Here is a 241,403-nt window from a genome sequence, read left to right as displayed (position 1 = left end):
TGCAGGCTTTGTAAAGTCTAAAACATTGCCAAGAAAGCACATGGGAATCTCTTAGAGGAGGATCAACATACTGACTTCCTAGACGAGTGGCACTCAATCTGCAATGAAACACACCAAACTAGCCCCACTTACCATATACAGTATACTCGAATATAAATCGATCCAAGTATAAGATGAGGAACCCTTTTTCCCCACAAAAAGGTTGACTTGAATATAAAAGGGAGGAATTAATATTCATGTACCCTGCCAGAATCTGTGCCCTACCTCCCCCTCCCTCCCCTGCCAGGCTCTGCACTTGACCCCCCCCCCTCACTCCCTGCTAGGCTCTGCACCCAGCCCCCCCCCTTCCTCCCTGCCTTGCTAGGCTCTCACACCCTCTCTCCCTGCCAGGCTTGCCCCCTCTTTCCCTACCCTGCCACGCTCTGCACCCAACCCCACTCCCTGCCCTATACCTTGTCCTCCATTCTGATGCCCTGCAGACCTCCACCGGGCCTGCTGTATGACATGGTGGGCTGGAACAGGAGGGATCCCTCCAGTCCCGTCTGACTGCCAATTTTTTTTTACCTCCCCCCTCCCCCCCCCCCAAGAGTCCTGTGAGAATTTGGGGCAGCCATTCAGCAAGCGGCTCTGGTACACCGTTGGGTCACGATAACTCAAGACGGCCATTCAGGGAGGAGTGCAGAAAGCTCACTCCTGCCCGGTACACCACCAGACCACCAGGGATTCAAAAAGTTACGAGGGGGGAGGTGGTAAAAAAAATTAGCAGACTTGGCCGGGACAGGAGATTTTAATATTCTTGCTAGTCATTCAACTGGTGCTGCAATTTTGGACGGGGCCTGAGCCCAAAGTCCAAGTCTTCCACCCCCATGGCTATGCAGTTGTCTTCATACATTTTTTTTCAGACAATACCAACCTGAAAATACCACATCCAGTGTGTTGTGTTCCCTGATCTGGATTTCAGATCACCCACTCGCATTGGACAGAACTGTTGGACATGACTCTCTCTGATTGTTGCTTAAATCTTCTTGGCGATGAGATGGTACTCCCCTCCCTTGCCACACCCAAAAGGGAGGGCCCCCTCAGCGCTCTTGGTTGGGGAGTGGGAGCTCCAAGATGAAAGAATAAAATTTATATTCCCAGGCTATATAATAAAGAAATGAAAACTTTCCAAGTGCTGTTAATCCTCACCAAAAAAACTAAACATAGTACAAGTTAAATTATGCACTCGATGATGGAGTTTTCTACTAGCATGGATTATGAAACAGTAACTCAAGATTGGAATGCTGAATTTAAGATTAATTTACAGGGTACTCATCTCAAAAGATTTTTTATCTTTATTACATGGTCTTCTACCTGACATTTCTTATTTTGAGATGGGTTATAAATTTCTTTTTCGCATGTATAGGCCACCTTGGAGAGCATATAGGGCAACAATTGCTTCTGTAGGTTCTTGTTTATAATGTGATCATCCTAAGGCGACATTATCACATATGTTTTGGGAATGTCCTTTGATCTCTAATTTTTGGTCAGAGATTTTTTCTAGGGTTAGTAGAATGTGGCGTCTTACATGGCATTGTAATAGTTACAGCCTATTTTGGCTTTTTGACATACAACATCCAATACCTAAGGGGTTTAAAGATTTTTTGAAAAGGGTAATTCTCTCTGGGTTGAAAGCTATTCTTTATTCATGGATAGGGCCTACAAGACCGAATTATAGTCACTGGAGAGCACAAATGTTATATTTAGTGATTACGAAGGCTATGTCTGTTTCTGATTGGGATACGAAACAAGGTAGAATTTTACTTATTTGGCAACCATTCTTAGAAACATTAACTCTAGCTGCTCGCAGTTGTATTTTGTTATGTAGAACTTAATTATTTATTTATTTAAATTAAATATACAGTCCTGGAAGAATAGATAGGTAGTTCTACTTATAATCATAACTATTTTTAATTCTTATATTAATATGCTTATTTAATTGGGAAGTTGGGTGGGTGGTGAGCAATGGGTTTGTAAGATTGAAATTGTTTCAATTTATTATTAATTGTTTATTTATATAATTTATTTTTGTATATCCACTCTTCATATTATTTGTATTTTCTCATGTTCAATAAAAAATGATTTATTATAAATTATGCAGCCTAGGATCTAATTTTTTTTTTAAATGCTTTCCCTGCACTATCTCTGCACTATCATGGTGGTAATTATATTCATTGGGGAAATTCTGAAAACCCAACTGGTTGTAGCCCTTGAGGTCCAAGGTTGTCCACCTGTGGTTTATGCAAAATAATAATCTTGACAGCCACATACACTCAAACAATCAGCCTGCACTTTTACACACAGAAAGAATGCAAATTTCCAAACAGCCCGGATAAATGGCTTTTGAAAATTGCCTTCATAAGTATATACTAAATCAGGGGTGAGCAACCTCTGTCAAGGGCTGCAACCCCCAGATCTATTTGCATACAATGAAGGCAGTGCATTAAAATAGATCTCATGCATAGTCACTGGGGAAATCCTAAAAACCTGTCTGGGTTGTAGCCCTTGAGGATCAAGGTTGCCCACCCACGTACTAAATAAAGTTTAATATTTAAATATATGATTTCTAATTATGGATTTTTGCAGGGATGTTCTGGCAGGCATGACATTGAGGTGAGCATGATTGCTGACATCGTCAAAAACTCAAGGGCATTCCTAGGGATCATGAAGTTCATTCGGTGGGATGGGAGGGCAAAGCTGAAGATTCACCTAGGGTAGTGCTTCTTACTCAGTGCAAACCCAGCTAGTCCGATTTTCAGAACACCCACAATGAATATGCACGAGATAGATTTGCATACTAGAATAGCATGCATGCGTATCTATCTCATCCATATGCATTGTGAATATCCTGAAAATCCAACTGGCTTGGTGTGCCCTGAGGACCGGGTTGAGAAGCTCTGGCCTAGGCCATGTAATATCCTTGCACCAGCCCTGAGAAGGGGATTTGGAACAGAGATGCTGCAGCAACACGTGATGTAAATGTGCACGAGTCGAATCTCTTTCATTTGAAAGGAAGCTCTGGAGTGAGAGGGCATAGGATGAAGTTAAGAGGCGATAGGCTCCAGAGTAATTTAAAGAAATACAGTACTTTTTTACAGAAAGGGTGGTAGATGTGTGGAACAGTCTCCCCCGGTAGAGGTGGAGAGAGAGACGGTGTCTGAATTCAAGAAAGCATGGGATAGGCACATGGGATTTCTTAGGGAGAGGAAAAGATAATGGTTACTGCAGATAAGCAGACTGGATGGGTCATTTGGCCTTTGACTGCCATCATGTTACAATGTTAAAGCTCCATGACATCACAATGCAGCTGTAAAGAGCCTTAGCCAATAGGGAGAGGAGGAGACAGTGGATGCTGCACATGGGCCATTTGGCCTTTATCTGTCATCATGATACAATGTTTCTATAACCATAAAGCTCCATTACATCACAATGCAGCTGTAAAGAGCCTTAGCCAATAGGGAGAGAAGGAGCCAGTGCCATCATGATACAATATTTCTATAACCATAAAGCTCCATGACATCACAATGCAGCTGTAAAGAGCCTTAGCCAATAGGGAGAGGAGGAGACAGTGGATGCTCTGGATGGGCAATTTGGCCTGTATCTGCCATCATGTTTCTATGTTTCTAGTAGCTTTTCGTACCTTGAGTGAATGCTGAATTTTTTTTAATAGGGGCCATGAAAAATTGTCTCACCTGTATTAATCACAATTTTCAATGCTGTGAGTCCGTGATAGCAACATATATTGAACTCTTAATTCAGTAACTCAGTAAAATACATATGTGAAGGTGTTTAGTTTGGCAGCCATTCTTTAATTCTAGAATGCTTCAGCTATTGACTTTTTCGCCTAATATCCTTAACAAGAAATGCTAGTATCAGAGCTAATTATCTTCAGCTTGTTTTCTTCCCTTTTCTAAGTAACGTTGTTGATGTGTTTAATGCTGTATGAATGGGCCAAATGGGAACATTTTATTTCCTTGAGATGCTGGAAATTTTAAAATTAATTTCACCAGGGCTGACTTCAATTTTTACTGCACACTAGAACCTGCAGCTTGGAATGTGAGTCAGATAAACGATTTCCTTCAAAGGGTTCCTTAATTGCAAAACTGTACATTTACTAAGCCTTTTAGATTTAAGAAAGAATATTATCTTCAAATAAGAGGCACATTTCCAGGTTGCAACACAGTTGCTATCTATGCCCATTAGTAATCTGCCTCATTTGAAGTGTTTGCAAAATATGGGGGGGGGGGGGGGGGGGGAAAAACCCAAGAAGTTGAAAATTGCACATTTATAGTACAACAAAATGGTGTGTTTCTCTTTCTCCCATTTGCAAACTCTTGTGTTTTTGGAAGTGTGCCATGGTAAAGTGTGACCCGGTAAGGGTAAGAGGCCCAAGTGTGTGATTTTGTGTGTGTGCTTCTGTGAGTATATATATGTCTGTGTTTTTGTGTATGTCTAGGGGGGAGGGGGAGGTGATAGTTTCTTTGTGTGTGTGTGTGCATGCAAATCTCAGTTGTTGTTTTTGCTTGAGTAGAAACAGAGAGATAGATGGATGTTTGAATCTTTTGTTTCTCCATTTCTTACTTACTATCAATTTCGAAAAGATCTTAAAACCCATTTATTTAAACAATATAATATACATTATTGATTTTCATATTATCATGTGGTTATAATGTACTTTTAATCTTTTTAACTATATTTATTTTAGTTATGTTGTGTTTTCCTTCTTTATTAGTTTTAATGCTTGTATTAGTTACTTAGAATTTTAGAAGTTATTATTATATTACTAGTCTTTAAGCCTGTTACATTAACGGGTGCTAGAATATATATGTGTGTGTGTCTTTATTTCTTTCTCTCTCTGTCTCCTTAGCCGCTTTCTGTATTTCTGTCTTTCTTTTTTTCTTTCTTTCTTTTGGCTGTCCACCACCACCCCTTGCGTGCTCCCCCTATCCATTCTCCCTTATTTTTACCTCCCCTGTGTCCACCACCACCCCTTCACTGCTCCCCTTATCCAGCAGCAGCCCTTCTCCCTTTGTTTTACCTCCCCCCTGTCCATCAGCACCTCTTCCTGCTCCCCCTGTCCAGCAGTAGGCCTCCCTTCATTTTTCTGCCCCCCCTGTCCATCAGCACCTCTTCCTGCTCCCCCTGTCCAGCAGTAGGCCTCCCTTCATTTTTCTGTCCCCCCCTGTCCATCAGCACCTCTTCCTGCTCCCCCTGTCCAGCAGTAGGCCTCCCTTCATTTTTCTGCCCCACCCCCCTATCCATCAGCACCTCTTCCTGCTCCCCCTGTCCAGCAGTAGGCCTCCCTTCATTTTTCTGCCCCCCCCCCCCTGTCCATCAGCACCTCTTCCTGCTCCCCCTGTCCAGTAGTAGGCCTCCCTTCCTACCTGAGTGCTTTAGCTGTGCTGCCTTGAAGGAGGGCCGCCAGCGCCGCTCTGTGAAGGCCTCCTCCTGGCAGCCGCCGCTCGCGGCTGAAACCGACTCTTCCTGTAAGCCGCTCCTGGCTCTGTGTCTGCCCTCAGCCGACAGCCGCCTGCCTCAAAGCCCTCCCGGCAGCCTCCGCTCTGTGTTGCAGGAAATCGTGCGAGTTGGCGAGAGCCGGGGACCGCCTCAAGCACTGTGTTGGGGAGGTAGGCAGGCGCGGGGACCGGGATGCACGCTTTCGAGATCGAGTTGCCGCCATTTTGAAGATCGTTCTACCCTGCTCCTTGCCTTAGTATATTTTTAATTTGAAAGACACGGTGGTGGCGGCTCCTCTCAAGATCCCCGACTGCATTGGACTTCTGACGCTGGTGGGGATCCTGAGAGGAGCCGCTGCCTCGTTTTTCAACTTAAAAATATAGTAAGGCAAGGAGCAGGGCAGACCGAAGAACAGCAGAGTTTGGTGCAGTTCGAGAGAGGAGCCGGTAGCATGCAGAGTGAGAGGCGGGGGTGAGAAAGGCCGCCGCAGTTGAGTAATTTTTTTTTTAAATTTGAAAGCCGCCCGCCGCAGCTCCTCTCTCAATCCTGATGCAGTTCGAGAGAGGAGCCGGTATCATGCAGAGTAAGAGGCGGGGGTGAGGAAGGCCGCCGCAGATGTGTAAGTTGTTTTTTTTTATTTGAAAGCCGCCGCTGCAGCCGTGACTACAAAGCGAGTAGGTGGTGACGTAAAACCCGCGCATGCGCACTCGTATTTTCGTGACGGATCAGGGAACACGTTTTTTTAGTGCGCATGCGCGGCCTATCATTTTATTATATTAGATATGCTGAGTACCTATTGTGTAAACCGCTATGAACTGCTGGTTAGGCGGAATATAAAAATAAAAATTATTATTATTACTATAGCCTTCTCAATTGGAGCTGGAGGAAATAAAATTTACTAACGCACAAAAACTGGCTTCCTACAGACCCCTGGAGGGTAGAAGGAAATAACCCACTGGTCCCGGAATAAAGTGGGATTGTACAAGAAATAGTTTTTATGGCACATGTTAAATGGAGGCTGTAACTATATGTATTTAAGTATTCATACCTACTAGGGTGTGCATTTGCTTTGCGTGACTAAAAGTATTTTGTGCATGTCAGTATCAAAAATCTCATGCACAAAAATCCAGGATGTCCGGGGCGGTACTTGGAGAGACCTCCCAGGAAAAGGGACTTGGGAGTTCTGACTGACAAATTGATGAAGCCGTCCACGCAATGTGTGGCGGCGGCGGCGAAAAGGGTGAACAGAATGCTAGGAATAATAAAGATGGGATCACAAACAGATTGGAGAGAGTTATCATGCTGCTGTACCAGCCCATGGTATGCCCTCACCTGGAGTACTGCGTCCAGCACTGGTCACCGTGCATGAAGAAGCACACGGTACTACTCGAAAGGGTCCAGACAAGAGCAACTAAGATGATTAAGGGTTTGGAGGAACTGCCGTACACCGAAAGATTAAAGAAACTGGGCCTCTTCTCCCTCGAACAAAGAAGATTGAGAGGGGACATGAAGGGGATAGACTTAGTAGATAAGGACAGGTTGTTCACCCTCTCCAAGGTAGGGAGAACGAGAGGGCACTCTCTAAAGTTGAAAGGGGATAGATTCCGTACGAACATAAGGAAGTTCTTCTGCACCCAGAGATTGGTAAAAACTGGAACGCTCTTCCAGAGTCTGTCTTAGGGGAAAACACCCTCCAGGGATTCAAGACAAAGTTAGACAAGTTCCTGATGAACAAGGACATATGCTGGTAGGGCTAGTCTCGGTTAGGGAATGGAAGCACAGGTGGTTTTCTCCTCCATCCTACCAGTAAGAGACAAGGGAAGAGCTAGAGAAGAATGGATCCAGAGGACAAACGAATGGCTACGGGGATGGTGCAAAGAAATGAACTTTGGCTGCTTGGACCTCGGAGAGATACTGCAGGGACTGCAGGGACCAGATGGGCTACACCTAACCAGAAGAGGGAAGAACGTCCTGGGAAGACGTCTAGCTCACCTGCTCCGGAAAGCTTTAAACTAGGTGAGCTGGGGGAGGAGATCCGCTCTCACACTAGTAGGGTAAGTAACTCCATCTTAGAGCCTGAGGTAAGCAATCGCGCGAGTACGGATAGGGATATTGAAAGGAGCACAGGCATCACTAAGAGCGGCAAAGGCATGATTGAGGGGGACAAACTATCTAAGACAGAAAATACTCCATGCAAACAGAAAGAATGGATGGCCATGTACGCTAATGCCCGCAGCTTGGGCAATAAAATTCTGGAACTGGAAACAGAAATAAGAAACGCCGACCTTGATGTGGTGGCGATAGAAATGTGGTTCTCGGAGTCCCACGGATGGGATAGGGTTATACCAGGATATAACTTACTCCGTCACGACAGACAGGGCAAATCAGGAGGAGGAGTAGCTCTATACATTAGAGAGGACATCAAAGTTACTAAAATCAAGTATACAGGAAAATCCCTCTGGGTGAACCTTGCCAGGGGCAACAACAAATGCCTGTATCTTGGTGTTGTGTATAGATCACCAAGACAAAAGGATGATGCGGACCAAGAACTAATTGAAGACATTGAGACCATCACACTGCGAGAAGACACAGTGCTGTTGGGAGACTTCAATATGCCTGATGTGGACTGGAACAAACTTTCGGCCACAACCAGCGGCAGCAAGAGGCTACTAACAAACAGCACACTTCAAACAGATGGTGTTTGAACCCACCAGGGATCAGGCGATCCTGGACCTGCTGCTCACCAACAGGGACAGTGTCACAGAGGTATCGGTGGGAGAAGCTTTGGCCTGTGAGGATGTGATAGATGGGAGGAATGACAGTGGGAGCAATGGCTTCGAGTAGGCAGGTAGGAATTGAATCAGAGGAAATGGTGGTGGGTTTGGAGGAGGAGAGAAGGTGAGCATGACTTCAGAAAAGGAGGAAAAGGTGGTAGGGGTTGTTGAAGGGAGGTTGGCAAAGTGGACAGCTGGAAGGGATGGTGGTGGAGGTGGCATGGGTGAGAATTCAAGGTGGATCTTGTGAATCTTGTCATAGAAGAACTGTGCCATTGTCTGGGGGGAAATAAGGAGGGGATGGGAAGTGGTGTTACTTTGAGTAGAGTTGAGTATGGCAAAGAGACGGCAAGGGTTGGCACTAAGAGAGTTAGTTAAATGGTTGTAATATTCTTGTTTGGCAAGTGAGAGGGTAGATTGGAAGGACCTCAGCATGAATTTGAAATGTATGAAGTCGGCAAGTATGCGGAATTTAAGCCAAAGACGTTTAGCAGCCCAGGAATGCAGGTAACGGATGTTAGGGATCAACCAGGGTTGGGGTTTGGCATGTCATGTCTTACAGGACATGAAATGGGAGGGGCGAGGGTATCAATCGAAGAAGAGAGAATGGAGTTATAGGAGAGGACAGCTTCATTGACAGACTTGTTTGACATAGTAGTAGAAAGGAGGGATGAGACAGTGGTAGAGACTAGAGTGTGTCGGGGTCAATAGCCTGAAGGTTGCTAAATGAACGGGTAGGGATTGGTTGGGTTTGGGGGAAGAGGGTGATGAGTTGTGAAGGCTAACCGTTGATGGTCACAGATGGTAAGATTACGAGTGAAGAATTTGGTGATAAAGGAGGAGCAATGCAGCAAAAATGGCCTAAAACAGGATGCACTAAAGCGTTCTGCGCTAGCATTGCTCCATGCATGTACAGGGGGTGCTGAAAAGTTCTCAGCCCAACCAAAGAGAATGACATGGAGATGGTTTAATCAATATCTGAAACAATATATTTTTTAAAAAAATGAAATAAGGTAACACTCTTCAGCTACAAAATAACGCTCAGAATTTAGGAAGTTGGTTGGTTGTTCTGAGAACGTTTCAGCTAATCCCCCTGCCCCCCCCCCATTGTACTTTACATAAAGGTACCAGGTATTTGCCTGAAGGACCCAAAGGGCTGTACAGTCGTAGGACTTAATTTACTAACCTGCATTAACATTTTAGGGGACATGATCGAAACATTCAAGGTACTGAAGGGGATAGACTTAGTAAATAGAGATAGGTTGTTCACCCTCTCCAAGGTAGGGAGAACGAGAGGGCACTCTCTAAAGTTGAAAGGGGATAGATTCCGTTCAAATATAAGGAAGTTCTTCTTCACCCAGAGAGTGGTGGAAAACTGGAACGCTCTTCCGGAGGAAACACCCTCCAGGGACTCAAGACAAAGTTAGACAAGTTCCTGCTGAACAAGAGCATACGCTGGTAGGGCTAATCTCAGTTAGGGCGCTGGTCATTGACCAGAAGGGCCGCCGCGTGAGCGGACTGCTGGGCATGATGGACCCCTGGTCTGACCCAGCAGCGGCAAATCTTATGTTCTTAGCACCTGTTAATGAGAGAAAAAAGTCTATGGTTAAGTCCCTTTGAGGGGAACGGGGCTTGAGAAAAATAATCTGTTAACTTGCATTAGTGGTGTTGATAAAGGTTAGTAAATGAGAGCAATGGAGGGCGAAGTAAGCAAGGCGCATGGCAAGAAACAGCAGCGAGAGATGCAGAATCTAAAACGTGAACTAGTAACGATAGGTGGTTTGAAGCAGACTGAGGAGAATCAATACCAGAACACGCGGTCTTCTCAATGACCCTTTCTTTGCGTCTCCTTTGTGTGTGTGTGTGTGGGGGGGGGGGGGGGGTTACGGGATTTGATAGATGTGCACCATGCAAATGTAAAAAAAATAATCATCATAATAATTCTCTTTTTGGTAATACGCCATGGGGGCCTCTAGCAATTGACAGCCTGTAGCGGCATTGGCTGAAGTCGGCACCAGCCCCCTCCCCTTCCGTCCCCCCGCCCCTTCTCCCTCCCCCTCCCCAGCCCAGGGGCTGTGACGTGCGGCGAATGGCTGTGCGAGGCGGGTATTTTCTTGTGCGCGGATGCCCAGCTCCCATTCACAGAGCGTGGCCTGAGCGCAGAATAATTACCGCGGCGTTGGGTTATTATTATAATTTTTTTTTTTTTTAATTAAACCTGTAGGATAATACAATAGTTTGATTATTTCTTAAATTTCCCTGACACACGACTGTAGCAGAGTCTGGTGCGCACTTTGTACTCCCCCCCCCTTGAGCTGAAATTTTGCCCTCGGCTGCAGCTGCTTGAGGAGAGCCCGCGGTCCCCCCCTCCCGTCCCCTCCCCCCTCCCCTCAGGCCCGGAAGCGGTGGCGGCTGCACCTTGCAGGCGCTCTTCCTCCTCTCGCGCTCGAGCCCCGCAGCGAAGCTCGCGCGCTCGCCCAGCATGCAGGCGCGCGCCCCCCTCATCGCCTTATTCGCCCTCTCCCTGGCCTCTCTCTCCCTTGCTTCTAAATTAAATATCCCCAAAGTCCTGCTGCCCTACGCCCGGGGCGCGAAGATTAATTTCACCCTGGAAGCCACCGAGGGCTGTTACCGCTGGTGAGTGCAAAGTGCTGGCAGGAAGCGCACCGGGAGGCCCTGAGCTTCACCTCTTCCTTACCTATTTCCGTGCTAACGTTCCAGGGAGCTCTTGTGCTCGGTGCCACATCGGCGAGGTGGTGTTTCAGGGGTCTCAAAGTCCCTCCAAGAGGGCCGCAATCCAGTCGGGTTTTCAGGATTTCCCCAATGAATAGGCATGAGATCTGTGTGCATGCACTGCTTTCAATGCATATTCATTAGGGAAATCCTGAAAACCCGACTGGATTGCGGCCCTCAAGGAGGGACTTTGAGATCCTTGTGTTAATGCATTGGCGCAAGGTAACGGTTTAAGGCAGTGGTTCCCAACCCTGGCCTGGAGGAACACCAGGCCAATTGGGTTTTCAGGCTAGCCCTAATGAATATGCATGAAGCAAATTTGCCTGCCTATCACTTCCATCATATGCAAATCTCTCTCATGCATATTCATTAGGGCTAGCCTGAAAACCCGATTGGCCTGGTGTTCCTCCAGGACAGGGTTGGGAATCACTGGTTTAAGGCAGTGGTTCCCAACCCTGGCCTGGAGGATCACCAGGCCAGTGGGGGGTTTTCAGGATAACCTTAATGACTATGCATGGAGCAGGTTGGCATGCCTGGCACCTCCATTATATGCAGATCTCTCTCATGCATATTCATTAGGGCTATCCTGAAAACCCCGACTGGACTGGTGGACCTCCAGGACAGGATTGGGAACCACTGGTTTAAGGTAAAAAAAAGCGGACACTGGGTCAGGTGAAACGAAATGGAGCTTGTCCCCTGCTTTCCCAGCATAACTTGTTTCAGGCTGCCTGTGCTGGGTTTTCCCAGATAAATAGGCTGATGGTGCACTTCCCTCGCTGGCCACTAGGGAGAAAGGCGGTGAGCTGCGCGTCTCCCAGGAAACAATACAAAGGCACTTGGATGGATTCTTAAATAATGATTACCTTTTTTTTTTTTGTCTAGGGATTAGGATAAATTGTATACTTTACTACACAGTACTGTGAAAGTGAAACAATGTATCCAAGCTGATTCCCAGCACAAAATATTAAGGACATTGTTTCTCTGAAAAATGTGAACAGTGAAAGTTGTTCTGTACATCACAGGCTTCTCTTTTTAAAGCTCCTTTCATGCTGTAGAGCAGGGGGTGTCAAACTCGATCACATAAGGGGCTGAAATCTAAAATACAGGCTAAGTTGAGGGCCAAATTTTTTATTAACATACTTAGGGCTTCCTTTTACAAAGGCACGTTAGGGCCTGAAGGCACGAGGAATAGCCTAGCCACTACCGCCTCCTCTCGAGCAGCCGGTAGTTTTTCGGCTAGCGAGCGCTAATCCGCTGCGTGCGCTAGAAACGCTAACGCACCTTCGTAAAAGGAGCCCTTGGTCTTAGTCGAAGTGTAGGTCCTTCCTTACCTTACCTGTGGCGTAGTCAGGCACTTGTGTGGAGCGCCCTGATCCAGCCTAGCTTTTAAAGTGGGACTGGGTCCTTCTGCCTGCAAATGGGTACTAAGGCAGCGTGGTGAGGGGCTTGGAGCGCACACTCAGTCACTTAGATGCGGCACAGTTACCGCGGGCCACGTAAAATGGCCAGATGGGCCGAATTCGGCCCCCGGGCCTTGTGTTTGACATGTGTGCTTTAGAGGAATTACAGGGGTGCTATTGCTGTTATCAAATGGGTTGAAGACCAGAGGCCTAATGGTTAGTGAAGTGTTCTGGGGAATTGAGTTCAACTCCCACTGCAGCTCCTTATGAATCTGGGAAAGTCACTTAACCCTCCATTTGACCTACGGTGTTTTCCCGAAAATAAGACAATTTTGGGTCCAAAAATCATATTAGGGCTTATTTGGGGAGGGATGTCATTTTTTTTCATGTACAATAATCATCTCTCCCTTCCTTCCCTCCACCCCAATTCTTCCTCTTTCCTTTCTCCCCCCCCCCATGTGCAGCATCTTTCTATCCCTCCCTTCCATCCCCCTGTGCAGCAGAACCCCACCCATCTTCCCACCGTGAGACTGACATACCTTCGCTCCGAGGCCTCCCAAAACAGCAGCGGCAGCAGCACTCTGAACGGGCTGCTTTGAGGCCTTCCTCGCTGTGGCCTTCCCTTTTCCACATCACTGATGACGTCATCAGTGATGTGACAGAGGGAAGGCCACGAAACAGCCTGTTCAGAGCGCTGCCACTGCTGCTGCATTAGGAAGCCTCAGAGCGAAGGTATGTCAGGTCTCACCAGGGTTTGGGGGGGGCGGTCACTGAATTGACAAATCCTAATTTTTCAGTGAATCGGGCAGCACTAGTGTCAGGGATGGAGTCGGGGAGTGTTGGGGACATTTGGGGGGGTCGATCTTAACTAGGGCTTATATTAGGAGCATCTTTAAAAATCATACTAGGGCTTATTTTCAGGGAAACAGGGTAGATACAAAATAAGTACTGTATATAATCAATGCAAACCTCTTTAATTGTATCCACAGAAAGGCAGAATATCAATTTCCATCCCTTATCTTTTGTCATCACTTTCATAGTTGTAGTGATTGAAGACCTACTGTGATAAAAAGCAAATAAAGTGTGGACATAGGGACAGAAAGCTTCCTGCATGGTTACTATAGGTTTAACAGTTTTACTGGAAAATTAGCAATGCAGAAAGCCTTTCAACATGAATTCTATCTTGCATGGAAACCCTGACTCCATTGAAATTAATGCAATGCATTTGCTATCCCGTGACATGCAACATAATAAAGCAAGCTTTTACCATGCGACTGCCACAGGAAATATTATCAAATTAAAGGTTGGACTAGTGTTGTCAGTTTTACTTGTCGTTCATGAGTGTGCCTCAGCCCCACCACTCCACCGCCGTATTAACTTATAACTGCGTGGAGATTTAAGTGGTGCATCATCACTGGCTGCTCATATTTTTTATGTGTAATATTCTATGCATTTTTTTGATTTTTGAAAAGTGTTATCTCAATTGTAAAGTACTCTAAATACTTAGCTTGTCAGCCAACGTCTGGGAGTCTTAACCCGACATGTACCCGACATGTATCAAGGGTCTCCCTAAAATATCATAAGAAAGAACAGTTACCATACAATAGTGTGCAGCTGTCCCTCTTGATTTCTTATTAATATATGCACTTGAAAATATCAGTTTACCGAGAACGCGCTTGTTACCCGACTCATAAAGTTGTTAGGAGTAAGATGGCCGCGCCGGCTAACCCCGGCATATATATACACTATCAACTTGCATTCATAAACAAGTACCTCCCCCCAGGGCCTGATTGGACAAACCTCTACCCAATCAAAGACATCCACTCTATCTCCCCATTCAATCCTAAGGGAGGGATGTTATTGAATAAGAGTACCCAGGAAAGGGACTTGGGGGTAATGGTGGACATGACAATGAAGCCGTCGGCACAGTGTGCAGCGGCCGCTAAGAGAGCGAATAGAATGCTTGGTATAATCAAAAAGGGTATTACAGCCAGAACGAAAGAAGTTATCCTGCCGTTGTATCGGGCGATGGTGCGCCCGCATTTGGAGTACTGCGTCCAATATTGGTCGCCGTATCTTAAGAAGGATATGGCGTTAGTCGAGAGGGTTCAAAGGAGAGCAACACGTCTGATAATAGGTATGGAAAACCTGTCATATTCTGAGAGATTGGAGAAGCTGGGTCTCTTTTCCCTGGAGAAGAGGAGACTTAGAGGGGATATGATAGAGACTTACAAGATCATGAAGGGCATAGAGAGAGTAGAGAGGGACAGATTCTTCGAACTTTCGAAAAATAAGAGAACAAGAGGGCATTCGGAAAAGTTGAAAGGGGACAGATTCAAAACAAATGCTAGGAAGTTCTTCTTTACCCAACGTGTGGTGGACACCTGGAATGCGCTTCCAGAGGACGTTATAAGGCAGAGTACGGTACTGGGGTTCAAGAAAGGATTGGACAAATTCCTACTGGAAATGGGGATAGAGGGGTATAGATAGAAGATTACTGCACAGGTCCTGGACCTGTTGGGCCGCCGCGTGAGCGGACTGCTGGGCACGATGGACCTCGGGTCTGACCCAGCAGAGGCATTTCTTATGTTCTTATGAGTAACAGTATCCAATGTAAAAATGTAACGCTGTTCACTTTCATTCAGTTTCTTGTGATCTTTCCCACCATCCCTCCCGATGACTCTATTAATAACCCGCCACCTCATTTCATCAATCGTATGGTTGTGTGTTTTCCAATGTTCAACCAGGGGAGCCTGCATGATCCCGTTGACAATCCAATAAAGGCGGGGTGACAGTAATAATGAATAGACAATCTTTTCAAATAATTGCCCCAGTGGTCTAGTGTCCCCCTCCCCCAACTCTTTAACTTTCCTTGAGTAAAATAAATCAATCTCTGGTGTCTAATGGCACCCTTTGAGACCATCCTCCTTTCCTTCACAGGAGGCTGGAGCCATGCCGAGACTTCTGCATTTGGTGCTGCCATCTTGAAAAATATCAGCGCCCCACCCTCTGTGATGCATCCTGGGTATGCACCATGCAGAAATACATTGCAAAAGTACCTTCTATGCTTCTTGGGATGGCGCCATTACGACCATGTTGGGTTTCTTGTGCAGGGTGTTTGCAAAAGAATGAGGCCTGATTGTTTTTACACAGGAATGGCAGGGAAGCGTGTTAATATCTGAAAAAGGCAACACATTCTATGGTTGAAGGGAAACACTTATTTGTAAGCTTGTATTTTAAATGTTTCTCTTTGTTGTTGCTTTTTAGTTGAAAGTTTATTGCAGAATTACATTCTAGTCATATCATAAATGCAGAACACTGGTTTACTTCCTGTCATTTTTGTGAGTTGGTAGGTAATGGGCAGAGTCTCTTTCATGCTCAACCTATAGAGTATCTTAAATTCTGCATCTAGCCCAGAGGGAACTGGAAAAAAATTAGGGTGTGTAGATTCTGTGCATTTTTTTTTTTTTTTTTGCATTCTTTGAAATATCTTTAATATATTTGATGAATAATAAAATTCAGGAATTAACAGAATTTTGTTTTGTGCAATGTGTATTATGATGATTGTAACCACAGTAGCTTCCTGGTATGGGTGAAAGAGCAGTGCTTCCTATTTACAGTCTCTAACTTTTTTTTTTTTTTTTTTAGTTCTGGCACATTAAATGAAGCAAATGTTTTTTCACGGCACATTATAATTGAAATTATATAAAATTGCAAAACCAACAAAAATTGTACCCCCCCCCCCCCCTTTTACAAAAGCCCGGAAGAGGTTTTTAGTGCCAGCCGGCACACTGAATTCTCTGCACTGCCCCGACGCTCATAAGAACTCTATGACCATCAGAGCAGCGCAAAACATTCAGCGTGCCGGCCGGCGCTAAAAACCTCTCCTACGTTTTTGTAAAAGGGGAGGTTAATTTGAGTGTTATTTATTTAAAATGATTAAGCTATGTATGGGTAATTGTAACAATGGTGAAACTACAGCAGATAGAATAGAATTGCTAATCAACACGATGGATAGGCTTGTTTTTTTAGTGCAAATAAACTCAAAACACGGCTCGATAATTGACAAGCAAACGCACATTTCGTCATTCACCATGTGCAGTTGTTTTTTTTTATTCTTCATTTTCAATATTTTCAATAAGTGCAATACAAATTAAAATACATTTTATATTTAAGACATCACTTAATATTCTTTCAAGAAACAAATCAATCTATATCCCTCCCCCCACCCTATCGCATAACTATTATAAATTTTTAATTTAATTAATTAATTAATTAATTTAATTATTATTATTTAGGGCTCCTTTTACTAAGGTGCGCTAGCGATTTTAGCTCACGCACAAGATTAGCGCACGCTAGCCGAAAAATTACCGCTTGCTTAAAAGGAGGCGACAGCGGCTAGCGCGCGGGGCAATTTAGCGTGTGTTATTCCGCGCGCGCGTTAAAGCCCTAACGCACCTTTGTAAAAGGAGCCCTTAATTTCTGTCCGAGCTGAAACTCCCAAGTTCACAAAGATAAGAAGGTCCAAAAGGTAACTCTTCAACGTTCCCTGAGTAAAATAAATCAATCTCTGGTGTCTAATGGCACCCTTTGAGACCATCCTCCTTTCCTTCACAAGAGGCTGGAGCCATGCCCTGACTTCTGCATTTGGTGCTGCCATCTTGAAAAATATCAGCGCCCAAGTTAGGATAACTACTGCGGAGGAATTTGGTCTTCTGTTTTGGTGCAGAGACGCTCATAACATTGACAGACTCTTGCATGTGTGATGTACCGTATTTGCCGGCGTATAAGACGACTGGGCGTATAAGACGACCCCCCAACTTTTACAGTTAAAATATAGAGTTTGTTATATACTCGCCTTATAAGACTACCCCTTCTTCCGATTCGCGACCCCCCCCCCCCAAGCCGGCAAAAACAGCTTTGCACCGCAGGCCCAGCCGCCCAAGATGAGTCGGAGGCCCCTACCCACCGCATCCTGCACGTGGGCAGACTCAGCACAAACACTGCTGATGGCCCCAATCGACACGCTGACCTCCCCACGCACGCTGACCATCTTCTCTCTGCCTGCACTTTCCCCGCGGCCCTCTTCGGCGACTCAGCAGGGGCAGCGATCAAGACAGGCTGCAAACGTCGGGACCTTCCCTCTCTGAGTCCCGCCTATTTTGTTTCAACTTCCTGTTTCCGCATAGGCGAGACTCACAGAGGGAATGACCGCCTGTCTTGATCGCCCGAGGCTGGGAGGAACAGAAGATTTCTGCAAACACCACCGGGGCAGAAAATTTAACGGGTCCATCTCGCCGGTCCTGTGTGGACCGGCAGGAATTTTCTGCGGACCGGCACAACTGTGATGTAAACAGTACCTGGCGTTTAAGACGACCCCCGACTTTGGGGAGGATTTTAAGGTACTGAAAAGTCGTCTTATACGCCGGCAAATACGGTATATGTAATCTGTTCTAGTGTATACTTATAAAGGAAATCTGGAATCTTTCCTGGAACAACACTGCGACATGGCACACAGTTTGAGAAACACTGGAGTAGAGCGACGGCCCTGCTATTGTTGTGTTGGCTTGTGTCCTGTATATGGACATTCAGTTGAGGACGGGCTGGGGAGGGTTTCGATGGTTGATGGGCTGGAGTGAGCTTTGATGGAGACTCCAGTAGGTGGAGCATAAGCTCACTACTGGCCCAGAAATATCTAAGAAAAATGGCCATTTAAACTAAATTAATTTATGGAGCATGTATGGTTGGGTAAACTGGATGGACCACTCGGTGACGGGACTAAATTGCGTGAGACAACGGCGAGCCGAAGAAAAGCACTATTTTAAAGGGCTCCGACAGAGGGTGTGGGGGGGGGGGAACCCACCCACTTTACTTAACAGACATTGCGCTGGCGTTATGGGGGGTTTGGGGGGTTGTAACCCCCCACATTATACTTAAAACTGAACTTTTTCCCTAAAAAACAGGCGAAAAGTTCGGTTTCAAGTATAATGAGGGGGGGTTACAACCCCCCAAACCCCCCACAACGCCAGCGCGATGTCTGTTAAGTAAAATAGGGGGGGTTCCCCACCAACACCCCCCGTCGGAACCCTTTAAAATAGTGCTTTTCTTCGGCGCGCCATCAACCTTTAGCTCAGTTGTCGGCGTGCCGTTGTCTCGCGCGATTTTGTCTATGAACCATCATTTACTATGTTATGTTACTATGTGTTTTTCAGTTCTTGAGACTTTATATAGCTGGCCAAAATAAAAATGGTATTGAGGATCATGATTGGAAACTACAATATGGTTATGAACGTTATAATTGACTGCAAGGTCCCCAGATCATTTAAGTGTAGAAGTTTTTGGCTTGTTTGTAGGTCATTTTCAGACACTTTCCTTGATACTGGGGCATTATTCAGTTCATTTTACATATTCAATTTAATAAAACAAATTTTAAATTGCTAATATTATAACGTACATTAATTTGTAGGTTAATGCATGCTAAATTGATTTTGTATACACTGAATCTAAGGTGCGTTCATGAACAAAATGCATCTAATGTGCCTCTTTATTGTACGGAAAAGCGAAAAAAATTACCACCAAAATAGTGCAACAAAACAACTTCCCAATGCTCAACATTAATGACATGCAAATCATATGTTCCCTGTTAGCGTTAAACATTGGGAAGTTAAGGGAGAGGAACATGCTGGTATACATGTACCAGGCAAACCCAAAGATGAAGCTTACATTGGTGTCTGTTTTTCTGTAACTTTAAATATAAGCCATCCATTTTTTTTATTTATTTATTTTTTTTACTCTGAAGGTTGTGCCAGTGCTTTCGGTTTCAGGTTTGCTCTGACTTGCATACATTTATCTCGCTGCCAGTGCTTAGGGGCTTGCACGGGTTTCCTTCTGCTTCTAAGTTGAATAAAAACTAGGAGATTTTACACACAGAATCATGGGAAATCCTCTCTTCAGACACCCTAATGCCTGCTCTGAACTGATCTTAGATTTCATTGGGAGGGAATAGGGAAAGACCTCGTCAATATCTATTTGATTACATTTGAATGCTAATTGAGCTAATCTTTGGCGCGCACATTTCCAGTGCCAGAGCCCTCTGAGCAGTCTACTCTAACGCTGGCTCACTTAACGTGTGCACGATAACAGCTTCACAAAGGCATGATTGCAAAAAAATTTAGCACCTCTATGAGGTGCAGTTAAGAGTCATAGGGAGAATAAAAACCACATATGGTATATGAAAATAAGCTTTCTATAACCGCCTCCTATAGTAGAAATAAACGATTAAGTATCCTATATAATAAAACGCTAGCCGCGCATGCGCACTCATACCTGCGTGATTTGTGATCCGTGATCCATAGGTCCGTGGCTAACGCTCCCTCTTTCGCAGACCGCAAGGTGATGTGCGGTCTTGCCGGCTCTGGCTCCCTTATTTTAAAGTTCACAGCGGCGGTGGTGGCTCCTCTCCCGGCTCCCTTACACTTAGAGCGCCTCCTCCCCCCCCCCCCCCTCTCCAGGACGAACCGAGAAATGGAGCCGGGCCGGCCTCCGCGACAGACCAGAGGAGTCAGAGTCCTTTGTCGCCCCTCCCCCTTCCCTTCCCTTCCTGCAGACCCTACTACGAACCTGGCGATTCAAGCAGCATGTGCAGCAGTCTTCACACGCTGCTTCGGGCCCTTCTACTGCCCTGATTTGCTCTGCCGCTTCATACATTACGGTAACTAATGGATTATTGCTAAGCACTTTAAAATATATAATTTAATTATTTAATTATTTATTTATTTTTTAATCTTTATTGATTTTCTAAACTTCAAAAGTGCAATACACAAATATATATCATATCATATAATAAGTTAATAAAAGCACATTCAGCTTACAAATATGCATAACCAACCATTTTCCCACCCCACCCCCACCCAATGATTATTCAATAAAACACAGAAACATAGACTATCCCAATAACCTTACCCTATTCAGATTAAAAATATCCTCTCACCCTCTTCCCACCCCAGGTGGACATACTCAAAAGTCAAATTAGGACAGAAATAGCCCCCCCCCCCCCCCTTTTCCTGGATGTGTACAAAAATAAACCAACTCATAATCAAAGACCGACTATAGTGAGGTAATATATGATGTCAACGGCCTCCAAACCAGCTTAAATAAATTACTGCGCCCCAAACTATCGGCATTCATTTTTTCATATCTATAGCTGGAGCACAAATTTGCCCACCTTAAAAATGTATTGTCCGCTTTAGATCAAACTCAAGGGTGGGAGACTTCATGGTGACATCAGAAAATACTTCTTCACCGAAAGGGTGGTTGATCGCTGGAATGTTATATTGTATATGTTTAGTCATGTTAAGTATTTCAGACTATTTGATTTGTTTTAAATTGTTATAAATATGTATTTATACCCTAAATCTGTAATTGATGTTGTACATCGCCTAGAACCTTGAATAGGCGATTAATCAAATCTTATAATAAACTTGGAAAACTTGGTCTTCCACGTCAGGTAGTTGAGGCCAGTAACGTGCTCGACTTCAAGGGACGATGGGACAAACGTGTGGGTTCTCTCCGGGGAATATGCTTAGGGGGAGGGTTCTTTTAGGGGGAGGGTTCTTTTAGGGGGAGGGTTCTTTTAGAGGGAGAGTTCTTTTAGAGGGAGAGTTCTTTTAGAGGGAGGGTTCTTTTAGAGGGAGGGTTCTTTTAGGGGGAGGGTTCTTTTAGGGGGAGGGTTCTTTTAGGGGGAGGGTTCTTTTAGAGGGAGGGTTTTTTTTAGAGGGAGGATTCTTTTAGGGAGAGGGTTCTTTTAGAAAGAGGGTTCTTTTAGAGGGAGGGTTCTTTTAGGGGGAGGGTTCTTTTAGGGGGAGGGTTCTTTTAGAGGGAGGGTTCTTTTAGGGGGAGGGTTATTTTAGAGGGAGAGTTCTTTTAGAGGGAGGGTTCTTTTAGAGGGAGGGTTCTTTTAGAGGGAGGGTTCTTTTAGAGAGAGGGTTCTTTTAGAAAGAGGTTTCTTTTAGGGGGAGGGTTCTTTTAGAGGGAGGGTTCTTTTAGGGGGAGGGTTATTTTAGAGGGAGAGTTCTTTTAGAGGGAGGGTTCTTTTAGGGAGAGGGTTCTTTTAGAAAGAGGGTTCTTTTAGGGGGAAGGTTCTTTTAGGGGGAGGGTTCTTTTAGAGGGAGAGTTCTTTTAGAGGGAGAGTTCTTTTAGAGGGAGGGTTCTTTTAGGGAGAGGGTTCTTTTAGAAAGAGGGTTCTTTTAGAGGGAGGGTTCTTTTAGGGGGAGGGTTATTTTAGAGGGAGAGTTCTTTTAGAGGGAGAGTTCTTTTAGAGGGAGGGTTCTTTTAGGGGGAGGGTTCTTTGATTGGGCAGACTTGTTGGGCTGACGGCCCTTTTCTGCCGTCATACTCTATGTTTCTATTACAATGAAACATTCAAATTTGTCTGGGAGGCAGTATATAAACGTACGCATTTGTCCATTCTCCTATTCAGAACAGTAAAATTGTTTCAGGTTTACTTCGCAATCAGGATTTTGAACACTCTTTAATTTCTTTTGTTGTCTCTTCCATTTGGTGGCACGATGGTTTTCCCTGTAATTCTGCTGTGCTTGTTGTTATTAATTGTAGGTCCTCCACTAGGCCAGAGGTTGCCAGCATTGACCCTACAGATCTAGATGAACATCACTGTTCCCAAAGGGCAGTTGTACAGGCGCGTTCAACACAGCCAACACGCCTGACAAGCATCATTTTTGCTGAAGACATATGTAAGTATTCTGTGTGAGTATTATGTATAATATAAATGAATAGCAATTGCTTACAGTTAGTTTGTGTACCTGGTTTCCAAGGGTGATGATGCAGAAGGACTGAAAGAAATCTCGCTGAACACAGAAGATGTGGTAGTACTGCTACTATTAATTATTTCTAGATTGCTACCAGATGCACTTAGCACTGTACAGTCACAAAAGAGGCAGTCCCTGCTCAAGTGAGCTTACAATCTGAGGACTTAAGAGATCACATGTGACCCTTGAGGTTAATTTCTTCCTGCCCACCTCAAGGCGGAGCTTTTTTGGCTCTTCAGACAACCAGGAACAGGGCATTGCTTTGGTAGGATTATTCTGTTCTTTCCATTTTCTTCTAGGAGTAAGTACTGCAGCAACCACAGTATGGCTGAGAAACACTGTATAGTACAAGCCAAATAACTCCAAATAGTATGTCCAGAGACCCAGTGTTTCAGTGAACTATATTAATATATGGTCTCTAAGGTATATCTTCATGAGTACTTTCAAAGGTTTATAAACCTCATTAGTGTCTGCTGTATGAAAACAAACTTTCTTCCATACAGACAAGTGACACGCTGAGATTGATAGTACAATTTTTTTATTATCTCATGTAGTATAAATAGTCATACTCATCTCAGTCTACGCGGGTGGGGACAGCACTCCGACAAAGAAACTATGTTTCACCCTAATCGGGCTTTATCAAGGAAAGTCCCCCTTAGCTAGCTGACTGAACAATTTAGCGCGGGAAGCATGAGCTGTATGGCATAAGGGGGACTTTCCTTGATAAAGCCCGATTAGGGCGAAACATAGTTTCTATGTCGGAGTGCTGTCCCCACCCGCATAGACTGAGATGAGTATGACTATTTATACTACATGAGATAATAAAGAAATTGTACTATCAATCTCAGCGTGTCACTTGTCTGTATGAAAGAAAGTTTATTTTCATACAGCAGACACTAATGAGGTTTATAAACCTTTGAAAGTACTTATGAGAAACATTGTGTCACCAAAGCTGATGCTCAGGTTACAGCTTCTGTCTCTGTGCAGACAGAAAATAAGCTTATGCACAGGTTACAGTTTCTGTCTCTGTGCAGACAGAAAATGTTACCCAGGCAGAGTGAGTGGTTCCATGTGCAAGCTGTCTTCAGCTTGAATCCCTTATGAAGGAAGTAAAGCAGAGGTGTCAAAGTCCCTCTTCGAGAACCGCAATCCGACTGGATTGCGGCCCTCGAGGAGGGACTTTGACACCCCTGAAGTAAAGGAACTGAGAGAGGTGATGGCAAGACTGAGAAGCATCCGTGAAAATTTGATGAAATGGTTCATGAGGTGTCAAAGATTTGCAGCAGTTGGGAAGAAGAGGCTGTGCTGAGGGAAGACAGTTTGACTCAGATTACAGAACCCTGCAAGATTGATACTGTGACTCCACCCGCCCTTGAACTGAAGAACCAATATGCTGCCCTGGAAGTAGAGGAGATGAGAGCATCCCAGGGAGAGCTTGAAATCCCTAAAATTGCTGGATTCATGACCACTAGGAGGCATAAGGTAGTGGTGGTTGATGATTCCTTTCTGAGATGTACAGAAGCCTCCATCTGCATACCAGACATGATGTCCTGGGAGGTATACTGTCTGCCTGGTGCCAAAATCCAAGATGTTACGGAGAGATTGCCAAAACTCATCAAGCTTGATGACTATTATCCGATGCTGCTCATCCATGTCGGCATTAGTGATACTGCCAGGTATCCTTGCAAACATATCAAAAGTGACTTTGTGGCTTTGAGAGAGAAGGTGAAGTAGTCAGGTGTTCAGGTTGTATTCTCGCCCATCTTCCATGTCAACAGTAAGGGTCAGGTCAGAGAATTACGCATCCTGGAGATCAATGTGTGCTTAAGTGGATGTTGGCGAGAGCGTTTCAGCAACCTGGACCATGGAATGATTTTCTAAGGGCTGCTCAGCAGGGATGGTATACATCTATCAAAGAAGGGAAGAAGTGTCTTCGGTGGCAGCCTGGCTAATCTACTGAAGAGGATTTTAAACTAGAAGTGATGGGGCAGGGTGATCAAAGCCCTCGGGTAAGTAAATCACTGAATACCTCTACACAGATGGGAAAAGGGAGCAATGTCTGGAAAGCAGTATATACTAATGCTAAAAGTATGGGAAACAAGATTCTGGATCTAGAAGCTGTGTTGGAAGAAGAGTTGGATATAGTGGCAATCACGGAGATGTGGTTCACAGAGAACTGTGACTGGGATGTAGTTATACCGAGCTATAATTTGTTATTGGGCTTAAATCTTTGACATCCTGTGAATCAGTTGGGGTGGCATACATGATGGTGTGGCCTATGCTACGGTATATTGGTCACACTGCCCAGGCCCTGAAAACTAGATTATTTGAACATCGGAATAACATCAGTCATAACAGACAAATAGATATACTCACCTTCCACTGTTTTGAAAACAAACATTCCTTTGATGGATTCACATACGGTATTTTAGAACATTTTCCAATTCCACAATGTAGAGGCAATGTTAAATTTGTTCTATACCAGCATGAACAGCGGTGGATTTTTTTAAAATTGTGACACAATTTGGTCTAGGGGTTTAAACTATCGGGTTGAATGGTGTGGCTTTTATTAGGATTCGAAGTTTTTTGAAAGAGGTGGGCGATGTCATCGATTCGGAGGTGACGTTTCCAGATATGGAGATACTACAGCCGTTAAAATCCCAGGCTCGTCTTGGTGCCGTTCAGTGCACAGAGTTGGAGCAAGAACATGAAGTATTGATTTGAAAACAGCTCTCTGACGCAGCCATTTCATGGCGAAACGAGGACCTTGTTGGAGAGAACGACGCTGACCATGAGAATTCTGTGGAGTGTGCTAAGTAACAATGCATTGAGAAGGAGAATGCCAGCGTACTGAGCTAAGTTGCTACTGTTTTTCCTTTTCCCTGTGCACAGTGGTAGATTTTGTTCCTGTTTAGAAAGCTGCATTTTGCTAAGGTGGAGAGGTTTTTTTTTTTGCCAGTGATAAGATTAGGAGTGGCTAAAAATCCTTGGTGGATTGCCCTGTCATATTTATATATCTTGAGGCTTTTTTCTCTACCATTTTGATTAAATGTACCGTATATTTCTGTCCAGGGAGGATAACAGAAAGAATCAACCACCTGGGAGCAGAAATGAATATTAGCAAATGCAGAGTTCATATACTACAAAAATGCGTCATCTTAGCTATTCACAAGTGGTGCAATGCTCCCCATAAAGGAGAACTGGTTAGATGCCCTAAGAGGGCATCCTCCTGGAGAACGAGCCATAGCTGTACTAACCTTTTATGGTAAATTGATCCCTTATCCCACTCATACCACAACCATACCAACAGACAAACAGCCAGCAATACATACCATACTAACAACAACAACAACAACAAAAAAAGTATATTTCTTACAAGTGCTTCCACCACTGGCGTGTTTTTGCTACTTCAGGTTGTCTGCAGTGTTCTTTGCTCACATGTTTAAAGACAATAGATTGTTTTCAGTCCAATTCTTTATATGTGAGTTTGCAAACAATTGGACCCCTGAGGAAGGCGTGTTTGCCGAAACACAGACCGTGTAGGGTCCGGTTGGATTTTTACCACTGTATTTTTTATCATTGTATTTTCATGTTTTTATATGTCATAAGAACATAAGAACATAAGCATTGCCTCTGCCGGGTCAGACCAGGGGTCCATCGTGCCCGGCAGTCCGCTCCCGCGGCGGCCCCCCAGGTCCATGACCTGAAAGTGTTCCCTACCTAACCTAAAATATCCATACCCTATTCGCTCAATGTCCTGTAAGGTAAACCTCTATCTGCACCCTGTTATTCCCTTTGCTTCCAGGAAATCATCCAGTCCCTTTTTGAACCCCAGAATTGTACTCTGTCCTATCACCTCTCCGGGAAGCGCGTTCCAGGTGTCCACCACCCTCTGAGTGAAGAAGAACCTCCTTGCATTCGTTATGAATCTGTCTCCTCTCAGTTTTTCTGAATGACCTCTTGTTTTAGTTGTCCCTGCTAGTCTAAAGAATCTGTCCCTCTCCACCTTCTCTATGCCTTTCATGATTTTATAAGTTTCTATCATGTCTCCTCTCAGTCTCCGCTTCTCCAGGGTAAAGAGCCCCAGCCTGTCCAACCGTTCGGCATATGAAAGGTTCTCCATACCCTTTATCATCCTCGTTGCCCTCCTCTGGACCCTCTCGAGTATTGCCATGTCCTTCTTGAGGTATGGCGACCAGTATTGGACGCAGTATTCCAGATGTGGGCGCACCATTGCTCGATACAGTGGCAGGATAACTTCTTTCGTTCTGGTAGTGATACCTTTTTTGATAATGCCCAACATGTCATTGTATAATAAATTATCTCCAGAACATCTGTATCCACGGTTTTTTGTTTTAATTATTTTTGAAGTTACATTGTTATTCTTTTATTACTTGACAGACCTTTAGATACCTACGTGGTATAAATGTGCATGAGTCGAGTCTTTTTCATTCGAAAGGAAGCTCTGGAATGAGAGGGCATAGGATGAATTTAATTGGTGGTGGGCTCAGGAAAATAAAACCAATAGGAGAAAATATTTTTTTCACTTATAAGCTCTGGAACGTATTGACAGAGGATGTGGTAACAGCGGTTAAAGTTGTTGGTAAAGGTTTGGACAAGTTCCTGAAGAAAAAAGTTCATAGTCTGACATTGAGACAGACATGGAGAAGCCAATGCTTACCCTGGGATCAGTAACCTGGAATGTTGCTACCATATGGGGTTTTTTCCAGATATTCGTGACCTGGATTGGCCACTGTGAAAACAAGATACTGGACCAGATGGACCATTGGTCTGACTAAGTATGGCTATTCTTGTTTTTATTATATCTGGGATCATATTTTTGTTGAAATGATTAGTGTAGCATGGTATACAAAATTAAGAACTTCAGAAAGATGTACCTCATATCCTTTTTGACCACACCAGCCAAGAATTCATCGAACATAGTTGTTGCCTGAAAAAAAATAAAGCAATCTGTCCATATAAGTCTCAAAAAGGGTCACAACTATAATTTTCTCCTGTTGGCTTTCGGTATCTTTTGTAAGGTTAAATTAGGTCAGCGTGGCCATCGTGAGTTATAAGCAAATTTATGGAGCTCCATTTTATATAGAACACAGATATCGGACTTGAGGCACCAGGCCTGGTTATTCTCGGTTCCATTCGCCTTTTATTCTCTGTTCTTATGTCTGCTAACAAAGATCAGTAGCCTAGTGACTTGTCCAGGGTCACAAGGAGCTACAGTGGGTTTTGATCCTGGGGAAATGAGTCCAATTCCTACTGCAGCTCCTTTTGACCCTGAGAAAGTCACTTAGCTCTCTATTGCTATTATGAGCCCATTAGGGATAAAGAAAGTATATGCATAATGTATACAGTGCCTTTGAAGTAGAGAGTTGCGCGGGGACAGAAATCCCACCCATTCCTGCCAGGATCCTCTCCGTCCCCGCCTGTCCCTGCCAGAATCCTCTCCATCCCCGCCTGTCCCCGCCAGAATCCTCTCCGTCCCCGCCTGTCCCTGCCAGAATCCTCTCCGTCCCCACCTGTCCCTGCCAGAATCCTCTCCGTCCCCACCTGTCCCTGCCAGAATCCTCTCCGTCCCCACCTGTCCCTGCCAGAATCCTCTCCTTCCCCGCCTGTCCCCGCCAGAATCCTCTCCGTCCCCACCTGTTCCTGCCAGAATCCTCTCCGTCCCCACCTGTCCCCGCCAGAATCCTCTCCGTCCCCACCTGTCCCCGTCAGAATCCTCTCCGTCCCCACCTGTCCCCGCCAGAATCCTCTCCGTCCCCACCTGTCCCTGCCAGAATCCTCTCCATCCCCGCCTGTCCCTGCCAGAATCCTCTCCATCCCCACCTGTCCCTGTCAGGATCCTCTCCATCCCCACCCATCCCCGCAAAGAATTACCTCCATCCCTGCCCGTCCCCATAAAAAGCAGCAATTACTTCTGGCAGGATCATCAATGCCACAGTTTCTTTTGTGTTTGCGCTGCTGTTTTCCTTGTGGAATCTCTTTGGTGGAACCCTTTTTTTGTTTTCTGTTCAGGTAATTAACTTATAAACCCCCTCTTTTACTAAGGCTGACGTGTCCATTATATTATATGAACGAACCCTGCTTCCAAAGCCTTCCATCCCCGTGGGAGTCCCATTGGCTAGAGGGGGGTCCCTGTGGGAGTCCTGTGAGCGAGAGGGGGGGTCCCCGTGGGAGTCTTGTGGGTTAGGGGGGATTCCCGTGATCCCCGTTCCCGTGCAGACCTCTACTTTGAAGTACCTTCTGTTTTCGTAGACCCGGCTGTTTCCTTTTATTTTTTCAAGAACTTTTGTTTTTAATTGAAAAGCTACCTGTTTTAAGTTTCTTGGTTTGTTTGTTTGTTTATACAAAATCCCCCCCCCTCCCGATTATGAGCCCATTAGGGATAGAGAAAGTACATGTATACAGTGCTGCATATGCCTAGTAGCACTATAGCAATGATTAGTAGTAATACAGAGCCTTTCTAAACTACCTGTGTTCTCTAGAACTTATCATCTGCGCACTACCATCAATACTAGTCAACCTTCTCCATCTTTGTAATTGCTTTAACAATTATAACCAGCTTCTTATTTTGTGAACCTCTCTGAACTATAACTGGCTATGGATGGAATAGAAATATTGAATAATGTAGTGTAATCTCCGGAATAACAGTGTTTAGTCAGATAAGTACTAATGTAGCTGTCTATATCATCTGGGGGTGAAACTTATACCCAATAAATCAGCTAAAAATACCTGTGTGCTTTCATGAAGTTAAGCTGGAGGTCTGCACAGCGTAGGGGCATGTCCACTCTGCTGCCTCCCCACACTCACGTCCACAGTAGGAACAGCATCATAATCGTCCCCCTTAACCCCCCCCCCATGTACCTTAAATTCTCAATTGTTTTACTTATAGCACTGACGCTGCAGAAGTACATCCCTTGAGGTTTGCTCTGGAGCGTGCCCTCTAACATGGCAGGGGGGTGGGCAGGAGATTGTGATGCTGCTCGAACCACCGACAGGGAGGAGGAGAGGATTACATCAATTTTTTTTGTTTTTCTTCTATGGATGTTTTCTCATAAATCTGGGGGTTTTATTTAAGGATTTTTTTTTTAACCTAAATTTCTCAACTTATATACTCGACTATATGAGGGGTTAATAAGTATAAGTACATAAGAAGAAGTTTTAGAAATTGCTGTCTCTCTCTTTTTTTTTTTTTTTACCATTTTTCCCTCTTCCCATATGAAAGCGTACTCAATTTGGTTCCTATATGCATTAACATTGAAGAATGAAAGCTGTTCAGATATTTTTACAGTGGGTATAGGCTATCATCTTTGCTCAGATGGTTCTAAGGACAATGATATTGCATGCTAATCTAATCTACTTATTTGTACATGTCTGTTGAAGTGACTGGTCAAGTGCTTCGTTGTGATGCAATTGTTGATATTATCAACGATATCCAGATCGTGTCCACAACAAGAGAACTTTATCTTGAAGATTCACCACTGGAGTTGAAAATTCAGGCTTTGGATTCTGAAGGTAAGAGTGATGAAGATTCTGCACATCTTATATATATATTGTTAATTGAAAAGTTATATACTGCTGCTAATGACTGGGGGAGTCAATTCAGAGTGGTTTATCTGAGCTTTGTAATGGTGTTACAATGCAGAGTTTGCGTTTCCTGGGATGGTTTCAATACAGACATTTTAAAATCTTAATCAATACTTATGCTTTTGTTAATGTGTTACATTAATGATTTTATATTTGTGAAACAAAAAGCAAAGGTGCTGTGTGTTGAAGTAGAGATCAGTAAAAGGGAAAGGGTTGTGAAGTATAGACCCAAGGAGATTTCGAGGTGTTGTCTTTTCAAGGACATTTTGACGCATATTCTCTGGCTTGACTGGATACAACTACAAGTTATGGAAGAGGTTTTGCATAATAATTGAAAGGAGATGAATCAAAGCAATGAGAGGATAATTGAGTGGAGGAGTAGACTAATGATTATTAGAGCAGTGAACTGAGAACCAAGGAAGCCTGATCTTAGGCAAGTCACCCAACTCCATTATCTCAGGCGCAAATTTACATTCAAGTACCTGGAGTGTTTACAGTCTAACTTGTCTTGAGCTACAATTAAAGTGTGAGCTAAATCTTCCTTACTGAAGTGTCAAAAAGAAAAGAATGGTTTCAGATATCATAGTTGTATCTGTTTGGTACAAAGGGTGGTCTATGTTTCTATATTAGTAATGTGCGTGCCAATAGTAGAATGATGTGGGAACTTGCTACCTAGTTACATTATTGCTGAAAGTTCCAAATAGGACTTGGAGAAGGGAAAGGATACTGCAAATGAAGGAAGGATTACGAGTCAAATGAGAGATGATTCTTAGTTGGATCATGTGAAAAATTGCAGGGGGATCTTATGAGATTGGACATCAGAATGGCAGATGACGTTCAATGTGAGCAAATGCAAAGTGATGTATGTGGGGAAAGGTGAACCTGAACTTATAGCTACATGATGCAAGGTTTTATGTTGGGAGTCACTGTCCAGGAATATGATCTTGGTGTCATTGTTGAGGATACATTAAAACCCTCAACCCAATGTGCAGAGGTGACTAAGAAAGCAAATAGAATTTTAGGAATTATCAGGAAAGTAATGGAAAACAAAGATGAAAATGTTATACACTTCCCTCTCCGAATCTGCGGTTTCAGCATCCACGAATTCGGTTATTCGCGATTTTTAAAACAACAAAAAAAAACCATTTAAATTTTTTGGGCTATTTTAAGCCCTGTAAGCCCCCCTTTAAGCCTTATCTGGTGATCTAGCGGGTTTTCGGGGCAGGAGCAATCTTCCCACGCTCCTGCCCCGTGCAGATCTCACAGGAAATGGCTGCCTTGAGCTCCCGTAGTCTCTCGAGCCATTTCCTGTGAGCGATATATTTTATTTGCGCCTTTTCAAATAAACCACAAGAATACACTTGTATGTAGAAAATATGATTATCATTAGATAATAAGACAAATCAAAATAAAATAAATCAGATAATCATTAAAGTTTAGGCTAATACCATCACGACCAGCGATTAAAAAAAGCCTGATGTGGCTTCGTAAAAAGGGGGCCTAAATTAATTGCCTAACTTAAGGCACCATTTATAGACTATGCCCCAAAAAGGTTATAAAAATTTGACAAAAAGAGAATAAAATTCTCTGGCTGATGTCATAGCATATTGAACTAACATACAGAGCTTGGGGTTTGGTTTTTTTTTTGTGGGTTGGTTTTTTTTTTTTAAACATTTGGCCACAGTTTTTTGTTCAATATTTGAATTGGCCTGTTCCCAAAACCAGCTATGTTTGTGGAAGCTGTGGCGTATTATGTCTTAGAATGCAAGATCAAACAAAAAATAGTTTAATATTGATATTAGAGATCAACTCATTTGTAATTGGTATTTACATGAAACACATACAGTTCAGCAACTAATGTTCTGGATAAGTGTGTTAGAAGCTTTTCATTCTTGAAAATTTTTGCAGTCTTAAGTATTCTTAAAATTGTTTACTTCATATGTTCAGTTCATCTTTTAATAAAATTAAGATCTATGCAAAGTTTAATTGTGGATTAAGAATTGGTTATTAGATAGAAAACAGGGTAGGGTTACATAGTCATTTTTCTCAATGGAGGAGAGTAAACAGTGGAGTGCCCGAGGGGTCTGTACTAGGACTGGTGCTATTTAACTTATTTATAAATGATGTGGAAATTGGAACGACGAGTGAGGTGATTAAATTTGCAGATGACACGAAACTGTCCAAAGTTGTTAAAATGCATGCGGATTGTGAAAATTTGCAGGCGGATCTTGGAAATTGGAAGACTGGGCGTCCAAGTGACAGATGACCAAGATGACCAGTGACCAAGATCCTTAAGGTCCATATCTCAATTTAACCTCAACATTCCTTCCCTAAAAAATATTGGCACACGCCGTACCTCAATTTTTTCAGTTACAGCCCCTACAATCTGGAACACTCTTCCACTATATTTAAAAATGGAAAAAAACTTAAAAAAATTTAAAAGCAACTTAAAATGTTTCCTTTTTAATGAAGCTTTTAACTGAAAAAAAAAAAAGAGGCACATTTTAGAGATTAAATAATTAATATTTGTTTTTAACTTATAACCCTCCCCCTAATTCCTTTCGTGTTTACCTTAAATGTTTCTTATTTTTATTTTATCAATTGTATTTCTTACCCTCTTTACCAATCGTGTCTATTGCATGTCTGTCTATAATTACCCAATACGTCAGCCATGTTGATCTTAAAAAGTTTGTATTAAATGTTTTATTACTTTTTTCTGTAAAGTTATTTTTATTCTGTACAACGCTTTGAAGAAACGAAAAAGCGTTTAATCAAAAATTGAATAAACTATAAACTATATAAACTATAAACTATAATGTGGACAAATACAAAGTGATGCACATTGGGAAGAATAACCTGAATCACAGTTACCGGATGCTAGGGTCAACCTTGGGGCTTAGCGCTCAAGAAAAGGTGGGTGTCATTGTAGACAATACGATGAAACCTTCCAGCCAATGTGCGGTGGCGACCAAAAAAGCAAACAGGATGCTGGGAATTATTAAAAAAAGGGATGGTTAACAAGACTAAGAATGTCATAATGCCCCTGTATCACTCCATGGTGCAACTTCATTTGCAGTATTGCGTTCAATTCTGGTTTCCTTATCTCAAGAAAGATATAGTAGCGCTAGAAAAGGTTCAAAAAAGAGCAATCAAGATAATAAAGGGGATGGAACTCCTCTCATATGAGGAAAGATTAAATCAGTTAGGGCTCTTCAGCTTGGAAAAGAGACAGTTGAGGGAAGATATGATTGAAGTCTACAAAATCCTGAGTGGAGTAGAACGGGTACAAGTGGATCGATTTTTCACTCCGTCAAAAATTACAAAGATTAAGGGACACTCGATGAAGTTACAGGGAAATACTCTTAAAACCAATAGGAGGAAATTATTTTTCACTCAGAGAATAGTTAAGCTCTGAATGCGTTGCCAGAAGATGTGGTAAGAGTAGATAGCGTAGCTGGTTTTAAGAAAGGTTTGGACAGGTTCCTGGAGGAAAAGTTCATAGTCTGTTATTGAGAGAGACATGGGGGAAGCCACTACTTGCCCTGAATTGGTAGCGTGGAATGTTGCTACTCTTTGGGATTCCGGAATCTTGTTTACTCTGAGATAATGGAATGTTGCTACTCCTTGGGTTTTGGCCAGGTATAGTGACCTGGATTGGCCACCTTGAGAACGGGCTACTGGGCTTGATGTACCATTGGTCTGACCCAGTAAGGGTATTCTTATGTCCAGAGTTTCTCTTCTGTTTTTTTCTAATAAGGGTAATTGGAGATCAACATTTGGGAAGAGTCTTAGATGAGTCAGGTTGCACACATGGTGCAGCAGATGCATTGGAAGTCAGTAACAATATCATCTAGTACTTGGTTCTTCGGGCAATGAGGCCCCATAACATGTCTGGCTGACAACTATAAGGTTGGACTTCAGTTGTGAGGCTCCAGCTAGTTTGAATCTGCTGCTGCTCTGTTATTTCTAGGCTTAGAGGGTGCCATAAGGAGGTGTCAGGTCAAAAGCGCGCCGGGACAAAGGCGCGAGCAGACAACTGAGCGCAGCGCGGAGGCGCGCGCCAAAGAAAAAGACTGTTTTTAGGGGCTACGACAGGGGATGTGGGGGGGAACCCCCCCCCCACTTTACTTATCACAGATCGCGCCGCATTGTGGGGGCGTTGTGGGGGGTTTGGGGGGTTGTAACCCTCCACATTTTACTGAAAACTTAACTTTTTCCCTGTTTTTAGGGAAAAAGTTACGTTTTCACTAAAATGTGGGGGGTTACAACCCCCCAAGCCCCCCACAACGCCTCCACAATGCGGCGCGATCTGTATTAAGTAAAGTGGGGGTTCCCCCCCCACGTCCCCCCCGTCGCAGCCCCTAAAAACAGTCTTTTTCTTCGGCGCGCACCTCCATCTTGCGCTCAGTTGTCGGCGCACACCTTTGTCTTCCGCGTTACTGTCTATGAACCCCATAAGGATGGAGGAGAAATTCAGAGGCTGGATGTGGAACTTTCATAAGAGGTTTAAGATGTGGGTTTAGTTGAACTGTCAGCTAATTAATAGTGCATACTGCAAGAATTGCATGCAAAAAATATTTTACTACATTTTATTGGCAAATAAGGCAATTAAAACAAATAACCAGTGCTCCAGAAAAACTCAATTTAAAAAAATGAAATTTTGCTTGTTAACTTTGTTTGTATTTTACGCCATTTACTACAAAGCCACTGATCAAGTTTTAATGCTGTCCAAAATCCTATATCTTTGAGCAAAGCATGAAATCTATAATAGTGTCCTCCGCAGCAAGGTTTTGATTATTCTAAGTAGCATTTATGATTCAATAGTGGTGTCAGGTTTGTTAGGATTCTAGATTCCATTCAAAAGAGATCCAAGACTATCATTATGAGTGCATGAGGCCCTGTTCAGATCTTGTCTTTATAATAATAATAATAATAGTTTATTTTTGTGTACTGCCACACCATCAGTTCTTGGCGGTTTACACAATAAATTCCAAAGTATTTAAAATACAGAGCCAGATAACAGTGTCTTATAAAAGGAAATAACACAATTCAATAAAAGATACTAACTGACAAAGTACGACCCTAACTCATTCAAACAAAGTATGCACAATACAGATTATTTATACTAAAATAGATAAGCTTCTATAAGCCTTATTCCAAAAACATAATAAAAATCCATTTATCAACCTTGGGTGCTGATTTACCTGTGGCCACTAGGAGGCACACTGGAAATTAATACATGACGCGTCTTTTCGTATCTCCTTCTCTGGCTGATAGAAACATAGAAAATATGACAGCAGATAAAGGCCGAATGTCCTATCTAGTCAGCCCATCAACAGCATCCATTATCTCTTCCTCTCCCTAAGAGATCCCACATGCTTGCCCCACACTATCTTAAATTCAGATAGTCTTTGTCTCCACCACCTCTACCGGGAGTCTATTCCATGCATCTGCCATCCTTTCTGTAAAGAAGTATTTTCTTACATTACTCCTGAGCCTTTCGCTTCTTAACTTCATCTTATGCCCTCTCCTCCAGAGTTTTCCTTCTTTTGAAAAAGACTCACTTCCTGTACATTAACACCACAGAGATATTTAAACATCTTTCAAGAAAAAAACCCAAAGAGTAATAGAAAAAAATCCCAAAATTTAACTACAAAATATTACTCACCAGAGATGGGTTACACTCCCCCCCGATAACCATTTCACAAACCAGTGGAGAAAAAGCCTCAAAAATTTCAATGCAGCAGTAAACAACTTCAATACAGTTTAGCTGCTTATGTACTATCACTGGGAAAAAAAACTTCACCATCACTGAAATGTAATTATCAAAAGGGTAATATACCCATCACTGTGCACAGGAAAAGCAAAAAAAGTTTTACTTAGCTTGGGACGATTTGTCTGAAACGCCGTGCTGTGCTGGTAGAAAATGTCTGGCCAGACTATAGATGAAAACACCACGGCACCATTTAGATGTACAATCCAGAATCCATACCCAATCCTCCAACAAGTGCCTTGTTTCGCCTCTCAAAGGGTTCCTCAGGGAATGTATCAGCTGGAAAACTTCACTCCTCTTCCATGCACACCGGCACAAGAAACGCCCCTTGCTAAAAAAGGAACTGCAGGATCCAACTTCCGGTAGCACTTCCGGGTTACAATATCATAGCAACAGCCAATAAACGGCTGTCATTCGTCCATACAACTGCCATTCATTCTTCAAACTGTCACTCATCCAAAGAATGCCACCCACTCCATCCGCTGATTAAGGCCATTAGGTCAAATAGTATCCAAAAAGAAAATCCAGCGCTATTCATGCTGGTAAAAAAGCCTCTTCACATTGCCCCTCAGTGGGATAACAGGAATGTGTTCTAGCACAAAACACACAAAATCATCAAAATCATGCCGTTCTTTGACACAATGGCGGGTCAGGATGTCAACTTCTTTTTTGTGACTGATGTTGGATGTTCAAATAACCGAGTCTTGAAACATCTGGCAGGGTGACCAATATAGGTTAACCCGCAAGGGCACGTCATCCCATACACCACTCCTCTTGTTTCACATGTTGTATAAGAGCGCAATTTCACCACTTTTCTGCCAGGAACTTGTGCAGCCGTTCCCTCTTGCATAACACCACAGCTGCACACTTTCCAGAACAAAAATGACCCACCTCTCCCTCCTCCTGGACAGTCCAAACGTCAGCCTTGCACAAGACATCATTTAAATTCCTATTACGTGTTTAAGCAATCTTACACTCTTGATCCTGAAAACATGCGACTGTTTGCATCATAGGCCAGATGTTCCTGATCTTTCTGCATAGACCCCCCCCCAAAACAAAAAAAAAAAAACCAAATCAACAACAATAACAACAAAACAGTCAATCAGGTTACGGTTTTCAGGATTTCCTCAATGAATATGCATGCTGCCGTAGGTTCTTGTGAGTCCCGAGACCCTACGGCAGCCATTTGGAAAGCAGCATGGGGCTGAGTGGGAGAGCGTAAAGCTTGCTCCTGACGTCCGCGCTCCTGATCTGTGCGCCACGGCAGAGCGAAGACTTTAAGCACCGTCTGCAAGGTAGGTGCCACAGCAGGGAGGGAGGGAACCCGGCTGGAACTGCTGGGCCCACAAGCAAGGGGTGAGTGCTGGAGCCGACAGACCCACAAGCAGGGGATGGGTGGGCAGGATTTTAAAAAGTACAGGAGGGTTGGCTTGGGATGGGCTGGCTTGGGGGGAGGTGCTGGATGGCTGGCAGCTGGCTGCATTGGGGGGGGGGGAAGGCTGTCTGGCTGGAGGCTGGCTGCCACTAGATGTGCCCTGTACCCTGTCCTGGTCTACCACAAGACCACCAGAGGGGGGGGCGGGGACAGGGCACACCATTTGGTTCAGTTTTTTCTTGGTTTTTCCTCCTCTAGAGGTGGGTGCGTCTTTTGGTCAGGTGCATCTTATGGAGCGAAAAATACAGTATATGCATGCTATTTCTGCAGAGAATCACTGGAAAAGGGAGGGGGGAAGAACTTTGCCTGGTGTTTGTTCGGAAGAGTAAATCACTAGCACAGCTTTTCCTCCTCCTGCCTGCAAACCCCCCACCCAAAAAACCCCCCCAAAAAACCAGTCCGTGCTCTCCCTGCCCAAACCAGCAAGCAGGGAGAGGAAAGGCTGATTTATTTTAATGGGTGCAGCTGTTGTGTATGCACACACAAGAGCTGGGCCTATTAAACAAAAAAAAAAACCTCCTCCCAATGTAATGGAAGTACCCCACACCTCCAACATCTAGGTATTTTTTTTAAATCAGCTGGAGGGATGTCCACTCCCTTCTGCTAAAGTCGGGGAACCCCATGCTGGGAGACTCCCCCTGATGGCAAGCTCCCCCCCAACCATGAAGCCCTGGTGGTCTAGTGGGCCGTCCCCCCTCCAACACTCTAATACCTGTTTTAGAAGACCTGTAGGAGGGATGCTCACTCCCTCCTGCCAGCAGGCCCATCTCTTCAAAATAGCAGGTCTTCCCCTTCCTGGTGCATCCTGGGATGCACTGGGAGGGGCCTAAGGCCCTGATTGGCCCAGGCAACGGAAGGCCCACCATTTTAAAGAGGCAGGCCTGCCAGCAGGAGGGAGTGAGCATCCCTGCTGTTGGTCTTCTAAAAAAGTTAAGAGGAGGTGAGAAGGGGGGGGGATGGCCCACTAGACCAGGGGTAGGCAATTCCAGTCCTCAAGAGCCAGGTCAGGTTTTCAGGATATCTACAATGAATATGTATGAGATGGATTTGCATGCACTGCCTCCTTGAGATGCAAATCTATCTCATGCATATTTATTGTGGATATCCTGAATATCTGACCTGGCTCCGGCTCTCGAGGACTGGAATTGCCTACCCCTGCACTAGACCATCAGGATTTTGTCTTGGGAGCTTGGTGTGGTGGGAGGTTTTGGGTGGGGGGGGGAGTTTTGCTGTCAGGGCATGGGAGGGTCCCCCTAATCTTGAAGCAGGAGGGAGTGGGCATCCTTCCTGCTGATCTGCATGGAGTTCGGGGGCCATCGGCGGGAGGGGAAGGGAATCGAGGTCATTCGTGGTGGTGGGTATGAGCTGTTTTATTTTCCTGTCAGTGCCTGAGCCAGTCACCGCTCAGATACTGACAGGAAAGTAAGGCTATGACAGCTTAGACTCTGCCAGTAAATATTGTAAATCAAGGGGCATTACTTTTTGAGAATCGCCTGTTGTATTTCCTCATTGTATTACCATTTAAATATTAATGATCTTGTTATACTACATTTGCATAGTACAATCGGAGGCCAGGAAGATGCTTGAGTGCATAAGGAGAATGGCCAATAGGAAAAGGAAGTGATGATGTATTTGTACAAGTCTCTGGTGAGGCCCCATTTCAAATGCAATTTTGGAGACCGCATCTTCAAAAAGATATAAATAGGATGGAGTCTGTCCAGAAGGTTGCTACAAAATTGGTTAGTGATCAGACTTAGAGACCTTAATATGTATGCTCCATAAGACAGGAGAGAGGGGATATGATAAAGCTGAGTTTCAGCAATTGGAGACTTATAAGGAGGAGAATGATTGCCAACAGCAATTTTCTGAGTCACAGTCTAAAATTGAGAAATTCAAGGAAGAATTGCGAATAAAAAAAAAACTTACAAAATTTCAGCGAGATCAAAAAGATTATTCAGAGGGGTATGTGTATCGCTGGATGAGAGAAGAATTGCTTAACTTTGTGTGAAAATAATACTGTGCACGATCAAACATTTGGGCGCACAGCCTTTTTTAAACTATAATTTCTTTTTTAAACTTTTTTTCAATTTAGTGAAAGGTATCACAACTTATAAAATCTCTAGGATCAATGCTGTGCTAAGAAACTGTAAAGTAATATTGCCAATTCATAGGCAAGTGTCATCAGGCCTTTGTAAAATACTTCTTTCATTCTTAATATTTAGTTTTTGCTTGGTTGTCTCCTTTAATTGACCTAATTTTTTGGTTTATTCGTCTCTTTTCCATAGGCAATACTTTTACTACGCTGGCAGGCCTCGCCTTTGATTGGACAATAGTGAAAGATACAGAAACAAATGGATTCTCTGATTCCCATAACACATTACGGTAAGGACCTCTTGCTGAGCTGCTTTTCCTCATGAATCTAGAATAACGCCATTCCCCTAGTCCATTTATGTATCTTTTGATTTTTACTCTACCCATTTGAAATTCAGTGAATAACTTCTATAGGGCAATTCTGCTAGCTTATAATAAACTAGTCTTTAAGCCCATTACATTAACGGGTGCTAGAATAGATGTATCTGTCTGTCTTTCTTTCTTTCTCTCTCTCTCTCCTTGGCCAATTTCTGTCTGTCTTTCTTTCTGTCTTTCTCTCTCTTTCCTCAGCTGTCCACCACCACCCCTTGCCTGTTCCCCCTGTCCAGCAGTAGCCCTTCTCCCTTCCTTTTACTTCCCCCGTGTCCAGCAGCACCCCTTCCCTGCTCCCCCTGTCCAGCAGCAGCCCTTTTCCCTTCCCCCTTTCCAGCAGCACCTCTTCCCTGCTCCCCTAGTCCAGCAGCACTCTTTACCTGCTCCCCCTGACCCTCTTCCCTGCTCCCCCTTCAGCCGACTTCCTGATGTTTTTGAACTGCTGATGCTCCTCTTCAAAGCAGCCTGCTGAGGATTGCGGCCGGCTGTAGCAAACCTCGCAGGTTGCTCTGCACCTCGGTAGCACGTTTCCTCTAACGCAATCGTGTACGTCAGAGGGAACGTGCTACTGAGGCGCAAAGCGGCCTGCGAGGTTCACTACAGCCGGCCGTGATCCTTAGGAGGCTGCTTTGAAGAGAAGCAGCGCCGTCGGCAGCGGTTGGTCAGTGAGGGCGGGAGGGGAGAGTCGCCGGCATGTTCCCTGCCTCCGTGTTCCAAAATGGAATTCGGCACGGAGGGACACAGCACGGTGGCAGTTATCACAAAACCCTAAGTGCGCATGCACGCTTAGGGTTTTATTATAGAGGATGTCATTTTAATTTATGGAACTGTTTCTAACTTATTAAAGTTTCTAACTTATTAAATGTTCAATTCATAAATGCATATATAATTCAAAGAAAAATAATTCATAATCAATAGACAGTTTCATATTCACAATTTATATAATCCTAGGAGTGTGCAGAGACAAGAATTTTTTCACAAAGTTTTCCTGATTTGGGAGGAAAGTGTGTTTTTTCCAGTCCCATTTTTTTTTTTAATATATATTTATTAGTTTTTCCAAAAATAACAATACACTGTAAGAGAACATGGTGTTCACAGAAATACATGAATACCAACAATCTTCCGAACTTCACCACCAACCAAAAACCCCGCCCGCCCACCCCCCCAATCCAGCCCTTCCCAAATAACCAGAAACATACAAAAACAGTACAAAAAATACAGTCTCCATTACAGGAACTAAGTCAGTGTAGTAAATCAGACATTAAGCAGATGACTTCGAGCTCTAGGAGTCAATGTAAGCCAGAAGGGTTCCCAGCAAAGACTAAAAGTCTGACCAAGTGGTGTATCCAAGGAAGAAATTCGTAAGCGATCCATGGAAGCCTGTTGTAACATCAAAGTGCGCCAGTGAGATAAAATAGGGGAATCTGGGGAAATCCAGCAATGCACGAGCCATAAAGCTCCGAAACCCTCTCGGGGAAGCGAGCAGGAGGCGGTCCAACGTGAACAACTTAACTGGACTAAAAGCAAAATTGTAGGTCCACATACTCCGGATATGTCCTTGAAGCTGTTGCCAAAATGTTTGCACCTTCACACAGGTCCAAAACTGATGTCCAAGAGTAGCAGGAGAGTGGGAACATTTAAGGCACTGAGCTGAAGTGCACATCTTTGCCCGAAACATATATGAAGGGGAGCGATAGAGACGCAGCAAAAATTTGTAGTTCATTTCAATCAATAATGCACTAAGCGTCACACGAGCTGTTGCAGAGATCGCTCTCTTAATCATAGGGGCGGTAACCACACAAGCCAGCTCCAAGGACCACTTAGTAGCATAGTTCTCGTAGGAAAGCTCGCCCACACTCTCCTGAAGGTGCCGGCAATGGAATCTCATCGGGATCAATACCCGAGCTGACAAACTCAAAGCCTCTGAAATGGACTCCATCCACCGATCGGTAAGAAAATTCCGGGGTAAGGTGCGGACGTAGGAGGATAGTTGAAGGTATGAGAGCCAATCGCAAGCTCTCCAGCCGTGGTCCCGCTGAAGATCAGCAAAAGAGTTCAAGGATCCATCAGAGCTGACCAGTTGGAAAATGTACAAATTGGCATCAGTATTCCATGTACTGGTTGAAGTAGGAGTGAGCCCCGAGGGAAACCCCCCCCCATTTTTTCCAGTCCCATTTTAAGAGAGAAGTTCAACTTAGTTCAACTTAAATTTATTTTATTTGCACTAACTAATAAATTGAGTGTCATTGATTAGTGTGCATTAAATCAGTTTGATGCACATCAAAGGGTTCAACCGTGTTAGTTCACTAGATTAATAGCAAGTAATTTAACAAATTTGATAAACCACTCTTCATATAATATCAGAGTGGGATATATCTCAAAATATCAATAAAAATACATATCATAAAACACCAACAAATTTAAAATAATAAAAGAAGAGACAAATTGACTTACCTCAGTGCAGTGCACCAGTGGTTTTATCAAATAAATACATCTTTAATTTCTTCTTAAGGCTAACAATTAGAATGCTCTAAATGCTAAAGAAGCCTATAGGAATATAATGGGTATCGTTAACGTTCCTCCCTAGTACCTCAAGAGCACTTATCCCTGGAAATGATTTAGCAAATTGATTACTTGTTTGTCATATGCTAGATACCCCAATCAGAGACGTCAAACGCAAAAAAATGTACGATGGCCTACTGGCCACGCAGGCAGCGAAACATGACCACCAATTATCCAATCTACTGATCACGACACTAGACTACAAAACTTTTAGAAAAGAAATAAAACCCCTACTATTCAAGAAATCCATCAAGACAAACTAACTCCACAGGAAGCATTCCATCCCTCCAAATAACCCGCTCAACTATGTAACTCTTCTGGAATTGTCCAGATAACACCTTTTGTAATCCGCCTTGAACCGAAAGGTAATGGCAGAATAAAAGTCAATAATACTTGTAATACTTGTGACCCAGATTGGCCACCGTCAGTGACGGGATTGCGGGGACAGATTCAGAACCAATGCTAGGAAGTTCTTCTTCACCCAAAGGGTGGTGGACACCTGGAATGCGCTTCCAGAGGGTGTGATAGGACAGAGTACGGTATTGGGGTTCAAGAAGGGATTGGATGATTTCCTGAAGGAAAAGGGGATAGAAGGGTATTGATAGAGGATTACTATACAGGTCCTGGACCTGATGGGCCGCCGCGTGAGTGGACTGCTGGGCGCGATGGACCTCTGGTCTGACCCAGCAGAGGTACTGCTTATGTTCTTATGTTTGATTCAGCATGGCTTAACTTAGATTCTTTTGTACAACCAATTTACTTCTAGCAGGTTCTATATATGCGTACTAGGGATGCACATTTATTAGTACTCATAAGCACATAAGCAGTGCCTCTGCTGGGTCAGACCAGAGGTCCATCATGCCCAGCAGTCCACACACGCGGAGGCCCATCAGGTCCAGGACCTGTGTAGTAGTCCTCTATCCGTACTCTTCTATCTCCTTTTCTTCAGAAAGTTGCCCAATCCCTTCTTGAACCCCAATACTGTACTAGAAACGCCTTCACCGGATCAGATTTTAGGTCCATCTATTCCGGCGACCCGCACACGCGGAGGCCAAGCCAGGTGCTCCCAGATGAAGACCCTGATTACCCATATCCCTCAATGTGATTTGCAAGGAGGTGTGCATCCAACTCACGCTTGAAACCCAGAATGGTAGTCTCCGTCACCACCTCCTCTGGGAGAGCATTCCAAGCGTCCACCACTCGCTGTGTGAAATAGAACTTCCTGACATTTGTCCTGAGCCTGCTGCCCCTCAGCCTCAGTCCATGACCTCTTGTCTGTGTCACTTTTGACAATGTGAACAACGATGCTTCTTGCTCAATTTTATCGAATCCATTCAGTATTTTAAAAGTCTCAATCATATCTCCTCGCAGTCTCCTCCTCCCGAGGGTGAACAGTCCCAGTCCTTCGAGGCGTTCTTTGTAGCTCAAATTTTCCATACCTTTTACTAGCTTCGTGGCTCGCCTCTGCACCCTTTCCAGCAGGGTTATATCCTTTTTTAGGTATGGAGACCAGTGTTGGACACAGTATTCCAAGTGTGGTCTGACCATTGCTCTGTAAAGCGGCATTATAACGGCCGCCGATCTACTCGTGATCCCTTTCTTTATCATATCTAACATTCTGTTTGCCACCGCCGCACATTGAGCCGACGGCTTCAGGTTCCTGTCTATCAGTACCCCCAGGTCCCTTTCTTGATTGGATTTGGCCAATGTTACACCTAACATTTTATATTCATGTTCCTTATTTTTCTTGCCCAGGTGCATCACCTTGCATTTGTCTATGTTAAACCTCATCTGCCACTTTTCCGCCCATTCCTCCAGCTGGTTTAGATCCTTCTGGAGATCATCACTTTCTTTTTGTGACCCAACTGCCTGACATAGTTTTATGTCATCTGCAAACTTGATTATAATACTTGTTTCCACTTCAAGGTCATTTATGAAGATATTGAATAAGATGGGCCCAAGAACCGAGCCCTGGGGCACGCCGCTAGTCACCTTCTCCCAATCTGAGAATTTCCCATTTATGCTTACCCTCTGCAATCTATTCTCTAGCCATTTGCCTATCCATCTAAGTACGTCCCCTTCAATTCCGTGACTTAGTAATAGTGCAATCAAAATCATTTTCATGTGTGTTTAACCTATGAAGTAATGTACATCAAAAAGTTCTAATGTGTGTAGAAACGTCATTAAAAAATATTTGTAAGACAAACTGGAAAATATTTGAAAGGGGGGGAGGGGAGTGCCCAAGTGAACTATAAACTAGGGTTACCAGGGCGTGACAGGGTGGGGATAGAAACATAGAAACATAGAAAGATGACGGCAGAAAAGGGCTATAGCCCATCAAGTCTGCCCACTCTACTGGTGAAACTGGGTGGGCCTGGAGGGGAGGGTCTGGGGGGTCCGGATTTTCCAGACTGAAAATCTGCTATTCTTACTACAAACATAACAAAAAATTTGTACTATGTACATCCTTAATGCATACTAGCATGATAGACAATAAGGGTCATGGAAGATGACTAGTAGTGAAGGTCCAAAAGCAAACAAAGGGCTAGATTTTTAAATAGATTTGATCAGAGACTGTTGGGGAATGTTAATGCACATCAAGCAGAGTAAAATTTTAGAGAGGAAACATCAACTGGAATTTATGCATCAATTCATTTGCAGTATCTGTATTTGCATTACAGATTTGTTCTATGTTATGTTTTACTGTAAGAAATTGAACTTTATAAAATGTTTAAACACAGATGGAAAGCATTAATACGTACTGTAATCTTTGCTGCTCTATCATAGCCCTTTTAGCTGTAAATGGAGCTGTAAGGAGTCACTGATGTATGAGTGGTTTCTAGTGCCTTTCTAATTTGCATCCAGGTATTATATTTCAAGGCTACATTTGACCACATGTGTTTGCTGCATAGTTTGCAAATGTCTTGCATTGATGTTTCAGCATACTCAAGTTTTTAGAGTCTACTTATGTACCACCTTCCTATATAACGGAGATGGAGAAAGTAGCCAAACAAGGAGATACCATTTTAGTGTCTGGAATGAAAACGGGGAGTTCTAAACTAAAAGCAAAATTACAAGAAGCAACCTACAAGGTAACATTTTATTGCTTTATATGTGTTACTAGTATTTTAGCCTGTTCCATTAACAGGTGCTAGAATATATGTCTGTGTGTCTTAATTTCTGTCTCTCTCTCCCTCCCGCTGTCTGTGTCTCTCCCTGCCCCTGTGTCTTTCTTCTTTTCTTTCTATCTGTCTCTCTCCCTGCCTCCTATGCAGCAGCATTTCTCTCCCACCACTTCCTTGTGCAGCAGCCACAGCAGGATTCCCTCCCCCTCCATTTCCCTCCCCCCACACCACTTCCCTGTGCAGCAGCAGCGTTTCCCCTACCCCCCCTTTCCCTTCCCGCGGTCTGACCGGCTCCCTTAGTCCCTTACTGCTCCCCCCTTCCCTTCCCGCGGTCCCAACTAACCTTCAGTAGAAGGCCCCGAAGCAGCGTGTGTAGAGTGCTGCAGACGCTGCTAGAATCGGAAGGTTTCAGGACCCGCAGCCCTTGCCGGACTCGAAGCGAGCTCTGGGGTTTTTGGTTTTTTTTTAAACGCGGGCCCAGCCGAAGCAGGAGGAGAAGCTTGGGAGGCAGCAATTAAAGTGCGTTCCGGCCCCCGCTGACGTCACCCTGGCCAGTTCATATCCTCCAGACTGCAAGAGCCGCCATGTCCAACAGGCTCTGTGCCACCGCGCGCATGCGCACTCCTACCTGCGGGTCCCTACAGTTCACAGAAAACAGGAGCACGCAGGTGGGAGTGTGCATGCACACTTAGGGCTTTATTATATTAGATATGTGTTCTTTTTTGTAGCTAGTGGATTTATCCTTACCAGGGTTGGACTTATCCGGTATTCAGAATTGTTGTATGTTGGGTTTTTTTTTGCCCCGGATCTCTCAGTTGATGTGGTTATTTTAACTCTTATTGAAGAATATGATAAACCTCAGTGCAGGCAATTACCAAAAGTTGGCCAAGTTGAGTCCTCCTTCAGTAGCACACAAACAAGTTTATTGGCTGTTCCTCCTTCCTTGGACCACCTCTACAGTTGTTGATTTGAGGAGATGGGGACCCAGTTTTGTGTGTGTGGGGGCATACCTTCAAGGCTTTTCCTCTGCTACCGCACATAACCCTACCCTGATTCAACTGCATTTGGCTACTATGACATTTGGTTTTTGCTTAGATCACGTGTAACTACCTTGAGAGGACTAGTCCCTGGGACCCATATTTTTTCCCTAAAAATTAAAGAAACTTGTGGATGAATGTAAATAACTTCTAGAAATCTCCACTAGATCACATGGGACTACAAATATGAAATAATCAATATTTAAATAACTAGAACAATAACCACTCGATACGTGGTGAAACATTTCATATGAGAGGAAAAGCCTCGGAGTACGATCCAGAACCACGTATTCTCACAAACCTTACTGTGCTTACCTCATAGGCATAAAACTTCTCATCTAGTGATGTATTAAATCGCGTATCAGTCAATGTGAATCTTTTAAATTATCTGAGTATACACAATGTAGGTTTATTCCTTTGATTTGTGCACTCAAAAAAATATATATATTGTAAGGTCCCACCACCGATGGTGGCCAGCGTTTCACAATACTTGCTGCTTTAGGGCTCAAGGGACCTGGAGACAATTGAAGTGGCAGTGTGTGGCGTAGTGGTTAGAGCTACAGCCTCAGCTCCCTGAGGTTGTGGGTTCAAAACCCATGCTGCTCCATGTGACCCTGGGCAAGTCACTTAATCCTGCACGAATACAGGATGTCCGGTGCTGTACTCGGAGAGAGCCCCCAGGAAAGAGACTTGGTAGTACTTGTAGACAAGTCAATGAAGCTGTCCGCGCAATGCGCAGCGGCGGTGAAAAGGGTAAACAGAATGCTAGGAATGATTAAGAAGGGGATCACGAACAGATCGGAGAAGATTACCATGCCGCTGTTCCAGGCCATGGTGCACCCCTCCCCCCCCCCACCTAGAATACTGCGTCCAACACTGGTCGATGTACATGAAAAAGGACATAATACTACTCGAAAGGGTCCAGGGAAGAGCGACTAAAATGGTTAAGGGACTGGAGGAGTTGCCGTACAATGAGAGGCTAGAGAAACGTGGCATCTTCTTCCTTGAAAAGAGGAGACTGAGAGGGGACACGATCGAAACATTCAAGATATTGAAGGGAATTGATTTAGTAGAGAAAGACAGATTGTTCACCCTCTCCAAGGTGGAAAGAACGAGAGGGCACTCTCTAAAGTTAAAAGGAGATTGACTCCATACAAACGTAAGGAAGTTCTTCTTCACCCAGAGAGTGGTAGAAATCTGGAACACTTTTCAGAGGCTGTTATAGGGGAAAGCACCCTTCAGGGATTCAAGAAAAGGTTAGATAAGTTCCTGCTGAACCAAAATGTACGCAGGTACAGCTAGACTCAAATAGGGCACTGGTCTTTGACCTAAGGTCCCCCGCGTGAGCGGACTGCTGGGCACAATGAACCACTGGTCTGACCCAGCAGTGGCAAATCTTATGTTCTTATGTTCCACTTCCTTGGATACATTAGATAGATTGTGAGCCCACCAGGACAGAAGGAATTTCTTGAAGTACAGTCAACTCCACCTAAGTGCACATCGGTTAAGTGCACAGTTCGGTTATCCGCACCTAACCACCATGGTCCCCCCTTTTTTTTTTTTTTTTTTACATTAAAGTCAATGGACATAAACTCTGGATATTTGATTCTGATAAACACAGAATCTGCTTATGTGCACTGATGTCATACGTCCCTCCTCTATTCTTTGACATTACGTTAACTCCGGTTAAAAGCAATCACGTTCTGACGTGGATGAGCCACGTGTTTCAGAACAGCAGTCTAGGCCTGGCCAGGCATTCAAACTTTTGGAACTGCACCATGGCATCGCGTGGACAAAAATCATTGTCTTTGGGTGAACGTGTCCACCATGCTGGACAAAAATCATTGTCTTTGGGTGAACATGTCGATGTCTCAACATTACAGCATTCATCCTAGCCATATTTCTGAGATTTACAAAAAAAACCAAAACAAACCATATTGAAAGACTGGCAAAATAACAGCAATCCTACCAGAAAACGGAAAAGAATTGGGAAGGCTGGAGACATTGAACAGGCTGCAATGGCTGCAATGGTTTGCTGAAGCTAGAAGTCAACAACTGCCAATCAGTGGACCTCCACTGATGGAGAAAGCGGCACAGTTATCTGAAGAACTGGGCATAGAAGACTTCAAAGCAACAAACGGATGGTTAGAGAATTGGAAAGTTCATAACGGCATAAAATTTAAGAAGCAGCATAGCGAAAAACAAGACGCAGATGAGTTTGGTGTAGAAAGATGGGTCATGGAAGTGTTGCCATCCGTCATTGGTGGATATGAACCATGAGACGGGCCAGTTCTGGCACATCCTTGACAGAACATTGGCTTTCAAATGCAGCGAAGCTGTTGGCTTCAAGGTGCCAAAGGAAGATTGACATTTGCTGCTCAGTTGCAATATGGACAGTAGTGAAAAGCTCGAGCCACTGGTGATTGGGAAGAATCGAAATCCTCAGTGCTTCAAAAACATTAAACGCCTGCCTGTTGAATATGAAAGCAACAAAAACGCATGGATGGCAGTGACATGGTGGATTGAATGGTTGCAGAAGCTTGACAATCTGATGAGAAGGCGTAGGAGGCACATTGTAATGCTGTGTGATAACTGTGCAGCACACAGCAATGATGTAAGACTAACCGACATCAAACTCGTGTTTCTGCCACCAAACATGACCTCTTTGGGGTGTCAGGTCAAAAGCGCACCGGGACAAAGGCGCGCCCAGACAATTGAGCGCAGCGCGGAGGTGCGCGCCGCTCAATGTTTTTAGGGCTCCGACGGGGGGCATGGGGGGGAACCCCCCCACACTTTACTTAATAGACATCGAGCCGCGTTGTGGGGGCGTTGTGGAGGGTTTGGGGGGTTGTAACCCCCCACATTTTACTGAAAACTTCACTTTTCCCCAGTTTTTAGGGAAAAAGTTAAGTTTACAGTAAAATGTTGAGGGTTACAACCCCCCAAACCCCCCATAACGCCAGCGCAATGTCTATTAAGTAAAGTGGGGGGGTTCCCCAACAAAACCCCCGTCAGAGCCCCTAAAAACTGTAATTTTCTTCGGCGCGTGCCTCCATCTTGCCCTCGGTTGTCGGCGCGTGCCTTTGTCTTTCGCGCCGTTGTCTATGAACCCCTCTTTGGTCCAGCCGATGGACCAAGGGATAATCGCAAACGTCATTACAGATCACTCGTCCTAAGATATGTGATGGCAGTGATTGAGGCAAGCACAGAATCCAGCCCCCGAGCTGCTGAGCTCGCGAGAAAAAAAAAAATGACGGCGCTCAACTCTTTTCATATGATACGGGAGGTATGGAGTAAAGTCTCAACGAGTACAAATTGCTATCGATGGACGAGCATCGTTCATGCATCTGATGACACTTCATTCATTGAACTCCCAGTTGGACTCTCGTCACAAGAGTTTGAGCTGTATGTCACCGTTGACAACGATGTGCCCACATCATCTGACGGCACTAATTCCGATATCTGTACAGTCATAAAGGACACTGCAGACAACCAAGAGTCTGATGAGGACGGAGATACTGCTGCTGTCATCATGGCTAATGAACCACCTGCAGAGATTGTTTCCCTCTTGGACACACTGAAGTCCCTACACACGCTGCGTTGTTATCTGGAGATACATGGATGTCACGATTATGGACAGTTTTACTGCATCAGTAGTCAGATACACAGCCTGAATTGTGCAGAAAACAATGACTGATTATTTCAGTAGAATGTTGGTTTAAAAAAAAAGGTTTATAGAGTATTGCATTAGATGGAACAGTGCTGTTTCTATAACTGAACTATGTTACATTGTATTTGGTGTGTTTTTTTGGTGAATAAAAGTTTTATTGCATTTGACTACAGCGTACTGTGATTTTTCATGACTAAAAACTACTCCGAACATATAACCTAGCTGCTAAAATAACTTCACCGTATATTTATTGTCTAAAATGTAAAGGTAACTTGACCGAATATGTATCGTCTAAAATGTAAAGGTAACATTAACGAAATTGTAACTTCGCTGTAAATGTACAGTCTCTTCATCTGTTAACCGCATAGAACTTCCATGGTAATGCGGTATACAAGAATAAAGTTATTATTATTATTACTCCGTTTAAGCGCACATGGCGATCCAGTCCGAAGGGCTTGCACTTAAGCGGAGTCGACTGTACCTGTATGTAAACCGCTTTGAGTATGGCTTTAAAACTACAAAAAGGCGGTATACAAATCCCAATTCCTTTCCCTATCTGATGCTGGCCACCATCAAGTGTGACTACTTTTCCCTGCTGTTTACAGAGAACCACTGTTACAGTTAAGCAGTTTTGTGCAGACATCTAAGTTTTTATACTTTTAAGCAAGCATTTTAATATCTGTTGATAGCAGTTGACACTTTCATTCCACACTGACACTCAGCACAAAGTAGCCTCGTAATTGTTACTGTAACATTAGATGCTGGGATGCTGATGCAGTGAGATCAAAGTGCCAATAATGTCAAAAGTGTTTAAAAAGTGTTTACTCACACTGCAGTGGCGTTCTGCCCAGTGTCCTTGGATTGGTTGCTTACAGATAATTTAGTTTTGCTTCCATGTTACAGGATCATTTCAGATGGTTCCCCTTAAAAAAACCCACAAAAATCCCAGTATATACAAAACAAAATAAAATAATTCCAAAGAAGGAATAACATAATATATTGAAACCCATATATTCACTGACCCAAGAGACGAAACAGTTCATCTCATCTGTCCTTACCAAGGTAGAACAATGCAATTTAAACTAAAACTGAATTCGGAAAAAACTAAGGTTGGGTTTTTTTGGGTGTTTTTTTTTTTTTTTTGGCAAGTCCCAATAACAAGATCACGAACACCTCTCTGAGATTAAATGGGTCAGATTACCCAAATAACTCTGCAATCAAAATTCTTGGTGTCATCTTGGACCGAAGCCTGACTTTTGAAGATTACACCAACGCTAAGGTTAAAAAATGTTTTTTCACCTTATGGAAACTTTGTACTATTAAACATTACTTTGATTTCCTCTCTTTTCGACTGCTGGTTCAATCTTTAATCTTAAGTACCCTATACTATTGCAATATCATATACTTGGGATCTCTTACCCTTTGCTTCCTACCCGCCAACCAGTTTTTGATCCATCTGTGTACATCCCCTTCCACCCCATGGCTCTTTAGTTTTCTTAGCAGGCGTTCATGGGGTACTTTGTCGAAGGCTTTTTGGAAATCCAAGTATACAATGTCTATGGGGGCTTCTTCGTCCATTTGCTTGTTTACTCCTTCGAAGAAGTGTAATAAGTTCGTCAGGCACGATCTTCCTTTGCTGAAGCCATGTTGGCTTGTGTTCATCAGTTTATTCCTTTCTAGATGCTCATCGATGCTGTCCTTCATCAGTGCTTCCACCATCTTCCCCGGGACCAATGTCAGACTTACCGGTCTGTAGTTCCCCGGGTCGCCTCTCGAACCTATTTTAAAGATGGGTGTAACATTTGCTATCTTCCAATCCTCCGAGATCACCCCTGTTTTCAGGGATAGGTTACTCCTGAGCCTGTCGTCTCTTAACTTCATCCTATGAGTTCTCATTCCAGAGCTTCCTTTCAAATGAAAGAGACTCGTAGAAACATGCATAATTATAGAATAAGAGCAACCGTGCCTAAATTTAGGCCATGAAAAATGGGACCCCTCAGATAGCAGTTACAAGCTAAGTGAACTGTTTGTTACAATTAGAAAACCCATCAGTGATTTCTTCATTTTCCTGCACATTATGAACTTAAATGCATTTGAACGTATGAAGACAAGTTATGTTTTTTGTTTGAATTTTTGAAGAAACATAAGATAATATTTTTTCCACCAAGTCTCAGAAAGTGATTGGCTACATATGAGGTCACAATGACTGGAAGGTGAACTCTTTCCCGCTAAGGTGGCTTCTCAGCCTTCCTTGTTGGAGTTTCATATCTCTGAGCGCATTATATGTAAACCAATCGCTCTCATGAGTCATTTTTTCATTGAAGTCAGGCTCTTTTGACATACAAATTTAGACGCAGGCATTTCCACTATGTTTTTGTTGGTGCAAATAACTGTGCTGAAATTTAGTCCAGGTTCCCAGGCATAAGTGCTATTCTGTAAATCACGCCTTATAGAATCATGCTTTTCTTGTTACTGATTATTTTGGGTGCCATATACAGATCATCCTCACTTAATGACCACATAGACTTAGACCAACTCACTGACCAGGGAATGGAATTAATTTTTCCAGGGCTCCCGCGGGAGTGTACTTTGTTTTCTCTGTTCATCCTCACAGCTCTCCCGACACCCTGCCAGCGGCTGACTCAGAAGCCTTCCCTCTAATGCAAAAAGTCTGCCCTCGGATGCGTTTTAGCATCAGAGGGAAGGCTTCTGTGTCGGCCGCTGGCAGCGTGTAGGGAGAGCTGTCGACAGCCTTTGAAGAGACAGAGAGCAATGTTGCTGAACAGAGAAAACAAGGTACCGCTCCTGCAGGAGCCCTGAAAAGGGAGGGGAAGAAATGCACGTAGGGTTACCATATGGCTCCAGATAAAGGAGGATGGATTGAGACATCCATTGCTTTCAGTGGAGGTAAAACCCAGATGTCTCAATCCGTCCTCCTTTTTCTGGAGACATATGGTAACCCTAGATGGCTCCTCGCTTATCGACCAATTCACTTAATGATCTAGTTGTAGGAACAGAACTTGGTCATTAAGTGAGAAGTGTCTGTATAGAATCCCTAAATATTAACCCTAAATGCTAAGTTTCACATCAGGAGATTCAATATGTATATTTTGAACCTGGCCATTTAGAATAATTATTATTAAGTGTAGAATCTAAAGGCCATACTGAAAATTCAGATGACTGACTGTATTCAGGGTTGTAAAATAGAGAATGACACGGGTACAAATTTCTCCCCGTTCCCCCCAGGAACTCAATTTTCTCATCCCATCCCCATGAGTCCCAATTCCTGTACTCTACCTTAACCGCACAAGCCTTGACCACTAATGATTTTAAAGTGTTTGAGGCTTGTGCAGATGAAGGCAGAGCTTTCAGGAATGGGGCAGAGACAGGAAAAGAACTCGCGGGGATGGGACAGGAAAATGAGGTTCGGCGGTGACCGGGGAAAAATTTATCCCCATGTCATTCTCTATTGTGAAACACATATGTTCCTGAAGGAGGAAACATCCAAGATGCCTTACAAGATTTCTGGACTATTCAGTCTCTGACTGACAGCAGGTTGGACTAAGTGGGCCAAGCATTAATTTTCTAAATCTATTGTTCAGTTCAGAAATGAATTTGTAAACAAACAAAAAAAAAGTGGAGCTGGAGGAGAGGCACCCCAGCTAGGGCAGAAGCAACAGAAGAGGAGCTGGATAAGGAGTAGAGTACTCTTTTCTGTGCCTTGCTTTAGCCCCTCTCTTTTTTTTTTTTTCTTTTCTTTTCTTTCCCCTCCCCCACCCTGGAAGCTGCCTAGAAGAGAGTGGCTGGCGCAGACCCACCCCTGGTTTTCTCTGGAGTTTGAAATTAAGTAGCTGAACCGTGTTCCAGGCCATTCCCCCAAGAAATTTACATTCTGACTCAATTAACTGATTAGTTGTTCCGTACAGTGTTTCAGGTTTATCCTGAATAGACACTTCAGTGTGACATCTTCCGTGAATGCTGCTAATGGAATCTTTTCTCATAGTGCAGTCTGTTGTGATGGAGATTATTATTATTTTTTTTTTTGCAGGTTTTAGGAATATTTGTCTTTACATTATGTTCTTTAATGCATACTTTTAGAGCAATGAAAATCTGCACGTGATTTAGCCCCGTTTGATTTGAGAGGGACTGTGTACAAAATGCTTAGATTGCCCACGTCTAGCCTCTGCCTGTCGCATTCCTTTTTTTCTCACTATATAACTTCTGTTGGCTGTATACTGTTATCATGGATCATTATAACAACATAGTGTAGACTCGGTAGAAATTCAGTGGGGTGGGAGTAATGTGCTAGTCCCGCATTCCCTAAATAGCTAGCTCTAGCAAATTCTGTCCCCAAACGAGTTATGGAATCTGTCTGACTTACTGCTGGAGATATTTAAGGTGTTAGCCTACCGCAGAGACCATAAATCAGTGAATTTCTGTTTCCTATGATTTTATTGCTAATCTCTTCTATGATAAATCTTGAGCAAACATGGATATAAATTTACCCAAGTAGATTTCATGTACCAGCGTCACTAGGTGGGTGCCAAGATATAATTTTGTTCAGGGCATGGAAAGATTTGTTTTACTTCTGTACTTGCTATATACAAATTTGAAGCAAAACGTAGCATTTAGGAATATAAACATTAATACGCGTATAATGGTAATTTAAGCTGATAGGACACTTGTTCCGCAGGCGTTAGCCAATTTTCAAAAGATAACTCTGCAGTTTTCCTTTGAAAATCTGCCAAGCTGGAGTAGTTGACTTTTGTAAACTAAACTAAACCTTAAGTTCATATACCGCATCCTCTCCATAATTATAGAGCTCGGCACGGTTTACAAAAGCTTAATATAAGGAAGGAGCAGCATAATGGGATTGGAGGTTGAGTATAGGGGGGGGGGAAGAGAGCCTTACATTTTTGTGAATAGCCTAGTTTTTAGATGCTTCTGGAATAGTTGGAAGGAGCCCAGATTCCTCAGTGGGGCAGAAAGGTTATTCCAAAGCCCTGCGATTCTGAAGAAGAGAAATTTGCCTAATCTTCCCGCATAGAGGATACCTTTTAGCGAGGGGAAGGATAGTTTAAATTTTTGTACTTGGCAGATGCAAAGCAGGTAGGTTAAAACAATGAAAAGAAAGCACAGGGATTTAAAAATGAAATACCCGGGCATTCTTGTTTGGGCCTGGGACATTTTTGGAAGGGTCTTTCTGTGGAAACATGATTCAGTGTGATGATAACCTACAGAAACCCATTTTGAAAATCACCCCTCTTAACTACTACTGTAAAATTAATGTAATTATATATTTTTTGGTTTTTATATTCTGCCTTTAACTTCATCCCAAGCCACAAGACAATTGTTTTTGTAATCAACCTGCTCTACTCTTTGGGTTCTTTTTTTTGGGGGGGGGAAAAAAAAAAAAATCTTTAACTCTTTTGTAATCCGCCTTGAACCGCAAGGTAATGGCGGAATAGAAATCCCTAATGTAATGAAATAACATCATTTGTATCACAAAGGCAATCCTATAAAGTTTTCTCACTTTTATTCTGCTTAGTTACCTTAAACTCAGGCAGAGATGAATGTGAATAACCAGGTTTTGAGTCTATCTAGCTCAAACTTCCAAAGCAGGCCAAAAACAGAACAGATTCAAGGTTTTCTCGGATTCTGCTGACTCCATACTTTACAAAATTTGAGCTTCTGCAAAACAGAATTGGCCATGATTTGGCTTGTTTTGAGTTATCGCTGGATTCCTTCCTTCGAGCTTTTCTTCTTGTTCAAATGCAGTTCATTATAAGATTAAACAATTTGATAGTTTCCAATGTTTGTGTTAGAACTGCATATTTACCAAGTAATAGTTTCATTTACTGCACTTTTTTGAGGGAGTAAACAAGTGGATAGACAAAGGTGACCTGATTGACATTGTATATCTGGACTTTCAGAAGGCGTTCGACTACTTTGAAAAATTGCAAGCCATGGAATAGAGGGTGAAGTACTCACGTGGATTAAAAACTGGCTGGAGGATAGGAAACAGAGAGTGGGGGGTAAATGGACAATACTCAGACTGGAACAGCATCACCAGTGGAGTGCCGCAGAGTTCGATGCTTGGATCCATTCTCTTCAACATATTTATAAATGACCTGGAAATTGGTACAACGAGTGAGGTGATTAAATTTGCAGACGGTACGAAGTAATTCAGAGTAGCGAAGACACAGGAGGATTGTGAAGACCTGCAACATGACATAAACACGCTCGAGAAATGGGCTGCAACATGGCAAATGAGGTTTAACGTGGATTAGTGTAAAGTGATGCATGTCGGTAATAAAAATCTTATTCACAGGATGTCCGGTGCAGTACTTGAAGAGACCCCCCCCCCCAGGAAAGACTTGGGAGTACTGGTTGACAAGTCAATGAAGCCATCCGTGCAATGCATGGCGATGGCGAAAAGGGTAAACAAAATGCTGGGAATGATTAAGAAGGGGATCACGAACAGATCGGAGAAGATTATCATGCCGCTGTACCAGGCCATGGTGCTCCCTCACCTGGAATACTGCATCCAGCACTGGTCACCATACATGATGATGGACACGGTACTACTTGAAAGGGTCCAGAGAAGAGTGACTAAAATGGTTGCCGTACATTAAGAGATTAGAGAAACTGGGCCTATTCTCCCTTGAAAAGAGGAGACTGAGAGGGGACATGATAATGAAGGGAATAGACTTAGTAGATAGAAATAGGTTGTTCACCCTCTCCAAGGTAGAGAGAACGAGAGGGCACTCTCTAAAGTTGAAAGGGGATAGATTCCGTACAAACATAAGGAAGTTTTTCTTCACCCAGAGAGTGGTAGAAAACTGGAACGCTCTTCAAGAGGCTGTTATAGGGGAAAACACCCTCCAGGGACTCAAGCCAAAGTTAGACAAATTCCTGCTGAACCAGAACGTACACAGGTAAGGCTAGTCTCAGTTAGGACACTGGTCTTTGACCAAAGGGTCGCCGTGTGAGCGGACTGCTGGACACGATGAACCACTGGTTTGACCCAGGAATGGCAATTCTTATGTTCTGATGTTCTTATGTAACATCCATATTTCATTTAAAAAAAAAATATATCATTTCAATAGCTTTTTAAAAATATTCAAAACTCCCTGTTGTCTAATGTAAAGTGGGATATTGTTTCAAGTATCAGGACCAATGCAGGAAAATGACCAGTCTCTAGTCGTATGTAATCACACTTGCTTCAAAGTGGGGAATATCAAATCCCTAGAATCGACTGAACGTAGACTTCGAGAAGGTGTATATAAGGAAATGCGATCAGTTAGATATTTTGGTGCCATCCCACGTACACAGATACATCAACAATAATTTTTGTACCGTATCCTAACTCTATTTTTAACCAATACAGCTTAACATAATAATCAGATACATGATCGTTATTTCCCAATCCCAAACAGAAATCAAATTATCGCGTTTTAACCCTTTCAGGACCATAAGGATTGTAGGCCAATTTTTGTGGTTTTGACGACATTTTTATGGTAAAAAGGGCTTGCAGATGCCAAAAAATTGATTTTTTTTGTGAAATATCATTATTTTTTTTTTTTTAAATCACACTTCTGGCTTATGGACAGTGTGGCAAGTGAATCTTCTCGTCAATCTGGCAACGACACTAATGAATGAATGTCGGAACCAGTTTGTTTACATAAAGGCAGTATCATATGGAATCCGTACATATCAAATTTAGAACTGTAGACTATCCCAATCAAAATTTATAGGATTTTAAAGTTATGGGACAAATATGTCCCTTGGTCCTGAAAGGGCTACGTGATTTGTAATGCATGAATTGTTGTCATGGAAACTCCCAACAATACTAAGTTACAGTAATCCAGACTAGACAAAACAACTGTTTGGAGAACATATTTAAAATTGGCTCCAGATAAATATGATCTGAGATTACTCGGTAATCTCAATTTCAGATGTATGTGAGACTGAATATTCTCTTCTTAAGTTCAAGTCCTTGCTGAAAAGCCATCTTTTTCAGAATGCTTTTTGGTTTTTAGTCCTTACCCCTTTCCTCCTCTCTTTATCTTATCAAATGTCTTATTTATTTTTTTAATAAAACTTTATTAATTTTCAAAACTAATACAAAGTGCCATGAATTATACAAACATTAATAATCAACGTAAGCACTTAAATTCCATCAATAACAATGCAGAAGAAAAATATCCCTCCCATCAATTTAATCAAGAAATAAACCAAAAAGATATCTCCCCCCCCCCCCCCACCCCACACCCATCCTGTCCTGGATATGTATAAAAATATACAGAAAATTAAATAAAGACAATTACGTTGAAGTATTTTAATGTATTCCTTTACCTTTTTAATTGTTAACTGCATAGATGTAACTTTTGGTCCTCTTATGGAATATCAAATGCTTGCAAGTGGACAAATCACTTTCCTGTTTTAATTATTTATTTCTGTGAAGCGAAAGATCCTGGTTAAATAAAAAGTGAAACTTTTTGAGCCTATCAGAGGAGATTAAGTTGCTAATTAATGTTGCCAGGGGATATTAGAAGCCTAGTGCCTTTAAAGTTTTTTTTTTTATAGAATAAAGTCCAGCATTACCTAAGGAGGAGAATGTGTATACCCAAAAAGAAAGGGCTTTACAAATTCAACATGTAATACAAACGTTATTAGACAACAGAAGGACAGTAGCTGATACAATGTTTGCTCTCTTTTCTTTACAGACTGTCTCTCCTGCAGAGGTTAGGTTGCTTATTTTGGAGAACATCCTTCTTGACCCAGCATATGATATCTATCTGCTGGTGGGAACATCTATTCAATATAAAGTACAGAAAATAAGACAAGGGAAGATGACAGGTGTGTCCTTCTTTGTGTTCAGCGTTAAGATTTCTATTTGCATGAAGCAAAATGGTTTAGTTGTATAGTAAACAGATAATCAAAGATCCAGTTTCTTAAGGAGTAAAGTGGCAAGATATTCTCCTAAGTGAAAAATTCCCCCCCCCCCCTCTCCTTGAGCAGCTAAATTTAGATCCCTAAAAAGTCGGCAGAGTTAGGTCAGGGAATAAAATGTAGGCAACTCGTCACCGATATTCAGTTCTAGGCATGTCATTTAGGTCAGTGCTGCACATTCAGTAGGCCATGGGATGGTCCTTTTCATGCCTGGTCCTGACTATTGGACGGTGTCCCAAATCTCCTGCTTGCTGCTCCAGATTTCTTACTTTAGCCCTGCCTTCCTGTCCCTGTGGCAACTGGACAAAGTTGCGGATGACACTTCGGCAGCACTCGAGTCTTTCAGTCACAGGATAACAATCTCTCATTACACCAGGAGGGCAATTTAAAATAAGCACCTCACCAACAGCCTCTTTTACATCAGCCCCGAAGCCCTTCAAATCTCTATGGGCTTCAGGATCGTTAGCGCAGCGCAGCCGCTAGCGTGGCTTTGTAAAAGAGGCCGCAAGTTCCATGATGAAATAAACCAACGTCTTAAGTTTTTTTTTGATGGGCGCCGTTAGGCCCAGTTTTGTAAAGAGTGCCTAAGTAAACTTAAATTAGAAATGTCTTGATCCCACTTTTCTGTACAAGATGTTTATGCTTGGAATAAATTTTGTAAAATTGTATAAATTTAAAAAAATTTTTTTTTTAAAAAAAAGACACGCAGCATGTGCTTGCTGATTTAGGCACCATTTTCAGAATCTGGCACAAATGGACATGTTCACTTATCAGCCTATCAGAGGTGGTGTATTTTACCTGCAGTGAACTGCTCTTCTCTATTGGGCCCAGCCTTTTGTCACCCTTTTCTACCAACATCAGTGGATGGAGGGTCAGAGATGTTCTGGGGCTGTCTATTATGATAGCTCAGATGTTCCTGGGCAGATGGACACAGGAAGTAGGTAATGGCAGGCATCTTAGCCCATGTGTGTCAAAGGTTATTCCAAACAACTAAATTGTTGTGGGCTGTTTGATCTGGATTTCCTGATCTTTGTCTTTGAGTGTTTATTATATATATTTTATGAATGTATTTTATGTAACCCTGAAAAGTTTCAAGTGAATAGCCTAATTGATGAAATTTAGAATGAGAGTACGCTGAAAGCAAGTATCCTTCATTTTTCTGTATGTTTACCGTTAAAAACACTGACACACATCTTGCAGTAGGTTTTAACATTAAGAGGACTGTAGTCAAATCCATGAGCAGCTTGCAGTTTCCCTCTGAAAATTTGGGTGATGTGCACGCTGTGGTTGCTTTTGTACCCATGTACTTCACACCTGCATGCAAGCAGGGTGCAAGATATGTGCCAGAAACTCCACGTTGTGATATGTAAAGAACATTGCTGTATGCGTTCTCTTAGGCTTCTGGAGCTGGCGTCATGATTGTAGCAGGTTTCCGGGTCTTGCCACTTCTGTGTAGAAAGAACTGATGTTTCAGCCATCATGCTGTGGCTTTCTTCAGGGTATGCTGTGAGGTCTGCAGTGTGTCTTTATATATATCCCAGCTTCTTTATATATATATATATATATATATACACATATATATATACACACACACATATACATACATACATATACGTACCTCGGAATCTGAACGACCCAGAACTCGAACGTTTTGGAATCTGAACCTTTTTTGTAGTAAATTTTGCCCCAGAATCCAAACTCTGCTTTGGAATCCGAACGCCCTGCACATTGTATGTATGTGTTTGTGCCCCAGAATCTGAATGCTGCTTTGGAATATTTGTTAATATTTTACCTTAAAATCCAGTGTATTTACTGTTAAAATTTGAGTTTGTGGAACCCAGGAACGGATTAATTCTGTTTCTATTATTTTCAATGGGAAGTCCCAGACCCTCAATGCAGACATTAAAATTTGGGTCCCAATCACTCATGCCAGTACTCAACATTCAAACTTGGAATTCGAAACTTTCCTGTCGAAATTCAGATTCATGACCAACAGGTTCAGCCCACAAAGTTTCCCGCCAAAAATTCAAATTTCTCGACCCACAGACTGTCCTGTTCTCAATCAGGTCCGTGGACCCACTATACAGTATATAAAGACACACTTCTGACCTCACAGCATGCCCTGAAAAAAGAAATGCCACTTCTTTCTACACATACATGGCAAGACCCAGAAACCTGCTACAATCATTGCTGTACGTGGTTTCCCTTCCCTGAAATAACACCCCATCTTTTTATTCACTGGAAAAAGTGTGCATGTCAGTGTGTATAATTTTATTCACACAAAGATGGGAGTGGAGCACAAATATGCAGACTCTGGTACACAAGCATTTTACCTATGTAAAAGCTTGATTATTGCCCTTAGAACAGTGTTTTTCAACCTTTTTACACCTATGGACTGGCAGAAATAAAATAATTATTCTGTGGACAGGCATCGGTCCCTGGACCGGCGGTTGAAGAACACTGGGCTAAGTCGTGGGCCAGACCCTGCCCATCTCTACCCAATCTCCACCCCAGACCCCGCCCCCATAATAGTACTAATTACACCTTGCATGTCCCGTGCCTCATCTGGAAGCCTTCCCTCTGACGTTGCAACGTCAGAGAGAAAGCTTCCAGTTCAGGTGCAGGATGCCCGTAGGAGCCACTGCCCATGGCTTTGTGCACTGAATCAGTGAGGAAGAGGGAGCTGGCTCGAAGATAACGCCACATCGATCGCACCGTGGACCGGCGGTTGAAGAACACTGCTTTGGGCCTGATGCACGTGCTGGCCCTGTGGACCGGCAGGAAATTTTTGTGGACCGGCACTGGTCCATGGACCAATGGTTGAAGAACACTGCCTTAGAATATAGATAAATAACCATGTATTTTCTTGTAATTTTGAATCTGGTGACTTTGTGTTTCCATAGCGAACTACAATGCCACACAGGGCTATGGACACTGGAGAACACTTTTACTCTGTGCGTGTTTATGCACTAACTTGATGCTTAGTGGAAAATAAAGGATCTGAAATTCTGGTTTGAATTAAAACTATCTCAACAGATTTGTGTCCTGTAAATCAGGCTCCCAAATCATAATTGAGATTAATGCCGGTAATTTTGTGTTTTCTGAACATTTCCATCTATCTTTCAAGCTAATTGAAAACCTTGACTGAATTTTGATTGCATTTTCACAGAAAGGAAATTAGGGGCCATGTAGCCAGTGATGCGGTTCGGTTTGCAGTCAGGCTGAGCACACTTTTAACAAATGGTGTAAAACAGAAGACAAGTTTAATAATACAAGGGAAAAAAATAATGGGAGAAGTTTGGAAGGAATTGTTTGCTCTTGTGGTTCTTTCTGTGCAGCTTTTTGGACACCCCGCTTACTCTAATCACTTTCTTTTGGGGGGGTGGGGTTAAATGATTTCTTAGGAGCTTATTTAAAATTTTTTTAGTCATTAAGTTTTAATATACTTACAATTTTTATAACTCTACTGGACATAATGCAGCACTGCATAGTGATAACTAATCAGCTACATTGTAGCATTTATTTTAGGATCTCCTTTAGTGATTTGGAGGTCTGAAAACTGGCATTTACATGTCCAAATTCTCTTTTTAGAAAGCCACGATATATACATCTAAAACTCGAGTAGGTATGTTTGTTTATTTTATTCAGACACGAAGGAGCGGAAAAGTCCAAATAAAAGACTGGTGATATTTCACGAACACCCTTCCTGTATTTTCCAATAAAACAGTGACTTGAGATTCACATGTTTCGGTCAGACGGCCTGCATCAGGAGTCTACAATCATAGACACATATTAATTAATCATAAATACTGTAAATATCTCACAAGACAAATTAAAAAAGTATAAGGAGAGAATTTCATATATACCAAAAAGAGGAAAAATAATTAAAAACACAAAAAAATCCATATCAAAAAACATGATTAATTAAACTAAACTAAACCTTAAGTTTGTATACCGTATCATCTCCATTAAGATAGAGCTCGGCACGGTTTACAGGTAAATTCAGTAAATGAGGGATGGACATAATAAGAAATTAGAGGTTACGAAGAGGATAGCTACCTTTACATTTTAAATAGACAGCTTTACGTTTTGGAGAAAAGCCAGGTTTTCAGATGCTTTCGGAATAATTGGAATGAGCCTATGTTCCACAGCGGGGCAGGGAGGTTGTTCCAAAGCTCAGTGAATTTGAAGAAAAGGGATTTCCCTAATTTACCTTAATTAATATATGTGTCTATGATTGTAGACTCCTGATGCAGGCTGAAACATGCGCATCTCAAGTTACTGTTTTATTGGAAAATACAGGAAGGGTGTTCGTGGAATATCTGGAGAGGATGCGGTATATAAACTTAAGGTTTAGTTTAGTTTAGTGTTCGTGAAATATCTGGAGTTCACCAGTCTTTTATTTGGACTTTTCCACTCCTTCGTGTCTACGTAGTGTTTGTGGATTTGATTCTCCTGTGTTAACTCTGTTCATTTTATTCTTCATATACTGCTATTTTCCTACACACGGATCAATTTGGTTTCCAACTACTAATTAGAAACAAGAAAGGAACTCTGTTACTAGTATAGGAAAGACAACACAATCGTACACATGAGCAAATAAAAACAAAACAAATGTTTTGTCTTGTTCTCCAGGTGTCAGTTGGGGGGGGGGGGGGGAGAGGGGGAGGGCAAAGATGTATCAGAAAGGTGTATGTTTGAAAGCCTTTTCATAAAGAAATGTTTTCAGGAAAGTTTTCAATTTTGAGAAGGTAGTTTCCAAGCGGATATAAGGACAGCATTCGTGAAACATGACTCTTGTCAGAGTATTTTGATGCAGTATCATTCCACTTATTGGTTCAATCTTCCATTCTAAGCATACTTGACTACTTGTAACATCATTTATTTGGGAACCTTAAAAAAAATCAACTCCTCCAAAGACTACGAGTCATTCAAAATTCGGCAGTTCGACTGATTTTTGGGTTGAGAAAATGGGAACACATTAGTCCCTTTTATCAAAAACATCACTGTCTGCCCCTGGAAGCACGAGATTTGTTTAAGTTTTTTTGCCTTTGTTATAAATCAAATTTTGGCCTGGCCCCTATGTACCTGGTTTCTCAATTTAATCTGGACAGTTCTATTAGGCCCGCAGGCAGAATTCACATGTTCACCTATCCATCTTTAAAGGACTGCCTCTACAAAAGATTCCTGGACAGAACTCTTTGCCTCCCAGGCAGGTAAATGGAACGACTGGCTGGGTAACTTTATCATGCATTCCTCATCCTACTTCAATTTTAGAAAATCAATAAAAACAAATTTGTTTAATCGATTGTGACCTAAGAATCTTATAGTGTTCCGCTACTCCCAACCTGTACCTTATAGTCAATGACTTTGTATTGTAACCATTTCGCTGATTGTCCAGCACCTCTTGTTGTAAACCGCCTCGAACTATCATGGCTTTGGTGGTATATAAAAATAAAATTATTATTATTATTATTATTATCCCTTTGACAACCATTTTTGTAAAGCAAATGAGTATTGAAAGTTTTCTAAAGTTTTAAAAACTGCTAAGCTTATGAGGAATTGCACTTTTCAGAATGTTCATGGACCTATGACGATCGTGGTGTTTTTTTGGTCCTCATGGTAATGTTTTTGAGGCCTGAAGAGATATTGGAAATGCCTTTAGACGGTAACTTACTAAAGAGTTTATCTTTATCAGTACTACGTTTGTGTGTATATACTTAGACATCTGTATGTTGATCGGTGCTGTATTTTTTATTTTTTTTATTTTTTTTTTACAATGATCATTTCATACAATATTGCCATTATAAAATTGGTGCTTATCACCCATATTTGTTTGCACCTGTTTTTGGTGTACTTTCTTAATTCTACCCTTTTGTACTTTTCATATCAAAAGAAAAAAAATACATCAGTTGTACTTTTAAGTTCAGAGAATGGCATACTTTTTTTTGTTCTTGCAGAGTTAGTAATGCCATCTGAGCAGTATGAGCTTCAGCTTCAGAACAACATGGCCAGCCCTGAGGGAAATCTAAATCGGCCAGTTGCCAAGTTGGATCAGGCAACATCAACAGTGACTGCATTGCACGAGGGACAAACCAACCTAGTGCTTGGCCATAAAAATATCCTTTTTCTGAAGTGGAAATAACTACCCCCTACCCCCTTTACTAAACCGTGGTAGAGGTTTCTACCGAGGACTGGAGCACTAATTGTTCTGATGCTCAAAGAATTTCTTTGAGCGTCAGAGCATTTAGCGAACTGGGCTGCGGTAGAAAACTTTACCGTGGCTTATTAAAAGAGGGCCTAAACTTAACAAAGTGTAGTAGATGTTTAGTTTTGGGGTTTTTTTTTTAAATTTTATTTTAATAATTTGGTTTTTATTTGTGTGGTCCTCAGGAAGATGATAATCACTATAATTGTAAGCTTTAAACTGATACCTATTATATGTTACTTGTGAATGATACTTGAGCATCATAATAATAATAAGAGTTCCTATAAACACAAGTACCATGTTTCCCCGAAAATAAGACAGTGTCTTATATTAATTTTGGGTCCAAAAAACGCACTAGGGCTTATTTTCAGAGGATGTCTAATTTTTTTCATATTCAATGATCATCTCTCCCTTCCTCTACTCCACCCCAATTCTTCATCTTTCCTTTCTCTCCCCCACATGTGCAGCATCTTTCCTCTCCTCTCACCCATCCCCATGTGTCTTCCCTCTTCAACACCTTTCTATCCCTCCCCCCCCAGGTGCAGCAGAACCCTCGAGCAGCATCTTTCTATCCCTCCCTCTCTCCCCCCACCCCACCCGCACAGCAGAACCACACCGACCCTCCCACTGCAAGACCGACATACCTCTCTCCAAAAAGCAGCGTTGGCAGCACTCTAAGCAGGCTGCTTTGCGGCCTTCTCCTGCCAGGGCTTTTCCTGTGTCACGTTGCTGATGATATCATCAGTGATGCAGCAGAGGGTAGGACCCAGCAGGAGAAGACCACGAAGCAGCCTATTTAAAGCGCTGCCGACGCTGCTTTTTGGAGGGAGATATGTTGGTCTCACGGTGGGAGGGTTGGTGGGGTTGGGATGGGAGGGAGAGATAGAAAGATGCTACATGGGAGAGCGCTGCTGCTGCTGGTGAATCCAGGGATGGAGTTGGGGAGTGTTGGGGACATTCGGGAGGGGCTTCTGGGGTGATCTAACTAGGTCTTATTTTCAGGGCAACACAGTACCATAGAAGCTTTATCTAAAGGGAAGCTTTATTCAAGACAGTCTGTAATTCATGTTTAATCTTGCAACTTTGTGCAAACTTCCTTGAAAAATTGCATAGATTACAGAATTGTCACAGCTAAAGAAAGCTGTTACTATATTACAGAAAGAAAGACACCTATGTATCAACATTTATGTACTTTAATGCTCTGTTTTCTGTCCACTTATAAACTTCTTTATTCACCTTTCTAGACTTTTCTCTCCCTCGTAACCGAAGAAATACATCTGTATACCAAATTAACTTTTCAAGTGAGTGTATGTTGCTCTTTTAGTGAAAAGGAGGCTGGTTTGAAGATGCATAGTCCCAAAGATATTCCTTTGAATGTTTTGAAGTAATTAGTTTGGTGCCATTCATAGCTCTGAAAGGTACCATACAATAAATTCGCATTAGTAAGAAGCAAAGTTAGAGTTGAAAGTGGTATAATTTTCATTGGCTAAAAACTCAGGAATTATTTGATAGAATCATGTGTTCACATTCATTATTGTGACATTAGGTGAGGTTGCAAATGGTAGATGGTTGAGTCTCAACAAGGGAGTCACGAGGATGCGATGTCTCCTTGGGCTCCCTTTTTAGATGGTTGAGTCTGACAGAGAGCACCCGTAGCTGCTTTAACGCTGAGAAGCAAAGCAGATATCCTCCCTCTATCGGAAGTATTGCAGTCTTTGAGAATACAGTGGTACCTCAGAATCTGAACGCCCCAGAACTCGAACGTTTTGGAATCCGAACTTTTTTTTTTTGTAGTAAACTTTGCCCCAGAATCTAAACTCTGCTTTGGAATCCGAACACCCTGCACATTGTATGTATGTATTTCTGCCCCTAAAATCCAGTGTATTTTCGATTAAAATTTGAGTTTGTGGGACCCAGGAACAGATTAATCCAGTTTCCATTATTTTCAATGGGAAAACTTGTCTTGGAACTCGAACGGGGTTCTAGAACGGATTAAGTTTGGATTCCAAGGCATCACTGTATTGTAGTTTTCAGGAGATTCTGTAGATGCATTAAATGTTTATTTCACATGCACAAAATAGGGGAATCCTCTTTGCTCCTCTGGTCTATATCACGGCTTTCACAGTGGTAGACAGTAAAGTTTTATAGCAGACAATAGTACTAATCCTATAATCTTGCTAGGTAATGTGGAGGGGTATTCTCAATATAACATCTAAATCTGATTTTGGACATTTTGGGGAAAACATCTAAAAATCTGGTAGAGAAAATGGCTATTTTCAAACCAGAACAATAACATCTGGTTTTGTTTTGAAAATGACCATTTTCTAGATGTTTTTGAGCTTAGTGTGTCTATCTTTTAGGACCATTTTTGAAAGAAAAAAAAAAAAATCCAAAAGAAAAACACACACAAACAAGCTGTTGGGATGTAGGAGGAGCCAGCATTCTTAGTAGACTGGCCACACAAACGTCCCAGCAGAGCAGTGGGGCACCTTTGGGAGCACTGCAGTGAAATTAACATAAAAGGTCCCAGGTACACATCTCACCATAACCCTCCTATATTGTATGGTGAGCCCTCCAAAATTCACTGTACCCAACTGTATACCCCAACAATAGCTCTTACGCCTACAGGTGTACCTTTATGTGGGTACAGTTGGTTTTGTTTGGGTTCACAAGTTTCACCACAATTGTACTAGGTAAAGTGGGATATGGGCCTTATTCCACATCTCTATAGTCCACTGCACCAACCACTAGGTTACTCCGAGAACCATCTTGCTGCTCTAATAGGACTGGTCGTAGCATCTGAAGCTGTCATGCACACTGGTATGTACTGCTTCTTTCACATCTAGGGGGCAGGGGATTGGTGACAACTGAGGGAGTAAGGGGGAATCATGCCTTAATCCTTCCATTAATCATCTGCTCAATTTGAGCACCTTTTTGACACTTGTTTATTATTGAAACAGGTCTAGCCTAAAACATCCAAATTTTGCTCTGGATGTTTCTGCAGTGTTCCATTATTGCAGAAAATGTCTAAGTCCTAAGTCTGCATTAGTCCCGCCCAGAATGCCCCCCCCCTCCCCCAACATGCCCCCTTGAGATTTAGACAAACTGCTTACAAAAGCATTATAAAATAATGGGCTTTGAAAATTATTTGTATGTTTTAGCAAGAAAAACGTCCAAATGCCACTTTATGCCATTTTTGGGATGTTTTTCTCTTTTGAAAAATGAGCCCTTTCATGTCATAAACGGAGTCCATGCAACAAACCTCGTGCAAAAATCTAGTGTATATTTACAAAAAGAAACTTGTAATGGGCAGCCAGGAATTGCATGCTTACACTTCCCCCTCCCCATTCGCGGTTTACGCACTCGTGATTTTACATAATCGTGATTTTTTTTGGGGGGGAAGGGGGAAACCCCCCCCCCCCATATTTTTGCCTTCCCCCCCGGCATCCAAGCCTTACCTGGTGGTCTAGCGGGCTTTCGGGGCAGGAGCGATCTTCCTACACTCCTGCCCCATGCAGATCGCCAATAGGAAATGGCTGCCGTGAGCTCCCGTAGTCTCTTGAGACTTATGACGGGAACTCTCCACAGCCATTTCCTAGTGGTGATGTACACGGAGCAGGAACGTAGGAAGATCGCTCCTGCCCCGAAAGCCCGCTAGACCACCAGGTAAGGCCGGGATGGCGGGGGTGGGTCAGAGCCAGATATTTGCGGTATTTCCCTATTCGCGGTCCAGCTCTGCCCCTATCCCCCACCATGTTATTCACGGTTTCACCATATTCACGATGGGTTTTAATAGAGAACAGCGAATAACATATGAAAAAGTTATCTGCGGATTTTCTGTATTTGCGGTTTTGTTAATCCCCTATCACAGTGAATACGGAGGGAGAAGTGTAGAAATAAAACCAAGAAAAGAAAGAAGGATTATGCGCTCCTTTTACGAAGCTACATTAGCGGCTTTATCGCGCGCGACTTTTAATCAAGCGCTAACCCCCACGCTAGCCGGAAAACTAACGCCTGCTCAAGAGAAGGCGGTAGCGGCCGGCAGTCTGGCGCGTGCTATTACACGTGTTAAATCGCTAACGCGCCTTCATAAAAGGAGCCCTGTATCTTTCTTTTAAAATGCTTATTGGACTAGCTTATTATTTTTAATTGATTTTTTAAATTTATATACCATTATACCTAGACGATTTCCATATAAACATACATAAAAAGAAAAACAACAAACAAAGCTGCATCAAAGTATCATTATACCCCCCAGATTAATCTATTACTTGAACAAGGTAGCAATTGCATTACAGAAATGCAGGTAACAGAGTTGTGTTTTCAATAATTTCTTAATTTTCACCCTATCAGCACACAAATGCAGCCGACCCAATAAAGCATTCCACAATTTTATCACCTTCAATATGAAAATCACTTGCTCTAGTACAGGAGTCTCAAAGTCCCTCCTTGAGGGCCGCAATCCAGTCGGGTTTTCAGGATTTCCCCAGTGAATATGCATGAGATCTGTTAGTATACAATGAAAGCAGTACATGCAAATAGATCTCATGCATATTCATTGGGGAAATCCTGAAAACCCGACTGGATTGCGGCCCTCAAGGAGGGACTTTGAGATCCCTGCTCTAGTATCTGGGTATCACACTTTGTTTTGTTTTATTTCTATTTATTACTTTACTCAGAGACTGGAAATCTAGCTGTTAATGATTTACACATTTTATTAACATCTGATTAAATCTCCTCTCTGTGATCACCCTGTAGTGCATGCACTCTAGTGGGAATTGCACACAGTCTTCTACTGCCTCAAAGCTCACAGACATGAGCTCTGCACCGAAGCCAAAACGATGTGTAAGCTCCAAAATCTTTTTCATGTATAGATTGCTTGTTATCCTCCTCCTTTGATTGTTACCATGGTGATAATGTCAAAGATGGTAAAGATCTTTAGCTTGAAAATGCATTTCCTATTTATTCTTAAGTGTATCTCTCCAATGTCACCTCTCACCTCTGTTTCCACCATATCCTGGTGGTTCCATGTGCAAATGTGTGTGTATTTTTAAATTTTTGTATATTTTCAGGGCGGGTGGAATGGGGAAAATTGGTTAGTTTCATGCACTAGGTCAGAGGTGGGCAACTCCGGTCCTCGAGGGCCGGAATCCAGTTGGGTTTTCAGGATTTCCCCAATGAATATGCATTGAAAGTAGTGCATGCAAATAGATCTCATGCATATTCATTGGGGAAATCCTGAAAACCTGACTGGATTTCGGCCCTCGAGGACCGGAGTTGCCCACCCCTGCACTAGGTAGTGCTCTGCATGGCAGGCTCCTTCCCCCTACTTTTATGACTAGCCTGGGAGTAGGTTTGGCTTCCTCACAAAATAGACGATCATGGAAACTTGTAAATGCATACAAATGAAAAAAAGGGAAGTGACAGCAAGTGCAGCCTGCTGGGACAGACCTAGCAGCTAATTTTGTCACTTCCCTTTTACAGGTAAGTGCTCTTAGGCCCTGATTCTATAAATGGCGTCTAGACCTGTGGTTCCCAAGGTGAGATCCAAGGTGATTTCTTGGCTTTCTTTGTCTTCTGGAGTGGTGTTGGGGTTTTTTTTTTAGCTTCATAACTAATTACCGTTTTGATGTCATTCCATAACTCTTTGGGCTCTCTATCAACAGTATCAAGACAGACAAATCTGTTGTCTAGTTTTATCCAATAGTTTAGTTTGGAATATTTTCAATGTCATATTTTGGGAGGTCTCTAATGATCTTCTTTCGAAGCTTTACTTTGATTTTGCATGTCAAAAGCTTGTGGTCGCTTCCACAATTGGCTCCTGGTTTAGTCCTTGCATTCAAAACTGCAGTTTTCCATCTCTGTCCTATGCGGATATAATCAATTTGATTTTGATACATGTCATTTGGAGAGGTCCACATGTGCTAGCAATGTATGTGATATTGGAAATGCATATTTATGATTGACAGTTGGTTCATTTTGCAGTCTCACGAGATTACGTACTGTGGGAACTCATGTCAGCCATTTTGAGTAGTAAGACTGCACAGGGCAGGAACATAAGAGGATTGCTCTTGCCCTGGCATACCACTGGACCACCAGGACTTAATATAGGACTGGGGAAAGGCCTGTGGTGAGTCTGAGAATGGGAGGACTCGAATATAAACAGAGACCCCCAATTTTGGGCCTTTTCTTGACCCTAAAATCTAGGTTTATATACAGTAATTTAATAAATGAGGATTGCTTACTGGTGAAGGTGGGGTTTTGTCTAATTTATTGGCAACTCTATCACTTAGGGGTTTTAGAAAAAAGTTTTGCCACTGTAAAGTTGTTACCAGTTTTTCCCAACTCTGGATTCTTGAGTGTGTTTCTCTTGACTAAGATTTCAGGTATTCGCATACAAGGTGCTTCAAGATTACCAAACAGCACAATCTATGTTGTGGAACCTGGGTATTTAGGTTAGTCTTGTTCTATTGCTCATTGATAACAGTAATTTTATGTGCACTGCATTGCAATTAAAATAGTGCATATATTTGATTTTACAGAATGTGTTACATATGCTTCTAGGGGGTAACTTCTTCCATGGCGAATCAGAGGCTTCCTTAGGCTCCTCCCTAAGGAAGTCTCTGATTGGCTCAGACACCTTAAGCCCCTCCCAAGAGAGGCGCCTGAGCCAATCAGGGCCTTAGGCCCCTCCCTGTGCTTCACATGTTGCATTGGGGAGGGGCCTAAGGCTGATCTCTGAGTGTGCATGCAAATGATTTGCAAATCATTTGCATGCAAACTTGATAGTGAATTAATCGCCTTTTGCAAATCGGCCAGAGAATCGGTCAATAGTGATTGAAGTCGCTATCTTTAGTGAATCTGAGCCAAATTGGTGTGCATAAATTCTAATGAATGTATCTGAAAAGGGGGTGTGGCCATGGGCGTTCCTAAAATTTATGCACACTCTTATGTAATACACCCAATCCATGCTGAATTTGGGCATGAACATTTACATCAGGTTTAGTTGGTGTAAACTGGCTGGTCACTATGCATATTCTATAAACAGTACCTAACTGTAGGCATAGTTTATAGAAAAGTGCTAAGCGTGGGGGGGGGGGGGGCCTTCTGAACCATATATAGAATCTTGCCCATAATGTATAGTAACTTTGACTTTATACTGACGCATAAGGAATCTTAACATTTTTTAAGACAAAGTTCAAAACAGAGAAAATGATGACAGATAAAAGCCATATGGCCCATCCAGTCTGCCCTACCATAAGAACATAAGAACATAAGCAATGCCTCCGCCGGGTCAGACCATAGGTCCATCCTGCCCAGCAGTCCGCTCCCGCGGCGGCCCAAACAGGTCACGACCTGTCTGAATCACCAGAAGGGGCCCCCTTGCCACCTTGGTTTCCCATTGAGTCCTATCTTCCCATCGAAGTCCTAACCCTCCGGTCTTGCACATGCACGACCTGGTTGGGTTTCTATACTTATTACCTGGTTAACTTTCTATACCTGTGTTATATCCCAGCACCTCTCTCAGTATCCCACGATCCCTTTATCCCTCAGGAATCTGTCCAATCCCTGTTTGAATCCTTGTACCGTACTCTGCCTGATCACTTCCTCCGGTAGCGCATTCCAAGTGTCCACGACCCTTTGTGTGAAAAAAAACTTCCTTGCATTTGTTTTGAACCTATCTCCCTTCAGTTTCTCCGAATGCCCCCTCGTACCTGTCGACCCCTTCAGCCTGAAGAATCTGTCCCTATCCACCCTCTCTATGCCCTTCATGATCTTGAAGGTCTCTATCATATCTCCCCTGAGCCTCCTTTTTTCCAGAGAGAAGAGCCCCAGCCTATCCAACCTCTCGGCGTATGGGCAATGTTTCAGCCCTCTTACCAGTTTCGTTGCTCTCCTTTGGACTCTCTCAAGTACCGCCATGTCCTTCTTGAGGTACGGCGACCAATATTGAATGCAGTATTCCAGATGTGGACGCACCATCGCTCGATACAATGGCATGATGACTTCCCGCGTCCTGGTTGTTATGCCCCTCTTTATGATGCCCAGCATCCTGTTGGCTTTTTTCGAGGCTGCTGCGCACTTTGCAGATGGCTTCAGTGATGCATCCACCAGCACACCCAAGTCTCTCTCAAAACTGCTGTCTCCCAACAATGCCCCCCCCCCAATTTGTAGTTGAACAACGGGGTTCTTCTTCCCTATATGCATGACCTTGCATTTTTCCACGTTAAAGCCATTTGTTTGCCCAGTCTTCCAGCTTGCCCAGGTCCCTTTGTAGGTCCTCACACTCCTCCCTGGACCTAACTCTGCCGCACATCTGCTATCTTCTCCTCTTCCTAAGACAGTGGTCTCCAACATGTGGCCTCCCAAAGTACTGCATTGCGTCCCTCAAACAGCTGGCTGAAATGCTCTTCACATGTGTTAATTTCAATCTTGCCCACTTGATATAAAGTAGTAACTGCAAACAGGGATATAAAGCTCTGTGGGGGTCAGGTCCTTCCCCATTCTCTCTATTACTGGTTTGGAGCATTTGGCTGCAGTTAGAGAATGACACGGTGACAAAATTCATCACCGTTCCCGTCCCCGCGGATAACCACGGGAAATAGTCCCATGTCATTTTTTTGTGTCTATTTCAGCCTCAGTCCTTCTACACCAGCATTCTTCAAAGCAAAGCTTGAGGGTCAGTGGTTGTGGCCATTCATACTCTGATTCTTCTCTCTCTCCTTAAAGAATGACATGAAAATGGTTTACCGCGGTTATCCGCGGGGACGGGGACGGTGATTGATCGTCGATAGAATCGAAGTTAGGAATAGTTATAGAGGGGCTGAAAAAAAGAGTGATATCAGAGGTTTCTAATTTGGAAAGGTCTCTAAACGTGATCTTTTTTAGAGGTACGGAAGAGGATATTGTTTCTACTGGATAGGATTAACAGCAGTTTAGAGAGATTAAATAATGATCTGACCATGGTACAGGGGAGATTAGAGGTACTGAGTAGGATATAAATTGAGGTTTAGATGTAAGAATCATATCAAGTGTATGTTTTGAGGAATGTGTGGGTTCCCTAATGCGAGTTACCAAATCTAAGGTCTTGATGAAATTCAACATGTCAATTGTCGGCCGTGTAGCGGTGGGAGGGTCGGCTGGGAGGGTCAACGGGGGTTTCTGGTGTGCCGGATAGGGTTGGCGGGGGGGAGGTAAAACATGCTGCTCAGGGGGATGGGAGGCAGGCAGGTACACTGGCATGGGGGGTGGGGATTTCAATAGAAGGGGGATGGGAGGCAGGCAGGCTGGCATGGGGGTGGGGGGTTCGATGGAAGGCAGGCAGGCATCGGAGGGGGGTGGGGGGGTTTCAATGCAAACATGCTGCTCAGGGGGATGGGAGGCAGGCAGGCATCGGGGGGTGGGGTGGGGGGTTTCAATGGAAATATGCTGCTCATGGGAATGGGTGGCAGGCAGACTGGCATTGGGGGGTTAAATGGAAACATGTTGCTCAGGGGGATGGGAGGCAGGCAGGCTGGCATTGGGGGTGGAGGTGGGATAAAGTCTGGAAGATAATGATGAGGACATAAGGAGGCACTGGGGGCACTAAGGACATAGAAATGGCCACTGAGGGCACTAAGGACATAGGATGCACTGAGGGCACTAAGCAGGACAGAGGCACTGGGGGCACTAAGGACACAGGAAGGAGGAACTGGGGGCACTAAGGACATAGGAAGGAGGCACTGGGGGCACTAAGGACATGGGAATAAGGCACTGGGGGCATTATGGACACAGGAAGGAGGTAATGGGGGCACTAAGGACATAGGAAGAGGTACTAAGGACATGGGAAGGAGGCACTAGGGACATTATGGACATAGGAAAGGGGCACTAAGGACATAGGAAGGAGGCACTGAGGGCACTAAGTACATAGGGAGAGACACAGACAGAAAAAATGACAGACAGGCAGCGTGCAAGGAGAGAGAGACAAAGAAAAAAAAAAAACCCAGACAGACAGACATCTACTCTAGCACCCGTTAATGTAACATTTTTAAAGACTAGTATAAAAATAAAGTTGTTTATTATTATTATTTAGACATGTTTACATTTAACTCCAGTTATTAGTAACTAGATCTTATTGCATAAAATGAGCCCTGAGATAAAATAACATGGGTTGGTGATAAAATAACATGTCTTAACAGTAGCCCACACAGATATGCCCTTTTGCTGTTTTGTTTTCTTTTTAGGGGAGATATTCAGTAGTTTGCTTTGTTACAGAAACTCAAGTGTCTAGAATTATCTACCTTCAGGAAAAAGCTGAAATTCTACTTGTTTGACTCATCCCCTGCCACTCAATAACTAAACCTTCCTTTGAAGTATGAATCAACTTCTTTGTCTGCCCTCCATCTGTGAACCTGTATTCTCTTCTTACAATTGTATATTCCCCTATGCATTGTATCTCTCCCTCTCGTCCCAAATAGGTACCTCCCCTTCCCAAATAGGTACCTCCCCTCCCAAATAGGTACCTCGCCTCCCAAATAGGTACCTCCCCTCCCAAATAGGTACCTCCCCTCCCAAATAGGTACCTCGCCTCCCAAATAGGTACCTCCCCTCCCAAATAGGTACCTCCCCTCCCAAATAGGTACCTCCCCTCCCAAATAGGTACCTCCCCTTCCCAAATAGGTACCTCGCCTCCCAAATAGGTACCTCGCCTCCCAAATAGGTACCTCCCCTCCCAAATAGGTACCTCCCCTCCCAAATAGGTACCTCGCCTCCCAAATAGGTACCTCCCCTCCCAAATAGGTACCTCCCCTCCCAAATAGGTACCTCCCCTCCCAAATAGGTACCTCCCCTTCCCAAATAGGTACCTCGCCTCCCAAATAGGTACCTCCCCTCCCAAATAGGTACCTCCCCTCCCAAATAGGTACCTCCCCTCCCAAATAGGTACCTCCCCTTCCCAAATAGGTACCTCGCCTCCCAAATAGGTACCTCCCCTCCCAAATAGGTACCTCGCCTCCCAAATAGGTACCTCCCCTCCCAAATAGGTACCCCCCCTCCCAAATAGGTACCTCCCCTCCCAAATAGGTACCTCCCCTTCCCAAATAGGTACCTCGCCTCCCAAATAGGTACCTCCCCTCCCAAATAGGTACCTCGCCTCCCAAATAGGTACCTCCCCTCCCAAATAGGTACCTCCCCTCCCAAATAGGTACCTCGCCTCCCAAATAGGTACCTCCCCTCCCAAATAGGTACCTCCCCTCCCAAATAGGTACCTCCCCTTCCCAAATAGGTACCTCCCCTCCCAAATAGGTACCTCCCCTCCCAAATAGGTACCTCGCCTCCCAAATAGGTACCTCGCCTCCCAAATAGGTGCCTCCTCTCCCCTCCCAAATAGGTACCTTTATCTCTAATGTGATATAACTTCTCTTCCCATCTCTATATGGGCATCTTGTTTATAAATCGCTTTGAACCTGTACTAAATAAGAGTGATACAAAGGTACTCAAGGAAAGAAAATTTAGCTGGTAGGCCCTAACTTCTCCTTCATCAAGCTATGCGCATAAAATTAATCTGTTTATGTAAATAAAAATTTATTAAGCAACTTTATTCTTGCACTTTTTATTTTTTAGGTTTCACAATATATCCTGGTGACCGGTGGGTTCTAGAAACTGGCAGATTGTATGATATCACTATAGAAGTATTTGATAAATTAAGTAACAAGGTTTACTTATCTGATGTAAGTGAACTTTTATTCATGATATGACCTCTGACTTTGATTAACTTGAAAAGTGAATAACTTACCACTTTTTAAAATTCTTTATAAGAAAATTCAACATTTTCCTCCTCTTCCTTTTCAATTGGGCCTTAATCGGAAGCAATCTGTATTGGGCATTGGCAACATGAACCTTCAGTTCCAATTATCTGGGGCTTCCCCTTTTCTATAAACCCTTCCTGATTAGTCAGTCTTTGTATTGACAGTCTATGTCCCTGGCTTGTTTTGGAACCTCATATGAGTCAACTCCCTAAATCCAGAGAGTGGATGTCACTATTCAGTGATGTGCTGAGACTCCTTGCTGCTAGGGGCTTCTACAGCCGTAGCCTGGTTACTCAGACAAGAGTCACACAAATGCTAACAAGAAGCCTGAGGAGGTAGGAAAATAAGCTTTTATTTACACAGAATTAGGGCTCTGTTTTCCTCAAAGATCTCCTCTCACAGAAACCAGCTGCTTTTCCAAAATGCACTGCCCTTCTCAGCCCAGAGTTCTGGGTCACAGTCCTTCATGTCCAACCAGGAGCATAGTTCATGCAACCCCCACCTCTGAGAAAGTTTTAAAATGCAGCCTTTTGATTTACTCCTGTGTAAGCAACAAAACTTCAAGTTCAGCGGGTTCCTACCTCAGTTGGGAATATTACAGTTCTCTGCTGATCCTCCATGTCTTTCCTTCACTCTGGGACCCCAGATTCTGATTCTGGCCCTTCTTTTTAAACTCTCCTCCTCTACTTCCTGGTTTGGCACTTTCCTCCCTCCCCCCTCTGCGGAAGCTGTTTCCCTTTCTGAGCTGTCCTTGCCTTTCTTTCAGCTGGCCAGGAGGGAAAGTGCTGAAGGTTCCTCCAGGAAACCTTCTGTTTGAGAAGCTGAACTAACCCGAAGAAGGGGCAAGGTTGCATAGCCTCTGTCACAGGCTGTGCAATGTCTCTTGCCAGTGGAACAGCAGCAGGGAGCCTTGGAAACTGAACCTCTGCTTTCCACCCAGTGGTGTGCATTACTCATGAGCTGGCTGTCCAGTCCTTATTGCTTTTAATTTTTAAAGGACCATTGGCATGTTGGCAAAATGGGAGCTATTGTTCTTGCTTTAACTTAAAAATAAAATCTAAAAAACATTTTTGCTACTTCACTTGCTTTAATTAACTAGAACATCAATAAATCATTTATTGTGTGCATGATTCTTTTTTATGTTCTGTAATCTAGATTACATTAATTCATTATTCAAAACGTTTAATGGTAGCAACTCGAGGCACAATATTCAGTACTTTGTGGCCATTATTCATGTGTGTGCAAGTACATTTTAATGTTCTGAAAAGAATTACGTATATTATAATTTCACAAATTTATTTTGCCAGTACTTCAAGGATAGCCTTTAGAATGATATATTCTAAAGTTACACTTTGTAAGTATAATATAGTAAGTTTGTTTTAGTTTTCCTTTTGCTTGCATGTTCAGTGATGATGGCTGCTAGTTAAGATGATTTGTTTCATTTTTAGAATATCCGGATTGAAACAGAACTGCCCAAAGAGTACTTTGAGGTTCTAGAATCTTCTCTGAATGGCTCCTATTATCATGTAAAAGCTGTGAAGAAGGGCCAAACTGTAATTGATGCAGCTTTGACATCTATAATAGATCAAGTAGGTATATTTTATTTATAATTTGTTGATTAAGGGCTGTTCCTTCTGTCAGGACGCCATAAAAAAGTATGTATATAACTTTGATGTATAGTTTATTAAAATATGGGCACATAGAAAATCTGCCCTTCCACACCATCCGTTATCTCCTCCTAAGCAATGGGTGGGAGTGCGTGCGAGCGGTCCTTCGGGGTGGGGGTGCGGTCCTGCGGGGGGGAGTGAATCGGACGTCGGGGGGAGGGCATCAGGCTTTCAGGGTGGGGACAGGACTTCAAGGGGGAGAGGAGAGTCGGGGCGGGCGAAAGGAGAGTCGGGGTGGCCAGAGGAGAGTCGGGGCAGGCGAAAGGAGAGTCGGGCGGCGACGGGAGAGTCGGGCAGCATGCGCGGTATACGGGTGTGCGTGGTTTACAAAAAATTTTTTTACATATATTTCGGTTTCCCGCGCGCTATACCCGTCTGCGCGTTTTACACGGGTGCGCGTTATCTACGTGAAAATACGGTAGTTCAAAAGATCAAAGTAAAACGCTATATAAACTGTGGAGATCACTCACTGATCTGAGTGAAAAAATCGGTAAAAGTAATAGACCAGCTGCGGATGAGCTAGCAAAATATTTTAATGACAAAATCCTGTCGATAAGGGCTACAATTTGGCACTGTAAAATATGATTATTTTTTTTTTTTTTGAAGAAGAAGATAATTGATCAGATTCAGAAACTATGTTTTAAATTAGGACAATGTAGATGTGCTTTGAACCCTTTTCCTTCTTGTATTTTTAGGAGTATCTCCCTTCAAGCAATTTCTTGGTTAACATCATTGATAAAATCACTCATTAGATAATGGTTACTTCTCAAGCATTATGGGAAATATCGCTTTAACCCCGTTATTGAAGAGTTCTGATATGAACCCATCTCACTCCCGTCCAATGGCTAATATCTCCTTATTAACCAAGATGATTGAGGCTATTATTTCGGTACAACTCTCTAGTTACTTGATAGACTCCTAATTCCTTATAATCCCACTAAATCTCTTCATTCTGTGTCGCAGAATCTCCTTGTCGTACCATGATTAAAATGAATCAACACGTTGAGATCCAACAATTTCGCTGTCACTGCACCTTCTCTCTGGAATTCGCTGCCCAATCGTTTACGGATCGAATCCGTGCTAAAGCAATTTAAAGCAAAATTAAAAACATTCTTATTCCAAGATGCTTTTGGATAACAACTGTCCTTTTAAAGACTAAAACAAATTGTAGCTTTGACCCTCACCTATTGTTTTTCCCCTAAGTGTGCTTTTTTTTCTCAATGATTGTAGTTCTACCCTTCTTTCCTAACTGTGTGTAGTTAGTATATATGTTTTTGTATGTGTCTAACTTAACCTGGTTCTGTTTAGTATTTTAACTCTTAACTTGTTTCTTTTTTTAAGATATTCTTTATTTCTGTACACCGCCTAGAAATTTGATTAAGCGGTATAAAATTTTTTTTAATAAACTTGAAACTTGAAAAATTTGATAAATTCTCTATTCTACTCCCATTACAACATGGTTTTTTATCTAATTTCAGTATAGAAACATTTATTGTCAGTGATCTCTAAGATTTATAGTCTCACAATAGATATGCTATCTTGCTGCAGTTTGATCTTTCAGCATCTTTTGATGTAGTACATCATGATGTACTGATTTGTTTATTTTCTGAGATAGGCCTGGATCAGAAAGTACTGGGATGGTTTACAGATTTTCTAACACTACGCACCTATGAGATATATATTGATGATGAAACATTTGCCCCATGGAAATCTGCCTGTGGAGGTCCACAGGGTTCCCTGTTGTCTCCTTTACTTTTTAACATTCATATGACTACATTAAAGAACCTCAATTTAGTCGCTTATGAAACAATTTTTACATATGTGGACAATATTTTTATTCTATTAGAAGTAGATCCAAAACTGAGCAACTTTGATCTAAATATAAATTCTTGTATTTCTAGACTTCAAATATGGGCTACCTCTGTTCAAATGAAACTTAATGCAGCCAAGACAAAAATATTATGGTTTGGCCCAAAAATTGAACAGTTTCCTCTCTCTGTAACTTTGAATTCTGGAGAATCTTTGAAAATTGAATTTTCGTGTAGAGTTCTGGGAATAATATTGGACTCTTCTTTATCATTTTCACCTTTCAAAGAAATGCTTTTTCAGCTTACAAATGTTAAGGAAAGTTAGACATTATTTCACCAGCAACATTTTGCGGTACTAGTGCAAGCTATTATCCTAACACAATTAGATTACTGTAATTCAATCTATATAAGCCTGAGTAAGGGGAATCTAAAACGGTTACAATTAATCCAAAATACAGCAGCAAAGCTAATATTTGGTAAAAGAAAATTTGATCATATGTCTCCTCTTTTGAGAAATCTTCACTGGCTCCCTGTCCATCTTAGAGTACAGTTTAAATGTGCTTCTATGATTTTTAAAATCATACATGGGCTTTTTACGTCTTTGATTCCTCTATCTTTGAATATAATCGGAGATCTTCTGATTCAAGCAACTCACAGAAATTTAAACTGTCCTTTTCTCTCTAATCTACTTTCACTTCGATTGTCGATTTTTATGTGAACCGAGTTGAGCTCCTTTTGGGGAGATGACATGGTATATAAATCCAAGATTTAGATTAGATTAGAGGGAGCATTGTCCAATGTTGAGGCTAGGAAGGAGTTCCAAGGTGAAGCTGTTTTAGAACTGAAGAATTGAGCCAGATCTTCCACAGTGTAGTTAGTAACAGAATAGTGAAACTGTTTGTGCTCTTGTAGCATCACAGAGGAAAAATCTGCATAAATAAATATTATTGACCGTCTGAATCAATCTTTTGCAGCGACTTCATGCTACCTACTATTTTTTTATTTTAAAATCATGCACTTATATGATTATGTCCCAGGAAGAATTGCAACTTCCTGATCTCATTTCTCTACGAGCTCTGACCAGCTCTATCTCTTTACCCTCCAGGTCTGACATCTCCTCACCCAAAACTACTTTATAAACTTTTACCTCATCTTCCATAGGGTTCCCATAATGTTCCAACATGCTATAGCAGAATTTGACTGCTGTGCTAAGAACTACAGAATAATTTCTTTGGAGTGGTGGAGGGAACCTGACCTCAGGTTGTTATAATCAAGGCTTCAGTATGTTACATATGATTTGTTGAGTTGTCATTCTGTGTCTGCTTATTTGGTGGGGGGGGGGGGGGGGTCCCCCCACCATTGTATGTATTTTTTTTTCTTTACAGAGTACATATGGTTCTCTTATTATTGGATATCAAGTTTAGTCCGTGATAATGGTCTGTTTCTGCAATATATATTTGAGATGAACACATGACATATTGAACTACGGACATAATCCAATGTAGAAGATTTAAATTAAATTGTTCATTGTAGGATGGAGGTGTCCATATGCTGCCTATCCCAGTAAGAAACCAGCAAGAGGTTGAAATCTATAACCCAATAACACTTTCACCAAGCATGTTGACATTTCCATGGCAACAGAAAGCAGGATCCTATCAATACATCATAAAGGTACTTTTGGTTACATGCATATATAACATTTTAAAAAAAATTTGGCAAGCTGGCTGTCCAGTAGCTAAAGCAGTAAATGGTGATCTTGTGTGTTATAGCCTATTTTTGTTCTAAAAATAGAGATGAATATGCTAGCCTGTGGCTTTTAGTACAGACAGATATGCTATTCAAATTTATGCATGGAATTGTTTCTTGTCCATTTGCACTTGGCAGAACCAGCAATTACCTGTTTATGAACATACCCTGCCTACTGTGACCACCAGATGCTGATATCAAGAGAGAGAGAACAAAATAGCTCCTCTAGTCTGCCCAGAAAGGGGTTAGGGTTGAAACTGCTGCTCTGTGCAGATTCCCTCTGTTTTCATTGAAGGTTGTAATGGGACACTGTCAGGGAGAGAGATTTATCAATGCATTATTCCAGTACAAGAACTGTTTCTTTTTTGAGTCTGTAGAGATTTTTTCTCCATTGAAAATACATGAATATTTTGAAATTGTATTTTTATTTTTTTGCACTAGAGCACACTGTTGATAACCAACCTGACAATGATCTGCTGCTGGTCTGATAGTTGTAACCTTGCTTTAATGCTGCCTAAATTTTATTGCATCAATTTAATTGCTATTTTTGGGACAACTTTATTGTTACCAAGTCAAGAAGACATCATTTTAATTGCATATGGGATGAAAAAAACCTTATGGTACTTGAACTTTATGGGATTTTTAAGCTCGAGCAGATGGTATTTTGTAGTTATTTCCATAAATTTATATGACTGCTGTACCCCACCTGGACGATTGCTCCTACACACAAGATGAAGGGAAGCTTTTCTTCCTCTGTGAAACATAAACATTTGCTTTTAGGAGAAATCTGGGGTGGCTTTTGGTAGACATAAAGGTTTCATTTCAACAGTATCCAGGCAATAAAAATACTTTTATTAGGCACTGCCATCACACAAAATAATTAACTGAGAAATACTAAATATAACATTATCCGTTCCATTTTGTCTAGCAGTAATTTGTCTTTTGGGCCAGAAGTGATGATGCAATTGCAACAAAGAATTAGGCTTTTTTTTATTTTTTAATTTTGCTTTTCTTTTTCATTCTGGGGTGGTTTTTTTGGTTTTGGTTTTTTTTTTTTAACAATTAATGGAATCTTCTCATTGAACACTGCTGCAAGTTTCCTTCTTTGAGACCTTAAAGCTTCCAGTCACTGTCACTGGCTTTCGGCTATAGAAAATGAATCTCTGTTTTAAAGTATTGAGAAAATCATTTATGGCAGGTCCCTGGTGAGCTGACTTGTGAAATGATCTGCTGAGCATGAATGTAGTTAATCAGTAGAATCACTGAGCTGCATGTCCTAAGGATTTGCAGCCATGCTAGAAGGAGCAATTTAGAATTTGAACTAGTTAAAGAAAAAGAAAAAAAAATTCTTGTAGGAAGAAATTAAATTGAATAAAGGTTGTAACATGCCATACCCACCCTCACATTATTGAAAGTGACAAGCTGCAATTCCTTTTCTTTTTGTACACTTAAAGAAAGTTTGTTGTATCACATTATTTAGCACCTCTTAGTTTCAATATGTGAGACAGTGTAGGGAGGACAACTTAAAATATCCATATGATGGATCTCATACTCAAGTAGCCTTTGCGCTGCTTGGGGTGGGTGTTAGGGAAGGAGGTGCTACTCCTATATTTTCTGAGGTAGGCCTCTTCATTCTGGTGAACTTTGATATTTTGCTTAATTTGAATTTCTTCTACTAGTGATTTACCTAAGTAAAAAGGTCACGTTGTTCCACAATTTAATGTAATTTTATTTGCATTTTCTAGTAGAATTTATTTATTCTAAAAATTTCTTTTCTGCCTACAACCTAGGCAGATTACAATGGGCTTGGTTTGAGGGATACAACAGTGGAATGGGCTTGCATTTTCAAACTCCACCCGCCCACCCCCACCCCCGCATGAAAATAAGGCGTGTTTTGAAAGGAAAAAGTGTGCACATCTTTCTGTGAACACTGGTACAAAATATGTAGTTAAAATATCTTGTGGACTTCTCTCAAAATGTGCAGTTTTTTTTAAATTTAATTCTTTATTCATTTTAAAAATTACAATTGTGCACAATAATTAGTACATATACTTAGAATATTAAATTAGAGCACAATAAACTTACAAAAAATTAATAACAAAAAATTATTTCCCCCACCCACCCAATTAATCAATCAATAAATAAACCTGTAAACAACCTAAACATACCTCTTAATTCCATTCCAAAAAACATACCCCCCTGGATGTTTATGTTTTAAAAAGATCATCTAAGAAGGTCAGTCCTTACAATATTTAGTTAATGGTTCCCAAACATCCATAAATTTTTTGTAATTTCCCTGCTGAATGGCAATGAACTGTTCCATTTTAAAGACGTAACAAAGGGACTCCCACCAGAATGAATAATTTAGTCTGATCCAATTTTTCAAATTTTTTAAAATAAGTTGTCATTACAAAAAGTAGCTTGTTATTACTCACAGGTAACTGATTTTTAGCTCTCATAAGTGTAACAAATAAAATAGTATCATACGATAAAGCCACTGGATTCTCTAATAAATTATTAATTTGATCCCAAATAGATCTCCAAAATTTCAGTATCAAGGGACAATAGTATAATAAATGATCCAATATCCCAGCTTTGAGATGACAGTGCCAGCATCTATTAGACTTGGAACTATCTACTTTATGTAAACGAAAACTGCCCCATATGTAAATAAGTAAGCAGGAAAAAAAAGGACATATGAAAACCCTATAGTGACATATATTTTGATTTTGGTTTTTTTTTTTTCACATCTCAGGCTCATGGTGGAAGTGGAAATTTTACTTGGTCATCTTCTAACCATGCGGTCGCTACTGTCACAGTTAAGGGAGTTATGACCACAGGCAGTGACATTGGTGTCAGTGTTATACAAGCCCATGATGTACAGAACCCACTGCACTATGGGCAAATGAAGGTACGTCAGGTGGTTTTCCTTTGCTTCTTTACAGGTTGTCTACAGCATTTCTGCTAATGCTAACAAACTTGTTTCCTATAGTGTTTGAAGAGTTTAATTATTTGGTGATGAAATGTCATATCTTCAATTTTAGTATAAAGGTACAGTGGAACTGTTAAGTTTTAATGAAAACCAGGTAGTGAGCAGAAAAATAATTGAAATTAAAGAGCAAACTTCTAGAACTTGATTACCAAATACCATATATATCCAAATATAAGCTGAGGTGACCTTTTTTCCCCCAAAAAAGAAAGAAAAAAGATTGACTCAAATATAAACTGGTGGTTTATATTCAAGTGCCCTGCCTTCAGCCCCCCTCCCTCACTTCCTCCCCTGCCCTGCCCAGCTCTGCACCCAGCCCCCCTCCCTCCTTGCCAGGCTCTGTATCCAGCCTCCCTTCCTCCCTCCCTAGATGGCCTTGCAAGCCTCCCCTGGGCCTGCCGTTAGCCCTGGTGGTTCAGTGGTGGGTCATGACTTGAGGATCCCTCCCACCTCCTGTCCTGGCTGACTCTGACACATCCCATCTCCCTCCCACTTCCCATACTTTTTTTTTTTTTAAACCTACTTTTAAAGCCCTGGTGGTCCAGTAGTGGTGAACTGGGACAGGAGTGATCTTCCTTTGCTCCTGACTCATGCAGAGCCACTATCTTCTGCGAGTTCTCACAGCAACCTTGTGAGTTTCCGCGATCTCACAAGATTGTGGCGAGAAGTCGTGGCAGCCATTTCACATAGCAATTCTGCACAGGGCAGCAGCATAAGAAAATCGCTCCTGCCCTAGTTCATCACTGACTAGGGCTTTAGAGGTAGGTTTTTTAAAAAGTCCGGGAGGCAGGAGGGAAGTGGAATGTGTCAGTTGACCAGGACAGGAAGCAGGAGGAATCCCTTCTGTCCTGGCCCACGGCTGGACCACCTAGGCTTACTGCAGACCCAGGAGAGGCCTGCCAACAGGTCTGGGGGTGGGTGGGTGCTGACTCTAATATAATCTGACACCCTCATTTTTGGGCCCAAAATTCTTGGGTTATATTTGAGTATATATGATAGTTAAAAATAGTCAGACATAAAGGAATAATTTTATAGCAGTCTCTTTTATGACTTAATATAAATCAATCCACTTAATAAGCTCTCCATTTGAGTATGCATCACCAGTTTGACATTTCAGATTTTCCAGACTCTAGTCCTTTAACATGTTACTTTTCTGGCAAGGGGGCTGACTTTGTGCTTTTATAATAAAAAAAATATATTAAACTATAATCCCTGAAGAACTTGTTATGCAGTTGGAACCAGAAATCTTTCTGCACCTGACCTCATAAGAACCCATCTTCTATACTGCACGCATTATGTTGTCCTGTCTCTGAAATTGTAGTGTTCCAGGGAGACCCACTTCACTGCCAGAAAAAAAAATTGATTCTGCTTGTAGGATGTCATTATCTCCTTCTGTAGGCAGTGTCAAATGATTTACCTTGTCAACAGGGTAAATTCACCAGGCAAGAAACTTCCCCTCCCTCAGAAGCCACAATTGCACAAGCCCACTTGAATCCTTTAAAAAGTGCTAAAAATTGTGCATGCAAATTTTCACGCATGCACAATTTTCGCATTCCCATACTTCAAATGTATTGTAATTCTAGCTGCTTTACTTATAGGGCCTATCGTTTGCCATGCTGTGCTCAGCCTCCAAATCTTGTATTCTTCTCTCCATACAGTTCATAAGAATTATCCCTCTGCTGCTGTTCTTCCCTTGAATCTGCTATTCTGAATATCTTCTATGTGAATTTGCATCCTTGTTGCCCATCGTTTGCCATGCTACCGTGCTCAGTACCCAGAACATGTACATAGGGATTTCTACTAATGCTCTTCATCCTTTTGATCAGTTGTTCTGTCTATCTGCTGAATATGAAGTTGTAATCTGGTTGCTAAACCTTCTACTGTGTATGTAAACTTGTAACCCGTTCTGGGCTCTTCTGGGAGGACGGGCTAAAAATTTGACTAAATAAATAAATTGAATAATGAGCCAGCGAGCACCAATTGGGATCTTAAGCAATTAGTTGCTAATTGGTTTTAATTAAACAAAGGAAGTGCCAGAGGGTCATGGGTGACTCAGGGGTGTTCCTTGGATTTAGGTTCATAGTTTTTGAATAAGGGGGGGATCCATGCTTAATTTAGATGCAAATCCCCGCATCATATTTTAATTGCTGCAAAGGCTGAGGTTCCTAGCGCTTAATGCTATTCTATAAATGGTGCCTAACTTTGAATGCTTTTTAGCATTATTGTTTTAAGCACACTTTTTAGAAGACTCTTTCGCAGATCTACTGCTGGTTTGTGCTTTTACAGCATATTGTAATCTACAGTTGTTAACATCTATACTAGTGAGTGCCACAATATATGAGATCCTATATTTTATGTGAAGCTAGAAGTGGAAATGTCCTATAAAAATTGGTGGACTCAATCTATTTCTAAAATGTCCTTTTATTCATCCAAAAACTCAATGACTCAACATATACATTTTTCGGTTAAACCGGCCTCCCTCAGGAGTTCTTAAACATAAATATGCATAAACTATTAAATATAGCACAATCACAAACCATATTAAAATGAATAAAAACCAATAAATAATATACAGTGCATCAAATCTTCATTTATTTTCGAGAAAAAGAAAAATCAATGACACATGAAATTATTAGACCATAGTAAATAAAAAATGAAATATATATATATTCAAATATAAACATTCATATTTCAACATGGCAAAAATAAAATGAATCATACCTAATGAATGGAAAAGTAAAACTATTTAACTCAGGATGTAAACATTCATAATATAACAAAAAAAATAATGATCACTTTAAATCATATGAAGCACTATATCACTCATTCAAGGTGTAGTATGTATAAGGGGAACACAGAATTTTTTTTACATAAAGAACCAGCAAAGAAATAAAAAGTCAATGAGAGTACATTGCACAATGGCAAAACAAGAGATACATTAATATGACCAGCAGTGAATTTAAAATATATAATCCATTAACAAAAGAACATAATACATTGTTAAATATAAAAATAAATATAAAAAAGGTAGAACAAATCATAATGCTCTGCTTGAAATAACATTATAAGATAAATATTTAAAAGAAGAAAGTACAAAAACAAATTCATGAGTAATATATATAAAAAATATTTAAATATATATATATTGCCTACACCCAACCACAAGTGGAAGAGCACACATACCTTGTGAGTCTTCAACGAGATATATCCACTAATGTACTTTATGCCAGGTCACTGATATACGCCTGTGAGTAATCAGATAAAATCTGACAAAGGAAGCCCAAACATATCAGTGGCTTGTTTGTTAAAAACAAAGGCAATAAAATATAATCTGTGAGACACTAGGCATGCAATAGCAATAGCAGGTTAGGAAAATTTCAAAAGTGTTTTAGAGAGCACTATCGTTAAAATACTTAATAATATGAGATCAAATTCAAAACAATGTTGAAAACGCAGCTTTTTGCTAATGCTCTCCTATGGTAATACTTCTACAGTTATTTCAGTTTTAAGATACAGTCTGAATGAATATTTGATCTTGAATTTAATATTCAATGTTTTTCTGCAGTTTTATTGTTGAAATCCTGATTTGATAATGGCTGTATTGGTATTGTGTCATCTACCTTGGGGGGGATGGAAAATTTGCATCTGTCTACTGTTTGTACCATATGTGTGCGACTAAAGGGCAAGCAAGATAATATGTATGTAAGCAATGTATTAACCGCATAGTTTTATGCGGTATAGAAATTGTTAAATAAATATCACCAGGCAGGGAGTCATCTCATTTGCTTTGCTCTTTTGCATTTCTGTACTTTTTGCAAGACTTTTTGATCTTTCTTTCTTTTGTACCTAAATATTAGTCACGCTTAGGCGCTAAGCACCTCTGTATCACTCCATGGTGTGACCTCACCTGGTGTATTTCATTCAATTCCGGTCTCCTTATCTCAAGAAAGATATAGCGGCACTAGAAAAGGTTCAAAGAAGAGCGACCAAGATGATAAAGGGGATGGCACTCCTTTGTTATGAGGAAGGAATAAAAAGGTTAGGGCTCTTCATCTTGGAAGTCTATAAAATCCTGAGTGGAGTAGAACGGGTTCAAGTGGATCAATTTTTCACGCTGTCAAAAATTACGAAGACTAGTGGACACTTAATGAAACTGCAGGGAAATACTTTTAAAACCAATAGGAAGAAATATTTTTTCACTCGGAGAATAGTTAAGCTCTGGAACGCGTTGCCAGAGGTTATGGCAAGAACATGTAGCCTAGCTGGTTTTAAGAAAGGTTCGGACAAGTTCCTGGAGGAAAAGTCCATAGTCTGTTATTGAGAAAAACATGGGGCGACTTTCGATTCTACACTAGAGCAGCGCACATCGCAGCCAGCAGAGGCAATCGAACAGAGGAACCCTAAGGAGCAGGAGGGAGTGAGCACCTCTTCTGCTCCCACCTTTGAAAGGTCAGGAAATGAATGTGAATGGCTAACTAGTGTGTGAGCTTACCTGGACTCCACGCCGATGAGGAGAAAGCCAGCGTTTTACCCCGCTAAATTTTAACTGCCTCTGTAACTCCATTGCATAAGAACATAAGAACTGCCGCTGCTGGGTCAGACCGGTGGTCCATCATGCCCAGCAGACCACTCATGCGGCAGCCCTCTGGTCAAAGACCAGCACCCTAACTGAGACTAGCCTTACCTGCGTTCGTTCTGGTTCAGCAGGAACTTGTCTAACTTTGTCTTGAATCCCTGGAGGGTGTTTTCCCCTATGACAGACTCCGGAAGAGCGTTCCAGTTTTCTACCACTCTCTGGGTGAAGAAGAACTTCCTTATGTTTTACGAAATCTATCCCCTTTCAATTTTAGAGAGTGTCCTCTCATTCTCCCTACCTTGGAGAGGGTGAACAGTCTGTCCTTATCTACCTTGAATGTTTCGATCATGTCCCCTCTCAATCTCCTCTGTTCGAGGGAGAAGAGGCCCAGTTTCTCTAATCTTTTGCTGTACGGCAACTCCTCCAGCCCCTTAACCATCTTAGTCGCTCTTCTCTGGACCCTTTCAAGTAGTACTGTGTTCTTCTTCATGTACAGCGATCAGTGCTGGATGCAGTACCCCAGGTGAGTGCGCACCATGGCCCGGTACAGCAGCATGATAACCTTCTCCAATCTGTTCATGATCCCCTTCTTTATCATTCCTAGCATTCTGTTCGCCCTTTTCGCCGCCGCCGTACATTGCATGGAAGGCTTTGTTGACTTGTCGATCAGAACTCCTAAGTCTCTATCCTGGGAGGTCTCTCCAAATACCGCCCCGGACATCCTGTATTCGTGCATGAGATTTTTGTTACCTACATGCATCACTTTACAGTAACCCACATTGAACCTCATCTGCCATGTTGATGCGCATTCCTCAAGCCTGATTATGTCATGTTGCAGATCTTCACAATCCCCCTGTGTCCTCACTACTCTGAGTAACTTTGTATTGTCTGCAAATTTAATCACCTCACTTGTCGTACCAATGTCCAGATCATTTATAAAGATGTTGAAGAGCACGGGTCCAAGCACCGAGCCCTGCGGCGGATGTACGGGCTTGAGATTGGGATGCCCTGCACCTGAAGGATCCTATTTTCTCCATCTTCTACCTTGAGAAGTATTTCTTCCATTAATGAATCTATTTGTTTACAGTGTTTTTGGATCATGTACAATAATCCATTTTTCAAATTCTTGGAGATTCTGGCTCATATCGTCCATTTTTTAATGTAAACCATCAATATTTATTTTAATATCTGAGGTAAATACTGCTAATGAGAGTTAATATTGGCCATCCAATGTTGCATATCTCCTTTACTGGCTAATGCTGAATCTGTTAGAGGGAATTCTAGTGTATCTATAATTTTTTTCCAAGTATATTTGATTCAGTCTCTTCCTGTGTCAGAGTCTGCTTAGAATTTAGCATTTCCTCTGGTTCTTCTGCTCGATATGCAAATATTTTAAGATCTGGTCTAGTTTTTTTATTAGCCATAGTTGCAATATTGTTCCTCTTCCAGATAGCTAAATATTCCAAGGAGTTCACAATATGGCTGGATTAAAAATTCTTCAATACAGATCCAGCTAATGATTTTATTAATTAATCTTCAACAGGCTGCACTCATTAATTATTATCATAATCCTTCAAGTTCAAGTTTTATTAAAATTTGATGTACACTCAATATCAAACATTTCAATGCGTATTACAAATTAAAATGGGGACAAACGATAAAGACAATTTATTATATACTGTATATATATCCATACAAACTTATACATATACAAAAGGAAAGGGGGCAGCTATTATATATATATGCCTAATTTTGTCCCAGGGGAGGTTAACGTGGCCTTCCACATATGGGGTAGAAAAGGTCTTAAAACATTGGATCAATTACTGGAGGTTGGGAAAGTTACCCCTTTTGAAGTATTGATGAAAGAATATGGTCTCTTACCGAGAGATCTATTTTATTATAAACAAATTGAAAACTTTATTAGAAAAGTGGTCCTTAAAGAAATCATTGCTGAACAGTCAAATTTAGGAAGGGCTATGGTAAAGGAAAGTGGGAGAGTATAGAGGTAGTATTACTAGATTATATAATGCACAATTGGAACATCTTCACTCTCCACTGAAGTATAGGCATCGCTGGGAAAAGATCATTGGCAAATCTTATACTGCCAAAGAATGGTCTAAAACAGGGGTGTCCAACCTGCGACCCGAGGGCTGTATGCATCCCCGTGAAATATTTTGTGCAGCCCCGGTCGAGGTTCGATGCAGTGTTTTCCTCTGCTGCCCCCCCCCCCCGGGTGTTTACCATCTCCCTCCTCTGTCTTGCGGCAGAGTTTGCGCATTTGTGCGGCCTCAGAAACATTTTTTTCGGCCAATGCGGCCCAGGGAAACCAAAAGGTTGGACACCCCTGTTCTAAAATAATGCATTCCCTTCTCTATGGCACTATAACTAGCAATATGATAGAAAATGGTTATAAGATGACTTATTGCTGGTATTATACTCCAGTGTGACTGCGAGCTACGTATGGGAAAGGATCGGATAAATGTTGGAGAGGATGTGAGGAAGCAGGTACGTTTGAACACGTATGGTGGCATTGTATAAAGGCACAAACATATTGGGATAGAGTGATATCCTTTATTGATGCAGTGCTAGGAATTTTGATACCCAAGACTTTGGAGTGCTGTTTGTTGAATATAGGACCAGCTGCCTTGCCAATTAAGCTGCAGAGGTGGATACATTTGATAATGACAGCAGGACGACTGGTTCTGGCATCAGCTTGGCAACAACCAGATCTTCCGGTGCTTTGAGTACTGCTGTCTAAAGTCCAATTTATACAACAAATGTCAAAATTAACTGCTCTCCGGAGTGACCAGATACATAGATATAATACTATTTGGGGGTACATATGAACTTTGGATCAGCTCCCATTGATCTCTGAATTATGGCTTACCACACTTTTATAGTTTATGAATCTCCTGCACACATCCTCTCACCAGGGTGGGAAGGAGGGAGGTGGGGAAGGGAGGGAGGATGGGTTATAGAAGATATCTAGTTAAGTTAAATTGATATTTCTAGTATGTATTAAGAAGTAAGATATAAAATGAGCTAATGTATTGTTAAAAGCCTGATCATACAAGATTGATGTTATAAAAAAAAGTATTTAAATTATTAATAAAGTGCTTTTAGAAGAAAAGAGAAAGACATAGGGCAAACCACTGCTTTCCCTGGTTCGGTAACACAGAATGTTGCTACTCCTTGAGTTTTGGCCAAGTATTAGTGACCTGCATTGGCCTCCGTGAGAACGGGCTACTGGGCTTGAATGGACCCATTGGTCTGACCCAGTAAGGCTATTCTTATGTTCTTATAAACTGAATGCAAAAAAATGCTCCAGATTTGGAAAAATGTATTTAAATGGCTGAACTGAAGTTTTTGTTGATGTTGCTGTTGCTATGTACACTCCTACTGTGTATATATGTATGTTTGTATCTGTATATGTAGATAGAGCTAAGTGCTTTGAAAGTAAATTTGTATTTTCAGCTTAACCCTTTCAGGACCAAGGGACATATTTGTCCCATAACTTTAAAATCCTATAAATTTTGATTGGGATAGTCTACAGTTCTAAATTTGATATGTACGGATTCCATATGATACTGCCTTTATGTAAACAAACTGGTTCCGACATTCATTCATTAGCGTCGTTGCTAGATTGACGAGAAGATTCACTTGCCACACTGTCCATAAGCCAGAAGTGTGATTTTTTTTAAAAAAAATAATGATATTTCACAAAAAAAAAAATCAATTTTTTGGCATCTGCAAGCCCTTTTTACCATAAAAATGTCGTCAAAACCACAAAAATTGGCCTACGATCCTTATGGTCCTGAAAGGGTTAAGCACTGGAAAAAAAAGGAATTTATTACTATCTACAACATCTTGCTTGATATTGATTTTTAAGCAATGGGTTAAGAGTATGAAAAACAATTCCATTCATTTTTTTTACTTCCAAAAGGGAATACTCTTAACCCAAGGCATTTCCTACATCTTTTTATTGGGAAAAATTGCAGCTTGGCCATCATGATAAACTTGTAGTCCTACATGCATAACTAATTCTTAATCAGCTCATTTTGAATCTGGCACCCATTGTGCAGTCTGGTCTCACAAAAAAATAATTAAGTGGAATATCATGGGATGCATCTTTATGGAAATATTGAAATTGTTAGCTTGATTTGTGGTGTTTGTTATGAGAGAATGTCTCTAGCCAAGGTGAAAACAGTTTCATAGCTAGGATTGATCTTTTTTGGTATGGTATAGGGCCCTATCTACACTATGTTAACCCTCATATTTGGTTGTCTCCCTCCATGATTCCTTCCTTGGGTTCTCCTACTATGCCCCATGTCCTGTTTCTATCTCTTTTGCCTGCTGCTCCACAGCCTTCTTCCAAGTTCCTACCCCCCCCCCCTCATCCTCATTCCTCTTTTGTTCATTTTTATTATTTTATTTCTTTCCATAGCTCCCTCTCCATCTCATGCTTCATATTTCTGGTTTCTCTACCTCTTCTACTTATCATTCCTGGCTTTTCTTTTTCCACCCAATATCTTGCTAGCTTTTTTCACCCCTTCTTACCTTTTTGGCTAGTCCAGGTACAAGAGGAGCATGAGTTCTGTTAAGACACAAAGTTAATATGCAGGCATGCTCATGTAGACTCTTCAGCAAACCCTTCCTTAACATGTTTCCTTGGTTCCATAAAGTATATGCCGGAGAAGAGGACAGGGATTCTCTTATAAGGCCTTTAATCATGTGCATATAATCTCCAGGGTCCTGACTGCTGTCATTGCTGTTTAGCTTGTTGAAGATCCCTGCTGGTAGTCAACACACTACTGTCTTCTGTAGTGTAAGTTTAAGCAGACCTGCAAGGCCTGTGAAGGTAGCCTGAGGTCACCCATGTCAGTCCTTAATTATGGTCTTGTGAAACAGAGATTCGTGTCAGTTATAAGAATATATGCTAAGGTTTGAAACATTTCCATGTGTTGCTGCCCAGAAAAAATGCTAACATTTCTGTTATTGTGCCTTTTAGGTATATGTTATTGAGCCTAGTGGTATGGAGTTCATTCCTTGTCAAGTTGAAGCACGTGTGGGTCAGAAACTGGAACTGCCTCTGAGAATTTATGGGCTAATGACTGGAGAAACAAATGATATGGTCACATTGAGTGACTGTTCTCATTTTCACTTGGTGGTTGAAGCAGACAATCCGGGTATATTCAAATCACTTCAAGGTGATGTCTCTCTTTAATACTTGCATTTTGTACGGATTCAGATACCTTCAAATTATTTACACCAAGTGGAATTTGCAGGAATTGGGAACTCTCTATGTAGTTTCCCTTTGAATGTAGGGGGCTTGGAGACTCCAGGTACAGTCTCATGCAGGGATTTCAACATAAATCTTCTGCATCCACTGATCCTGCTTCTTTGAGGCATAGAGACTTTTATCTTGGCTAAGTCTGCAGCATTGTCTATGACTAAACTGTATACTAGTTGATTTTTTTTGCCGACATTTGATTATAGCTTATTCTACTGTATGTGCATTTCATGAGGTATCAATTGTTTCTGCAAGAAATGCATTCCCTTCTTCTGTTATGCAAGCACATTCAACAGGATTATTGTGAATATTACTCCACCCATCAAGACTTGCCCAAAAATTTAAACATTGCATGAATACACAGCCTCATGCTATATAATTAAAAACTAATCCTTATTTCATGATACATAATAGGTCAAAAGTTATTTATCTGAAATAAATTTGATAGATTTTTTAGATAGATGTTTCCTCAAAAAAATGTTATTTAAATAATTCAATTTAAAGAAAACCCCAATTAAAAAATTGAAATCATTGATTTTTAGCCATCCTGTTTGGTGTAAATTCTTATGCCTAAAATTGGGCGTGAATTCTGGTGCCAAACACTGTTTTCTAAACAGCGCTCAACTCTGGAATAGTGCTTAGTTCAAAATTTTATTGGCAGTGATTTTTTTGGTTCCTCAACAAGATAAATTATTAATTAATAAAGAGAATCCATTATACAACACAATTTCTAATATATCTACTTTCCAAATATTTATTTCTAATATAGCACACATATATAAGCATGCATATATAGAATCCAGAGGGCTAAATTGAAAATGTAATAAGAATTCATAAATATTAATAACAATTAATAGTAATAATAATAATAGAGATTAGTACATCAGTCTCTGTAAGTCCACACTACCAAGAAGCAAACACTATCATTGATCAGTGCCATTTATAGAATTCTGGCCATGGGGGTTAAAATCGCAATAGATTGCTGAAATTTAGGTGCTAGGATGATGTGTCCCATATGGAACTACATTATAGAATACTAGCATAAGTCTGCAGTTGCATGTCAAACTTTAAGCATGAGCTTTTATGCTAAATAGCTGATATAAATGTAGTCAGTTAGACATACAACGGCTACTATTCTGTTACCAACGTGCATAACTCGCAGGCACATCCCTTGCAGTTGCAAGCTAAGGAAATTGCACACCCACTTTATAGAATACTGACTAAGGTTGGTTTCATACTTAACTGCCAATCAGTGCCAATTAAAAATGTGAACTGACTTCACATTACAATAGTAACCTATCTGTGGTGTGATCAAGATTTTTCAAGTTATTCAGAGGCATGAAACTCTACAAGGAAGGGATATACCCTCCCAAGAATGATACAGAGTTTACCTTCCAATCATTGTAAACTGTTTCAATAAAGATCACGCTTCAAGTTAGGATACAAAAAGTGATAAATAAAGAATGTATCACAGTCTTTCAAATGCTTCAATGTATCGTGGTTTTCTTTTCTTCATAAACTGTATCAAATTAACATCACCGTGGATTGAAGACAAAGTTTTATTTTATTTTTCTTTCCAGCTTATGATTTATCTTTAATCTTATCTATTGTTTTGCCTTTTGTCTTTGTTTTGTTCTATTTCTATCATTTAAATTTCTCCAGAATTCTACTGTTCAACGGCTCCCCCTTCTGCTTCTATTCCTTTCTCTCCTCTCTTCTACCTTCCAAAGTATTTAGATCAATGCTGTCTTGTTAAAATGTTTATTTTATTTTTATTTTTCCTCTAACTCTACTTTTCACTTCTCTATTACCCTCCAGGTACTTTAGTTAGATTGTGAGCCTTCGGGACAGTAAGGGAATTTTTCAAGTACCTTTCTTATTTCTAATCTTAATGTATATTTTCTGTAAACCGCTTAGAACCTAACGGATGTAGCGGTATATAAGAAATAAATTACATTACATTACATTACATCACTGAAGCTGGATGAGTTATAAAATAATAACTTAGCTTTATAAAGGGTTTGGGGTCCCAACGTGGCCCCGTTTCGCTTTCTTCCTCAGGAGACCCGATCATAAATTTAGTAAAAGCTGGCAGTTTGAAAATAACTTTGTGAAGTGAGAGCGTTTTCTAGCAGTGGAGTATTTACACATCACCAATTCTAATATTATTCAAAGTTTTAAAGGACTTTCACTAAATTTATGATCGGGTCTCCTGAGGAAGAAAGCGAAACGGGGCCACGTTGGGACCCCAAACCCTTTATAAAGCTAAGTTATTATTTTATAACTCATCCAGCTTCAGTGATGTTAATTTGATACAGTTTATGAAGAAAAGAAAACCACGATACATTGAAGCATTTGAAAGACTGTGATAATTCTTTATTTATCACTTTTTGTATCCTAACTTGAAGCGTGATCTTTTTTTGAAACAGTTACAATGATTGGAAGGTAAAGTCTGTATCATTCTTGGGAGGGTATATCCCTTCCTTGTAGAGTTTCATGCCTCTGAATAACTTGAAAAATCTTGATCACACCACAGATAGGTTACTATTGTAATGTGAAGTCAGTTCACATTTTTGACTAAAGCAATTTTCTGACTTCTTCTAGTCTTTACTAGTATTACCCCCCGTGATTTCAGAAGGAAATACAATTAAAAATAATTGGCAATTATTGTTCATTAAAACCAATTAGCATGTAATTAAACAAATAAATTAGGCAAATAACAAGCTGTAAGAACATAAGAACATAAGAAATGCCTCTGCTGGGTCAGACCCGAGGTCCATCGTGCCCAGCAGTCCGCTCACGCGGTGGCCCAGCAGGTCCAGGACCTGTGCAGTAATCTTCTATCTATACCCCTCTATCTTCTTTTCCAGTAGGAATTTGTCTAATCCTTTCTTGAAGCCCAGTACCGTACTCTGCCCAATCACGTCCTCTGGAAGCGCATTCCAGGTGTCCAACACACGTTGGGTAAAAAAGAACTTCCTAGTATTTTATAAATTGCATATAAACGTTGCACAAAGTGAAGTTGGGCACCCAGCATTGTAGAATTAGGGGAATGGTGCAAAGTAGGTTCTATCTATCCTTTCTCCTACTTGTATACATGTTTACAACGAAGCATTTCTTTAAATGCCTAGTGGAATGCGCGGAATGCTGTTCCACCCACTCATTCTAATTGAATTACTTCCAAAATATTTACCTAGTAGCTATATAGAAATAAATAGTAGTGTTAGATGTTTTATGTTTTTTGAATGATTTTATACCTTGGTTAATTTTGTATGATGTTTGTTATAATATTGGCTTGACTGAGTACATAGCATCTGTGCTCTCGGTACATTCTGTTCTCTTACAGGCTTAGCAGGCTTGCAGGTTTGGTGCATGCTAAGCCTTTTTTTTTTTTTTTTTTTTAATACCTTCTTAGCATTTAGCACACACTGATAGCATGTGCTAAATCTATTAACACACCTTAGTATAAGGACCCCATAGTGACTTAATGAAGAGCTGTGCTATAAAAACAAAATAGCAGATAATATTATAATGTAAAATTGAATGAAATCCTATTTTGCATTTGCTTTGAGATAATTTTATAGAGGATTCATTTTAAGCTTTATTATATGTCTGATGTTCAAGAGTTATGCATTCATTGGTAAATGATGAATGTTTGACTCTCATAATTATATATTTTCAGAAGTTGTACAGATAACATTGACTATTTAAATTGCTAGAAGGTCAGATGATACCCATTTAATAATGAACAAGGTTAGGGGTGGGCAAAAGTAACGCTATAAAAAGTATTGATTTTTAATAATTACTAAGCACGCCACCCTTTTGGTGAGATTTCACTCTGATTACAGAAAAGTACTATATTGAAATTATATTTTTCTAAGAAGAATGTTCCCTTTTGTGGTCAGCAAATATATTTCCAGACAAGCACAGCTTTGTAGGGAAACAGTTCTGCAGCTGAAGCCTGAAGCTTTAGCTGCCAGGAGCTACATTTTTCCTTAGATTACCTTGTAAGTGTCTGATCACTTATAGAAATAATAAACATTATCTAAATGGGATCTGTAAAATCATTTTCTTTTGGACAAACCGGTTCTTCAGGAAAATATTAATTCATAGTTTTTCTGTTTTTTTTAATAAAATACAAGTACTTTAGATTTACCGTTCCTTCTTTTTGGCATTTTATTTGAATTATTCTGATATTCTATGAGTGGTAGAGCTGTTACCGTGGCAGCTGGTTATATAAACCGTGCTACGGTTTTTTAAAAGGGGTGATAAGCTTGGTATTCCTGTTATGTTCCCAAGATGTGGACTTAAATGACTTGCTGTTTATTTTCTTGATTGCTATTAATTAATGTTTTATCTTTCATTTTCTGGAATAATCTTCCTGTAAATTTAGTTTGGAAAAAAAAATGATTTAGCAATTGAACATGTAAAAACCATTCAAATCATTAAGTGTTCCTACAATAGAAATAATTTCCAAAGTCTGGACATACCGAGGCTATGAATGAATTTCTTAGAATGTAAAGTACACAGGGAGGGGGGGAGTTGTGCGAGAGGCCACTTAACCTGTGCACCCAAGTATGCATGTAAGTTACATCAATTTTCAGTGGGAATATACTCGCATACTTGGCTTGCAAATTAACTCACTGAAGGTAGCTGGCTGCATTTATACCTGCTATATGGTATACATAACATTTTTGGAAAAAAAATTTACATGCACAGTTTTGGAAATTCAAAAGTGTCTTCAAACTCTGCTGCTGGGACCACCTCTGGCACAGGTGGACGTATGTGTGAAATAGTTTTTATCAGGGAAATTCTATAATTGGGCATCTGCATTTCCCTGCCACATATGCATAAATGTACAGACTAAAGCACTTACGTGTAAGTGACAGCAAACTAAGTGCTATTATTAGTGGCATAGAACGTAAATGCCACTAATGGGTGGAGCATAGGAGAGGCATGAGCAGAGCTGCCATTTACATGTACAAGTTACAGAATAAAGTAAGTTACGTACTTTCTTGCCATATTTAGGTGGCTACAATTATAGTAGGTATATGATTGCTGTAACAGTGGGTGCCTAGAATATAGATTCTGTAAGTAATTCTGTAAGTGGATGCCTCCTTTTAGGTGCCTCAATGCTGTGCAGTGAGAGCTTTTTGATATCAGTATCTGGGCACCCAGATACTGATATCAAAAAGCTCTCACTGCACAGCATTGAGGCGCCTAAAAGGAGGCATCCACTTACAGAATTACCTCCCATGTGCATACATTTACCCACATGTATTTCAGATGTCCACATATAAACTTCTGTTTCCATGAATGTAAATGAGTTTGGTTTTGGGGTTTTGTTTTGTTTTTTGCAGAGAGACTTAGGCCGGACCCTGAATTTTGCAGTGGAATCAGAGTGCAGGCGGAGACCCAAGGCTATACAACACTCCTTGTTAGTTACACACATGGGCATGTCCACTTGAGTGCTCGAATTACCATTGCTGCATACCTGCCATTGAAAGTAAGTTGAAATATTATCTCTGGTAGTTGTTCAGAGAGTAGATTAGTGTTGGAAATGACTTTATCTGGTTAACGTTCAGCAAATAAGACCTCAAACGTAAATAAGGTATTCCTTAGAAAATATAAATTATTTATTTATTTTTAAAAAAATTTCTGGTACCGTATATACTCTAATATAAACCGGGATTTTTGGGCCCAAAAATGGGGGTCCCAGTTTATATTCGGGTCAGTGCCCCCTCCCAGAATTTTTTAAGGCCACCGTGGCCAGGCTCTGCCCCCCTCCTCCTCCCTGCCCTATCTTCCTACTTCTGCCGAACTGGTGGAGGTGCAGCGGGTCCTCTGCAGATCATTGGTGGAGGTGCAGCGGGCAGGAGCAAGCTTTCTGAACTCCTGTCCCACTGCTGACTGGCTGTGCAGATCCACTTAGTCCATCTCAGCGGCACAAGCAGCAGCGCGATTTGGCGCTGCTTCTCGGCACTGAGCGGCTTCCTTACTGGCTCCCACGAATTCTTGCGAGAGGATGGAAGGGTGCTGGGTGCAGAGCCTGACAGGGGAGGGGAGGATGGAAGGATGCTGGGTGCAGAGACTGACAGGGGGGGAGGGGAAAGGGTGGAAGAGTGCTGGACGCAGAGCCTGATAGTGGAGGGGAGGAAGGAAGGGGGACACTTGAATATATAAGCTGCCTGACTTATATTCGAGTCAACCATTTTTCCCTCTTCGGGGGGGAAGGGGGTCTTGACTTATATTCGAGTATATACGGTAGTTGTTCAGAGAGTAGATTAGTGTTGGAAATGATTTTTATCTGGTTAACATTCAGCAAATAAGACCTCAAATGTAAATAAGGCATTTCTTATAAAAATGTAAATTGTTTATTTATTTAAATTTCCATTTTGCTTTAAATAAAGCGGATTATATAAAACATACAAATTCAAGTGGACACTTACAGGAAACATACATACACACCTAGCACCCGAGAGTCAGTTACACAGACTTTATACTATCAATATCTTTACTACAAACCTTCATTAGGTTGCTAAAAAAATTTGACCTAATTAATAAAAGCCTGAACAAAAAGGTGTGCTTTTTTAACATCTTCTTAAAATTCAACTTATTTGACAGGATTAAGTTCTCTTAAACCTAATACTTTTCCTGTAAGAGGAATTTTTTTTTTAGTTTATTGGATAAATAAATGATCTGTGTATTCTTTCCATACTCTGTTGCTCCCCTTAAAATCAGTTCTCATTTGGTATTAATGTTAGACTGGGAATTAAGGAATCATCATATTAATTTCAAAATGATTATCTTGCATGCAGTAGAAAATGCTATATTGACAGTGTGTGTTATTTCTAGACTGTTGATCCATCTTCTGTCGCTTTGGTAACACTGGGCTCCAGTAAAGATATGCTGTTTGAGGGCGGACCTAAACCATGGGTTCTAGAACCTTCAAAATTCTTCAGAAATATCTCTGCTGAATGCGTGGCAAGTGTAGGCCTAGCATTACTTGGTCCTCCTGCATCTAGAAATCATCTTCACCACTGGCTCAGAGTTTCATGTAAAGCATTAGGAGAACAAGTAAGTATAAGTGAAAAGGCTCCTGATGAAGGCATTTGCCCAGAACAAGATGGGCATTCAGTTTATCTATCTTCATAAATATGCATTTGTGTAATTTGAGGGTTTCTGGGGGTTTTTTTTACGTATATAATTTCTGGTACAACAATTCAAGTTTTTTTGCGATGATAATTTTGGGGTTGATATTCTTAGGAATTTAACCGTCTAGGAACAGTTCCCAGCTGGTTAAATTGTTTCTGCTGGGCTATCTGCTGATATGCAATAGCAATTAGCCACTACACCATTCCTGGCCAGTTATATCACTATGACTATCAACCCTACTTAACTAGTTAGCATTGCTGAATATTGCCATTGACCGCTAAACTGAGAGACAACAATTTTGTGGGTAGTCCTGGGTGGAGTCAGCACTCATGCAATAATATTCAGCATGTACTGTATACTACTAAAGTTTAGTGGTCAAATCGGACTACATAAAAGTCACTCCTATCTTTGTATAGTGTTGTTTATGCCGCTATAGTGCTGAATATCATTTAGCTGCGTAAGAGAGAGCTGGCTGCATAAACATAATACCGGATATGACCTGGTATTGAATATCTGAGAGTAATACCTCCGGTGGCTAAACAAAATTCTCACTCAATATCATCAGCCCCTGTATTTTTTGGCACTTTTTTAAATTGTTTAACCCACTGGTGCCAAGCCTCTCTCCTTTCTTCGTTGCTTGTAACTTTGACAAAATTTTGTAAATCCGTGTGCCATCGCGGATCTTAATTAACTGATGTGAACCGCCTAGAACTTCTTGGGTATGGCGGTATACAAGAATAAATTATTATTATTATTTTTCAATTTGACAATCAGAGCATACTCGCATTATCTATGTGCAGGCTTAATTTTCAGTTCACGTCTTATTAAAGACGTAGGGCTCAATATTCATTTGATAGTGAGCATTTTGCTGATCACTACTGGCATTATTCCCAGTTTTTATCCGATTTGATCCTTTTTTGTCTATTTAAGCGGTATATATAGATTTTTAATAAACATTATTCAATACTGGGCTTTGTCTGGGCTTCAACATTGAATCTCCGGTTTTTTTGTGAGGCATCTAGCATATAACCAGTAAAGTCAATATGCAGAACTTTGACTGGCCATGGTCTAGTGCAGGGAGGCAATTCCGGTCCTCGAGAGCCACAGGCAGGTCAGGTTTTCAGGATATCCACAATAAATATGCATGAGATAGATTTGCATCTCAAGAAGGCAGTGCATGCAAATCCATCCCATACATATTCATTGTGGATATCCTGTAAACCTGACCTGCCTGTGGCTCTCGAGGACTGAATTGCCTACCCCTGGTCTAGCGCATAAAGATAGGACTGTGATCATCCGGTCACATTTATGCACTAAACCTGGCCAGTTAAGTTCTGAAAATTGGAACTGAAGTGACCAAGTGCGGACTGACTCTGCCCCAAAATACCCCCAACATAGCCGGTTTTCACTTAGGTGCCAACTGGTTAAATGCTGCCAAAAAAGATCATATAGCTGCAAATGAGCACTTTAACTAGTGAGCGGTTATTTCTGGTTGGCTATGGACTTGTGACCTGGGTTGGCCACTGTTAGAAATAGGATTCTGGGCTTGATGGACCTTCAATTTGTCCCGGTATGGCAACTCTTATGTTCTTATGTGAGCCAAGTATAGGACAGTCAAGCCATTGTGACATCACTGATGAGTTTGGCTCTTAGGCATTGGTGGAATGAGGCATTATGACATCACAATCTGAGCTCTGGAATGTTGCTACTATTTGAGTTTCTGCCAAGTACTTGGGACCTGGGTTGGCCACTGTTGGAAACAGAATACTGGACTTGATGGACCCAATATGGCAGTTCTTATGTTCTATTGCAAAGGAAGATCCACCATATGTTGCAGATTCTTGTCATGTGCTGTAAGATGTCATCCTTAACCTGGAATAGTACATAGCTGATATCTGTATTTATGCTATAGCGCTTCTCCTCTCTGGTTCAGACTTCAAACTCACATCATGTGGATTTTATCAGTGCCACCATAGTAATTCCTATAGCACACTTCCAGTTTTCTACAGTAAATTTAAAGTAAGAACAAATTTATTTCTTGCAGAGACTAAGATCTGCCGTTCAACCTGTTCCCCTCTTGTTTCGTCTTAAAGTATGCATATTTTTACTGAAACCCTGTTTTTATATTTGTAAATCGCATTGGATCATGATATTGCGATCAAATCAAATTTTAAATAAAACTTGAAACTTAAAACTTGTAGAGGGGGAGCAGTTACCGGACTGGAGGAGAGTTGTGGGGTGACCCGTTGCTGGTCCCGGATTCCAACAGCGGCGGCTTCTCTTCCTGTTTGGCGGCGCAGTCAGACATCCACAGAGACGGACCCCTGACGTCACTGGGTCCGTCTCCAACATCGTTAAAAGCAGCTGTTGCTGCGGTTGCGGCCGCAGCCGCGCGGCCGCAGGCCGTGGCCGAAGGGGCGTGCCCTAAGGGGCACGCAAGGCCCCTTGGGAGCCCCTTAGGAGCCACGTGGAGTCCAGGAGCCGATAGTGGGCAACTTTTATTTGGGGCACATAGACCCGGCTCGGATCCTGCTCCCTATTATTATTGGATCTAAGATGTTTATCCCATGTCTGCTGCAGTGAGGACGTCGTTGAAGTTTTTCTTTTCTTAATAATGCCGAAAAGACGAGGAAGGAATACCGGAGGAGCCTCCCGGCGACCCTTAACCCCAGTGGTTACCATTGATGATTTTCTCCGACGCCTACAACGTGAACAAGAAGGGTCGGGTCCTAGCTCATTGGGGACACTGCCGGAGAGTAGTGCGGTGGGTTCCCCTGAGCATGATATCACTCTTAGCCCCGACGTTAGGACGCCACCCCTTCAACCGACGCCGCAAGCTGCCAGCTCTCCACGGGACCAGAATCCACCTGAGGAGGTGGGTTTTTCTTTGTCCACAGAGGCTAGTATGGAGGGCTCGCCGAATATGACAACGCAGAGTGGAATGATCTCTCTGCAAGGACTTGCGACCGGGACAACAGAGGTTGGGGGAATACAAGACGTCACTGAGGTAAAGCTAATTTCAGAACAATTAGATACTACACCATTAAAACTTTTTTCACCTACAAAACCTCCTACAGTCACACTCGAAGCATTATGGGACTTGGTGGTGAATTTGGGGAATTCCTTAAATCCTCAAATAAAAAGTTTGGATAAAGAATTAAAAGAACAAAAGGAAGAAATAAAAGTTTTAAAGCAGGATATGTTACAATTTAAAACAGAGACACAAAATACAAATAAGGAGCTAATGTTATTGAAACAAAATCAAGATATGTTGGTTAAAGATAATATATTACTCAGGAAGAAGTTGGAAGTACAGGAGAATAATGGTCGAATAAATAATTTGAGATTTATAAATTTTCCAAAGATCCTGTCAACTTCTCCTAGAGAAATGGTGAAAAGATATTTTATGGAAATTTTGGAAATTCCTGAAAACTCCTTACCTCCTCTTACAAGAGTGTATTACCTACCTGCTAAGCCCCAATTCAAAGAAGAAAACATTGAGGAACCCCGGGAGAGGTCATTGGACATTTCAGCAATACTGGAACAATCAGATAGAGAGCTGGCTGTTCCAGCTACTCTCTTGTTGTCTGTTGCTTTGGCTCCAGACAAGGATTGGATATTAAAACTTTTCTTTAAAAATAGGTCCAAAGACTTCCTGGGGCAGCACATTCAGATTTTCCCTGATGTCTCTAGAGAGACTCAAAAAAGAAGGAAAGAATTTTTAATTCTAAAACCTGGAGTGACTCAAATAGGGGGTAGTTTTTTCTTGAGATATCCATGTAAATGTGTAGTTAGATATTTATCATTGAAGTATATATTTACAGAGCCATCTCAATTGATTAGTTTTCTCTCAATGAAATGTCTTGAAAAAGGAATAACAACGTCCATGGAAAATTAGCTCCCTGCACTTTAGTCAGACAAGGATTTTTCTTACTTAATTAATTTGAATTATATATGTTCTGCTCTTAATAGTGGATCCAATAATATTGAGGACTAGTGTGAGATCAGTATTTCCTTGTAGTAAATATTAATTTTTGAATTTTAGTTTAATATGTTGTTTGATCTCACTTTACTGTACAAGATGTATATGCTTGGAAATATTGTAAAATTTTATAAATAAAATAATAAAAAAAAAAAAAACTTGTAGAGAGGCAGCCTCTTAAAGTTATTCAAAGTACTATCTAAAAAGTATCTCTGAAAATCCTGGTCAGCAGCAATTATCTGGGTAGCAGGTGGTGATATCTGACAAAGTGCTTTTGGATATTGACCTGGCTCCCTTTCTTCACAAACTGTCAAGTCCAAAGTGCTTTACTGTAAAAGAATCCATGATAGCTTTGTTCTGGCATCGCGGGTTCATAAAATGTTGATCAAGACCCAATATTTTCACAATTGTTCAGACAGTGTTTTAACAATTCTGCTTGGCATGGTGCCTGCATCCAGCGTTCAGGTGGGAGAAATTGCAGATTTTGGTGCATTCATTAATTTTATCAAGGTTTCTATTATGTCAATATCTTTCTTGTGGGCTTGCCAAAGAGATATTTCTTGATTGCAATTGCTTCAGACATAGAGGTACATTGAAAAAAAAAAAAATCCATGTCTGAACTTGGATGTCTTGCTCATAACGTTAATAAAAAGGTCCATCTCGCAATAATTTTCGAGCAGAAAAGGCATCCAAATTTCCTGTTTGAAAATATATATGTTCTTATGCTGGAGATGTCCCTCCTGAGCAACCATTTTGCAAAACTAAATGTTTAAATTATAAATGGGAGGAAACAAGCATGAGAATGTCTGTTTGGCGGGTCTATGGGTCTGGATTTTACATAAGTAAAATCTGGTAACGCTATATAAGATCTGAGTAGCGCCTTTGACCTCGTAGACCACACCAACCTACTAACTTGCTTGAATGCTTTAGGTGTACATGGCAATGTCTACTCATGGTTTAAGGGATTTATGGAATCTAGATCCTATCAAGTCAGATTTCAGACTCAACTCTCCTCTAGTTGGAAAAATCCATTTGGCGTGCCTCAAGGATCTCCACTATCACCTACATTATTTAATGTCTACCTTACATCACTAGGTTCATGCCTAAGCAATCTGGATATAAGACTGTTCAGCTATGCCGATGACATCACAATAGTTTTACCTTGTAATTTCGGTTCTATCTCAGATTACTACTCAAATTGAGACTGTAATGGAAAGGATGAATCTTTGGATGCAGCAATTCAAATTTAAGCTTAATTCTGATAAAACAAAGTTCTTTGTAGCATCTCCTACCAAAATTTTTCATGAACTTTCCATCAATATACTTTCAACATTTTATACAATCCATCCAATGATAAATCTATGTTTAAAAAAAAAAATAAAAAAATTTCAGGAATCATATTAGATCAACATCTTACTATGAAAACCCAGATAGATGCTGTTGTACATAAAAGTTATTTTACTTTATGGAGACTACGAACAATTAGACCCTATTTTGAATTTTCAGCCTTTAAATTATTGGTCCAGTCATTACTTGTGAGTCTCCTTGACTATTGCAATATTGCTTATTTATTAATTACTAAGAAGGAATTATTGAGATTATCATTGATACAGAACACAGCAGTTAGATTGATTTACAGATTGAAGAAATATGATCACGTTACGTTATTTTATTGCGAATTGCATTGGTTGCCTGTGGAAGCTCGCGTATTGTTCAAGTTGGGCTGTATTTGTTACAAGGTTTTATATGGTGCAGCCCCTACTTATCTGGCTAATAGTTTTTCCATAGCTACGCACAAATGCAGTAGAAAAACTCATGCTCTGTTTACGTTCCCTTCTGTAAAAGGTTGCAAAAGCAAGAATTTCCTAAATCACTCTGTAGCATCTCAGGCAGCTTCTCATGAAAAAGAATTTCGATCATTGTTGCTCGGAGCTGTTTCTTACAGACATTTTAGAAAACAGCTAAAAACCTATCTTTTCTCCAAATGCCTGACTAGCTGACTCATTCAGCTATACGATTATGTTTAATGTTTATAATCTTTTGTAAACCGCGTAGAACTTTTTGGTAACGCGATCTATAAGTACAATGTTATGTTATGTAAAGGAAAAAAAAGTCCTATAATGGAAATGTTTTGCCTCTCTGGAAAATGTACTTAGAAAAGTTCATTGATTGTAAAAACTGAAATTGTGATGTGATGATGCTGAAAGTAGCCAGAAGTTTGTGAGTTTGCCTTTCGAACCAGAGAGAGTTTAATACATATTCCCCCTGATAACCACTCCACAATGATCAGCATATTTAAAGGCTCTGACCTGAATTTTCAATACTAGGTCTAATCCAGGAACCAGCCTTGAATATCTAGATCAGGAAACCTCTGGAAGCTATTATCCATGTGCCAGCCAATATGCAGATCAGTGCCAAAATAACTGCTTTGGATAAAAGGCAGCGTTGTTTGTTTGGTGTTTTTTTGTTGTTTTTTTTTTGCCGTCTTAACTTTATCCAGACACTTACCCAGTTAGTGGTAATTTTCAGTCCACTAATCGGATAAATCCTGCCTCCACTGTTGGACTGCTCCACGGTGGCCTGTGCCACTATTCGGCAGTACTAGCCAGTATGAGGACACGTCAATGTATATGTCTGCCTGGCCTTTTGGCAGAATGTGGATAGAGGGTGTACATACTTTCCTTTCCCTCATGCATTTTCCCTTTGCCACTTTTGTACTTTCCTTTCCTTCTTTCCATGGTTAATATTACCTGCTGGCTGTGGCTTTCTACCAGAGAAAACCAAAAAAACTCTGTGGAGTGACGATGTTCCCAAATGGACTTTATTAGAAAGTATCAAAGTTCCAAAGGTACACTAAAATCATCCCCATAAAATAATTCCATCCCCATAAAAGTAAATCATCCACATAAGAGCCTTAAAGGACCTAGTCCGCTAGGGATACAGGACCCAACACGGTCCGCGTTTCGACAAAAAGTCTTCTTCAGGGGTCCCTGGGGGTCCTATAAAGGTGTGTACGTGGGAAACAATTGTGTGGTGAGCCGGAAGTGAGACACTGCTTGCATTTGCTTTCTACCACACATCTTCCAGGCCACACTGCCACCGCCAGGGGATTTTTGCCTAACTACATCCTTCACACCAATGCCCTACATACTCAAGTTGTTGGGCAGGCCGCTGATGCCTCTTATTTGTCCATCAACTGCTGGCTCCTGCACAGTCTTAGGTGATGGGCCTTGGCTTGGTCTCTCTGACACTCTGATTCTATCTCTTATGCTCTGTGCCAGCTCTAGCAGATCTTTAGCTGGTGGAATAGCCAAGCTTGACTGATTTCTTCATTCTGGGTTCAACAACCTAGGCACATTGAACCATCATTGAGTCCTGTCCTTTAAAAGATTTTTTTTTTTTTTCTTATTTCACGTGCTAAGGTAAACTAGGTATAGTTGAGGACTGAGTTAGCAGACCGAAATCAAGTCAAAAGAAAGACATACGACAAGTAGCAAATGTAATATGCATGAGATGAGCTAAGAATTTTTTTTATTTTATTTATGCATTTACATTCAGGTACTCAAGTATTTTTCCCTGTCTGTCCTGGTGGGCTCACACTCTATCTAATGTACCTGGGGCAGTGGGAGATTAGGTGACTTGCCCAGAGTCACAAGGGGCAGCATGGGATTTGAACCCACAACCTCAGGGTGCTGAGGCTGTGGCTCTAACCACTGTGCCACACACTCCTCTCTCCTAGTCAGGAGCCTCAATTTAACAGTTTTGAGTAGGGAATCAGCTCAGAAGATAACTTTTATGTTTAACTTACTAAACTTTTGAAAGCATGGACTCTCCAGCATGTTAAACTCACAGAAAAGTTCACCTGATTTCTCTGTATTGATGGCTTCCTCATAATTGAATTATTCCAGCTGTTTAAAACAACTAATACAGTTGGTTTCAATACTTTCTGTCAAGCTAAGTGCTCTCAGTTGCAGTCTATTTCATGACTAAATTGTCCTTTTGTTTTGGTATGCAGGTCATCGCCTTAACTTTGGGGAATAAGCCTACTGTAACAAACCCTTTCCCAGCAACTGAGCCTGCAGTTGTGAAGTTCATCTGTGCTCTGCCCTCACGGCTCACTTTGACACCAATCTACGCAAACCCACTGTTTGATCTCTCCTGTCCTTTGTTGCAGCAAACTAAGCAAGTGGTAAGCCTGAAAGGTCCATAATAAAGAAGTTCGATAGAGGCAGTCTCCAGTTTTCAAATGTTACGTTTTTAAAGCTGTTCTTAAGTTGGATTTGTATGCAAGTCGACAATCTCGGTCCAACAATTCTCTACGTCATTACTAAGAAATCACTACACAATACAAAACTTCAATACAACAAACCAAAAAAGACTATTATTCAAAATACATAACCACTGCTCGCAACTCTTCCGCATTGTTTAATACGATCCCTATTTCCATATTCAAACAAGAAACCTCCCCCTTCACTTATACAGCCATCAGCTACAGCACTAGCTAACTATTTTGACCAGAAAATAAAAAATATCAGATTGAACCTAGGACAATCTATACCCTTACAGACCACAGATCCCTCAGATTAGACAAAGACAGTGTTAATCTAGTAGACGTTGACAAACCACTTACCCTTCAGCACTCTCTCTAACCTCAAACCTCCCTCCCTACCAGACCTACTCAAAGTATTTAAATCAATAAACATCTCTAACAACCCAACAGAGACTATTCCCCCTTCAATCCTAAAAAAATTCTTACCTACTTTTGGGCCATTCATTTTGGAAATGATAACAAAAAGCCTTTCCTCTAATGTTGTAACAAAAACCTGGAAATCTGCTCTAGTTTTCCCTAAACTAAAAAACCCAAAATTTAGATGAAACCCAGCCAGCAAATTATCGTCCTATCACCAACCTTCCTCTCATCACAAAACTTACGGAAAAAATAGTACTGAACCAGCTTACTGAATTCATTGAAAAAACCAATGCCCTTCACCCATACCAAATCGGCTTCCGCTCCTACTATTCCACAGAACTATCCCTACTTGGTCTCACTTCCACTATATACTACTTCCTCAATCATTGAAAATCCGTTCTTCTTATCATTTTAGATTTGTCAGCAGCTTTAGATACTGTTGATCATCATCTCCTCAATCGTCTTAGAAACTGCAATATCTCAGGTTATGCCCTCCTATGGTTCACTTCTTAATTCGAAGACCGTAATTTCAAAGTCTACTCGAAAGAAGTCTACTCGAAAGAAAAACTTTATCTCCAATTACTCAAACTTTCATCATTCCCCAAGACTCTATTCTCTTTCCTCAACTATTTAATATTTTTCTAGCCCTTCTTCTCACCCTAGCTCAGTCTATCAGACTCACAATCTTTGCTTATGCAGATGACATCCAACTTCTTCACCCCATTGATCCCGCCAATATTCATGACATACAAGAAATAAACTCTAAACTGGACAAAATCAGCGACTGGCTCCATTTAAACAAACTTTCTCTCGATATAAATAAATCCTGCGGTATACTCTTCCCAATCAGAAACAACAAAAAATTAATGTTCCCAGATTTGGCAAGGGAAACTCAGAGAAGAAGGCGAGAATTTCTTTTGATGAAGCCAGGTGTTATATCTCTTGGAGGGACTTTTTTCCTACGACACCCTTGCAAATGTGTAATACAGTACCATATGAAGAAATATGTATTCTTTGAGCCATTCCAGTTGACAGCTTTTCTGGCAGGAACTCGACGGGATGAAGGGAAATCAAGTGAGGTGTAATTGAATAAATGATATCCTTCCTCAGCTAAGAGACTTTGTTTTCCTAATATTTGAATTGATATTTGTTAGTATCTGTTAATATGCCCGCCTCATCCTTCTTGGATCTAATTTAGAGGACTTGAGCTGAATTTAAGCTAAACACTTATTTTTATTTAGTTGATTATTATGTATTTTACCTATGAGTATTATTTTCTTGCTTTTCTTCAACTTTCTGTACAAGTGGATACTTGATTTATAAAATGTAAAATTTGATAAATATAAAATAAAAAAATAAAAAAACAACAAAACCATAAATGGACAAATTTCCATCAAATCCTGCCCAGTAAAAATGGAATCAAAAATAAAATTGCTCTGAGTCATCTTAGACAAAGATTTAACTTATCATGATCAGATAAACTCCATTATAAAAAGTTGTTTCTACAAACTTCGTCTTATTCGCTCCTTAATTTCCATCCTTGAAACTGCTGCTATCACAACCCTTGTTCACTCACTGGTCATTTCTCATTTAGTTTACTGCAACTCCTTATATAATGGGATTGATCACCCAAAAAGAATTACGTCGTTTGCAGCTTATTCAAAACATGGCAATTAAACTCTTCTATAAGACTAGTATTTTAGCCCGTTACATTAACAGGTGCTAGAATATATGTCTGTCTGTCTTTCTTTATTTCTGTCTCTCTCTCCCTCCCGCTGTCTTTGTTTCTGTCTGTCTCTCTCCCTGGCCCCCTTTGTCTGTCTGTCTTTCTGTGTCTCTCCCTGCCCCTGTGTCTTTCTTCTTTTCTTTCTGTCTGCCTTCCTCCTGCTGGATATCTTTCTTTCCCCCTCCACTTCCCTGTGCAGTAGCCACAGCAGCATTCCCTCCCCCTCCATGTCCCTGTGCAGTAGCATTTCCCCCCACCCTACTTCCCTGTACAGCAGCATTTCAATCTCCCCCCCACTTTCCTGTGCAGCAGCCACAGCAGCAGCATTCCCTCCCCCCACACCAATTCCCTGTGCAGCAGTAGCGTTTCCCTTCCTGCAGTCCCGACAAACCTGCCAATTCCAGCAGTGTGTGCAGCACTCTACACACACTGCTTCAGGGCCTTCTACTGCCCTGATTTACTCTGGCACGTCCCTGATAACATCATCAGAGATGCGGCAGAGCAAATCAGGGCAGTAGAAGGCCCCAAAGCAGCGTGTGTAGAGTGCTGCTGGAATCGGCAGGTTTGGAGTCGGGACCGCGAGGAACGTAGTGGCTGGAGTGTTTTGTCGGCGCTTCCCTTCCGCGAGGTGTCGCCGCAGCTCCTCTTGATCCCCGCCAGTGTCGGAAGCCTTCTCCGACACTGGTGCGGCTGGTGATAGGAGCCGAATATTGTGGAGGGCAGAGAGTCCAGCGCTGGCGGCCAGTCCTGTCGGCGAGTGTAGGTAGGTGCTGGGAAGAAGTAAGGCTCGGGACTCGTGCATGCTCACTCCTGCGGCCACAGACCTATGGATAATGGAAGCACGCAGTTAAGAGTGCGCATGCGCGGCTAGGGTTTTATTATATAGGATAGGAAAATATGATCATATCACTCCTCTTCTGCGAGAAGCACATTGGCTACCCATATCACATCATATCACATATAAAATTGTACTGCTGGCCTTTAAAATCAAACTTACGCGCTTTACCATCTTTTCTTAATAAACTCATCGTTCCCTATTGTTCTACACAGACTCTTAGATCAGCTGACCAGAACTTATTGACCATTCCTTCTATCAAGGTATTCTATTACACTAGAAATACTAAATTTTCTGTTACAGTTCCAACTCTATGGAATGCCATACTACCTCAACTCCACCAAGAAAATTCACTCGATAAATTCAAGACTAAACTAAAAACCTTTTTATTCCAAGACGCATACCATAGCGTTTAATAATTTCGTTTTCTAACAGCATAGGAGTATATAAAACAAACCATTTTTAAGAAGCTATCCCCCTCCCTGGTGGGTTTTTTCCGCCCCCCCCCTTTACCTAATTTTTAAATTTGTTTTGATGATGTAATTACAATCTTTCCCTCCCCTTTCACCCTGAAATTCGTGTTCGTAATTGTATTCTGTCTATTTAATGTTCACTTTTCCTTTCCCTACCCCCTTTTTAAAAAAAATATATATATATATTTTAAGCTATGGTCTGTATATTAAAGTGTAAATAAACTTGAAACTTAAACCTTTGCTGCAGTCTCTCTTTAACTGCAACCCACTCCGCCCTTCCCCTCATCGCTCCCCACTCTTTTCTCAGAAGCCAGCCATTGTCGGCATCACCCCTCCACACAGCTACTCACTTGTAAAAGCTTTGTCTCTTTCTTTACCTGTTCATTGGATGTGTAGATGTTTAATATGATGGTACTATTTTGTTCTGTTTTTATGAAAATGAAGTCTTTGTGTTTTATTATATACTCCTTGTATTTTTTTGTATTATTACATATGATTTTTATGTTTTGCATCATTTTATTGTAGACCCCTGAGGCAGACCTCACGGCCGAAACACGTACATGTCAGGTCTTGAGTGAATAAAAAGATTTAGCACCACAGGTGCTTCCCCTGTGTTTTTCTTTGTTCTACCTTGAGGGAGTATCTCCCTGTTTGGGTGGGCTGTATTCAATAAGCAGTATGTTTGTTGGAGACAATATAAAGAAAGATAAGATTAGGAATTAAGACTGATTCTCAATGAGAATCATAGTACAATTGTGTATGCTGTGACAGAGCCAGGATAGTGATGGTCTTCATTTTATTAAAAATCTAATGTCTCTTGGCAGGTGCCTGTTTCAAATTACCGCAACCCAGTACTAGACTTGGCAGCTTATGACCATCAAGGGCGTAGATTTGATAATTTCAGTTCCTTGACTATTAACTGGGAATCTACAAAAGCTTCCTTGGCTAGTATTGATCCCTTCACACCAATGGAGCTAAGTCTGAAAGCTGATGGAAGTGAACAGAAGAAAATGCATGGTAAGGGTCAGTAAGACTGGCGGTAATGATTTGGTTTTATGCACTGTGGTGCCCTTTGTCCAGATAGACTCGTCTTATTTTACAGTCACAGGAACTGAGGATCTTACAGATCAAGTTTCAAGTTTAATAAAGATTTGATTAATCGCTTAATCAGAATTCTAAGCGATGTACATATCACTAAAAATTACAAAATTTAGGGAACAACACAGCAAATGACAAAAACTAAGTCTTGCAAGACTAAGGACTAACATGACAAACCCATTCAACACAAGAAAAAGTAGGGAAATGAAATACAAATTATTTGATAGTAAGTAAGACATTCAAGGGAAAAACGAAAGGAAAGGAAAAATAATTGAAAAATCAATACACTTCATTGAAGCTATGCAGTAAAGTTAAAATCTGGCTTACTAATTATCAAATGCATCCTTGTTTGTATAAGAGCTGTAAGGATACAATATAGCTATCAGAGATAAGCATACTTTTTGGGTAGAAAAAAAATCAGACTTTGATTATACTGCCTAAATACTGTGTGAAAAATTGCAGGTAGACCTTAGGAAATTGGAAGACTGGGTATCCAAATGGTAGATGAAATTTAATGTGGACAAATGCAAAGTGATGCACATTGGGAAGAATAACCCAAATCATTGTCAGCAGATGCTAGGGTCCACCTTGGAGGTCAGGCCCAAGGAAAAAGCAATTGTACAGACTCCTACTGTAAAAAAAAAAAAAAAAAAAATTGGTAATGTGACACCATTATTCATTAGATCACATTGGCTGCCAATAGAAGCATGTATAATTTTTAAGATCTGTGTGATGGTATTCAAAATCATATACACTTCTCTCTCGTCATTCGCGAGGGATACGGGCAGAGCTGGACCGCGAATGGTGAAAAATCGCGATTATCCTGCTCTGTCCCACTCCCACCTCGCTGCCGTCTTCCCGGCCTTACCTGGTGGTCTAGAGGGCTTTCGGGGCAGGAGCGATGTTCCTACGCTCCTGCCCCGTGCAGATCGCCATGAGGAAATGGCTGTAGGGAGTTCCCGACGTAGTCTCGAGAGACTACGGGAACTCCCAGCAGCCATTTCCTCATGGCGATCTGCACGGGGCAGGAGCGTAGGAAGATCACTCCTGCCCCGAAAGCCCTCTAGATCACCAGGTAATGCCGGGAAGGCGGCAGGGAAAGAAAAAATATGGGGTTTTTAAAAGTTTAGACTGGTTTTTTTGATTTTCCCCCTCCCCAGAAAAAGTCACGATTATCTGAAACCGCAAATGGAGAAACCACGAATGGGGAGGGGGAAGTGTATGGTAAATCATCGCAGTATATGAGTGACACACGCATACTTATTCACTTACACACAATTTACTCTTGTAGATAGCCTTTAAAAAAAATCTTCCTCCCCTTTAAATAATTTAAGGAATCTTAAATAGATTCTCCTTATTGTCTACATTTTCGGTTCCTTAATTTCAGGCTTGCAGATCATCTCTGTCCATCATGAATCGGGAACTGCTGCCATAACTGCCACTGCCACTGGATACCAGCTGTCGCATCTCCATTCAGCTGATGTGAAAAGACCGGTATGGTGGTTTCCGTGTAAAGATTAAGTGCATGTATACGTGTTCTCTTAAGGCTTCCGTGTCTGACGTGAGAATTGTTGCAGTTGCCTGGGTTTTGCTGGATCTGAATTAAGTGGAACTGACAAATATCAAACCAGTTCTTACTTCAAAAGGCAACTCTTTCAGGTTCAGTGATATTTTTCAGCTCATAATTTCATAGAATTCCATCATACCATTCCAACAATTTGAAACGTATGTAAACAGTTTATAGCTCAAGAGCCTTCAGAAGCGGCACTCCAAAATACATAAAGTACTAAAACTTGTGGAGTTCTCTGCCGTTATCATGCTGTATTTATTTTGCAGGATATGCTTTGAGGTCTGCAGACAGCCATACCCTGAAGAAAGCCACAGCACGACGACTGAAACGTCGGTTCCACTTATTCAAATGTAGCAAAGCATGGATACTGTTGTTTGTAAAGCATGCTGCTGTATTAACTATATTTTGTAGGGTATTAATATTCCATATATACCCATGGTATCTTTTACAAGATCATTCTTTCTTCCAATAAAATATTCAAAATATTAGGAGGCTTACAGGAAGGTGTCTAGCGATGTCTTGTTTTATGTGGTTCTTCACTCTCCGACTCAGTTTTGTTTTGTCTGTTAATTGATGGTCTCTGAGAAGGTTAACCTTTTCCTATCGTAATAAATTTTACATTACGCTGGTTCCGATCGTAATTATTTTAGCAAAGTTTTGCATTATTCACCGTTATCATTTACAGCTATTGTAAACATAATGTAAATAAGTCATAAGTCTATAAATTCAAATATTTTGTGTTCCTGTTGTGTACTGTATGTCCCATGCCATGAGACATACGATGGCAATGACATTTTTGGAATGTCCCGTCAGCCAGGACACACGATAGGAAAAGATTAATGGAGAAAGACTAGAGCTGCATTCTGCCATATCTTCCTCTTGATATACCTTAATAGCTAGTGAATCTTTGTATTGATTTATTTTATTCCCTTTGTGTTATGGTAGGGTAGAGATCTCTGCCCCAGCTGTATGTCTTGAGTGGAGAAGACAAAGTCTTGTGTTTGCTTCAGCATACAAGGCAGGGAAATTGCTATATGACTGCCAGCAGGGGCGTGACCTCGTAGTCCAGTTCTGTAAATCTTTTTAAAACTCTTACCCTCCCTTTTGGGCGACCTCATTTAGCTGGGCATATGCAGGTAAGCAGTAATTCCTTAGCATCGGCATCAGACCAGTCCAAAAACCTGTGGGGTTTTGTCTGTCAACTAGAAGGAGGAAACAGAGAACAACTTCAGCTGCACAGTGCCCTTATAGGGCTGAGATCACAATTTTGTATTCCCTATTTCTAGTAGGTGGTGGATTCCTTTGAGCAGCTTGGCTGAGGTTTGGTCCTGTTCCAGTTTCTGGGCACAGTGTTGAGACCCTATTATATAATTGCATATAAGCACCTAGATTCTGTTATAGGATATCATGAGGGTGAATCAGAAATTAAAGGCAATTGTTAAATTACTCAATAATTGGAACAGAGCTAGCAAAATGCAACATATGTAGTCGTACATTGCCTGTTGGATAGTTTGTCTTTGCGCAATGCAGCACTCAGCCTTTAGTCATGTGACAGCCAAGAGGTCAGAAACATGGACACTCCATTGCAAGATTGCACTGACAATAGTGCGCTTTCTGTAGGCAGAGGGATTGAAATCTGTAGAAATTTGCCATAAGATATTGATTCAGTATGGACATGGCACCATGAACTGATGAAAGGTTTATGAGTGGGTAAAAAGGTTTAGAATGGGACGAACAGGTATAACTGATAAAGGTCGTTCTGGCCGCCTATCAATATTGCGCACACAGGAGCACATTGACAGGGCGGATGCTTTGATTAGAGAAGACTGAGAGATAAGTGTCTCAGTTGGCTGCAATTTGGATTTCAGTTATGGTTCTGCATTTGCCATAATACATGATGACTTGGGATACAGGAAAGTCTATGCACAAAAGGTTCCCAAACAACTTACTGATCTGCACAAGCAACAGTGTGTGGAGATTGAGATCCAGTTCCTAAGATGGTATAAAGAAGATCCGAGTATTCTGGAGAGAATTGTCACCGGCAGTGAGACATGAGTGCATCACTGTGACCCAAAGATCAAAATACAAAGCATGTTGAAGTAAAGGGAGCAGTGCTTACCTAGCTTCGGGAGCAGCCGAAAAACTTCTTTGCAGGAATGCAGAACCTAGATGAACAATATAACAAATGTGTTGTCTTGCATGGAGACTAGGTGGAGAAGTGATATGCTCAATTGCTCACTATTACTTCTATTAAGGGATGAGACTCATGGTAGGGAAGAAGATTAAGAAGAGGATAAGCACTGTAAAAAACGCTAGAGAAAGCTTGGTCCCTTTTTAAGGACACAGTCACCTAGGCGCAAAATCTATATATACCGTGTATCAACAAGGGATCCAAGAGGAAAAAGAACAAAGAACCGGCGTGGCTCACTGTAGAGGTGAAGGAAGAGATCAGAGACAAGAAAACTTCATTTAAGAAATGGAAAAGGTCAAAAACTGGAACAAGAACAAACAACATCAACGCAGGTGCCATAAGACGGTAAAACTGGCCAAAAGAGACTACGAGCAAAAAAATAGCTCAGGAGGCGAAGAACTTTAAGACGCTCTTTCGATATATTAAGGGGAAATGACCCACGAAGGAAGTGGTGGGACCGTTGGATGACCATGGAATAAAGGGAGCGCTAAAAGAGGACAAGGTAATTTGCCGACAAACTGAACACATTTTTTGTGTCTGTATTTACCGAAAAAGATGTACACAGCATACCGGAACCTATCAGGCTTTATGCTGGAAATGAAGACAGAAAGCTGACAGGATTGACGGTCAGTCTAGAGGAGGGTGTGTAGGCAGATTGATAGGCTTAAGAGCGATAAATCCCCGGGACCGGATGGCATCCATCCAAGGGTCATCAAGGAACTGAAAGGGACTATAGCAGAACTGTTTCAACTAATAGCCAATCTGTCGATCAAATCGGGAAAGATTCCAGAAGACTGGAAGGTAGCGAATGTTACACCGATCTTTAAGAAAGGTTTGAGGGGAGATCGGGAAACTACAGACCGGTGAGTCTGACCTCAGTACTGGGAAAGATGGTAGAGTCACTGATAAAGGACAGCATCATTGATCACCTTGACGGACATGGGCTAATGAGAACCAGTCAGCACGGTTTTAGCAAAGGCAGATCGTGTTTGACGAACTTGCTGCACTTCTTTGAGGGAGTAAACAGATAGACAAGGGCGATCCAGTCGACATTGTATATCTGGATTTTCAGAAGGCGTTCGACAAGGTTCCGCATGAACAACTACTTCGGAAAATTGTGAGCCATGGAATCTAGGGTGAAATACGTGGATTAAAAACTGGCTGGAGCATAGGAAACAGAGAGTGGGGATAAATGGACAATACTTGGACTGGAAGAGCGTCACCAGTGGGGTGCTGCAGGGCTCAGTGCTTGGACCCGTGCTCTTTAACATCTTTACAAACGATCTGGACATAGGTATGACAAGTGAGGTGATTAAATTCACAGACGATACAAAGTTATTCAAAGTGGTGAAATTGCAGGGGGATTGCGAAGATCTACAACGTGACATAATCAGGCTCGAGGAATGGGCATCGACATGGCAGACCTCCCTCAAAATCCTGGGAGTGCTGATAGATAGATGCTGCACTATGCAGACTCAAATCAACAAAACTACCCAAAAAGCATTCTTCACAATGCGCAACTTACGAAAAATAAGGAAATTCTTCGACAAAGAACACTACAGGATCATTGTTCAATCCCTGGTACTAGGACTTGTGGACTACTGCAATATCCTATATCTACCATGTCCTACAAAAATGATCAAAAAACTACAGACCATTCAGAACACGGCTCTCAGACTAATCTATTCCCTCGGAAAATATGACCACATAACTAACGCCTACCTAGACTCACATTGGCTACCGATCAGAGCCAGAATCCAATTCAAACTATACTGTCTAATCTTCAAAGTACTCAACGGTACAGCACCTGCCTATCTAATCGATCGCCTACACCGAAACCTTCCACCCAGAATAAGAAGAACACTGACACCATTCTCATACCCACCACTCAACGGCACTCATCGTACAAAGCTTTACGATAACCTTATAGCAACGCATGCAGCAAAACTCGAACCCACCATAACCAGATTGTTAACCTCAACATCTGACTTCAAAGCATTCCGCAAAGAACTCAAAACGCTACTTTTCAAAAAGCATATTCAAAACACCTAATCTCCTCTTCCACATACACCGACCAGGTTACCCACTCCCTGACACCATATCCTCAACCGACCAAAAAAAAATAAATAAATAAATAAAAAACCTAATTCTTCCTACCGATTTATTACCTACCAACGCCTGGAAAAAGATTTGGTATGTAATGTAATATAACTGCTCTCATCCAATGTTACCAAGTCTATACTCATTCTGTAACTATGTCTTACCCTAAATGTCACGTACCCTCCTGGAAATGTCCAGCTTCTTCTTATGTAATCCGCTTTGAACCGCAAGGTATAAGCGGAATAGAAATCACTAATGTAATGTAATAAGTGTAAAGTGATGCATGTCGGTAACAAAAATCTCATGCACGAATACAGGATGTCCGGGGCGGTACTTGGAGAGACATACCAGGAAAGGGACTTGGGAGTTCTGATCGACAAGTCGATGAAGCCATCCACGCAATGTGCGGCAGTGGCAAAAAGGGCAAACAGAATGCTAGGAATGATAAAGAAGGAGATCACAAACAGATCAGAGAAGGTTATCATGCCTCTGAACCAGGCCATGGTGAGTCCTCACCTGGAGTACTGCGTCCAGCACTGGTCGCCATACACGAAGAAGGACACGATACTACTCGAAAGGGTCCAGAGAAAAGCGACTAAGATGGTTAAGGGGTTGGAGGAGCTGCCGTACAGCGAAAGATTAGAGAAACTGGGCCTCTTCTCCCTCGAACAAAGGAGATTGAGAGGGGACATGATCAAAACATTCAAGGTACTGAAGGGGATAGACTTAGTAGATAAGGACAGGTTATTCACCCTCTCCAAGGTAGGGAGAACGAGAGGGCACTCTCTAAAGTTAAAAGGGGACAGATTCCATACGAACGTAAGGAAGTTCTTCTTCACACAGAGGGTGGTAGAAAACTGGAACGCTCTTCTGGAGGCTTTGATAGGGGAAAACACCCTCCAGGGATTCAAGACAAAGTTAGACAAGTTCCTGCTGAACAAGAACGGGCGCTGGTAGGGCTAGTCTCGGTTAGGGTGCTGGGCATGATGGACCACTGGTCTGACCCAGCAGCGGCAATTTTTATGTTCTTAAATGTATTTTGCCTTTACTTTTGATTTATCCTCGTATTTGTAACTACAAATAAATAAGAGCAAGAAGCATCAAAACTCAGAATACCAACCAAGAACAATGCTTCCGACTATAATCCTCAGTGGGAGTCCCGCTTCAATACAACATACAAATCGTGGAGAAAAAAGACCTCAGAGTGCTTCAAAAAACTCCAACAAAATGCCAGAGGTTACCATTCCTCCATCATTGGTTATTTAAAAAAAAAAGCCTCCACGTAAGGAAGCACAACCGTGCTAGAAGAAGTAGAAAAAGCAAGGACAACCCATTCAAAAATAGCAAACATCCACTTAGCTCCAATATATCTTCATCCCAACAGTGGATCCCTTAAATTTAAAGGTGAGGAAGATTTTTTATGTTGCATACAACCAAACACATCAAAAACAACAAAAAAAATACACATTGCAAGTACAGCATCTCCCCACCCTCCCACCTAAATACCCCACACAAACATAACAATCCATCTTTCAGAATGCATAACAAATCATGGCTTCAATAAACGACTACGAGCTTTATGAGTCAATGTGAGCCAAAAGAGCTCCCAAATGGAACAAAACAAACGTCCCTGAGGTGTCCAAAGTGTCAAAGAGAGTCGCTCCATAGAAGCTCGATGTATCATGAGAGCACGCCAATGAGACAGTGGGGGAGGAATCTGGTACAATCCAACAATGCAATATTGTTTTTTTTCCCCAACAAAATAACACGTTCTAAAAATCCCTGGAACTCCTTTGGGGACACACGAGGGAGATGCTCCAAATAAAGAGCATCTCTGGACAGCTATTATAGCTATGTTACCACATGTTGGCAGTATGTTGTCGCAACTGAGTGGAGGAAGATTTTTAAATGCTGAATGTCCACTGAGTGGCTCCACTTTTTCCTGTGTTAGCAAAATTGTGAGCTGATGCAGCATTTTTGATCCTATGCTGAGACTATTCACAATATTATCATTTGGCTAATTCATTATCTCGATGAATTCTGTTCCACGTGGTCACATCAGATGCTCTTACCAAGCTTACCATCCTGACACCGGCTTTCCCATTCTTTAGCTTTGAGGAACATGTTTTCTCTTCCTACTTGCAAATCATATCAAGATCTCACACTGGAATCTTTAAATAGCTACATCTATAGTAGGGATTTCAAAGTCCCTTCTTGAGGGCCACAATCCAATTGGGTTTTCAGGATTTCCCCAATGAATATACATTGAAAGCAGTGCATGCATATTCATTGGAGAAATCCTGAAACCCCTGATCTACAGGCTTTTCAGCAAAATATGTAGAGAAACCCAAACAGAATACTTGGTCACTTCCCATTTGTTTACAAGGGAAGATTCAGTTTCTTTCCTGTTAAGGAAAGATCATATATCCATCCTGTACCTCAAATACTGTGTGCAGTTCTGGTCGCCGTATCTCAAAAAAGATATAGCAAAACTAGAAAAGATATAGAAAAGGGCAACGAAATGATAAAAGGAAGGCTAAAGTGGCTAGGGCCTCTGCAGCTTTGAGAAGAGATGACTCAGGAGTGATATGATAGAGGTTCTTTAGAATATTAAGTGGAGTAGATAGGAGTAGATGTGAATCGCTTGTTTATTCTTTCCAAAAATACCATGACTAGGGGGCATACAATGAAGTTTCTAAGTAGCAGATTTAAAACAAACCAGAGAAAATATTTCTTCACACAGCATGTAATTAAACTCTGGAATTTGTTGTCGGAGAATGTGGTGAAATCAGCTAGCTTAACGGAGTTTAAAAAAGGTTTGGATAAATTCCTAAAAGGGGAAGCCCATAGGCCATTATTGAGATGTCTTGAGGAAATCCACTGCTTATTCTGTTTTATTACTTGGGATCTAGCTAAAGCAGGGGTGGGCAACTCCGGTCCTCGAGGGCCTGAATCCAGTCGGGTTTTCAGGATTTCCCCAATCAATATGCTTGAGATCTATTTGCATGCACTGTTTTCAATGCATATTCATTGGGGAAATCTTGAAAACCCGACTGGATTCAGGCCCTCGAGGACCGGAGTTGCCCACCCCTGAGCTAGATCCTTGGGACCTGGGTGGGCCCCTGTTGGAAAGAGGATCCTGGGCTTGATGGACCTTCGGTCTGTCCCAGTATGGTACAGAAAAAGATTGATAATTCCTTCCAAAACTTCAGTATACTCTCTAATCTGGGCAATTAGAAACATAGAAACATAGAAATAGACGGCAGATAAGGGCCACGGCCCACCAAGTCTGCCCACCCCAATAACCCTCCCTTACCTTTCTCTGTGAAGAGATCCCACGCATAAAGGGTGTGTAGGATTATACGGACCACATGAGATATAGGACCATGCACACCATCATTGTCCATACAACTAATCCATGTTTCATATTTGCATTTACAAAACTTCTTGATTTTATTTGTACATTTTTTTCCCCCCTTTTCAGTTTGAGCCTCTTATTCCAGTTGCTACAACAATTGAGCTGATACTTGTAGAAGATGTGAAAGTGAGCCCTAGAAGTATCAGTGTTTACAACAATCCCAATGTCCAGGTAGGAAATATTGCTTTCACTTTGTATGCTGTATTTTCAAAGCATTTTCGGTATAGGCACTGAATAGAAGAAAACCTCTTAACGTACACTGCATTAAATATGTATTTTTATTTGCTTTTTAAAAATTTATGTAATACTTTCTGCCATCTCGTAGCCTGCACTGCTGAATAAAATTGTAATGATGCTCTTCAGTAGGAGCATATCCGCAGACAAGTGAATTACAAAAATAAACAGCCTAACTCAGAAAACTGTTTTTAAAGAGATATCATTCTGAAACTCATCACTCGGAGCCTGTTGGACACCAGGAAAGTCCAGCATGTTCTCTGATACTCAGCATACAATCCTTACTTCTGCATTCCTTTATCTCCTTAATTAGCTTTAGTTCATACCAAACGTTCCAAACGAAGGCTGGCAGCGGGTCTGTTAACAAGGGGTCACCCCTTGAAACAGCGTAGCTAAACATGGATCTATGTTGGAGCCCCGTTCAGCTATATATTTAAGATAAGTTAATGAACTAAATATAAATGGAATTAAATTAAATTATAAACAAAAAATATATTTAAAAGGAGAAAAAATGTAGTTAAAAATTGGAGGCGGTTGGAGTCGGACTGATGAGGAGGCTAGCTACACAATAGTCTGTCTGTATCATATAAGATTTATCTTGATGCAGCCGCTGAGATCTACTCCTACTTATCTCTAATGATAGAAGATGAGTCGTCTTATTCTATTTCAGACTACTCTAGTCTACAATGTTGGAGAAAATAAAGACATTTGAATATTTGATATGAACTAAAGCTAATTAAGGAGATAAAGGAAAGCAGAAGCAAGGATTGTATGCTGAATATTGCATTTTGAATTCCTTATTTGAATTGTTTTTTGAAAAATTTGCCAATTTACTTTGTGGATATCAGCATATTCTCTGGTCATCTCTTATTTTGGGGGGGGGATAGATTTATATTTTTCTGTTTGGTCTTGCAGTTCCTCCTGTTCTTTGTACTTTATTTATTCTTAACACAATTTTGATATACTCTTGATGAGACAAATCATCAGTGAAAGATGTTTTCAGTTTTACTCGGTTTTTCCCTAGGAATGTTGCTTTAGTAAATTTGCCCTGGCCAAAGTCATGTAATGCAAAAGCTTTTTCACTAATCAGAGTTGTTCCAACGTAATGCTGATCACTGGGACAGTAGAGCTTCAAATCATTACAAACAGCAGGTGTGATGTTATCTTTGGTCTTCGCTAGCTCTAGGATTAAGGCTAAATCCATAATACAAAGAACTAAGACGTAAACTCAAAGGATTAAGTGCCACACAGAAGTGATGACAAGGAATCTCCTTGAATTATTCCTTGCCAGATCCTGATATTAGAAATTACATGCTGTCCACATTTTCATTGGGAATATAATGCACCAAATCAAATTAGAATTTATTTGGGATGCTTAACTTATAATCAAGCACAATAAAACAGGGGAACCAATTCCACAAAAATCGAACAAGCAAGAGCAAAGTGGAAATGTCCAATCAGAATGGTGCACAAAAAAGTGTCTTTCAACTCATCTGATAAATCCAATGATCTTTATTCATCCAAACCAATTCAAACATCCAAAGCAACTCAATGACTCGACATGATCATGTTTCGGCCATCCGAGTTGTTTTGCAGTGCTATAGATTTGGAGCAACGGCATGAACATTTTACTTTAGTCCACTTGTTATTTTAAAGACCATTTGATACCCAAAGACTCCTAAGACTCCTGATGCAGGCCGGATGGCCGAAACATGATCATGTCGAGTCATTGAGTTGCTTTGGATGTTTGAATTGGTTTGGATGAATAAAGATCATTGGATTTATCAGATGAGTTGAAAGACACTTTTTTGTGCACCATTCTGATTGGACATTTCCACTTTGCTCTTGTTTAACTTATAATCAATCCATGCTAGGCTGAGAAGTCTACTTTACTTAGCACCAGCCGTGATGACTTTACTTAGCAAGAACTGCCCTTTTGTACTATTCCTATGATGCTGCTAGAGTCAATAAGATCGCATGCTGTTTTGGCATCTATTGTACTGGACAACTTATAGATTGTAGGATAGACAAGTTTATTGATCTGTAATTTGGGGGATGGGTTCTCGGCATCTCCCTTTGGAAACAAGCATTATTTTTGTTGTTAGCCAGTGTGCTGTCAAATCTGGCTGCCTGATCAGTTCATTTTTGCACTTTGTCTTGTCTTGGTGAAGGAATGTTAATTGAGCCAAACGATCAGTCCATCTGGGCCAGGACTCTTCCAGCTTGGGGAACTGATTTTAACCTCTTTTGCTACTTTTTGTTGCTACTTTCTACCCATCTTCACCCCACCCCTTGGTCGGGCAGGAGGGTGTGCGCTCGCAAGCGCGATTTTGAGGAAAGCTATTCAAAACCTGGACTAAGTGCCAGGTTTTGAAAAGCGATCCAGACCCCCGGCCATGTTCTCAAAAGGAGGACATGTCTGGTTACCCTAGGTCCGGGGTAGGCAATTCCGGTCCTCGAGAGCCAGAGCCAGGTCAGGTTTTCAGGATATCCACAATGAATATGTATGAGATAGATTTGCATGCACTGCCTCCTTGAGATGCAAATCTATCTCATGCATATTTATTGTGGATATCTTGAAAACCTGACCTGCCTCTAGCTCTCGAGGACCGGAATTACCTACCCCTGCCCTAGGCCATTCAGTACCTTTAATGTTTGCCTGTTCATAATTCTCCCATATGTGTACTGCACAGAGTCCTTATGTAACTTTCTCCAGAACATTTATGTTTCAGCTTTAGTTGGTAATGTTGGTTACACTGTACTGAAGTTATTTCCCAGTAGAACTGTTTTGGGTTTTCTTTAAATAATTTATTTTGATATCTCTTTCTGTTTTCTTTGTATCTCCTGCAGTTGCTACTTTCAGGTTCTTATTGGAGCATAGGAAATTTAAGTTCCATCTGTTCATTTCTGAACACATTACCAAAATTTATATCCATGCTCTCATCACTTCACACACAAGACTACTGCCACTTGCTTCTTGCAGATCTCCCTCTAAACCAGGGGTGTCCAACCTGCGGCCCAAGGGCCACATGCGGCCCTGTGAAGTATTTTGTGCGGCCCTGGTCAAGGGCGATGCAGTGTTTTACTCTGCTGCCCCCTGGTGTTTACCATCTTGCCGGCTCCCTCCTCTGTCTTGCTGCAGCGTTTGCGCATTTGTGCGGCCCCCAGAAACATTTTTTTCAGCCAATGCGGCCAAGGGAAGCCAAAAGGTTGGACACCCCTGCTCTAAACCATCTCTCTCCATTTCAATCTGTTCAAAATTCTGCTGCCTAATTTTTCATCCACCAGTGTCGCTATACTCACGTAACCCCTCTCTTAAGTCACTTCATTGACTTTCTCTCTCTCTGTTTCTATATACAGTTCAAAATTTTCTTACTGATTTACAAGTGCTTTCATTCTGCAGTATTTTTAATCCATACCAAATAAAAATAATAAAATGACTAGTATGCAGTTAATTTTGGAATGTGTTTTACATGGATTGTGGAAAAAGACTGTGATATATGGATATACAGTGCTCCCCCAGTCATTCACAGTCAGCAATTTGCGGTCCCGGTCATTCACGGTATTTTCCGACCACAAATGACCGGACAGGAGAGGGCAGCCGGAGTGCTGGCGAGTGAAGGAAACCACTCGCGGTATGCTCCGACCGCCTCTTCCTGCACTAAAGTTGGGCCTCACCAATCAGGAGCTGCTTTGACACGCAACTCCTGATTGGTGAGGCCCGACTTTACTGCAGGAAGAGGCGGTCGGAGCATAACGCGAGTGGTTTCCTTCATTTGCTGGCACTCTGGCTGCTCTCTCCTGCCTCTCTGGCTGCCCTCTGTCTTCTCCGCTAAAAACTGTATTTGTGGTTTTTCAAGATTCACGGGGGTTCCTAGAATGGAACCCCCGCGAATATCGGGGAAGTACTGTACTATATTTCTTCTACCCTGCCCAATAATTATTAAGTGAAACAGATTTGGATTTTAGCCCAAATTTTTCTCAATAGCTCAAGATAAGTTACATTGTGGTACAGCAGATAGTTTGTATTTTTCAAGTCTGTATTAAATAGAAATTTTACAGCTCTGTGGTTTGGTTTTTTGTTTTTTCCCAGGCAGAACTATTCATCCATGATGGCTCTGGATACTTTTTCCTCAACACCAGCATTTCAGGTGTTGTCAATGTAATTTATCAAGAAGCTCAGGGCCTTGCTTTGGTAAGACCACAATTTTCTCAATAAATATTTTATTGAAATTTTGAAGAAAAAATCACACACAAAAAAAAAAAATCAACACAATATTAGAAAAATAAAAATGTCATAGGATTACATAACATAATCCAAACTAAATATAATAATATTAATCCTTGAGCTTAAGTAAGAAATCCCATGCTTTCCTAAACTTCTCCAAATTGCCACATTTAATTGCATAAACTTTTTCATATTTACTCTCCAAACACAACATATTCCACCACATATTCCACCACATATTCCAATTTAGAAAATCCTTCCAATTAATTAAAATAGTTTTTATTGTTATCATTATTAAGTTCTTTAATAATTGTCTTATAAGAACTTGATGAAGATTTTAACCGCAAACCTTCCCAATATAATTATCAGATAAGTTAATGGCTCTGATACAGATAGCAAGGTTGAAATTGTTGACAAATGTATACCCCAATAAGAAGCCACATAAGGACATTTAAATAACATATGTTCCTGTGTACCAATTGAATCTTTACATGACCATAGCGCCTTGTGCATTAAGAAGAAGGAAGATTGCATTAAATTTGCTGAGTGTAATGAAGAGGTAATTGTTTTCCAAACTAATTTCCACTGAGTCCAAACTCCCAAGTACCCTGTATCCCCTTAGGTGTCTTACATATATTTAATTTCAAGCGTTTATACCACTGGGCAGCTGCACCTTTACAGTTCAATAATGTAGAGCAGCAGTTCTCAACCCTGTCCTGGGGACCCCCCCCAGCCAGTCGGGTTTTCAAGGTTTCCCTAATGAATATGCATGAGAGAGATTTGCATACCTGTCACTTCCATTATATGCAAATCTCTCTCATGCATATTCATTAGGGATACCTTGAAAACCCGACTGGCTGGGGGGTCCCCAGGTCAGGGTTGCGAACCACTGATGTAGAGCAAAGCGATATGCAATCTGGTTGCCTCTCCTGTATCTTGATTTGAGGATGGACTGATAATGATACAATGTAGAAGTTGGATCCATCTAGAGCAGTGGTTCCCAAACCTGTCCTAAAGGACCCCCAGGCCAGTCGGGTTTTCAAGATAGCCCTAATGAATATGCATGACAGAGATTTGCATATAATGGAGATGCCAGGAATGCAGATCTGCTCCATGCATATTCATTAGGACTATCTTGAAAACCCGACTGGCCTGGGGGTCCTTTAGGACAGGTTTGGGAACCACTGATCTATAGTATTGATGTTGAGGTAGCCCATACCTTTCCTCAATATCAGAAAATGGTATCCAATCTGCCAAATACCAGCTCTTTTCCAAATTTTCCAATTAACAATTGATCCTTGTATTTTATATATTGGATTATTCCATATTGGAGCCCAGGGTGTTTCATTCCGTTTAATATTGACAGTTTTTTCTAATTCTTGAAAAGCAGACTTAGTAGCAGTGACTACCGGGTTCTTACCCAAATCTCTTTAATTGTTGTAAATGGAATCACTACGTTGCACAACCTATTGCATAGTAATACTAACAAAGTGTAATTAGCTCTGCACAGGAACCCCTGCATAAAAAGAGTTCTTAATTTTCATTTACCCAAATGGGTAACTTGCTGTGAAACATCCCTGGACCTCACAGTATAAGTGCACAAATAAAAAATGTGTAATTGTGACGTGTGAAAATTCAAAAATATATCCCACAATCTTTATCAAATGTCCACAACAAAAATCCCGTTCATAAAAAACATGTGTCCAAAAGTTGACAATAAAGAGTACTTTCTTTGGACTATCAATTCAGCAGCGTGCCAATAGGCAATATGCTCAACAGAACTCTGTTTTGGAGGACTCCACCTCCTTCATCGGGAGCAAACTCACGTCTTGAATCTCGAAGGTCTTCTGAATGAAAAACATACGGGAAATGAAAATGGGTGTTGAAGCGCTCCCGGTTTGATGGGCCTTTTATAAAATACTATCACAGTTTAATTTTCTGACCTAGCACCCAAGTTACCTTTTTTAATTTTCGATTCTTCCTTTATTTTTTTTTATTTAGAGCTATGAAAAAGCTATAGTTTGATGTTAAATAACAACAAACTAAAAAAAACTTTTAATGACCTTTCTAGGTTCGTCCTTTGCACCCAGGAACATTATCTGTGACAATTCACGACTTGTGTTTGGCGTTTCCAGATCCCGCCAAAGCAGATATTTATGTGTCTGATATACTAGAATTGTATGTTCGGGTTGTTGACAAGGTTAGTATTTTCTTAGATTTCATATAATATTTTTGGTATTGGGTTTCTAAATTTTAGGCTTAGTTTTATCTATGCTGGTGGTAAAAGTGAAATTAAATTCTGGAATTTCGTTGCCAGAGAATGTGGTGAAATCGGTTAGCTTAGCGGGGTTTAAAAAAGGTTTGGATAATTTCCTAAAAGAGAAGCCCATAGGCCATTATTGGGATGGCTTGTGAAAATCTACTGCTTATTCCCAGGATAAGCAGCATAAAATCTGTTTTACTACTTGGGGGTCTAGCTACAGCCTCAGCACTCTAAGGTTGTGGGTTCAAACCCACGCTACTCCTTGTGACCCTAGGCAAGTCACTTAATCCCCCCATTTCCCCAGGTATATTAGACAGATAAGGAAAAAAAGTGCCTGAATAAATTCATGTAAACCGTTCTGAGCTCCCCTAAGAACGATATAGAAAATTGAATAAATAAATAAATATACATAAGGTAACAGGGATTTTCTCTCTCATGTTTAATATATAGTGCTGCATATATCTGGCAGCACTATAGAAATGATAAATAGTAGAATTAGAATTTAAATTAAAATTTAATTTTAAATTATATTTTATTCTTTATCTTTTGCTGTCTTTTAATTGTATAAGATGGAATTTCATTTCTTACCTTGGTTTAAAGCTTTGTTTTGATTGTAAACTGCATAGATGCAACATGCCAATATTGTAGATCAAACACGAAATAAACTTGGAAACTTAGGGCTCCTTTTACTAAGGTGCGTTAGGGCCTTAACGCACAGAATAGCATGCGCTAAATTGCCCCGCGCGCTAGACCTGAACGCCAGCATGGAGCTGATGTTATTCTAGAAGCGTACCGCGCGGTTTAGCGCGGGGTCATTTCGTGCGCGCGCTTAAAATGCAAGCGCACCTTAGTAAAAGGAGCCCTTAGTAGTAACAGAGTCATGTAAAGCTTGGATCATAATGGAACACTTTGATGACTGTTGTTTCGGGGTTTACGCAGCTGGCCGGGTCTCGCTGTGTCTTGTCTAGTAGAAACTGATGTTTCAGCCATCATGCTGTGAGGTCTGTAGTTTGTCTTTGTAAATAGTGGGTTCATTGACCTGACTGGGAACAGGGCAGTCCATTGGTCACCAATTTGAATTTTGGTAGGATAATCAGTTTATCCCTTCCCTCCCCCCTCCCAATAGAATGGAAATGTCTCTGGTGAGTTTAAAGATGTTATCTCCGTGAAGCTTGGTTATATGTTCTCTCAGTGACTGACAGAGTTTTGGGTAGTTTATTCTGTTTTGTCGTTTTGTGTAATGGTGACTTCTCAAGAGGAATCCGTTGGTTTCTCATTAAAGAACTATGTTTTTTTTATTGGGGGAAGGTCTATTACTTTTCAAATTACACTATTTTGTAATCATCAAGGGGGAGGGCAAGTACTCAGGGCAGCAGGCATGGAAAAAAATGCTTATTTGGTTATCTTTAGTAATTGATTTTTTTCATTCATATGGGCATTAAGTACTGTCTCAGAATTTGCTCAACCTCAGAACATCGCCATAAGGTGCTTAGGCTCCAGAACCTAAACTTTCACTAAAATAATACCTAAACTTTCACTAAAATGAAACTTTCACTAAAATAATATAATCAAAAATATAGATTTGAGTAAACTGAGTATTTTGAATTTGTGCCACAGGTGGAAATTGGACAGACGGTAAAAGCCTATGTTAGAGTGCTGGATAGTTCTAAGAAGCCCTTCCTGGCTAAATATTTTTCTTTCATGGACTTGAAGTTGAAAGCAGCCTCTCAGTTAATTTCACTGAGGTAAGTTCACAGTAGTCTCAGGTAAGGCATAATGAAAATATTTTTCTTTTGGATTTCAAAATCTATGCTTAAGACAAGTTGCAGCTTGCCAAAGGGGACTCACCGTCGAACATGTGTGTGCTAACATTGATAACGTGTGCTATTTTTACCACAAGTCCTATTTCATACAATCGGGCCTAGTTAGTGGTAATGTGCAGATGTGCCCCGAGCTGGATTCACTCTGAATATCTAGCCCATAAAACTTTGCATATTAAACTATACATATCTACATAGTAATATTTCAGTAACTGATTTACTAAATCATTTGCATTTTCTTTCTTTATGCTTATGCAGTCCAGTTGTTGAAGACCTTGATGGCTGTACTGCTGTCTTCTTAGTCTATGGAGAGTCCATAGGCCAGACAAGCTTGACTGCTTCTGTTTCTGTTTATGGGAGCAAGAGACTCAACTCTACACCACAACAAATTGAAGTAAATTATTTAATTTCAAATCATATATTACTTGGTTAGATGCTTTTTTGCTCAGTTATAAATTCAAGTTTCAAGTTCTGCTTGTAAAAGAATTATCGTTCTCAAAAAAGTATCTACTGGATCAAAACGTTTCAAATCCCTATATATTTTATTTAGGACGCCTCAGCCCCACCACTCCACCGCTGCAATAGATTTATTATTATAGCGGGAAGGCTGTGTGGTGCCTCATCATCGGCAGTCCATTATTTAATTTTTTATTTTGTTATTTTAAAGTAGTGAGTCACAAGTGTTCAAATATTTCTCAACCGAAACTCTTTTAGTGCAAATACTGAACTTAGTAAAAGTATAAATATTCACTTATCTCAGCCACCTTGGGAGTCAGACCCGACATGTTTCGCACTACACGAGTGCTGTTTCAAGGGTCTCCCGGGGCTGCCGCTGTCATCCGACTCCTGTTTTAATTTTTTCTGTGATTTTAGATTGTATATTTTCCTGTGCGCCTTCTTTAGGGGGGGGGGGGGAATTTTCCACATAATGTGCATAGATTTGAAAATACAATATATGCATATTGTTTTCCAACAAACCCCCAGGAATTCTTACCTAAATGCAGCTAAATGTTTGCATTTTATGGAATGCCACCATATTTTAGGCAGATTGAGGAAGAGCAACTTTCAGCCATGTAAATAGTTCTGAAATTCTTCCTAATGTCAAAATGTCTGCAAGTAAACAATTGTGTTCGTGCCTTATTACAGAATAACCGTCTAAAAACTTCTTAGCCTGTACTTTTAAAACTCTTGCTTTAAGAAATCAATCCTTTGTGTAATTTTCTCAGTAGCAATCGAGTCCTTTCATGGATTGTATGGAGAAATGCCCAATTATACTGAGCAGGATACATTAGAGAACACACAATTTATTGCATTGGGAACCTGTCTTTAAAGGAAAGATGATTGAATTGATTTATGTAATCCATATGTATTGTGCAAAGCTTACTGAGCCGTATACTATTTTTCTGTCATTAACTTTAGAAGGACAAGAAATGCAGTCTGTAAGAGTGCTATTATTTTTCTTTTAGGTATTTCCACCTTTTAGACTGATACCAAGAAAAGTAACACTAATCATTGGTGCCGTGATCCAAGTAAGGCCTGTTTAATGCTTCCAACTGTAGTTTCAAGTTTAAGGGCTCCTTTTACTAAGGTGCGCTAGCGTTTTAGGGCACGCACAAGATTAGCGCCCGCTAGCTGAAAAATTACCACCTGCTTAAAAGGAGGCGGTAGCAGGTAGCTCGCCTTTGTAAAAGGAGCTCCAAGTTTATTATGGCTTGATATACCATTTATTGCATAGCCTAAGCGGTTTACATATAATCATAGCTAACAAATATACTTATAAAGGGAAGTTAACACAGACTCTTTAAAATAATAGGGGAAACTTCATAGGAGACTAAAGGAAAATAGTGAGGGTTTCATCATTTCATAAAATAAAATTTTAAAAAATGGGTGGAGAAAGGGGAAAAAAAACCATAAGGGAGTACAGGTAGGCTTATAGTAAGCTGATATCAAAATCTATAAGTCCAAGGCATCTTTAAAAAGAAAAGTTTTTAGGCCAGATTTAAATTTTAGGCCAGATTTAAATTCTTGCCTTATATTCGAGGCAAGAGAGTTCCACAGTGTGGGAGCCATGATTGAAAAAAAACTTGTCTTGCGAGTTGAATCATAAAATATCTGGCGAATAGAGGGAATTGCTAATAACCGTTGCTGTGTCGATCGGAGCAGTCTGGAAGTCTACCTAGAAAAGCTGCCGAATGAACTGTTTTATTTTAAAGGTAATGAACAGAATTTTAACCTGTCTATTCATAGTTTTTATTCAACAAACCCGTATTCAGATGAGTATTATCGATATCATCTTTGGCTATGGTAGATCACCAAGTCATGCTTAACTAACTTTCAGTTTTAGATTTTTATTTTTTTTTTTACAAAGGCATAAATTGAGTTCAATCAATAGGTAGGTCAACCAATTAAATGCTCTCTTCTTAAGAATGAGTCACATTGTACAATGAAAAGATAACAGTCAATTGTATTAACTGATGATGATGAATACAACCTTTTGAGTGCTTTCTCTTTATGCATCCGTAGATAACATCAGAAGGAGGCCCACAACCTCAATCCAATATCATTTTCTCCATCGGTGATGAGAGCATCGCGTCAGTAAATAGTAATGGGCTTGTGAAAGGCTTAGCAGTTGGAAATGGAACGGTGACGGGAGTTGTTCAAGCTGTTGATGCAGAATCTGGAAAGTTGGTGGTTGTATCCCAGGTAACAGTTTAACCCTTTAATTGCCAGATGGTGAAACGGCTGCTTTATGTAACTTGATGTTGAACAAGAGCAAACAGTGCCAAGCAATAATAATTTATTTTTTATATACCGCCATACCAAAAAGGTTCAAATCGGTTCATAACAGGAAAAGTTGATACATACAGTGCAAATAGAGAGCATACAGATAAAAACAGACAGATATTAAAATACTTCAATTAAAAAGGCAAGATAGTTTAAAACAGAATGCATTAAGATGTCAGCCTATCAGACAGAAGTGTTTTTAACCGTTTTATAAAATCAAAATAGGAAATAGCCTCTTGCATAGCATTACCGAGCCACAAGTTCAATTTGGCATTTGGAGATGCAGATCTCCCATAAGAGCCATAGAAATACGTGTTGCTTCTGAGCAACAATGCCAAATAAAGGGTTAATAACCTTTTTGAAATATTAAGCAGCTTATACTTTTTGTCCAGATTGAATATTATATATATTTATTAGACATATGCATATATGATTGCCTCTGTGCAGACTGTGAGATGTGGAAATCTGAGTAATAATGCCTATAAATTCTTTTCTATACTGAGTTCATGATCTGCTGCATTTATTTTTTTTATCTAGAACTTGATATAACACTACATAAGCATTGAAACTTTAATAATAAAAAATTGTGTAGGTTAAGCTTGTTACACAATTCTCATCTCGTTAATGCTTTCTGTCTATCCAAAGAAACCATTATGTTAGCCTGAGGACGTGCTGATTAATGTTAGTGTGACGGATATATAGCACCCTGACTCAGCACTTTTATTAGATTAGCATAATAAAAGTGAGTGACAGGCAGCAGCGGTCATATCTAAATATAATTTACTAGTGAGTACAATGAAAATTAGCTTAAAAAGGCGTCAAATAAAGCTGTGATAATCGCAGACATGCCTAGTACAGCCCTCTGTTAATAGGCTTAAATAGCTGAGAGGTGGTTTTGTTTTTGCAGGATAAGGTTGAGGTTGAAGTTGTGTATCTTAAGGCCGTCAGGATCCAGACACCTATTACAAGAATGAAGACTGGAACACAGGTAATTGGGAACATCCCATGTTCCTGAAGTTTCTAAAGCTTGTTTCTCTTTGTGATGATAGCAAAACATCTTGTGGGTAAGGGCAAGGGGATAATTGTTAAGGAATATAGGCTCAGATAGCAAAAGGCCAGGTCAAGATGTATGAATGCTGATGGAACATAAGAATAGACTTACTGGGTCAGACCGATGGTCCATCGAGCCCAGTAGCCCGTTCTCACAGTGCCCAATCCAGGTCAATAGTACCTGGCCAAAACCCAATGTATAGCAGTATTCCATTCTATCAATACAGGGCAAGCAGTGGCTTCCCCCTTGTCTTTCTCAATAATAGACCATCTCTGGGGGGAAAAGTAACTAAAGTAGTAGATCCAAAATGCTTAGAATGGTAGATTTTTCATGCGTTGGGCCTATGTGGCGCAGTGGTTAGAGCTACAGCCTCAGCACCCTGAGGCTGTGGGTTCAAATCCCACGATGTTCCTTGTGACCCTGGGCAAGTCACTTAATCCCCCATTGCCCCAGGTGTAAACCCACCAAGACAGATAAGGAAAATGCTTGAGTACCTGAATGTAAAGTAATCAGCCCTAGGTATGTTGTTCTGGAGTCACTTTATTGATAAATACGCTACAAAAGCTTTGGTACACTTGTTCTTTTGCTGCTCCTATAGACATTTCACCAGTGCTTCATCTACTGTGTCCATGTGCACCGTGCCACATCTTCAAGACTCTTGATAAAGGCACAGACGCCGAAACATTGCCAGTGTCGAGTCTACAAACTTTTGTAGCACATTTATCAATGCAGTGACTCCAGAACAACATACTCGTGGCTAATTACTCGACATCTTATCCTCACGACTCCATGGTTGTGTGCGCTTTCTTCGTCGCTGAGGCCTTCCTTTGGCTTCTTCAGTATTGAATGTAAATCACTTAGGCCAGTGTTCTTCAACCACAGGTCCATGGACCAATGCCGGTCCACAGAAATTTCCTGCCGGTCCACAGGGCCATTACGTGCATCAGGCCCAAAACAGTGTTCTTCAACCGCAGGTCCACGGTGCGATCGATGCGGCGTTATCTTCGAGCCAGCTCCCTCTTCCTAACTGATTCAGTGCACAAAGCCACGGGCAGTGGCTCCTTCGGGCATCCTGCGCCTGAACCGGAAGCCTTCTCTCTGATGTTGTAACATCAGAGGGAAGGCTTCCAGATGAAGCACGGGACGTGCAAGGTGCAATTAGTATTATGGGTCTGGGATGGACACTGGGTAGAGATGGGTGGGGTCTGGCCCACGACTTAGTCCCATGCTCTTCAACCGTCTGTCCACAGACCAATGCCGGTCCACAGAATAATTATTTTATTTCTGCCGGTCCATAGGTGTAAAAAGGTTGAAAAACACTGACTTAGGCTATAAATGGTATAGAAATACTAAAATAAATAAATAAGCAATCTGCAAAAGTTACATGTTTGAACAGCTGTAACTTGTTCAATTTTTCACATAAGAGGATGGGGTATGAACTGTTGCATGGCAAATGAAAACCTCATTTTTGGTTTTTGGCGACTTTAGTCACCTTTTCCTAGAGATAATCACAAATGGACCCTTATATTTTCCAAATGCAGTGTACAAAATCAAAACGTCACTTGTAGCACCGTGCAGTCAGAAACTGATGCAGTGGTCAATATTGTAACAAATGAATTGATAAGCTGATCTTTTGGTGATCTGCTTTATACTAAAATTATAAAACCGTTCAGCCCGAGAGGTTACAATGAACACATGCAGTTACTTTGCCATGCTTTTTAATTCCAATTAAATAGATTCACCAGGTATATTTTCAGCATTGTGTGTGTGTGTGTGGGGGGGAGGGGGGGGGTTCTGCAAATGTTTTCAAAAACATCTTTCTCTGCCTTCAGATGCCAGTTTACGTCATGGGTATCACTAGTAACCAGACTCCGTTCTCATTTGGTAATGCCGTGCCAGGATTAGTATTCCACTGGTCAGTTACCAAGAGGGATATCCTTGATGTAAGAACACGACATGATGAGGTAAGCCACTCTTTCCCTAAAAATGTGATATTAATAATAATAATAATTTATTTATATTGCTGCCATACCGGGGAGGTTCTAAGCGGCTCACAGCTTGAGAAAAACAATACATACAAACATTTTCAGTAAAAATCACGATAAAATACAATAAAAGGCAGTACATACATTTTGATAAAATTGATCAGAATAAAGGTACAAACATTTCAATAAAATTGATCAAGATAAAAATGCAAACCATGCAGGTAAAAAAAACATAAGAATAGAATGCAAACATGGTCGAAAGAAAAGAAAAGGTAAAACCATTACAATGTCAGCCTATTAAATAATTGAGTCTTTAGTAATTTCCTAAAATCTAAATAAGAAGAAGCTTCTAACATCATTTTTCCGAGCCATGTATTCATTTTAGCGGCCTGGTGTTGAGGAAATATTTGAACATCACGCAGTGAAATTCGGGTGTCGAATGTAGATGATACCTTTTTTATTGGATTAACTTAATGAATCTTTGACAAGCTTTTAAGATTTATTCTCTTTTCATCAGGTTCTTTGCCATGACACCTGCTGAAAATAACTCCTAGAAGCAATTTTTATTACACTAATTTAATCTATCACCTGCAACTTGATTGTCCCTTATTTCCATATATCCAAGGGAGCTAAAGTAGCAATTACAATTCTCAACAACACACAAGGAAATTCCCTCCATTTCCTGCTATTGAATTTTCAATTTGTGCTTACAGAAAAAATTATGAATGAATTTGGGTTTGAAATTTGAGATCAGTAACATCAGTCATCAAGGCTTTTACTTGGATACAGAACACTGATGCACATGTATAGATAACCATCAGAGGTTACACCTGGCTGGGCCTCCACGTGTGTGGATCGCCGGACTTGATGGGACTGAAGGTCTGATCCGGAGATGGCAGCTCTTATGTTCTTATGAGAAACCCTACAACTCTGTATAGAAACACCATAACTAAAGCTCACACATCAAATTCATCTGGAGTGCTGCGTCCAGTGTTGGTCGTTGTGCCTTGAGTGGGATGTGGCGATGCTCAGGAGGGTCCAGAGGGGAGCGACACGGTTGATGGAGGGTGTGGAGGACTTTTCGTGTGCTGGGGTATTGGAGAGGCTGGGGCTCTTTTCCCTGGAGGGGAGGAGACTTGGGATCGTGGAGAGGGTGGAGGGGAGCGGATTCTTCGGGCTTTCGGGGTTTGCAGGAACGAGAGGGCATTCGGAGGGGTTGGGAGGGGACGGGTTCGGGGCTGGTGCTGGCGGGGTTCTTCTTTGCCCGGAGGGTGGTGGGCATCTGGAGTGCGCTTCCGGAGGGTGTGGTGGGACATAGTGCGGTGTTGGGGTTCGGGAAGGGACTGGACGGTTTCCTGATGGAGGGGGGAATGGAAGGGTGTGGATGGAGGATTGCTGGACCTGGTGGGCTGCCACATGGGTGGACTGCTGGGCGTGGTGGACCTCTGGTCTAGCCCAGCAGAGGCACTGCTTGTGTTGTGTGTATATATAGTATGAAACTGTGTTTAGATGGTAGGGTGACAATTTCTCACTCCAGGACTCTAAGATCCCTACAAACCAGCAACTCCTTACAATTTCTTCTTTAAAAGTCATAAATACGAGGCGAACAGAATTTTTTTCAGTTACAGCTCCCCTTCAATGGAATCACTTACCAATCCATCTTAGAGAAGAAACAGTATTAGAAAGATTTAAAAGTTCCCTTTATTTTGACGCTTTTGATAAATAAGACCAAAACAACAGACAAACATTACGGTACACGAACTCTGTGATGTTTATAAATTAGCCTTTTTGGCAACCAGCTAAGCAGCTACCCCTTCCTTTAATGTTTTCCCCTATTCGTTCCTCTTTTTAATGAAATTGTAGTTCCACCCTTTTACCCGAATTTCTAGTTAGTCACGGTCTCTGTCTGTCTATTATATGTTTCTATAATCCTATTTTTATAAATGTAAATCGCTTTGAAATTTTTTATATAAGCGTTTTATCAAATTTCAAATAAAACTTGGAAGCTTTGCATTTACTTGGGTAACCAGTTTCTGATAACTTTAATACTGAGAAATTAGGAGAAGAAATTTCTGGAGAAGATGATAGTCTAGGGCAGGAGTTTCTCCAGAGACAAGTAGGGGAAATGCAGGGAAATCAGTCCTAGACTGATCCTATGTGTCAGTGCTCTCCCATAGCTAAAGTAAGATTTTGCTTACTGAGCATGTGCAGGGTCTCCCGCCTCTCACAGCTCCTCCCCTGTAAAATCAGTTTTATCCCTAGCTAAACAGCTGTCAGGTAGAAAAAGAGGGGAAGGAGGAGGGAAGGAAAGTATGGCTGCATTCCCCTGCTGTTTACGGAGAACCCACATTACAGGTAAGTAACTTCGCTTTCAACCCAGCCCTTGGGACATATTCTGCCAGGTGGGTTTTTTAGGGTATTCAAAATGAATATGTAAGAGGTAAATTTGTATGCACCGTCTTCATTATATCCGTGTCTGTTTCTGGCATAGACTTTGTGGATATTCTGAAAACTCAACAGACTGAGCCCGTCTTGAGGAGAGTGGGTTGAAGAAACTAGTCTTAGGGGGAAATACATTTTTATTTTTTTATAGCTGGCTTAAGGAGAGCGTTTAAAAAGAATATGTGAAGAGTTGTGAGTCACATCTTTCTATATAAGAAAAGAACACTTCAAACTAGCTTATGTCAGAATGTTCTCCACAGAGGTACCGTACTGTTTTGTACTGCTCTTCATATAAGAGGGAAAATTTATTTTGGAAACATGATCCCACATGAGCCACTGAAAAGGAATGCTTTTGTTCCAAGGTTAAAATGCTATTATAGTAAGGCCATTATATATCTATCTATCTAGATACAAAGAAACATAGAAATAGACGGCAGATAAGGGCCACGGCCCATCAAGTCTGCCCACTCCAGTGACCCTCCCTATCTATCTTTGCGGATAGATCCCACATGAGCCACTGAAAAGGAATGCTTTTGTTCCAAGGTTAAAATGCTATTATAGTAAGGCCAATGGAGGCACGCACGAAGTTCAAGCTAGGATGTCTCTGCTTCAAGGTACTACATGGTCAAGCCCCTAAATACATAACAGACCTCTTCTCATTCCCAACCAACAGACATGAGAGAAGTACACACCTAAAGTTCGTCTCCCCGCCAGCCAGAGGATGCAGATATAAAAGATACCATCAACAACTCTTATCGTATCAAGCAGCCTTATGGGGCAAAGACTTAGAAAAACTAATTACACACACAAACAACTATGGAGAATTTAGGAAACACCTAAAAACTTACCTGTTCTCGAAACACCTAGGTAACGAACCAAAACAACAGGCCCCCTCGTAACTTGTAAACTGTTAACCCCCAATCACTAACTATGAATACCCCATTCTATTTATGAAATTTCTCTAATCCTACGTAAGCCGCATGGCACATCACGGCCCTGCAGCATACGAACTGTTGTTATTATCTTTAATGCTCTTATCATCAGATGTACACTGTTATACTCTGTAATTCGCTATATGTACAGTTTCTCGTTATTGTAAACCGCCTAGAAGTCGCAAGATTGTTGGCGGTATATAAGAATAAAGTTATTATTATTATTATTATATATCTAGATACATAGAAACATAGAAATAGACGGCAGATAAGGGCCACGGCCCATCAAGTCTGCCCACTCCAGTGACCCTCCCTATCTATCTTTGCGGATAGATCCCACATGTCTATCCCATCTGGCCTTAAAATCTGGCACGCTTCTGGCCTCAATAACCTGAAGTGGAAGACTATTCCAGCGATCAACCACCCTTTCAGTGAACAAGAACTTCCTAGTGTCACTGTGCAGTTCCAGTCAGAAAGTTTAGAAATTAAAAGGTCATTTTTGTGGTTTCAGCAAATTTGAGACACAAGGAAATTTTACCATGATAATACTGCACTGCTGTACCTTCCCCCGGTACATAGTGGCATTGTTGTCCGAGAAAAAGCAAGTCTATGTTGCTTGTAGGGTTGGGAGCAAGGTAATTATATTTACAACAGAATGATGAGATGGAGGACAGAGAAAACACTGTTTAGGCACATCCTACGGATTTAAATTTCCTTTTTGCAGGAATAAAAATTGGAATCTGATGGAAATACTGCTGAGATGATATAAAAGGCCTTCCCTGGCCATGAGACTCTGCACACCGTCACAGTTCTCTCCCTCTCCTCCCTCACATTTCACATAACACTAGCATAGTATTTAGATCAATGCTGTCTTGTTAAAATGTTTATTTTATTTTTATTTTTCCTCTAACTCTACTTTTCACTTCTCTATTACCCTCCAGGTACTTTAGTTAGATTGTGAGCCTTCGGGACAGTAAGGGAATTTTTCAAGTACCTTTCTTATTTCTAATCTTAATGTATATTTTCTGTAAACCGCTTAGAACCTAACGGATGTAGCGGTATATAAGAAATAAATTACATTACATTACATATTTTGTTGTAATAAAAGTAGTACACTGCAAACACATAAGTGCAGTTTTCAGGCACTCAGGTGAATTAGCTTGTCGAACACTGTCTTTCTCAGAGTAATGAAAGGATGCAGAAAGTTTGCTGTGTACGCAATTCTGGCTGAATTTTAAAAAGGTAGCATTCCTATAGGCATTTTTAAGAAAGTGAAGTAGATGCTAGAGAATGATGTGGGGGAAAGATTTGTCCCACTAATACAGATACTCTCAGGAAAAGGGTCAGTTAAACTCCAGTATTTCTCTCTAAATCAGAATCCCATACAGACACAAACACCCCCTCTGCAACACTAACAGGCTTTAATCACACCCACACAAACCAATCACACAACAGGTAGCAGCAGGGAAAAAGAAAAAAAAAGAAAGAAAGGTGGAGGAAAAAGCCTCAGTTCAGCTTCATCTGGCAAAAAATTCCACCTTTCATAGCAAACCCTGTACTCCCAAAGTATAGAACAAGTAGAAAAAAGCACTTTTAAAGTAATATTTTTGGTTTGTAAAACATTAATCTTTAATGAGCCTCTATTCATATCAAAAATGATTATCCCTCACAGTTCTTCTCGTTCCCTACGATCGTCTTCAATGAATCTACTTTCGATCCCGTCTTTGAGGGTTATCGGCACAAGACGAAATGATATGTTTTCAGTTGTAGCACCTTCCTTGTGGAATGCCCTCCCAAATTTTATTAAACTTGAAAAAGATATCACTACTTTTAAAAAAATTTTAAAAACATATTTATTTCAAGATGCATTTGATTTATAACAAATATATTCTAATTTCCTGTATTTTCATAACAATCAACAAAAACCTTTTATATTTCTATCCCATTCTTACCTAATGTATTTTCCATTTTATGTAATTTCACTAAATATTACAATTGTAACTTTTCCCTTCTTACCCACTTACTCATGTATGTCTAATCCCTTTGTCTAATGTCTTGTCCAACAATATTAAATGTATTACCAAAATCTGTTGGTTTTTAAAATGTATATCGCTTAGATATTGTAATAGGCGATCCATCAAATGTAAATAAACTTGAAACTTGAAACTATGGTAGCCTGCAGGGAGATGTTACATAGCACACCGGGACACACAGCCCTCAGTCGCGAAAATGTGAGTAAATCAGCACTGTAGCAATGTAGCCCAGGATTTAGCAACAAAAGAAAACAACTTAGCTGCTTCGGCATCCAGGATCTCTCAGTCCTTCACCCCCCTGGGCCCTGCAGCCACTGAACCCGACGGACAGGGAACCCTCCGTTTCGCTCTAGTCGCTGCGTCGGGGGTTTCAAGTTCACTGCTTCTCAAACGCTCTATCCAGACCCACAAAGCTCTTCAGGCTCTCGCGCCACTTCACGGATCAATATCTTTTCCCCTGCTTCTACCTGTTGTGTGATTGGTTTGTGTGGGTGTGATTAAAGCCGGTTAGTGTTGCAGAAGGGGTGTTTGTGTCCGTATGGGGTTCTGATTTAGAGAGAAATACTGGGGAAAGATTTGTCCCCCCATCTCCTCCCTGTCCCCGCGAGCTCCCCTGTCCCCGCTGGCTGATCACATCCACACAAGCCTTGAGTAGTTATAATTTTATACTGAAATCAGTTTATTAAATTATAAAAAGAAACAATATCCTGTACTACTGTCATTTTATAAATCATAAATATAGAGCAAGGATCAACAAAACTGCTGTCTTCCCTCCCCTCCACTATCGTGGCACTGAACAAGTCAAATTACTATAGAATTCTACATAGAAAAATAATTCTAACAGAATTCCTTGGTCACACACAAAGAATACAAATGCCAAATACATAATAGCTGACCAAAAATGATAAACGTACAGTAAATTAAACCAAAATCCCCAAGAAGCCACACCTTGCATGTAGTAACACCATAGAAATAGAAAGATCCGTTTAAGAAATAAGAATAGCCTTACTGGGTCAAACCAGTGGTCCATCCAGCCCTATAGCCCGTTCTCACGGTGGCTAATCCAGGTCACTAGTACCTGGCCATAATCCAAGGAGTGGCAATATTCCACACTACCGATCCAGGGCAAGCAGTGACTTCCCCCCATGTCTTTCTCAATAATAGACTATGGACTTTTCCTCCAGGAAATTGTCCAAACCTTTCTTAAAACCAACTACGCTATCTGCTCTTACCACTACCTCTGGCAATGCATTCTCAGAGTTAAAAAAAAAAGTTTCCTCCTTCATCAAGTGTCCCCTATTGTTTATTAGTTTTTGATGGAGTGAAAACCATTTTTGTGGGTTCTACTCCACTCAGGATTTTGTAGATTTCAATCATTTCTCCTAATCCTGGCACATCAGCAAGAACCAGATATATATATTTTATTTTTGAATAGACAAGTGAAATAGAAATGTTGCTTCCACAATGCATAACAATTTCTTAGTGATATGCAAACTACCCATTTTACAACTGTTTCTCTCCCCCACCTCCCAATTATCCATAGGAAGACAATCCAAAATTCAGATATCCGTATATAGAAATTATACCCAATAATCCCAGATTTCTGATTTATTAATGTTCCCCCTTCCAAAATGGAATGGTATGGTCCTGGTTGGAGATGAGAGCCTGATTGACATTCTGTAAGTATAGGATTGTAAGAGGTAATTTCTAGATCTAGACGTAGCATTTTGAATATTTGTGCAGGTAAATGAGAATTTTCATCTGACCAAAATATTTCTTCAATGTATTCCCTACAGCTTGCTTTTCTGAACAGAACTTGTATGTTCTCTTTTTAAAGGCTTTGCTTCAGCTTCCAGCACAATATAACTTTGCCATGATGGTGCATGGCAAGTTGAAGGGAAAAACTAGGCTGAAAGTAGTTGTAAGTACCCTGGATCCAACAGCTGGACAGTTCCATGGTATGGCAAGAGAGTTATCTGATGAAATCCAGATTCAGGTGAGGTATTGGATTCTGCTCAGCCTGTATATTGAATTTACAAAGTACAAGTACTAACCATATTTTTCAATACATGTCCTGCTAAAACTGTTTGTTCCAATGCTTAACGTTTGAGACTCTGAGCAAGCGCAGATTCAGATTCTGCAACTGCCTATGTAGTTTTAAAAATCTTCCCAGGGACTAATTCTCCATTGAGGGGATATGATAAGAGACTTACAAGATCATGAAGGGCGTAGAGAGGGACAGATTCTTCAAACTTTCGAATAATAAAAGAACAAGAGGGCATTCGGAAAAGTTGAAAGGGGACAGATTCAAAACGAATGCTAGGAAGTTCTTCTTTACCCAACGTGTGGTGGACACCTGGAATGCGCTTCCAGAGGACGTAATAGGGCAGAGTACGGTACTGGGGTTCAAGAAAGGATTGGACAATTTCCTGCTGGAAAAGGGGATAGAGGGGTATAGATAGAGGATGACTGCACAGGTCCTGGACCTGTTGGGCTTCCGCGTGAGCGAACTGCTGGGCACGATGGACCTCAGGTCTGACCCAGCGGAGGCATTGCTTATGTTCTTATGGGAGAGGAGGAGATAGTGGATGCTGCGGATGGATCATTTGGCCTTTATCTGCCATCATGTTTCTAGGTTTCTATAACCATAAAGCTCTATGACATCACAATGCAGGTGCAAAGAGCCTTAGCCTATAGGAAGAGGAGATGCAAATGTTAAGAGCCTTAGCCAATAGGGTGTGGAGGCGACAGTGGATGCTGCGGATGGACCATTTGGCCTTTATCTACCATCATGTTTCTAGGTTTCTATAACCATAAAGCTCTATGACATCACAATGCAGGTGCAAAGAGCCTTAGCCTATAGGAAGAGGAGATGCAAATGTTAAGAGCCTTAGCCAATGTGCTTCCAGAGAGCATAATAGGGCAGAGTACGGTACTGGGGTTCAAGAAAGGATTGGACAAATTCCTGCTGGAAAAGGGGATAGAGGGGTATAGATAGAGGATTACTGCACAGGTCCTGGACCTATTGGGCCGCCGCGTGTGCGGACTGCTGGGCATGATGGACCTCAAGTCTGACCCAGCGGAGGCATTGCTTATGTTCTTATTTACAATAGGGAACCACTAATACAATATATATTGCATAATTTTACTCTAATCACTACCTTTGCTGCTACTTTATCTAAATTGCATTTTGTTTAAACAAATGTCTTATGATCTGCTCTGGTAAAGTTCTTGATTATTCCGTCATCTCTGACCCTCAGTATAACATACATATGTAGCTAAAACTTTGTTTATTGTGGATCTAATAAATTCTCTCAAACGATGGTGGTATAACAAAATAAAATACTAACAAATATTGCGCATGAAACGCAAACAAAGCATCGGAGCAGTTAGTATTTTATTTTGCTATTTTGCATTTCATCTTGGGCATTTCGGTCCTGATTCTGTCCAGATCGGTGACACCTAGGGTGATTAAAAGTATCATTAAAAGCCAATTAAAAATGATTAAGTTCCACACGGCGCCTACCCAAAAAGTGGGCGTGGTTAGGAGAAGAGTTTGGCCTTGGAATGACTTAGGCTTTGGTAGGCGTCTATGTTAGGTGCTGGTAAATTAGACCAGGAAAACCTTGGTCTAATATACTAGGGGAAGGGGTAAAACGCGGACCTCGCGGATCTAAACCCTCACGTCCTTAAAAACCTGAGGTCCGTGCCGCTTGTAGTTAGTTTCTGGCTCCGACAGACCTCGGTGACATTTTAGCGCTGACGGATCCTAATACTTTTCCCTCCCTAGGGTGAGACGGATCCGTCGGCAGTAAATTGTCACCGAGGTCTGTCAGAGCCAGAAACTAACGACAAGCGGCACGGACCTCAGGTTTTTAAGGACGTGAGGGGTTTAGATCCGCGAGGTCCGTCAGGTCCGCGTTTTACCCCTTCCCGTATATTAGTACCTAACATTTATGCCTACCAGCGCATAAGTTAAGTTAGGTGCGGTTTTATAAACTTTGATTGACGTTCAGTAGGAGCTGTTTATCGAATCAGGGCCTTCCTGTCAGAACTGGGAGATGAGACTATAAATGTTTTTACCCCCCCCCCCCCTTCATTACAAAGCCACGCTAGGAGCTGCTGCTGCGGTAACTGCCCCGAAGCCCATAGAGATTTAAAGGGCTTGGGGGCTTTTGACACATGGCAGCCACTAGCACGGCTTTGTAAAAGAGGGGGGTTCATAAATAACTTTGACCTTTAATTTAAGGTTATAGAGATTTATATTTAGCTCTTGTCTTTCAGCGGTAGCTCAAGATGAGTTACATTCGGGTAAGGAGGTATTTTCCTCAGAGGGTTTACAATCTAAGGGGCTGATATGGAGCGAGAGATGAGTGGAGAGACCTCCTACCTTTATTTATTTATTCAAATTTCTATACCGTTCTCCCAGGGGAGATCAGAGCGGTTTATATGAATTTATTCAGGTACTCCAGCATTTTTCCCTATCCCACAATCTATCTAATGTACCTGGGCCAATGGGGGAATGAAGTGACTTGCCCGGGGTCACAAGGAGCAGCATGGGTTTGAACCCACAACCTCAGGGTGCTGAGGCTGTAGCTTTAACCGCTGCTCCACTCTAGAAATCAAAAAGTAGTGAAAGTGAGCCAGGTATAGGACAATCAAGCCATTGTGACATCACTGATGAGGTTGGCTCTTAGGCATTGGTGGAATGAGGCATTATGATGTCACAATCCCAGCTCTGGTTATCAAGAGGCTGAAACTTTTCACACTATTTATTTAATTTTCTATACTGTTCTCCCAGGGGAGCTCAGAATGGTTTACATGGATTTATTAAGGTACTCAAGCATTTTTCCCTGTCTGTCACCGCAGGCTCACAATCTATCTAATGTACCTGGAGCAATGGGAGATTAAGTGACTTGCCCAGGGTCACAAGGAGCAATGTGGGTTTGAACTCACCACTTCAGGGTGCTGAGGCTGTAGCTTTTAACAACTGCCCGAAATAGAAAATTGGGAACAATAAATTATTGATGGCTAGGTGCAAAAGGAAGTGTCAAAAATAAAAAAATAATGCACTCAGCCTACAAGTAATACAAGGAAATTAACACTGAAAGTCTTCTGTGCTCAGAGTCAGATTGACAGTGAGACCGCGGTTTCATTTCCCAACCATCGCACCGTTAGTAATGAAATACTTTGTAAAACGTCAATAAATGCTTCGTGTTTCAAAATATGAATAAATTTGTGAAAACTTAGGGCTCCTTTTACCCAGGCGTTTTTAGCGCACGCAGGATATTACCACGCGCTACGCGGCTAGAACTAACGCCAGCGCGTGTGGCAATTCAGCGCGCGTTAATACCCTAACGCAGATTAGTAAAAGGAGCCCTTAACATAGTGTCTTTTGTGTGGCGGGTTCTGACGTGTTTCGCCAACGGCTGCCTCAGAGAGCCCTGAAGGGCATGTTTTAATTTGGCTCTGTGGCGATGACGCTTCACAGTAGGCTCTACAGCTCTCTCAGCGGTCTCACTGTCAATCTGACTCTGAGCACAGAAGACTTTCAGTGTACTTGCATATTTAACCACTGCGCCACACTCTCCTTGCTACCTCCTATTGGCCAGTCATTCTCCAGATTTTCAGTGGCATATACCGTATTTTCACCCATATACCGCGCACCCGTGTAAAACGCGCACACGGGTATAGCGCGCGGGGAACACAAATTTATGTTAAAAAAATTTAATATAGCACGCACACGCGTATACTGCGCATGCTAAAACCTCCTCCTACCTACTCCGAACCGGCATCCTCCCCCCCCCCCCACCCCGCTCGCTTACCCGCGTTTTACAACTTTTTTTTTTCAATCCGATCCAGCATCCTCCCCCCCCGCTCACGTCACCCCCCCTCCCCCGCGATCCTACATCCCCCCAGCACCAAACATCTCTTACCCGATTGGGCACCGGCACCAGCACCAATGCACAGGAACCAGCACCAATGCACAGGACGTGCCAGTGCCAGTGCCCGAAGATCCTCCCTCGTTGATTTGGGCTGGGCTGGGCTGGGTGGTGAGCATGCGCAAATGCTCAAAGCCTAGTCCAGCCCGGCGCAGGAAGAAAGAGGATCTCTCCTGCACCGCACCGCCCAGCCCAGCCCAGCCCAAACCAACGAGGGAGGATCTTCGGGCACTGGCACTGGCATGTCCTGTGCATTGGTGCTGGTGCCGGTGCCCAATCGGGTAAGAGATGTTTGGTGCTGGGGGGATGTAGGATTACGGGGGAGGGGGGGTGACGCGAGCAGGGGGGAGGATGCCGGTTCACAGGGGGGATGCCGATCGGATTGAAAAAAAAAAAAGTTGTAAAACGCGCTCACGCGTATAACGCGCAAGGTTATGCACGGTTTGTAAAATCGTGTATAACGCGCGCGTTATATGCGTGAAAATACGGTAACTGGATAACATCTATGTAGCTTCCAATGAAGCATATGTCAATAAAAACAATTGCTGATGGAGGAAATTTAGTTCTGATGCATGGTTGCTGGCCCTGAAGCAGCGGATGGGAAAGGAGTTTGCGAAACGCTAGCCGCGTCGGCATTTATAGAAAGCAGCACAGCATGTTGAAAGATAAATATAGAGATTTCTCAGCTAAACATAAGATAAGTGACTTCTTTTTTTGTCACCGTTTCAATATACCGGATAAGTGCAAATGCGTATTAGTAATATATTTATGTTTTTAAAGGGGTTAAATTAAAGTAAAAAAAGAAAAACAAAAGAGAACAATTAAGTTATAACAATAAAAAAGTTAAAATAATAAAGTTAAAATAAGCTAGTTGAATTAAAAATTTTAGTTCTTGGCCGATGACTGGAGCATGTACGAGCATAACTACGCTGACTTTTCGGTTGTAATTGGGCAGCTGTACGTAGGCTCCGATTCTGAGGCCTTTGTAATGTATTACACTTCTCCGGTTGAGTAGTGTGGTATACTTTTTGTGTACTTTAATAAAAACAAACAGCAATGAAACAAAATACACGTCACCATCGTAAACCCATACTACAAGCAAGTGTACTCTGCTCCCAAGCCCTGGTCTTTGGTTTCAGAATTCGATATCTTGTACCTCAAGGGAATTTATTTATCCAAAGTGATATACTTAAATATTTTTACTGGCTCACTTTGTTATTCAAAAACAATATTATATCAATCAATCAAGTAACTGAAGTTATTTAGTGAACCCGGAGCAGCTATATCGATTACCCACTCCATTCAAAGCTAAGTTGGTTTTGTTTTACCATCTTTGTGTAGTTATTTAGCTGTTGTTTGGTGGGTGAGACTGTGAACAACGATGATGGTCTCTCAAAACAGCTGCTCCGTGATTTTTTCACTGAGACCTCAGCTGTGGGTCTGAGTGTTCACTAAATAACTTCAGTTACTTGATTGATTGATATAATATTGGTTTTGAATAACAAAGTGAGCCACTAAAAATATTCAGAATTCGATAGCCTAAACACGCTGTCTGTTGCCTTCACCTAAATCCAGCCCTGCAACACCGTGAGGCACAAGGCCAATGAGATGGGAGTTGAGATTGTGACCGCTGCACCTAATTTAATATGCTTTTGATAACGATAAGACAAAGTAAGAGCCCCAGATACTTAGGTGAAACAGAAATTTATCATTTTCAAGCCTAGGAAGCTTTAGTTCATGTGAACAATAGCCTGTAAATTATTATTATTAATTATACATTCTAGGTGTTTGAAAAATTGGTGCTACTTAATCCAGAGGCCGAAGCAGAGCATATATTAATGTCACCCAATTCATTCATAAAGCTTCAAACAAACAGGTGAGTCACCCGCACAATCTTTCTCTCCGGGCTCTGCCCACTGGCATTTGGCATAGCCTCTGCAGGTTAGTGGGATATCAAGATAACGTTTTTTTTCTGTGCTTTTGATTTCAGATAAATTGTTAACTCTAATGACTGGTTCATTAAAACCTTACTCACCTGCATTGTTTTTTATGCATGACTTGTTGAGTGATTAATAGTATTTCCTCCTCCTGTTTGTCTTCTGTTAAATCACTTTGGTTGTTCCCCCCTTCCTCGTTTTGTTTTGTTTTTTTTCAAATTATTTGTTTATTCAATTTTATCAATACAAACAAGCAATACATTACTTGTATTCAGATTAACATAAGTTATTAAAAAGAAAACTTATAAACCAATTCCACTTAAATCAGTGTTTTGGTTATTCATTTATACTTCCAATATATTTAGTCCACAATCTTTTAAAAAAAAATAATAATAATTAATATTTTTAAGCATTATTTTGGTACAAGGTTTTGGTGTCTGAGGGGGGGTTTTCACTTAACACTCCAATGCTTCAGGTACAAACTGTCCCTGAATATAATGTGCACCGATCTGTAAAAAAAAAAAAAAAAGGTGCAGAAGACTCCCTTGCCTTCCAGTCTTCTGGAATCTTTCCCGATTTGATCTTCAGATTGGCTAATAGTTGAAGCAGTTCAACTATAGTCCCTTTCAGTTCCTTGATGCTCCTTGGATGGATGCCATCCAATTTTGGGGATTTGTTGCTCTCTAGCATATCAGTCTGCCCGCATACCTCATCTAGACTGACCGTCAACCCTGTCAGTTTCCCTTCTTCATTTCCAGCATATAGCCTGATGGGTTCCGGTATGCTGTGTATATCCTCTTCAGTAAATTCAGATGCAAAAAATGTGTTCAGTTTGTCAGCGATTTCTTTGTCTTCCTTTAGCACTCCCTTTATTCCACGGTCATCCAACAGTCCCACCGCTTCCTTCGCGGTTCGTTTCCCGTTAATATATTGAAAGAACGGCTTGAAGTTGTTCGCCTCCTTGGCTATTTTTTCCTCGTAGCTTCTTTTGGCCCCTTTCACCACCTTGTGGCACCTGCGTTGATGTTGTTTGTGCTTATTCCAGTTTTCGTCCGTATTTGACCTTTTCCATTCCTTAAACGAAGTTTTCTCGTCTCTGATCGCTTCCTTCACCTCTACAGTGAGCCACGCCGGTTCTATGTTCTTTTTCCTCTTGGATCCTTTGTTGATACGCGGTATATGTAGATTTTGTGCCTTGGTGACTGTGTCCTTAAAAAGGGACCAAGCTTGCTCTATCATTTTCCCCACCATGAGTCTCATCCCTTCGTACTTTCAAATCATCTGTAAAGCGCAATCACCACCCACTTTTCACACATTTGCTGTCCTGTTCTGCAGTAGCGGGCAAAGGGGAAATCACTGTGTCTTAGCTCCCAAATTCTATATATGGTGCTCAAAATTGCATGCCCAATTTGGGTGCACAATGTAACTGAATGATGAACCGAATAGTGCCAATAGTTGGGTGTTAATTATTGGTGCTAAATAACAACAATTTGTATTTATAAGCCCATCTTCCTAATTGCTATTCTATAAAGACGTGCATATAAAGTTTTATGCATAGATCCAAAAAGGCCAGAACGCCTCAGCCCCACCACTCCACCGCAAAAATAAGTTTAAATCGCGGGAAACATAGTGTGGTGCTTCATCATTGGCTGTCTTTTCCGATTTTAGTGTTATTACTTTGTTTTTATGTTTTTTTCAAATTTTCTACAAGTACTTTGTTATTCTGTTGCATTTGTTAATAGTAATCCAAAATTTGAATGATACTTATCTCAGCCAAACCTGGGGAGCCAGACCCGACATGTTTCGCACATAAATCGTGCTTTCTCAAGGGTCTCCCTGGAAAATATAGAAACGGGAGCCGTAACATACAATTGTGAGCAGCCCCCTCCCTACACAAAAGTTGCAACATTAAAAACCAGTGTAATATGCTCCAGCTTACCGAGGTCGCCGCCGTCATCCGACTCCAAAAGTTTAATGAGCAAAAGATGGCGCCGGCGTCCTCGGACCTCAATTTAAATACTACTTACCCCCATTTTAGTTCCCGCCCCCCTGCAGCTCATTGGCCAAACTCGAGAACCTATTCACATCAGAGAACTCCACTCAATCATGCTGTTTAACCCGCGGGGTTCCACTGTATCCATCTTAAAAATGTATCTTTGCTCCTCCTCATTAAGTTGTCTCATGCCGGCGCCATCTTTTGCTCATTAAACTTTTGGAGTCGGATGACGGCGGCGACCTCGGTAAGCTGGAGCATATTACACTGGTTTTTAATGTTGCAACTTTTGTGTAGGGAGGGGGCTGCTCACAATTGTATGTTACGGCTCCCGTTTCTATATTTTCCAGGGAGACCCTTGAGAAAGCACGATTTATGTGCGAAACATGTCGGGTCTGGCTCCCCAGGTTTGGCTGAGATAAGTATCATTCAAATTTTGGATTACTATTAACAAATGCAACAGAATAACGAAGTACTTGTAAAAAATTTGAAAAAACATAAAAACAAAGTAATAACACTAAAATCGGAAAAGACAGCCAATGATGAAGCACCACACTATGCTTCCCGCGATTTAACACCCAGAGACCCAGTGTTGTAATATTACAACATCACATTTAAGGCTACAAAATAAACCCTCCCCCATTTTTTTTCTTTTTAAAACTTCATGTACATTACTAATAGAACCTATTGTTCAGTTCTGCAACACCATTGGATGGTTGAATGTGTAAATAGGTCTGTTTATCTGGCCATGAAGTCATACAACCCTGTTGCCTGCTTTGGAGTATATCATCTTGTTGTTTTGGACGGGATACATCAGGACTAAAGTAAGTAAAAAGCTTGAAATATTTTTTTATGTGATCATTAATATGTGTAGATCATGCAGATTTTATGACATCATTGAATATACTGATTTTAAGAGATTTAGAGCTGGTTATTTCTATGTTGTAATTTTACAACAGTGGGTCAAAGTGATAGCAAGGTTTTGTCTGCACTCCCCTGAGACCCAGTGTTGTAATATTACAACATCACATTTAAGGCTACAAAATAAACCCTCCCCCATTTTTTTTCTTTTTAAAACTTCATGTACATTACTAATAGAACCTATTGTTCAGTTCTGCAACACCATTGGATGGTTGAATGTGTAAATAGGTCTGTTTATCTGGCCATGAAGTCATACAACCCTGTTGCCTGCTTTGGAGTAATGATGTCCATTCCCTCTGCACACCACTGGAGTACTTTCAGAAGTTTGTGACAGAAGATATGATCAACGCTCTGGCAGATAACACAAATCAGTACAGTTTTCAGAAGAAAGGATCATCTATAAACACAAACACAAAGGAAATAGAGCAGATGATTGGCATGTATCTGAAGATGGGTCTTGTCCAAATGCCTGGAGTCCGTATGTACTGGGAAGCAGACACAAGATACAGTCCTGTCGCTGATGTAATGTCACGAAACAGATTCCAGTCTCTGTTGACATCATTACATTTTGTGAACAATCTAACCGTGTCTGAGATGGAACAAAAAAGTGACAAACTCTGGAAACTCAGACCATGGCTTGATGCTTTCAGAGAGAAATGCCTAAAAGTGGTCCCTGAAGAACATAACTCTGTTGATGAAATGATGATCCCTTTCAGGGGGAAATTCAGCAGCATCAAACAGTACATGCGTGGCAAGCCAAACCCATGGGGGTTCAAGCTGTGGGCAAGGACTGGAATCTCTGGTATACTTTGTGATTTTGATGTGTACCAAGGCAGTGTGAATGGAATACGGGCAAGATCTGAACTTGGACTATCAGGGGATGTTGTGATGAAACTTGCTTCCACACTTCCACATAGTCACAACTACAAGATCTATGCAGACAACTTTTTCACCAGCATCCCATTGATAGTTAGGCTGCTGGATTGTGGAATTCATTACACAGGAACAGCCAGACAAGTGCGCCTTCCAAACTGTAATCTTGAGGATGAGAAAAGCTTGAAGAAAAAGGGAAGAGGAAGCTTTGATGTCAGAGTGGAGTCAAATCACAACATTTGTGCTGTGAAATGGTTTGACAACAGACAGGTTACACTTGTGTCTTCCTTTGCTGGCCCACAACCAGTGGAGAAGATTCAACGCTGGGACAAAACTGCCAAAAGATTTGTTGAAGTTGAGAGGCCTTATATCGTGGCTGCCTATAACAAATTAATGGGCGGAGTGGATTTGTTAGACTCATTTGCAGCAAAATACAAGTTTCCACTGAAGTCCTACCGCTGGTACCTTTACTTCTTCTGGCACACCATTAACCTAGCTGTGATCAATGCTTGGCTCCTGTACAAAAGGGACTGCAAAGCTTTGGATATCCCAAAGAAACAGATGCTAAACAGGAGAATGTTTCAGGCCCAGTTGGCATCTTCTCTTATCCTGATCGGAACGGCTGGGTCAGTGTCAAAGCGAGGGCGACCATCTGCAAGCCCAGTTTCATCAAGAGGGGGCACCTTGACTTCCCAAAAGAGGCAGTTTACAGATGATGGAGGTTCTTCAGCTGCCATGACAGCCAAAAAGTCAAATGCACACCCTCCAAAGGAAGTTTGCAAGGACATGATTGGACATTTTCCCATCAAAGCCGATAGAGGACGGTGCCGACACTGTGCAAAAGGCTATACCAACACACTTTGCAGGAAGTGCAATGTTCGCCTGTGCTTTTCAGAGCAAAATAACTGTTTTTGGAACTACCATAACTGAATAAATGAACAAATAAAACATGCACATATAGGGCTCGATTCACAAAACCGTGCTATGAAGATAGCACAAGTGCTATTTCATAGCGTGGCCGTTTTTACCCGTATTTGCGCTAACATGAAATTTTTTGTGCAAAAACACGAAATTTCTTGATTACCGCTGATAGAAGTCAATGGGCGCTTCACAGGGAAAAATTTGCGTTTTTATATGATACTCATTTTTTGTATTAAATTGATAATAAAAATTACTTTTTTCTTTATTATACTATTGTTGTTGTGTATATACATAAACTTAGGTGGGTCTTTATAAGCTGTAAAGTACAAATAAACTTTTAATTATTCCTTACATGTGTTCAGAGAGAGAGTGACACTATTGAAATTCTGCTACCTTACAGGCCCAGCGTTGCAATTTTACAACATCCTCCCCAAAAGTTACTAAAATGTCAAAATAAAAAAAAAAACACTGATTTAGGGATCACAAGCCTCCTATAACAACATGTGAACGTTCGAAAACATTTTTTTACGTTTTTTTCTATATTTGGGTCTCTGGGAGTTAAACTTATTTTTGCGGTGGAGTGGTGGGGCTGAGGCATCCTTTCTAATATTGCATACGGTTGAACTAACAGCATAATATCCAGACCATTTCTGTAACTGTGGTTTCATTGATATTTGTAAGGCTGGATTAATACTAATACGACAAGTGGCCACTGTACTAGTTGGATCCAAAAAGGGGCAAAGGATAGATATGGGTGGGTCGGGGGATTGCAAGATAGTGCAAGCAGTGTTATAGAATATGGGAGATTATGCTTAATTTAGGTGCAAGGATTTACACCAGATTTCAGTTAATGTAAATCAGGGAACTCAAAGTCCTTCCTTGAGGGCCACAATCCAGTCGGGTTTTCAGGATTTCCCCAATGAATATGCATTGAAAGCAGATTCATTGGGGAAATCCTGAAAACCTGACTGGATTTCGGCCTTCGAAGAGGGACTTTGAGACCTCTGGTGTAAATCCTTGTGTCCAGAATTGGGTGCTAGATTCAGGCCGACGAATTCACTAAAGGCCTGCATGCAAATGGGGACGATCATTGACATGCCCCCCACCCATGGCCAGAATCACTTGAGAGCGATCCTGGAGCATGCGCAGACCCTGACTGTAGTGACAGGAGAAGCAGTCTCCTGTCACTGCTGTCAGGGCTTCTGCCGGCTTATTTTATTTTTAATTGGGCAGATAGTTTGCTTGTATTACACACACAAAATAATTGCTCGGTTGTCCCTTTACGCTGTTATGTTATGTGTGTACTGGTTTGCTTAATAAAGAAATATTATATATAAAAAAAAAAATAATAATAATAATAAAAAGCCCTTCCGAAGTACCTCCTCCCTCCCCAAACCTCTAAAAAATGACTCCCCCGCGCCGATGCCCCACAAAAGGCAGGAGGGATGTCAACTGCCTCCTGCCACAAAATGACTGCAACTGGCAGGCCCACTGCACCCCTGGCCAGCCCACCGCACCACCCCCCGACCGGCCCACCGTGCCCCCGGCCGGACCGGCCTACCCCTGGACAGGCCTGGCCCAACCCAGCCTGACCCGACACCTCCCTTGTACCTAAAAGTTGGGAGAAGGAGGGGTGCTCAGTCCCTCCTGTTCCTTAGGCCTAAACCGCTGTCTTCCGGAGCAGGAGGAAGAGGAACCGCAAAGTCCTCCTGATCCTTCTCCTCCTCCTGCTCCGGCATGAAGCACTGCAAATGTGGGACTTAGGCCCCACCCCGGTGCATCATGTAATGCCCTGATTGGCTCAGGCGTCTCAGGTTCCTCCCTTGGGATGGGCCTATGGTACCTGAGCCAATCAGGGACTTCCTTAGGGCTAAGCCTAAGAAAGTCCCTGAATGGCTATTACTTTGACCAGTCAGGTGTGTGGTGGGCCGAGTGGGGGTCGTCTGGGCTGGTGAGGGGGGTGAGTCACGTGCCATTCGGGGAGAGGTGACTCAGTTGGTGGCAGAAGGGAGTTGACATCACTCCTGCCATATTCGCGCATCCAGGGAAGGCAGCGTCAGGTGGTGACAGGAGGGATTGGGCATCCCTCCTGCTATTTGTGGGTCACCGGGGGGCATCGTGTTTATCGGGGGGGGGGGGGGGGTTCTTGGCCGTTTTTTGACAGGCCTGCCTGTCTTTTCATTTTTTTTTTTTAATGGGGCAGATATTTTGCTTGTGTAACACATGTAAAATATCTGTGCCATGGAAAAAAAAAAGAATAACAAATACAGGCAGGCCTGTCAAAAAACCTGCAGACCCGTCGGTAACTCAGTTACTGACAGGTCTGCAGCAGTCGGGTTTGCCAATAGTAAAACCTGATTCAAAATAGCCAATCAATTGTTAGTGAATCAATTGCTTGGCTATTTTGCATGGGGTTTTACTAATTTGCATGAGAGGCGTTAGTGAATAGTGCAGTGCAGGAGGGAAATCTGGTCGCAAAGGGGTCGCAAACCGATCGCTACACAATCGATTTACTTTGTGAAACTAGCCCTAAGTGATATTTGAAAAATGTCTTGCAACTTGGAGCAGCACCGTTTATAGAATACATAATATATATTCAAAGTCAATACATATCCAAAGTCAAAAATATAGTTCTAAATACTACATCTCGATGGTCCCCGCTTTTTTTATCCTGGTGGGGTAGAACAACATCCATCAAAATGACTTTGGCTCCTCAAATCAATTACATTCTCTCTATGCTTCCTCTCCTATGCCGGAAGCCATTTTTTCAATGGCTAAATAGGAAGCTATCTGAATTCATTTGGAACAAGAAAAAACCTCGAATCGCTCTCGCCAAGCTGAAAGCCTCTAAGATTAACGGTGGTCTTAACTTTCCGGATTTCTATCATTATTATATTGCTTCACTAGCTAAATATGGTGCTTACTGGCTCACTGATTCCTCTCTCCAAGATCCTCCTACCTGGTTTGAAATGGAGTGCTATCTATGCATGCCTTTACACACCTCCTGCCTACTAACGGTGTCAAAACCTAGACACTTGAGAAGGTACTCTTTGTTGAGTTCAACGCAACATGCTCTTCATCTTCTAGATAAATTGGCCGAGATCTCAGTTTATGATAGTCCACTCATGTCCCTCTGGAATAATTCTAGAATCCAAAACCATGGCAAATCCCTCTCATGGAAACGATGGCAGCGGGCAGGTCTATGGTTTGCCCATCAATTGTATACTCCAACTGTGTCTGTTCCTTTTGATGAAATTTGCTCTACATACTCGCTGCCTCCTTCTGTTTACTCACAATGGCTCTCACTCACTGAAGTACTGTTTTCTGTGCATATATGCTTTGACTTCATGACTTCCATTCATACTATTCGTCATTGGTCTGTACTGTCTCTACTAAAAGGCAAGGCGATATCTCTTTTCTATAGTATTTTAAGAGATCACTCTTTCACTTTTTCACCCCACTCTATGAAACACTGGGAAACTATACTCACTACTCCTCTCTCTGACATCGATTGGGAACTTTTCTGGTCTTCAACAAATCGACCACTTTTATCTTCTAGAGTCTCACAATCAATGTTCTTTATTATGTAGCATGCAGTATGGACTCCAATTCGCATGTGGAAAGCCAACTTAAAACAAGACTCTGTTTGCTGGAACTGTTTAAAAGAAGTGGGAACTCTTGATCACATGCTTTTTCATTGTACGCTGGTCTGCTCCTTTTGGACTCGCATTTGGATCACCATACAATCTATTACTAACTGCTCGGAAGAGATCTCTATGGACATTGTAATCCTTCGCTCTCAACATCCCTGCTTTGCACAATCAAATTGTCCTTCTAAACTCATTGATGCCATGTTTGTGACTGCTCTCATGCACATTCTAAAAAAATTGGAAATCATCTTCGTTATTAGATTATACCTTTTGGTGGAACTCTCTGTGTATGTATCATAGATTTGAATCCTATGCATATGAGAAAAAAATGCATCCAGAACCCCCATGAACTTGAAGCTTAACAAATCACCTTGGTCATTCCTGGATACCTATGTACGTTCTGCTTCGTAGACACTCCTGTCTTCCTTTTCTTTCCTTTTCCTTTCTCCTTCTTTCTTTTTGTTGTTCTCCCTCACTTTTTTCTTATATATTCTTCAAATGCAGTTCTAATAGTAGGAACCTTTTCTCATTGTTATGTTCTTCTATAGTTGAATATAGATTTGCAGGTTCTTTATACAGAAAGCTTTATTTTGATTTTATGTATTTGAACTGCTTCCTGTATTTTTTAAAAAATACTCAATAAAAAATTATTGAACTAAAAAAAAAAAGAATACATAACCCCCCCTCCCTCCCCCCCCCCCCCCCCCCCCCGAATCTTATCCTGCATTTGTTCTTGAGGGTAGATTATTGAACATGGCCTCTAGCCTACTTTTACTTCCTGGGAAACTATCCTAAGCCTGCTGAATAGGGTAGGTCAGGAATCAGAGGCTAGGTCTACTGGAAAACTTCAGAAGTATTTGAAAGATATATTTATTACATCTCTGTCTTTCCATCTTTTTTATGTTTGTTTACTGAAATCTTTATACAGCCAAAAAAGGATCAAAGCGGTTCGTAATAAAATTCAAAGTTATGAAAAGAACTCCATGTAAATAGAAAAGAAGAGGGAAAAGTAACATTTCTAATACAAAATATTATATAATAATCTAAATGAATAAATGAAAAAAAATAAATAAAAAATATAAGAATATATAAATGCAGATTGAAGTCACGAATTTGTCTGTTAAACAAATCCCATGCACAAATTTGCTCAGCATCAGGCCCTACAATATGGAACTCATCAGCAAAATGAAGATCCATTTAGTCAATTAACTACATTCAGGAAGCAGTAAAAAGCATAATTTCATTTTAGCGATTGTTTAATGAATTTTACCAGGAAGCCCAGGCTGGTAATTAACAACACTACGTCTTTCTCCAGACATTAATACATATATTGTTTTTGTATTATTTAGCTTTGATATTAACGCTGATGATGTATATTTTGAGATTGTTTTTCATCCTAGAATGTTCATGTATGTTTTCACTTTGACTAATTGTTGGGTTATTTAAATGCTTTATTTTGAGTGTTTCAATTTGATTAACTGTGTTTGATTTTTTGTTTTTTCTTATGAATTATGCTTGTGATTTATGTAAATCGCCTAGGATTGTAGATAAAGCAAGTTATACTTTTTAAAATGCAATAAAATATGAGTATAAAGCAAAATAAGATATACTGTTTTTCCTTCTAGGGATGGCTTGGCTTCTCTAAGCTATCGTATAATAGACAGCCCGGATAAAACTCCTGCTGTACAGGTTGATGAGAAAGGCTTTCTCATATCTGGATCCCTGACAGGAATCTCGGCAATGGAAGTAAATTCACAAGAACATTTTGGAATTAACCAGACAATTATAATCGCTGTTAAGGTACCCTTTTTCATTATTTTATCATTAGTGCCATAAAAGCATTAGAGCTTATATGGTTTATTGTCATAACTGTTGATATCATTACCATTAATTATAACTATTTGCTACATTTAATTAACTTTTAAACCAAAATTTCAGAAGTGTGGATATTCAGTAATGTTTCTTATCAGGGACATTATAGACTTACCGGGAATACTGTAGGCCTGATTGTGAATAATAATATTAATAATAATAATATTTTATTTTGTATACCGCCATACCCAGGGAGTTCAAGGCGGTTCACAACAGATAGATGAATTACATACAGTGCGATTAGAAAAAGAGGAAACATAACAAAGCAATCGTAGAGTCAGACTCGTTTACAATAACAAATTAGGTGAGGGAAGGGCCAAATACGGGTACATACAGAGTGTGCTGTAGTAGGATACAATTAAGTTTAAGAGAGGGGGGGAACCCAGCATATTAGCTGGGAAAAAAAGGGGGGGGCGGAAAAAAGAGGAAGAGGAGAGGGGGGGTGAGATGGGGGAAGGGGCGTTAAGGGATAGGTCTGTTGCAAAGAAGGGTTTGATCTGTTTTCTAAGGTGGAGAAGGGGAAACGTTATGGCGGAAGAGGGGAGAGTTAGGGATTTGGTCCGTTAAAAAGTAGAGTTTTGAGCTTTTTTTCTGAAGGGGGGGTATGAAGAGCAGTCAAGTATGATTTGGGCGAGCCATGAATTTAGTTTGGCCGCTTGAAAAGAGAAGGTTCGTTCGAAGAATCTTTTAAGATGGCACGATTTCAGTGAGGGAAAAGCGAACAAAGTTGATCTGCGGGAGCTCTTCTTATTATAGTTCAGGTTGAAGTGGGGGTAAAGATAGGCTGGTGACATACCAGATACGGTTTTGTAGCAGATGCAAGAAAACTTAAATAGAACTCTGGATTCGAATGGCAACCAGTGCAACTTGTTGTAGAAAGGGGATATGTGTTCCCATTTCTTCAGGCCAAAGATAAGGCGGATGGCAGTATTTTGGACCAGTCTCAGTTTCCTGGTGATTTTCTTGAAGGCGCCTAGATAAATGATGTTACAGTAGTCTAGGACACCAAGACTACTGTAACTTCAACTGACTCAGAACACATCCATTAAAATATTTCTTGGCACGAAGAAATTTGATCACGTCTTGCCCTTTTTCAAGCTGAATGCTGGCTCCCTATAACTTGCTAGATTCTATTTAAGATACTCTTCATTACTCTTCAGGTTTATTATACCATTCTTTTTTTGTTTCTATCTAGTCGTGCTTTATTCCTCCTAACACAAATTCTTTACTATATTATCTCACTTTAAAGTTAGATTGAAAAATACTTGTAATTCATTTTTTAGTGTGTTGATCTCTGACATTATGAGATGGTCTACTTCTTTACATCAGGCTTGAGTCTTCTGTTAAGAAACTTACTTTCACCATGAAAGGCTTCTACTGTACTTTAGTCAAACTTTTTTCAAGAATAAAAGTGGTAGATGGTGGCGGACAAGTGACGGTGTCTCCGACTGAGCGAGGCAGAGTTCACAAGCTAATTCTTACCTGATCGTTATGCCACACACTAAACGGAAAGGTGGTGTTCACTCTGTGCCCTTGATGGTTAGAACGTCTTCCCCTGGCCAACGCTCTATTCTGGAGTTCGCCACAACTTTGAGGTTCCATGAAGGGTCCAGAGGTGTGTCTGCTGCCTTCTTGGCTGGAGGAGAAGCCGAGGAGCTGGACTTGGAAACATCTCTTTCATCTCCGGAAGTCGTTACTCCACCGTGCCCTGCTCTCAACGCGGCAGTGCTGGGGAAGTCTCATGAGGATTCTCACAAGAAGGAAACCCTGTTTCGAGGGGCACTGGCAGTGAGGAACATGCGAAAGCAGGCAGAGCTGGGAGTTGGAGTTTGCTCCCAGCTAACAAAACCGCTGGTGATAACTGGAAAACATATGGGAAGTTCTCCAGCACCTAAACAGTAATGTTAGTGTTTTGGGGGGCCCACCATGACCTATAAGGGAGCTGTAGTAAGGAGAAGACATGGCACCCTTTTTGTGAAGTTCACAGCAGTGCCCTGTAAGATACCTGATTATTTAGATGCCATGTCTGGCTGTTCAGTCCATCACTTTGCAGACCCCTCCCATGCCCAGAAGGGCTTGTTCTAGGCGTTTTTGACTTGGACGAAAAGTTGGATGAAAATGTGGTATAAAGATGGATGATTTAGCAACTTGGACGATCAGATCTGCAGGATGTATAATTAGACGATTTTCAAAAGTAAAACAATTTGGGATGTATTTTTCGAAAATGTGTCCTAGGCTTATTTTTACTTTGGGCGACTTGGACAAAAACGGACTTAGACGTCCCTTTCGATTATGCCCTTCCAATTGGGTGCAGCAGCAGCATCTCTCTTCCCCCTCCCTCCCTTGGGTGCAGCAACAGCATTTCTCTTCCCCCCTCCTCCCTTGGGTGCAGCAGCATTTCTCTTCCCATCGGTGGAGTCGCAAGCTTCACTCCATCGCTGACCTCTTGCTGCTCTTCCTTGCTTCGGGCCTTCCTCGTTGCCGGGTCCTGCCTTCATGGAAACAGAAAGTAGGCAGGACCTGGCAGCCAGGAAGGCCCGAAGCACGGAAGAGCAGCAAGACAAGTTTTAACTTCCCTCCATCGTTGACCTGTCTCCCTTAGCTTCCCTCCGTCGCAGACCTTAGCCCTAGCGAACTCATGCTCCAGGGCTGGAACGTGTGCGTGCCGACTTCTTTTCTCCCTCCCCCCCCCTCCCCGGAACGTAACTTCCGGTTTTGGAGGGAAGAGAAGGGAAGCTGCCACGCACGCCTTAAAGCCCGAAAGCATGAGTTCGCTACGGGCTAAGGTGGAAAATCGCCAAGCCGGTGAGAGGCAGGGGTTGGTTGTTGTTTTTTTTTAATGTTGAGCAGCTGCAGGATTCGCAATAGATGGCAGCCGTGCAATCATCTAAATTATGCCCAGCTAAAAGGCCCTAGGGCAGTGGTAGGCAAACTCATTAGTCAAAAGAGCCAAAATCAGCAGTACAACGATTAAGATTTTTTTTGAAAGCCATACCCCGTGCCTGCTTGCGCTACAATGGCTACATCAACCCGACTGACACCTCGCACGTCCGCACGTAGTCAAAATCGATTCATGGCAGAGCCTAGAGAATGACAGGGGGAAAACATTTGTCTCCTTCCCCTCCCAGTCAGCTCGGTCCCCATCCCCGCAAACCACCTGATTCCATCCACACAAGCCTTGAATTGTTTTATATTGAACTTATTATATTAAAGGATAAAAAGAAACAATATTCTGTACAATTGTCAATTAATAAATCAGCGCCTTCTCCCCACTCTCTCTTCCCAATTTCCCTTCAGCGTCCTCAGCCCACTCTCTCTCCACTTTCCTTCAGCACACGCACATAAAAACAAGCAAGTAATTTTATATCATTTTCATTCTATTCATTCATAGAAATTAAAGTCTAAATAATGCCAGTCACATAACAAAACATGATTTTACAAAAATAATTCCCTGCACAGATAAGCCTGAAAGAATTACTAGATCTTTCAGCAGCTTCCCTCCCTCCCTCCCCCTTACCTTCGTGGCCAAGTCAAAATGATCTACCAACAATAAAATTTTTAAAAACACAAAGCACACTGTACGCAGAGAAAATGTTAATTATCATTTATATTCCGCGGGTTTTCAAAGAGGTCAAGGTAGATGACTTTATACAAAAATTGACAAATATACCCCCTCCCTTTTTACTAAACTGCGATAGCGGTTTCTAGCGTAGGGAGCTGCGCTGATTGCCCCATGCTGCTCTCGACGCTTATAGGCTCCCTGCGCTAAAAACCGCTATTGCGGTTTAGTAAAAGGGGGCCATAGTGCAAAATATAGACAGCATATATAAATTCTCAAAACGGACACATTTTGATCATTAAATTGAAAATAAAATCATTTTTCCTACCTTTGTTTGGTAATTTCATCAGTCTCTGGTTGCACTTTATTCTTCTGACTGTGCATCCAATATTTCTTCCCTTCTTTCAGCCTCCTGTATGGTTCCTCTCCTCCAGACCTCATTCCCTCCCCAAACTTTTTCTTTCTTTCACCCTGCCCCCTTCTTTCTTTCTCCATGCCCCCTTTCTTTCTGTATGTCTGTCTTTCTCTCTCTCTCTCTCTCCGTGCTCCATTTCTTTCTTTGTTTCATCCTGCCCTTTCTTTCTTTCTCTCTCCAAGCCCCCTTTCTTTCTGTATGTCTTTCTCTCTCTCTGTGCCCCATTTCTTTCTTTCTTTTACCCTGCCCCCTTCTTTCTTTCTCTCTCCATGCCACCTTTCTTTCTCTATGTCTGTCTTTCTCTCTCTCTCTCTCTCTCTCTCTCCGTGCCCCATTTTTTTCTTTTTCTTTGTTTCACTCTGCCCCCTTTCTTTCTTTCTGGCTCCCTGTCCCCCCTTTTCTTTCTGTCTCCCTGCCCTCCCCTCCCCCATGCCACAGCCATTGGGAAAATGCTGCCACCGCCCCTGGGGAATAGGCTGCCACTGCCGACATTGGGAACAGGCCGGCGCTGAGTTCGCCCTGCTTCTCTTCCCCGCGGGGCCAACCAACTCTCACCGTCCGACATCAATTCTAATGTCGGAGAGGACATTCAGGGCCAGCCAGGCAGCAATTGGCTGGCCCAGAACGTCCTCTCTAATGTCAGAATTGGTCGGCCCCGCAGGGAAGAGCAGGGAGAACTGGGCGCCGGCCTGTTCCCTATGGCGGTGGTGGCACTCAAGTGGCTAAAGAGCCGCAGTTTGCCAGCCTAGGGAGAACACTGGAAGGTGGCCAGCTGTGCACCCCCTTGGGGCGTGCACCCTGGGTGGATTGCCCCCCTCCCCGCCCTTGATACGCCACTGTGTGGCAAGTATACATCCATTTTAAAAATGAACGTGTGCATGAAACATTTTGACACAGCTGGCTGATGTTTTGAATAGATATAGTGAATTTTAATTTATACAAGCAAATCATATTAAAATACACCCACATTTAAAATAAAAATTCAGATACTTTTAAACTGGAAAATAGTATATGTATATATACGTGGGGAGGTGGGAGGGAGGTAAAAGTTCTCACAGTTGGCTGGGACAAGAGGCAGGATGGATCCCTCCTGTCCTGGTCTACTGCTGGACCACCGGGTCTTACGGCAGAGGCAGGGAGAGGGTACAGGGCAAGGAGGGAGGGGGATAGAGTGGGGACATGGTACAGAGAACCGGCAGGGCAGAAAGGGAGGGGGGAAAGGGTGCAGAGCCTGACAGGGCACTTGAATATTAATCCCCCAGTTTATATTCGAGTCAACGTTTTTTCCTTCTTTTTGGGGGGAAATAGTTACCTCGGTTTATATTCGGTCAGTTTATATTTGAGTATATATGGTATTTTATATTCAATGTAATAGTAAGAGTGTAATAAAACACATTGCAAACAGTACATCTAATTATTTAAAATGTTGATGTACTATATTTCTATATAGACATTCAACGTGGTGTACATAAGAACATAAGAATTGCCTCTGCCGGGTCAGACCAGGGGTCCATCGTGCCCGGCAGTCCGCTCACGCGGCGACCCCCCCCCCCAGGTCCATGACCTGTAAGTGTTCCCTACCTAACCTAAATATCCATACCCTATTCGCTTAATGTCCTGGTGGTCCAGCGTGTAACCCTCCCTCGCCAGCGGCGCACAGGCCAGGAGCGCGGACGTCAGCAGCAAGCCCCCCGCGCTGGCCTGTACAAAGATCTTATTTCCCTTTAAGAATTCTGAAAGTTTAAATGGAAAAAAATATATAGAGGAAAATACTCTTGCACACAATATTTTACTATGGTGGACATTCTGCCTCCCCCAAGCTGAAATACTGTTTTTCATAAAAAGAAGATTATACAGATTGTAAATGTTTCTCTGTTAAATTTTTAAGAATTACAAGAGTTCAGAGTTACAACATAAAAATATGTTTCCAAGTGTGTTCTGCTTTTTTCCTGCAGTTTTTATTGTGAGGCACTAAAGAAAAGTATAAAATTGTCAAATCAAGCTGAAGTGTCTGATTTAATTAGATAAAATATTTTGACTATACAAAACTAATCATGAGATGCACTATTCTCCAAAGTAAGAGAGTCTCATTCTGCTATCTGCAGTGCAGTTTTCAGCATTTTGTTCTACTCTTAATTGGCTGCTTCAGACTTAAATATAATAAATTTAAGTTAGCATTTTATCTTACGGAATCTGAGATCATTAGGATGAAATGCAAGCTCTCACAGTATATTGCATAGCACTGTATACCCTTGAAAGGAGTAAAGAACATGACTGTTTTAATATGTGGTTAAGTTAGTTTACATGTGTAAATTATTAATACAGGTCCCATCCATAAAATAGCACTTGTAGTAAATAATGTGCATTAAAGCAGTGTTCTTCAACCTTTTTACACCCGTGGACCAGCAGAAATAAAAGAATTATTTTGTGGACCGGCAAACTATTAAGATTGAAATTAAAAAAAAAAACATTTCCGCCCCGTCTCTGCGAGCTCGGTCCCTGCAAACCATCTGATCCCATCTGCACATGCCACAGTTATGATTTTATATTGAACGTATTTTATTAAAGTATAAAAAGAAACAATATTCTGAACAATTGTGATTTTATAAATACAAATATACAGAGCACGGACCAACAAAACCCCTGCCTCCCCTCCCCTTCACATATATCCCCTCTACTATCAAGAAAACTGAACAAGCCAAGTTATTATAGAATGCTACACAGAAATATCATGCTAACAGAATACTGCAGTCCCCAGTTATGTCTCTAGCAGGATATATATTTCAAATCTGATATATTCTAATGACAAAAGAGAAATAAAATTATTTTTTTCTACCTTTTGTTGTCTCTGGTTTCTGCTTTCATCTTCTTTTCACTCTTTTCCTTCCAGCGTCTGCCCTGTCTCTTCAATCCAGCATCTGCCCGTTCCATCCACTGTCCGCCCTCTCCCCCTTCCATATGTATCTAACTTTTTTCTATGCCCCTCTCCCCTGTCCATCCAGCCTGTGCCTCATCTCTCCTTTACATCATTCATTCCAGCTTCACTGCTTTCTTCATTTTTATCTCTCCTACACCAGATCTAGCATCTTTATCCCTCTCTCATTTCTCTGCTGACCCCCTTTCCAGCATCAATCTCTCTCTACTTTCTCATTCTTTTCTCTCCCTTTCCCTCATCTGATCTCTCCATTCCACCCTGACACCCTTCCCCTCCTGTAATCTCCCTGCCAGCTGTTTCCTTCTCCCTTCCCTCCTCCCCCTATCCAACATTAACTCTCTTCCCATCCCTTTCTCTCCTCCCCTCCCAGCAGCATCTCTCCTTCTACCTCCCTCCAGATCCAGTAGCAGCTCTCCCTTTATCCAGCAGCATCCCAGCCTCCTACAGTGGCTTCCTCCCCTTCTAACAGTTCTCAGTACTTGGCTTCAGCAGTGATTTACTTAGGCAGCCTTGGGTTCGTTGCCGCCTCTGAGGAAAGGGGAAGTTGCCGGTGAATCACTGCCCTGGCAAGTAGGAGAGCTGCTGGGAGGGGAGACAGCCACTGTTGAAGGCTCCCCAGAATCTTGCTCACACACGCTGACCATCTCCCTTGTACCTGCAGCTCTCTCCCTTCCACTTGCACCTTCCCCACGGCCCTCTTCAGCAACTCGGCAGAGGTGGTGATCAAGACAATCTGCCGACATTGGGACCTTCACTCTCTGAGTCCCGCCTATTTTGTTTCAACTTCCTGTTTCCAAACAGGCGAGACTCACAGAGGTAAAGCCCCGACGTTGGCAGCCTGTCTTGATCGCCCGAGGCTGGGAGGAACAGCAGTCAGGAGGAACCGCAGTTGGCAGGAAATTTAACTGCTGACTCGATCTCGCCGGCCCTGCGCGGACTGGCAGAAATTTTCTGCGGACCGGCACCGGTTCGTGGGCTGGCGGTTGAAGAACAGTGCATTAAAGCATGTTAGTGTAGCACATAATTTTCAAAAGTAGGAGTGAAAGCCCATTTTATATAGTACATAGAGATTGGAATTGAGATGTCTGTGTCAGGATGTCCTAATTCTGGTGCTACTCATATTTGAAAAATCTCTGCTGTTGGAATTGGTAGAGAAGAAGAGATGCTGGACACTAGTGCTGCCCGATTCAGGAAAAAAAGTTTTGATTCAATTCAGCCTTTTGAATCGATTTTTCGATTCGATTCCATTTTCCTGCTCAAGTGGGTGTTTTGTCAAACATCCTGATGGGTTTATTTTATAGCCTCTTCACTCCCCTTTGCCCTCTTCTACCCACACTGGCGCTGTGACATAAACAAAGTAAACAAACAAAAAAGACTTTTCCTGTCTCTGTTAAATCCTGGCTCACATTCGTGGTCTAACACCTCCTCTGGCAGGATACACATTTCAAATCTGACATATTGTAATCACAGAATAAAAAATAAAATTATTTTTTCTACCTTTTGCTGTCTGGTTATTATTCAGATCATTTTGGTCCCAGGCTCAGATTGTCTTCTGATAACTCGCTTGCCAGGGTCTCCTGCCCATTTGTCGTTTTCTTCTTTCTCATCCATCCATCTGCCATCTCTGTCCTCCCCTTCCATTTCCCTTCCCTCCCCCGGAGGTCTGGCATCTTTTCTTTTTTTCGTCTCCATCCCCAGATCCACCTTTTCTCAACTACCCTTTCATCCTTCATCTCTCCCTCCTTCCCCACCACCCCAAGGTCCTCCATCTCTCCCTTTCTCTTCCCAACTACCCTCCTATCCAGTATCTCTATCCCCCTCCACACCATCCCCTGTGTCCAACTTCTCTCCTTTTCTGTTCCTTCCCTCCTTAAATCCCATTGTCTACCATCTCTCTCCCTCTCCTCTGTTTTTAGACCCATTATTTCTTCCCCCCAAAGTCCGGCATATGCACGTCTCTTTGAACCCCCCCCCCTTCCCTCCCTCCGTGTATTTCTACACCAGGGCCCCCCTCCCCCAAAGGCCTGTACCACCACCCCTGAAGGCCTGCACCCCCCCCCCCGAAGGCCTGTCCAATTCCTCCGGGAAGGCCTGTGTGTTCCCTCCTGACCTGAGCATCTATTTACCTAATTCCAGTAGCGGAGCAGCCTGCAGAGAGGATTGCCGGTACTTTAGCGATCTTTTCAGGCTGCAGTAGACCTCTGGACCGGCTTTCCTCTGCCACGGTCCCACCCCTTCTCTGACATCAGAGGCAGGATTGCGGCAGAGGAAACAACAGCTCCAGAGGCCTATGGCAGCCTGCAAAGATCACTAAAGTACCGGTGATCCTCTCTGCAGGTTGCTCCGCTGCTGGAATTAGGTAAAAGGATGCACTGAAGGCCAGGGGGGAAACCAGACACCAGCACTTCCCAAATGACCCTCGCCCTCTAAAGCAGGAGCATCAGCGGCCGGCCTGCAAGAGGCAGCGCTTCCACTCCTGCTTTAGGGGCGAGGGGGAAGGGTCAATCACTGAATCGGGAGGCTGGTTTTTGTTTTGTTTTTAAATCGATTTGAATCATGAATCAGGCAGCACTACTGGACACTTGGAAGGTAGAGAACAAAAGGGGAGATGTGTAAGAAAGGGATGATGATGGACATTGGGGGAGGGGACATGGCTGAAGGCTTTCCTAGGCCAACAGGTACCCTTGGGCCAAGATATAAATGATAGCATTTCCCTGAATTCTATATGTGGCATCCAAAATTGATCACCCAAATTACCTGCGCATCTTAACTGAGTAAAGAGCAGCTCATGCAACATCTCCATGGGTTTTCACAAACAGAAAATGGACCTCCCCAAGAGTTGAGATTAAGGGTCCAACTCACCTACTGAGGAAAACTTCAAAGACGGCTGTACCCTCCCAGGTACCTGACTGCTGGTTACGGGGAGAGTGTGGCGCAGTGGTTAAAGCTACAGCTTCAGCACCCTGAGGTAGTGGGTTCAAACCCACGCTGTTCCTTGTAACCCTGGGCAAGTTACTTAACCCCTCCATTGCCCCAGGTACATTAGACAGATTGTGAGCCCACTGGGACAAACAGGGGAAATGCTTGAGGACCTGAATAAATTTATGTAAACCATTCTGAACTCTCTTGGGAGAACAGTATAGAGAATTAAATAAATAAAATAGAAACCAACTTCTCTCTTCCCATATTGTGGACTTTGATATTGGTTACTAATGTGAAATTATTTCATAATTTGTTTTACTTGTTTCTTATTTCAATTGTTTATTTCTAGTTAAATTGTTTAACAAAGTAAAAGTATAAATAAATAAAATAAAATAAATAAAGACTTACGCTGCTTATAGTCAAAAATCTTAAGGCTTTTTCCTCCAGATCTTCCTTGGGTCTTCTCCTGTTTGTCTGCCTGTGATTAGGCATAACCATGCTAGGTAAAGAGAGGGAAATCCCCTTACTGCTTCCTCAGCAACCTGAGCTTCGTGGACACTTGGAATGCGCTACCGGAGGAAGTGATCAGGCAGTGTACGGTACAGGGATTCAAACAGGGATTGGACGGATTCCTGAGGGATAGGGGGATCGTGGGATACTGAGAGAGGTGCTGGGATGTAACACAGGTATAGAAAGCAAACCAGGTAATAAGTATAGAAATCCAACCAGGTCGTGCATGTGCAAGACCAGAGGGATAAGACTTCGATGGGAAGATAAGACTCAATGGGAAACCAAGGTGGCAAGGGGGCCCCTTCTGGTGACTCAAACAGGCCGTGACCTGTTCGGGGCCGCCGCGGGAGCGGACTGCTGGGCAAGATGGACCTGTGGTCTGACCCAGCGGAGGCACTGCTTATGTTCTTATGATTTACTTAGCATTCCTTCAGTGTTGGAGCATCTCTTCAGGCCTTTTATATTTCCCTCCAAAATTCAGGAAGATACATCTGCCCATAGGCAAGCCGTTATATCATTTAGGCCCAGTTCACAACAGGAACAGCAACTTTAGAAACTTTTTCTAAAACAAATAGAGGAAGCCCCCCTCGTGTAGGTGATTGAATGCCAAGTCCAAATCATAAAAAAAGGTTTTAAAGAGTAAAAAAAAAAAAAAAAAAAATCTTGTTGCAGGGCCTGGGCCTTCCAGTTGAGCAAGTCCTAACCTCCCCCCCACTAGTTCATGACCTAGTACCAATGGAGTGCCAATGGAGTAATGAATCTTAATCCTTGTCGGCCAAACTCTGAGCTCAATTATAGTTCCAAAAACCAATATTTATTCTCAGTTGCCAGTTCAATGGTTTGGCTTTCCACCAGCCGGGTAAACCTTGTTTCATATATCCATATTTAAAGCTCAGTTCATAGGTGAAAAAAAAAAATCCTTTCAAACAATGCTCATGTCCATTTAGTCTTTTGTCAGAATAACTGCTTTTCACATATGGTTTAGCTGCTTTTATTCAATACGGTTTTGGCAGCACTTTATTTGTGGATTTCAGGCCTAAGCTCTATAACTCCCTTCTCAATATCTTTAAAGAAACTAATGTAATACTTTGTGGGGCTCTATCTCAGGAAGCCCTTCACCTGACTTCCTGGAAATGCACTTTCCCCACCACTGGCCTGTCTCTAAGCCTGGTCAGTGTGGAGAGAACCATTCCACCCTCATTGATAAGATGGTCCTTTATCCTGCCCTAGTTCCCAATAAAAGTGCTTCTGAAATGTTCAAGCTTAACAGCATTAAGCCTTTGCAATAGCCGAGCTTTGTCAGCCCTGGCTAACACATTCATACAGTTCCAAAGCTTCACAGTGTTTCTCTTCAAGCCCACCCATACATGTTTCCAGGACCACCTTTTAAGTATAAGACACTTAATTTATTTAGCAAAGGGGTTTACTCACTCATATAATCTTCATTCATACTTTGCTCCTCTTCAGACGTCCACTCCATGTCCCATTCATGAACATTCATAGCAGGAACACTCCTATCTCCATAAAGCTTTCCCCCCCATCAAGTAACTCTTCCCCTCCCCCTAATTGTGGGGACAAACTTTTCTCTGGGGCAGCTTATGAATATATGTTCTCCACTGGCCTTTCTTTCCAAGTTAGCCTGTGCTTGGAAGTTTTACCTCTGCTGGCTCTGTTCCCAAAACTGAAGCAGAACATTTGCGAGGCAAGGGTACAGGAGCCAGTGCTTCTTCTGAGCATTCTAGCATTTCTCTGTAGCCTTTCTCTCTTGGGATTCTGAGCTGCCTCCTAATGCTCCCAGCTGGGTTTAATTTAACCCAGCAGGGTTCCTCTCCTGCTTTGTCTCCCTTGGCAATGTAAGGCTGTGTACTGAGCAGTCCGTTTCTCTCAGACCAACCCCTTTGTTTAACCCTTCTTGTGTCAGCTCCTACTGTCTGTGGGTGAAAGTGGGTTTGTTCAGACTGTTCGCAAAAGGAATGATAGGGAAATCTGACAGGTTGTTTAGGCCTTGTGGTCTCCCTTATCTGCTGCATTTCTGGACTGCCACTAGCATTTTTAACTGGCTTCCAGGATCTATTCCTTTCCTTAGGCATTGTGGCAGTTTTAACCTTTGTTGGGTCCGGGGCAGGATCTGCGCTAGCAACAGGGTCTCATAGCACTAGCAACAGTATATAATCAAACAATTGTCACATAGGCATAAAATGGGGCAAAATACTTTGGTAAAGTAGGCCCAAAGAGCTATGGATGTGCATTTGCAGTTGACCTAAAGTTGTGGTTATATTGTTCCAATGACATTGAGAGGATCCAGTTCTTCTACATGCCCCATTGTAATTTTTCTTCATAAGAGCTTTGCATCTTTCATAGTATTCTTAACAAGCAAATAGTCCATAAAGAGAATTTTTGTTAAAAAAAATAAATAAATAAATAAACATAGTAACATAGTAGATGACGGCAGATAAAGACCCGAATGGTCCATCTAGTCTGCCCAACCTGATTCAATTTAAAATTTTTTTTTTTTTCTTCTTCTTAGCTATTTCTGGGCGAGAATCCAAAGCTTTACCCGGTACTATGATGGCATTTTGGCTGTTTGGATACATATGTGTATATTTGGCTACGCTTGTATTGCATTTTGAGAAGATTGATTTTTTTTTTTCTTCTTCTGACCTTCCAGCTCATATTTTCTGACCCTTCCTTTCATCCTATGAGTGGTTTTTTTGGAATCTGACTCAAGAGTATTCTTGTGGGGGACTGTTGCAGTGGCATTAGCTTATAAATGGCATGACACACACTAGTCTCAGTTGGGATATAAATGTTGTACAACAATAAATGGGGACCAGTGCTTATCATGCCATTTATAACCTAATGCAAGAATTCCCATAGGAATTTTGAGACTGACTCACAGTGGAGATATGTGTTTGTCTAATTTGACAGGAGGTCTATCATTAGACACACTCCACAAAGGTTCTCCATGATCAATGGAGCTTTTAAATTAGTTATTAGAGGTCACTTACTGTTCTCATTTTGTTATTCACTGCTGCCATGAATTTCCGTGCTTCTTGGTTACTGATTGTTGCTGAAATATTTTTTTTCTCGACTGTTCCCATTGCAGTGGAGTATTTGCTTTTCTCAGCAAATATAAATTAAACTTAGTTACTTGATTTCTTGTTGACTTATTTACATTGTGCCTGGACTCCCTCAGCTTTGGGCAAGTAATAAATATTAGTAAATAAATAAGTTGTCTAAGAAATAAAGATGGATATTAGTAATTGAAGCCAGAAGCATGAAATGACCAGTGAAGCCTAACATCTCCTCCTCTTTTAAATTAAAGAAATAAAGAAGGAAGGAAGTTAAGCAGTGGTACGAGAGTTTAGTAGTTCACTTACAGAAAAATGTGTTGTTAACCCTTTCCTTTATTTCTGTGATTTTCAAATGATCCTCCAGGTGGTAGGAATTATCAGTTTTCGTCGCAATTGAAAATTGTTCTTAAACTTTACATTCCACAGGAACGTGCAGCCCGGATGGGGATTACTGCGTCGCATTCTTGCCTGAAATGCAATCAGGCTCACGCATCTTTGAGTCACATGTTTTGGGCCTGCCCCGCAATCCAACAGTTTTGGAGACATCTTGGCCTATATACCACATCGCTTTGGGGAAGGCGATGGCTTCCGCAACCGAGGGCGTTATTTGGATTTTATAATATAGCCTCACCCAAACCCAGGGGAATGTCAGCATTTATCTCCAGGGCCCTTTTGATGGGAAAAAAAAGCCATCCTCACCAACTGGCTCTCCCGTGATCCCCCGTCATATGCACAATGGAGATCCCTCATGATAGTGCACGCAACACTGGAGAGACGCATGGTGGGAGACTTGACTCTTGGCCCGGGTCGCAAATTTTGTCAGGTGTGGGAGCACTTCTGGCAGGACCTCACACCGCGTGCTCGCAGTAGACTTTTGAATCTTTAAGATTTTATTCCCACTCTCAGCTGTTGGACTGGCCATGGATTCTTGGGGAGGGGAGGGGGGGATGGGAGGGGAACTGATTAAATTGTTGAAAATGTTATTTCCTGAATGGTACTACTGTTTGTATTTGCTTCTTACTGCTGGAATAATAAAAAATCATTTAAACATATCAGTTTTCGTCTGCTACCTCTCTGCTTGTATTGGGCACTTCAGTTTGCTCATTTAAGTCAATTGATTAATTGTAGACGGCTTAACATTTCCTGCAGTTTCAGAAATGACTATTATATATTTTTAATGTTCATATTCAGGGTTCATCATAGCAAAAAATAAAAAAGAGGACTGCAGCACTCGGTCAGACTGTCGCAGCAGGAAAAATTCCAACATCGCCTCCCTCTTCCAAACATTCCGAGAATGAGTCGATGTTGGAATAATTCTGCTGTGATGGTCTGACCGAGCGCTGCAGTGCTGTGTTCTTTTGAGAAAGCGTGTAAGTGAAACAGGGTCGCTGTTGGGAATCGGCCTTTTTTCTTATCGTTATGGATAGCAGCTGGGATTTCATTTTGTGAAACTAAGGGCTGGCTCCTTTTACAAAGGAGCGCTAGCATTTTTAATGCACCGCACCGGATTATCGCACGGTATAGCGTGCGCTAGCCAAAAAAACTACCGCCTGCTCAAGAGGAGGCGGTAGCGGCTAGCCCGTGCGGAATTGTAGCGCGCGCTATTCCGCGCATTAAGGCCCTACCGCGCCTTCGTAAAAGGAGCCCTAAGTACTTTTTTCTGGGAAACTTCAGCTGATTTGTGGAACAATTTTCCTTTGAATCTCTGTCAGGAGGGTATTTCTACTACATTTTTGAAAGTTATTTGACGAATATTTAGTGGTTTTTGTTTGGGTTTTTTTTTGCTGAGACTGTGATAGGCTCACATGCGTTAGGGCTTTAACGGATGGAATAGCGCAGGCTACAATGCTGCGCGTGCTAGGCGTTGAGCTAGTGTTAGTTCCAGCCGCATAGCGCGGGGTTAGCGCACGCTAATCTGTGTGCGCTAAAAACGCTAGCGGACCTTAGTAAAAGGAGCCCTGTATGTGTTAATGGTTGAGCAATTTTTTTTCAGAGTTCTCTCTTCTCCACTAATTTTTAAGCTTTTAATGTGTGCAGATACTCTGTGATAGTGGTTCCAATATATTGATTTGGTTGCGACTTTTGACATATTATAATATAGCGTGTTCTATTGTGAATTGCTATTAAAATAATAAGCCACTGTAACACACAGAGAATGAGGTGTCGAACTAAGGGTGTTTTTTTTGTTTCATCATGCAGGTGGCTCCTGTTTCTTACTTGAGAATTTCAGCAGCTCCCATTCTACATGCTCAAAATAAAGACGCTTTATCGGCTTTCCCTCTAGGGGTGACTTTAACTTTTGTAGTTCATTTTCATGACAACACGGGGGATACTTTTCATTCCCAAAATTCTGTTCTCAGCTTTGCAACCAACAGGTAAATTCATTTATGAAAATTTTGCTTATAAATAAAAACTTTATTTTCGGTCATTAAGAAATGCATGGCTATGTGCATGTAGACAAACTGACCCCAAATGACTTTTTTTTTGTTCCCATTTAAACCACTTTTATGGCTATTGAAGCTGCTGTGCGATACCAGGTAGAAAATAGGAAATTGGTTTATAATGTGGTTCCTCTACCTTTTCCTTGTCAGAGCTAAGGTACTGGGCTAAGCTAGGAATTGTTTTTGTAGGGTGAGTACCAGCTAGTTCCAAATTATTGATCTTAAAACATTTTAGAAGATGTTTTCTGTGCTCTATTTCTGTGTCTGTGTATGCCAGTAGGGTAGAGGTTCTCAGACTTCTCCTTGGTTCAAATCCAGACATTCAGGGATACCCTCAATGAATATGCATAAAAATAAATTTGCATACCCTGCCTTCATTGTTTGCAAAACTATGTGATGCATATTCATTGAAGGTACAGTGGTACCTTTGGTTTATGAGCATAATCCGTTCCAGGATCATGCTCATAATCCAAAACGCCCGTTTATCAAAGCAAAGTTCCCCATAGGCCTTAATGCAAACTCAGAAGATTCGTTCCACAACCAAAGTTTGCAATGGGTGGCCCAGAGGTGAGTACCTGCCTGCGGGTGCTGCAGCGCTTCCAAAGTGGTGGCTTCCTTCCTTCGGGGTCCCCGTGCGGCTGCCCTCCCGCTTTGGCCGATGCTTCTGCCGTCCGTCAGTGCCTCCCGGCTCCTGATTCAAGTTGGCCGCCATCCTGAACGAGCATGCGCGCGGCCTCACCTCTCCTCAGTCAGCTGCTGCCCCGACAACGCACTCACCACGTGCTTTTGCGTGACTATTATTGTGTCACACATTCCAAGTGAAGAAGGATTACAGATAGGCAGCTTTTATGCAGCTTATTTTATACCTTAGCAACCATGGACCTCTGAGGAAGGAGTGTTTTCTGAAACACGGACCGTGTTAGATCCTTTGGTTTGTTATAAGGTGGTATTTTTAACTGCATAAATATTTGGTATAATAAGCATTGCCTGCATCTCATACATAGTTGCCTGCAGTTTGTTTTTTGTTTTTGCTTTGGCTGGCGGTACTGCAGTTTTCGTTGGATTTTGCTTTTGTGTGGTCCTCGAGGGCTGCAATCCAGTTGGGTTTTCAGGATTTCCCCAATGAATATGCATGAGGTCTATTAGCATAAAATGAAAGCAGTGCAAGCAAATAGATTTCATGCATATTCTTTGTGGAAATCCTGAAAACCCGACTGGATTCCGGCCCTCAAGGACCGGCATTTGACACCCCTGCTATATCCAATCATTATACTTATTTATATCATTAACATCTATAAATATACATACATTTAGTTGTCTTTTAAATGTATCAGCATTAAAACATTATTCCTTCCTTGTATATTATTTTTAAATAAATATATCCTGCTTAATCCTATCATGTATGAACTATGAAGTAGTGAGCTATATTCACCATATTATTACCCCCACCACCCAGGGATTAGTCCAATATTAATTAAAGTATTCTGAGAAAAGTAAGCTCTTCATTCCTTTCTTGAACTTTTTGGTGTCTTTTTGTAGTTAAGACTATAATATAGAGTAGAGATGATTGTATTACCCAGGGTCAAGTTAGGTTTTTGTTTGAATATAGGATAAGTATGATCTGTAAAATTTGTTTGGTATTAGTTTTGTTTATCTTTTTTGTTATATGACAAAATTCAGTAAAAAAAAATTTTTTTAAAGATTATTTTTTGAAAATCCTGTGAAGTTTCCAAAGGGAAAAATATGCACATATAAAGTTACTGTTTTTAATATACAGTTTTCGAACTGAATTAGTTTTGCTATTTTTCTTTTTGCCTAGTGGCAAGCGCAGCAGCCTGAAAACCTGGGGAACTGGGTTCAATTCCCACTGCAGCTCCTTGTGACTGGCAAGTTGCTTTAAACTCCATTGTCCCAGGTACAAAATAATCCCCCCCCCCTCTTTTTTATAAAACTGTAGCGTGGTTTTTGGCGCCAGCCATGGCAGTAATAGCTCTAATCCTCATAGAATTCCTATGAACATTTTTAGCTGTTACCGCCACGGCCCATGCTAAAAACCGTGCTATGGTTTTGTAAAAGGGGGTTAAGTACCTGTATATAATGTGTAAACCGTTTTGATTATAAGCATAGAAAGGCAGTAAGTATATCAAGTCCCATTCCTTTTCCTTTTTGTCAAAGCGTCAAAACCAGTAGGTACCTCCCAAGTAGCCAGCTGGGAAACTGAAGTCATATATAAGCTGAATTCTCTCTATAAAAACAAAATGGATCTAAATCTTTCCCCCCACCTCCACAAACACATCTTTCTAGAAGGAATAAAATGTTTTGTCTTTTCTGCCCACAGGGATGACTTTGTACAGATTGGGAAAGGAGCCACAAACTACACTTTTGTTATCCGTACTGTGAACACAGGACTAACGTTGCTTGGGGTCTGGGATATAGAACATTCGGGGATTTCAGACTATGTCCCCATTCCCGTTGAGCATGCCATTCATCCAGAGTTAAAGGAACACGTTGTAGTTGGGGATGTTGTTTGCTTCAGTTCTACTATGGTAAACCGAGAAGGTAAGAAGAATCCCTTGGAAGGTTATTACAACTGAATTCCTGGGTAAAAATAATTTTCTAGGTTAAGTGCCTCAAAGTCATCATTGTACATTTCATGAGGGGAACTTTCTCTTTTGAGTCACAAACAATGGACGGTAAATGGAATATGCGCACATCACCTCTGCAGATATCAGTGATTTAGTAAGGGGGGGGTGAGGAGGGCGTTCCGCCCCGGGTGTCATGTTGGTGGGGGGTGGGCGCCAGCTCCCCTCCACCCCTCCATCCCCCACCTCTTCCCAATCCTCTACGCACACGCCCCCCTTCACGACCCTGTTGGCTCTCCCGCTGACATCACTTGAGGGTGCCGCGCATAGGAAGTAACATCAGAAGGAGAGCTTACAGGATCACGAGGAGTGCATTGTTGACCTCCGTGAGCAACAACTTCAACTAGAGGTACGGGGAAAGGGAAGGGGGTGTGCACGGCAGGCGGGTGGGGGGGCATGTGGCAGGTGGGATCGGGGAAGGAGCGAGGAGGTGGAGATGAGGGTGGGGAAGGGGCACAACCACCACCACCCCTGGCGCCTCTCACCCGGCTACGCCACTTACAGATATGATGGGAACACACTAAAATAGCCTCTTTCAAAGTAGGAGCCAAGTTCATGACAACTGAATGTTTGTAGGAATACATATTTCATATATGTATACTGTTGTTCATTCCTTGTTTACAAATTGACAACGTTGTTGCAATTCTCCTTTATTAAGGTGCAGGGTTACCTTCGCGGTCGGCGGTTCACGGTCCCGGTCATTCGAGGTATTTTCTGACCGTGAACCGCCCACAAGGAGTGGGCAGCGGGAGAGGCAGGAGAGAGCAGCCGGAGCGCCGTGAGTGCAGGAAATCACTCGTGGTATTCTCCGACCGCCTCTTCCTGCACTAAGTCGGGCCTTATCCAATCAGGAGCTGCCCAACTTAGTGCAGGAAGAGGCGGTCGGAGCATACCGCGAGTGATTTCCTGCACTCGCAGCGCTCCGGCTGCTGCCCTCTTCAGGCTCTCCCATGAAAAACCGTATTCACGGTTTTTCGCGATTCGCAGGGGTTCCTGGGACAGAACCCCCATGAATCTCGGGGGAGCACTGTATTTAATTGTCTCAAAAAACTAATGCCTAGGTGCCCAAGCTCCTAGCAGAGACTAAGCTGGGAGTGTGTGGTGCAGTCGTTAGACATACAGCCTCGGCTCCCTGAGGTTGTGGGTTCAAATCCCGCACTGCTCCTTGTGACCCTAAGCAAGTCACTCAATCCACATTGCTCCAGGTACATTAGGTAGAGTGGGAGCCCGCCAGGACAGTTTGGGAAAAATGCTTGAGGACCTGAATAATTTGTAAACCGCGTAGAATTGTAGGATATGCGGAATATAAATGATTAAAAATCTAAATCTAAGCTATAATATAGTGAAACTTGAGGAATGGTCTGAAATGTAGCAGCTAAGATTTTTTGCTAAGAAATGTAAGGGCTGCAAAACCCTGAGGGAACAGTACAGTGAAGAACTTTTGTGCATGAAAGCAGAGCAGGATTTGGGTGTGATGGTGATCTTTAAGGTGGCCAAACAGGTTGAAAAGACGATGGTGAAAGCTAGAAGGATGCTTGGGTGCATAGGGAGAGGAAAAAGGAGGTATTGACTCTGGTGAGATCTCATTTAGAATATTTGTGTACAATTCTGGAGACTTCACCTACAAAAATATATAAACAGGATGGAGACAGTTCAGAGGAAGGTTACTAAAATGTTGGTCACAAACTACACTTTAAGATGTCATAAGGTGTATGTGGATAGACTTAAAGATCTCACTATGTATCTTTGGAGGAAATCAGAAGAGGGGAGATATGGTAACAATGCTTAAATACCTACATGGCATAAATATTCATGAGGTGAGTCTCTTTCAAGTTAAGAGGTGATAGACTCAAGAGTAATCTAAGGAAATAATTTTTTTTTTTTTTTTCAGAAAGGGTGGTAGATGCATGGAATAGTATCCTGGTAGAGGTGGTGGAGACCAGACTGCCTGAATTCAGAGGGGGAATATGACTTGATATACTGCTTTTTCTATATGTTTGCACAATGAAAGTGGTTTACATAGGGCAGGGGTAGGCAATTCCGGTCCTCAAGAGCCGGAGCCAGGTCAGGTTTTCAGGATCTCCACCATAAATATGCATGAGATATATTTATATTTGCATCTCAAGGAGGCAGTGCATGCAAATCCATCTCATACATATTCATGGTGGATATCCTGAAAACCTGACCTGGCTCCGGCTCACGAGGACCGGAATTGCCTACCCCTGACCTAGGGCAATGAAGTGTTGTGATTTGCCCAGAGTCGCAAAGAGCTGCAGTGGGACTCAAACTCAGAATCAAACTCACATGGGAGAGGAGGATGCTACGGATGGGCAGACTGGATGGGACATTTGGCCTTTATCTGCCGTCATGTTTGTATGATTTTGATACAGCCCCTTTTGAGTGCAGCAAAACCAAAACAAAACATGTAACCCAATTTTTTTCCCCTCCAGGCTTATTGGGAACATGGAGTTCTTCATCAAATCACATTCTTCAGGTGCATCCAAAGACTGGTGCGTCTGTTGCAAGGGATTCAGGGGTTGTCACTGTTTACTATGAAGTTCCTGGGCAACTTAAAACATTTCGGGAGGTAAGACGCTAACTTTCAGTAGAGCTATTAAATATAACATAGGAAGAGATGGGCCTGGATTCTATAAATGGTGCCTACATTGTAGGTTCCGCTCGGCGCAGTTGTCAATCAAACGCTAGGTGTCATTTATAGAATCGCTAGGCATCCTAGACATAAGCACTGCTCCATTAGGCCAGCTTTTCACTTGCCTAATTGGGTGGCGCCTATATCGGATGCCTAACAGCGCCTAACTCAGTCACTCCTACTTTTTAAAATAGGCGTCCTTAGGCCTCCTCTTAGGTATCACTAGGTGTCCTAAGAGTTTGGTGCTGAACTCTTAACTTATTTTGATTGGCTGAAAACTGCCACGGTCAATTACTGTGCCAGTTGATCCAATTTAAAAAATTAGGCTGAGATCCCAAAGTTAGGTGTTACTTGGCGGCCGCAATTAGGGCGCCTAATGGCACTTTAAATTTTTTTTTTTAAAATTTTTCTCCTTAGCTATTTCTGGGCAAGAATCCAAAGCTCTGCCCGATACTGTTCTTAGGTTCCAACTACTGAAGTCTCCGTCAAAGCTCACCTCAGTCTATCTACACCCTCCCAGCCATTGAAGCCCTCCCCAGCCCATCCTTCCCCAAATGGCCATATAGATACAGACCGATGCAAGTCTGCCCAGTACTGGCCTTAGCTCTTCAATATTTACTATTATTTTCTGATTCTAGATCCTCTGTGTTCATCCCACGCTTCTTTGAACTCAGTCACAGTTTTACTCTCCACCACCTCTCTCGGGAGCGCATTCCAGGCATCCACCACCCTCTCCGTAAAGTAGAATTTCCTAACATTGCCCCTGAATCTACCACCCCTCAACCTCAAATTATGTCCTCTGGTTTTACCATTTTCCTTTCTCTGGAAAAGATTTTGTTCTACGTTAATACCCTTCAAGTATTTGAACGTCTGAATCGTATCTCCCCTGTCTCTCCTTTCCTCTAGGGCACAGGTGTCAAAGTCGGTCCTCGAGGGCCAGAATCTAGTCAGGTTTTCAGGATTTTCCCCAATGAATCTGCATGAGATCTATTTGCATGCACTGCTTTCAATGCATATTCATTGGGGAAATCCAGAAAACCCGACTGGATTCCGGCCCTCGAGGAGGGACTTTGACACCCCTGCTCTAGGGTATACATATTCACTTAATATAGATGTCCTTTTGTTAAGGTGCGGTAACTGATTTAGCACATGCTAAAGATTAACGTGCACTAAATGCTAAGATGCCCATAGGATATAATGGACACCTTAGCATTTGGAACGCACTAATCATTAGTGCACGCTAAATCGGTTAGTGCACCTTAATAAAAGGGCCCCATAGGCATCCTTTATAGAATATGACCTTTGACTCACTGTAGCTATATTTCTTCTTAAGGTAATGTTGTTCTTCCCTCAGAAAACTTTAGACAGCTATTGAAGTATTGTGAAACTTCTTGGTACAAATTAAATTCTTCTGACTTTTCTCATACTAGGTCTCTCTTATAAGCAGGTTGAGAGGAAACAAGGGAATGCGTTCAGAAGAATTGTTAAGCACATCTTTATCAGAGTTTGCACATCCAGTTGTAAAGAAAGCACTTGGGTCTAGTAGCACGTTTGGATTTGCGGTTGTGTGGTAGAGCTAATTCCATTTCCTAGGCCCTTGTTCCATTTGCTGAGCACTTTTTGATTGGGTCAATGTGTTTCTCGTTGAAATGTTAACTTCCACATTAAATTTCATAAAGCGTGTGCAGAGATCTTTCTTAAAGTGTTTGCACCATATATATATATATATATGTTGCTTGGTGATAGTTGCTGAATGGAAAAGGTCTTGTATTTCTTGTGTCATTGACTATTTCCCTGCTCGCTGTATCATCAGATATTATACACGATTTTACAAACCATGCATAACCATGCGCGTTATATGCATGAGCGCGTTGTACAAATTTTTTTTTACATAGTTTACCCCCCCCCCCCGACGTCCAATTCATCACCCCGAAGGACCGCTCGCACCCCCACCCCGAAGGACCGCTCACACCCCCACAGCCTCTCCCCCTCCCCCTCCCGCATTGAAAAGCTGCCTACCGTTGTTTCCGGATGCCAGTGAGCCCAGCTGCTTCCCCTGCCGGCGGTCCTGCCCCTTCTCTGAGCCCTGCGCTGTGCTGCTTCCTCTTCCGGCGGTCCCGCCCTTTCTCTGACATCAGGGCGGCGAACGGAGAGTCGGGGCAGCGAGAGGAGAGTCGGGGCGGCATGCGCGGTATAGGCGGGTGCGCGCTATAGTAAAATTTTTTTACATAAATTTCTGTTCCCTGCGCACTATACCCGTGTGCGCGTTTTACACGGGTGCGCGGTATATGGGTGAAAATACGGTACTATTAAGCCGATTTTCAAAGCAAAACTGTGCATTCCCTGGCAGGCAGTAAATACACATTTGCTCGTTTGTATATTTTTCAAAAATTATACATATTATATTGGGCCATTTAAATCATTACCCCCCTCCTTTTTTTTTTTTTTTTTAACAAGCCACGCTAGGGGCTGTCACTGTGGTAACTGCATAGTGATTTAAAGAGCTTCGGTCCTTTTGCCTTGTGGCTTTGTAAAAAAACAAAAGAAAGGGTGGGGAGGGTGGGTAATGAGCCAGGTTATAGCGGGACAAGGGCAATCCTAAAAAGTATTGCCTGATCTTCATAAGAAGCTGTGCATTTAAATTTGTATCCTTATTTTCAAAAAAAATTATATCAAACTAAACTCTAGTAGAAATATTATGCTACCAATTTGTATCCCATCTAACTAAGAGGTATAGGAGGAAAAAGCTTCCTATATATACCTCTTAGAGGGGATACAGATTGATAGTATAATATTTCTACTAGAGTTTAGTTTGATATAATGTTTTTATATTATTACTGCAATTGCTCTATTGGATTCGTTTTTGTTATCCTTATTTCCAGCCCTTCTTTGGAGCATAAAGAGGCTGTCTTACCAAATGGAGGTAAATTTTGCAGGTACTGTGGCTTAACACAGGATTTTACTGCATGATATCTGCAAATTTAGGGGCTGTTTTACCAAACAGCAGTAAAAATTGGCCTTACCATACACTTTTTAGGGTCACTCTGGCACGCTAAGGCCATTTTTTTACTGGTGCGGTGAAATGTCTGAAATTCCTATTTTTGGTATTAATGGCCACATGCTAATTTTGTCATTATCTCATGGTGCATAACGGCATCTAAAGCCTAAGTGGGCCTTTCTATGATCGGAGAGTGACTTAGGCACCCGCTAAGCGTGATTCTGAAATGTAGGCATCTAAGTGTAATTGACATGGGGATGGCGCCATTTATAGAATCAGCCCCTCTAGGTTTAGATAGATCAGAGCCCAGTTGCACGCTCCGAGATAGACATTCCAAAAAAGAAGAAAACCAACATAGGGCTTTTATCAAAATCTTTATTCAGAACCAGTGGCATAGTAAGGGGGGGTGATCTGCCCCAGATGCAGTCTTGCTGAGGGCGCGGTGTCACACATAGTTAGGGAGGGGGCAGTCTGCTCCAGATGCAGTCTTGCTGAGGGCCCCCAAAGAGCATAACGGGCCGACAAGTAGTGACATGCTCCAATCTGGCATGGTCCCCCTGGAACTAGGAGAGCCTCTCAGAATTTTTATCCCTAGGCAACAGTCTAGTATTGATCTTTCAAAGGTCTTTCAAAGAATACCATTTAGTCAGAATGGCCTTAATGAAGAAATATAAACTTTATTTGGCCACTGGCCTCAAAATTATAGTCCCACACAGGTTTCAACGTGAGCATGAAAATATAACCAAAAGAAAAGGTTCTTCAAAACAAACTTTAACTCTAATGCCAGCTCTGGATTTTAGTAGGCAAATTGTATACAGTCCTCTTCACCATAGTCTAAGGTTAGACATACTTTATGCAAGGAAAAGAATACAATCATATAGTTTAAATGCTGAAATAAGCAGCTCCCTATTCCTGAGCTATAGGATGGGAGTTTATGGCAGTGATTATAGACCAGCACTACTGTGCTGCTGGCACAGGTAACCATGAGGATGAGACAGAACAATTTACATTTCTGGGCAGCAAGTTCTTTAGCAAGGCACACAGACAGCTTTGTAACATTTAGGCAGGAATTAGCAAATACTGGTTCTCAAAGATGAACTCAATCCAAAACTGGGGATGGTTTTTAACAGAAAATATAGCAGTTTTACACTCAGAAATTTTTAATACGTTTCTGAGAAGCATGCAGGCTAAATGCAATTAACAGGCTGCTATAGTAATAGCTAACAGCTGGTGTTCTCACATGGAGTTCTGTGAACAGTGAGGCAGAGTAACCAACAGGCTGAGATTCCTGCCCAGCGTTTGGCTCAATTTAATCACTGTTTTATACAGTGAAGGATACTGTCCCCTTGCTTAAAGCAAAGAGAAAAAATGTAGAAAACTTTAAAATCCAAAACTACCCTTTCTGGTAGCCCACACAGTCTGTTTACCAGAGGAAAAAAAACCAACCATGGAAAACATCCAATAGACTCACATTTGTTTCATGCTACTTCCATTTGCTCTGGCCAAATCTCAGCTGCAGCACTGTTGTCCTCCACTATCATAGCCTAACCCGGCTCTGAGAATAAGAATCCTGAAAAAAGGTTTCCTTCAGCTGGCTCCTCTCATTTCCCAGTCAGGGCTGCCTGCCTGGTCTGGGGTAAGCTCAGTCTTGTTCTGAGCTTCCTGTCTCTCCTCCTGTCCTCTCTGATGAGCCTCGCTTTAAGCTGAGGAAAAAAAACCCACACGCCCTTGGCTTCAGTGGGGGGAAGGGCTTTCCTTCCTCAGCCTGGGACATTTTTCTGCGGGAAAACTGTTTTTCTGCTTTTTGCCTTACAGAACCTGGGCAAAAGTAGGGCAGAGATTTCTTACTTTGCTTTGGCAGTGCCTCACGTAAGGCAAACCTTTCTTGTTCTGTCTCAGTCTCATCCTCACTATTCATAGGGTAGTCAGCTAAATTCATGTCCTGGGCTCTGACCTGGTCTGCCCTTCTGCACCGGGGTTTATATGATTTCCTATACTTCTCTGTGATAAACCTTGGGATTGCTGTAGATTTGTCACATTGACATCCCTCCTCCTCTCTGCCCCCCACTCCTATCCTTGCTGCACACTCCTTTGCTTCCCCGGCACAAGGCTGCTGCCTGTGTTAGCATCGGCACTGTCTCTGATGTCACTTCTGGGACCCACACCTAGGAAGTGATGTCAAAGGGCAAGCCAACACCGACGTGCTTGCGCTGGAGAAGTTAAAAAGGTATGGGGGAATGAGAAGGTGGGTCCTGTCCCCGTGAGTTATGTCCCTGTCCCATTTCTGTAAGCTCTGCCTTAACCGCACAAGCCTCGAACACTTATGATTTTAAAGTGTTTGAGGCTTATGCAGATGAGGACACAGCTTGCAGGAATGGGGCAGGGACTGGAAAAGAACTTGCAGGGATGGGATGGGAAAATGAGTTCCCACGGAGTTGGGGAAAAATTTGTCCCTGTGTCATTCTCTAGTTCAGAGCTCTGCAACTTGGTTCATTGGAGCTGGTGACTTTTAGTGAAAATTAATGAGCCCACTCAGGCTACAGTTTCAGAGAGCTTTAGGCATATGTGTCCTTAGGCTGAAGAGAGGTTGTGCAGTTCTTAAGGTAGAGTAGTTGAAGGTAATTCTTTTCATAAAGATGGCTCATAAATCCCAATAAATAAATAGTTTCAAGTTTGTTCATACTGCACTTGATAATACTATTGATCGGAGGAACAGCTCAGCAGTTTATAGTAAAACAATAGAAAGAAAAGGGAAGCGGGTAATCTAGAAGTTAGCGGTAGATTTTGAATTCATAGAAAAATATACACTTAAGAGCACTTAATACACCTTAAAATGAGGTACTCAGGTATCCTGTGACAAGTGCAAAATGTATTTGCAATAACTGCAATCTAAAATATATATATATGTTATTGAGGGGGGTGTCTGGGGGCACAGAGTGGGCAGTTAGCTAATCAGTTGGTACAGCTACATTATCATGTGATAACTGGTTAGCACATGAACCCTTACTGCCTGCAAAATGGATGATGGTAAGCAGACATGCACTATTTTTTATTTTTTTTAACGACTGCATGCTAATGGCAACATTAACGCATGAGCTTGAATACAAAAAAATAGAAAAAGGCCATTTTCATGGCTGCAGTAAAAATTGCCTTAATGCACAGGAAAAACTTGTGCAAGGATGTGCTAAGGTCACTTTTTGTTGCATACTAATAAAAGGGCCCCTAAGTTGTCTAGTCTCCAGATCGCATGCTGGATGAGTAAAACCCAAGGCAGTTTTAAATCAGGCCAGTACCGTATTTTCACGTAGATAACGCGCAACCGTGTAAAACGCGCACACGGGTATAGCGCGCGGGAAACCGACATATATGTAAAAAAAATTTTGTATACTGCGCACACCCGTATACCGCGCATGCTGCCTGACTCTCCCGTCGCCGCCCAACTCTCCTCTGGCCACCCCTACTCTCCTTTCGCCCGCCCCGACTCTCCTCTCCCCCTTGAAGTCCTGACCCCACCCTGAAAGCCTGATGCCCCCCCGACGTCCGATTAACCCCCCCCCGCAGGACCGCTCACACCCCCACCTCAAAGGACCGCTCGCCCGCACCCGCACCCCCACCCTGAAGGATCGCTCACACCCCCAAAGCTTCCCGACCCCCCCCCCCCATCATGTAGAAGCTCCTACCGGTGTCCTGCTGCTTCCTCTTGGCGGTCCCGCCCTTTCTCAGACGTCAAGCCCTCTTGCCCCGCTGAGTCTCCGACACGATCGGGGCAAGAGGGAGCTCAAACCCTCTTGCCCCCCCGACTCATCGACATGATCGGGGCAAAAGGGAGCCCAAGCCCTCTTGCCCCAGCCAACCGCGGCACCCCCGACACCATGTGCCCAAGGCCCCACCCCCAGGAGGGACCTAAGGCTCCCGGGCCTATTCTGATTGGCCCAGGTGCCTTAGGCCCCACCAGTAGGCGGAGCTTTGGGACAGATGGGCCAATCCGGCCTCATTCCATCGTTGGCTGCCTGCCGGACAGGCGGGTTTGGCTCCCGTCTGTCCGGCCAACTACACAAAGGTACAGGGAAGGGGGGTGGGGGTCGGCCACAGGGGTCGCAGGTCGGCTGGGGGGGCGGTCGGAGGTTCTTGGGGGGAGGGTGGTTTGCGTCGAGGGCAGGAGGGCCTGGGATCCCTCCTGCCCATAATGTAGTGCGGGGTGGAGGTAGGGGGTCGCCGTGGCCAGGAGGGTTTGGGCTCCCTCCTGGCCCGAACAACTAGCGGGGGGGGGGGGTCGCCAGGGCCAGGAGGACTTGGGCTCCCTCCTGGCCCGAACAACTAGCGAGGGGGGGGGGGGGTTGCCAGAGCCAGGAGGGCTTGGGCTCCCTCCTGGCCTGATATTGTCGGGGAGTTGGGGAGTCGGCGGGGCAAGAGGGCTTGGGCTCCCTTTTGCCCCGATCGTGTCGGGGAGTCAAGAGGGTTTGAGCTCCCTCTTGCCCCGATTGTGTCGGGGGTGTCACGGTTGGCTGGGGCAAGAGGGCTTGAGCTCCCTCTTGCCCCGATCGTGTCGGGGGTGCCGCGGTTGGCTGGGGCAAGAGGGCTTGGGCTCCCTTTTGCCCCGATCGTGTCGGGGAGTCGGGGGGCAAGAGGGCTTGAGCTCCCTCTTGCCCCGATCGTGTCGGGGGTGCCGCGGTTGGCTGGGGCAAGAGGGCTTGAGCTCCCTCTTGCCCCGATCGTCTCGGGGAGTCGGGGGGGCAAGAGGGCTTGAGCTCCCTCTTGCCCCGATCGTGTCGGGGGTGCCGCGGTTGGCTGGGGCAAGAGGGCTTGAGCTCCCTCTTGCCCCGATCGTGTCGGGGGTGCCGCGGTTGGCTGGGGCAAGAGGGCTTGGGCTCCCTTTTGCCCCAATTGTGTCGGGGAGTCGGGGGGACAAGAGGGCTTGAGCTCCCTCTTGCCCCGATCGTGTCGGGGGTGCCGCGGTTGGCTGGGGCAAGAGGGCTTGAGCTCCCTCTTGCCCCGATCGTCTCGGGGAGTCAGGGGGGCAAGAGGGCTTGAGCTCCCTCTTGCCCCGATCATGTCGGGGGTGCCGCGGTTGGCTGGGGCAAGAGGGCTTTGGCTCCCTTTTGCCCCAATTGTGTCGGGGAGTCGGGGGGACAAGAGGGCTTGAGCTCCCTCTTGCCCCGATCGTGTTGGGGGTGCCGCGGTTGGCTGGGGCAAGAGGGCTTGAGCTCCCTCTTGCCCCGATCGTGTCGGGGGTGCCGCGGTTGGCTGGGGCAAGAGGGCTTGAGCTCCCTCTTGCCCCGATCGTCTCGGGGAGTCGGGGGGGCAAGAGGGCTTGAGCTCCCTCTTGCCCCGATCGTGTCGGGGGTGCCGCGGTTGGCTGGGGCAAGAGGGCTTGAGCTCCCTCTTGCCCCGATCGTGTCGGGGGTGCCGCGGTTGGCTGGGGCAAGAGGGCTTGGGCTCCCTTTTGCCCCAATTGTGTCGGGGAGTCGGGGGGGCAAGAGGGCTTGAGCTCCCTCTTGCCCCGATCGTGTCGGGGAGTTGGGGAGTCGGCGGGGCAAGTGGGCTTGACATCAGAGAAAGGGCGGGACCGCCGAAAGAGGAAGCAGCGCAGGGCTCACAGAAGGGCCGGGACTGCCAAGAGGAAGCAGCAGGACACCGGTAGGAGCTTCTACATGATGGGGGGGGGTCAGGAGGCTGTGGGGGTGCGAGCGGTCCTTCAGGGTGGGGGTGCGGGTGCGGGTGGGAGTGCATGCGAGCGGTCCTTCTGGGTGGGGGTGCGGGTGCGTGCGAGCGGTCCTTTGGGGTGGAGTGCAAGCGGTCCTGCGGGGGGGTGAATCGGACGTCGGGGGGGGGGGGAACTATGTTAAAAAAATTTTGTACAACGCGCAAGGTTATGCACGGTTTGTAAAAGTTGTGTATAACGCGCGCGTTATATGCGTGAAAATACGTTAAGTTTTAATCTGAGCCTCCTACATTTACAATGCTAGCCTGATAATAGAGGATGAAAGACCAGTCTAGCATATGAAATTCTTGCTAGCAAATAGAGATGTTTAAGACATAACGGAGAATATTATCAGCCCTTTCATACTGCATCCTAGCATAAGCTTTGTTAATTTGGCAGCCTTCACCAATTTGGATAATTTTCATGCATTTTAGATACAGATCTATGCACCGCAGAAGATCTCAGCCATGCATGTAAGCGGCGTGAAAAGCAGGTTACAGGGAATTGCGTCTTCAAAGGTTATAGTTATAGTTGGGGAGAAGAGCAATAATTTGAAAGGTACGTTTGATCGCTCATTTTCTCATTGCTTTTTTAACTTGAATGCTTTTCTTTATTTCTCGTTTGGGGCAAAGTAGTGCGCTACAGTGTTATTCTATTTAAATGTCCAGCCACAATGGCCACTTGAACAAATTGATGGTATAACGCCTTCAGCTAGTATACAGCCATCAGGGATTCAAGATAAGGTTAGATAAGTTCCTACTGTAAGGCTGGACTCAAATAGGGCACTGGTCTTTGACCTAAGGGCCATCGCATGAGCAGACTGCTCGGCACGCTTGACCACTGGTCTGACCCAACAGCGGCAAATCTTATGTTCTTATATGTTACCTGAATATATAAATGCATCATAAATTGCATTGTGGTGATGGGGGGGAAGAAGAAGAAGATGTAGGGTTGGTGGACAACAGAAATAAAAAAAAGAAAACCCGTGTGTCCTTTTATGCTGCTGAAGTACTGCAAGGCTGGCCTAGAGGTCATGGCAGCCATTTTATAGCGGCCTTATACGTGGACAGGAGCGTGTGGGCATCACTTCTGCTCATTTACCACCAGCCCACCAGGGATTCTTCAGGAATTGAGGATGATGGGGGGGGGAGGGGGAATTCTTTCCATTCTGAGGTAACCAGGCATCAGCCGATGTTTAAAGACTGATGCACGGTTTTCTTCACCACATGAAATTAGAGCAGCCTTTTTTTTTTTTTTTTTTGCAGCTTCGTAGCTAACTAGAGAGCTGAATATCACTGCTAGGTGATTGCTCAACCTAAACTCCGCCCCGGCTCACCCCTAATCTTGCTGGTTAGGGTTTGGCCATTAAGAGGCACTGTTCAGCAACACTATCCGGTTAACAGTCCCTGAAAATTGCTGCTTAGCCCCAGACAAGCAAATAAAATGGCCAAGGAGCACTTGGCCATTTAAATTGCTTTGAATATTGGGCAATAGGTTCCTTTTGCATAAAATGGGACCCGTGGTAAAATAACACGTGTAAGAAACTCTAGCTGATTGGGTGCAGAGTCTCTTTAGAAATGAGGTAAATTTTCTCTCCCCCTCCCCTCCATCGGAGGATCATTGCCAGTGTTTGGAAGCGCTCTGTGTGACTTAGGGCTCCTTTTACGAAGGTGCGCTAAGCGTTTTAGCCCACGCACCCGATGAGCGCGCGCTAGCCAAAAATCTACCGCCTTCGCAAAAGGAGCCCTTAGTTCTAATAGTGAGTGGAGCCCAAACCCTACCCCCTCTCTTTTTTTTCTAAACACAACATATTATGGGCAGATTTATTTGTACATACAGTGAAACCTCGGTTTACGAGTGCACCAGTTTGCGAGTGTTTTGCAAGACGAGCAAAACATTTGCAAAATCGGTGCCTCGGAAACCAAGCATGGCTCGATTTACGAGCACCCCCCCCCTCCCCCGCAATCCGGCATCCCCCCCGCCTCGAACCGGCACCCCCCCCACCACGATCCGACCCCCCCGACACAATTGGGCCCCCCCCCCCGCTGCTTCTTACCCTCATCTGGGCACTCTTGAAAATCAGCCTCCTCGTCTGCTGGGCCTTGAGCATCTGAGCATGCTCAAGGCCTGCGAGTTCACGTTCAGAACGTGAACTCGCAGGCCTTGAGCATGCTCAGGTGCTCAAGGCCCAGCAGACGAGGAGGCCGATTTTCAAGATGAGGGTAAGAAGCCCAGATGAGGGTAAGAAGCGGCGGGGGGGATGTCGGATCGTGTCGGGGGGGGGGGTGCCCAATCGTGTTGGAGGGGGTCGGATCGTGTTGGGGGGTGCCCAATCGTGTCGGGGGGGGTCGGATCGTGGCGGGGGGGGGGGCCGGATCGCAGGGGGGGGGCCTTCGAGGGGAGCAATGCCGGTTCTCCGGGGGGGGGGAGGGGGAACGCATCAAAGCGAGTTTCCATTATTTCCTATGGGGAAACTCGCTTTGATAAACGAGCATTTTGGATTACGAGTATGCTGCTGGAACGGATTATGCTCGTAATCCAAGGTACCACTGTACTTTAAAGCAGGTGCAAATCTATGCACCAAGAAACTAATCCTGTTCCCAAAGCTGGAGACCCTGTACGAACAGCAAGCGGTACACTAGATTTTAGATCTGCCCTCAAAATATAGTCAGACAGTTGTATATGAGCAGCCTTATACTGTACACAAGGAAAATTGTTTAATTGGTCTGTCTTGATTTTGCTACATTAAGAAATATGTCCACAGGAGAAGCAGTCAGTTAAATGGGGGGAGGTTAAAAATTGAATTAACCAAGAAATCTTCAAGGAATACTTGCTTTCTAACAGCAGGAACAAAAATGCTAGTTTTATATATTACTACTAGGTTATAGAATGAAGGAGTCTGAGGTTTGTTTGGTATTCAGTGGGTCTCTTCAAAATTTTGGGATGCCAATATTTCTCATAAAGTTGTAGCCCTTAAACAAGGCAGTATAAACAATAAACACATCTCTTTCTGTAAAATCCCAGTTTATACACATGTATTGTGGGTGAGATGACACATGGCACCAAAGGGCCTTCAACTATAATTTACTGCTGAGAGATAGCAGGATGTATAAAATGTTCTGTCCAAAATGACAAGAAGCTAAAGGAAAGTATCAGGAATTGTGATTCTTTTTCATACTGACCATCTTTATACCAGGGTCATTTCATAAATAATGCACACTATTTTTTTTTTTTTTTAATTTCCATGTTTTGTTTTGTTTTTTTCAAGTTTTTCTTTACAATCCTTCAACATAGTCTTCCTGCTTTGTAATGACCAAGTCCCAACGTCTGGGAAGCTTCATTATTCCATCCAAGACACTGTTTTAATTCAGTTGCCGAATGGCTCAGGTACCGGCGGAAGAAAGCTCTTCCAGAGATGCAAAACGATGTCCACGCGTAGGTTGTTTCAACTTTGGAAAAAGGTCAAAGTCTGGTGGTCTCATGTCTGGACTGTAGGGAGCATTACCTCATGCCGTATTCGTGTAGTTTTTCAATGACATTCCCAATGTGCGGGCGAGCGTTGTCGTGAAGAGTGATTGGTTCAGCCAAGAGCAACTGAGTTTGGGTTTTGTGCATTTTTCTGCGCTTTTTTTTTTTTTGCAAAAAGTCATGATAATGCACTATACAGAAATAGAGAAGAGGGGGAGGGGAGGTGTCCCATGCTTTCTTGAATTAAGAAATTGACCTTATCTCCACCACCTCCAATGAGAGACTGTTCATGCAAGTAAAAATGTGCATATATTAATAGAATGGCCTGATATCATATTATAAATTAGCAGCCATGTTTGAACAGAAAGTTCCAACTTTATTTTAATGAGCTTGATGTTTTTACATAGGAGTCTGTTCATCTACTCAGATTGAAGCTATTGAGGAACTACACCCAGAAAATGCCATCAGCTGCCATCTTCATTTTCAGTACAATGCATTTGAATTCCCACCAGATGATATTTTTACAGCAAGCCCAGGATTTGATGCAGTTGCAGGTAAGATCTCAAGCTTGAAGAGTTCATATGTGACAACTCTTTTATGGCCCCTTTTAGTAACAATTAGAATGCATTCATGGAATTAGCATGTGCTATCTGCCACCACAGTCCATTTTATTCGTATGCTGCCGCAGGCCTCATTTATACACATTAACACATGCTAACAGTTAACAGAACTTAACAAAACTGAAAAACCATGCAAAACATTAGTGTACCTCACAAACACTGTTTGCTCAAGCCTGACATTCATTAGGCTCCAGAATTCATTGATGGATGATGTGATCAAAGCAGTTTGCAATACAGTGTGTAAAAGAGGAACAAATTCCTAGAGGGAAAGTCTGTAAACCATTATTAAGATAAGACCTTGTGAAAGCTGCTGTGGAACTGGAGCAGTGTTTTGATGTTGTATTTTATAAGATTTCTGTGTACGCAGATTACTTGCTCACAGTTACCCTACCGTGGGGCATGTATAAATTGTGTGTGAGGATTTGTACACTGCTGGGGCTGGGGCTGGTTCTGGATCACCGTTTTATAAAGGTTTCTATCTTGCACATATGAAACAGTCATAAAATAAGCACCTTTTAATAAAATTGTCCCTTAGCAACAAAGTATGTAGCTAAGTTTTAGAAGTGTGCACATAAATTTAGGTTTGTTTATGGATTTTTTTATTTTTTGGCTAGCTTTGGAAAATGTTTTCAGTTTACTTCAGGAATAGATATGGAAACATTTTTGAATGCAAACAAGATCCAACAGGGTCTGCAGTACAATTACAGCAAGCAAAAACATAGGCTTATGTTTATTGTACCAAATATTAATGCAGTTACTGATATCACCTTGTTACAAACCAAGGGACCCGACACGGTCCGTGTTTTGGAGAACACGCCTTCTTCAGGGTCCGTGGTTAATAAGGTTAAGGATAAACCACAATAAAAATGGTGTAAAGCAAACACCTGTGTGGGTATGATCACGAGCCGGCAGTGCAATGCAAAAAATAAAAACTCAAAACGTGATATCAGTAACTGCATTAATATTTGATACAATAAACATAGCCTGCATCTTGTACATATTAGTCTGCAGTTTTTCTTTTGTTTTTTTGAATGCACATAAATCAACTTTGTGCACATTAGTTGGGCTTCAATGCTGGGAAGTGTAAGGTCATGCACCTGGGTAGCAGAAACCCGTGCAGAACTTATACCTTAAACGGGGAGACCTTGACCAGGACTTCAGCGGAACGAGATTTAGGAGTAATCATTAGTGCAGACATGAAATCTGCCAATCAGGTGGAGAAGGCTTCCTCAAGGGCAAGGCAGATGCTGGGTTGCATCCGTAGAAGTTTCGTCAGCAGAAAGCCTGCTGTCATGATGCCACTGTACAGGACCATGGTGAGACCTCATCTAGAATACTGCGTGCAATTCTGGAAGCCACATTACCGCAAAGACGTGCAGAGGGTTGAGTCGGTCCAAAGGATGGCCACCAGAATGGTCTCAGGGCTTAAAGGTCTCTCGTACGAAGCAAGACTAAACAATTTGCAGCTCTACACTCTCGAGGAACGCAGGGAGAGGGGAGACATGATTGAGACGTTTAAATACGTCACCGGACGTATAGAAGTGGAAGATAACATTTTCCTTCTCAGAGGCCCCTCAACCACAAGGGGGCACCCGCTCAAACTCAAGGGCGGGAAATTTCACGTCGACACCAGGAAGTATTTCTTCACGGAGCGAGTGATTGATCAATGGAACAAGCTTCCAGTACAGGTAATCGAGGCCAGCAGCGTGCCAGATTTTAAGAATAAATGGGACGCCCATGTGGGATCACTACGTGGGTCAGGGCAAAACATTGGCTAATCTTAAGGGGAGGGTCTATAGAGTGGGCAGACTTGATGGGCCTTGGCCCTTTTCTGCCGTCATCTTTCTATGTTTCTATTAGTTTAGAGGTTTAATAAGTGTCAAATTTATTTAGTGCATTCTTAATAACCATGCATAAAATGTTCTGCACTTGAAACCAAATAGCATCTTTGTGCATTCCTGTATGTTTTACTAGCTTTCAGACCCCAGCCCTGCCTCACTTTTCATAGGTTCATTTGTGCCTTTGTTACAGAGGTGGATTTCACCTTGTTTGCTTTTATAGGCTCATAATGTCCAGGGGTACTGTGCACCTCTCTAAAAGCATTCCCTACAGCTCATTGTAACTAATCCTAATTCTTTTGTTGAAGATGTATATTTTATTAATGTAAATCTTATTTATTAAATTTCAAATACAAACAAAATAGTGAAAAAAAATCATTTCAAATACAAGAAGAAAACCAACATTTACAGAGTTATATATTTTATTTATTGGGATTTATTTATTGCCATTTCATAAAGAGATTCACCCATAGTGGTTTAAAATACACTGAATAGTAATCAGGTGAACTTAAGTATTTTTTTTTTTTTTAATCTTGATTGATTTTCAAACTTTGATAGTGCAATACAACACACTATTAATTACACAAGTAATACATAAAACAATCATTTTCTTCCACCTTCTTCCCACTTCCTCATTTTTATGTTTTTTTAATCCATTGACTTTGTGTTTTAATTCAAACAAGAAGAAAGAAACCCAACCACCAAAAGATGCTGTGCTGCCTGCATAATTCAAAAAAAAAACCACAATTTCTCTTGTCAAGTAAAAAATCTCAAATAGTTCATGGAGACCAAACATCTTCCCAAATTAGAACTTCCTCATTTAGTTGCCGCTTTTTAGTAGGAAAAAGAATTAAGAGACATAGACTAATTAACGAAATGTATTTGTTCTCAATTTGCAGGCCACTACAGCTGTTCTATTACAATGCACAGGCTGACTGATAAGCAACTTAAAGACCTCAGCATGGGTAAGCCTACTCTCATAGTCACAGCTTCCATCCAGGGAATCCAATCCCCGGGAGAGCAGAGCAGTGCGGAAGTTCCATTTAATCCGGGGTTTTATGCTGATCAAACAGACGTCCTCTTGAGCAACCATTACCCGAGTGCTGATGTGAAAATATTTGGAGCCACAGAAATTCTCGACAATCTTGAGGTGAGCGATTCATTGGGGTTATGGAATTCCCTGTTTTTATGTACACTATTAAAAATCATAAGGAAATAAAATTATAGATCATTCATTCAAATTTGATTATTCAAGGAAATTGGGGGTTGGTTGTTTTTTTTTGTTTCTGCTGCTTGTGATTTGCATGCCAGTAATTATCATTTTCAGCAGATAATGAACCAGAGTTATATGAAATGAACAGGCCAGTATTCAAAGGGGCTTGCCTGGTTAGCGGGACCTGCTAACTGGAATTAGTAGCAGCACTAATTTGTTCAGTGCCCCAGTGGTCTGTGTATTTCGTCAGACCACTGGGGCACTATCCAAATGATGCTGTGCTAATCTGCTACCGGAGGATGTGATAAGCAGAAGCACGCTACAGGGCTTCAAAGAAGATCTGGACAGGTACCTGGAGGACAAAGGGATAGAGGGGTACAGATAAGAGTAGAGGTAAGGTTATAGGGATAGGATTACAGGTAATTTGTAAAATTAGTCAGAGACCACTGTTCAGGCAGTGGGCCTGATGGGCCGCCGCGGGAGCGGACCGCTGGGTGAGATGGACCTCTGGTCTGACTCAGCGGAGGCAACTTCTTATGTTCTTATGTGGGCAGAGCTAGGAAGGAACTGGCACTTTTCTGGATAGTGATTTTCATCTGTCCGAAGTCTGTGTGGATTGGCTATCCAGATAATGACTCAATATTGCTGCAAGCTCCAGCTCTTCGATGGCAGCACTGTCCAGATACTGCCACTATCTGAATGTTTCTTACCATGGTCAAATACGAACCCTGTTTTATATGTTGAAAGTCTGATCGAGCAGTAAAAGAAATTTTAAATAAACTTGAAACTTGACGGTGTTTAAAGAGCTGCTGCAGGCTCCACCCCAAATTATTTAATTAGTACTCCTAGGGGAATTCTGCACCACTGCACATTGTAGAATTCATGCAGAATTTGGAATGCCTTGCCAACTCATCTTTGAGTAGAGCAAAACCTAGTCACATTTAAAGGAGCCTTAAATGCTTTTTCTTCAAAGATGCATTTGAATATTGAATTTCCCCTCTCTATTTTTAGTTTCTAAAGATTCCAGCAATGAAGAATTGTTTTTCCCTTTTAGCCCTATTGTTTTTCCCATGTACGTTCTCTTTCCTTTAATTTATTATAATTCTACCCCCCTTTCCTCTTGTTTAATGTATGTGTTTTTGTGTTTATTAATATGTTTTTTGGATTTTGAATGTATTTTTTTGTTTTTAATTTGTCCTTCCCTTTAGTCTTATGTTTTTGTTAAGCTTCTAGTATTTGGATAGGCGTTTAATCAAATTTTAAATACACGTGATTAAAAAACTTCCTGGTGATTTGCCCTTTAAGGGTACCATGCAGCCTTGGAACCTTCAATATTTCTCTGTGTCCAGCAGATAGTGGCCATAATGAATTCTACCTAATGCATGTTAATTTCAAATTGTTGCTATTACTATATTGACTCACAAGTTTAAAACGTGTTTACATCAGTGATAATGAAAACAAGTTGATTGTCATGTTTGAAACATGCATAATCTCTTAGAAACAATCAGTGTTGGTCATCTAAGGACCTGATCTGCAATTAATTTGCTGAATTTGGCCCTTGCAGACCATATGTCCTTTTCAGGAAGGATAAATATTTTATGGTGTCTGAGTTTTAGTATGTACTGTAAGTTTTAAAATTGAAAAATGTTTTCCTTATTTGTACAGAATATTAATGATATGCCTTTTTGGTACTTTTAAATTCACTCTCTTTTCTAGCATGAAAAGGTAAAAATGTTTTTACTCCTTTTTTAAAATAATTAATATGAATTCAAAAGAGAATTGCCTTTTTGTAAGCCATCTTATTTATTCCAGGTTAAGTCCGCATCGCCCATGGTGAATACATTTGAGAGAGAAAAATCCTATGGCTTACCTAGTTTTGTAATATATACATTTAGTATATCAGATGTAAAAGTTTTAAGCCAGGGTTCCTTGTCAACTATCGTTACGGTATCGAGTATGCTGACAGAGCAGTCCATCATCATTCCAGTAACACTGATTTACTTAACGGACCGAATTACAACAGCTCAGTGTAAGTTTCTTCTATTTGTGCCTTTTCTGTAATGACTTTTGAATGTAGTGACCTTTTTTAATGGAGTTCTTTCTTAAAACATTGTTCTTAAAAATCATTTTTAAGATGATTGGTAGAATAGCGCTGCTCTTCAAGTACTGCAAGCTGGTGGGGTTTTCAAGATGAGATTAAGAAAGGGAGCAGAGAAAGCCCTAGTGGAGGACACATGAAGACATAGTAGCATGGTCCATCTAGTCCAGTGTATCGCAAACTGTGTGCCTCCTGAGATTTGGGGAGCAGGAGAAGCTCCAGCACTGGCTGACTGCCTACAGGACTTGCCTCTCACAACAAGAAGCACTTCCTGTAGGCAATTAGCTGGCACTAGTGTCTCTCCTTCTCTCCGGCCCTCTTCCCTGCCGGCACCTTCTGCTGGCGGCTCAGGGCCTGTCTGTGTGATGACATGCATGCGTTTGTGTGATGTCATCACAGCAATGTCTGCTTCTGGATGCCTAAAGCCGTGGCCACTACCTTAGTATGCCACGGCTCAACAAAGTTTGCTGGACACTGATCTAGGTGGCCAGAGTTGTATGTGCAGGTACCATTTCTTCATGCTTATTTATTTTTTTTATTTCTTCATTGTTTTATACCGTTCTCCCAGGGAAGATCAGAATGGTCTACATGATTTTTTTTCAAGTACTCAAGCATTTTCCCTGTCTGTCCTTCTGGGCTCACAATCTATCTAAAGTACCAGGGGCAATGGAAGAATGAAGCGAATTGCCCAGGGTCACAAGGAGCAGCGTGGGATTTGAACCCACAACCTCAGGATGTTAAGGCTCTAGCTTTAAGCATTGCACCACACACTTGCTCCCTGCCAATTGTGGGGCACAGACTAGAAGTCTGCCTGGCACAGGTCATGCTGCCTACTTTTGGAGTTGCCATGAAAGCCCACTCTAGCTTTTATCCTGGTATGTTGTCGCCCTTTACAGGACCCAGATCCTAAAAGCCTGCCAGGCACTGGTCTTATCTCTCAACTTCTGGAGCTGGTCCACCAGGGAAGCAAATTTTATTGTTTGCAATGTCACATCAAATATTGGAATTCCAAGAGGAGACCTGAAAAGCCTGTGTTTCAGTGATGTGCTTGCATCAGGGATCTAGAAAATCCAATTATTTCTGTGCTTGGCAAATTTACACAGTTTGTCAATGCCACAATAAATAATTAAGTGACCGACTTATTTTTTTAGCCCAAAAATGCTGCTCATATTGGATATGTCAACACAGTATTTGATGTACGATTGTGAATAATAACATTTGTTTCCACAGTGGGCCATTAGACAGTGTCTTGTGTTCTCTACCCTGGCCTTCTCTGTACCTTTGTTGTGTGTGTGTTTCTGTGGACGTTTTTCCTTCTGTGTTTTGGTTTTAGAGGTTTTCGAGGTGCACATACTGACTATGCATGAATGCATTTGCGTGCACTGCTTCCATTGTAACCCAAATTCACTTGCACATTCATTCTGGATAACCTAAAAACCTGACTGATTTTACGGATCTTTAGGACTGAGGTTTTATTCCCTTGCTGTTTTCTCAACCCAATCCTCAGGATACATCCAGTCAGATTGTAGGACACCCATAATGAATACGTTTGACATAGATTTACAGAGAATGAAGGTTAATGAATGCATATTTATCTCAATGATCCTGACCCTTGCAGATCTGCTTCTCTGTCCTTCTAGAGTGGTTAGGGTACCTTTTTACGTGTCATCCTTTACTGCGTCTTTTACAAAGCCATGCTAGCGGCTGCTGCGAGGCATCAGCCCTAAAGCCCTTTAAATCTCTATGGGCTTCAGGGCTGTTAGCACAGGGCAACCGCTAGCATGGCTTTGGAAAAGAGGCATTTAGTTTCTTGTTTTCATGGCTTGGTCTCTGCCTACCACTTCAAATTTAGAAAGCATTGATTTCACCCAGGAAACCTACTGGGAAGTAATGTGACTTTAAATAGCGAAGATTTTTTTTATGTGGGTATAAGATAAGGTCAGGACCCCTTAAAATATTCTCTCACTTCCCTTGCGGAATATCTATTTTATTTATCCCAGGAAGGATTGAAGACAAATTTGGTTATGACATTTATTTATTTAAAAAGTTTATATTCCGCTCTATCAACATTTCTAGACAGAGTCCAACAAACATACAGAATTTATAACAAACATTAAAACAGTAATTACGTAATAAACTTCAAAACATTTTTTTTTTTAAATCTAGAAGGTCAGCAATGATATACCTCTCTAAACAAAAACGTTTTGAACAGAGCAGGTCCCCAGTCTCACTCTGTCCTATGCTCTTGATATGCATGAAAAGCATTTTCCACATACAGCCACTTCTTCAAAAACCACCAACAATGTGCGGTTAAATGTGGCCAGTGCACAATTAATGAATCAACATTTTGAACCTCTGGACACTTTCCAACTGATATTCAGACCGCAGGAGACAGGTGGCTGTCTTCTGCGGTCCAAGGCGTAACCAGAAATTCAACACCGGCACCGTAATCAAGCCACTGCCATTGAATTTCCATTTTACCTTTGGCTGACTGAGACACATGGCTAAACCAATATTCATCAGCTGGCCGGCTAAGTCCTAGCAGCCAAAGACACACCTACTTTTTAGACAGCTCTGTTTTGCTGCTGAACTTAGTCGGCAAGCCGCCGTTGAATATTGGCAGATAGCCAGCTATGTGCTATTTAGGGTGATAAGGTGTGAATGGGGGCTTCTATACCACCTTTTTTTGTGGTTTTGGCTTTCAAAGCTGACATTCAAAGCGGTGGGCACCGGAGGATTGAGTGACTTGCTCAGGATCACAAGGAGCAGCACTGGGATTTGATCATGCAACCTCTGGGTGCAGAGACAGCAGCTCGCTGCTCTACCCCTTAGCCAGCCTGGATCCATACCCAGCTAACTAAATAGCCTGCAATATTGGGCCCTTTATCTTTGAAGCACCTTTACATTGAAGTTAGAGTACATGAATTGCAAACAGTAGCATCCTATGTGCTATATGCATGGTGGTTCTGGGCAGTGCTCAAGACTCACTCAAAATTTATACCTATAGTAGTTTTACGTATCAACCAGTTAATTTTCTCAGCTTCATCTATTCTCTGCATTTTGTTTCTGACATTGCAAAAGAGCCCTTACATTCTGCTTTAACCCTTTCAGGACCATAAGGATCGTAGGCCACTTTTTGTGGTTTTGACGACATTTTTATGGTAAAAAGGGCTTGCAGATGCCAAAAAATTGATTTTTTTTGTGAAATATCATTATTTTTATTTAAAAAAATCACACTTCTGGCTTATGGACAGTGTGGCAAGTGAATCTTCTCGTCAATCTGGCAACGACGCTAATGAATGAATGTCGGAACCAGTTTGTTTACATAAAGGCAGTATCCTATGGAATCCGTACATATCAAATTTAGAACTGTAGACTATCCCAATCAAAATTTATAGGATTTTAAAGTTATGGGACAAATATGTCCCTTGGTCCTGAAAGGGTTAAAAGGATACAGCCGCACATTCAGCTCAGCTATTTCATTGTGTAATCCAAAGAATTTAGGTCTTGTAGTATCTAAATGGACAATAACCAGTGAGTAAGCAGAATGGATTTAACTTTCAGGCAAGCCTTACAATTCAAAATATGGTTAAGGTTCATCAAATTAGGGTCATTGAAACACCTAGGCCAGGATTTTCAAAAAAACCACATTAAAAAGCGACAGTCTGCTAACGCAGCCGTTTTGACAGCGAATTGAAAAAAGCGAGACATTCTCAAAAAATGAGGTTAGTGAACAGCAGCAAAGATTCGCTAAATTTGCATGTGCCCATCGCTGGGCTGAAAAAAATGCGTAAAAAAAACCCAAATACTCGGATAAATCACCTCATCCAAGTATGTTAAATTCGATAAAAGATACCATAATAGTCTCTCTGCACACAAACAGCCCGCACAGACTTTTAGGATTTATGAATAAACTGCACACCAACATTATTACGTACCTCCACCGTGATTTGTTCATTTCTACTTGGATCGTGGAGATCTTTCTCCTGGTTTGTTTGACAAAAAAAAAAAACCAACCAAAAACACAACAACAGCGGGAGAGATGTTCAATCTCTCCCACTGCCAACCAACAACCCACCCAAACAGCGGGAAATATGCCAATTCTCTCCCACTGCCAAGAAAATTCCCTTGATAAATTCAAGTCTAAACTTAAGACCTTTCTATTTCAGGAAGCCTATCAAAACACAAGCTAGACATCGTCTTAGTTATTCATCAGCGCTTACTAAGAAGCAACCTCCACTCCCTATTTGATTTTTTTCCCTTCCACCTCGTTCCTCCATTTTAATTTCACTTTCAATCTAGATGTATTTATGAAACCTTCCCTCCCTTATTACCTTATGTATCAACTCCCTCATCACCCAGTCCTTTAAACAATTTAATTTAAATTTTTTTTCCCTTAATTATTTTAAATTGTTAATTTTAGCTCTGTAAACCAACCAGATACTTGTTGATGGCCGGTCTATCTAATTATAAATAAACTTGGAAATGCCTGTCACTGCCCGGCCACACACACCTCCTGCATCGGGAGAGATGCCCACTCTCTCCTGCTGCCAAGTGGCCCCCCACCATACAACACTTCCCCCCACCTCTGATGCCCCCTCCAGATGCCCCCTCCCTCTTACCTCTAAGTAGATGACCTGAGGGACACAAATTCCCTCCTCCCTGAGGGACACAGATTCCCTCCTCCCAGCTGGCCTGCGTCGTCCAAAATGGGCCTTCTACTCCCTACATGGACCAATCAGAGCCTCAGGCCCCTCCCCAGATGCACTGGGAAGGGGCCAAAGGCTCTGATTGGTTGGATGCCTAAGGTTTCTGGGCCATTCAGAGCTTTAGGCCCCTTCCTGGTGCATCCAGGGGAGAGGCCTGAGACTCTGATTGGCTCAAGTTGTTTAAGGCCCTTCTGCTGCAGGGGAGGGGTGTTGTGATGTAAGGGGAGAGAATGAGCATCTCTCCCCCTGCAACACAACATGGCTTTCTTAGCAGTCTCTGACACTGTCATGCCTTTACGGCATTCTTGGACCAGTCACTTATTTTTCTCGTCAAAAGCTGATGCCGTATTTCAAAAATGGCTCAGCATTTTTTTAAAATCCAGCGGAGGGCTCATTTCAATGTTGAAGAGCCCATTTGCATGTCATTGTCAGAGACTGCTAGAAAGTTTGCTGTTGACAGATAATCTGTTTAAAAAAAAAAATTCTTTATTGATTTTTAAATAACAGTGCACTCCAATGCTACAGATTTGCAGAAGAAAGCACTTTTCCAAGTTTCACATTGTCACGAGAGGCAACCTGCTCATTCTTTTGTATATATTGTGATAGTAGCAAAAGACTAATTTTACTTACTGTTTGAGAAATAACGGTTTCTTTCTCTGTCTTTTCCCAGTTGGCACTGTAGAAAGAGCAAGCTTCTTCCAACATTTCATTGACTCTTATCAAGTGATATTCTTCACACTCTTTGCACTGTTGGCTGGAACAGCTGTTATGATCATAGGTAGGAGGACATTTTTTTAAAAAAAAATTGCACTCATTTTTCTCAACTTTAACTTTTTTGCTAGATTATTAATTTCTGTCTTTCCCAGGCTTCCATTCAGTTTTCTCACCAAAAGAGCCAACTTTCTACCCAAGGACATTACCTCAGTCTACCCATAATAGTAAGTTTAAAATACCCTTAAATAAAATCTGTAAGCTGTTATAATCATGTTAGCCAACAAGGGGTGTACAGTAGCTATCAATGTGGGCTACCATTAAGGTGTTATTTTACTGTGGACTCATCCTATGTATGCAATGAGATCCAGCTAGAAATAACTGGGGTGAACAGTACAATAACATGTCTTAACAGGAGCCTACACTAATAACTTCCCCTAAGGCCTGAAATTGGTGTTTCTACGAAGAAACTTTTTTTGTCATTCTTTAAGGTTAATTTACTATTTCATTTTGTGATACTTCATCATTCTATATATAACAGCAGTGTAAAATTTTGCCATTCAGCTTTTTCAGTAACCTCTTGCAAGTGGATAAGAAAAATAGGATGGAATGAAAATGTTTTGTAGGCAGCTTTTTCCAGAAGAAACTGATAGAGCAGCTTATAACAAAGAAAAGTAAAGCCATGAAACTTGCCCCAAAGCTGATCAGGGTAGGCATATTTGAAGTGTGGGAGGAGTGTTGTGAACTGAGGGGGGAATAAAGGGTGCAGGTCTGGGAGATGATTGGGTAGGAGGTAGTTTAATTGATTAGATTTTAGTGCTTTAAGTTGGACAGATCCTTTTTATTGTTGAGTTGCCTGTGGGAGGTGATATGTTGGGTTATATGGGAGGGGTTGTTGGTTTATGTTATGATGTCTTTATTGTACTATTACTTCAAACTAATTGCTGAGATGAGTAGTCAAGTTTCTCTACAGTAAGATCTCTGCTTGCATTCTTTTTCTCCACACATAGTATAGAAGAGTCACTCCTCTTGTGTATTTCTCCTTTACCACAAAGTCCAGCTTTATTGCATCGAGATTTTATTTGGGAGGGATAGGAATGTCATAGTTTCATAGTTTATTTAAAATTTGATTTCTCGCCTATCCTGAATTCTAGGCAAAAATACAATGATAAAAAAATGGAGAATACAAAAATTAGGACAAAGACATATGCAAAAAAAGACAGTCAACAGAAGGGAAGGAGGAGGAATTTCACTACAGTCAAGGAAAGATGACACTGATGGAAAGAACAATGGGAATAGGGAAACGAATATTATACTGCTGTATCTCTTTAGCTTGGAAACAGAGAATAAGGGAAGAGAAGAAAGAGGGATAAAGAGAAAGATAAATGTTTGGCAGTGATTTTAAGAAGGGAACATTAATGTTCAAAAGCATCTTTAAAAAGAAAACATTTTAATGCTCCTTTGAATTTTTCTAAATTAGTTTCCAATCTTATGTGTAAAGGTTTCAAATTGTGGGGGCATCACAGAGAATGTTGTCCAAGGTGATCACAACTGCTTCATCTCTCCATAATTCTGTCGAGCGGTTTCTGGCAGAGCATTGTTAGTATATCTCATTCACTAGAAGATCTGTAAATGCTACCTTTTTTGTGCCGCCATACAATTTTTCCTAACATCGGTATTCATCAAACCTATCCAGTGAAGAGAATGTGTGACCATTTCCAGAAACAATATGTGCCTTTGCCTGTTTTCCCTGCAGGCCTTGAACCATCTTGTCCACTGTCCTGTGCTGTGATTCGCAATAATTTCTCCAGTTCAGAGTGTATGGTGTTGCCTTTAATTCTATGAATCTGTGAGAGATGAGAATTGCAATTATGGTTTTGATTGACCAGCAAGTTCAACTTTATCAACTGTGAGCTGGGACACTGCTGTGGTTCTAGTAGAATCTCTTAATTAAAGCCCTTTTTTTAAACTTGACACATCCAGATCTAATTACTGTGTTCATGGCAGCAAATAGATGTACCATTGGGATCCATCCAGCTGATCCTCTTTGAAGAACCACAACTAATGTTCTTGGGATATATTTATGTACTGACTCCGTTATATGCAGTATATACCTCATCCATATTCATTGACGTTGACTTAAAGAGAGCCCACTAGCAGATAATTAAATATTGACCAGATTGTATATTTACATCTAGAAAAGACCCTAATTTTTTTTTTCTTTCTCTCAAGGTTTTACAGGCTTATCTCCAGTGACTCCTTTTGGTTATCCGTCATCAGAAAGAAAAAGAAGCCCTCCATCCGGACTCTGGAGTACAGACTATGCCACCCGTTAAAGTTTGACTTGACTTAAAAAAAAAAAAAAAAATCACCATTACCAGGGCTTGCACTTTGTTAAATAATAATTGTGCCTTTGCAAAGAATGTGTTGCTAATTTTATCAGAATTGTGTTTGCTGATATTCAAGATGAGTGTGACTTTTTTTATGCATTTTTTAAGAAATTGAACTCATTTTTTATTTGGGTATTTTTTTATAAAAATTTTTTTTTTTTCATTTTCCTGTTTTTAAAAAAAACTGATTTATGCAATGACTTGGTAATATGTGGTGTTTATACTATAGTAACTTTCTTCCATGGTTCAAAATTTAGCAGTATAGTCAAGAGTTCATTATATTTTTCATTTGCTTCCTGTGGAAAGTAAACATTTTATTTTTCAGAGTTAATGAAGGCAAAACAGGTAGTGTGCAAATATTAATGTGAAGTGTTTTCAACAGATGAAAATTTTTTTTTCTCATTCTGATTATACAATATCAATTTGACTCAGGAACTTAGTGCACTGATACATTTTTTCACAATATAATTAAGGGCACCTTTCACAAAGGTGCGCGCGCGCGCTACCCGAAAAACTACCACCTGCTCAAGAGGAGGCGGTAGCGGCTAGCGTATGCGGCATTTTAGCATGCACTATTCCGTGTGTTAAGGCTTTAACGCACCTTCGTAAAAGGAGCCCTAAATCTTTGAATTGACAGTGTCCCGCAAACTTTCTGAAGCCGCAGCGTACTAAAGTCAGTGTTGTGGCTGGAGGGCATCCAGAAATGTGTGGATGTCAGAGCGATTGTCGCACGCAAGTGTGGCGACATCTGCGCATACGCAGAGCCTGCTATTATTACACTGGTGCTGGAGGAGGAGAGGTGCCGGAAGACATGCAGCGAGAGGCATGTCCTGTAGGCGGTGACGAGATGATCACGTGCCAGACGCCAGCATGCCGACACTCCAGCACCAACAATTCGGCGCAAGACAGAAGCGCGCGGGGGAAAAAATAATTTTTAAAGAGCTCCCCCCCACTTTATTGGTTAGTGTTCGCGCTGCCGTTGCGGGAGGGTGTGGGGGTGAAACCCCCCCACATTATAGAGAAAACTGAACTTTTCCCGAAAAAAATCAGAAAAAGTTCCATTTTCGCTATAATGGAGGTTTCCAACCCCCCGAACCCCCCTCCAACAGCAGCGCGAACACTAACCAATAAAGGGGGGGGGGTTTGCCACCCCAAACCCCCCGTCGGAGCTCTTTAAAAATTACTTTTTCCCCCGCACGCTTCTGTCTTGCCGAATTGTCGGCGCTGGATTGTCAGTGCACTGGCGTCTTGCGCGCCACTGACCATGAACCCCTGTAGGCAATCAGCAAGCACCGGTGCCTCTCCTCGCGACATTGCATGGCATACCCGGAATCTCGCCACGGCACACTAATTTGCTGCTAAACACAGTTTGCAATACACTGCCATAGATAAAGCTTCAGGAACTGTGAATACAATATTTTTTGTAAGCAAGAAAAGTATTACTGTGACTTCTCACTGTGCAAATGTATTTCCATTTTTGTTTTATGTAATTAACCTAATTTGGTTAGAATGTTAAAATAGAGTATTGTCTTTTAAGTTTTACATTTGAGTGAATATGTATTGAGAAAACTTTGTATTTAAGTGAAATACAAACTTTTTAATATAAAAAAAAAATACAAATATACATATGCATACTCCTGTTTTTAACATATGGGTTCTTTAATTAAGCTGTGGTAAAAAAGTGACATTAGTGTGCCCTATTGCAGGTCTTTCCTGTGCACAAACTACCATTTTTACTGCAGCCGGCAAATGGCCAATTTTCTGCCTTTTGCATTAATGGTCATGCGCACTTACACCACCTATTTTGTAGGCGGTAAGGGCATTAAAATAAATTTACATTTTTAACACACGGTTTGCACGTGCAAATTTGAAAATTACCACAAGATGCCTGTGCACGGCTTATGGTATGCCATTTTTGTTTATAGTTAGAGCCAAATTCTATATATGGCAACAAAAACTTGGCACCGATCAACATGGCGCTTAGCATGATAGTATAAAAGTTTCCCACTATATATATATAATTGTGCTTAGCGGCTGTATGTGGCATAACATTTAGGCCAAGGAAAACCAGGCCTAAATGCCTGGCGCCTAATTTTTAGGAATGCCCACAATCCACCCATGCCCCTCTCCAGGCCTCATCCCCTTTTGACGTTCACACACTAGAAGTCACACGTACCACTAATATGCCTGCCTAGTTGTGCGCATAATTTCTAATTAGTGCCAATTGGCATCAATTATTAGGTATTGCAAATTACTGGTGTTGTTTGGCTTGGTAAACAATTAAGTTGTGCATGCAAATTGGCTGTGCACTAGAGAAAACCACAGCTTAGTGAAAGGACCCCATAGTAACATAGCAGATCCTGGTACAAGGAAGACCCGTGTGGCCTTTCTGGTCTGGTTAGTTCGGAGGCAGCTTTAATTTCCAGGGCTGTGGAGTTAAGCTGGAAACGAAATGAAAAGCTAACAAAATTATAATATATGGTACATTTATCATAGTGTTCTTTTATGTTCAGGTTCTTTGTTCAAAATTAAAATATATTTTGTGGTCTTAGTCCTGCTTATGTACATAAAGAAATATTCTATTCTGCTTTTGTAATCAATCAAATTCCTCTTAAATTTACTAAAGCAAACATGGTGGGAATGACTAAGTAAATAGAGGGGAATGTCTGATGCCGGTAGATATCCATGGGTTTTCTGTAATTTTAAATTGAAAATCTGTCTACATTTTTCATTTCTGGATGAAACTGGATGGTGTTATCCTTATAATTTGGAACCAATCTTTAGGTTTTTCCTTCCGCTTTACCACTAAGTTACCACATTACCTCACTGACTTGGAAGATTGTATTCGTTTTTTGGCATTTATATCATCTCAGCATTCATGGACTCCTGACACAGGCGATAATGTCTCTATAGGGTCATTTTGAGTCCGTTTATACCCAACCATCTGGGATTTACAAGGGGGGTGCGGAAAAGTTCTCAGCCCAACCAACCCATTTCCTAATTCTGAGTGCTATTCTGCCAGTGTAGTTGAAAAAAGTGTTATTTCTGCAAATTGGTACTTAACAAAATACACCCCCCCCCCTTTACAAAGCCATGAAAGAGATTTTTAGTGCCGACCAGCTTGCTGAATTCTCTGTGTTGCTTCAACGCTCATAGGAACTCTTATGAGCGTAGAGCATTCAGCGCACTGGCCGCTGCTAAAAACCTCTTGCATAGTTTTGTAAAAGGAGGGGGGGGGTATTTTGTTAAGTGCCAATTTGCAGAAATGAAATTCCATGTTTTGACATTGTTTCAGATCATTGATTGAATCATATCCATGTCATTCTCTTCTTGGTTGGGCTGAGAACATTTCATCACCCCCTTATAGTGTGAAGAGTTTGAGTCTCTGGTAACCAGACCTGAGATTGTGATGTCATAATGCCTATTCTACCAATAAGAGCCAACTTCAACATTGATGTCACAAAGGCTTTATTATGCTTGGCTCACTTTTATTACATACAAGGGGGTGCTGAAACGTTCTCGGCCCAACCAACTTCCCAAATTCTGAGCGCTGCTTTGCCACTGTAGCTGAAAAGAGTGTTATCTAATTTCATTAAGCGTCAATTTGCAGAAATGAAATTCCATGTTTTGACATTGTTTCAGATCATTGATTGAACCATATCCACGTCATTCTTTTCTTGGTTGGTCTGAGAATTTTCAGCACCCTCCTCCTATGTGGGTTATCTCAGTAATGGATATTTCCATTTTGGATTGATCATTCCCACTGTGTTTGTTTTGACTTTTGTTATTTGTGAGACTTTTGGTTCTTTCCCTTTTTTGTGGACTTCTTAGATTTTACTATACATAGGCGATGTTGGGGGTGGACAGTAGAGAAATAGAGGAAACGGTCAAAGGTGTGGTGTACCGACTCCACAGCCCTGGTAATTTCACCTGGCAAAGCCCCAAGCTCAAGAGGATGCATTTTGATTCATTCTTTGTAGAAATGAAAATACCTCAGTAAGGACCCTGTTTACAAAGTAATGTCAGGACTTGCTACCATGGCTTTGTAAAAGGGGCCCTAAATGCTGAACCAGTTTAGATAAGCTGTCTGTAGGAGCCACATGTAGTTAATTTGCACTGACTCATCAGTGATTTATTTTTGAGAGGTTCTTGATCATTCCAGAGCAGTTTATCCTTAGAACCAGTCTTTTTGAGTTTATTTTTTATTGAGTATATTTTTCAATTTGTTCTTTATTTTTTAAAAGGTCAACACATTAATTCACAAATAAGACAGCTGGCAACTGAATAGATAATAAATACACTATTCTCTAGGTTGAAACCACATCTGCAACAAATCATGAGGGACTGAAGACAAACAGAAAAATCTCTCTTAGGAAAAATAATCTTTAATTAGGCTTCATGACTCCAATAATCAAAATATTTGCAGTTCTTTTCATTTTCTTCCAGGGTACTTATGTCTTTAAATGCTCCATTGCTTTGAGTTCTAATATTCTTACAGAATGCATTTATTAATTGGTGAAAGCTGCTGCAACTAGGTCATCGCAAACGCTTTTCGTACCACTGTGTTCATAATTCCAAATAATTTTGAGTCATTTTTCAGTTCTCATCTGTGGAAGTTGTTTTAAGACATCATACATAATTTAACAGTCTTTTTACAGGAGCATGCAAGATGATCTTTTATGTCGTTAACTATGAATAGGTTCAAATTTATTGGGAGAGAAAAATAAACTCAAACAGCCTAAAGTGCTGTTAGTGGGGTGGAACAGTGAACCAATAAAACTCCACCTTCTTCAATAAGAATGCCTTGGCTATGCAAGGTTGTGCAACCTATCATGAAAATGCCCTAACTGTGCAGATAGCAAAAGCTTTGTGTCAGTTTTATTGAAAACTTAATAATCCTCAAAAATTTTTGTGAAACACACTAAATACTTGTGAAATTGGCTAAAACACAAGACAAAATATCCAAACTGGATATATAGGAGAAATACTATAAGGATCTCAAGCGCTCACAGCTGAAAGCCCGATGTATTTTTCAAGTCTGATAACCCCCATCATGCACCTTCCTCCCCCTCCTTGAGATTGACAGGAGGGATATCCACTTTCTCCTGCCTCTGATCCCACCCAGGGAGTGTCGGGATTTAGGGTGGGGTGTCAGGGGTTCTGGGGTTCGGCGGCAGGAGGAAGTGGGCATCCCTCTTGCTGATCTCAGAGGGGGCATGCATTTTGGGGGGTGTCAGACAGGAGGGAGTGGGTATCCCTCCTGCTGATTTTGGGGGTTGTATCAGGGCTGCAACAGCTCAGCTGATTTTTATTATTAATTATTATTATTATGTTCTTGTATACCGCCATACCCAAAGAGTTCTAGGCGGTTCATATCAATTAAATTAGGATCCGATCTGAACACGGATTTACAACATTTTGTCGGAATTACAAGCAACGAGGAAGGAAATGTTTGAGTTTTAGCAGGAATTTATCAGAGTTGGATTGTTATTTCATGTGGATGAGCATTTGATAAACCGTCCAATCTGGTTCTATGTCAGTTTGAATTTGAAACATTATTTTGACTATGCATCACACTCATGTGGAACTTTATGGATAAACTTTGAAAAGACTGTTTTATCACCAGTTGGAGAGAAGTGTTTCAAGCCCATTTTCAGAGAAGATAAGTGTCATGATTTTCCTTTAAATAAATACTTGTGTACAGTAATTTTTTTCTCAGAATTCATATACATACATTCAAGAACTTATCCCCCTCCCCCCTGAACGAAATGCCGAGCCCTTCCCCCATTCTATTTCTATGAGCAGCTCAGCAATGCGGCGTGATAAAAAACGGGATTAATTAGGGAGAGCATGCTCCTTGAGATTGTGGTTTGGATTTTATACAGGGTTTTTGGGACACAGATTTCTTCTTCCGCATAGGGAGTTTTTGCTCTGTGTAATTTTTCTACGGACCTTAAAACTTATGATGGTAAAAGGATCTTCATTTAAAGGTAGCAGGAAAATTGGAATATTCACCTAGTGGAGCTTTAAGGTTTTGGTTATTTAAGATTGTAATTTAAGGAACACAGACTCCTGGACGTTCTCTCCAAGGATATAGCAAACCAATTCTAATCTCATCAATTTACATATGCCATGTTGGATATAAAACTCCTTATGGCTATTTCAGACCATTTGTCTGATTGATTTGCATTTGTTCATTCTTGACTTTATTTGACACAAGCTGTGGAATCAACTCATTAGACACCAGATATGCAAAGAGGTGTGGGTTTTTTTCTCACCCTAAGACAACAGCTTAAAGTTCTTTATCCATTGCACAGTTGATGGAAATCAGCTCCTTTGAAATGTTGCAATTGCAGAAAAGTGATGTCTTTCAATATAATGCAACTGCCTCCTTCTTGTCCTTGGATCTGTACAATTTTGCCATAATTTTAAGCTGAAAAATAAGCTCACAAGTCTCCTGAGGTAAGTGGGAAAATATGTCTTGGAAGCTTGCTGTGAACTGGCAACATGTTGTCTTTAGGGTAACAGCTCCGTAACGACTGTCGTTATTTTAAGGTACATTTTTGTGCTTTCCAACATTTGTGTAAGAATGATCTCTCTCTCTCTCTCTCTCTCTGCACAAACTAAATCTCCACAGAAGGTATGGAAAGTCACCAAATTTGGCACCTAGAGAGAAAAGAGAAATAAATGTCTTGGGCAAGTTAAAACGTCAAAAACATTGTCATCATTTCAGGGGGACAAAATCTACGCAAAAAAATTCCTTTTGCTTTTCTATGGGAAGCCGAGTGATCACTCGTAACCGTTCCAAAAGCCCCTCCTGGTCCAGAACAAGAAGAAAAGAAAGTTCTTTCACACACAAATGCCACCCATATCTCCTCCAAACATGAGAGCTGGATTCTCTAACCGGCCTCGGGTTTTTTAGACACTGGTATGTGCCCAAACTCATTAAAAACATTTAAATGTTAACTCAATTTTAAGGCGTCTATTGGTGCCTAAAAGAAATTGGCGCTGTAATTGCGCCTCCATAGGCACTTTAGGCCACCAAACCCAACTATGGGCATGGCTAATACAAGAAGTGGCTTTAGGCAGCCTAAAGCACCTCCTTAGGCACAATTCACGTCGTAGGTAGGTGCCGGAAATGAAGGCCAGGAAAACCTGGCCTATATTTCCGGCACCTACTTTTACTGGAAATGTGATTCTGTACCGGGCACCATCATGTACCACGGTGCTGGTTAGGGTCCGATTTTCTAAATGGCTGCTCTGTGCGGCTGTTATAGAATCAGACCCTTATTCCTCACAATTAACACTCTTCCTAAAATACACCCACAACCACCAAACAACAACAAAAACACTTCACACAAATAACCCCGTATCTCTGCACACAAGACACAGACATCAAATATTCATTACTTTTCCTATGTACAGTATACATAAGTGCTTGTACTGGCGTAGGGAGGGTGAGATGTGCCTGGAGCAGTGGCGTTCCTCCCCTGCCCCCCCCAACCTCCACACACCCCTTCCCCGCACCCTTTTGCTGTGCGTACATCGCTTCCCTTCCCCCATACCCTGTAACATTCCTGGTGTGAGCAGCAACCCCCAACCTGCTGTTGCGCCAGCATTGGCTCTTCCTGTGACATCACTTCCTAGGCACGAGTCCAGGAAGTGACATCAGAGGAAGAGCTGTTGCGACAGCAGGCTGGGGGATTGCTGCTCATGCCAGGAACGTTACAGGGGGTGGAAGGGAAGTGGCAAGGACACATGGCGGGGGGGGGGGGCAAAGGAGCAAGGGGACAGAAAGTAGGACGGGTGCCTGTGCCCTCACCAAGATGGTGCCCCAGGTGGACTGCTCTCCCCACCCCGCCCATGTTTTGTATATAAGTATATATGGCACACTCCTGCTTGCTTTCTACACTTTGAGCTTACATATGAATTTTTTAGACCTGACATACTGCTTCAGTTTTGCTCTGGGCTAAGCCGCAGGGGTGAAAAGGAGCATGTGCCAACATTGTATCACCACACACACACACACAGCTGCTCCAGTTTTTTTTCCCCATCTGACTCCGCAGCAGACGGAGGCTATTAAGCAGAGCGACAGCAGTAGCATTAATTTTACAATGAGAGATTTCACCAAATGAAGAACTAAATTAGAAAAAAAGGCATTAAAGGAACTGCTACAAGGGTTAAACCTTTGCCTAAAGCCTGGAGATTTTTTTGGAAATTCCTCCCCGGAAACCTAGAAAATTTATCCCGTACCTTTAGAAAAGTCAAGGGGAGAACAATTGACTGTAAGCATGGCTGAAAAGTGACAGAAAAAGGCCAGACGAAACACACCTCCAAACACTTGTATTTGTTAACCACATTTTTGCGGTATATAAATAGTTGGTTAGGTGCGCCTAAGTTTTATAGAATTGCAATTTTTTAGGTTCAGGTTCAGACTTAGATTGTGAGCCTTCCAGGGACAGAAAAATACCTGAATGTACATTCTTTGGTAGCTTTCAGGACTGCGGGTGGTATATAAGAAACAGAGCACTTTCTCTTTATTCATGGTAATAAGGTTTCCAAAAATGTCTGCAAACCACAAAATCGTGAATAACGAAACATTAAGTCCATGAGAAAATAGGGGATAGATTCCAGCAGTACAAGTTGCACCTCAAAACCGAGGACAGTGAACCATAGATCCTATTGGGAAAATAGGGTTAGGTTCTAGCATGGGACAGCACATGGAGTACTTGTAATTTACTCTCTGGACACCTGGGAGCCATATCTGGAAGTGAGCACCAGAAGTGAAATGAAAATGAAAGCAAAGAAAGCTGGGGTTAGGGGGGGTGAGGAGGGGGTTTGAGCCGGTCGCAGATATGCAAAATTATGTATCAGGAACATGCAAATAATGAGAATAGACTGTAAAAAAGCATTGATAAATCAGGCCATCAAAGATGGAAAGAAAGCTTGCCACAGATGCAAAAAAAACCCAAATATTTTCTAACATATCGGAAACTGGACCACTGGATGACCCGAGTTAGAAGGAGAACAGTGAGGATAGTAATATAGCAGAGAAAGTGAATAAATTATTTGCTTTGGTCTGCTCAGAGGAAGATGTTGAGGTGTCCACACCAGGAGGTTTCTACTGAGGTGGTGTTTTTTTTTTTTACATAAGAACATATAAATTATGGCGGCTGGGTCAGACCAGTGGTCCATCGTGCCCAGCAGTCTGCTCACGGACAGTAAAACAAATACTTTTTAATATGATGAACTTGTAAAAGATAGGGTCAGAAATGTTAAGGAGTAGAAGGAGAAGAAGTCACTGAGGATGGTAATATAGCAGAGAAAGAATAAATTACTTGCGTTGGTCCACTCTGAAGAAAATGTTAAGATGTCAGAAGGTTTCTATTGAGGTGGCGATTTGAAGGCGCTATGGTGAATCACGGACTAGAGCAGTGTGTGTCGCAGATTCCAGGTGTCCCGTGACACACCGGCTAACTGCTTACAGGACATGCTTGTCAATCATGAGGTAGGCGCCCTTTATAGAATTAGACATAGCGGTGTCTAAATTGGACATAGGGGCTGGTAGGCGTCAAAACCCTAGGTGCCCCCTATTTATAGCAGGGCTTTCTTGGCCTAAGTTAGATGCCTACCAGTTCCCAAGTCCAACTTATGCGCCTACTTGGAAAAGATGCCCTCGATCCACCCTTAACCACACCCACTTTCTAATAGGCACCTTGGACTAGGGCGCCCAGCTGAAAGTGGTAGGCGCCTACTGAGTTAGGCACCTAGAAAGCAATTAATTTTAATTTAAGCCAATTAAGCTTGTTATCGGTACTGATTAGGTTTTTAAAATAATTAAACCCCCCCCTCCTTTTTCTTGAAGCCGCATTTGGGTTTTATATCACTGGCTGCGGTCGTATTAGCTCTGACCCTCATAGGAATTCTATGAGCATCCGAGCTAATGCTACCACATCCGATGATTAAAAAAAACCTACCATGGCTTCATAAAAAAAGGAGGGGGGGGGGTTAGGTGCCTGGATCAGCTAGGTGTGACGATGTAGGTGTCTTTTATAAAATCTGGGCCCTTGTGCCTAATTTTCAGCCCGGCACTTATGCCTGCTGAAACCCAGTGTAAATGCAGGCAATGACCCTATTCTATGTATAACATCACACCTAATTTCTGACCCACTTATACCCCTCCCAAGGCCACGCCTGTCCCAATTAGCACCAATCATTCTTTGTTAATGGCTCACAGATCCAGGCTCTGCATCCAAATTTAGGTGCTCAAATTTTGCTGATCTATATAGAATCCGGGAGTTGTTATTTTTGTCTTCAAGGCCGATCGAGTGCGGGAGATAAATGCCTTTGCTATGAATTGCAGAAAACCGATGATACATTCTGTTGTTAGTGAGAAAAGAAAATGTCACTGTTAAAAAGTCAAAGCTCTTGTTACTGACAGGCTGTATTTACTGGTGAAGTTTATTGCATATCGCCGCTTATAATGGATTTCTTGCTAGATATGTATTTGGGAGAATGCTTCCTAGTGGGGGAAGGGGGAAGAAAGACAGTGTTACTTCAGAAAGGGATCCTTTCACTAAGTTACAGCAATAATTGGCCTTGATGTGCTCTTACATAGGGCATTCCACCCTGCTAAAGCCATTGGGAGTGTGTGGCACAGTGGTTACAGTTAAAGCCTCAACACCATTCCATTACAGTACAAAGGGTCTTTGTCTTTGATCAAATGGCTATTTCAGCCATTTCATAGGCACAATAATGCTTCAGCCAGAGCCAGCAGCATTTGTTTTCTTTACAAAATGTTCTTTACGTGTAAAGCCATAAATAAAGCAGCAAAGATAAAGGATTGTAGTCCATGCAACAGAGTGTATCTGAAAATCTCCAAACTGTGTCCCACCCACCTTGTGGTGCAAAGATCTGTCCATCTCCAGGCCCTAGGCATCTTGACATTCAAGTACTCCATCCTGGAAGGATCCTCTGAAAAGTGCACAGAGCATCAAAACAGCTGGTCAATTAGTCTGCCTTTCACTTACAGTCAGATTGCTTTTTGAAGTCAGCAGTAAATCTATCCCAGTTTCCCACAGATTCTTTGTGCAGACAACTGCAATTAGCATCAGCAACGTTCATGATATTTAAATCCTCTCCTTTCTGTTACTTTTCATATGTGCTTTTTCCGGTGCTCAGCTAATCAACCTTAATGATGCTGGAACAGAGATTTTGATTCTTTATAGTTCACAGATCTTAAAGTTTGGGTTGCTCTCCTCTGTATTCTTAACAGCGGCGATCTATGGTTAGTAGCAATTTCAGAAGGGGAATGCCTGTTTATGTCTGCTGGCATTAATCTTGGGACTTTCATCTGCTCCAGGGGACCCCTAGGTAATAGAAAGTTGTTTATTTGGTGCTTTAATCCCCCAGTGTTTTAAAATCTACTCCTAAAAGGGTACTGGCAAATGTTATTGGGTACTGTGACAACTGGGGAGATATAGATGTATAAATTAAAAAAAAATGGCGGACATATATGTTTGTTGTGTAGACCTCATTGATATTTTAGAAACTATCACATGTGAAAAGGATGCTCTCACTGCACATAACTGCTAATACTACTATTAATAATTTCTTTAGCACTACCAGTGCTTTACAGAGTCACAAAAAAAGACAGTCCCTGCTCGAAAGAGCTTACAATCTAAACAGACAAACAGGATGTCATGGATACAGTTAAGGGGAACCGTTAGTCTGCTGGCTGGGTTGGTGGGCAGAGGGGAGTAAGGTTATGGATATCAAAAAGGTGGATTTTCAGTCTGCTTTTGAACAAGGTGAAGGAAGGGGCTTGGTGGACAAACTCAGATAATTTATTCCAGGCATAGGGGGCAGCTAGATGAAAGGAACAAAGTGTGGAATTGGCTGTGGAGGAGAAGGGTAAAGTTAAGAGCAGCTTATCTGAGGAACGGAGTTCTCTGGGAGGTGTATAAAGAGAGAGAAGAGAGGAGAGACAATGAGAGGCAGCAGAATGAATACAGCAATAGGAGCCAGTGACGTGATTTAAGAAGAGGGGTGACCTGAGGTAGTGAGGCTGGTAGAAGATGAGTTGTGGAGCAGAGGGGGGGGAGATGCGGCACTGCAGAAGAACAGTTAGAAGTAGATTGCAGTAATCAGAGAGGAAGGGGCAAACTTTGGTGACAGGCCTTAGTAGTTTGTTGTATGTGTGTTGAAAATGAGAGGTCGGAATCGAAGATGACCCCAAGGTTGCAAGCAGAGGAGAATGAAGTGTTGACAGCATTATTTACCGAGATGGAAAACTAGCTCTACATTGGAAGATCCTGTTTGGGTCCATACGTGGTGTGGCATAGACGGAGAGTGGGTGTGGAATCATTAGCAAGGCAGCGCAATACCTTACCAATTTACATCAACCCTCACTTCAACCTCTACCGCACCAACAAGAAATCCCGTCGTATTCAGCTGTTCGCCTTCCCCTCACCCAAACTTTGTCACTTCAAAAGATTCCTTGATAGAACTTTCGCCTTCCAAGCTGCCAAGCTGAACCCATGGCTAGCACAAATGATACTAGAGGCCCCCACTTACCTCGGTTTCAGAAAATCACTTAAAACTTACCTATTCCGCAAACAAGACCCAAACTGTTCCCCCCCCTGACAATATCTCCCCAATCTGGCCCCCTTATGAAGCCTTCCCCCCTTTTTTCCCCTCTTTTTTTCCCCTCTTTCCGCATCCCCTGTCTAGTTCAAATAAAGCTGATAAATAATTGAAACTCTGTTATTCTGTAATTCAAATAACAAATCTGTAATTCTGACAAATAATTGTAAATCTGCCTGTCTAAGCAGACCCTAATGTAACTCAATGTAAACCGCCTTGAACTCGCATGGGTATGGCGGTATATAAAAATAAACTATTATTATTATTATTAAGCTAAATGGCTAATTCAGGGTTAACGTGGGAACACTTAAATAGAAGTTGGTAAGCTGTCCTGTATGCTAATGGGAACTTTAATGAATGACCTGCAATAAAAAAATACTACTATAACAAGAAACTATATATTATAAATAGATGCTAATTTGGGGAAGGCACTGCCTACTTGTACTGTTAACTTAGCTCTATGTAATATTTCAGGACAATATATTTAGAACATTAGAGAAGAGCTAGATTCTTATTTTTACAGAGCAAGTTTGTTTACAAAATTATGCAGGCAAAGCAGTAATTTTAGCTACAATTAAGGGATCTTTAAACAAGGAGAATGTGCCACAAGATAAAATATTGTTAGAGAGAGAGACTGACTAATTATGCTGGAAGAAAGTAAGTCACTCTGGTAATGGAGGTCTTGTGTCTGCACGGCGACACCAGGAAGTATTTCTTCACGGAGCGAGTGATTGATCGGTGGAACGGGCTTCCAGTGCAGGTGATCGAGGCCAGCAGCGTGCCAGATTTTAAGAATAAATGGGACGCCCATGTGGGATCCCTAAGAGGGTCAGGGCAAAACACTAGCTAATCTTAAGGGGAGGGTCTATAGTGGGCAGACTTGATGGGCCTTGGCCCTTTTCTGCCGTCATCTTTCTATGTTTCTATGTTTCTATGAGATAATGGTCCTTTGCTGGAAGAAAAGTTCTTTAATTGCAGAATGGCTGCGAGTGAAACATGGAGACTTAGGGCCTCTTTTGCAAAGCCGTGCTAGCGGCTGCCCTGCGCTAACGGCCCCGAAGCCCATAGAGATTTAAAGGGCTTCAGGGCTTCAGCGCGGCTTTGTAAATGAGGCAGTTAGATGCAGAGGAGATTTCCAGCAAGATGATCCCAAGAGGAGGAAGCTTAGGTGAATGAGCTCCAGGAGCTAGGATCAGGTGGTACATTTTTAAAATTTTATTTATTTATTTATGAATTTTCAAATTACATTCCAAATACACTTGTACAGAAAGTTGGCTAGTCAAAATATTACTTTTCTTAAAAGTATAAATCATATTACACCTTAACACTCCTAAGAACAGAAGAAATATAAATTTTGGGCCAACTCAGCTCAAGTCCTCTATATTTGAATCCAAGATTTCACATAAGCGAGACAAGAAACAAGAATGTAAATCTATATATTTAGGATGTGCTTTTACATAGAGCTGAGGTAGGAGTGACATATTAAAACTATGGAGCACTTGATTTTTTCCCCCATCCAGTCGGGACAAGGCCAAAAAAGCAGTTAATTCTTGAGGTTCAAAGAAAACATATTTAACCGAGCGTTGGCAAATAATACACTTGCAAGGGTGTCTCAAGTAGAATGTAGCCCCCAATAAAATGACCCCTGGTCTCAAAAGAAGAAATTCTCGACAACGCTTTTGAGTTTCTCTTGAGAGATCAGGAAACATTTGAATTTTACATCCAAGAAACTCTTTCTGTTTATTTTTAAAGAAAAGCCTCAATAGCTGTACTTTATCAATTGAGAGAGCTACAGTTAATATCATTGTAGAAGGTGTTATTATATCCTTATCTGACGTTTCCAGAATTTCCGATACATTCAGCGGTGCTTGATCAGATATTTTTGACTGTAATTGAGTCCCATTCTTATTTATTAAGTAATCCACTTGAGAGAATGGGGGACTTGCAGAGTTTCTACCAAGTATCTCCCTAGGAGCTACCGTTGTTAATGTAGGAAAATTAACTACTGAATGGGCACTTAATACCTTTGGTTTTTGGCTTTCAGGGTCAGATTCTCAAAACTAAAATCTACCTTTAACGTGCTCCGTAGAACCAGATTCCAGCCGGTTTAGCGTGCATGTATGTTAGTGGCAAATTATCAAAACAGCTTGCCAAGGCCTTTTACGAGTTTTCTAGCAGTGTCCGATACTGCCATGTAAATGTAGTACAACAAGGTCATTAAAATGATCACTCCGAGAAAATTTCTGTCATCACCGAGAGATTCTCTAACCTTATTGTGCCACATTTGCGGCCAAAATTTGCTGACAAGTCTGAGCTGTCGTTGCCTTACTTTCTGATCAGTGCCTGAGCACCGATTGGCTCAGGCACTGACAAGAAAGTAAGGCTTGACAGCTCAGACCTCCCCCCCCCCAAATTAAAATAATAATAATAAAAAAAAATTGAAGATTGGCACTGTCATATCACACAATCACCTGACACAGCTAATTTTCACCATCACCACAGCAGCAGGAGAGATACCCACTCCCTCCCACTGCTGAAGTCAAACACCCCCACGGCAGTGGGAAAGATGCCCACTCCCTCCCGCCGCCGAAGTCAAGTACCCCCACAGCAGCAAGAGAGATGTCCACTTCCTCCTTCCTCTAAGCAATGCCCCCCCAAAACCCCTCTCCCAGCAGTGGGAGAGATGATCACTCCCCCCTGACACCCCCATGCTTCTAACAAGCAAGAGCAAAAGTGGAAATGTCCAATCAGAATGGTGCACAAAAAGTGTCTTTCAACTGCAAGGCTGTGTTGGTTTGTAGCGTCACAAGATTCGGAGCAACGGTTTGATCGTTGTGCTTTAGAGCATATTTATCCAATTGATACCTAAAGACTCCTAAGACTCCTGATGCAGGTCGGGTGGCCGAAACATGATCATGTCAAGTCATTGAGCTACTTTGGATGAAAGAGATATTTTGGATGAATAAAGACATTTGGATTTATCAGATGAGTTGAAAGACACTTTTTGTGCACCATTCTGATTGGACATTTCCACTTTTGCTCTTGCTTGTTTGATTTTTGTGGATTTGTTTCCCCTGTTTTAGTGTACCCCCATGCTTCTGACATCCCCCCCCCCGACCCCCTTACTTTATTTACGATGGCTGGCTACTCCCTCCGGTCAGCAGGCCCACCTCTTCAAAATGGTGGGCCTTCTGTTATACTCATATCTTTGGATTTATTTTGATATGTCTGACTCACTCCTGCTCAGAACTACCCACAGTTCAGACTCCCTCCCATACAATTAAACATTAAAGTTGACATACCACTAAAGTTATAATCTGGGAAGTTGGTTTCCATGCTCTGATGTACTCAACACAATAATAATACATAGATTATGAGAATATGTGTTGAAGAGTTAATTATGTTATTTTGATTTTATCTGCAATTATATTGTGTTGGCATAGATACCACATATCACTCCTGAAGACGTCAGTATGATGAAACTCAGGTCTGGGTAGAGGGAAAGTCTGAAAATCCAAGTTGGTGAATGGAGCACAGGGTGTATTTTACCACAGAAGGAAAACTTCCTGCTCAGCCGCTATAGCAAATGAACAGCAATGCAAGTTGAGGCGGTGTGAGTGCCTGCTGATTTTCAGATAAGTGCCTTGCTTCAACTTTACACTCATACTGATATTTTGGAACATATGGGACAATTGAAGTGTCATGATGGTCCCCTTGATAACTGCTTAGCGGCTCGCTTGCAGGAACTGAACACTTCAAGCTAATTTTCACAAACTAATTTTCATGAGTAGATTCAACATACAAGGGGAGTGTGTAGCACAGTGGTTAAAGCAACAGCCTTAGCACCCTGAGGTTGTGGGTACAAACCCACGCTGCTCCTTGTGACCCTGGGCAAGTCACTTAATCCCCCCATTGCCCCAGGTACATTAAATAGATTGTGAGCCCGCCAGGACAGAGTACCTGAATAAATTCATGTAAACTGTTCTGAGCTCTCTTGAATACATAAATAAATAAAAGTATTGATATAACATTATGAAATAATTATATATATTGGCTATCCCTGCTGAGAGTCTCCTATAATTATTACCCCATTGATTCCCATTATTTTTAATAAATACTAGAAGAATTAAAAATAGTGTATTCCAACACCATTAACTTCAAAAGATTACTGTGCTTGCCGTTTGGATTATTATACTTATGTCATACTCAATGTGGAGGAATAATATAAAGCTAAACCCCCTTTTGCTCGGTCACACTGATCACAAGCTCACTAAACACAACTATGACATAATGCATAGAATAGAGAACATTGATGAATAATGAACAAAGTTGGTAATTAATAAGATCAGTACAATCAGAGGGATTTATAAGTATAATGATGGTCCCCTTTTGACCTCACTGTGGCTTCAATGCAAGAGATTAGGCATTGAAACTAATATACACATTAGTAATTTATTTTATTTTTATTTTCATAGTTTGGACAATTGAATTTAGATCCAGTGATTGCTATATTTTATGTTAAAACACACACTGGAATTTATAGGAATTAAACTCCTGAAAGTAGTTAGTTATTTTTTTACCACAAGACAAGTCCAACAGGACAAGATCTCGCAAACACCGAACAGCAGAGAAAGCACTGGGAATGGATAATGAGCAATCCACAAAAGCCAGCATGATGAGTCAAAGCCTTGTTTATTTTAATCCAGGATGTACAGTAACATGGACCCGACACAGTACTGTGTTTCGGCGAACATAAGCGCCTGCATCAGGGGTCACTGCAAATTGGAATTCATAAAGCATAATGACTTCTTTGTTGATGCAAAAATCCAAATCGACAGAGTACAAGGTTCGTGCGTAAAAGCAACTGAAAAGAGTCAGAAAAGTAGTTATTTTATTTTATACTGCATGGCTTTCTGTTAGCATTAACTCTGTAGGACGGATCTGAACTAATCTGGCTTTTTTAGGTTTATTGATTATTGCAGTATTTGTGGTGCTGGGTTTTTTCTAAGTAGGTGCTTATTATGTGTCTCGTGGAAGTTACTGCTATTTTGGATGGCAGAATTGCTCTAAAAGCCCTGATTGACATTTATAGTGTTTTGGATTACTTCACAGTATGTCTAGTAGTAGATTTTGGATTTAGATCACACCTTTATAATTAATAGCTCAAGACAAGTTGCATTCAGGGACTGTAGCTATTTCCCTGTTCCCGCAGAGGGTTAAGTGACTTATCCAAGATTTCAGGGAGCAGCAGTGGCTTCCCTTGTTCTCAGCCTGCAGATCTATTATAATACAGATTAATTTTTCAAGTAGCAAATTTCATAATGTTATATCAATACTTTTATTTATTTATGTATTCAAGAGAGCTCAGAACAGTTTACATGAATTTATTCAGGTATTCTGTCCCGGCGGGCTCACAATCTATTTAATGTACCTGGGGCAATGGGGGGATTAAGTGACTTGCCCAGGGTCACAAGGAGCAGCGTGGGTTTGTACCCACAACCTCAGGGTGCTAAGGCTGTTGCTTTAACCACTGTGCTACACACTCCCCTTGTATGTTGAATCTACTCATGAAAATTAGTTTGTGAAAATTAGCTTGAAGTGTTCAGTTCCTGCAAGCGAGCCGCTAAGCAGTTATCAAGGGGACCATCATGACACTTCAATTGTCCCATATGTTCCAAAATATCAGTATGAGTGTAAAGTTGAAGCAAGGCACTTATCTGAAAATCAGCAGGCACTCACACCGCCTCAACTTGCATTGCTGTTCATTTGCTATAGCGGCTGAGCAGGAAGTTTTCCTTCTGTGGTAAAATACACCCTGTGCTCCATTCACCAACTTGGATTTTCAGACTTTCCCTCTACCCAGACCTGAGTTTCATCATACTGACGTCTTCAGGAGTGATATGTGGTATCTATGCCAACACAATATAATTGCAGATAAAATCAAAATAACATAATTAACTCTTCAACACATATTCTCATAATCTATTGTGTTGAGTACATCAGAGCATGGAAACCAACTTCCCAGATTATAACTTTAGTGGTATGTCAACTTTAATGTTTAATTGTATGGGAGGGAGTCTGAACTGTGGGTAGTTCTGAGCAGGAGTGAGTCAGACATATCAAAATAAATCCAAAGATATGAGTATAACAGAAGGCCCACCATTTTGAAGAGGTGGGCCTGCTGACCGGAGGGAGTAGCCAGCCATCGTAAATAAAGTAAGGGGGTCGGGGGGGGGGATGTCAATTAATATTTAACTAACAATAGTTAATTGAAATAAAGACACTATGCAGTGCAAGTTTGTTTAATATTTTAGAGGAGACATAAGAGCAATTACATTTTTCACTGCGGAGCCATAGTTGATAACAATTACCAGCACTAGAAATCAATAAGATATGTGTTTCTCTTGATATTAACAACCACACAGAGTGAATAGAGAACGCTGATGAACAATGAACAAAGTTGGTAATTAATAAGATCAGTACAATCAGAGGGATTTATAAGTGTAATGATGGTCCCCTTTTGATCTTAGTGTGGCTCTAATGCAAGAGATTGGGCACTGAACACTTATATGCACATTATTAATTTATTTTATTTTTATTTTCCCGTAGTATAAAATAACTAGCCATAAATTTAAAATATTAACATGTAGAGAAATGTTAAACTGAATTCCTAAGAAGTCACAATGCGACTCCAGAGAAAAAGAAAAAAAAAAATGATACAAGTTGCAAAATATAAAAATAGCAGAAGTAAATTTCAAAAACTGACACGTTCCAATCATTACACTATAAGTTAACAAATACAAATAGAACAAAATTTAGATAATATGATATCATTTTATTGGACTAAATACATTTTCCAGTTAGGTTTCAGTGGCCACAACCTCTTTCCTCAGGTCAGGAAAGTATACACTTCTCCCTCCGTATCGAAGGGGGTTAGGGGCAGAGCCGGCCCGCAAATATTAAAAAACCACAAATAATATCCGGGCTGGCTCTGACCCACCCCCCGCTTCCCCCCGGCATCCCTTAAGTCTTACCTGGTGGTCTAGCGGATTTTCGGGGCAGGAGTGATCTTCTTCTGCTCCTGCCCTGTGCAGATCACTCATAGGAAATGGTTGCCGTGAGCTCCTCCTCTGACATCACTTCTTCTTCCAGGGCAGAGCCTGCAATTGGGAGTAGGAGTCAAGCGGCCCCCACAGTCTTTTTTTCTTCAAGTTTCAAGTTTCAAGTTTATTTCGCTCTTGATGAATCGCCTATTTCGAATTTCTAGGCGATGTACATAATATAATAAAGAAACTTTAACATAGTAACATAAAATTCCAATAATAACTAACATGAAAAAAAAGGAAAGGAGGTAAAGTTACAATAAGGGTAAAGAAAAAAAGGGAAAAACAAAAGGTAGGGTAAACAATTCCAAGGCACACTTTGTGAATATTAATTAAAACAGAATAGAAAATTTTAGAATTTTTAAAGGTCATAAGCATCCTTAAACAAATAAGTTTTTTAAAAAATTTTTTGTTTTTCCACCACAGTAGTGGCAGCAATTTTGGTGGGAGATGGATATTTAGGGGTGCCATGGAGACCCTGTAGACCAGGCTGTATAAGAGTTGCTTTCCAGCAAGGGCTTATGGGAAATTTGGGAGATTATGGATCAATGCTAGTTGTTATACGTAGAACAATGGGTACCTGCATAGGCAGCAGAACACTTTTTTGTTTGGGGGTCCGCAAGCTCCGCCCCAGACCCCACCCAAGCTCCACCCTAAACCTTGCCCCCATAATCACACTAATTTTTTTCATTCATTTTTCATATATACACACATACACAAAATAATCTTATATATAATACATAATGGTTAACCACAAAATTAAACTACACAAAGCACACTGTACGTATGCTTAACAACATTCATTCCTACCAAAAAACAAGATAACCCCATGCAAATACAGGACCAAAAACTAAAAGTACTAATATACAATATACAAACGAAACCCTAAGATTCAAGACTGCATGCAATACAATCCCCAGAGAAATAGAAACAAATGCATTTCTTCCTGAACAGTGCGAAATATAGACAGCAGATGTCATTTCTCAAAACTGACACAATTCAATCACTAAATTGAAAATAAAATCATTTCCCCTACCTTTGTTGTCTGGTGATTTTGGTTTTCAAACCTTCTTTTCCCAGTCTCTGGCTGCACTTCATTCTGTCTGTGCTCTTAACTGTATATCCATGGCCACCTTATCCATTTGCTGGTTTTCTCTCCTTCACTTTCTGCCATACATCCGTCTTTAACAACAAAATGGCACAGGGTAATGTGTGAAACAAAGGAGATAAGAAACAGTATACAAAAAGTATACCAAAAATACAACACTAATGCAGCTTATCCTCTACTACTTCAGACATATGATATAGGAATTAAACAGTAATTGACAATGCTTCCTTTATGCTCAGGGGGTTTGCTTGCCCTCCTTATCTGAGAATTGTTCTTCAATGATTGCATGGAATTTTTTGTCTGACAACTCTGACCACAAGGATTTCTCGCTGGTGACTCATCATCAGCGTAGTGTTTTAGAAGCCCTCAAATAGGGTCTCCCGAAGCAGATTACAAAACGGGGCCACGTTGGGACCCCTAAGAGAAGTGATATCATCATCTTTCACTTAGTGGTCAACTCAAATAGCTGTGTTAAGTTGGGTTATTTTTTTAATTTTTTGAACTACACAGAGCTTTGATTTATGAAGTATGTTACTTTGCACAGCTGTTTATTGCCCAGCTAACTCCATGCAATGATTGAAGAACAACAATTCTCAGATAAAGGAGGCAAGCAAACCCCCTAATAGAATCTTGCACATCTCTGCGCATAAAGGAAGCATTGTCAATTACTGTTTAACTCCTATATCATATGTCTGAAGTAGTAGGGGATACACTGTATTAGTGTTGTAAACATCCATTTTTAGCATTAACTTTTAACATTCTGCTTTCTTCTCAAAATCTACTTTTTCCATGCCTTCCCTTCCCATCTATCCATGTGTACCATCTCCTCTCTCTGTCTCCCTCCATCCCTCTGTCTTCCCCTCCATCTCATTCCTCTCCCATGGTCAGACATCTCTATCTTCTTCCTTCCCCCCTCATATGGTCTGGCATCTTTCTTCTCTCCTTCCCATAGTCTGTAATCTCTCTCCTCTCCCATGGTCTGGCATCTCTCTCTCCTTCCCTCCCTCTTCCCGAGGTCTAACATCTCTCTCCTCTCCTTTCTGCGGTCTAGCATCTCTCTCTCCCCTCCTTCCCTTCCATTCTGTGGGCTGGTATCTCTCTCTCTCCTTCCCATTCCAGTGGTCTAACATCTATCCCTTCTTCGGGTCATCTCTCCTCCCTCCCAGTGTAACATTTCTCCCTCCCTCCTCTCCACCACTATCATGTCCAACAATTCTCCCTCTTTCTTCATTTCCCCATATACATCATCTCTCTTTCCCTCTCATGCTACACACCTATATCCAACAATTTTCCGTTCCTTCCCCTCCCCCACCAGCATTTCTTTCTCTCCCCTCCCACTACTCCACCTGTGCAGCATCTCTCTTTTCCTCCTTTCCTAACTCCCGCCCATGCATTTGTCTTTCCCAATCCTCTCCCAGTACGTGCAATATGTCTTTCTCAACCCCCTGAGCATCAGTCTTTCCTGCCTTCCCAACTCCCTACCCCCCTCCCCTGTCAGACACTGAACACAGCCACCCCCATCAGACTCTGCACCCAGTCAGCCAGCCACCCCCACCCTGTCAGACTCTACACTAGGGGTGTCAAAGTCCCTCCTCGAGGGTCACAATCCAGTCAGGTTTTCAGGATTTCCCCAATGAATATGCATGAGATCTATTTGTATGCACTGCTTTCATTGTATGCCAATAGATCTCATGCATATTCATTGGGGAAATCCTGAAAACCCGACTGGATTGTGGCCCTCGAGGAGGGACTTTGACATCCCTGCTCTACACCCAGCCAGCCACCCCTGTCAGACTCTGCAATCCCCCATCAGCCCCTCCCCAAGACTCTGTACACAGCCAGCCACCCCCATCAGACTCTGCGCCCAGCCAGCAGCCACCCTTCTGTCAGACTCTGCACCCAGCCAGCCAGCCAGCCATCCCCTTCCCCGTCAAACTCTGCACCCAGCCAGCCACCTCCTGTCAGACTCTGCCAGCCACCCCCCTATCAGGGTCGAGGATGAGGATCTGTTTATTCGCTGCCATGGCGTTGAAGGCTGGTGGCGCTGCTGCAGAAAGGGGGAGGGGTCGGGTGGGCTGGGGGGAGGGCAAAGAAAGGGGAGCAGTGTGCAGGTGGGGAACGGGAGGGAGGGAAAGAGACAGAAAGACAGACACTCAGACAGCAGCCAAGGAGAGACACAGAAAGACAGACAGCAGCCAAGGAGAGAGACAGAAAGAAAGACAGACAGACACATCTATTTTAACACCCGTTAATGTAACGGGCTTAAACACTAGTTATGATCATATTTCTCTGTCCTTATCAATACTTTTTTAGTAAGATACTTTTATATCATGGGCACAATGTCTGGTTCTATCACCACAGTCACAGTAAATTTTTGCTATACTACCTTCTGCTGATAAAATCATTTGGACTGACATCGCACCGATCTGTTAATCCAGAAGTGTGGAGGATGGGTGTCAGGAGGCAACAGTTTGAGAAATGAAAATGGTAACAGGAATAGGAGGTCTGGATCTTCATCCCCATACTCTCAGTAATCCAATCCAGTGCCAGAAACATGCAGTGAATCTGGCTTGGTCATAAGCAATGAGAAGTGCAGTTTCTACTGCCTTCCAGGCAGAGATTCAATTTCAATTAAATTTGAAATTTTGGAAGTAAAAACAAATGTATGCATCCAAATTCGGAGGAATCCTCATGTTTTTGAAAACCATAAAGATAAACCTACACATTCTAAAGGAATCAAAAACCAATATTGGTCTTCTGATTTTGGAAGAGATTTTGAAATACATTATTGCTTTGGAAGTAAACTACTTCCCATTGAAAGTTGATTAAAGCTCTGGGAGCAGGGATTAGCGTGTTGTATGAATAATGTCTTCAATTTGTCCTTGTTTCATAATTGGACTTAAAGGGCCAGATTCTATAAGCACCTACTTTAATTGCCCAAACCTCCTTAATAGTTTCAATTATGAGCTTTAGCAAGCTCATAATGTAAAAAAAAAAAAAAAATTGTTTTAAATGGCCAAAAGGCACCTACCCAATTCTATAAAAGGTAGGCACTTATTACAGCACTTAACACCTAAGTGGGCGTGTTTGGGGTAGAGACAGTACTGTGTGCATTGCTAGGCATGATTCTCTAAAAAACCTAGGCACCTGCAATGTAGGCCAGGAAATTGTCCAAACTTTTCTTAAAACCAGCTGCGCTATCCGCACTTACCACAACCTCTGGCAAAGTGTTGCAGTGCTTAACTATTCTCTGAGTGAAAAAAATTTCCTTCTATTAGTTTTAAAAGTATTTCCCTGTAACTTCATTGAGTGTCCCCTAGTCTTTGTAATTTTTGACGGGATGAAAAATCAATCCACTTTTAACCGTTCTACTCCACACAGGGTTTTGTAGACTTCAATCCTATCTCCCCTCAGCCGTCTCTTTTCCAAGCTGAAGAGCCCTAACCTTTTTAGTCTTTACTCATACGAGAAGAGTTCCGTCCTCTTTATCCTACCGACACCTAACTTGTTTTAATTGGTGCTAAACAATGTGGTAATTGACGGTGTCATTTAAAACCAATTAAAAAGTAATTATCCAAAAAAGGCGCCACTACTCGACCTCCGGAACCAATGCCTAGGTCTCTAGCGGGGCATAGTGACACTGAAACACAGAAGTAGGCATGGTTAGGGGCAGCGCTGGACTTCAGCATCACTGGACCATAGGCACTGAAAATGTAGATCTGTTCACTGGAAATGTAGGTCTGTTCACTGGAAATGTAGGCCTGTTCATTGGAAATGTAGACCTGTCCACTGGAAGTGTATGTCTGTTCACTGGAAATGTAGACCTGTCCACTGGAAATGTATGTCTGTTCACTGGAAATGGCCTGTTCACTGGAAATGTAGGCCTGTTCACTGGAAATGTAGACCTGTCCACTGGAAATGTATGTCTGTTCACTGGAAATGTAGACCTGTCCACTGGAAATGTATGTCTGTTCACTGGAAATGGCCTGTTCACTGGAAATGTAGGCCTGTTCACTGGAAATGTAGACCTGTCCACTGGAAATGTATGTCTGTTCACTGGAAATGTAGACCTGTCCACTGGAAATGTATGTCTGTTCACTGGAAATGGCCTGTTCACTGGAAATGTAGGCCTGTTCACTGGAAATGTAGACCTGTCCACTGGAAATGTATGTCTGTTCACTGGAAATGTAGGCCTGCCTGTGAGACCCTGGCCTACATTTCCAGCACCTAGGATCCCATCAAGTCATAATTCTGGAAATGGCACCTGCTGGTGACTGGCACGTGACAGACATCACTTAAAAACAGTCAGCCCCTATGTTAGGAATTATTAGGAAAGGGATGGTAAATAAGACCTAGAATATTATAATGCCTCTGTATTGCTCCATGGTGTGACTTCGCTTTGAGTATTGTGTTCAGTTCCAGTCTCAAAAGAGATGTGAAGGGGCATTTTAGATATGATGTCTAAATCAGAGTTTAGACATTTTGCGGAACATGCACAAAAATCCAGTACCAAACATGTCCATTTTAAAAACTAGGTTGGGCTTATGATTTGGATGCTTTCCTGAAAATCATAAGCAGCATGGTTTTACGAGAGGCAGGTCTTGTCAAACAAACTGATTTCTTTGACTGGGGTACTAGATTGACTTTATCAAAGCTTTCGACATGGTGCCGCATAAATAAACTGATAAATAAACTGATAAATAAACTGAATGCACCCTAAAGTGATGAAATGGATTAAAAGCTGGTTAAGTGGAAGGAGACAAAAGGTAGTGGTAAATGGAGTTTGTTTGAAGGAAAAGGATGTTATTAGTAGAGTGCAGTAGGGATCTGTCCTTGGGCCGGATCTATTTAACATCTTTGTGAGTGATATTGCGGAAGGACTGTCTGGCAACATTTGCCTTTTTGAAAATGATACCAAGCTCTGTAATAGGATAAACACCCCAGGGGTGTGGATAATATGAGGAGGGATCTGGTGAAAACTGAAGAATGGTCAAGCAATTGGCAACTATGATTTAATGCTAAAAAATGCAGGGTCATGCACTTGGGCTGCAAAAATCCAGGAGAAAGGTATAGTAGAGAAAGTGAAGAACTTTTGTGTGTGGAAGAAGAGAGGGACTTGGGGGTGATTTTGCCTAATGATCTCAAGGTGGCATAACAGGTAGAAAAGGTGACAGTCAAAGCCAGAGAGATACTTGGATGCAGGAAGAGAGGAATGGCCAGTAGGAAAAGGGAGGTGATAATACCACTGTATAAGTCTTTTCTGAGGCCCCATTTGGAATACTGTGTGCAATTTTGGAGACCATACCTTCAAAAAGATATAAATAGAGGGCTGCTACAAAGTTGGTTAGTGGCCTTTGTCATAAATCGTATGAGGACACACTTAGAGAACTTAATATGTATACTCCAGAGGAAAGACTGGAGAGAGGGGATATGATAGAGATGCTTAAATATCTCCATAACATTAATGTCCAGGAGGTGAGTTTTTTCAAATTAAGGAAAATTCTGGAAGGAGAGAGCATAGGATGAAGTTAAAAGGCCTCAAGAGTAATGTAAGAAAATACTTCTTTACAGAAAGGGTGGTAGATATGTGGAATGGCCTCCCAGCAGTGTCGTACCCAGCATATATGACACCCAGGGCCCATCATTTTTTGGCAACCCCCCCATCTGTACGAAAAACATGATTTTTAGTAACAAGCCACACATCACACATGAGTACCTAGGAAAAGGCAGCATCTTACATACTGCAATGAGCAGTACAACATCAATACATCCATTGTAAAACTAAACAAGCCAGACTAGTACATATCAATCCTACACCGTCAATCCTAACAGAAAGCCATGTCTTTCGAACACACAGAAAACACGTTCGCCTAGTATGAAATATGTCATCACAAACTAACCCCTCCCACTTTTACAAAACTATAGTGTGGATTTTAGCCACGGTGATAACAGCTCTGACGCTCAAAGAATTCTGAGCATCAGAGCTGCTACCACCACAGCTGGTGCTAAAAAATGCTCCACAGTTTTGTAAAAGGGGGGATAAAATAGAAATACACAGACAAAGGTTAAATTGAACCAGCAAGAAACTGGACTCTGCATAAAATGCAACACCACATAAATAAAGCAATAAATAAATAGAACATTTTTATTCTACCTTTGTCTTCTCTGGTTTCTGCTTTCCTCATCTTCTTGTTACTCTCTTCCTTCCGTCCACTGTCTGCCGTCTCTCTGCCCTTCCCTATATGGCATCTTCTCTCCTTCTATGCCCCTTCCAGAAACTGTATGCCTCCCCCTTCCATCTCTCCTTTCACCCCCATTGGTCTGGCATTTCTCTCCTCTCCTTCCCTCTCCCACACCTCTCTTCTGCAATCCCTTTCTTCCCTCATTTTCCTTTTCAATTTATTTTCTGCATCAATCTAGATTACGTTCTTACTACCCTCTCATCAATTTCCTTTTTTACTGTCTACCTACAGCTCGCCACCTCTTTCCCTCAACCCCTCCAGTATTTCCCTGACTCAATCCTTTCCCCCCATCATAGAAACATAGAAATGACGGCAGAAAAGGGACACGGCCCATCCAGTCTGCCCACACCAAGACCCACCCCCTAGCTACCTCCATGAAGAGATCCAACATGCCAATCCCATCTTTTCTTAAAATCTGGCATCTTTTCTTAAAATCTGCCCTCTTCTCTCTCCCCGCTTCCATCATCTGCCCCTTCTCCCTACTTCCATCATCTGCCGTCTTCTCTCTCCCTTTTCTCCCCACTTCCATCATCTGCCCCCTTCTCTCAATCTCTCCATCCGCCACAGGCCCATCTTTCCCCCTTCCTCACCTTTCTGATTTTGACAACAAGATCTGCAACCCCCCCCCCCCCGCGATGACACTTAAGATCGGCAACGGGCCTCCTTCTACCTCTGGCATCAACAGAACTTCAGATCGGCAACACGGTGCTCAGTCAAAAGCGGAAACAGGAAGCTGAGTCAGAGGGAAGCTTTTGACGTGAGCACTAAAGAATGGCACGGGGAAAAAATCTGTCCCAGTCACTGCACCATCCCCTTCACCGCCCCGTCACTGCCATCCCATTCACCGCCCTGTCACCGTCCCCGCAGCATCCATACAAGCCTCAGTACTGCAATATTTAGCTTATTCCTTCCTTATACATCAATGTTCTGGCTGCTGAACTGGAGAAAGAGATGTTCAGCTGGCAGAGCTTTGTTTATAAATTTTTATCAAAATAAATAATATACTACTTTATCCTGAAGCAAAAAAAAAAAAAAGAAAAACAAATAGAATTTTTTTCTACCTTTGTTGTCTGGTTTCTGCTTTCCTCATGTTCTCATTCAAGTGGTATAAATTAAAGAACCAAGGCCAGTATTGGACAGACGTGTATGGTTTGTATCACATATACAGTGATTTGATGTAGGATGGGCTGGGGAGGGCATCAATGGGAACTCCACTAACTTAGAATATGAGACTTTAAAGTAGATATCCTGCAAACAATGGGATGGTTGGATAGGCTGGAGTGAGCTTAGATGGCAACTTCAGCAGTTGGAACCTAGGACTTTAGTCTATGGCTCAGAAATATCAAAGAAGAGACAAGTTAATTTAATCATGTATTTGTAATGAGAATAAGTAATGGGCAGACTGAAAGGACCGTTTGGGTCTTTATCTGCCATCTTTCACTATGTTACTATGTTTATGTTATCTGCGGGCATAAGGGCTACTGTTGTTGTATACAGTTGGGTACAATAGGTTTGGGGTGGGTTTTGGAGGGCTCCTCATACAATGTAAGGGGTAACAGTGAGATGTGTACCTAATATTTTATGTGAAGTCCACTGCAGTGCCCCCTAGAGCAGTGTTCTTCAAATGCCGGTCTGCGGACCGGTGCCGGTCTGCAGAAATTTCCTGCCGGGCCTGAGACAGTGTTCTTCAGCCGCTGGTCCACGGTGTGATCGATGCAGCGTTATCTTCGGGCCGGCTTCCTCTTCCTCGGTGCAAAGCCGCGGGCAGCTGCTCCTACACGCAACCTACGCTTGAACCGGAAGCCTTCTCTTTGAAGTTGCAACATCAGAGGGAAGGCTTCCAGCTGAGGTGTGGGACATGTGAGGAGCCGTTGCCTGTGTCTTTGTGCACTGTGTCAATGAGGAAGAGGGAGCCGCCCAAAGATAACACCGAGAGCGGCATAAAATGGCCAGGCAGGAGCAGGCCAGAATATACAGCACAGCGTGGAGGGAGGGAGACAACAAAGGTAGGGGGGATGATTTTAGTTTTAAATTTAATGATTGAATTGTGTCAATTTTGAGAATTTACACCTGTTGTCTATATTTTGCACTGTTCAGGAAGAAATGCATTTGTTTCTTTTTCTCTGGGGTTGTACTGCATGCAGAGTCTTGAATCTTAGGGTTTCGTTTGTATATATTAGGACTTTTTGGTTTTGGTCCTGTATTTGCATGGGGTTATCTGTTTTATTGGTAGGAATGAATGTTGAGAAGCATACATTGTGCTTTGTGTAGTTTAATTTTGTGGTTTACCATTATGTGTTGTTAATAAGATTATTGTGTGTGTGTGTGTGTGTGTGTATATTTGAAAAATGAATAGAAAAAATGGTGTTACAATTAGTATTATTATGGGGGTAGGGTCTGGGGCGGAGATTAGGCAGAGATGGGAGGGGTCTGGCCCACGACTTAGCCCAGTGTTCAACTGCCATAGAGTACTCCACTGGGATGTCTGTGTAGCTAGTCTACTAAGAATACTGGCTCCCCATACGTTCTAATGGCTTGATTTGTGCATTTTCCCCTTGGACATTTTTATTTTATTTTAGTATTGAAAATGGTCCTAAAAGATAGACAAACTGAATTAAAAAACATCCAGAAAATGGCCACATTCAAAACAAAAAGTTAGACATTTTTCTGGTTTGGAAATGGCCATTTTCTCAACTGGATTTTTAGATGTTTTTGAAGAATGGTCTAGAGTTTGGTAGCTAAGATTTAATGTTCAAAAATGCAGGGTCATGCATTTGGGCTGAAAAAAATATGATGAATTGCTTACGTATAGACAGAGGGGTGATTGCACATAGAAGCATGTCACCCTCCAGGTAACTAGGAAGGATCAGATCTGATGTTAACGTGGTCAAACAGATAGAAAAGGCAAAAGCCAGAAGGATACTTGGATGCACAGGGAGAGATGAATGGCCAGCAGGAAAAAGGAGGTGAAAGGGCTTCTGTATAAGTCTTGGTGATACCTCATTTGGGAAACTGTACAATTCCGAAGCCTGCACCTTCAGTAAGATATAAACAGGATGGAGTTGATCCAGAGGTCAGTAACTAAAATGGTCAATGGTCTTTGTTGTTAGGTATATGGGGACAGATTTAAAGATTGCAATATGTGTACTACAAAAGAAGGGCAGGAGAGGGGAGACACGAGAGGCATTAAAATACCTTTGTGGCATAAATGTGCGAAAAGTGGGCATCTTTGAATTGAAAGAAAGCTCTGGAATGAAGGTGAGTAATTTAAAGAAATACACTTCCCCCTCCGTATTCGCAGGGGTTAGGGACAGAGCCGGCCTGTGAATTTGAAAAAAACCGCAAATAATATTCGAGCCGGTTCTGCCCCAAACCCCCGCTGTCCCCGGCTATTTTAAGCCCTGAAAGCCCCTCCCCCCTTAAGCCTTACCTGGTGGTCTAGCAGGTTTTCAGGCAGGAGCGATCTTCCCACGCTCCTGCCCCGTGCAGACCGGTCACAGGAAATGGCTGCCTTGAGCTCCCATACTCTCTCGAGCCATTTCCTGTGAGCGATCTGCACGGGGCAGGATCGATCTTCCCACGCTCCTGGCCTGAAAACCCGCTAGACCACCAGGTAAAGCTTAAGGGGGGCTTACAGGGCTTAAAATAGGCCGAAAAACGAAAGTAATTTTTTTCATTTAAAACCGCGAATAAGCAAATCCGTAGATACGGAATTCGCGAATATGGAGGGGAAAGTGTATAGGAGAAGAAAGGGATTGTAGAGCTTGGTGTGATGGGCAGATTGAATAGGCTGAGTAGTCTTTTGATCTGCCATCATCTTCTGTTTCACTGTTAACTGTAGATTGCCTTCCTCACAGTGCTGGGACTGTCTCCAAGAACTACCTTAGGGGTTTGGCAGTTAAACAAGCTACTGTAATTTCTGCTGTAATGCACATTGGCTTCCCGTTGAGGAACAAATTAAATTTAAAATGCTCTTTTTCACCTTTAAAGCTCTTCGATACGAGTCACCACCTGAATATCTCCACTGGTTAACTGTTTCCTATACTCCATCTTGTAGCCTTTGCTTGACATCTGATCACAGAATAGTGTTGCCAATCCCTCGTCTTGAGTCCACCAGATGATCTGCATTTTTCTTTACTGCCCCAGCACTCTGGAATTCCCTTCCCCAATACATCTGAAATGAACCCCCAACTTAAGACGGCTATCAAAGCATGGCTATTAACGCAGGCATTTTCTGAATGATGAGAAGGGGAACTTGTATACCGCCTTTTTGTAGATATACAACCACACTCAAAGCGGTTTACATACAGGTACTGCAAGCATTTTCCCTGTCTGTCCCTGTGGGCTCACAATCTAGCTATGGAGGATTAGGCAACTTGCCCAGGGTCCCAAGGAGCAGTGTGTGGTTTCAACCTACAACTCAGGGTGCTGAGGCTATAACTCTAACCACTGCACCACACACTCTTCTGATACAATATCAGAAGTGAGCCAAGTATAGAACAACGAAGCCATTGTGACATCACTGATGAGCTTGGCTTTTATTGGTGGAATGAGGCATTATGACATCAGGGAAAGGGGCTGGGACTGGTATACCGCCTTTTTGTAGTTTTGCAACCACATTTAAAGTGGTTTACATACAGGTACTTCAAGCATTTTCCCTATCTGTCCCAGTGGGCTCGCAATCTATCGAGTATACCTGAGGTAGTGAAGGATTAAAGGGGTCTTTTACTAAGGCCGATTTAGAGTGTGCTAAAAATTAGCACATGCTAAAACGTTCATAGAATATAATGGACACTTTAGCATTTAAGTAAAAGACCCCCTAAGCCCAGGGTCACAAGGAGCATTGCAGGGTTTGAACCCACAACCTCACGGTGCTGAGGCCATAGCTCTAACCACTGCACTACACTCTCCTCCCTTGTGTTGGGGCTGTTTATGAAATACTTCATGACCTCATTCAAGAATGTTTGTTTCTCTCTTTCCTCTCTCGTTGCCTTGCTCGGTTCCAAACAGTGAAAGGTGGTTTAGTGAGTGCCAAATAAATAAATGCAAAACTTTAATGTCGTTGAGTAAATAGATCCCTTTGGTGCAAAGCACCTTGAGCTAAACACGGAAAAGCGGACTAGGAATGAACCGATAATATTTCTCTCATAATGCTATGGCACGCTATTCATTCTCAACAGGAAACGTTGCAAGTCTGTTAGGCTTTTGATTCTTACGAGCTGACATCTTGCAGCTCATTTCAGGTTCCCTCTGAGAATACACCGTTTCTCAGGAGACATTCCTCACCAAATGCTTGATCACTGAATAAAGCAGCAACTTGTTTCCTGGAGCAAAACTCCTGAAATATGAATATTACATTTCTTCCAGGTT

At 41.9% G+C, this 241,403-nt stretch overlaps 1 protein-coding gene and 1 long non-coding RNA gene across 2 annotated transcripts; one reads left to right on the top strand and one right to left on the bottom strand.

Moving 5' to 3' along the window:
• The first annotated feature begins 10,420 nt into the window (after nt 1-10,420).
• On the top strand, nt 10,421-209,851 carry NUP210 (nucleoporin 210). Its single transcript, XM_033925716.1, has 40 exons — nt 10,421-10,907; nt 22,016-22,152; nt 29,629-29,760; nt 39,326-39,422; nt 45,007-45,157; nt 58,627-58,759; nt 64,813-64,971; nt 71,447-71,515; nt 76,662-76,768; nt 78,295-78,435; nt 81,855-81,992; nt 84,823-84,978; nt 94,641-94,839; nt 100,283-100,428; nt 101,778-101,999; nt 110,075-110,248; nt 114,608-114,800; nt 116,269-116,375; nt 124,227-124,331; nt 128,488-128,589; nt 130,694-130,822; nt 132,503-132,630; nt 132,964-133,099; nt 134,172-134,234; nt 135,229-135,408; nt 136,397-136,477; nt 138,373-138,504; nt 145,770-145,928; nt 151,659-151,750; nt 161,795-161,969; nt 177,656-177,831; nt 180,236-180,456; nt 182,990-183,126; nt 192,323-192,446; nt 195,764-195,910; nt 198,714-198,964; nt 200,840-201,056; nt 206,505-206,612; nt 206,701-206,772; nt 208,778-209,851. Exons 1-40 carry the CDS (start codon nt 10,753-10,755, stop codon nt 208,879-208,881), a joined length of 5,655 nt encoding a protein of 1,884 aa, XP_033781607.1. The 5' UTR covers nt 10,421-10,752; the 3' UTR covers nt 208,882-209,851.
• A 3,449-nt stretch (nt 209,852-213,300) lies between these two features.
• On the bottom strand, nt 213,301-229,961 carry LOC117351042. The gene is made up of 4 exons (XR_004537311.1): nt 229,720-229,961; nt 228,615-228,843; nt 219,834-219,909; nt 213,301-215,601 (listed from the first exon to the last, which is right to left on the bottom strand). It is a non-coding gene; the product is annotated as an uncharacterized LOC117351042 (long non-coding RNA).
• Nucleotides 229,962-241,403: the final 11,442 nt, after the last annotated feature.

Source organism: Geotrypetes seraphini, chromosome 17 (assembly GCF_902459505.1).
Source record: "Geotrypetes seraphini chromosome 17, aGeoSer1.1, whole genome shotgun sequence".
NCBI classification, from domain to species: domain Eukaryota; kingdom Metazoa; phylum Chordata; class Amphibia; order Gymnophiona; family Dermophiidae; genus Geotrypetes; species Geotrypetes seraphini.
The sequence above is the reverse complement of the archived record's forward strand: the minus strand, read 5'-3'. Positions and strand labels throughout refer to the sequence as shown.

Bases quoted from the DNA above. Each gene is read 5' to 3' on its own strand.
- NUP210 (XM_033925716.1), top strand. From the start codon at position 10,753: ATGCAGGCGCGCGCCCCCCTCATCGCCTTATTCGCCCTCTCCCTGGCC. The intron at 136,478-138,372 runs GTAATTGGGAAC...CTCTGCCTTCAG, and splicing joins GAATGAAGACTGGAACACAG to ATGCCAGTTTACGTCATGGG. The intron at 177,832-180,235 runs GTAAATTCATTT...TTCTGCCCACAG, and splicing joins CTCAGCTTTGCAACCAACAG to GGATGACTTTGTACAGATTG.